This window comes from Mobula hypostoma, chromosome 11, assembly GCF_963921235.1.
Source record: "Mobula hypostoma chromosome 11, sMobHyp1.1, whole genome shotgun sequence".
In the NCBI taxonomy this organism is placed as follows: Eukaryota; Metazoa; Chordata; class Chondrichthyes; order Myliobatiformes; family Myliobatidae; genus Mobula; species Mobula hypostoma.
In genome coordinates, this window is record NC_086107.1 from 53,342,623 (window position 1) to 53,630,980 (window position 288,358).

General features: G+C 41.9%; 4 protein-coding genes across 10 annotated transcripts in view; 2 read left to right on the top strand and 2 right to left on the bottom strand.

The window, feature by feature from the left end:
* The first annotated feature begins 7,799 nt into the window (after nucleotides 1-7,799).
* On the top strand, nucleotides 7,800-97,962 carry LOC134353468 (eosinophil peroxidase-like). Its single transcript, XM_063061473.1, has 15 exons — nucleotides 7,800-8,097; nucleotides 53,352-53,445; nucleotides 59,904-60,032; nucleotides 62,675-62,850; nucleotides 71,907-72,039; nucleotides 73,087-73,216; nucleotides 73,323-73,529; nucleotides 73,620-73,980; nucleotides 75,516-75,676; nucleotides 79,759-80,017; nucleotides 81,800-81,970; nucleotides 89,272-89,509; nucleotides 91,273-91,481; nucleotides 94,371-94,445; nucleotides 97,919-97,962. The coding sequence occupies exons 1-15, from the start codon at nucleotides 7,800-7,802 to the stop codon at nucleotides 97,960-97,962; spliced, it is 2,685 nt and encodes an 894-aa protein (XP_062917543.1).
* Nucleotides 97,963-100,354: 2,392 nt separating this feature from the next.
* Nucleotides 100,355-161,960, bottom strand: LOC134353740 (guanine nucleotide exchange factor for Rab-3A-like). 6 transcript variants are annotated; one of them, XM_063062057.1, is made up of 12 exons: nucleotides 161,505-161,810; nucleotides 142,320-142,401; nucleotides 140,522-140,777; nucleotides 136,753-136,848; nucleotides 136,408-136,485; nucleotides 135,551-135,766; nucleotides 126,333-126,461; nucleotides 125,536-125,648; nucleotides 125,425-125,448; nucleotides 108,030-108,129; nucleotides 104,108-104,174; nucleotides 100,355-103,808 (listed from the first exon to the last, which is right to left on the bottom strand). In XM_063062057.1, exons 3-12 carry the CDS (start codon nucleotides 140,705-140,707, stop codon nucleotides 103,726-103,728), a joined length of 1,092 nt encoding a protein of 363 aa, XP_062918127.1. In that variant the 5' UTR covers nucleotides 140,708-140,777; nucleotides 142,320-142,401; nucleotides 161,505-161,810; the 3' UTR covers nucleotides 100,355-103,725. The 6 variants fall into 6 exon arrangements, with proteins under 6 accessions (XP_062918127.1, XP_062918128.1, XP_062918126.1 ...); XM_063062058.1 differs by lacking the exons at nucleotides 142,320-142,401; nucleotides 161,505-161,810 and adding an exon at nucleotides 161,906-161,960; XM_063062056.1 differs by lacking the exons at nucleotides 142,320-142,401; nucleotides 161,505-161,810 and adding an exon at nucleotides 161,906-161,924 and having other exon boundaries at nucleotides 140,522-140,872.
* A 34,449-nt stretch (nucleotides 161,961-196,409) lies between these two features.
* LOC134353470 (bestrophin-2-like) lies at nucleotides 196,410-235,533 on the top strand. The gene is made up of 10 exons (XM_063061474.1): nucleotides 196,410-196,487; nucleotides 198,308-198,476; nucleotides 205,153-205,247; nucleotides 215,025-215,258; nucleotides 217,703-217,857; nucleotides 218,429-218,506; nucleotides 220,534-220,686; nucleotides 222,554-222,634; nucleotides 223,625-223,776; nucleotides 234,240-235,533. Exons 2-10 carry the CDS (start codon nucleotides 198,325-198,327, stop codon nucleotides 235,531-235,533), a joined length of 2,394 nt encoding a protein of 797 aa, XP_062917544.1. The 5' UTR covers nucleotides 196,410-196,487; nucleotides 198,308-198,324.
* A 42,126-nt stretch (nucleotides 235,534-277,659) lies between these two features.
* LOC134353741 (ferritin heavy chain, oocyte isoform) overlaps nucleotides 277,660-288,358 on the bottom strand; it is a 14,677-nt gene continuing 3,978 nt past the window's right edge. For both annotated transcript variants that reach the window (XM_063062060.1, XM_063062061.1), the window contains exons 3-4: nucleotides 279,663-279,788; nucleotides 277,660-278,048 (exon numbers count right to left, since the gene is read on the bottom strand). In XM_063062060.1, coding sequence (XP_062918130.1) covers nucleotides 277,890-278,048; nucleotides 279,663-279,788 — 285 coding nt within the window. In that variant the 3' untranslated portion in view covers nucleotides 277,660-277,889. The remainder of the gene's footprint in view (nucleotides 278,049-279,662; nucleotides 279,789-288,358) is intronic.

Below are 288,358 nucleotides of genomic sequence, written 5' to 3' on the forward strand. Positions count from 1 at the left end.
GAATAAAATAATGTTGATTGAAGTTGTTGATTAAACTACAAACTTGTCACAATGTGCAGTCTAAAAAGGTGCCAGCGTTCAGTGTAGTGTCCAGTACCTCAAAGAAGAACGTTGCCACAGGAAAGCAGCTTCCATCGTCAAGGAGACCCCCCCCCCCCATCCAGGCCATGCTCTCTGCTCACTGCTGCCATCGGAAAGAAGGTCCAGGAGCCTTAGGTCCCACACCACCTGGTTCAAGATCAGGTATCACCACTCAACCATCCTGAACTTACCGCAACTCTGAACTGATTCCACTACCTATGGACTCACTTTGCAGGACTCTACAACTCATGTTCTCAGTATTATCTATTACTTATAAATTTATAATTTTTTTTTGTATTTGTACACTTTGTCCTTTTTTCCACATCGGTCACTGTCAGTCTTTGTGTGTAGTTTCTCAATGATTTTGCTGTATTTCTTGTTGTTCACTGAATGCCAGCAAGAAAATGAAACTCAGGGTTGCATGTGGTGACATATACTGTATGTACTTTGATAATAAATTTACTTTGAACTTTGAAGTCCACCACTGAAACAGCCTACTTACTAAACTTCCCACTGAATTTCTGATTCCTAGTTCCAAATTTATAATGTTCTTCGGTTTCTGCTGATTTCTGATTAAAGTGACTTTTGTAGTACTTCACTGAACAAACATCATTTGCTTGCCACAGCATCAAAGAATCTCATGCATTAACTGTGAACTAATATGCTCAAACAACCAATGATGTGCACTAAGGCTGCCGATAGAGCAGGGGTCCCCAACCTTTTTGGCACTGCGGACCGGTTTAATATTGACAATATTCTTGCGGACTGGCCGATGGGGAAGGGGTAGGTAGGGTTGCCAACGGACAAGAGTAGCAAACAAATACGTTGTGATTACCCCGAGAAAGACTACAATGACCATGAAGCCTTGCACGGGCACCAGTGCGCATGCGTGTACATGCCAATTTTTTTCTACAAATTGTTTTTGGTGATTCTGTTCGGCGGGGGGGGGGGTGTTAATCACAACCGGAATATAGTTGATAAGTGGCTAATACACTCAATTTCATTTCTAAAAGGGTTGATCTAATGAATTTAATATTAAACACACAGCGCATATTTTCCTCGCATGAATATAGTGATAAGTCAATTATCAGGGGAGGACAGGAGAGCTTAAAGTAAGTGTTAAACAAACTTCCAGTAGAAGTGGTAGAGGCAAGTTCGATATTATCATTTAAAGAAAAATTGGATAGGTATATGGACAGGAAAGGAATGGAGGGTTGTGGACTGAGTGCAGGTCGGTGGGACTAGGTGAGAGTAGCGTTCGGCATGGACTAGAAGGGCAGAGATGGCCTGTTTCTGTGCTGTAATTGTTATATGGTTATGTAAGTCAATAGCATCATAACATTTTAAGTAACGTTTGGATATTAAACACACAGCACATATTTTCCCCGTATGAACATATAAAATCATTGCAACACACTAATATCGCTGAATCAGTGGGAGCCCTGGGCTTGTTTTCCTGCAACAAGGTGGTCCCATCGCGGGGTGATGGGAGACAGCGATACTCGAAGGGGGTTCCTTATGTCCAGTCTATTCCACAATTTAGTTTTCGTTGCATTCATCGCAGAGATATGGAAGAAATGGAAACAACTTTTTCAGTGTTTTTGTGTCTATCTCAGGATATTCATCCTTGACTTTGATCCAGAATGCCGGCAGAGATGTTATGTCAAACAGACTTTTCAGCCCACCGTCATTTGCAAGCTCGAGGAGTTGATCTCCTTCCCGCACTGACATGGGTGACACGCAGGTAATGACCTCACGTGCGTTCAAGTTCAACAGTGGGTGTGACAGGGAATGAGGAAAGGTGCAGCTGATTCATATCGCCAAATCATATCATTTCCTCGCAGCCCGGTAGCACATGTTTTGTGGCCCGGTACCGGTCCGCGGCCCGGTGGTTGGGGACCGCTGCGATAGAGGAATGAAAAACTACTTCAGAGTCAGAATCAGGTTTAATACCACCGGCCTATGTCATGAAATTTGCTAACGTTACGGCAGCAGTACAATGAAATACATGATAAATAAGTATAGGGAAAAAAACCTGAATTGTAGTAAGTATATATACGTCTACTAAATGGTTAAAATAAGTAGTGCAAAAAAAAACAGAAATAAAAAAGTAGTGAGGTAGTGTTCATGGGTTCAATGTCCAATTAAAAATTGGAAGAAGCTGTTCCTGAATCGCTGAGTGTGTGCCTTCAAGCTTCTGTACCTCCTTCCCGATAGTAACAGCGTAAAGAGGGCATGTCCTGGTGGTGGGGATCCTTACTGATGGACGCTGCCCTCCTGCGGCACCGCTCCTTGAAGATGTCTTGTACCGCTGATAGAGCTGACCAATTTTACAATTTTCTGCAACATACTTTGAACTTCTACAGTAGCCCTACTCCCCCGTACTAGACAGTGATGCAGCCAGTCAGAATGCTCTCCATTGGACGTTTGTAGATGTCACAACTACGGACCCAGCAGCGCAGAAGATTCTTCAATTGTGCTCGTGAAGGTGCACGTGTTAGCTAATTATTATTTCATTATGATGGTATTTAATTCCCTTCTTTTCATTGTAGTGCTTGTTAAGACTTGAGCAAAGTAGAGCAATGTTACACTGCCTGCTTGCATTCAGCCTTGCCTGGGAAATTGGACTGTCGAGTCAACTGACGCTGAGGACTAGCGGTATTCATTTTATATTTATATGTTCCTTTCAGCTGCAGTGTTAGCATCTAGTTGCCATTTGAGAATTTTAGTTAACAGCTCTGTTTGGCCTAGCATTTATTATTTTCCTTTCCCTCAAAACCCTGTTCACATTAATGTTAGTGAACTATTGACCTGCATCAGTGTCTCGCTCCACACTTGAGCCATATCCAAATGTACTGACAGCAAGTCTCGACCACACAAAGATGGACCCATCAGAGACAGAACAGCTGACCTTGGCCCTGAGATTCATTGGTCAGATAGGGGACAAGCTACAGGCAATTGAATCTGTTTTGGATGAAGTTACTGAAGCAATGAGGCAGATAATCTCATGCTGTCAAGCCCAATCTCATCTGGAGGAACAGGTATCATCCCTTGCCACAACTGTTCAAGAGATCACTGCAGGGCTGGCTGGTGGCACAATGACATCAGTGCCGGACTCCGGAATGAAGGTTCCCAGGTTCGAATCCAGTCAGAGCCGCTCCCGAATATGCTTTCCATCCGTGCCGGGTTGAGTGTCGAGATCGCAACTCGACCCTTGTAAAATGAAGGAAAACATACTGCGAAATGTCTGTGTGAGGAGTGGCGAGCCACAGTCTCTCTCTCGCTCGGCGCGCCACAGTCTCTCTCTCGCTCCGCGCGCCCCACAGTCTCTCTCTCGCTCCGCGCGCCACACAGTCTTTCTCTCGCTCCGCGCGCCACAGTCTCTCTCTCGCTCCGCGCGCCACACAGTCTCTCTCTCGCTCCGCGCGCCACAGTCTCGCTCTCGCTCGGCGCGCCACAGTCTCTCTCTCGCTCGGCGGGCCACAGTCTCTCTCTCGCTCCGCGCGCCACACAGTCTCTCTCTCGCTCCGCGCGCCACACAGTCTCTCTCTCGCTCCGCGTGCCACAGTCTCGCTCTCGCTCGGCGCGCCACAGTCTCTCTCTCGCTCGGCGGGCCACAGTCTCTCTCTCGCTCCGCGCGCCACACAGTCTCTCTCTTGCTCGGCGCGCCACACAGTCTCTCTCTCGCTCGGCGGGCCACACTCTCTCTCTCGCTCCGCGCGCCACACAGTCTCTCTCTCGCTCCGCGCGCCACACAGTCTCTCTCTCGCTCCGCGCGCCACACAGTCTCTCTCTCTCTCTCGCTCCGCGCGCCACAGTCTCTCTCTCGCTCGGCGGGCCACAGTCTCTCTCTCGCTCCGCGCGCCACACAGTCTCTCTCTCGCTCCGCGCGCCACACAGTCTCTCTCTCGCTCGGCGTGCCACAGTCTCTGTCTCGCTCGGCGCGCCACACAGTCTCTCTCTCGCTCCGCGCGCCACAGTCTCTCTCTCGCTCGGCGCGCCACAGTCTCTCTCTCTCGCTCGGCGCGCCACAGTCTCTCTCTCGCTCCGCGCGCCACAGTCTCTCTCTCTCGCTCGGCGCGCCACAGTCTCTCTCTCTCGCTCGGCGCGCCACACAGTCTCTCTCTCGCTCGGCGCGCCACAGTCTCTCTCTCTCGCTCGGCGCGCCACAGTCTCTCTCTCGCTCGGCGCGCCACACAGTCTCTCTCTCGCTCGGCGCGCCACACAGTCTCTGTCTCGCTCGGCGCACCACACAGTCTCTCTCTCGCGCCGCGCGCCACAGTCTCTCTCTCGCTCGGCGCGCCACAGTCTCTCTCTCTCGCTCGGCGGGCCACAGTCTCTCTCTCGCTCGGCGGGCCACAGTCTCTCTCTCGCTCGGCGCGCCACACAGTCTCTCTCTCGCTCGGCGCGCCACACAGTCTCTGTCTCGCTCGGCGTGCCACACAGTCTCTCTCTCGCTCCGCGCGCCACAGTCTCTCTCTCGCTCGGCGCGCCACACTCTCTCTCTCTCGCTCGGCGCGCCACAGTCTCTCTCTCGGCGCGCCACAGTCTCTCTCTCTCGCTCGGCGCGCCACAGTCTCTCTCTCGCTCGGCGCGCCACACAGTCTCTGTCTCGCTCGGCGCGCCACACAGTCTCTCTCTCGCTCGGCGCACCACACAGTCTCTCTCTCGCTCGGCGCGCCACAGTCTCTCTCTCGCTCCGCGCGCCACAGTCTCTCTCTCGCTCCGCGCGCCACAGTCTCTCTCTCGCTCGGCGGGCCACAGTCTCTCTCTCGCTCCGCGCGCCACACAGTCTCTCTCTCGCTCCGCGCGCCACACAGTCTCTCTCTCGCTCGGCGTGCCACAGTCTCTGTCTCGCTCGGCGCGCCACACAGTCTCTCTCTCGCTCCGCGCGCCACAGTCTCTCTCTCGCTCGGCGCGCCACAGTCTCTCTCTCTCGCTCGGCGCGCCACAGTCTCTCTCTCTCGCTCGGCGCGCCACACAGTCTCTCTCTCGCTCGGCGCGCCACAGTCTCTCTCTCTCGCTCGGCGCGCCACAGTCTCTCTCTCGCTCGGCGCGCCACACAGTCTCTCTCTCGCTCGGCGCGCCACACAGTCTCTGTCTCGCTCGGCGCACCACACAGTCTCTCTCTCGCTCCGCGCGCCACAGTCTCTCTCTCGCTCGGCGCGCCACAGTCTCTCTCTCTCGCTCGGCGGGCCACAGTCTCTCTCTCGCTCGGCGGGCCACAGTCTCTCTCTCGCTCGGCGCGCCACACAGTCTCTCTCTCGCTCGGCGCGCCACACAGTCTCTGTCTCGCTCGGCGTGCCACACAGTCTCTCTCTCGCTCCGCGCGCCACAGTCTCTCTCTCGCTCGGCGCGCCACAGTCTCTCTCTCTCGCTCGGCGCGCCACAGTCTCTCTCTCGGCGCGCCACAGTCTCTCTCTCTCGCTCGGCGCGCCACAGTCTCTCTCTCGCTCGGCGCGCCACACAGTCTCTGTCTCGCTCGGCGCGCCACACAGTCTCTCTCTCGCTCGGCGCACCACACAGTCTCTCTCTCGCTCGGCGCGCCACAGTCTCTCTCTCGCTCCGCGCGCCACAGTCTCTCTCTCGCTCCGCGCGCCACAGTCTCTGTCTCGCTCGGCGCGCCACAGTCTCTGTCTCGCTCGGCGCGCCACAGTCTCTCTCTCTCGCTCGGCGCGCCACAGTCTCTCTCTCGCTCGGCGCGCCACACAGTCTCTCTCTCGCTCGGCGCACCACACAGTCTCTCTCTCGCTCGGCGCGCCACAGTCTCTCTCTCGCTCCGCGCGCCACAGTCTCTCTCTCGCTCCGCGCGCCACAGTCTCTGTCTCGCTCGGCGCGCCACACAGTCTCTCTCTCGCTCGGCGCGCCACACAGTCTCTCTCTCGCTCGGCGCGCCACAGTCTCTCTCTCTCGCTCGGCGCGCCACAGTCTCTCTCTCGCTCGGCGCGCCACAGTCTCTGTCTCGCTCCGCGCGCCACAGTCTCTCTCTTGCTCCGCACCTTGTAAAGGCATGAAAAATACACCGTCTTGCCAACATCGCACACGGATGCACAAACGCACGCATGCACACACAGGTGCACACATGCGTACGCACACGCCAAAAAAAGAGATCACTGAAGACAATTGAACTCAGGTGTCTGCAATTTCTGTTCTCGCGGCTGCTGTCCACGAACTCACTGCGGACAGCCAGGTCCGCTGACAGCCAATTAAATTCAGCAGCTTCTGGCCACATCAGTCCCACTCCCAGCATCTCGCACATCCTTGTTTTCTGACAATCTCTGCTTCTAATGCTCCCACTCCCTCACCCAGACCAGAACTGACTCCCGTGTCCATACAAGAACTGAGTAACCTTCCACCAGGCAGATACTCTGGTGATCCTGATGTCTGCAGGAATTTTATTATCCAATGCAAACTGACATTCCAAGCCCAATCGGTCACTTTGGCGATGATGCGTGAAAACTAGCATACATGGTCAATGTCCTAGATGGACATCCACTCAGCCTGTTCAACACTTTATGGGAGCAAGGATACCCCACAGTCCAGTCGTTCCGACATTTCGTGGCAGAGTTAAGGAGGGTTTTTGACCTTCTAGTATGGGATCAGGAGGTTGCCCACAGAGCAATGGTGAGAGCCTATGCAGTCAAATTCCACACATTTGCAGTAGAGACAAGTCGGAATGAGAGATCTCTCATCACTGCCTTCCAGCATGGACTGAACGCAGGGGTCTGGAATGAGAAACTGTCCATGATGAGCAGGACAGTCTGGATCACCTGATTAATCTGACTACTCGGGTTGACAATTAGGTAACTAGGTGGTGCAAGAATGTTTCAAGCTTCCCACGCACCGTCTGGTCGCTGTCTTTCCTCGCCCTCTCTCCCTCCCTCACACCCAGCAGCCAGCCCATGGAGGAGCCTATGCAAGTGGGGCGCATGCACCTGTCTCAGAAGGAATAAGAGCAGCACAGGAGAACAGGTTCCTGCCTCTATTGTGGTGATCCAGGACGCTTCCAGGTGGCATGTCCCAAGCAGCCAGTAAAAGAGAATACCCATCAGCAGGGTGGGGAATCCTGACGGATCAGTTCTCTCTTCAGTCAGCTTCCCCTAATTCTGTAATGCTCGCAGCTTCCTTGTCATGGAGATCTCAGACCCATGAACTTAAGGCATTTATCAATGCCAGTGCAGCCAGGAATCTCATGAACATCTCCCTAGCTCAAAGACGGGGAGTTCCGACTTGGGAATTAAAAGAAAAGATCAAAGTCAGGGCGCCAGATGGTTGACCTCTAGGCACCGGCCAGATCCACCTTTCCACCCAACCCCTCCAACTGGTGCTCAAAGGCAACCATAGTGAAGAAATCTCTTTCTATCTGGTTGATTCACCTAATCTGCCACTGGTACTTGATCTCCCCTGGTTATCCCGACATAACCCATGGATCGATTGGTCTCTGAAGGTACTCCAAGAGTGGGTCCAGCTCAAGCTCCATTCCATGAATCCCCTCCTGTGTCAGCTAAGGATGTGGACCTGTCTGGAATTCTGGCTGAATATGCTGATCTCCTTGAGGTCTTCAGTGAAAGGACAGCCACCTCCCTAACTCCCACACTGGCCATACAACTGTGCCATAGACCTCCTGCCCGGCACTAGTCCTCCATGGGGCTAGCTCTTTTCCCTCTCTCATCCTGAAGTGGTGGCAAAGGAGGAATAAATTCACGGAAGCATTGGCCATGGAGTTTATCCATCTGCCAACCTTTCCGGCAGAAACAGGCTTCTTCTTTGTGAACGAGGAAGATAGCAAGCTCCATCCCTGCATTGATTATCAGCCCCTCAACAACATCACTATGAAGAACCGTTACCCTCTTCCCCTGCTGGCGTCTGTGTTTGAGTATCTCCAGGGAGCAACCATGTTTCCCAAAATCAATCTGCGCAATGTTTGCAACCTGGTTTGCATAAGAGAAGGGGATGAGTGGAAGATAGCTTTCAATAGCTCTAATGGCCACCTTGAGTACCTAGAGATGCCCTCTGGTCTGTCCAATGCCCCTGCTGTTTTCCTTAGTTAATGATGTGCTCAGGGACACGTTGAACCAATTTGTGTCTGTGTATTCAGATGACAATCCTTATCTATTCTCGCTCTCATGGGAACACATCCAGGATATCTGGAGGGTTCTCAGGTGGTTCCTCGAAAACAACTTGTACACCAAGCCCAAGAGGTGTGAGTTTCATAAAGACCAGGTGTAGTTTTTGCGCTATATACATCCAGTGTTCAAAATGGACCCTAGTAAATTTCAGGCTGTTGCAAAGTGGCCCAAACCATCTACAGTCAAACAGGTACAGCACTTCATAGGGGTTTGCAAACTATTATCGCTACGTCATCCGGAATTTCAGCTCTATCACAGCTCCCATAAATGCACTCAGCAGGAGGACCTCAGTCGCATTCCATTGGATGGACGGTGCTGACCAAATATTTTCTGAGCTAAAGCGACGTTTCACCACTGACCCACTGCTGCAACACCCAGACCCATCACAGCCATTCATTGTCGAGGTGGATGCATCCAATGTTGGCACTGGAGCTGTCCACTCTCAGCACTCTTCTGCGGATAGCCGGCTGCACCCTTGTGCCTTTCTTTCCCATCGATTGACTCTGGCCAAGAGGAAATTACAATGTTGGGAACCAGAAACTTCTGGCTGTCAAGGAAGTCCTGGAGGAATGGCGACACTGGCTGGAGGGGGCAGAACATCCTTTCTTGGTTTGGACTGATCACAAGAACCTCTCCTATATTCAGATGCAAAGAGACTCAACTCTTGTCAGGCCCAGTGGGTTCTCTTCTTCACACAGTTCAATTTCATCCTGGCAGCAAGAATACCAAAGCCAATGTACTCTCCCAGAAGTTCGGATCTGAGGACAGTGCCGATCCAGAGCCCATTCTTCCTTGCTCATGTATCGCTGCTCCAATGATCTGGGGAATTGAGGCAGAGGTGAAGGCTGCCCAACAGTCGGATCCAAGCCCATCTGGGGGACTTCCCAACTGGCTGTTTGTCCCTGCTACAGTGCATTCCAAAGTGTTGGAATCAGCTCACTCCTCTCATCTGACTGGACATCCAGGAATTCAATGAATCCAGGAGTTTATAAAGACAATTTTGGTGGCCATCTATGTATCCCAGGATGTCCATGACTTTGTATCTGCCTGTCCCACTCAGAACAAGATGTCATGCCAGCATCCTGTAGATCTGTTATGTTCACCCCTTCTGGTCCTACACTCTCGGTGGATTTTATCACTGGAGTACCCTCAATCTAAAGGATTTCTTGGAACGTATGCGGGATAGTTTTCTGAACCAACATGTCGAGGAACCAACTAGAGAGCAGGCCATTCTGGACTGGGTTTTGAGCAATGAGGAAGGGTTAGTTAGCAATCTTGTCGTGCAAGGCCCTTTGGGTAACAGTGACCATAATATGGTGGAATTCTTCATTAAGATGGAGAGTGACATAGTTAATTCAGTAACAAAGGTTCTGAACTTAAAGAAGGGTAACTTTGAAGGTATGAGACGTGAATTAGCTGAGATAGACTGGCAAATGATACTTAAAGGGTTGATGGTGGATATGCAATGGCAAGCATTTAAAGATCGCATGGATGAACTGCAACAATTGTTCATCCCAGTTTGGCAAAAGAATAAACCAGGGAAGGTAGTGCATCAGTGGCTGACAGGGGAAATTAGGGATGCTATCAATTCCAAAGAAGAAGCATACAAATTAGCCAGAAAAAGCGGCTCACCTGGAGGACTGGGAGAAATTCAGAGTTCAGCAGAGAAGGACAAAGGGCTTAATTAGGAAAGGGAAAAAAAGGTTATGAGAGAAAACTGGCAGGGAACATAAAAACTGACTGTAAAAGCTTTTATAGACATGTGAAAAGAAAAAGATTAGTTAAGATAAATGTATGTCCCTTACAGTCAGAAACAGGTGAATTGATCATGGGGAACAAGGACATGGCAGACCAATTGAATAACTACTTTGGTTCTGTCTTCACTAAGGAGGACATAATTAATCTTCTGGAAATAGTAGGGGACCGAGGGTCTAGTGAGATGGAGGAACTGAGGGAAATACATATTAGTAGGGAAGTGGTGTTAGGTAAATTGAAAGGATTGAAGGCAGATAAATCCCCCGGGCCAGATGTTCTGCATCCCAGAGTGCTTAAGGAAGTAGCCCAAGAAATAGTGGATGCATTAGTGATAATTTTTCAAAACTCTTTAGATTCTGGATTCGTTCCTGAGGATTGGAGGGTGGCTAATGTAACCCCACTTTTTAAAAAAGGAGGGAGAAAGAAACCGGGGAATTATAGACCGGTTAGCCTAACATCGGTGGTGGAGAAACTGCTAGAGTCAGTTATCAAAGATGTGATAACAGCACATTTTGAAAGTGGTGAAATCATCAGACGAAGTCAGCATGGATTTGTGAAAGGAAAATCATGTCTGACGAATCTCATAGAATGTTTTGAGGATGTAAATAGTAGTGTGGATAGAGGAGAACCAGTGGATGTGGTATATTTGGATTTTCAAAAGGCTTTTGACAAGGTTCCACACAGGAGATTAGTGTGCAAACTTAAAGCACATGGTATTGGGGGTATGGTATTGATGTGGATAGAGAATTGGTTGGCAGACAGGAAGCAAAGAGTGGGAATAAACGGAACCTTTTCAGAATGGCAGGCAGTGACGAGTAGGGTACTGCAAGGCTCAGTGCTGGGACCCCAGTTGTCTACAATATATATTAATGACTTAGACGAGGGAATTAAATGTAGCATCTCCAAGTTTGCAGATGACACAAAGCTGGGCAGCAGTGTTAGCTGTGAGGAGGATGCTAAGAGGATGCAGGGTGACTTGGATGGGTTAGGTGAGTGAGTAAATTCATGGCAGATGCAATTTAATGTGGATAAATGTGAGGTTATCCACTTTGGTGGCAAGAACAGGAAAACAGATTATTATCTGAATGGTGGCTGATTAGGAAAAGGGGAGGTGCAATGAGACCTGGGTGTCATTACACTAGTCATTGAAAGTGGGCATGCAGGTACAGCAGGAGGTGAAAAAGGCGAATGGTATGCTGGCATTCATAGCAAGAGGATTCAAGTACAGGAGCAGGGAGGTACTACTGCAGTTGTACAAGGCCTTGGTGAGACCACACCTGGAGTATTGTGTGCAGTTTTGGTCCCCTAATCTGAGGAAAGACATTCTTGCCATAGAGGGAGTACAAAGAAGGTTCACCAGATTGATTCCTGGGATGGCAGGACTTTCATATGATGAAAGATTGGATCAGGTAGGCTTATACTCTCTGGAATTTAGAAGATTGAGGGGGGATCTTATTGAAACGTATAAAATTCTAAAGGGATTAGACAGGCTAGATGTAGGAAGATTGTTCCCGATGTTGGGGAAGTCCAGAACGAGGGGTCACAGTTTGAGGATAAAGGGGAAGCCTTTTAGGACCGAGATGAGGAAAAACTTCTTCACACAGAGAGTGGTGAATCTGTGGAATCCTCTGCCACAGGAAACAGTTGAGGCCAGTTCATTGGCTATATGTAAGAGGGAGTTAGATAAGGCCCTTGTGACTAAAGGGATCAGGGGGTATGGAGAGAAGGCAGGTGCAGGGTTGTGAGTTGGATGATCAGACATGATCGTACTGAATGGCGGTGCAGGCTCGAAGGGCCGAATGGCCTACTCCTGCACCTATTTTCTATGTTTCTATGTCTCTGCTCTCTTATAGGAGCCACGGCCAGCCTCTCTTCTGGTTTCCACCCCAATCCAATGGCCAGACTGAGAGAGTGAACCAGGAGTTGGAGACAACCCTGTGCTGTCTTGCCTCTTCCAATCCCACTGCCTGGAGCTCCTGAATGGTTTGGGCAGAGATCGCCCACAACCTCCAGTCATCCTCCATGAGTATGTAACCCTTTGAAAGCCAAAAAGGATTCCAGCCACTACTCTTCCCGGACCAGGAGATTGATGTAGGAGTTCTTGCTGCTGAACAGTTGATCCAGCGCTAAAAGCACACCTGGAGACGAACCAGGGCTTCTCTGCTCGGCTGACAGGTCAGGCTATTCAAGCCAGGAGAGGTCTGGTAGGCATCAAGGAATCTTCCCCTGAAAGTTAAGAGCCACAAATTGGCTCTGCACTACGTGGGACCGTTTGTAGTAGAAAAGGCTGTCAACAAGGTTTTGTATAAATTGCGTCTATAGCCATCAATGAAGATTTTCCCAGTGTCTCTCTCTCTCTCTCTCTCTCTCTCTCTCTGTACTTACAGACAGACAGAGTTAAAAAAGAGATTGCAATACTTCATATCATGAAGTATTCATTCTCCTTCTCTGACAGAATCAAAGGTTTTGCTTTATCTTAGTTCATCTTCTTCATTGTTTTATCCTTATTTTTGACTTCAGTCTTCATCGCCAATTTGTTATGTATGTGCGTGTGTCATCATTTGAACCTAAACAATACAGAATATACGGAGAAGCACAGACAGCTGCAACAACATATGCAGATGGTTCATTCAGTTCTAACTGCACATTTGTCACACAAATTCAGAAAACATTAACACATGCAACACTCATGAAGGAGAGAGAGAGATATGAGCAAAGGGTTATACGACAGGAGATCAGTATGGAGCAGCGAAGATCTAAATGGGGTTGATACAGGAGCAAAGCAGGACCACACGAACATGGGATCAGGATCGGGGGTGGGGAGAGAAGAGAGGGGTACAAACAGGATGGGGTCACTGATAACATAACAGAAAACCTAACAAAGGGGAAGAGGGCATTAACAAGTGAACAAAATAAGGGAAAGACAGGAGCAAATTATGGAAAGGACATGGATTGGTGCTCAGAATGGGGAACAAACTGAGGAGAGGGCAAGATTAGGGGCCCAGAGTAGGGGGAGAAGGTGTAGTAAAATATAGAAGGGCCACAATGAGAGAGAGGAGTGAAGGAGGTTACTTTTCCCCTGGGAGGGAAATATTGTTGGAATGGGTGATCGAGAACGGAACATTGCACGGCAATCAGAGGCCGCTGTACTGCTGAAAGTACACACTCACATGTGCCCTTATCATTGCAGTGACTATGAGATCTGAGCAGTTAGAGAATCTCGTGTTATCGTGATTGTCATCTGTAGCTGAACATACTCCAATAATGTGATGTCACCCAGTACTAATCGCACACAGTTGTTTTTCATCAGAAGTGTAAATGTGGAAATATTTAAATACATGTTATTTAGAATACTTGGCTCTAAATCAGTATTTCCCAACATTTCGTAGCCCAACACTCCTCTAAAGCACCTCTATGCTTGCCAATGCCTTCTTAAAGCACCATCATACCTGCCAACGCTCCTCCTAGGCACAATATATGTTCCAGCACCCCCCCATAGTGTAAAAACATGTCTACCATATGCTAACATGAGAAAAATGATTGTTTTAAATTTTTATTTGTCTTTAAACCTAGCTTACACAGTATCTCTGTGCTGTACAGCAGCTTCGATATCAATGTGATCCTTGAGCTTGACGGTTTTTAGCAAGAGTTGAAGTGTCTGGTACAAGTTGTGACAGCAAAAGCCTTAAGTCCCCATGTGTAATAATGTCCAAGTGGATTCTGTTTTTGTGAGTATGTGGATCACTGCACTGAAGCCGCTTTCAACAAGGTAGGAGGATGGAAATGCAATGAAGAGCAGTCAGTTTGGCTCTTCTCCAAAGACCAGGAGACTTCGTATGATAGTGCAGCCATATACCACAAAAGCCGACATCTTTGAAAAGCATTTTTCTTCTTCATCATTCTGAATTTCAATAATTTCTTCTTGCAAGCTCTCTTCTCGTTCTTCCACCTTGAGAGAAACGGGTTAATTACCCAGTCTGGAATTTCCAGATCTTCCAGATCATACAAATCCTTGAATAGGTTCTTCAGTGTCTGCAGGAGTAAGCAGTACCCTTTCAAATCACCATCTATGAAAAAGAGTGGCATACTTTCCAGGCAGGGAAATTGTGAAAACATTCCTCTCTCAATGTTTTGCTTTCATATTTCCAATTTCTCAATAAAAGTGGATGCTACACATTTTTCCTGAATTAAATTGAAATTCTCACCCTGCAGTTTCATATTTAGAATATTTATTTTGTCATACAGATTGGCTAGATATGCCACATCTCCCAAAAGATGGTTCTTTACCGCACATATAAAACTGAGGTCACTTTGAACACCTCAAGAGGAATCCTTGGGGTCAGCTAGTTCACTGATTGGCTCGATTTCACCGTTTGGTTCCAACTTGCGCTGTATAATTGCGCAGCCTGTTTTCTGTAAGTCTGTAGAGAAAGTTGAGAGGATGTACTTGACTTGACTTACCAACTGTAAAGTTGCATGAACTCATTCCGTGCCATGAGCCAAGGGGACCTGTTGGGCACCCTGGTTGCTAATTTATACACCCCCAATAATGTCTGTTTGGTTGGTAAGGTTAGGTGAGATTGCTAAGGTCCAGATGTGTTGAGTTAACGAGTGTTCACTGCCGGCAGTGCCTTGGTTCTTCCTGTGTTCCAGTGCCTCATCCTTTTTTTTGGAAGTTCCTGCTCTACTGACGGTCAGTCGGGTCTCGTGCCTCAAGTTAGGGGCTGCTTACCACTCTACCCCCACCCTAAGAATCTTGAATGTCCCCCAACAACTTCTATCTTTCCTAACATCCTTAGGACACATAAACGTCCCTCTTAGGAATCACTGCACCAGATTATGTTTTTCATCTAGACCCGTTTGCTGTTCTCTCATCTCTGTGTCCCTGGATTTGATTTAGAATTATGATTTAGCCACAAGACTTTCAAACAGCTGGTGCACCAGCCTTTCAACCTGAACCTAAGTTCATCGGATGTGGCTTAGAAGTAAGTAACGTCCTTGACAAATTTTATTCTCAAGTATTTCTAATGTACTATTTTGCACATCAGTGTATTTTTCCATTTAAATACTAGTAAACTGTAGGTATTATCTTGATTTCATATTACTGCTATTTTGTCCAAATATTACTATTTTGAGCAAAACAACATTTTACAAATTTCTGTTTTTGTTTCTCGATAGTTTCAGTATTCTCAAATTTAGAGCCTCAACCACCAAGAAAGACTGAAACTTCAGGCGTTACCTGCACACTCCCCTTAAAATCACACCCATCCGAATTTGGAAATATATCAATGCATGTCCCCTCGCAGCTGTTCTGTTTCCATCTCACATCCAACTACATGGTAGGTTCATTAGGTGATGTAAATTACCCTTATGTAGATGGATGGTATTTGAGAGAATAGATTACCATAAAACCTTAAGACATAGGAGCAGAATTAGGCAATTTAGCCCATTAAGTCTGGTTCCCCATTCCATCATGGCTGATTTATTACCCCTCTCAATCCCGTTTCCTGTTTTCTCCCCATAATCATTGATACCTAGACTAATCAAGAATCTATCAACCCCCACTATAATTATACTCAATGACTTGGCCTCCACATCTATCTGTGGTGATGAATTCCACAGATTGACTACCCTCTAGCTAAAGAAATTCCTCCTCATCTCTGCTTTAAATGGACATCCCTCTATTCTGAGGCTATCCCCTCTAGTGTTAGACCCATCCCAACTCCCTACTCCATACATCCACTCTATCGAGGCTGTTCAATATTCAATAGGTTCAACGAGATCCCCCTCATTCCTCTAAACTCAAGCCCGCAAGAAACGAAACTCATGGTTGTATATGGTGATGTGTGTACTTTGAACTTTAATAATGGACTCCAACTTCTTCCCAACCACTGAAGTCAGGTTTTCTTTCTTTCTTTTTTATTGAGTTTCAAATTGATAAACATAACAATGACAATGATACAAAGAGATTGGGATTACATTAATAACTGTTAACGTATACAGACACAGACTCCGAGTAACATATTTAATTTAAACCTCCCAGTCTCTTAATAACTGAACATGAAAAAAATTCAAAACAAGTCTTTATGCCCTACACTAAAAAAAAACAAAACAAAACAAAACAAAAACCGAGCTGCCACATTTCATCAGTTAAGATCATTATTTGTCATTAACTCCGCTCCTCTATACACAAAGAAAAAGTTAGTAAAAAGGATTCAGAAATCAACTTATATCATATGAAAATGATAAATAAATGGCCTCCAAGTTTCTTCAAATTTAACCGAAGGATTAGTGGTACCACTCCTAATTTTTTCCAAATGTAGACATGTAATAGTTTGGGAAAACCATTGAAATGTAGTGGGGGGATTAGAATCTTTCCACTTAAATAAAACGGATTTTCTGGCTATTAATGTAACAAATGCAATCAAATGACAAGCTGAAGGGGATAAATGACTAAAGTCTATCATTGGTAATCCAAAAATTGCAGAGATAGGATGAGGTTGTAAATCAATACATAAAACTACTGAAATAATATCAAAAATGTCTTTCCAATATTTTTCCAAAAGAAGGCAAGACCAGAACACATGCATCAAGGAAGCTACTTCAGAATTACATCTGTCACAGACAGGATTAAAATGACCATAAAAACGAGCTAACTTATCCTTAGACATATGGGCCTTATGAAACACCTTAAATTGTATCAAAATGTGTCTAGTACAAATTGAAGAAGTGTTAACTAGTTGGAGAATTTTCTCCCATTTGTCTATGAGTAAAGATACCTGAAGTTCTCTTTCCCATTCATTCTTAATTTTATCAGAAACACCTAAAAGTATTTTTGTAATTAAACCATGAACAATTGCTATTAAACTCTTCTGATGGGGTTTAAACCTAAAAAAATTTTTGTAATTTCAGTTTGATGTGATATCAGAAAAGTAGGTAAAATAACCTTCAAAAAGTTTCTGATCTGTAAATATCTGAGAAAAATGTGATCTAGGCAAATTATATTTAATAGACAACTGTTCAAAGGACATGAGACAATTATCCATGACTAAATCCCGAAAACATAATATTCCCTTTGTTTTCCATAAAAGAAAAGCTTGATCAGTTCTGGATGGTTGAAAGAAAAAATTGGATATAATAGGACTTGATAGGATAAATTCATTTAATCCAAAATATTTACAAAATTGAAACCATATTCGTATTGTATGTTTAATTATTGGATTAATCGTTTGTTTATTCAGTTTAGTAAGTGCAAAGGGAAGCGAAGCCCCTGAAATAGAAGCTAATGAGAACCCCTGTACAGACTCACACTTGAGGTTCACCCATCGTGGACATTGAATTTCATCCAAATCTTGTGTCCAGAACGTTAGGTATGGAATATTAGTTGCCCAATAATAGAATCTAAAGTTCGGCAATGCCAAACTACCATCCTTTTTTGATTTCTGTAAATATTTTTTACTTAATCCAGGATTTTTATTCTGTCATATATATGAAGAAATTTTAGAATCAATAGTATCAGAAAAGGAATTAGAGATGAAGATTGGTACCGCTTGAAACAGATACAGAAACTTAGGTAAAATAATCATCTTAATAGTATTGATTCAACCAATTAATGATAGGGACAATGGGGACCATTTAGTAAGCAGTTGTTTAACATGATCAATTAAGGGTAAAAAGTTAACTAAATAGATCCTTATGCTTCTTAGTAATTTTAACACCCAAATAAGTAAAATAATCAGTAACCAGTTTAAATGGTGATTGTCTATAGATTGGAACTTACATATTTAATGGAAAAAGCTCACTCTTATTAAGATTCAATTTATAACCAGAAAAACTACTAAACTGAGCAAGTAATAATATTACTGCAGGCAACATACATCAAAGTTGCTGGTGAACGCAGCAGGCCAAGCAGCATCTATAGGAAGAGGTGCAGTCGACGTTTCAAGCCGAGACCCTTCGTCAGGACTAACTGAAGGAAGAGTGAGTAAGGGATTTGAAAGTTGGAGGGGGAGGGGGAGATCCAAAATGATAGGAGAAGACAGGAGGGGGAGGGATAGAGCCGAGAGCTGGACAGGTGATAGGCAAAAGGGGATGCGAGAGGATCATGGGACAGGAGGTCCGGGAAGAAAGACAAGGGGGGGGTGACCCAGAGGATGGGCAAGAGGTATATTCAGAGGGACAGAAGGAGAAAAAGGAGAGTGAGAGAAAGAATGTGTGCATAAAAATGAGTAACAGATGGGGTACGAAGGGGAGGTGGGGCCTTAGCGGAAGTTAGAGAAGTCGATGTTCATGCCATCAGGTTGGAGGCTACCCAGACGGAATATAAGGTGTTGTTCCTCCAACCTGAGTGTGGCTTCATCTTTACAGTAGAGGAGGCCGTGGATAGACATGTCAGAATGGGAATGGGATGTGGAATTAAAATGTGTGGCCACTGGGAGATCCTGCCTTCTCTGGCGGACAGAGCGTAGATGTTCAGCAAAGCGGTCTCCCAGTCTGAACCTTATATTCCGTCTGGGTAGCCTCCAACCTGATGGCATTAACATCGACTTCTCTAACTTCCGCTAAGGCCCCACCTCCCCCTCGTACCCCATCTGTTACTCATTTTTATGCACACATTCTTTCTCTCACTCTCCTTTTTCTCCCTCTGTCCCTCTGAATATACCTCTTGCCCATCCTCTGGGTCACCCCCCCCCTTGTCTTTCTTCCCGGACCTCCTGTCCCATGATCCTCTCGTATCCCCTTTTGCCTATCACCTGTCCAGCTCTCGGCTCTATCCCTCCCCCTCCTGTCTTCTCCTATCATTTTGGATCTCCCCCTCCCCCTCCAACTTTCAAATCCCTTACTCACTCTTCCTTCAGTTAGTCCTGACGAAGGGTCTCGGCCTGAAACGTCGACTGCACCTCTTTCTATAGATGCTGCTTGGCCTGCTGTGTTCACCAGCAACTTTGATGTATGTTGCTTGAATTTCCAGCATCTGCAGAATTCCTGTTGTTTGCGTTTAAATATTACTGCAGGGATGGATTTCTCTGGATTAGACATATATTGTAACAGGTCATCTGCATATAATGATATCTTATGCGTCTCATTCCCACGAATAATGCCAAATATATTGGGTGAATCACGAAGAGCGATTGCCAAGGGTTCCAAGGCAATATCAAATAGTAAAGGGCCCTGTCTAGTACCTCGAAAAAGCCTAAAGAAGGGGAATCGCTGATTATTAGTAAGTACAGAAGCCGAAGGTATATGATGTATCAATTTAATCCAAGATATGAATTTTGGGCTAAAATTAAATTTCTCAAGGATGTTAAGTAAATATTCCCATTCAACTCTATCAAGTGCCTTCTCAGCGTCAAGTGAAATAACACATTCTGGAGTTTTAGATGAAGAAGTATATACAATGTTCATCAACCTCCTAACGTTAAAATACGAATAATGATTTTTAATAAATCCTGTCTGGTCGTCAGAAACAATTTGTGGCAATACATTTTCCAATCTAATTGCTAATACTGTGAAAAAAATTTTGGAGTCCACATTTAACAATGATATAGGTCTATATGACGGACATTCAGTGAGGTCTTTACCTATTTTAGGAATTAAAGAAATAGATGCTTCATAAAAAGATTGTGGTACTTTACAATCCTTAAAAATTCTACATAATCAAGGAGAAAGTAGACTTGAAAAAGATTTTTAAAATTCTACTGTATACCCATTCAGGCCAATTGCTTTACCAGAATTCATCAAAGCAATTGCTTTCTTTATTTTTTCTTCCATAATGGGTGCATCTAATGTTAAACATCCATTAAGTGGTAATTTCAGAATATTCAATTTTCTTAAAAATTCATGCATTATGGTAGAATTGTCAGGAAATTCTGATTGGTATAAAGAGGTATAAAATTCTTGAAAAGATTTATTAATTTAATCGTGATCAACAGTCAAAGTACCATCCTGTTTACGAACTTTAATAATCTGACATTTAGCCAAAGCAGCTTTTAATTGGTTGGCCAGTAATTCACCCGATTTATCACCATGTATATAAAATTGACTCTTAGATTTAAGTAATTGATTTTCAATTGGGGATGTTAATAACAAACTGTGTTGCATCTGAAGTTCAACTCTCTTTTTGTAAAGCTCTAAATTAGGAGCAAAAGAATATTTTCTTATCAATTTTTTTAATCTTGTCAGCCAATGTACATATTTCATTATTAATTTGTTTTTTCAGTCCAGCAGAATATGAAATAATTTGCGCATGGATATATACTTTAAAACTGTCCCATAATATCCCACTGGAATTTTCTTCCATAAAATTAATTGAGAAGAAAAAGACAATCTGTTCTTTAATAAAGTTAACAAAATTTGAGTCCTGAAGCAGAGTAGAATTGAACCGCCATTGTCTAGCTCTGAAAGTTACATCAGTTAACTTGATTGATAGTTTCAGGGGCACATGATCAGAGACAGCAATGGCATCATACTCACAGGAAGTAACAGATAAAATTAATCGAGAGTCAATGAAAAAGTAATCAATTCTGGAGTAATTATGATATACATGAGAAAAGAATGAGAACTCTTTATCGTTAGGATATAAAAACTTCCAAACTTCTAAAATTCCAGAGTCAACTAAAATGGAATTGATAAAAATAGCGGATTTGTTTGGAAGTACCTGACTGGGCGCAGACCTGTCCATCGAGGGATTCAGGCAACAGTTAAAATCTCCACCCATTATCAACGAAAATTCATTTAAATTAGGAAGAGATGTAAATAAATTCTTAAAGAATTCAGGATAATCAGTATTTGGTGCATAGATATTAACCGTAACAACTTTTTGCTTATAAAGTAAATCAGTAATTAACAGAAATCTACCATTCGTGTCTGAAGTTGTTTCATAGTGAACAAATGAAATCGAGGAATCTATAAAAATAGAGGCTCCTTTCACCTTATCCTGTGAATTAGAGTGGAATTTTTATTCCTTCCAAAACCTAAAAAAAATGCTGATTATCCTCCTTCCTTACATGAGTCTCCTGGGCAAAGATAATCTGGGCATTCAATCTGTGAAAAACTTTAAAAGTCTTCTTCCGTTTAATCAGATGATTCAAACCATTCGTATTCCATGAAACAAAGTTAATAATATTATCCATTGTACTTGAATAAACCATATGGTGTGTAAAGGGTTAACCTTACTGCATAGGAAACTCATGAATCAGGAAGAGGGAAAAAGGTTTCGAGAGGAACCGGAAGTTATGAAAATTCAGACATATTTGTAGTTTCGGATCAGCCCAGATGGAAACAACTAAACAAAAAATAGCCCCATTCCCCACTCACAAAAGCCCTAAAACTGGCCAATAGAAAGCTAGAAAGCTATCTAGACACTTCCCTACACCCATCTCTCTTGAAGGCAAGTCTCCAATGAAAAAGGAATGCAAAACACCACCCACAGTCAAAACTTTGAGAAGAGTATGCCATAAAAAAACACCAAACAAATGTTTAAAAAAAACAGCCGTTTGCAAAACATTTTGAAAGGCAAGATATTAGAAAGTGAAACAGAATACAATCTTATTAATATTTCAAGAAAAAAATCGATCACCAAATCAGATTCTTAATTATTTTCAAAAATAAACAATTGAAAATAATAGAAATAATGAAGAGAGAGAAAGAGAAAGGAACTTTAACATAAAAGCATGATAAATATCCATACTCAAAAACAAAGTACGAGTATTATCAAACCAAGGACAAAATTCCTCAAACTTTAAAAATCCAAATCTACGAACTGGTTATTAACTTATAAACAGATGAATACAGACATGAAAAAACAGTAAATTTATTAGACAGCTGAGATCGAACGTTGATCCTCAAGGAATTTATGAGCTTCATCAATGGATTTAAACTATTTACGTGATTTATCAGACAGAACAACCCTTAGGTGAGCTGGAAATAGCAGAAATGGTTGGAACTTTCTTTGATAGTGCTCGGACATTACTGGTTTATAAGCCAAATGAATATAAACTTGAAGAAACGGCAAATTTATTAGACATCTGAGCTCAAACTTTGATCCCCAAGAAATTGATACACTTCGTCCATGGATTTAAACCATTTACGCGATTTATCAGGCAGAACAACGCTTAGGTGAGCTGGAAATAGCAGAGCTGGTCGGAAATTTCTTTGATATAACTCGGGCATCTCCAGTTTAAAAAGCGATCTTTCTTGCATTACCTCAGGATTGTAGTCTTCAACCAGGTGAAACTTGAGATCTCCATGCACAATAACCCCTTTCCAATGAGCAATTCGAATCAAATGCTCCTTAGTATGCACATAATGAAATCGGAGTATCACAGGTTGGGGTTTCAACTCCTTAGGGAGTTTAACTCTTAAAGACCAGTGGGCGCAATCGAGTATAGGGGGAGAAGAAAAAACATCAGAGCTGAACACCTCCATTAAAATTGAGAAAAAAATTTAGTAAGGTCACTGCTCTCAACGTCTTCACTGAGTCCTATTATTCGCAAATTCTGTCTCCGACTACGACTCTCCAAGTCAGTAGTCTTGACTTTATACTGCTCCAGTGTTTGAGTGGCCAAAGTTAATTTCTTTTACAATAGATCCAGTCTGCGATCTCTCTGTCTCCCAGCTTCAACAAGTTTGGAAATTTGTTGTTGTTGTTTTTCACTCTCCCACTTAAGTACTGCCAATCTACCTTCGAACTCCTTTAACAATACTTCCAAAGTAGCAAATCTTTTATCGAATTTATCATCCAGGAGCTTCGAGATAGCCTCCAAAGTAAGTTGAGACTGTTTTCATTTCCATTACTGGCTTCCTTGCTTTCAGCTAATGCTTTTTTTCCTCTGGTAGTCATTTCCATCGATTAAAAATCAAAATTCAAGCATATAAAAGTGTTATAAACACTTTGATATAGATAGTAAGAGGGTGGTAAAAAGATTGAAAAATGCACGGAGCAAAGCTAAAATGCGACCTTCTCCATCTAGCGCCCCAAGAGAGTCTCAAGTCCGGCTAATTGGCCCAAAATTTCCTTTCTTCTGTCTCTCTCCCTTCTTAAAGAGTGCAGTGATATTTGCAATTTTCCAGTCCTCCACAACAGCTCTAGCAAACCTGCCCGCAAGGATATTGGTCCCCTTCGGGTTCAGGCGTAACCTGTCCTTTTTGTAGGGGCCATACCTTCTCCGGAAGAAATCCCATTGACCCAGAAATCTAAAACCCTGCTCCCTGCACCAGTTCCTCAGTCATGCATACATCTGCAAAATCATCGTATTCTTACCCTCACTGTGTACCATGATTTCTGGATGCTCACCCTCCCTCTTTAGAATGCTGTGGACCTGATCTGAGATGTCCCTGATCCTGGCACCTGAGAGGCACAATATCATCCGGATTTCTTTTTCACATCTGAAGAACCTCTGTCTGCTCCTCGTACTATGGAACTCCCCTATCACTACTGCACTCCTCTTCTCTTTCCTTTCCTCCTGATCCACAGAGCCCGACTCAGTGCCAGAGACCCGGTCGCTGCGGTTTTGCCCTGGGAGACCCACCATACCCCACCCCCCGACAGTATTCAAAGTGGAATACTTATTATTGCGGGGAACAGCCACAGGGGTACTCTGTATTGACTGCCCATTTCCTTTCCCTCTCCAGACAGTCAGCCATGTACCTGCCTCCTGCAACTTAGGGGTGACTACCTCCCTGTTGCTTCTATCTATTCTCCCGTCTGAGCTGAAGGTGACTGAGCTGCAGCTCCAGTTCAGTGCAGGGTATGTCCAGTTCCATTACAGGGAAATAAATGGAGGAATGGGAGGTGATGATAAACCTATTGTCCTATTCTTATGTCGTAAGGAAAGATGAAGTTCCCATGCTCTCCAGTGGCCTTTATCTGAAGACAAGATTGGATCAGCAGTGATGTTGCCAAAGGTTAATAGCCTGCCTATTCACTCTTTCTGGGCTTTTACAATGGAGCTAGGTACTGGAGATGGCCACCATCAAGGAGTCCCATAACTGCTTCCTATTGCCATGAGAAATCTGGAAATATAGGAACACAGGAGCACAACAGAATCTGCCATCCCTGGAGCCATTGCAGTAAAAATAAAATGTAAGTGGCTTTGGTTTTGAGAAAGATGCTGAGTTATTCCAAAAAAAAATGATTAAGATGTCATATGCCCTCAAAATTTCCAGCAGCACCAAGAATCCACGACTTCCCGCTGTATGACACTTTCCCATGTAATTGGGATTGCAATGCCTGCCCATTCACCTTTTCCTTTCCCAACACCTGTACAGACAGCCTGTCCAATCAACAATTCACCTGCACTTCTTCCAATCTGGTGTGCTGCATTCAGCTTCCACAATGTGGTCTCGACATTGGAGAAACCAATCACAGATTGGGCGATTGCTTTGCTAAGCACTGTATTCCATCTGGAGGGACATCCCTGAGCCTCCAGTTGCCTGTCACTTTAACTCTCTATTGCATTCCCACTCCGAGTCATTGCTCTACGATGCGCTACACTGTTACAATGAGGCCCAAGGAAAACTTAAGGAACACTTGAAATTCTGCATGGGCACAATGCAGCCCTACAGACCCTAACTTTAGTTAATTTGTTCTCTCTGTATCAGAACTGGCCAATTCTGCCAGCCATCCATGATTTGACAGTGTTTTTCTCTCTGTTAATACAGCCTGACCTTCAGGGCATTCCCACAGCCCTGCTATTATCAACATGCAATTCAGACAAGAGAATAATGTGTTTTCATGTGTCACGTTAACTGATTTCATCTGACCTTATCAGCGAAATTTTATGTTCTACTCATCGTTCTCCTTCCTTCTTAGAGTTCAAAATTAATGTTTTTTTCTCTCTTTCCTGGTTCTCAGGCCTAAAATATTACCTCTGCCTCTCTCTTCCTACACATACTGCCTGACATGTTGAGTGCTTCCAGGGTTTTAGTTTTTATATCAGGTTTCAAGTAACTGCAGTTTTTGTTTTAAATTTTCAATTTTAAAATATCAATGTTTTCATTTACTTTGAGATATCGAGCATTTGAGATTTTCAAAGTTATTTTATTAACAAAGAACAATTAGAATCACAACTATAATTTTTTTTCTTTACCTCATGATCTCCTGCTGAATAAATCCCTCCCCATTCAGAAAAAAAAATGTTCTGACCTTCATTAATATTATCAATTGTGAAGGAATCTCGGTTATCCCTTTTATTATGCAGGGTTTCAGGATTTTTAATGGTAATCTACTTGTTTGTCTATTTTTTATATAGAAAATAATTATGGTCTTTGCAACAACCTGTGACTTGCAGTGATTTACACATGTAGTCTGTGATGGCAACAAAACAGTAATGACAGCTAGAAAACTTCAGCAGAAGCCATGTTTGATTGTGTCATGGAATTCTATTTTACAGCAGCTACTACACATCATTACAAACAAGAGAAAATCTGCAGATGCTGGAAATCCAAGCAACACACACAAAATGCTGGAGGAACTCAGCAGGCCAGGCAACTGAGCACTGCCTTCTCTGGAAATATACAAATAAATGCTTGCTCAAACTGCAAATCTAACATCCCTTGAATGATTAACAACCTAAGAAATCTCATGAACCGAACTGCTCTACAACATTCTCCCTTTTATTCCTGTACAAATTAGTGAGTGTGAGAAATAATGGAAGATCCACAGAGTCTGCTGCAGCTGGGGTAAAAGAAGTGAGTGAAGATGTACCAGAGAAACTCAAGGAGAACTTTCCCATCGTTCTGTATCAGAAGATTCAGATATTAAAGAACTTCCCTGAGAAAACGGCCCAGTCTCTAAAGGGCTGTGAATCTAAAGTTAACGTTATCACACAGTATCTGTCTGGATTGAGGAAGAACACTGGGTCGCTGAAGCACTTGTCTAAGGAGGGAAGTAAAAGCATGAATTGTTTGCTTGTATTTTTGCAATTGAACAGAGGAATTTATGCATGACTGATGTAAATCTCAAAATACAGGAAATGGTTCAAAGTTCACAGTTCAAAGTATATTTATTATCAAAGTATGTATAGATTATACAACCTTGAGATTTGTCTACTTACAGGTGACCATAAGACAAAGAAACACAAAAGAACCCATGAAAAATAGACCGACAATCACCCAGTGTGCAGAGATAAAAAAACAAACAAGTCGTGCAAACAATAAAAGTTAGCAAATAGCATTTAGAACAAAAGTGAGTCCCCAGACACGAAGCCCAGAGCAGGCCACAGCCTCAGACACAGTCAGCGTAAGCAGACTGTCGTGGAGCAGCAAGCAGATCTGGACAACTTCCGCCTCTGGTCCTGACGCACTGCCGTTTTGATCCACCTGGCCCGGCGTTTAAATCGTCCAAACATTGGGTTGTCCCTCGCTCTGAGAACCTGGCCTTGTCACATCAATACACTCTGAGGTTGGAACCCGCCACCATGTTTCAGCTTGTACCTGATCTTTCCAAGTCAGCCCAGCACTTAGATCGATCAAGCCTCACTCTCAGTTTAGGTAGACAGGCCTCTAATCTGTCTCTTCTCCGCTCCAACTTTGCTCCACTCTGCTCACCTCAACTTCACCTCAAACATACCTTGCACTCACATGCTTCGACCCTCAAATCAGCCTCATCCTCATTCGTCTCTTCATTTCTTGTGGTGATTGTTTACCATAATTTTTTTTACAGTGGAAGTGTTATTGATGAAGTATTTTGCTGAATTCTTTGTTTTGTTAACCGCCAGTAAGTAGTCACTCACCTTCAGCAGCACCATCTTAAATTGGAAAAAATAAACAATGGTTAAACAAGCATATTGACTTTGTAGTGCTAAAAACTTCTGATTTCCTGTAATATTCAAGGATGAGCGATGGAAATGGTGAAAATAGACTGTGTTAACACCTCAATGATCAGTTCTGCTCCAGCACCTTTGGTAGCACAGAAGGTAGGCAAGAGTATCAGTGTCTGGTAGCATCCTCCATCCACACACTCAACACCTCTGACTTTAACAGAACTGAATGCCTAAGAAAAGTGTAACCAATGGCAAATACTTCTGCAAACACTTCTCAACTAAAGGCTTTTTCTCATTTTTGGAGCTTTTGTCTCTCTTTAGAGTTGGGCAAGTTTCTGTCATCACAATAAAACTCCATAGCTTTCAACAACAGCTTTAATGAATTCTGTTTATGTAGAGTTTGATTTTTTTTTGGATTTGAAGTAATAGCGATGTGTAAAACACAAATAATTCAATAGAAATATTACCATTATTTAAGCCTCAAAGAAGCAGGCTTGAAGTTGAACTGCTGATTTGTGGTAGTCTTAGTACAATGCCTTTCATTCTTATTTCTGGGCAGTGTGTTGCAGCTTGTGGTTTGTTGGAATAGATTTTCTTTGATGTTAAGGTGTGGGTCCCTGCCACTGAGAACGACAGAGCCTTCAATTACCTCTTGCACACTAAAACTGGAGCCGTGTTGAGGCTGGTGACTTGCTCGACCTGTCCTCACCTCTTATTAGGATTCATGTCAATGGAATTCCAACTCTAGTCCTGTTGACAAACTCCTGGACATGGGCCACAACTCACAGGTCAAAGAACCGGCAGGGCAGAAAAGAATAATAAATCATTAAATTACCTCCACAAGTATACACTCAGTGGCCATTTGTACACCTGCTGCTAATTGATGCAAATATCTAATCAGCTAGTCATGTGCTGTTTCCTTACCAGGCTGTGATGTAACCAGTCAATATATACTTCCCACCACACATCTATAGAAGTTTGTCAAAGTTTTAGATGTCATGCTGAATCTTTGCAAACTTCTAAAGAAGTAGATGTACTGCTGTGTCTTCTTTGTAATGGCACTTATGTTTTGGACTCAGGACAGATCCTCTGAAATGATAACACTGAGGAATTTAAATTTGCTTACCCTCTCCACCTCTGATCCCCCAACCAGGATTGGCTCATGGACCTCTGGTCTCCTCCTCCTGAAGTCAATAATCAGCTCCTTGGTCTTGCTGACATTGAGAGGGAGGGATTGTTCTTGTTCTTGTGACACCATTCAACCATATTTTCAATCCCTTGCTATATGCTGATTCATCACCACCTTTGATTTGGCCAATGACCATGGCACTGTCAGAAAAATTAAACATGGCATTGGAGCTGTGCTTAGCTTCACAGTCACAAGAATAAAGCGAGTAGAGTAGTGGACTAAGCACACAAGCCTTGTAGTGACCCTTGTAGTGCTGATGGAGGTTGTGGAGGAGATGTTGTTGCCAATCTTAACTGACTGGGGTCTGCCAGTGAGGAAATCGAGCATCCAATTGCACAAAGAAGCATTGAAGCTGATTGATTAGTTCTGAGGGGATGATTGTATTGAATGCTGAGTTGCAGTCAATAAAGAGCATCCTGATGTATGCTTCTTTGCTGTCCAGATGCACCAAGGTTGAGTGAAGAACCAATGAAATGACATCTGCTGTGGACCCGTTGTGCCAGTAAGTCAAATTGGAGCTGAAGCAAGTTGCTTCCCAGGCACGAGTCGATATGTTCTGTCACCAACCTCTCAGAACAGTTCATCAGAGTGGGTGTAAGTGCTACCAGACAATTAGTCATTGAGGCAGCTACCACTTTCTTCTTAGGCAGCAGTATAATTGAAGCCTGCTTGAAGCTGATTGGTATCTTAGATTGTCAAAGCAAGAGGTTGAAGATCTGTGAACATACCAGTCAGTTGATCAGCACAGATCTTTAGTACTGTGCCAGATACCCCATCTGGGCAGGATGCTTTCTGTGGATTCACCCTTGTCAAAGATGCTCTGACGGCAGCCTCAGAGACTGTAATCACAAGCTAATCAGGGGCTGTGGGAACTCGTGATCCAAAAACTTGCTGAAATTTCAAGTTCAAACATCCCAACCTAAAGTTATAAAATTCATTTTATAAATCCAATTCTTAATAGGATGGATCTCGTTGCGGAACTCAACAACATTTACTGCGGACCCCATGATGCTACACGGCTGTAAAACAAATCTCTTTGCCAATCAATATCTCTTCAGTCTAATTGGAGTGTGGAGGCATTAAAAATGATCTTTCAGGAATCACTAGATTCCAGAAAGGATCCAGAGAACTGAAAAACATGAAAGGAAAAATCTTCTCTACAACAACTGCAAAAATCAGTAAAACTGACATTCCCAACAAAAGATATAACAATAAAAAAATGGAAAGGGAAAAAATCCTAAGTATGTACTGTGAAAGTGAGCTGAGTATTCAGTACTCTGCCATCATTTCCAAATGTATGGAATCCACAGTAACACTCTTTATCAGAAGGAGAAAGGCATCTCCTTGACCTTCACTCTCTGAAGGGTTCTGACGAAAGTTATTTTCCATGTTTTGACAGAGCCACAGTCAATCAATGGCCAAACCACATATTTGAATATCGTGGATTAGAAATGTTTTTGAAGTTTGTATGAATGAGAGCATTATTTCAGAGCAGTCAAAGCATTATTCTCTAGTAATGAGTCTGCCAATATAACAACCAAATCCAGCAGATAAAAAGAGTACTAAGCCACACTGAACAAATACACAAGGATCCCCAAGACATGTACATACAGCTCAAGGATTCAAGATTATCCCTGGAATTCCAGAAACAGTGCTCAGAATTTTCCAGAACTGGGAAACTGAATACAGCTGAAAGCATCAACACAAGAGGTTCCATCTTCGAACTGGAAGCATTAGCTTCAGTAGTGAGAAATCAGCCACAAATAGTTCAAGCTTTGTCATTACAATCAAACCCTGATAAGAAACTGAGAAGTGCAACGTCCTGCATGGGAAAGAATGGTAAGGAGTTTTTCAACTATTTATAAAAGACTCGCCTTCAGTTAGAACCCTTCACAGCTATTCCAAAGCATTTGTATCCAATCAAGTACTTTTCAAGAGTGGCAACTGTAATAAATTAGGAAATATGATAGCATAAAGCAAGCTCCACAATCAGCACTGCAAGAACAACTACAGCAGTGATTTTAATCTGTAAAGTTAGTTATGGTGTGTTGTTATTAGTACATAATTTCTAGTTTGGTTTTCTTCCGTTTCACAAGAAAATCAAATGAACTCAAAGCATCCGTTTTAACTATTATGAGCTAAGCAGAGTACTAGTTACCGACTTTACTTACTAATTCAATCTTAGCTGCAGGTCTGTTCAGCTTCATGTTATGATTATAGAAACACGTATACCTGTTTAACACATACAGCGTATGGTTAAACTTCTGGAAGTTTTAATCAATATTATAAACAACCAAAAATTGTAGTACATGCTGCAAAATTCTCAAATACACGGTTGCCTCTTGAACTGTCCCATGGAAATCAATAATTAAAAAGATTGGGCTATGGCTCAGTTATAGCCAGAAACTTGTAGCATTAGTTAAGTTCTATTTAATTACTGAAACAACAAAGTGTCAGTAATATTGAAGGAATATTTACTCTTTGTCTAGTCTCTTCTAAAATGCTCTCAACTATTAGGTGACACTTTCTTAAAAGAGCTAAGCCTCTAAGCTCATTTAATATGCACCAGGAACTTGTAGCTTAGTGAACTATCAGTCATTGTCAGTGCCTTAACTATGTGAATATAGATGAACTCTCAATTCCTGGGTGAAAAATTATTGTGTTTAATTTGTCATACTTTCTCTCAACAAGAACCCTTCCCTTTCAATCAAAATTCGTAGTGTTAACCAATGTACTGTATATAGTGTTAACCAATGTACTGTATATGGTGTTAACCAATGTACTGTACATAGTGTTAACCAATGTACTGTATATGGTGTTAACCAATGTACTGTACATAGTGTTAACCAATGTACTGTATATAGTGTTAACCAATGTACTGTATATGGTGTTAACCAATGTACTGTACATAGTGTTAGCCAATGTACTGTATATGGTGTTAACCAATGTACTGTACATAGTGTTAACCAATGTACTGTATATAGTGTTAACCAATATACAGTATATGGTGTTAACCAATATACCGAACATAGTGTTAACCAATGTACCATATATGCCATTGTCAGCAAAAAACTCATCAAAATAAGATATGCCTTACAGTTCCTAGAATTCATTAGCTACCGCACAAGTGTTTCAAAGGTGCATTTAATGTCAGAGAACTGTATACAATATATATCCTGAAATGCCTTTCCTTCGCAAATATCCATGAAAACAGAGGAGTTTCCCCAAAAATGAATGACAGTTAAATATTAGAACCCCAAAGTCCTTCCCAGCTCCACCCTCCCGCATGTAAGCACAGCAAAGCAACGATCCCCCTCCCCCACCAGCAAAAAAAAGCACCAGCACCCACCACTGAGCACTCAAGCGTGCAGCAAAGCAACAGCAAAAACACAGACTTGCAATACCCCAAAGACAACTCATTCACCCAGTATTTGACATACCACAGGCTCTCTTTCTCTCTCTCTCTCTCTCTCTCCCTAATAAGGGAGAAAGAGATGTCTCCATTTCACAGCGAGAGGAGAGACATAACAAACAACTCGCTGATTTACAATGTTAACAGTCCATTGCGTAACTTTTTCCGAGCTCTATGCCCAAAGATCTCAGCCAGAGATCTTCTGTCTCCCATAACACACTGATTTCCTGCCTGGACACTGACCCTCAGCCCGCCTGTCTCCAGAACCATGAGATCCCAGAACTCCGAAGGTGAGCTAATCTCTTAGGCCGCATCCTTGGCACTTCGAATAATGGCCAGTCGTGAAACCCCGAGAGCGGGATTCGTACTATTGCAGGTAGTGGAGGATTGACTCATTAAAATAATAAATTGGTAATTTTCAGATTAGTAACAGGGATCGGTTTTGGGTGCTTCAGGGATATATTAATGCCTTGGAGAATAGAACTACATGTATGGATGCCAAATTTGCTGAAGGTACAGCAACAAGTGGGAAAACATGTTGGAGGATGACATGAAGTATTTGCAGATGGATGTTGGTTGAGTAACTGGGCTAAAACTGGGGATGGAGTGTAATAAAAAAATGCAATCTGAGTTTGGCAGAAAACCAGAAAAGTGGACAATGCCATAAAATGCTAAAGAATTGGTCTACTGCCTTCACAGTGTGTTGTGTACAAAGCTAGACAGGGAATTAAACACCTTCTCAAAATTCACCCGAGCCAGCAGCTTTCCTTAGGGTTTTTAATGAAAAAACTTTGTGAAACTGCAGAAAGTAAAACACGCATAAGATTCAATACAGAATCGCTGTGTGCCTGAATGTACTAATGTTATAGATTACTCTCACGGTCAGCGTTAAACAATGTACTACACACAGGCAACATTCTATAGCTATGCCGTGGACTAGAACAAACGTGACACAACAATAGCTTAATAGCAACCAACAATAAACACAATACTTCCTTCAAAGTTCATCTACTAAATGCTTACCAAAGCTACTAAATTCTTAGGAAAGCTTAAGACTCCCAGATATTGCTGTTTCAAGGGCAAATAAAGAGTGGATGGAGATGGATGTCTTTCTACCATATTTGCTCATAGCCAAAATCAAAATTAGGCCACGCAGGAAATGATGTAAAAAACAACAGGAACTGATGTTTTGTACAAAACAAACAGCACCTGTAGAGGCTGAACACTTGGCATGCTTGTACATGAAGCACAGATGGCTAGCAAGCACATTTAACAAGTAATTAGGAACACACGTGTAATGTTAGCCCTTATTGCAAATAGCGAGGAATGTAAAAGTAGAGAATTTTACCTACAACTGCACAGGGTGCTGGCGAAACTTCATCTGAAGTACTCCATACAGTTCTGGACTCCATTTCAAGAAGGATAATATTTGCAATGAAGGCAATTCAGAGAGGGTTTGTTCACTGGAGATAAAGGGTGATTAAGGAAAGATTGATCAGATTTCAGAAGATTCAGAGGTAATCTTATTAAAGCAAGATTATGAGGGTACTGGCAAGGAGGTTGCTTCCTCTCATGTGAAAGCGTCAGGACTAGAACAGAGGGCATAGTTTTAGAATATGAGTCTCCAATTCAAGAAGAAGGCAAGGAAGAAAATTCTATCTCAATGGATCACACATTTTTAAAATTCTTTCTTCCACAGAAATGTAAATATTTAATATTTAAAGTTGAGTTTATTGTCATATGCACAAGTACTGTACTGTGCGGAGCAGACTCGATGGGCTGAATGGCCTAATTTTGCTCCTGTGTCTTATGGTCTTATGGTATGTGCACAGATACAATGAAAAGACTTGCAGTGGCATCAAAGGTTTCAAAGGTACATTTAATGTCAGAGAAATGTATATATTTCAGGATGTATGTTGCTTTTTCTTCGCAACTATCCATGAAAACAGAGGAGTGTCCCAAAGCATGAACAATAGTTAAATGTTAGAACCTCAAAGCCCGCCCTCCAGCTCCCCTCCTTCCCACACGTAAGCAGTAGCAATCAGCAATCCCCCCTCCCCCCACCGGCAACAAAAAAGCATCATGTAAGCAGCATTCACAAGAAAACTATAAATATAAATTACACACCACCTTTACAAAAGGGAACACAATTAGAACAATAAAAAACAAGAAGTCCATTTTAGTGCTAGGTGATCATGGCGTTGTCAAACTGTTAGTGATTGGGGTTTTGCCAGCTGGTTCATGAACCAAATGGTTGGGGGAAGTAGCTGTAGGGAAGGCAAGGACAAAGCAGAGAGATATCTGGTGTAAAGAGAGTTCTTGTTACAGAGTAACGAGGAACATGAAGACAATGCCACTGTCAGATCAGCCATGATCTTCGAGAACAGCAGAGCAGATTTGATGGGCATTTCAACCCATACCTGACCCCAATCTTTAGTTCCTGCTGCATTAATATTGACCTTATTGGTACATGCAAGTGATCCCCATATAATCATTATGTGACTATGCACTTCTGACATTACAATCCCTTTGTTAACTGTTCCCCTTCCACATGTTATAATTTGATAAGTGTATAATCAGTTGGCAGACTTGTCCTTACTGGTGACTTTTCTAACAAATCACTTTTGCTTTCTATGTTTGCTGCAAGTTAGAATCACTTAAGTAATTTCTTATTTGGAGCACAAATCCTGCCCTGAACACCTCTGGATGGGAAAATTTGTAGGACTGCAATGGCTGGACTTTCAGAAGCCAGAGGATAGGTTTACCCCATAGAAGAAGCCATCTTCTAAAAGGAGGAGGAGGCAACTGTTGCTAACAAGGGAATTCGGAGATAACATAAAAGCAAAAGAGAAGGCATATAAGATAGCAAGCATGAGTAGGAAGCTAGAGAATTAGCAAGCTTTTAAAATCGAGCAGGCAACAAGGCAATGAGAAGAGAAGAGATGAAATATGAAGGTAAGCTAGCCAATAATATAAAAGAGAATACCAAAAGTTCTTTTCAGATATATAAAGAGTAAAAAAGGAGGCAAGAGTGAGAATTGGACAGCAGGTAAATAATGCTGGAGAGATAGTAATGGGGGAAGGGGGAGACAAAGAAATGGCGGATAAACTTAATAAGGATTTTGCATCAGCCTTCACTATAGAAAACACCAGCAGTATCCCATAAATTGGAGACTATCAGGGGGCAGAAGTGAGTGTAGTTGCTATTACTAAGGAGAAGGTGCTTGGAAAGCTGAAAGGGTTTAGGGTAGATAAATCACCTGGACCAGAAGGACTACACCCCAGGATTCTCAAAGAGGTAGCTGAAGCATTAGTAATGAACTTTCAAGAATCACTAGACTCTGGAATGGTTCCAGAGACTGAAAAATTGCAAATGTCACTTCACTCTTTAAGAAGAGAGGGAGGCAGAAGACAGGAAATTATAGGCCAGTTAACCTGACTTCAGTGGTCGGGACGATGTTGGAGTCAATTATTGAAGATGAGGCTTCTGGTTTACAGGCAGGATAGACAAAGAAGAGTCAGAGAATGTTGCTTACTTGGATTTTCAGAAGGCCTTTGACAAGGTGCCATGCATGAGGCTGTTAAACAAGATAAGAGTCCATGGTATTACAGGAAAGAATGTAGCAAGGATAGAAGATTGGCTGACTGGCAGGAGGCAAAGAGTGGGAATAAAGGAGGCCTTTTCTGGTTGGCTGCCCGTGACTAGCAATGTTCCACATGGGTTGGTGTTGGGTCAGCTACTTTTCACATTAAATATTAATGATTTCGATGATGGAATTGATAGCGTCGTGGCCAAGTTTGTGGATGATACAAAGATAGGTTCAAATTTCAAAGTAAATTTATTATCGAAGCGCAGGTTTGGGCAGGTACTGTTGAGGAAGCAGGGAGGCTGCAAAAGGACTTGGACAATAGGAGAATGGGCAAAGAAGGAGTATAATGTAGGGAACATTACAGTCATGCACTTTGCTAGAAGGTTTAAAGAGATAGACTATTTTCTAAATGGGGAGAAAATTCACAAATATGAGGTGAAAAGGGACTTGAGAGTCCTCGTACAGGACTCCCTAAAGATTTACTTGCAGGTCCAGTATCGGTAAGGAAAGTGAATGCAATGTTAGCATGCACTTCAAGAGAACTACTATATAAAAGCAAGGATGTAATGCTGAGGCTCCTTAAGGAATGGGTCAGATGACACTTGGCGCACTGCTCCGGAACGTCAGGAGCAGCGGGTTAGCTGCCGGGTTTGTGTGTCCAGAGACCTGAGACTTTCTGGGGCCGACTCTCTGGGTGCAGAGTTCAGAGAAGGCGACGCAACAGACTTCTAACACCATAAATCAGCGAGTTGTTTTTTATGTCTCCCCACTCGCTGTGAAACGAGGACATTTCTTTTGCCCTTATTAGGGAGAGAGAGAGAGCCTGTGGTATGTTGAAAGAGTAGTGGGTTACCAGGTGAATGAATAGTTTTTGGGGTACCACAAGTGTGGTCTTTATTGCTGCTTGCCGCACACCTAAGTGTTTGGTGAAGAGCGATGATGCTTTTTTGCTGGTGGGGGTGCCGGCGGGGGTGGGGGGGGGGCATTACCTTGCTGTTGCTTGTGTGTGGGAGGGGGAAGCTGGGGGGGTGTCTTTGGAGTTCTAACATTTAGCTGTCATTCATTCTTTGGGGTACTCCTCTGTTTTCATGGATGTTTGCAAAGAAAAAGAATTTCAGGATGTATATTGTACATATTTCTCCAACATTAAATGTGCCTATTGAAACCTATTGAAGTTTTGGGGCCCTTATCTAAGTAAAGATGTGCTGGCATTGGAGAGAGTGTTGAGGAGGTTCACGTGAATTATCCTGGGAATGCAAGGGTTAACACATGAGAAGTATTTGATGGCTCTGGAGCTGTACTCGCTGGAATTTAGAAGAATCAAGGAATGAGGAGGAATTTCATTGAAACTTATTGAATATTGAAAGCCCTAGACAGAGTGGACATCGAAAGGATGTTTGGTATAGTGGGGTTGTCTAGGACCAGAGGGCACAGCCTCAGAATAGAAGGATTAGAATGATGTCCCTTTAGAACAGAGGTGGGGATTAATTTCTTTAGCCAGAGGGTGGTGAATTTTTGGAGTTTATTGTCGCAGACAGCTGTGGAGGCCAAGTAATTGGGTATATTTAAAGCAGAGGCTGGTAGGTTCTTGATTTGTAAAGGCATGAAAGGTTACGGGGAGAAGGCAGATCAATGGGGTTGAGAGGGATAAATCAGTCATTATGAAATGCAGCACAGACTTGATGGGCCTATTGGCTAGAAAGATCTACAGTCTACAAAGTAATGGTTTCAGATGAATCAAGGACAGGGGAAGAAGACAAACCATAAACACAAGGAATTCTGCAGATGCTGGAAATTCAAGCAACACTCATCAAAGTTGCTGGTGAACGCAGCAGGCCAGGCAGCATCTCTAGGAAGAGGTACAGTCGACGTTTCAGTCCAAGACCCTTCATCAGGACTAACTGAAGAAAGAGCTAGTAAGAGATAGCTCTTCCTTCAGTTAGTCCTGACGAAGGGTCTCGGCCTGAATTGTCGACTGTACCTCTTCCTAGAGATGCTGCCTGGCCTGCTGCGTTCACCAGCAACTTTGATGTATGTTGCAAGAAGACAAACCAATTATCTTTGTTTCCCCCCCATCCCCCCCCCCCAACCATTTTGTGAACTCCGAACTGATTCTTGCTGTGGGATCATCTAATCAGACTAATTGAATATGGTCATAAGGAACTTCAGGTAATGACCTGCTAAACCTGAGACCATTCTCAGACAAGTAGCTATTTACTATGTAAAGTACCAGACCCATCCAAAAAAGCAATACGTAATCCTGTTGGACTCAGTATCTGGGTCACCTGATTTGACTGGTTTGGACCAGGCAGAGTTGAAAAGAACAAATACACAAGGCTGGGGAGTAGAACCATAAAACACCATTAGTTGTAGCCCTGGACTACAGCCAGTAAGAAGATGACCTAGGTAGGTCAGGTGACTGAGCCAATGGGATGGACTGAAGGGCCTGATTGCATGCGACATAATTCTACAGTAATCCACAAAATTTCTTGCACAGAATGATAGTAAGGTTATGAGTGAAAGAGAGCAGTTCAGCCCATTGAGATTGTGTTGGTTCCATAAACACATTCCATCTGGTGCCATACTTCCATGCTCACCTGATGGCCCTAAATTTCTTTTCTTTCAAGCTCACTTTAAATGCCAGTGAAGGATCTAACCTGTCAGTGCATACTAGATCATAACAGTGTAAAAAAAAGACTTCACTCATGTCACTTTTTGTTCTTTGGTCAATCATCTTTGTTCTATGCCTTCAAGTTCTTTCTCCCTAACTACTCAATCCAGAATCATTATAAACTGTTACCAGATCCATCATCCCCTGTGCTCCAAGGAAAGAAACCAAAGTTTTTTCCCTCTGTCCATGTAAGGAAAACACCACATCACTGATATCACTCTAGTAAATCCATTGTGCACACCCTTTGGTGCAACATTTACACCCCCTTTCCTGAAGAGTGGAAGTCAGAAATGCACACATTATTCCAGCTGTAGTAGAACCACTGTGTTATAATTCAGCATAACCTCCTCACTCTTGTTTTTATGTCTCCATTTAGAAACCCATGATCCTTTATACTTCTTAACTGTTTTCTCATCTCTGAAGTTTCCTGCAAGCCTTTCTGTTCTTGTTACCCTCTTGGCTTTATACCATCACCCACACAATTTATTATGCTAACAAGCTTTGTGTCATCTGCCAACTTGAAAATTGCATCTTTGTCGACTTAGTCCATGTCATTAACATATGTATATTAAGAAAACCAGTGGTCCTAGTGATAACTATGGGAAGCAGCACTGGACACTTACCTCTAATCTATTAAAAAAATCCCCCAGTCGAACAAACAAGCATTCACAGGTACTGTTTTATGTTACTAAGCCAATTTTACGTTCATGCTGCTACAATCCTTTTAATTCTGTGTCTTGATGTGACACTTTGTCAAATGTTATTTGAAAGTCCACATACATTACACCGGCCATATTTCTCTCATTGTCCCTCTCTATTGAGGTCTTCAATTCACTTCATTGGCAAGGTTAGCCGTGGATATTGTGTTCCAGCTGCCTACATGATGCACAGGCCACTACTCAAGCCAAGGCAGTATGATATGGAGAGCAAGTTGTTGCCCATGCAGCAAGCTCCCGCTCTCCACACAGCTGATGAATCCAAAGGAACTGCAGAGACAGATACAGTCTGGCACCAGTGACATCATAGAAGTTGCCAGTCAGAGTTGAACTCAATGTAGGACTGCCTTAAAGACTCCAGCTCTGAATTTTCCTTGGGGTTTACTCCTGAAGCCTTTCCCATGAGTGGGTATAGCCACAAGGCAGCAGAGGTTTGAGATCAGAGTTGTCCCTCTCCTAGATGAGCTGCCAACCACGGCTGATGAGCCCCATCTGCCCAAACTGACTGGTCTTAAGGATTTGGCCCTTCTCCTGTCGGCAGAAGTGATTCCATCAGGCTTAGTAACTAAGCCACATGTGAAAGCCAGGAGCTGGACTTCTTTGTCAGAGGCTATTTGAGACACATGCCATTGAGAACATTTAATAGATTCTCCCCCCAGCTACAACAACATTAAGGAACCAACCCTCTCTGCTACCTCATCAATATCTTATCGTTAGTTAAATTTGGTTCACTTTTCAAAAATCTGCAATCACTCCCCACCTGACCACATGACTGCTAATTCTTTCCCTGATATTTATTCCTAATTCCCACCTCCTCCCCCCCCCCCACAATCACCAATGTTAAACCAATTGGCTTGCAGTTTTTGAGTTCGTCCTTGCACTATTTAATGAACAAGGGTGATAGTTGCAGTTTTCCAATGCATAGGGACCTGTGTTTAAAGGATTATATCCAGCACCTCAACAATTACTGTCCACAATTAGGTTAGGGTTAAATTGGGGTTGTCGGGGGTTCAAAAGGCCAGAAGGGCCATTCTACACTGTATCTCTGAATAATAAAATGTCCACCCCTACACTCCTCATCATCTTGAATGCATTCCATCTGAACAAATTAATACATCTACTTCAGCAAAGTTGCCCATTCTATTACTAATTTTGTCATTTTTTGAAGCTTGTCCAGAATCTCAATGGTACCTTCCATTGCTGAGGCTCCAGCAGCAGCTTCCTCCTTGGCCAAGATCAATGCACAATATTAAATTAGTACCCTTGGCCAGACCTTTTGCCTCCATGACATTTCCTATTAATCCCTGATTGACCTCTCCACTTACATCTTATTTACTGTTTACATGCTTTTAGATGTTTTTTTGCATTCCATTCTATATTTATTACTAGTCTTCTCTCTGTTTCTCTCCCTTATTTACATTTTCACTTCCCCTGCAAACTTCCTGTGATCAGTCTGATTCTCAATTGCATTATTAACCTAACTTCTCTCAGATGTTTTTTTTCTCTGCTTTATTTTATCTTTTTGGTCATGCAAGGTTCTCTCACTTTAATTGCCCAATCTTTCTCCTTTAGAGGAAAGCAAAATAGATTGTCTAAGAATTAAAGAATTTTGCAAACAATGAGAACTTTTTTGCCATATGGTTACACCAGGTTCTCAAGGGAAACTTTCATTTGTGCAATATCATTCCCAATCTATCCTGATGTAGTGTGTAACAGACTGGGATAGATAGCAAAGGTCATCCACTAGCATTAGTTCAGGGTGAGCCTGGCTGGAGTTCAGCTTGCATAAAGTTGTGAATCTCTGTCACCCCCCCCCCCGCCCCCACCACACACACACACACACACACACACACACACACACACACACACACGCACACACACTCTTTCTCACCTGAAGACACCTTCATGATATTTTTGTTTTGTTTTCTCTTGGAGCTCCCCAAACTTTCTTGGGGGTTAGACTCCACAGAAAAAAAAGGTCCTTTTTCCTTGGGATCTCTGGGAATGTTTGCCCAGTATACCCAGGAAAGAAACTTTTAAAGTTAGGAGGCTATAACTGAAGAAACAACAGTAGACCTTATCCAAGGTCATTCTCAGTTTATGGTAGTAGCCAACAGCATCCAACAGTTACTAGAAACAAACTGGTGGCAAATATCTTTTAAATAGAGCTTTGGAAGAATATTATCAATCAAAATCATTGAATCACAAAAGGATATCTTAGAACAGATGACTAAGAGTGTCATTGTAGAAAAGTAGTTTTAAGCAGATTCAAAGAAGAGCAAGACGCAGAGATGGGATGCAGTGAGGGAGTAATAAAACTCGAAATGTAGGCAGCTGAGGCATGCTCGATGATAGAAGGGTGATTAAAATCAAGGATGCACAAGAAGCCAGAATTTGGAGGACAGACATGTCATTGTGTAACAGGCTGGAGAAGGCTACTGAGCACATTTGAAAAACCGTACCAATGCATGCTCATTTATGCTCAGCCAAACATTGTTTATAAAGTTAAACAACATTCTGTTCATCCAGAAAACAAATGTTATTTTTATGTGTGTGGAGAAACAGGTAATTTCTTTGATCCCTATGTTTAATATTATAATTCTATTGCACAAATTTCCCTGAACACTGCCAAATCATTGAATTGTATTGTTGTGCAGGGTACTCTGGATTTCCCTTAACTTTGCCCCTCATTCTCAATTGTGCCTGATAGGCCTCCAAACATTTTAAACACATAGATGAATTTACACATATGTAATCTACATTCAACATACATCAAAGTTGCTGGTGAACGCAGCAGGCCAGGCAGCATCTATAGGAAGAGGCGCAGTCGACGTTTCGGGCCGAGACCATTTGTCAGGACTAACTGAAGGAAGAGTGAGTAAGGGATTTGAAAGTTGGAGGGGGAGGGGGAGATCCAAAATGATAGGAGAAGACAGGAGGGGGAGGGATGGAGCCAAGAGCTGGACAGGTGATTGGCAAAGGGGATACGAGAGGATCATGGGACAGGAGGTCCGGGAAGAAAGACAAAGGGTGGGGGGAACCCAGAGGAAGGGCAGGGGGTATAGTCAGAGGGACAGAGGGAGAGAAAGGAGAGTGAGAGAAAGAATGTGTGTATAAAAATAAGTAACAGAAGGGGTACAAGGGGGAGGTGGGGCATTAGCCGATGTTCATGCCATCAGGTTGGAGGCTACCCAGACAGAATATAAGGTGTTGTTCCTCCAACCTGAGTGTGGCTTCATCTTTACAGCAGAGGAGGCCGTGGATAGACATGTCAGAATGGGAATGGGATGTGGAATTAAAATGTGTGGCCACTGGGAGATCCTGCTTTCTCTGGCAGACAGAGCGTAGGTGTTCAGCAAAGCGGTCTCCCAGTCTGCGTCAGGTCTCGCCAATATATAGAAGGCCACATCGGGAGCACCGGACACAGTATATCACCCCAGCCGACTCACAGGTGAAGTGTCGCCTCACCTGGAAGGACTGTTTGGGGCCCTGAATGGTGGTAAGGGAGGAAGTGTAAGGGCATGTGTAGCACTTGTTCCGCTTACACGGATAAGTGCCAGGAGGGAGATCAGTGGGGAGGGATTGGGGGGACGAATGGACAAGGGAGTCGCGTAGGGAGCGATCCCTGCAGAAAGCGGGGGGGGGGAGGGAAAGATGTGCTTAGTGGTGGGATCCACTGCAACCAACCTTATAGTTCCCACACCCCGCACTTCCCGTTTCTACCTCCTACCCAAGATTCACAAACCTGCTTGTCCTGGCCGACCTATTGCCTCAGCTTGCTCCTGCTCCACCGAACTCGTTTCTGCATACCTCGACACGGTTTTATCCCCCCTTGTTCAATCCCTTCCTACCTATGTTCATGACACTTCTCACGCTCTTAAACTTTTCAATGATTTTAAGTTCTCTGGCCCCCACCGCTTTATTTTCACCATGGATGTCCAGTCCCTATATACTTCCATCCCCCATCAGGAAGGTCTCAAAGCTCTCCACTTCTTTTTGGATTCCAGACCTAATCAGTTCCCCTCTACCACCACTCTGCTCTGTCTAGCGGAATTAGTCCTTACTCTTAATAATTTCTGCTTTGGATCCTCCCATTTCCTCCAACCTAAAGGTGTAGCTATGGGCACCCGTATGTGTCCTAGCTATGCCTGCCTTTTTGTTGGCTTTGTGGAACAATCTATGTTCCGTGCCTATTCTGGTATCTGTCCCCCACTTTTCCTTCGCTACATCGACGACTGCATTGGCGCTGCTTCCTGCACGCATGCAGAGCTCTTTGACTTCATTAACTTTGCCTCCAACTTTCACCCTGCCCTCAAGTTTACATGGTCCATTTCCCACACCTCCCTCCCCTTTCTAGATCTTTCTGTCTCTGTCTCTGGAGACAGCTTATCCACTGATGTCTACTATAAGCCTACTGACTCTCACAGCTATCTGGACTATTCCTCTTCTCACCCTGCCTCTTGCAAAAACGCCATCCCCTTCTCGCAATTCCTCCGTCTCCGCCGCATCTGCTCTCAGGATGAGGCTTTTCATTCTAGGACGAGGGAGATGTCCTTCTTTTTTAAAGAAAGGGGCTTCCCTTCCTCCACTATCAACTCTGCTCTCAAACGCATCTCCCCCATTTCACATACATCTGCTCTCACTCCATCCTCCCGCCACCCCACTAGGAATAGGGTTCCCCTGGTCCTCACCTACCACCCCACCAGCCTCCGGGTCCAACATATTATTCTCCGTAACTTCCGCCACCTCCAACGGGATTCCACCACTAAGCACATCTTTCCCTTCCCGCCTCTCTCTGCTTTCCGCAGGGATCACTCCCTACGCAACTCCCTTGTCCATTCATCCCCCCAATCCCTCTCCACTGATCTCCCTCCTGGCACTTATCCGTGTAAGCGGAACAAGTGCTACACATGCCCTTACACTTCCTCCCTTAACACCATTCAGGGCCCCAAACAGTCCTTCCAGGTGAGGCGATACTTCACCTGTGAGTCGGCTGGGCTGATATACTGCGTCCGGTGCTCCCGATGTGGCCTTTTATATATTGGTGAGACCCGACGCAGACTGGGAGACCGCTTTGCTGAACACCTACGCTCTGTCCGCCAGAGAAAGCAGGATCTCCCAGTGGCCACACATTTTAATTCCACATCCCATTCCCATTCTGACATGTCTATCCACGGCCTCCTCTACTGTAAAGATGAAGCCACACTCAGGTTGGAGGAACAACAGCTTATATTCCGTCTGGGTAACCTCCAACCTGATGGCATGAACATCGACTTCTCTAACTTCCGCTAATGCCCCTCCTCTCCCTCGTACCCCATCTGTTACTTATTTTTATACACACATTCTTTCTCTCACTCTCCTTTTTCTCCCTCTGTCCCTCTGAATATACCCCTTGCCCATCCTCTGGGTTCCCCCCCCCCCCCGTCTTTCTTCCCGGACCTCCTGTCCCATGATCCTCTCATATCCCTTTTGCCAATCACCTGTCCAGCGCTTGGCTCCATCCCTCCCCCTCCTGTCTTCTCCTATCATTTTGGATCTCCCCCTCCCCCTGCCACTTTCAAATCTCTTACTAACTCTTCCTTCAGTTAGTCCTGATGAAGGTTCTCGGCCTGAAACGTCAACTGCACCTCTTCCTAGAGATGCTGCCTGGCCTGCTGCGTTCACCAGCAACTTTGATGTGTGTTGCTTGAATTTCCAGCATCTGCAGAATTCCTGTTGTTTTTGTAATCTACATTCCTTTTCTATATTTGAAATTTTGTCATCTAAACAGTAAGTCCCTTTTAGCCTGTCAGCAATGTGGCATTCTACCAAAACCAGATTTCTAACTGAAACTGCACACACGTATCTGTGCAGAGTTAGCTAATCCTTCAGTTGTCCTGAAGTTACGTACATCCCTCACCTGACTTAGCCTGTTTGCATCCTATTCTTTGCAGCTTTCTCCAATTCAGCCTTTTTATGGGACCGAATCTCACACGTGAGGTGTACCATTTGTTCCCTCTATAACGCCCACCCTGTTCATAACTCACCCCATTCTCTGCAGATTCTCCATCTCATCTTCAAACCTTCACTATTTGCTAGCACTGTCCCAACCTCTGAATTCCCAGTACTCACTTGTTCAAGCTGCCCCTAATTTGGCTTCTAGCCTGCCCTTATCACTTCAATCAAAGTACTGTGCTCAGATCATCAAACACCCTGATTTGAAAATTTTCCATGTTCTCCCCGACCCCTTTCTCAATGATCTTACCAGTCCAACGTGCATGACTGACAGTAGCCTCTTCTTGCTTCACCCACCACACTGGCCTTCTGGACGCTCTGCTTAGATTTCCCTAACACAAGAGATTCTGCAGATGCTGGAAATCCAGAGCAGCACACACAGCATGCTGGAGGAACTCAGCAGGTCAGACGGAATCTATGAAGAGGTATAAAGAGTCGATGTTTCGAGCCGAGCCGAGACTGGAAAGGAAGGAGGAAGAGGCCAGAGTAAGAAACTGGGGACAGGGGAGGGAGTACAAGCTGGAAGGTGATAGGTGAAGCCTGGTGAGGGGGAAGTTAAGAGGGGATGAAGTTTAAAGCTAGGGGGTGATAGGTAGAAAAGGTAAAGGGCTGAAGAAGAAGTACTCTGATAGGAGAGGAGAGTGGACCATGGGAGAAAGGGAAGGAAGAGGAGCACCAGGGGGTGTGATAGGTGAGAAGGGGCAAGAGGAGAGCTAAAATAGGGTATGGATAAGGAGAGAAGGGGGAAAGGGTAGAAATTACCAGAAATTATAGAGGTGGATGTTCACGACATCAGGTTGGAGGCTCCCAAAACTGAATATGAGGTGTTGTTGCTCCAACCTGAGAGTGGCCTCACCATGACAATACAGGAGGTCATGGACCGATGTCCAAATGGGATTGGGAATAGGAATTAAGTGCCTAGTCACCAGGAAATCCTGCTTCTAAAGGTGCTTGACAAGGAGGTTCCCCAAGCCACATCAAGTTTTGCCAGTGAAGAGGAGGCCACATGAGGTGCACCGGATACAGTAGATGAGCCTGACAGACTCGCAGGTGAAGCGTTGCCTCATTATGAGTGAATGAAGCAGTCATCGATGTAACGTAGAAGGAATTAGGGAGTAGTACAGGAATAAATTCTGAGATTATATAATAGATATTGAACAGTTTTGCTGATGTATTCCAGAAGCTATATGTTAGTGACCATAAAACATAGGAGCAGAATTAGCCCATTTGGCCCATTATGTGTCTGGAATACCCGTGTGCAAAAGGCTTACATGCCATTAGATATTCAGTGCCCCATATAAGCCACAATAGAAATGCTTCTGTTAATTTCTGACCATCTTCTAGGCTTATATCCAGTTAATGTATTAGTGTCATAATGGTACTAACTGTTTCCTTTATCACCTGTAGGTACCAAACATAAGAATTCTCCAACTATTGCTCCTGCTTAAATACCTGAGCTCTACTTTTACACTGGCAGAAGTGCAAGCCACTGTACAAGGTAAATGTTTCAGAATTCATGCTGCTAGCGTAACACAACCTCCATAGAAATTTAAAAATGAAAACTTCCAAAGTCACCAAGGGCCATCAAAATAATTAAGAGACAACTTTGTCTTACCTGAAACCTGGAAAGATTTGTAAGCTATTCAAGAAACTGGGTCCTGTAATGCTTTAAAACTGCTGGAAATATCAAGTTTTTGCATGATTGCTCAATTTAAGACAACTCGCAGATTTAGGGATATGTTTCAACCATTCCCTGGCTACCCAGAAATTTTCATTATCTTCACCAACAGATTAAGAATTGCACATTGCAATTCCCTAGGAAAATTAAACAATCTGAAACAAAATCCATTGCCTTTTAATTAAGTTCTCTGGCTGGAACAGCATTAAAAAACAGCCTTTAAGAAGATTTTTTTTTAAGTTCCAGGCCTCAAGAATCTATCCATTATCACCAGCATAACTGAGCATGTGTTTCTGAAGCACCTGTGCAGCTGTGAGACTCTCTGGGCTGGTCAGTGGTTCTAGTTTCTGACAGCTGGAGGTTATGCTCTGTCACACTCTCCCCAGTGGAGCAAAGTCCCCGTAAAATTACGCTGATGCTTTTTACACCACTTATAACCAATACCATTCTTTTTTAGTAGATCTCCCTTTCTGCTCAATAAATGGAATATTTAAAGCAAACACAAATGCCATAAAATCAATTCCAGGATTATTTTATAATAGCCATTTTCTTTCAAAAGTAATGCCAGGGAAACTAGATGAACTCGTTGGCATCACACTATAAAAATGACATCAGTTCTGGGATAACCTAATGTGGGCATAGTGTAGAAATTCTAAAGACGAGTTAATCTGTAAATGAACTAGTCCTGGAATAAAATATTCTGAAAAATACACTCATTATGAGACCTAGCAAGGATCTCATATATACTTATGCATAATTACAGCTCAGCAAACTATATATCCCTTAAAAAAACTACATACATGTTGTCACTCCCTTGTACTATGTGTTCATTAATATATACTATTTAGTTCTCTGTACAATGCTGTAAAAATTGTCCATCTTGCAATATGTGATTATTGTTCAAGATGATAGGCTGCCCAGTCAGCTGGATGATATTGTATTGCTGAATGCAAACACGAGGAAATCTGTACATGCTGGAATTTCAAACAACACACATAAAAGTTGCTGGAGAACACAGCAGGCGAGGCAGCATCTCTAGGAAGAGGTACAGTCGACGTTTTGGGCCGAGACCCTTCGTCAGGACTAACTGAAAGAAGAGTTAGTAAGAGATTTGAAAGTGGGAGGGGGAGGGGGAGATCCGAAATGATAGGGGAAGACAGGAGGGGGAGGGTTGGAGCCAAGAGCTGGACAATTGATTGGCAAAAGGGATACGAGAGGATCATGGGACAGGAGGCCTAGGGAGAAAGAAAAGGGAGAGGGGGGGAAAAGCCCAGAGAATGGACAAGAGATATAGTGAGAGGGACAGAGGGAGAAAAAGGAGAGAGAGAAACAGAATGTGTGTATATAAACAAATAAATAACAGATGGGGTACGAGGGGAGGTGGGGCATTAGCAGAAGTTTGAGAAGTCAATGTTCATGCCATCAGGTTGGAGGCTACCCAGATGGAATATAAGTTGTTGTTCCTCTAACCTGAGTGTGGCTTCATCTTTACAGTAGAGGAGGCCGTGGATAGACATATCAGAATGGGAATGGGACGTAGAATTAAAACGTGTGACCACTGGGAGATCCTGCTTTCTCTGGCATACAGAGCGTAGGTGTTCAGCGAAACAGTCTCCCAGTCTGCGTCGGGTCTCGCCAATACATAGAAGGCCGCATTGGGAGCACCGGACGCAGTATATCACCCCAGCCGACTCACAGGTGTAGTATCGCCTCACCTGGAAGGACTGTCTGGGGCCCTGAATGGTAGTGAGGGAGGAAGTGTAAGGGCATGTGTAGCACTTGTTCCGCTTACAAGGATAAGTGCCAGGAGGGAGATCGGTAGGGAGGGATGGGGGGGACGAATGGACAAGGGAGTCACGTAGGGAGCGATCCCTGCGGAAAGCAGAGAGAGGCGAGGAGGGAAAGATGTGCTTAGTGGTGGGATCCTGTTGGAGGTGGCGAAAGTTACAGAGAATTATATGTTGGACCCGGAGGCTGGTGGGGTGGAGGTGAGGACAAGGGGAACCCCATTCCTAGTGGGGTGGCGGGAGGATGGGGTGAGAGCAGATGTGTGTGAAATGGGGGAGGTGTGTTTGACAGCAGAGTTGATGGTGGAGGAAGGGAAGCCTCTTTCTTTAAAAAAGGAGGACATCTCCTTTGTCCTGGAATGAAAGACCTCATCCTGAGAACAGATGCGGCGGAGACGGAGGAATTGTGAGAAGGGGATGGCATTTTTGCAAGAGACAGGGTGAGAAGAGGAATAGTCCTGATAGCTGTGAAAGTCAGTAGGCTTATAGTAGACATCGGTAGATAAGCTGTCTCCAGAGATAGAGTCAGAAAGATCTAGAAAGGGGAGGAAGGTGTCAGAAATGGGCCAGGTAAACTTGAGGGCAGGCTGAAAGTTGGAGGCAAAGTTAATGAAGTCAACGAGCTCAGCATGTGTTCAGGAAGCAGGGCCAATGCTGTCGTCGATGTAGCGAAGGAAAAGTGAGGGACAGATACCAGTGGGGGCCCGAAACGTCGACTGTACCTCTTCCTAGAGATGCTGCCTGGCCTGCTGCATTCAACAGCAACTTTGATGTATGTTGCTTGAATTTCCAGCATCTGCAGAATTCCTCGTGTTTACAGACAGATATCAGAATAGGTTTGGAACATAGATTGTTCCACAAAGCCAACAAAAAGGCAGACATAGCTGGGACCCATACGGGTGCCCATGGCTACACCCTTAGTTTGGAGGAAGTGGGAGGAGCCAAAGGAGAAATTATTAAGAGTAAGGACTAATTCCGCTAGACAGAGCAGAGTGGTGGTAGAGGGGAACTGATTAGGTCTGGAATTCAAAAAGAAGCGGAGAGCTTTGAGACCTTCCTGATGGGGGATGGAAGTATATAGGGACTGGACATCCATGGTGAAAATAAAGCGGAGGGGGCCAGGGAACTTAAAATCATCAAAAAGTTTCAGAGCATGAGAAGTGTCACGAACATAGGTAGGAAGGGATTGAACAAGGGGGGATAAAACCGTGTCGAGGTGTGCAGAAATGAGTTCAGTGGGGCAGGAGCAAGCTGAGACAATGGGTCTACCTGGATAGGCAGGTTTGTGGATCTTGGGTAGGAGGTAGAAACGGGAAGTGTGGGGTGTGGGAACTATAAGGCTGGTAGCAGTGGAAGGGAGATCCCCTGAGCGGATAAAGTCAGTGATGGTATTGGAGACAATGGCCTGGTGCTCCTTAGTGGGGTCACGATCGAGGGTTAAATAAGAGGAGGTATCCGTGAGTTGTCGCTGAGCCTCGGCAAGGTAGAGGTCAGTACGCCAGACTACAACAGCACCCCCCTTATCGGCGGGTTTAATAATAAGGTTAGGATTAGTGCGGAGGGAGTGGAGAGCACAGCGTTCGGAAGGAGTGAGGTTGGAATGGGAACAAGGTGCGGTGAAGTCGAGACGGTTGATGTCCTGTCGTCAGTTAGCAATAAAGAGATCCAGAGCAGGCAGAAGACCAGAGCGGGGTGTCCATGAAGAGAAGGAGGGTTGAAGACGGGTGACGGGGTCATCAGTGGGGATGGGAGAGACCTTGCCGAAGAAGTAGGCTTGGAGACGGAGCCGCGTCATGGCAAACGCGGAACTCGCTGAGGTGTGTGCGAAGGGGGACAAAGGTGAGGCCCTTACTGAGGACAGAGCGTTGAAGGTTGGAGGGGATAGTAAAGACCCGGCACGGATGAGAGCTGGGATCAGAGGGAGGAGGGGGAGGGAGGCTGGGAGTGTCAGTAGAGAGGGGAGGGTTGGGGTGAGAGGAAGAAGGAGCCTCCGGGGGCCCAAGAGTAGCTGATGGAATGTGAGGGAGACGGGGTTGCAGAGTGGTGGTGGGGGAAGGGGAGATGGGAGTCACAATAGCAGCACATAAAGACCTGGCCTGGAGTTCAAGGCTGGAATCTTGAGAGCTAGTATCAAAGGAGGGAGAGAGGAGGCTGGGGGAATGGGACATGGAATTTTAATTCCACGTCCCATTCCCATTCTGGTATGTCTATCCACGGCCTCCTCTACTGTCAAGATGAAGCCACACTCAGGATGGAGGAACAACACCTTATATTCCGTCTGGGTAGCCTCCAACCTGATGGCATGAACATTGACTTCTCAAAATGCCACTAATGCCCCACCTCCCCCTCGTTACCCATCCATTATTTATTTATTTATATACACACATTCTTTTATTCTCTCTCTCCTTTTTCCCCCTCTGTCCCTCTCTCTATACCCCTTGTCCATCCTCTGGGCTTCCCCCTCCCCCTTTCTTTTTCCCTAGGCCTCCTGTCCCATGATCCTCTCATATCCCTTTTGCCAATCAACTTGGCTCCATCCCTCCCCCTCCTGTCGTCTCCTATCATTTTGGATCTCCCCCTCCCCTCCCACTTTCAAATCTCTTACTAGCTCTTCTTTCAGTTAGTCCTGGCGAAGGGTCTCGGTCTGAAACGTCGACTGTACCTCTTCCTAGAGATGCTGCCTAGCCTGCTGCGTTCTCCAGCAACTTTTATGTGTTTTGATTATATTGCTGGATGCCAGGAATCGATGATACCCGACAGCTTCATAATTTGCACAAATAACGGCTGTCATTACAGAGATCACTCTCTGTGTGGGGGTGGGCTGCATTTCAAGGTCAATGGTGAGGATCACAGCACAATTTGTTTTGTGTCATTACCTACATTACGTAATACCAGAATCATTTTGTGCAGCGCTGGCGCGACAGAATTGGTGAAACAAGTTAAAGTGTGTCTCATGCGCCGATGGTATACACTACCTGCCAGAGGAACTCAGCGGATCAAGTAGCATCAGTGGGAGGAAAGAAACTGTGGAAGTTCTAGGTCAAAACCCAGTATCAGAGTTTTGATGTTGACTGACTTGCAGAGTGTTAAGTGTAGGTTTGGATGGACGCAGTGGGGGAAGGGAAACCCGCAAGTCACTGAATGATAATCTGAAAGGAATGTTTAAGATTACGTGTCAAAAGAGCTTAAAAAGTAGGAACCCTGGGAAAACAAATGGAGAACGTAAACAGAGATGCAGGATCTGTGAAGCCCAAACGCAGAGTAGCCAGTGCATTTTGCTTCTAGAGTTGGTATTAAACATGCACGGAAAAGGTGCCTCCAGACATTACTTACACCCAATGCCACATTATTAACTTCCTCCTGTACCTAGTATAGTAGCACTGAGTGAATATTTGTGATCTCCTGCTGCTGTAGCCCATCCACTTCAAGGTTTGACGTGTTGTGCGTTCAGAGATGCTCTTCTGCACACCATCATTGTAATGTGTAGTTATTTGAGTTACTGCCGGCTTCCTGTCAGCTTGAATCAGTCTGGCCATTCTCCTCTGACCTTGCTCATTAACAAGGGATTTTCACCCACAGAAATGCCTCTCACTGGATGTTTTTTGTTTGTTTTTCGCACCATTCTCTGTAAACCCTAGATACTGTTGTGGGTGAAAATCCCATGAGGTCCACAGTTTCTGAGCTACTCTGGCCACTGCTCCTGGCACCAACATCATACCACGGTCAAAGTCACTTAGACATCGTTTCTTCCCCATTCTGACGTTTGATCTGAATAATAACTGAACCCTTTGACCATGTCTGCATTCCTTTACACGTTGAGTTTCTGCACGTGATTAGTTGTTTAGATATTTGCTTTAATGAACTGGTGTGCAGGTGTACCTAATAAAATGGCCACTGAGTGCATGTCATCAGATTCAAATTAGTTCAGATTCATTTATTTATTCATCGTATTTCAGAACAGGGCTCACAAGACATGGTAAAGCCATAGATGCACGGCACAGTGGCCTGCCAACTAGCATTCCTGCCTCACAGCTGGGTGGTACTACTGACCTGAACTTGGATGCAGCCTGCTCGGAGTTCGCATGTTCTTTCCATGGGCTTCCTCCATGCGCTCTGTTGCTTCTTATTCAAAGGACATGCTGCCGGGCTAATTGGTTACAATAACCTACTGCAAGGTGCAGGTTAATGGCATAAAAAAAGAACTTAAGAAGAGTTGATAGACATGTGTGTGAGGAAGGAGGTTGTAAGTCTGCAGGGAAATGGTGTTGGTTGGCATCTGTCTGTCTCAAAGGACAATGGGTGATGATGATCATCATCACAAGCCTGGGTGGGAAGTGTGGAGATCCTGAGATGCCCAATAATCAAGATCCGCCTCTCAGCTTCACCAGTGTAGTCCGAAAGAAAGCTTATGAAGCAATACGTTTGGCACCAGCTTGGCTGTAGGAACTGCCAGAAGGATGTTAAATAACACCCAGCCGCCTTAGGGGCTCCACTCCAGATTTGCTGTCTGGGTTTACTTTCGTAGCCTTCGTCTCTCCCGAGGCTGCCCACAAGGCAGTGGGGCTACTTACCCGTAGCTGGGGATCTGGTTCCCGAGCACCAGGGTGTGCCCACACACTGGTGTGCCTGCGTGCTACGTGTGCACGGGCCAGACCTCCTCCCCGTCCTCTGTAGTTCAGCCTGAGTCCGAAAGGAGTTTAGTTTCCATGTGTCTCCTGCGAGGAGGCGCTACATGAGGCTTGCTGTTGGAGAGGCTATGTACTGGCAGGGAGAGACTTCCACATTCAGCTCTCCTTTTCGCGAGACTGCTAGCCAGTGGTGAAAGATGAAAGTGAGAGCGACAAGCACTACCCACTACACCGCCACTCTAGACGCGTCACAACAACCATGCAGGGATATAAGGAGAGATTACAGGGGATGAAAGGAAATGCTCCCTTGGGGAGCTAACATGGACCTCATTGGGACAACTAACCTCTTTCTGTCACCAATGAATTATGTGCCAGCAGAAGACCACGTGTCAAAGCAGTAAATGGCAGCGCCATTTCCCCATGGTTCTTGCCCAGATGAGTTTTATGACCTGCAGCTTAACTTTGTGCTATCTTGGTACAGTCAGTTGAGTCATGTTCAATATATTATCACATCAAATCCAATTCTAATGCTAATTGTCATCAGCTATTAAAGTAATACAGTGAACTTTCCTTCTTTGGTCTAAAATTTCAGCCACTTTAGTTTCAACGTAACTTAGAACACAATCTCACACCTTTAACCACCACCCCGGTATTAACACCAAAATCCGACCCAGATTTTCGAGACTGCCCACCATTAGCTTTACAAACAAAGCCATGGAAATGCTTACAATTATCACCTTTCTATTCCATTGGGAGCAAAAAAGATAAGATTTTTCTTGCGATATTGCAGACGAGGTAACATCACAGCAGTTAGCAGAAGAAAATGTTGATAATTGCATCTCCGTGGACGGATGAATGAAAATATATGGAAAGCTTCTGGGACAAAAGCAGAATATTAAAAATCTGTCATAATCGTACAATTAAATTCATTGCTTAATCATTTCTTATAACCTTGCAGGATCTGTGACTCAGCGAGGCAGCATACAAGTCATCGAGACATTCCATCAAGCAGCCGAGCTTGTGAACGCTGCCTACAAAACATCCAGAGGCAGGTATGACTAAAAGTCACTTAAGAAAGGAACACATCAGAGCCATTTTCAAGTTAGAAACATTGGGCCAAGATATGTTGTATAGGTTTGAAACAGATTAAGCAATATTGAGATAAATGTGGATGCACATGGAAGCTGATTTCAATTGTAGAAGAAACAGAAAAATGAGAAGATTTGATTCAAAATCCTGAGAAAGAGAAGTCTAACATTCAGAACATGAGGAATAATAAGGATAGCAACCAATGTGCTGGATCTTAAAGAACCAAGCAGAAAATTCAAGGAACACCAATAGCACTATTGTTTATAAAATTAAGAAAAAAATCAGAGACCTTAAAGATTTGCAGAAAATGCATTCACCTGTTGAAGTGTTTAAGACAGCATGAAAATAAATTATTATTCAAATATTCCAGACACTAGCATTCATTAGGTCTGCCCTAACTGTAAATTTCTTTCTTTGCAGACCACATGGCTGAAGCTGTCTGGATCAACCAAACCATCTACTCATTATATGGTCCAATAGTAGTCAGTGAGGGATATGAAAATGGAATATAAGAAATACAGCAATAGCAGACAGGCAGTACTTAGAAAAGTTCTGATTAAAACATGAAATGTAATTATCATTCACACCAACCCATAACTCACTGTGGCTAATTCCTTGTCCGTGATGTTTGGAATGTGAGAGTGAATAAGTATAAAGAGTTAGGTAAGAAGTTAACACACAGGACCTCACTGCCATGGCAAGGACAACTTGTCCTTACTGTATGAAAATACTGTCAGGCCAATAGGAAAGGTGTACCAGTGTAGTGTCTAATTATAGCGAATTTGAGCCGAAGCAAAACTATATCTCATCCATAGTGTGGGCTTCGACAGGTGCTGAAGCTGGAAAACTTTAAGCAGACAGAACAAGGGCAATAAATCTCCCAGCAACAGGTATGGAAGGCAAACTGGAACATTAAATAAAGGGAAAACTCCGAACAAGAGAGAAAGAGAATGAATGTAGGCATTGGCAGACGCGGCCAGGTCTCCAAAGGTTTATGTAATGCAACCCTTTTTTTGCACTGCGGACCGGTTTAATATTGACAATATTCTTGCGGACCGGCCGACCCTGGGGGCAGGGGGTAGGGTTGACAACGGACAAGAGTAGCAGTCAAATGCATTGAGCTTACCCCAAGAAAGACTACAATGACCATGAAGCCTTGCGTGGGCACCAGTGCGGATGCGTGACATGCGCATGCGTGTACCTGCCAATTTCTTTCTGCAAATTGTTTTTGGCGATTCTGTTCGGGGGGGGCACGTTAATCACAACCAGAATATGGGTGATAAGTGGCTAATACACTCAATTTCGTTTCTAAAAGGGTTTATCTAACGAATTTAATATTAAACACACATCGCGTATTTTCCTCGCATGAATATAGTGATAAGTCAATTATCAGGGGAGGACAGGGGAGCTTGAAGTAGGTGTTGAACGAACTTCCAGTAGAAGTGGTAGAGGCAGGTTCAATATTATCACTTAAAGAAAAATTGGATGGGTACATGGACAGGAAAGGAATGGAGGGTTATGGGCTGAGTGCAGGTCAGTGGGACTAGGTGAGAGTAAGCATTCGGCACGGACTAGAAGGGCAGAGATCGCCTGTTTCCGTGTTGTAATTGTTATATAAGCAAGTCAATAGCATCATAATATTTTAAGTAACATTTGGTTATTAAACACAGCACATATTTTCCCCATATGTACATATAAAATCATTGCAACACACCAATATCGCTGAATCAGTGGGAGCCCTGGGCTTGTTTTCCTGCAACAAGACGGTCCTATCGAGGGGTGTTGGGAGACAGCGATACTGAAGGGGGTTCCTTATTTCCAGTCTATTCCGCAATTTTGTTTTCGTTGCATTCATTGCAGAAAACTCCGCTTCGCAGAAAAATATTGGAAACGAAAGCAACATTTTCAGTGCTTTCGTGGCTATCTCAGGATATTTAGCCCTGGCTTTGATCCAGAATGCCGGCAGAGCTGTTATGTCAAACATACTTTTCAGCCCGCCGTCATTTGCAAGCTCGAGGAGTTGATCTTCTCACCCGCGCTGACATGGATGACGCGCTGTTAATGACCTCACGTGCGTTCAAGTTCAACGGTGGGCATGATAGGGAATGAGGAAAGGTGCAGCTGACTCATATCGCCAAATCAAATTGTTTCTTCGCGGCCCAGTAGCTCATGCTTTGTGGCCCGGTGGTTGGGGACCGCTAATGTAATGCACCCACTTCGAAAATGAACCTCTGAGCTTTGAATACCAGTTATTAGGGTGATATAGTGTGCAAAGTAAAATGCATTTTAGAGAAGGGAAATAACAAAACAATTTAATCTATAACAGAAAGAAAGAGATTTTCTTCTGAAATAACTGAAAGGCAGGACTGCTGAGAACAGCAATGTTTTCAAGGAGTTCAATTCATTAATAATCTTGCAGATCTCTGGATTACTCCCAGTGTCATGTGCAAGCAATGTCAGAAATAGAATATTCGGCTAGGTAAACTTGTGGCTGAGGAGCTGGTACAAGAGCCAGGGATTCAAGTTCTTGGACCATTGGGATCTCTTCTAGGATAGAGATGATAGAGGGATGGTTTCCATTTGAGCTAGAGAGAGACCAATATCCTTGCAGGGATGATTGTTAGTGCTACATGGGAGGATTTAGATCACATTGACAGTGAGGAGGGGGCCGAAATCTAAGCAGGAGCAAGTTATCAGATAATGCAGTAGCCTGCGAGAGCAGGATTAATAATTAGGATCTCCAGGAACACTGTAAAGACAAGAAACTGAATTGAACACTGATAAAGGAAACACAGTTAAACTGCAATTATTTCAATGCATGAGGATTAACAGGTAAAGTGGATGTACTGAGAGCATGGATTGTCTCTGGGGACTGGCATGTGATTGTTACAACAGAAACATGGCTGCGAGAAGGACTGGCAGCTCAATGTTCCAGGATAGAGATGCTACAGGTGTGACAGAAGTACAGATAAGCAAGAAGGGATGCCTTTTAGATAAGGGGGAATGCAATGGCTGTGCTTTAGACTCAACAACCTTGCAGGATTGTTCAATAAAGTTATATGGATAGGACTTACAAACAAGAAAGGGACTGCCACTCTAGTGGGGCAAAATTTTAAGACCCCCCCCACCCCCATATTCAATGGGAACTTGAGGAACAGGTGTTTTGAGATATCACTGACAGTTTTAAGTTTCCTGTGTCAATATATAGAGGGACCCACTCAAGAGAATGCAGTTCTTGGTCTTGCTTTTGGGAAATGAGGCAGGGCAAGTAACAGGGGTGGCAGTCAAGGAACACTTTGGTACTAGCAAACATAATTCCATTTGTTATAAGATAGTGATGAAAAAGGTTAGGACCAGTCCACAGTTAAAGGTCCTAAACAGGAGCAGGGCTAATTTTGATGGAATTAGGCAGAATCTAGCAGAGGTTGATTGGGAGGTCCTGTTTGAAGGAAAAGGAATGAATGGCAAGTGGGAGGTTTTTAAGAGTGGGATATCAAGAGTCCAGAGAGAGCATGTTCTTATTAGGGTGAATGGTAAACCTGTAGGATGTAAAACAGTTCCACAAAATTGTGGCCTCCATTTCCTAGCACATGGCAGGAACAAAGACAATTGATCTGTCTGCTTCCACTGTTCTTGACCCATTCAAGTTCAATGTTTTAAATCCGCCATGACCAGCACTATTAGGGTGAATGGTAAACCTGGCAAGTTTAGCCAGCTCGGGGTGACAAGAGCTATTGAGGCTCTGGTTGAGAAAAGGGATGAAGCATAAATTGGGTTTAGGAGGTCAGGGACAAGTGAATCTCTTAATGGCTATAAAAAGTTGAGGAATACACTTAAGAGGGAAATCAGATGGGTGAAGAGAAGGTGTGAGCTGGATCTGGAGGCTAGGTTAGGGAAAATCCCATCGGTTCTATAGATGTATTGAGAGCAAATGAGTGGCTAAAGAGAAAGTAGGTCTGCTTAGAGATCAGCAAGGCTGCCCATGACACAAGCCACAGGAGACGGGTGGGATTTTTAAGATATATTTCTCCTCAGTGTTTCATCATCATCATCATCATCATCAGCTGCCGTGCCCAGTTTGAGCTTTGACTGCCATGGCCCACACATACCTGTTTTGGGTCAAGTGGATCAATTCATTGGTATTCATTTCCAGTTCTCTGGCTGCTGTCTCCATCATCATTTGTCTTTGTCTTCCTCTTGCTTTCTTCCCTTCAATCTTCCCCATAATTACCATGCATTCTAACTCCTCTTCCTCAGTGTTTACTGAGGAGAAAATCATGGTTGTTCAAGAGATAAGGGTATCAAGTGGAGATATTTTGTCGAACACTCATATTACTGGTAGGAGGTATTTACACCTTACAGCACATTATGGTAGATAAATCTCCAGTGCCTAACCACGTGCATCCTCAAATTTTCTAAAGGAGAAATTGCAGAGGTTCTTGTGGAGATAATTACTTTATCATTTGCCACTAGCAAAGTTCCCGAAGACTGGAAGGTGTCTAACATCATTCCTTTGTTTCGGAAGGATAGCCAGTCAGACTCACGTCCCCGATGGGGAAGTGACTGGAGGGAATTCTGTGGGACACGATCTACCAGCATTTGGATAGATAGAATCTGATTAGGAGGTCAGCGGGGCTTTGGATGTGGAAAGTCATGTTTCAAAATTTTTTTAGAGTTCTTTAAGGAGGTGGCCAAAAGAGTGATGAGGGTAGGGCAGTAGATGTTGTCTATTTGGGTTTCAGCAAAAACCTCTCAGGCCAGCCAGCCATGCAGGACCTTGTTGAATCTAAGGTCCCATGGAATCCAGGGAGAGCTATTTAGGTGGATTCAAAGGTTCAGAGGAGGAAGCAGAGGATGATGGTTGAAGGCTGTTTCTCCAAATGAAGACCTGGGAGCCTTGTTATTTGTTATTTATATAAATGTTTTGGATCTGAATGCAAGGCTTGATGAACAGGTTTGCAGATGACACAAGATTAGGAGGTGATTTGATAGTGAAGGAAGTTATTATAGATGTCAGTGGAATCTTGATCAGTTACAGAAACGGACCAAGGACTGGCAAATGGATTTCAATACTGGTAAGTGTGGGTGATACATTTTGGAAAGTCAAACTATAGTTGGACTTATACTATGAATGCTACAGCATTAGGGAGTGTGATAGAACAGAGAAACCTGGGAGTACCAGGATTAGAAGGCCTGAGTTAAAGGGAGAGGTTGGCCATGTTAGGTCTTTATTTCTTGAAACATACGAGAATGAAGAGCAACCTTATAGAAGATGTTTTACATTACGAGAGATATAGATAAGGTGGATGGTAACCATCTCTTCTCCAGAGTAGGGAAGTCCAAAACTAGAGGACATAGTGAGAGTAGAAATATTTAAAAGGACCTGACAGGCAACCTTTCTTATCCAGAGGGTGGTGAGTGAACGAAATAAGCTGCCAGAGGAAGTGGATGAGACAGGTACAAAGGTATCTTTTTAAAAGTACTTTGGTAGGTACATGGAAGGGAAATGTCTGGAGCAGGGTTTTTCAACTGGGATTCCATGAGAGGCCGCCAGGGGTTCCGTGAGAGATTGTGATTGAAAAAAAAATAGGCATTATCTTTTGAACTTAGTGCAACGCACAATACTAGCGCTCACACTTGTGGGAAGCGACGGAGCAGTCCCATTAGCAATCGCGTTAGACGTCTCTCAGCTCAGTAGGACCCTGTTTGTTTGCTTAGATCCATTCTCAGTTTTTAAATGCGAGATAGGGGAGGCCGTTGATAATTGGTGAGCACTGAATTGCATGGAGGGGATGATGGTAGGCTGATAATTAGTGAGCACTGTATTGCACGGAGGAAAGGACAGCAGGCTGATAATTAGTGAGTGGCTCTCCACTTGGCCTTTGATCATGTGTACAATAGTGAAACCTACGTCAGGCTGCTGTTTATGGATTGCAGCTCAGCATTCAACACCATTATACCCTCAGTACTAATCAACAAGCTCTGAAACCAGGCCCTCTGTACCTCCCTCTACATTTGGATTCTTGACTTCCTCACTGGGAGACCACAGTCAGTGTGGATCGGCAAAGACATCTCCTTGCTGACATTCAATACTGGCGCACCTCAAGGATGTGTGCTTACCCCACTGCACCACTCTCTCACAGCTCAAGTGCTATTTATAAGTTTGCTGATGACGCAACTATTGCTGGCAGAATTTCAGATGGTGACAAGGAGGTGTACAAGAGCGAGACAGATCAGCTGGTTGAGTGGTGTGACATCAAAAACCTTGCACTCAATGTCACTAAGACCAAGGAACTGATCGTGTGCCTCAGGAAGGGGAAGTTGAGGGAACACACATCAGTCCTTATCGATGGATTGGCAATGGAAAGGGTGGAAGGCAAGTAAGACGACTGAAACATTACTTGTAACAATTTTTCTGAAGTAAATTAAGGTCAACTATCACCGAAAACAACGCAGAAGCAAGCGGAGGCGAAGCTGATTCGGAGGATGAGCTGTACTGGTGTATCGCAAAGCCGAAACACAGCACGTTCAAGACGCGGTCGCAGACAGAGTTAGTATCGCCGTCACTGTTGGAGTGAACAATTTGTGAGAGGAAGAGTTTCGATGCCCATCCATTTAACCGGGGTACAATGTTGGATCACTCCAAGTTCCGAGCTGATTTTGTGAGGTTGAGAACGGATTCGGGATGTGTGATCAAAGTGTGCCGTTGCACCGGGGCCCAGGTCCAAGAGTGAGGCACTAACTCAGTGCTTAAACAATTTAAATGCTAGACTGGAAAGCCCGGGTGTGGAGGCAAAGTTTGGGCTGATTCTGCTCGCTTTCTCATGATGTTCATTCCTTTCTCTGGTGGCTGTCGTTTTTGCGAGTTTCGCGGCATTTCTGATATGATAAACTTGATGATCAAGGCTTGGGCCTACTACTCTACCTGCTCCGGGGAATAGATCTAAGGACTCATTCTGGGTCGGGATGTTGTCGTTCGCATCTATTGTTTGTGTGATTTGTGTTTTCTCCCTCTTTCTCTGCGTAGTGGCTATGGTCTTTTTTTAAATTGGGTTCTTCAGGTTTCTTGCTTTTGTGGCTGCCTGTAAGCAAAAAAATCTCAAGGTTTTATAATTTATAATTCTTTGATAATAAATGCAATTTGATTTGAATTCCTCTGTTGATAACAATTAGAACCAATACAGAGTTTTATAGTACTGTAGTAGAATTGGTAATGTTCTAGTTTGTTCTGTATATCATTTAAATACACAATTTGGTACTCAGTTAAATAGTAGTTTGTCTTTTTTTTAATACCTTTTTTTTAACTAGTTCCATGAAACTTCAGCTTATTGGGGCAGTCACTTAATTGGGCCAGAATGTACTGGTCCCAATTTATCGGCACCCACTGTGAATACATGTCTTATTGTAATTTTTAAAAATGTTTTTAAAATTGTGTATTACAATGTACTTCTGCCACATATCAACAGATTTCAAGACATATGCCAGTGATATTAAACCTGATTCTTATTCTTATTCTGATTCTGATTCTGATCCTGTGGCCAAACCTAAAGTGCTTTGCAGGATCTGACATGAACTATGTGATAGATATTGCTAATGCCCCCTGACTGGATGAACTCTGAACAATTGCTAATAGGAACACATGGCAAAAGGCTGATGTTGGCCTCCTTAAAAATACCACATAAACAGTCAGCACTAAAGGTGGAAGTCATCAATCGAAGGTCCTGGCAGATCAGTGCATCATGGGAGTCAGAAGATCTATGGTTGTGTGCCCAGATAGCTGAGATCTTTGGGCACAGAGCTCAGAAAAAGCGACGCAATGGACTTAGAACACCGTAAACCAGCGAGTTGTTTGTTATGTCTCCCTCTTGCTGTGAAACGGAGACACCCCTTTCTTCCTTATTACGGAGAGAGAGAGAGAGAGAGAGAGAGCCTGTGGTATGTTGAATACTAGGTGAACTATGTCTTTGGGGTACTGCAAGTCTGTGTCTTTGCTGTTGCTTTGCTGCACACTTGAGTGCTTGGTGGGGGGGTTGCTGATGCTTTTTTTTTAACCGGTGAGGGCAGGGGGGAATCATTGCTTACTGCCACTTACATGTGGGAAGGGGGAGCTGGTGGGGGGGAGGGCTTTGGGGTTCTAACATTTAACTGTCATTCATTCTTTGGAGGCACTCCTGTTTTGGTGAATGGTTGCAAAGAAAAAGCATTTCAGGATGTATATTGTATACATTTCCCTGACATTAAATGTACATTTGAAACCTTTGAAACTTTTGAAATGTTACATGAATATCTTCTGACATTTTAAGGGACCACATGTAGCAAACCAAACAACTTGCCTTCTTAAGCCACACAAAGGCAATTAAGCAAGATGTGGAATTTTCTAAGTTTTATAGCAGGAGTTCCATTAAGATTTATCAGTTTTGACTTACCATAATGCCTCAAGATGGTTCCTCAAAGGCAGGGAATTAGCCACAAAAAATAAACAAGGAATAATGCTCAAAAAGAATTTTCATCCCTTTTATCTTTAAGTGCAACAACTGTGTCACACTGGAGTTAGGACATCTGCAAATTCCCAAGATGTGAGCTCTGGAGAGTGTTACTATTTTCTTCTTTTCCACTAACTCAGTAGAGACCCAATATCTGTGTCCTCTTCCAGGCCATTAACCTTGGGGCCCAAGTAGCATTTCATCAGCTACTCTGAGTAGACCGTGTCATCCACAGACATTTTATTCCAACCTCAGTCATTGGAAGAAGTTATAAGGCTGTCAGAGAAACAAATACTCAAGGCTGCCCTCAAAAATTCCTTGAAGGAATGTTACCTCCTTGTTGACTCTGAAATATTTCTGGCCCACAGTCACTCAAAATAAAGAAGGAAGTTCCGTGATGGTACTGTATTGAGAAACTTAAGCTCATGTGTGAAGAACACGTAGAGTTCCTGTGAAAGTCGAGGAAGGAGCGGCCCACTTTATAAGCTGCTACTTTCTGCCCCACCTGTGCAGGTTTTGAAAGAGTCTGCAGCTCCCACATTGGCCTCGTTGATGGAGGCTAATTTGGGAGAATCACTAAAACTAAAAACGTATCCTTTGATGAGTATATTTTCATGTAATTATACATCTTATTTGCCTGCATTCTACTGCTTCCACTGTGAAAATTTTAGTTTGCTAAAGTTAAAGCATCTGCTACTGTTTTTCCCAGGGGTAAAACAGCTGCACACAAAGACTCCATTCTTGCAAATGACCTGCTCAGTTTTTTCAAACTTCCTGTGGCTGAGACGCGGAATGCAGTGAGAGCAGCTGAGCTGATGGAAACAACCATTGAACTTATTCGGCAGATGGTTTACACCCAGGAGAAAATGTTCAGGAATGCATCAGGTAAACAAAAGATAGTTCTATTGACATCTCGTATGTAGTGTGAAGATGCCTTGTGATACTTTACAAAACAGATACAAATTTCTTGTTGGACAAGCTATGGATGAACAATCAAACTATCAATGAATTGTCTGGATGTTAAAAACTTAAGGAAAAATTATAATTAATTCTAGATTGACATTGATTGTAAATGAATCTTGGGGATGTTCACATCAAGTGTGTCTATTCTGTGCAGACATCAGAAATAAGTAACTTCAATTTATTTCAATTCAGTTCAAGTTTAATTGTCCTTCAACCATACATGAATACTCATGAATTCAGCAAAATGAAATACCATTCCTCCGGGGTTGGGGTGCACGGTACCAACAGTCACATACAGCACAAAGCACACAGAAGATAGCAAGCACAAATACGATGACAATCACACTATAAAACCGTATCATCAATTCACAGTTGACCACAATAAAGCTCATATCCTCCAGCCTGGATGCCATGCTATATTGTCCCCCGATGCCCACCCACCCTGCACCCACCCCCCCAGGCGACACTGTGGCTTGAGACCCAGTCCTTGTACATACAAGCCAACAAGCCGATTCAGAATATCAGTAAAATTACAACCATACAAAATGTATATGGCCAGACCCTCCCAGCCCATCAAAAACTACAGACCCTTTCGTCCTTTGAAATCTTCAGTCTACCACAAAAGAGCTTGTCTCCAGCTGAGCAGACACCGTGGGGCAGCCCTGACTCCAGCCTGAATGCTGTGCAATGCCATCCCTGGCGGAGAACACCAGCTCGTAGACCTCTCTCCTGGCGCCTGTAAGACAGGTGACCCTCGGCTTGAGGCCCTGAGACCTTTGAGTGCCACAATAGAACTTGTCTTCTGCCAAGTGACCACTGGGGGGGCGGAGGGGCACACAGACTCTGTTCTGGATATCGCACATCTCTGCCCCAGTGGAGCGCACTAGCTTCAACGCCTCTCTCCCGGTGGCTGCAAATAGGCGACACCATGGCTTGAGGCCTAGTCGTCACTACAACTGAGGCCATGCAGCTCCCCCACCATCCGCCCTGCTCTCAGCCAATAAATCAGTGAATCGAACTTGCAGCATCCCAGATTAACAATGTCCAAACAGGCCGTGCAATCACAAGAAAAGCAACCATGACAACCACTCACTATTAGACTGTAAGCCTCCATTGACTCAGGCAGCAGCACATTGCGCAGCTCCTTCATTAATCTCCACCAGCAACTCGCTGATGGCGCAGTGCTTCAAGTTCTTAATGTGTAGCAGGATCTTGGGATTTAAAAAATAAGTTTAAATAACGACCAAACCCAAGGGCCGAGTCTCCGCAGTAGGAACTGTAACTGATCAGGCCCAAAGCTGCATCCGGGTGCTAGAAAAGCAAGTTCAAAGCCTGGCTGACTATATCGATGATCTTGAGAACAGAACAGAAGTAGGAGAAAGAATATATGAATCATCAGTCTACCTGAAGGTACAGAAGGCAGCCAACCGGTGAAGTTTTTTGAGGGCTGGCTGTTTAATTTCCTTGATTTGGAAACCAAGGCTGGACGGATTAAAATGGAAAGAGCTCACCGTACGCACGCGCCAAAACCAGGCCCAGGCCAAGGCCCTCAACCTGTCCTCGTGCAGTTCTATAATTTCGGTGATAAGCAAAGAGTGACGGAGGCTTCGAGGTGCCGTGGGACTGATGCCCAGACTTCAATATACAAGGGATCCAGGCTTATATTTTTCAACACACACCAAAGTTGCTGGTGAACGCAGCAGGCCAAGCAGCATCTATAGGAAGAGGCGCAGTCGACGTATCAGGCCGAGACCCTTCGTCAGTCCTGACGAAGGGTCTCGGCCTGATACGTCGACTGCGCCTCTTCCTATAGATGCTGCTTGGCCTGCTGCGTTCACCAGCAACTTTGATGTGTGTTGCTTGAATTTCCAGCATCTGCAGAATTCCTGTGGTTTATATTTTTCAAGATCTTTTGGCAACCGTTATTCGGAAGCACAAGGAATTCAATCAGTTAAAGAAATGGCTCAGAGAATCCGGAATCCAGTATTTTATGCTACACCCAGCGCTGCTGAAAATCACCTACAACGGGACCACCAAGATATTTGATTCTCCTGGCAAAGTTAAAACTTTTGTGGACATGTTGGGCTAAAGAATGTATGTAGTATATTGTGTAGCCCTGGTTATGGATGCTAACATGCTCGATGGGTTTCATTACTCAACGGCAAGATATCTTATAGGATGGGTAACGTGGTTGTTTTGATTAATGCAGTTTCATTATTTGTTTAGATTAGCGGTGCTGCTGCAGCCTGAAGGAGCTTAAACATGACGATAACAAATCAGTGGATTGATAAATTATACCCTGTTTTCATTTTTGACTATGTTAAATACCATATTGGCAGTGGGGCAGAATATGGGGTACTAGAAGGTTCAGATATCCCCCTTAAGTGTGGGGCAAGTCCTCTTGTTCAGCGCTGTTGGTGCTTTGTGTTTTTTTGTGGGGTTTTTTTATTTACTTATTGCTGCTCAGTTGATCTTAAGTCGAGTTTCTTCTCCTCCGGAGTCACATGATTGTTATAAAGGGTTATGACCAGTAATATATTAAAATTGTGCACTTGGAACATTAAGGGGAGTCATTCACCAATCAAGAGAAAGAAAATCCTACTAAACCTGAAAAAGGAAAGGGTGGATATAGCCTTATTGCAGGGGACACATTTAAATGATAAAGAACATCTAAAACTGCAACGGAGTGGATTTGATCAAGTCTATTTTTCATCTTTTAATACCAGGAGTAGGGGGGTGGCCATTTTAATTAGGAAGAACTTACCTTTTAAGTTATTAGACTGCATTAAGGGTAAGTATGGGAGATTTGTGATTGTTAAGGCTTCAATATATGGAGAGAAATATGGTATTCCCAATGTTTACTGCCTTCCAGCTCATCCGCTCAAATTCCTAACAGATGCTTTTTCCAAACTTACAAGCTTTTCGATACAAAACATTATTGTAGGTGGGGATTTTAATTGTCTCAGGGACCCATTGATGGACAGAGTGTCTAGTGGTTCCCCATTGCTCTCCTCACAATCCAATCAAATCATGGGCTTATGTGGAGAACTAGGACTTGTGGACGTCTGGAGATTGTTATATCCCTCAGACAAAGACTTCACATTTTTTCTAATCCACACGTTACACCAGAATAGACTTTTTTTAAAACCCATAACGCTCCTAGATTTAGTTGTATCCAGCACAATTGGAAATATCGCTATTTCTGACCATGCAGCAGTATATTTAAATATTAAGCCCAAAGATAATTCAGTACGATCTAGACATTGGAGGCTGAATCCTTTTATTCTCAAAGATAATAAATCTATAGACTACTTTACTTCCGAATTCAAAACTTTCCTATCTATTAATTCCAAATCAGCTAGTAGTCTGTCGATGCTCTAGGAAACCGCTAAGGCCTATGCAAGGGGATTAATGTGCTGTACACTAAACTCTTTACTTACACAAGCAGCCAAAAGAAAATTGACATTTGCTAAACAACGATTGTTTGAACATGGTGAGAAACCACGTAGGTATTTGGCTTATTTAGCTGGAAAGCAAAATGCCTCTCAGACTACTGTTTCAATTAGGGATGGGACAGGAGCCCTCACTAGTAATTCTAAACTAAAGGTGTCACCATGGGCACCCGTATGGGTCCCAGCTATGCCTGCCTTTTTGTTGGCTTTGTGGAACAACCTATGTTCCAAACTTATTCTGGTATCTGTCCCCCACTTTTCCTTCACTACGTCGACAACTGCATTGGCGCTGCTTCCTGCACGCATGCTGAGATCGTTGACTTCATTAACTTTGCAAAAATTTTCAGATCTCCCCCTCCCCCTCACACTTTCAAATCTCTTACTAGCTCTTCTTTCAGTGAGTCCTGACGAAGGGTCTCAGCTCGAAATGTCGACTGTACCTCTTCCTAGAGATGCTTCCTGGCCTGCTGCGTTCACCAGCAACGTTTATGTATGTTGCTAAAATGATTAATATTGTGTTTAAGAATTTTTATTCTAAACTGTATCAATGTAATGATGGACCATCTAGGATGGAGTTCTTTTTCAGGAATTTAGATCTCCTAGGCATTTCTTCTGAACAAGAGTCCCTCCTCAATGCTCCATTATCTATACATGAGATACAGCAAGCTGTGAGACAGCTCCAAAGTGGGAAGGCCCCTGGTCCTGATGGACTCACTAGTGAATTCTATAAAGAGTTTACAGGGTTATTATCAGAGCCTATGCTAAATATGTTCAATCATGCATTTAATTGATGTCAATAAAATTGAGAGAGTACAGAGGAAGTTTACTAAAATGTTGCCTGGGTTTCATCTCCTAAGTTACAGAGAAAGGTTGAACAAGTTAGGTCTTTATTCTTTGGAGCGTAGAAGGTTGAGGGGCGACTTGATAGAGGTGTTTAAAATTATGAGGGGGATTGATAGAGTTGACGTGGATAGGCTTTTTCCATTGAGAGTGGGGAAGATTAAAACAAGAGGACATGAGTTGAGAGCTAAAGGACAAAAGTTTAGGGGTAACATGAGGGGCAACTTCTTTACTCAGAGAGTGGTAGCTGTGTGGAATGAGCTTCCAGCAAAAGTGGTTGAGGCTGGTTCGATGTTGTCGTTTAAAGTTAAATTGGATAGCTATATGGACAGGAAAGGAATGGAAGGTTATGGGCTGAGTGCAGGTCGGTGGGACTAGGAGAGAGTAAGAGTTCGGCATGGACTAGAAGGGCCAAGATGGCCTGTTTCTGTGCTGTAATTGTTATATGGTTATATAATTGTGGTCTCCTCCCACTATCATTGAGAGGAGCTAATATCTCTCTAATTCTTAAAAAAGGAAAGAGCCCTGAAGATTGTGCCTCCCACAGGCCTATTTCATTGTTAAATGTTGACTTTAAAATCTTATTTAAAACCTTAGCATTGCGATTAGAAACTGTGTTACCTTTTATCATAAAAGAGGATCAAACGAGTTTTGTAAAAGGCCGTAGATCATCTAACAATATCAGAAGATTACTTAATGTGATTCAGGCATGTCAGCAACAGGCAGTGGACGGCTTGGTGGTTTCCTTAGATGTAGAAAAGGCCTTGATTCTGTCGAATGCCCATATCTTTTTTTTACTTTAGAACGACTTGGTTTGGGCAATAATTTTATTAAATGGGTAAAGGTTCTTTATAATGACCCTTTGGCTGCGATTCTCACTAATGGTATTAGGTCGGATAATTTTAGTATTCTGAGGGGCAGCCGGCGGGGCTGCCCTTTATCACCACTACTTTTCACACTAGTGGTCGAGCCATTGGCTGAGGCTATTTGGCGAGACCCCAAAATATCTGCTCCAGACATAGGACTAAAGTCACATAAAATTACATTGTATGCGGATGATGTCCTAATTTTCTTATCAAATCCTGCTATATCAGTGCACCACCTTATACAATGCATCGATTCATTTAGCGGCTTTTCAGGTTATAAAATCAACTTTACTAAATCAGAGGCTACGCCTCTGGGGAATCTGCAGCAGGTGCCTGACACTCAGCGTGTTTTCCCCTTTAAATGGTCGCAGGTAGGATTTGTTTACTTAGACATAGTTATCACACCTACGTTTGATCAATTGTTCAAAGCTAACTTTACGCAGTTATTTGACAAAATAAAACAGGATCTTGAGTGATGGAGCACTCTTCCCATTTCTTGGCTTCGCCGAATATCCTTGCTCAAAATAAACATTCTTCCTCGTCTGCTCTACCTAATACAAATGATTCCAGTCATTTTTACCCAACAAATACTTTAAAAAATGAATGGCTGGTTTGTTTCTTTCATCTGGAACAAAAAAAAGACCCTGTATTAAAATGTCTATGTTACAGCTTCCCAGTAGTCTAGGGGATCTGGATTTTCCAGACATCAAAAATATCAATTAAGTTCCTTTTTATCTTGTGTGGTTGACTGGGTTTGCAGGGACCCCTTCTCAATTTGGCTAGACATTGAAGCTTCACAAACAGAATGCCCTCTTATTAATTTGCTTTTCCTCAATAAGATGAAACCAGATAAGGAATATTGTCGCAACCCAATAACAATTAATACAGTCAGGGCTTGGAGGGCGGTGCGACAAATTGAGGGTAATGCAACGAAAATATCACCCTTCTCTCCAATAACCGGCAGTCCAGATTTTCAGCCTGGCATAATGGATTCTGGATTTAAACTTTGGATTTCTAAGGATATTTTCCATCTAGGGGATTTGTTTGATGAAGGAAAATTAATGTCTTTTAGTCAAATAGTACACAGATTTAACATATCCAACAAGGATCTTTTTCGATTCTTTCAGATAAGAGATTATATACAGAAAAAAAATCATTGTTAACTGATTTCTATAGTTCTGACATAGAAAAGAGAGTGTTTCTTTCTAAGGGTGAAGTCTCCATCAGTAATTTTTACAGCATCCTGAGGGAATGTTCTTGTCGAGAGGCTGAGCAGCTGGGAAGGATCTGGGAGGAAGAGCTGGGAGTAGAATTTACAGCTGAAACATGGGAAGACATCTGTGAAAATGCAAAGAAGATTTCAGTTTGTAATAGAACTAGAGCATTGCAACTCAAAATTCTGCATAGAGCCCACCTGACTCCAGATCGTCTCTCAAAATGTATTCTAAATGTAAAGTAAATACTGGAACTTCCACCCACTGTTTTTGGACTTATCCCAAACTTCAGGCATACTGGAGTGATATTTTGGGAGAAATGGAAAAGATTCTGAAGATAGAGCTTGAAATGGACCCAGTGTCTTCACTCTTAGGCTTATCCAGCAGTTGCGTTATTAATGCACATCAGAAAAATCTTTTTAACATCCTGACTTTTTGTGCGTGGAGGAACATTTTAATTTTTTGGATATCTGATAAGGCCCCTGGACTTTTTGGTTGGCGTAAATTAATCATGGAATACATTCCTTTGGACTTCTTGACATGTATGGTACACTCAAAAACAAATAGTTTTCATAAAACATGGCAATCTTTTGTGCAATATATAGATGTAAACCTGTCTGCTATACTAACAAGGGCATTTATATAGGATGTTGTGGTGATGTCTATAATTTGATGGAAGTGTTCTGATGCCTGATATCTGTGAGAGGAAGAAATGTAAATGTAAGTGTATCTGGAAATTGAAAGTTTTGTTATGCTGAGCAAAAAAAAATTTTTTAATTATATTAAAAAATGGTTTAAATAGGGCAGTTGTGTTGGCACGTGGCCAAGTGGTTAAGGCATCAGTCTAGTGATCTGAAGGTCGCTAGTTCGAGCCTCAGCTGAGGCGGCATGTTGTGTCCTTGAGCAAGGCACTTAACCACACATTGCTCTGCGACGACACCGGTGCCAAGCTGTATCAGCCCTAGTGCCCTTCCCTTGGACAACATTGGTGGCGTGGAGAGGGGAGACTTACAGCATGGGCAACTGCCAGTCTTCCATACAAGCTTGCCCAGTCCTGCGCCCTGGGAAACCTTCCAAGGTTCAAATCATGATCTCACAAGACTAACGGATGCCTATATATAAAATAGGACAGTAGCACCTTTTGTTGATCCAGTAGAAGCTGCTGGGACAGAACAGGCCGCCATCTTAACTTGACTGAGTGAGAGATCTGGAAGAAGAGTTTTTGAACATTCATAAATATCTCTAGGCTATAGAAAAAGTAAATCAATTATTGCTGGGTCAACGAAACAGAAAGTGAGAATTCTTTCATCTTCTTTCATTGTACCTGAGTGTATCTTATATTTGTTGAAATCACTTGTGAGCTAAAAATAATGTCCAATGTATGAACAATGGAAAAAAAATAGGCAGGAACTGAGAATAAAAAGAGGGAATGTGTTAGACTGAGAAGGGAGGATGGGGGGATGGGGGGAAGGGAGAAGGGGGAGGGGGAGAGCGGGGGAGGTGGGGAAGGGGAAGGGGAGAAGGGAGAAGAGGGAAGGGGAAGGGGGGAAGGTGAGAGGGAGAAGCATAATGGGAAGGAGAAGATACAGCAAAGTTGTGCTAAGACACAGAGTCAAGATGGCTTTTCTGATTGAAAGGCAGGGTTCAGTTTGGTTCATTGTATATTCTACCTACAGTGATCTGTAGTAGTCCTCCCACTTCACTCTCTTTTCTCTCCATTCTCTTTTCTAGTCTCTCTTCTCCTCAGAGACCCTTCCCTCTCAAAATCAACATTTCTCTTTTATGCAATGTTAAAATAAACTTTTTTACATTGTGTTTACCATGCTGTTAAAGTATAATTAATTCTATTTTTATTGCACAGTTAATCACTTGACAGCCTAAATGATAATGTTGCCACATTAAAATGTTGATAATGATGAATGCAATACAAAATGCAATCTTCCTATTTGGCTGGTAAGTACAATTCTCTGTGGTGTCACAGAACTTGCATAGGAAAATGTCACATTTTCATAACACTTATTCCTTGATTTTATCATCTTCCTACTGTGTTTTCACAGTAGCAAGTAATTAACTCCTGTGGTTGTAATCTTTCACACAAAATTTGAATTATATTTACCATAAATGTTAACCATCCACTTCCACATTGTAGCTTAATCTACCTCCAGCGTAAATATTCTGGTGTTTCAATGATTAACACAGAGCTCTAACGCATACTCTCTCACCTTTGTTTCAACTCCTCTTTGTACCGCTGGTCTGCATCGGTGCGATAATCAAATGAATAATTTGAGTCAAAGTCATGAATAGGGTGAAAACAGCAGAAGCTCTTTTCAGAAAACTCTCAAGTGATGTCTGCTAGAAAATGAACTACAGATGTCAGCTGTGGGGCAGGAATGTTGCTCAGCTATGAAAATGCCTCCCAAACCTTACTATCTAACTCCACATGCAAGGAATGATTAGTCAAAAGTGGCAGCTGGCTTTCTATATAGATCAGCAGTTTAAGGGAAATGAGAAATAAACGATAACAGGACAATTCACATATCCCTCTGTTTCTCTGACCAAAATCAAGCACCATAGCCTCTGCTTAACATGGTTTCTTTACCCCTTAGATCTACTCAGCACACTAGATCTTCAGACACTGGCCAAAATAACCGGTTGTACCACTCAACTACAGATGGTCACCTGCTCCAGCTCCTGCCTATTGGACAAATATCGAACTATTTCTGGCATCTGCAATAACAGGTACTGCATCCTCGAGCAATCCTTACTGCAATACAAAAATAAAAATTGCTTCCCCTTCGTAGTTTCTTCGCAGAAACAAGTAATTAAATGAAATGGAAGTAATATTGAAAGGCTGCAGACCTGACAAGATGTAAACTATCTATTGGATAATGTATTTAGTGAATCCTTCTTACTGGTTTCTTGAAAGAAACCATGATTAGTACCCCAAAAATCAAAGGTAAATTGGGAGGGAGATGGAGGAGGAGGAAATGGATAAAATTTAGATGGAGAATTCTCAGTAGACGAATCGGCTTAATATACATTACACTGATCCCTCAGAGAAATCTTCGAATAGTTCCGCTTGCTGAAAGCTGACCAATATCTTCATCATAGAAACTGTCCAGTGCAACAGGTTTGTCAGCTAACTTTCCAACATGAGCTCACTATCACCGCAGGATCTGAGCTGCGGTGTGTAGGTCTGATTTGTGATGTTTCCATTCTAGACATGAGCATAGACAGCTGCTTATGTGTCATTGGATTACCTTAATGAAAGTTGATATTTCAATGCTAGTTAATAGCAATATACATACAAGGTGAACCACATTAACAGAAATGGTATCAGTAGAAATAGCTTTTTTTGAAAGATAGGCTGGAAACATCATTACCATTTTCTCTACCCACTGTAACAGTCCTCCTCCAAGAGGACCACAACTTTGTCATAGGATTGGGAGGCTTGTGTGCCTCAATGACCCAGAGAACTTTGGTTGGCTGGAGTTGGGGCCTTATGCTTTGACACCTGGTACGGTCACCCATGCCATACAGGTCAAAGGGTAGAGCAGGACTAAGAGTGGTACACCTGTCCTCCAGCTCAGGGCTCACAACCCTGACTGGTCAAAAAAATTGTTATGGGAACCCCAATGATGATTCCTATATCTGTGTGACAGAGATGGAGGAACTTCATTGTGACCCTCAATGCTAGTGATGTAATAAGCAAACAAATGGACTGTAATAGTCCTGCAAACCTTGCTGACATACACAAATGAATCAATCTGCTTTCTGTGACTTCAGACAGCACACCCACTGGGGAGCAGCTAATGTCCCATATGTTCGATGGCTTCCTCCAGAGTACGATGATGGGTTTTCAGTTCCAAAAGGATGGCGTGAGACTAAGGAATATAATGGATTCCAATTACCACTGGTACGTAGCAGAGTTTGCAGGGGTGTGGTGAATGTATGAAGGTGGCTGTGCTCATACTGAAGCAATGAATCTTCTAAATCTTACCAACTCCAATGATAATTTGCAGGCCAGGATGGTGTCTACAGCAATCCTGCACACTGGCAACAGGAACATTTCTCTGGACAGCAATTATGCCCATATCTTGGTGGAATGGGGACAGTGGATTGACCATGATATGGACCTGACACCACAGAGTGCCAGTACATCTTCCTTCATCGACCGTGTTGATTGTTCATCATCCTGCAGTAACAGAAGCCCATGCTTCCCAATACAGGCAAGGATCTGTGCTTAGTCAATCATCCTTTGGTGCACTCTTGATATGATGAGTGGGTCTATTTTCTGATTAGATCCAAATGTCTTGCAGATCCCAGATGACGATCCACGTGCCTGTGAAAGGGAGAAGTGCATGCCTTTCTTCCGCTCAGCCCCAGCATGTGGGAGTGGTGAATCCGGAATCCTCACAGGACAACTCCACCCCAGGGAGCAACTGAACAGCATCACCTCATTTGTGGATGCCAGCATGGTGTACGGAAGTACAGAGACCGTGGCATGGAAACTGAGAAATCATACCAGTGGCCTTGGGTATCTGGCCATTAACCAGCAATATTCTGACAGCGGCCTGGCCTTCTTGCCCTTCATGACCAAAAAGCTTCAGAATCCCTGTGCTCTGACAAGAGACCAATCCCGCCTTGGAAACAAGTCAGACATTCCATGTTTTCTGGCTGGTAAATTCATAACAGAGAACGAGGACAAATTCAGCATTGGAACATGAAAGAGTTCAGTAGTTACCTGATGCTATTTGAGGTGTCAGCTAGGATTCCACAATTAGCCGTAGTGCAAGAGGGTAAAGGGGAGGTGGGGGGGTAAAAGCAACTCTTTCTGAACATCGAACTTCTTTGGGGGCTTCTGCATGGGAGAGTTTTGTCCTCAGATTGGGAGTTCTAAATAAACAAAAGATCAACATCTATGTATGGGATGCAAAAAAAAAGTTCTGGAATTCAGTTCAGTGGAATGCACAGGCATTGCCATCAAAGGCACTTAGGGCCACCAAGCTGAGGATGATTTTCTGGATATTTCCATAGGTATGTGAGACACACTGGTTCCGTCAGCTGTGTAAGTCTAAGGAAGACAATGTCTGGCCCTGCCAATCGTGTGAGATTGAGATGCGAACCCACCCTGAAAGCCCCTGTTTGTGTGGATACTGCATTACCCTGTTACAAATCAGTGCCATGGAATAACAGACCACACTCTGCATACAATTAAAAGATTTAGCTTTATAGTTCTTAATTGGACTAAAGGGTTAATAAAGAAAGAACAAAAATAGAAAAAGGACCCATTTTAATGAAACAGTCTAAAGTGCACAAGTTGGAGCTCACGGTTTCCTCTTCTCCGATCCTCCTTCGATCTCACCCCCGGCTTCACTGTATCACGGCCCCGCTCTGGGTCGAATCCTACAACCTCTTCTCTCCGGCATCTTCTCTCTACATCTCCTTAACAATAGCCCAAAGCCTAACCTTAGTGTTCCTCACCACAGAAACCTCCCCTTAATCTGCCCATCCTCATTGGATGGCACACGATTCTCCTATCCCTTGTCATCAACAGTAACCCAAACAAGCAGCTCACACAGAACAGCACAAAATGAAATACAGAACAGCATAACAGTAAAATATATGAACCAGGGCATTACATATATAAAAATGCACAGTATCTGCGAGATTGAATTTAGCTTAAATGAGGTACCAGAGTACTTACATTGAACTATGCACCTTTAAAGCATCTTGCATTCAAGTAATAGAAAGAGATAAAAATTAAACTAGCAACTACCTATTGATTATTACTGAAGAGTAGGTGTAGACAAGATTGGACTTGAGTTTGCATCATTACTCCAATGAAGATCTTACTGTCAGAAATTATCATTGATAACTCTATCTTACCAAGTAACCTCTCGTCTGTTTGCTTGAAAATTAAGACATACAGAGTTTATAACAATAACTATTACAAATTGTTTTGTGTGTTTAGATAACGTAGTGAGTATTATAGTTGGGAATATTGAACATTTCATATCTGAGGCTCAGACTGTACGGATCTCAGTCGAAGTCATATCTAAGACAGGAACACCAGGAGCTCTAGAACATTTCAATAACCTTCAAGCAGTTCCTAGCAAGCCCTTCCAAATTCTGCACTACCAGATAAGATACACTGAAGGCATGCCAGATTCTACAAGACTGGAAAATTGAAAATCATTTCTTTTACCATTCAGGGGATTCCCGAGCAAATGAACATCTAGGGATGCAAGCTCTACACACTATCTTTTTACGTGAACATAACCGGATAGTGTCAGAACTACATCAGCTAAACCCACACTGGAGTGGTGAGACTCTGTACCAGGAGGCACGAAAGATCATGGGAGCCTACCACCAGGTGAGGAAGAATTGCATTCAAGATAGTCCTTTAATTACGCTCCTGTGGATCAGCTCCTAATCGATAACTATGTGAGGGTCTTCCATGTTTATGTCTGAACTGCACGTCAGCCATGGCCTGGAAGCTGTTTTAGTGACTACTTTTCCACCAGGAGCTGATTTACACTTCGTAGCTGCAGGGTAGTGATCTTGAAAAAAAACTTTATTGCAAATATGTTTTCAGGTAACTTGCCAACAAATAGGACTACATATATATCCATCATTTGAGAAAACTTGTATAAAGCATAATAAAATGAAGTCACTCCCTTGACCTGTTGTGTAACATTCTGAACCAGAAGCCATAGACAACAAGCTGTGGTACTGGAATGGGGTAAGACAACGTTATGCTTCCTTCACAGAGAAGGAAGAGATTTACAGTATATGTCCAAAGAAGTTATGACATTCCTCCAAGAAATTCTCAGCCATCGATTCTGAAGCTAATATTATTTCAGAGAATCACATTTAAGCACACTGTATAGCCATAAAGGCAGCAAATTACAACATACCATAAAAAAGCAAAAGAGATTTGAGAAGAATGTGCTAATTTGATCATAGTTATATAAAGGATTATTAAATCTACCTTGCATATTTGAACAGATCTACTCTCCTATTGCATGTTCCAAAGAGCTTCCCTGAAAATTACAAAATTTAATTTTCTAATCTTCCAGAAATTATAAACACTATATTTGTGAGTGTCTGGAGCTAATCTGTAAACCAAATTCCACAGCCATCTTGTGTTACAAATTATAATGTGAAAACCATAATACTCCCTGTAATTTACGTTGAATCATACTTGAGATGATTATAAAAGAGGATCTTGTGTAGAATCTGCATTTACAATAAGGAAGAAAATAATATGATTATATCACTGCCTCTTTTGTTGAACAAAGAAAAAGTATTCCAGTCTGTAGTTATTTATGAGCTGACGTAGCAGGCTAAATGTCACTTCTAGCTGGAGAACTTGGAACAATGGCAGAATCTTAAAATCTTAGAATCAGCCATTTACAACTGAGATATGGTGAAATTTCTTAAGTCTCTCAATCTTTCATCTTCAGAGGGCTGTGGATGTTCTGTCATGTTCTGGGTTGAGATCAAAAGATTTATGGAAATTCAGAAGACCAGAGGATATGGGGATTGGGAAAGAAAGTGGATGAGGTGCAGGACTGCCTATGATTTTACTGAAAATTGGCAGATGTAGCTCAATGGGTCACACAGACAACTCCTGCTTTTGCTTCTTAGTTTCCTGCAAGTATTTCACTCAACTGGATCATTTAGTTTCTGACACAAGATACTGTGGTAGATCTCAGAGTCATCCAGCCTGGATGTAGATGCTTTGAGCTATCTGGTCCATGCCCACCAACATGCCCATTTACAGTCAGATAGTCCCATTTGACTTTGCTTGGCCCATATCTCTCTCAACCTTTCCTATGCACGTACCTGTCCAATGTCTTTTAAATAGTGTTAACATATTGCCCCAGCCGCTTCCTCTAGCAATATCTTCCACATATGGACCACTCCCTGGGCTAAGAAGTTGACTCCAAGGTTCCCATTAAATCTGTCCCTTCTCACCCTAAGCCTATTCCCTTGGTTCTTAATTCCCCAATTTTAGGTAAAATATTGTGTACGTTTACTGCCTCCTATGATTTCTCATCTCATAGTAAATTAAGAATAACTCTCTCTTACAGATTGTACCTTTTTCACTCTTCAAAAAAATCTAATCCAATACCACTGGAGAGTGTGTTGCAGAATCTTCCAAAATTTATGACCGTAACTATTAAAATGGTGCTTCATGCTATACCCATCTGTGGTCCATTTTCAAATCCACACTGAGACAGCGATCTTATTGATTTTTTTCCATTTTGCAATGTGCATCATCAATGGCTTAAATAAAACAATTTATGGCTGTTGAATTAAGCGCACAACTAACAAAGCTGTCTTTTAAAATCTGCATTTATTCATCAAAAATGTGTGTTCAAAATACAATACATGAACTAAATGTATTACCTATCAAATCCTAGATTTTGGATCTTTCAGATTTCTGTACTGGTCAGGTTGTTCTGAGCTGGTGCTGCTGCTTGGTTTTTAATCCAGCAACTACCTTCCAATAATGCATTCAATTGCCTCTTTCCCTTCAATTAACTTTCCAAGGGAGCTGAATTGATTATTAGAAATTAATTGAAACTAGTTAAGTTTCCTTAACTCTGTAGTTGTTGCTGTTCCGTTTTGCACCCTGTGGCGCATCAGGTGGAAGTTTTGCCATTTCCATAGCATTTGCCCGTATTTTTTTTAAACGGGACCAAGTTGCTAGCTCGATGTTCAATCCAGATTCAAAATCAGGACCACTTCCCTCAGTCCGGTGCTGATGCTGCTTAACTCTCATAAAATGGTCAAAAGAATCCAACCATTGAAAGCGATCAATGATCTAGACTGAATAGAAACACATATGGAAAATGAAAAGCTCAAAGAAAGGGGGAAAAAAAATCAAGAAGTATCACAGCTCGGGGTGATTGCATTTCTTTAGATTAGCTCAACATTCAAGCAGAACTTTTACAAATTTTCTAAAGTTTTCAGGAAACACTTTGTAACAGTTATACAACAGATGAAAGTTAATCATCAGGTACGTGAATTACTTCCATCAGTGCAGATCAGTCACATTTTCAAATCTAGCCAAATTAGAAAGAACTTGTGAAACTAAAAGGAAAAAAAAGACATAAGCAGATCCTGGAGAGGCAGGGGAACATAACAGGATCAGGGTTCAGTCTTTGTGTACCCAAAGGTGACCCACAGCAAAAGAGGTGGAACAAAGGGTAAACAGAAGATGAAGTTAACATACACATGGGAAGATCTGTGTTCTGTACTCCATGGCCACAGGCTCTCCGAAGGCTGACTTCTGCAGGACCTTCTCAGTCTGTGGACAACATGCACACAAAAAAGGTTTGAAAAGACCATAAAACATAGGAGCAGAATTAGGCTATTCAGCCCATATGGCTACACCATTTCATCGTGGCTGATTTATTATCCTTCCCAACCTCATCCGCATGCCTTCTCCCCATAACCTTTGACGACAGTACTGATGAAGAACCTATCAACTTCTATTTTAAATAATCCCAATGACTTGGCACCCACAGTTGTCACTGGCAATAAATTCCATAGTTTTATCACCCTCTGGCTAAAGAAATTCTTCCTCATCTGCCTAAAGGTGTATCCTATTCTAAGGCTGTGCCCTCTGGTCTTAAACTTTCGCACCTTTGGAAACATCCTCTCCAGATCCACTATCTCAGACTTTCAATATTCAGTGGGATTCAATGACATTACCCCCTCATTAATCTAAACTCCAGCGAGTACAAGCCCAGAGCCAACAAATGCACCTCAGACTTTAACCCTTTCATTGCCAGGGTCATTCTCATGAAACTCCTCTGGACCCTCTCCAGTGCCAGCACATGCTCTTTTAGATAAAGGGCCCAACACTGCTCACAATACTCCAAGTGCAGTCTGACCAGGGCCTTATAAACCCTCCGCCTATGTCAGAGCCTGTTTTGGACATCATCTGACACCCTCATATACTGTATCCGCACCCCACTGCACATCACGTGCACAGTAAACTGAAAATCACTACGCTACAAGAACCATACAGTTTAGATTGTGCTACATGAAATACAATTCTTGGCCAAAGTCTGTGCTGTGGTAGACCTCTGATTTTAAAACACAAGAGAAAAGGAGAAGTGAATTGAAGCCAGTCTCAAGTTTCGTGTGGAACAGGGTATGGATTTTCTAATTTAGATAAAAATGCTGTGTTCGGCCCAATGCATAAATCAGTGCCAACAAGATTCTGATTATCAACAATGGAGAACTGAAAATGCAAAATTAAAATGTAAAACTATGGGTAAATATTCATATAAATTAAATATAGGAATATAATTAGTAGCAACTCAACTCAGGTTCAGGCTCGACTTATTTTTTTGAAAAGCCATTTTGCTTTAACTGGAGCGAGTAAATGAATTAAGAAGAAAAATGTGATCAGTATTTCTGTTCCTCTCCACACAGATTATAAACTGGAAGGATTACGTACCCAAGATTCTCGGTCCTGAAGCAACAAACCAGCACTTGCCTCCGTACAAGGGCTACGATGAAACCGTTGACCCCCGGATTTCCAATGTGTTTGCTACAGCAGCCTTTCGTTTTGCTCACGTTACCATCCATCCGATACTCTTCCGACTGGACGAGAATTACAGAGAGAATCCTACCTACCCCAGCATCTCTCTGCACAAGTCATTTTTCTCTCCCTGGAGAATTATAGAAGAAGGTAAAGAGAATGCTGCACATGTCAAAACATGGCGCGATAAACAAAAGTTAAATTCAGCTGCCACTGGGCCAGTAAGCAATGATAAGTCTATTAATATTAGTTAAATTACATATTCCTACCCCTACTACAATGAACGTCCAGCATGTATCCAATTGTTGAGAAATCCTGGTGGTTCATTTTTCTGGTTCATTCCATTAGTATCTGTCACCAAGTTTACTGTGGTTGCTGAATACAAGGCATTTTGCCTTTTTATTTTACAGCACAAGTTTACTTTTTCACTCCAAAGCTCACCAAGACCCAGCTTTAGCACCCCTTTTAAATTCACCAGGTCCAATTTCAAGTGCTCCCTTTTAACCAATGGGGATAACTCGAAAATTTTGGTGGCAAAAATAGGAAAACAGATTATTATCTGAATGGTGGCCGATTAGGAAAAGGGGAGGTGCAACGAGACCTGGGTGTCATTATACACCAGTCATTGAAAGTGGGCATGCAGGTACAGCAGGCGGTGAAAAAGGCGAACGGTATGCTGGCATTTATAGCGAGAGGATTCGAGTACAGGAGCAGGGAGGTACTACTGCAGTTGTACAAGGCCTTGGTGAGACCACACCTGGAGTATTGTGTGCAGTTTTGGTCCCCTAATCTGAGGAAAGACATCTTTGCCATAGAGGGAGTACAAAGAAGGTTCACCAGATTGATTCCTGGGATGGCAGGTCTTTCATATGAAGAAAGACTGGATGAACTGGGCTTGTACTCGTTGGAATTTAGAAGATTGAGGGGGGATCTGATTGAAACGTATAAGATCCTAAAGGGATTGGACAGGCTAGATGCAGGAAGATTGTTCCTGATGTTGGGGAGGTCTAGAACGAGGGGTCACAGTTTGAGGATAGAGGGGAAGCCTTTTAGGACCGAGGTTAGGAAAAACTTCTTCACACAGAGAGTGGTGAATCTGTGGAATTCTCTGCCACAGCAAACTGTTGAGGCCAGTTCATTAGCTATGTTTAAAAGGAAGTTAGATATGGCCCTTGTGGCTACAGGGGTCAGGGGGTATGGAGGGAAGGCTGGGTTCTGAGTTGGATGATCAGCCATGATCATAATAAATGGCGGTGCAGGCTCAAAGGGCCGAATGGCCTACTCCTGCACCTATTTTCTATGTTTCTATGTTTCTATGCTATATGTCCTGTTAATCTTCCCCCCCCAGCATAATCTGTTTTTGTCTCAGATTTCTAGCATCTGCAGCTTATTTTAAAATTCATTCATTATAAAGTTTACCGTTCTACTATGTAATGTCAAAGAAATGAGATAAAAGCGTGCTGGGCAGAACATCAAACAGTTCAGAAGTTCTGTTGGTCTGGCACCACCCAACTCCAAAGTGTGCTGGATTATGAGTGCTTTACTGTATTTGGTTCCACAGCTGCTGTCAACTTTGTGGCTCTTGACTCAAACTGCTAAGTTTCAACTGGAACCCAGAAGCCAGTGTGGATCAGTGTCACTCCACTACCCAGCCAGCACTCAAACTAATATTTTAGATCGAGGTATATTTCACAACAAAGAGCTGCCAGGAAATTTGCTTTGTCTTGAGTCTTCAAGAACAATTATTAAATCTATTTTGGCTAAAGTATGTGTATTTTCATTAATATAGCGATTGACTACGATTTACTGATAGCATTGCAGTTAATGGCAGGCAGGCTAAATACTGGCCAACAGTAAAGTTAAAATTCCCCACTAATGCTCTCCTGTTACTCAGACCCAGTTCACTGTGATATATGGTTGTATGTACTACAGGAGGCATTGACCCAATCATTCGAGGCATTATATTAAACCCAGCCAAGCTTCAAACACAAACACAGATGATGCCGGAAGAGCTGACGGAGAAGCTGTTTAAGCCCAAGGAATCCTTAGCATTGGATCTGGCAGCACTGAACCTGCAACGAGGAAGGGATCATGGGCTACCAAGTGAGTATCAACACTAAAGACATACAGAGGGCTCAAGCTAGTCCATCCCTAATGACGTTGTGAAGCCACATCAATGGTCACGATGATGTTTTAAATTATTCAAAGAATACACCAAGCAATTAGAAATGAAAATGCCTCTAATTACAAAGAGGATATAGTGCGGGTTTAAGAAGCTCTTGATACAATTGCCCAGTGTTCTAGTGAAGCCAATCCCCCAGGTGCTGTGCGTGTTTGGTCTCCTTAACTCAGGAAAAACAAAGTTGCCTTCAAAGCCATTCAGCAAGACGTGCATGGGTGAAATGAGTTCCAGCTCCTGGGCCAGTACTGGAAAAGGAGAGAGCTGTTACACTGGGATGGGCTTCACTTGAACCATGGCCAGACCTATCCCAAACTATATGGACTAACTTGAACTATCCTGGGATTATAGACAGGGCTTTAAACTAGAGAGTATAGGGTTTCAAATGATAGACGGTTGCTACGATATTGTCTACTGTACTGGCTGCATATGGTAAAGGTCATGAAGTTTCAACTTATTATTCAGCTTTAACACAAATCTCCAGGGACAAAATTCTGTTGGGTCTTAAAAGAGCATGGGAAAAAGACCCGAGTGTGACTTTTGAGACAAAAGAGTGGGACAAAATTTGCAAAAATGTCAAAATAATGTCAAGAGACCCGAGGGTTTAAGATCCTACACCATTTCTATTGGACTCCAGCAAGGTTAGATAGATTAGGGATGAAAAACACCCCTGAATGCTGACACTGAGAGGCGGATAAAGGGGGCTTAGTGCATGCCCTCTGGTCCTGTTCCAGTATTCAAGAATTTTGGATTATGATACATAAGTATATTGGTGAAGTTTCAGGTATTCAACTCCCTTTCTGCCCTAGACTTTTTGTCTTGGGAGACACATTTGGGTTACGTGGTGATAAACACTCTCAAAATTGGATCCAGACAAGTATACAAAGACAAATTATACTTGGAGATTGGAGGAATTTAGGGGGACCATCATTTCAGGAGTGGGTCACAGAAATGGCCAAAGTGGCAGCTTTTGAACGCATGTCTTACAAACAGATTGGTAGAATGGACATCTACACACAAAAATGGGGCAAATATTTAGGTTACCTGGGGGGGGGGGAATAGTCGTGAATGAAGTGGTGAAGCATATTGTTGAATGGCAGCCTTTTATGTTATTAGAGGTCTAAACAGACACAAATGGATATTATATTGATATTTATTTCTGCTATGTTTGTTTTTATTTTATGGATAATTTTATGTTCTGTAAGCTATGTTTTACATAATTCCAACACTGACTCAAGGGTTCGGGGTTAAAAAATTTTCTAGAAATAAAATTTGATGGTTTAATAAATCAAAATGCAGGAGCAGTGAAACATGTTTGTGGTGAATAAAAATACACATATGAAAGAAAAGATCAAAACTTATAAACAAATCTGCACATTCAAAATGGAAGGCATAAAACAGTTAAGCTTATTACTCTTCATCTGAATGAAGAGCCTCTGAAAGGAGGATGACAAATGTTATTCCTTTGCTCAAGAAAGGTAATAGGGATAATCTTGGGAATCCAATGAGGAAAACTGTTGGAGAGGATTCTTAGAGATGGGGCTTACTAGCATTTAGAGAAGCATAGTCTGATTAGTAATTGTCAGCATAGGTTTGTGAGGGGCACATCATGCTTCACAAGCCTGATTGAATTCTTCGAGGAAGTGACAAAACAATTAGATGAAGGTAGAGCAGTGGATGTGGTCTACAGTATCTGGATTTTAAAAAGTTTTTCGACAAGGTTCCCCAAGGTAGGCTATTCAGAAAGTCAGGAGGCACGGGATCCAAGAAAATTTGGTTCCAAACATTCGAGATTGGCTTGCTCACATAAGGCAAAGGGTGGTAATAGATGGAGCATATTAGAACATAGAACATAGAATAGTACAGCACAGTACAGGCCCTTCGGCCCACAATGTTGTGCCGACCCTTAAACCCTGCCTCCCATATAAGCCCCCACCTTAAATTCCTCCATATACCTGTCTAGTAGTCTCTTAAACTTCACTAGTGTATCTGCCTCCACCACTGACTCAGGCAGTGCATTCCACGCACCAACCACTCTCTGAGTAAAAAACCTTCCTCTAATACCCCCCTTGAACTTCCCACCCCTTACCTTAAAGCCATGTCCTCTTGTATTGAGCAGTGGTGCCCTGGGGAAGAGGCACTGGCTATCCACTCTATCTATTCCTCTTATTATCTTGTACACCTCTATCATGTCTCCTCTCATCCTCCTTCTCTCCAAAGAGTAAAGCCCTAGCTCTCTTAATCTCTGATCATAATGCATACTTTCTAAACCAGGCAGCATCCTGGTAAATCTCCTCTGTACCCTTTCTAATGCTTCCACATCCTTCCTATATTGAGGTGACCAGAACTGGACACAGTACTCCAAGTGTGGCCTAACCAGAGTTTTATAGAGCTGCATCATTACATCGCAACTCTTAAACTCTATCCCTTGACTTATGAAAGCTAACACTCCATAAGCGTTCTTAACTACCCTATCCACCTGTGAGGTAACTTTCAGGGATCTGTGGACATGTACCCCCAGATCCCTCTGCTCCTCCACACTATCAAGTATCCTGCCATTTACTTTGTACTCTGCCTTGGAGTTTGTCCTTCCAAAGTGTACCACCTCACTCTTCTCCGGGTTGAACTCCATCTGCCACTTCTCAGCCCACTCCTGCATCCTATCAATGTCTCTCTGTAATCTTTGACAATCCTCTACACTATCTACAACACCACCAACCTTTGTGTCGTCTGCAAACTTGCCAACCCACCCTTCTACCCCAACATCCAGGTCGTTAATAAAAATCACGAAAAGTAGAGGTCCCAGAACAGATCCTTGTGGGACACCACAAGTCACAATCCTCCAGTCTGAATGTACTCCCTCCACCAACACCCTCTGTCTTCTGCAGGCAAGCCAATTCTGAATCCACCTGGCCAAACTTCCCTGGATCCCATGCTTTCTAACTTTCTGTATAAGCTTACCGTGTGGAACCTTGTCAAATGCCTTACTAAAATCCATATAGATCACATCCACTGCACTACCCTCATCTATATGCCTGGTCACCTCCTCAAAGAACTCTATCAGGCTTGTTAGACATGATCTGCCCTTCACAAAGCTATGATGACTGTCCCTGATCAGACCATGATTCTCTAAATGCCCAGAGATCCTAATTCTAAGAATCTTTTCCAACAGCTTTCCCACCACAGATGTAAGGCTCACTGGTCTATAATTACCCGGACTATCCCTATTACCTTTTTTGAACAAGGGGACAACATTCGACTCCCTCCAATCCTCTGGTACTATTCCCGTGGACAACGAGGATATAAAGATCCTAGCCAGAGGCTCAGCAATCTCTTCTCTCGCCTCATGGAGCAGCCTGGGGAATATTCCATCAGGCCCCGGGGACTTATCTGTCCTAATGTATTTTAACAACTCCAACACATCCTCTCCCTTAATATCAACATGCTCCAGAACATCAACCTCACTCATATTATCCTCACCATCATCAAGTTCCCTCTCATTGGTGAATACCGAAGAGAAGTATTCATTGAGGACCTCACTCACTTCCACAGCCTCCAGGCACATCTTCCCACCTTTATCTCTAATGGGTCCTACCTTCACTCCTGTCATCCTTTTTTTCTTCACATAATTGAAGAATGCCTTGGGGTTTTCCGTTACCCTACTCGCCAAGGCCTTCTCATGCCCCCTTCTTGCTCTCCTCAGCCCCTTTTAAAGATCCTTTCTTGCTTCCCTATATTCCTCAATAGACCCATCTGATCCTTGCTTCCTAAACCTCATGTACGCTGCCTTCTTCCACCTGACTAGATTTTCCACTTCACTTGTCACCCATGGTTCCTTCACCCTACCATTCTTTATCTTCCTCACCGGGACAAATTTATCCCTAACATCCCGCAAGAGATCTCTAAACATCGACCACATGTCCACAGTACATTTCCCTGCAAAAATATCATCCCAATTCACACCCGCAAGTTCTAGCCTTATAGCCTCATAATTTGCCTTCCCCAATTAAAAATTTTCCTGTCCTCCCTGATTCTATCCTTTTCCATGATAATGCTAAAGGCCAGGGAGCGGTGGTCACTGTCCCCCAGATGCTCACCCACTGAGAGATCTGTGACCTGACCCGGTTCATTACCAAGTACTAGATCTAGTATGGCATTCCCCCGGTCGGCCTGTCCACATACTGTGACAGGAATCCATCCTGGACACACTTAACAAACTCTGCCCCATCTAAACCCTTGGAACTAATCAGGTGCCAATCAATGTATTCTGCAGGTCTGTTTTAGGACCCGTGTTTCTGTGATTTTACTGAATGACTTGCATGAGGAAGTGAAAGGGTGGGTTAGTAAGTTTGCAGATGACATGTAGATTGTTGGTTTTGTGGATAGTGTAGAGGATTGTCATAGGTTACAATGGGACATTGAAAGGATGCAGAACTAGGCTGAGAAGTGGCAAATGGAGTTCAATCCAAAAAAGTGTGAACTGACTCACTTTGGAAGGTTGAACTTGATGCAGAGCACAGGATTAATGGCAGGATTCTTAGCAGTGTGGAGAGACAGAAGGATCCTGGAGTGCACGTCCATAGATCCCTCAAATTTGTCCAACAAGTTTATAGTAGAAGGCGTATGAGGTATTTGCCTCTATTAGTTGAGGAATTGCATTCAAGTGTTGCAAGATAATGTTACAACTCTATAAAACTCTGATTAGACCATTCCTGGAATGGGTTCAGTTTTGGTCACCTCATTATAGGAAGGATGTGGAAACTTTAGAGAGGATCAAAGGAGATTTACCAGGATGCTGCCTCAATTAAAGAGCATGCCTTATGAGGAAGTTAAAGCAAGCTAGGGCTTTTCTCTTTGGAGCAAAAGAGGAGGAGAGTTGACCTGATAGAGGTGTACAAAATGATAAGAGGCATAGAGTGGACAACCAGTGCCTTTTTCCCAAGGTGGAAATGGCTAATATGAGAAGGCATAATTTTAAGGAGATTGAAGGAAAGTATTGGGGGGGCGGATGTCAGAGGCAAGTTTTTTTTTAAACAGAGAGTAGTGGGTGCATGGTATGCTCTGCTAGAATGTTTGTGAGGGAAGTACACTAGGGACATTAACAAGGCTCCTTAGATAGGCACGTGAATGAAAGAAAAATGAAGGACTCTGCAGGAGGGATTATTAGATTGATCTTTGAGTGGGTTAAAACTGCAGAAGGGCCTGTACCATGCTGTACTGTTCTATATTCTATGACTATATGAGGCACTTGTAACCAGATAGATGAACTGAGAGCACAAATAGAAGCTAGCTATCATGACAATGTAGTTGCTGAGTGACCAGAATCCATAGTCCAGGTTATTCAGTTTTCCAAAATAACAGGCAAAAAAGGAAAAGGAGACGGGATGGCATTGTGATTCAAGGAAGTTATCAGTATCAAAATGAGCAATGAGAAGGGTGCAGCAGATTGTGATGTGGAAATCAGTTTGTGAGGAAATTTAAAAAAATAGCAATGGGTGGAGTTGCTCTGTAAGCCCCAGTGTTTTGATCTGCGGTGGCACAAACCATAAAGGGGAACATAATATTGAATATGAATAAAAGAGGAACTGTAATTATCATGGGTGATTTTAATCTGCAAATTGATTGGCCAGTCAATTTGGCAATGTGGGAGAAATTTTTACAGTGCATCAAGGACTGTTTCTTTGTGCAAGTGAACCTACCTGGGAACAGGATACTTTTGAATTGATCTTTTTTAATTAGCTAGGGTAATTAAAAGATCTTGTACTTGAGGATCATCAAAGGAGTAGTGACCACAATGTAGTGGAATTCCAAGTACAGTTTGAGAGTAAAATCTTGGTTCCACAACCTGTGTCCTCAACCTAAATAAAACAAAAGCAAAGGTATTAAGGAAGAATTGTCAAGTTTGTACGAGGAAGAAAGGTTAAAGGGAAGTTCAACAGATAAGTACAGGCAGATATCAGATAATTAGCAAGAGGATTCTGAGGAACATGTTGGTTGATAACCATCGGTAGTTAAGAAAAATATTAGGTCAAATCTAGAGCACACTGAGTGTTAAAAATGAATTGTATAAAGCAATCCTTGAAAGGTAAGAAAACAATCATTTTCAACTGACTTGCATATAAATATCTTCTCAGAGAGTGGTGGACCTTTGGAATTTTCTATTCTAGAGAGTTGAAGAGCTAGATTATTGGAAGTATTTAAAACAGGATATAGATACATTGTTGAAAGATCTGGGGGCTGCATGGCACAGGAATCAAGGCCTGGAGTAGATCAGTCATGATCACAGTGAGAGATAGGGTAGGCTTGAGGCTCATATGGTATCACTTTGCTCCAATTTTTTGTATGTGTTCCTGTATGTAAGAGCTTATCACATCGATTCCTGAGATAAAAGGAAACATTGAAAATCTGTAACTTCAAAAGTTGAGAACTGATGTCAATTAAACGTACAAAATTAAAGGAGTTTGAAAGTGTGATTTCCAAGAGCTTTTCCCACTGGATGATGGGCATTCGACTGAAATTCATAGTCTTGGATATGATAATATCAGATCAAAAGCTGAGTCACAAAGATGAATTAAAGGGAGAGCTTTTAAACAACATAAGGATGTGAAGAGTTAGAAGTGTTTAGGAAGAGTTTCATAGCTGGCTGAAAGCATGAACAGCAGCGTTGGGGAAGGGACTGTTACAAAACATTTATATACAGTAATTAATAAAAGTAAAATTAAAAATGAGTTTACTGATTTGTCTTGTTCTCAACCTCACTGGGACTATAAAGCTCTTTTGATGTTATGGTACAAGGCACTTCTGTAAGTTTCTGTTGCTGAGTACCACGTCACACTCTAGGTCCAATATCAGTATCATAGCGACTAGCAAGAAGGGTGCAATGGATTGTGATGTGGAAACCAGTATGTGAGGAAATAAAAACATAGCAATGGTGAGAAGATATTTACTCCTAAAATTTTGAAGAGATAGTTTTGAGGCATATAGAATACTGTGGAGTTACTGATTGAAGCAAAGTCCATCTCCCTTTTCAACAACAGATTTGATGTTTGTTGAAGGAAAAGACCAAGGAGAAATGGGAACAGTGGGCATAGGTAGTTTGGACAGCTGCTCAAGAAAGATTTTCCAACATTTTGACTGATGGAAGGAGACAGGGCAGATTGGTAACAACAGTAATGTCCAAAGCTGTACATAAATGTAGTTTGATAATCTTTTCTTTCTTGTGTAGATTATAACGCTTGGAGGCAGTTCTGTGGACTGCAGGAAGCCAAGAACATCTCTGAATTAACGCAGATCGTTAACAGCACGTACTTAGCGAGAAGGCTCCTGTCAGTGTACAAGACACCAGAAAATATAGATGTGTGGATTGGTGCAATAGCAGAGCCACTACTACCTAGAGCTCGTGTTGGGGAGCTCTTGGCTTGTCTTCTTGGAAAACAGTTCCGAGTTCTGAGAGATGGAGATCGGTGTGTATGCAAATTTGCTGCCCATGGACTTGACTACCTCCCGATGCTTTGATATTAGGGGATCATGGATTATATTTCCTGTACAGGTGGTGCTCTTTATTTGTGTTGTTGTACGACCTGCCGTACACAATAGGCAACACACAAAATACTGGAGGAACTCTGCAGGCCAGGCAGCATCTAGGGAAAAGAGCACAGTCGACATTTCAGGCTGAGACCCTTCATCAGAACTGGAGAAAAAAAGATGAAGAGTTAGAAGGAGCAGGGAGGGGAGGAAGAATCACAAGGTGGTAGGTGAAACCGGGAGGGGGAGGGGTGAAGTAAAGAGCTGGGAAGTTGACTGGTGAAAGAGATACAAGGCTGGAGCAGGGGGAGTCTAATAGGAGAGGACAGGCGGCCATGGAAGAAAAGAAAAAGGGGGAGGAGCACCAGAGGGGGGTGATGGGCAGGTAAGGAGACAAGTTGAGAGAGAGGAAAGGGGATAGGGAATGGTGAAGGGAGGGGGCATTACCGCAAGTTCGAAAAATCAATGTTCATGCCCTCAGGTTGGAGACTACCCAAACGGAAAACAAGGTGTTGCACCTCCAGCCATCTTGAGAGTAGAAGCAGCCATGAACTGACCTGTCGAAATGGGAATGAGAAGTGGAATTGAAATTGGCAGCCACTGGATGGCACATTGACACAGCTAGTAGAGCTACTGGCTCACAGCTCCAGTGACTCAGATTTAACCCTGACCTCCGGTGCTATCCATGTAGAATTTCCCTATTTTCTTCTTGAATATTTGGGTTTCCAGGGGGTACTCCGGTTTCCTTCTCATCCTTTAGTTTGCCGGTGAGTGGTAGAGCCTGAGAGGTGTTGATGGGGACATGGGGGCTATGTAGCACTAAAATGTCTGTTTCCATGATGCATGACTATGACTTTGTGAGGGGATTCCCTACTACAAATGGAGTTCTGAGAATTGGCCCAGAATGCACACTTATTGAAACAAATCAACTTTCTTGAAAATCAGGTAGCTAACACTGACTTGCTACATTAGAATATGAAGTTTTGGAAAAAATTAACATGGATAGATAGGACCCAAAGAGGTTTGGGATCTACAGTTCTGCTCACGAGCACGGTCAGAGTTGAATAAGATAAAATTCTATGCAGTACATAGATATCTTTTCACAATCAGTTGCCACTGTGGCTGTAATGCCAATTTAAGTGTTTAAGAATTTAGCATGGAATTGAGCGTAACCCTTTAATATACATTCACAGTTCCAGTTCACCATCATGTGGCAAGACAGGCTCCATTAACAGCCTGCTACAATCAAGTAAAAATCTCAAGTAAAACCATGATACCGGCATACTTTTGCACACATTTTTAAAACACTTGCTGTTTTCTTTGCCAGATTTCTCTTTCTTGAGATTGCTGATTCTTGTGGTATATTGCCCTTACATCCGCTGACATCTTGTATTTGGCTGTTTTTAATCAGTCTGCAGAAGTAATGAATGTTAGCAAGTTATGACAAGATAGGTTGGATAAAATTGTCTTTATCTAATTTCTACCTACAGACAACACAAAGTAGTTGTCTTACTGGAGTAGAGGTACTCAAGTTGATACCAGCATTAGCAATCAAACAGATCAAATAACTCAGCGAAATGTAGGAATCAAGACTATGAACGAGGTAATACAAATTAAATTGAGGACAGCAAGATCAATACCACGTCAGGCAAAATGCATTAGTCAATTCCTAGTTGTGACACTTGTTTTCTTTTTGCAAAAGGTTCTGGTGGGAAAACGAAGGTGTGTTTACCAGCCAACAGAGAGAAGAGTTGAGTAAAGTCACTCTGTCCAGAATCTTATGTGACAACAGCAGAGTTCAGAGAATCCCCAAGGATGTGTTTTCACGGAACCAATATCCCAATGACTTTGTACTTTGTGACAGCTCCGCAATCCCCTCACTCAATTTGGCTCCTTGGAAAGAGGCTACAGGTGAGTTGCCATGAACTAATTCTAAAAAGGAATATTTAGATGAGGTACAGTAAGAATGGGGAGGGTAGGGTGGGAACAGTATGCGAAATGGTGAAACCGGCAGGAGTGTTAATAGACATTCTCTCGCTTCAGCAGACTGAGGTACTCACCTGCTTCAAGCAGGCCTCAATCATGCTGGTCGCCAAGACTGTGGTAACCCACCTCAATGACTCTTGTTTAGTAGCACTTACATCCACTTTTTTGAAGTTCTTTCAGAAGTTGGGGATGAAACATTAACTCCTGCCTGAGAAGTGACCTGGATCCACTCAAATTTGCTACTGTCACAAGAGGTCAACAGCAGATGACATTTCATTCACTCTTTACTCAATTCTGGAACATCTGGACAATGAGGACACATGTCAGGATGCTCTTCATTCAGCATTCAACACCAATATCCCCCTAAAACTAATCACTAAGCTCCAATATCTAGGCCTTGATACATCCCTGTGCAACTAGATCTTCGATTTTCTTACTTGCAGGCCCCAGTCAGTACAGATTGGCAATGACGTCTCTTCCACAACCACTACCAGCATCACTGCACGACAAGTCTGTTTACTTAGCCCCCTGTTTTACTCGCATTATACCAGTGACTGTGTGGCTAAGTACAGCTCCAATGCCATATTTAAGTTTGCCAAATCAAAAAGGATGACAAACCAGCATATAGGAGGGAGATTAAAAATCTGTTTGAATAATGCCACAACAACCATCTCTCACTTAACATCAGCAAAACAAAGGAGCATATTATGGACAACTGAGGAAGAACCCAGAGGTCCATGAGCCATTTGTCATTAGGCGATCAGAGGTGTAGAGGGTCAACAACTTTAAATTCCTTGGTGTTACCATACAAGAGGATCTGTCCTGGGCCAGCAAATGCATGACAGTGTCTCGATTTTGTTATAAGCTTTTTAGATTTGGCATGCCATCTAAAACTTTGAGAAACTTCTATAGATGCATTGTGGAGTGAATCATAACTGATTGTGTCATGGCTGGTATGGAACTTCAAAGCCCAGGCATGGAAAAATGTACAAGTGGTCGATACAGTCCAGACCATTACAAGCAAAGCCCTCCCCATCCCATCACTGAGCATATTTACAAGGAGCACTGCCCCAAGAAAGTAGCATTCATCATCAAGGGCCCCCACCAAGAAGGCTATGCTCTCCTCTCACTACTACCATTGGGCAGCAAGTACGGGAGCCTTAGGTCCCACACCACCAGGTTCAGGAAGTTATTATGCTACAAACATCAAGTTCCTGGAGGAGCAAGGATAACTTTAATGACTCTACAATTCATGCTCTTATTTATTTACGTATTTGTGCAATTGTCTTCTTTTGCAAATTGATTGTCATTATTTATGTTTAGTTTTTCATAAATTCTAATGTATACCTTTGCCTTCCCGTATGAAAGCGAATCTCAAGGTAGTATATGGTGACATATACACACCTCGATAATAAATTCACTTTGACTTTGGATAAAATGAATCATAGATAAAATTGGGGCTGTTTAAGAAGCTGAAAGAGTACAAGCTAAAGGCCAGAATGGATGTAGATTAGGGTCTGAGATGAGAACGAGACAATATGTGGAATAACAGCTTGAGTTCTGAATTTGATTCCAAATTATGAACATCCATTGACAAAATATAATTGATAAGTGCATACTAAGTAGAATAGAAATAATCACTATTTTATCTTAAAGTACTTGCGGACAATAGCGCCATTCACGGTAACAGCTTTGGAGAAAAAAATACTAATGTTATATGTTCTTTATTACGTATTCCTGAATATTCACAAAAATGAAATTACTTTTTTTAAAAAAAATAACTGGAACCAATTGCTAGTTTATATAAAAAGATGATTAATCAAATAAAATTCCCTCAGAGTTCGCAACATTCTCTTTCCCACCCTTGGTATTCATCAGCAATGAATGTTTATACCTCAGTCAGACCTCACAGTACATGGGATCACCTTACATCAATAGCAGTCCTTTTAACAAAGCAAAGCCACATGGTGTACATTCTGAGGCTAATTTCCAAGTCTGATTGGCCAGTGTAAGACCTCAACTGCTGGGAACATACATGAAAAACATTCAAGCATCATTGTGAATATTTCACCCATTTTTCTAATTTTTTTCTCTCTCAGATTAATACCAGTCTTGGTCTAAACCACAAAGTAGGTGATGTAATACTGGCTACTCAAATCACTCATTGGCCAGAATTCAGTACCATTGACTTTACATTGATGACACAGCTGAAGTTCTACAGAAATGCTTTAAAACAGATATGAATGTTTTAATTTTAAAAAGCTATTCTTTTCCTTGCATTTGTGTCTGTCACATTTCTACCCTTTTTGAATCCAGCACAATTGTTGACAATAATTTACTGAGTCCTGAAAGATGTCAGTGAAGAGCCTCATTCACTTCCATGCAATGTATATATTCCTCAGAAGACATTTAAAATGTCACCAAACTCCCCTAATTTTAGGTTACTGAAATGAGTTAGAGCAATCTGATCTCAGTGTTCAGCATTAGAGAAATTTGCTGATAGCCACAGCTCAGTATCACAGCTGATGTATTTACCGACTGTGGGATTGTTTGTTGGAAATATACAAACTAATCAAAAGCAAGCTGATAAAACAACCTCAATTCTTAGAGATGACTGCAATTATGATTTACTAAACTTATAAATCCAACAAAATTCATTGTTACAGTTATGTGAACCAGTCAAATGATTTGTTCCAACCGTAACAAAAATTCCAAATATTTAACACTGATCTATCTTGTTCTGATTTTGTTCACCACGGTATGCAAATTGTTACCATTTCAGTAGCTTGATGAAGTTGTTTCTACTTTTCACAGAAACTGCTTGTGGGGAAGTCCCCACGGTGGAAAACGCACATTTCTTCTTCTGCAAAACATCATTCCATTTTGAATGTAATGTTGGATTTAATCTTGTTGGACCTCCGTCTATAACCTGCAATCCTTTGACTGGAAGATGGAGTTCTGCAGCACCCAAATGTAAAGGTATCATGGGGTTCTTCCTCCTATCCTTTTTAAATCTGAACACTCGCACAGCACAACTACAAACATGTACAATGATTTGTGAGAATTGCTGGTAGACCGGCTGCCTACGTCATGATTCTGAAATTGCTCTCCACCCAATTGGAACTTACTTAATTAAAAAATAACCTTTTTTGATTCACTGCCCATTTAACAGTCATAGTATGTTGAGCCTGAGAGACTGAATAATGATTATCTGACATTAGAAAACTTTAAAAGAAAATTATCCAAATATCCTGAAGAATCATGGTCTGATGCACAGGGTAGTACAGAGGATGAAAAGAGTAGGGGCAGAGTAGGTTTAAGTAACACCAAACTTGCACATTTTAGGAAATAAAGATAATGGAATTTCACACTTACATCTCAGTTGAGTATAATTTTAACTACAAAACACTATAGTGAAGATTGTAGCAGCAAGGGTTTAGTAGAATTGACTTGATCAACTTTAGCCAGAGTGCCAAGTGCATGATTAACCTTTGCCTAGCCATGAACCCCTCACCATTACAGAAGTAATCTTCAACAGTTCCATTCACTCCAATTTAGCTTTCCTGAACAGCTGAAAACTGAATAGACAAAAACATAAAACAATATTTTGCTGAAGATTTGGGCTCTGAAATACTCTAGTTTCTCACCAAACTCTTCCAGTACATTCAGATCACCCAATAATGTGAAACGTTTGTGAAGTATGTCTCATCCATAAAATTGAGGCTTAATTAAACTACATACAACTCCATCAAACTCCTCTCAATTATGGTAAATGAGAAGAACCTGTTACAGATATTGCTAAGTGGCAATTAGTTGGTAAAGAAAAACTTCATTTCATCAAGTATCATCAAGGTGCTTTAATAAAATTGACTTCCTGCAGTTATTGGCATACAAATACTTCATAACACATTTATTTCTTAAATTTTCAATATAGAAAACAACTCAAAGAGTTCCAGCCTTCTCATCACAATGCTCGTAACTGTCTGTGGCTGTGTTTTCATTATCCTACTGACAGCGACTGGTTTTCAGAGGTAATAATCCATTCATTAATATTCAATTATATTAACAGAGTCATAGAGTAATGCAGCACAGAAACACCCATGCCCTCTGAACCTTTTCTATCTGTATACTTAGTCAAATACCTTTCAATGTGAATAGCTGGCATGCACAATTGTCAACTGGTTAAAAATGTTCAATCAATTTTTTTAAAATATACATATGTTCTTTTTAATCTAGATATCAAAGAAGACACAAAGACATGAATGAAACTGTAATCAAATGTGGATTGTGTGTTAACTAATTTTCATCAAAATGATATCTTGCAAGATAACAGCATTGAATTTACACAGATGCCATTCATAACCTGGAAGTCGCAACAACTCCATTGTCTAGGTTTCATCATTCTCTACAAATGCCTCCATTCACTGAATCCCCATCTTTTTGAAGATGTTCAAACATGCAGACTAGATGGCATGAAGGCATTTTATCCCCTTCTAATTTCATATACTAATCTTATAATCAGAGCCAACTCTTCCTCCACATTTCCTCTCTTGATCCACCTCTACCTCTCTAAGATATGCCTTGAAGATAAAACCATTGTGAAGTTCTTCACCAGAAATACCCGTGGATCACTTCTGATCACAAGTTTAACGATCATGACACGAACTCAGATTTTGAAGTCTACAGTGATCTTTCAGTTATCTAAAAATTTACACCATCTTCAAAGCATGGGTCAATATTGTGATGTAATGTACCCCAAATTTCAGCTCAACTGATGTTTAACAATTTCAACACTACCTAGAACAAAGATTACCAAATGACTCTCACCTAACTCTTCTTAAACTGCCACTGTGCAGAAAAATATGCAAGCTAAAAGATAAACTTAAGCACATAGGCAGGATTTCTTTGACTTCCTCAAATCCACATAAAAACCACCAGGGTATGGTATCACCAAGAAGTTCCTAATTATGTTTAGACACTGTCCAGACTTTGAATTGTATCATTATTCTTTCACTGACAATGTCTAAATACTGAAATTCCCTATGTGATAACACAGTTGAACTACAGGCACAAGCTCTGCAGCAATGCAAAGATATGGCTTAATAACACTCTCAAGAGTACCTAGGAACTGGCAATGCATGCTGGCACTTCCAGCAATTCCCACCTCTCCTAAATATAAAAAAGATGATCAGCTGTGCTTGTGCAACTATTGACCAACACAGGCAGAACGTGTCCTTGTTTCTGCTTCTGTAAAATACAGAGAGACTCCGCTGTACTGGAATTTCTCAGTCTTTCAGTAAAGTGGTCGGGACTTCCCTTTCTCTAAAAAAATTGTTTATTTGCTGCAAAATGCAACTGGAGTAAAGTATAAACACGAGAAAGTCTGCAGATGCTGGAAATCCAATGCAATGCACACATACACAATGCTAGAAGAACTTTTCAGGCAACATCTATGGAAATGAATAAACAGTCGGCGCTTTGGACAGAGACCCTTCTTCAGTAAAGTATGCTTGTATTACAAGAAGCCTATTGTTTCTGTGAAATGTGTTTAGTTTTGAAGAAATTTATTTCTCTTTCTGTAAAGAGACCTCGAACATTTCTTTCTGCAGCTGAAAAATGCACAATGAAATCTTAGCAATCACTGCAATTCTCAGCTATAGTTTTACACTCATACGCATGAAGTGACTAGATAGTTCAATCATCATCTTATTTTGTAGGCATCCCTGCAGGCAGAAAAAAAGGACTCAATTTCAAACTTCTTAAATAATACCACATAAAATACACAAGGCTTTTTAAAGGTTAACACACATACAGTTAGTAACTACAAAAGGCAAATCACACAACTCAGAAAGCATAAATCAACAATGTTGCTCTATTTATATCGGCAAAATTCGTTGCAGGTGTATGTTCATCTCCTCAACTCTTCACTCCTCATTGCTGTGAGTCACCTCAATCACACCGCCTTGATCAATACTTAATTGAGTTCAGTTAATTATCACACACAAAGAATAAAAGGAATGATACACTGGTTGAATTATTTCATGTTGATAGGGCCTTAACAATTATGATTCCAATTTCCATGTAAGCAGCTTGACCAATTATTCTTCCTAATGTCACTCCATCGTTAGCATTTGTAGAAAAGCAATGAGATCAGTTTTAGATTTGAGCTCAGCCCACAGCTATGCACAGAACAAATAGGAAAATCTAAATAACCTCATATCATCTCAAACACCTCGTCATTTTACAATTAAATTTAGATTTGGGAAACCATTCTATAACTTCTTGTATATGTGATTACTTCATATTTGCACTGGCTGAAACTGAATTTTGAATAAAGTTCGGTTCTGTTCCCATTCTTTCAGCAAACCTATTGTTTGAACAGTGGCTTAAATATATCCAGCTATGAACAGTAAAAGGACAATACATTAACTTAAAATCAAACATTTAACATATAAGTGAACAAGTCCAATGCGATTCTGTAAAGCTCATAAAATTCAGTATGTCAATGAGAGGAACAAAAGTGAAATATTGTAATCCAATAATAATAATAATAAAGCATATTGGAAAGTTGGGTCCATGGATCTTCAGAATAGGAATAAATAAAGGTTTTTTTTTCTGTTTTTACTCTGTTTAATGTGTTTCAATAGAATGAAGATTGTATTCCAGTTTAGTATTCAGCATAAACAAGCATCCAAACTTTCTGGAACTGGAATCTCAATGAGTAAGAGAGCTGAGAAAGAGTGGAAACTTTGTCAATAATGCCTCTCAAAGTATAACTTCAGCATCTGAAATAAAAAGCTACAGCTATGTAGCCACTACAAAATCTGCACGCTTCTATTTGAGATTACTTCTTTTATATGTCTAGCAAAGGACCCGAAATAAATTGCTGTACGTATCAGAAAATATTGAGAATCCATATTCAACATTATTGCAGTTTATCTTGAGTGTATTTATTGTCCTGGTAAAATTATCAAAGTTATATCTTGCGGTAAAGTTTGTATCTATATATTTGTTTAAGTTGAAGATCAAGTTAGCCCTAAGAAAATTTCAACACTCGGCCATTTTTAAATTGAACTCATCTGGTGTTTCTCGCCTCTTGATGGAAAATGCTTCACATGCTGCCTCTGCTCTGGTGGAACCATTTCACAGAGCTGTTGTCAACCTATATTGTATCCTTCTCAATAGTATAACAGTATCATTCACCAAGAATTACATGAAAATAAAGAAGCCATGTCTCCAACCTGATGGCATGAACATTGACTTCTCTAACTTCCGCTAATGCCCCACCTCCCCCTCGTACCCCATCTGTTATTTATTTATATACACACATTCTTTCTCTCACTCTCCTTTTTCTCCCTCTGTCCCTCTCACTACACCCCTTGCCCATCCTCTGGGTTCCCCCTCCCCCTTTTCCTTCTCCCCGGACCTCCTGTCCCATGATCCTCTCATATCCCCTTTGTCAATCAACTGTCCAGCTCTTGGCTCCATCCCTCCCCCTCCTGTCTTCTCCTATCATTTTGGATCTCCCCCTCCCACTTTCAAATCTCTTACTAGCTCTTCCTTCAGTTAGTCCTGACGAAGGGTCTCGGCCCAAAACGTCAACTGTACCTCTTCCTAGAGATGCTGCCTGGCCTGCTGCGTTCACCAGCAACTTTGATGTGTGAAGCTAGGTTATGCCTTCACTTAGCCTTCTTGTCAAAAGGGCTGTTATAACAAAATGTATCCAAGTCATTGCCAAAACTCTGATTCAACTACTAGCCTTCAGTCCAGTTTTAGAAACTCAATGTGCTCAGATTTTCCCCAGTTCTTGTTAGTACACCAGTTTTGCTCTCCAAGTACCAAATTCTAGAGACCCACCTAGTTTTCAAACTGCTGAGGAAGTGTAGAGGGAATGCAATTTTTCCATTACAAGTGCTGGGCTCAAATTATGTTACAATTACAACTTAAGTGTTTGAAACTTGAAGGAATTTCAGTGATGCATTCAGTAACAGCTCCACTATCTTTGAAATCCAAACCAGCAGTAGCATACCCGTGTCCTGCATTTGTGATGTCTCGGATTTAGTAAAATGGCAAAATTACCCAAGGCAAAGAACTTCTGAAGTTTCACCTTCCAGCATTGCAGAGACCTTAGTCAAGAAAACAGCTGCTGGCAGGTTAATGCCTGCTCACATGAAACCTATACCATTTGGAGGCTATTTCACTAGCAAGTTACCTGCCCTAAATATCAGTCCTATGCAAGTCATCAGCTCCGAACCAACTATCTAAGATGTGAGCAAGGAAAGCAATGGTCTACATTCTTGTTCAAATGTAAATTTGTACACATCAGCCAGAAAAAAATGATTTATTTCCTTCATGCAGCTTCCTGTTCAATGTCCCAATTCACCTGGGAAAAATGTTAAATGGTACACACACTACCATGAATTAGCTTGAGATCTTATTGACATACTTGGGCCTCGATAAAGGTACAGCATTGAATCTCAAACTCAAGTCACTGACTACCTAATGAAACTGTCAGTGGAGTGATAGACGGTGATCAGAGCATGAATTCTGCCACCGGTCACTCTCTGAGTTAAAATTAAATGTTCTGTATCAGAACAACAGAGAAGGTACCTGCTTATGATTTATGGCTTGGTGGCAGGTTATTATTAGACCTTTGATTTATTATAACAGATTGGTTATGATACCAGAGGTATGAGCTTCAGCAGGATAATAGCATTTTCACATTCCTGACACTCGTATTCCTACTTTGCTTTGGATATTCATTATTCTGTGCATAAAATATCCAAGATCCCTTTATTAGATTCCAATCTATAATTTATTAGCATGCTAAAAATACAATGTTATTGTGCCCATCGACTTCAGTTTGTTTATACAAAGAAGCAAATGATCAACTTTACTCATTTTCTTTTAGATACATTGTAGAACGTATTAGACATTTGTATAAATGTATAGTCAGCCCAAACCAAACTGAAGAAAAAGAGAATTCCCTTCATCCCATTGGCATTTCATTTGGCAAAAGTGCATTTTTTGCTCTCCAATAATACAAACACTGGAACTAATTAATAACAATTGAAATAGTCAATTAAAAAATAAACTCTCCACACACCTTAAAGGAGCACTTTTTCCTCTAGGGAAAAAATGTTTGGAAAACACAGTTTCTAAGAGATAGAAGATGAAGGGTCAGGAGGATGCCATGCCATTTTGGAATGTCAACATCTCAGATGCCATGCTATCATATAACAATGTGATTTATTGTTTTCCTTATATTTTTAAGCAAAGGTTCCCCTGCTTAATATCCCACTTGTTATGATATTGAACCATACTGACAAGCTGAGTTGTCTGCGTTCAGATTAATCTAGATCCACATCACAGATGCAGAGGCAAATAAGGCAGGGAAACCTTACTGGAAAATCCAACTGTGGATATCAACTGAATAGACAACCAGGGTCTACTGAGACACATCCTGTTTAAATAAGGAGTTCTCACTCACTGAAGACTGACTCTAGCACCAACCACAGGACTCTAGCACTTGTCAATCCCAGCACAAAACAGTACCCTAAGATACAAGTGGAGAAAGTTGTTGTAAATTATTTTTATTAAGGCTTACCAAACATTTAACAATGCTCCTTTAGTGGCAATGGATAGACGATAAAGACTATAATCCATTGTTTATAATAGATGGATTATAAATATTTTTATACATATTAAACATCGATAGGAATGATACATCGTGACTTCCTGGAAGTTATTGGAACCCATTCTCAGGATGCCATGCTTCGCCACGTCTTTACACAAAACATATGTGATATGTGGAGATTTAACATGAAAACACTTACTGCTCAGGAGGCTAGTTACCAAAAAAATGGTACACCCAGAAATGTAGGAAGAAAGAATAGACATGAAGACACAATGTTCTCCAGATTGACAGATAATGAAACCATTCTGTGAGAAATGGACGGTAAGGGAATGTGAAGAATCTACTGATTCATGGGCCCTGAGGTAAAATATTTATTGAACAGCAGAAAGGGAAGAGACACTAACGTAATAGTGTTGGGTCAAGGTGCCTCTTATATATTATTAGTTTTAGTGGACACTCTCATTATTGGTTCTCTAGTACTCTAACAGGTGTTCCCAACTTAATGGTGTTGGTCCATGGCATAAAAAATGGTTGGAGATCCCTGCTGTAGGATGCGCATCAGTGGGAACATACAGCACAATATGCCAATAATGAGATAGTAGATTCTTGCAAAAGTACAGTGGCAAATACATAAAGTTATAGGAGCTCAAAAAAAAACAATGACAATGATTTATGGCAATAATAGGCAACTGGGTCTGTCAACTGACGGAGGCATTTGTGTATGCAGCAGTGTTACTGCAACTTCACAGTGGTAAAATTTATATTTTTATTTATTTCACTACTTATCTATAAACCTTCCTTTCCATCCACCCCATTCCTATAACACCCTCAACCTTGCACCCATAGGCTCCCAAAACTGTTTATTTTGATGAGGTACAGCTGTATGGGCACAGGTCATTTTCTGGTATGTGGGCTAGGTATTAATTATTTATCAACATTGCGCCTGTTGTTTCCAGCTGGAGGGAAAGTAGCGTGGGACCTTCTTCCCCAGGTTGTCCTAAAAGCGTGCTCCCACACATGTTTGGGCCATTGTCTACTCCAAACAGGGGAGGCAAGTGGCACCACTGCCAAACATTTTGATTGATTTATTTCAGTGATCTTGTGACCTACATGAGGTGTGTTACTTATGCAGCTCCCTTTGTACACTGCAGGACAGTGTAAGTCTTTGTGCGAGTCATCTATTATTTAACACATTTTGCTTAACTTGAGTTTGTGGGATTTGTATGGTTAGTTTTTAATATCCATGTGAGCTTGAGGTACTCTTGCACATTGTTATACTGGTGTGGTCACTTTACCTCACACACTTTACACCATCTGAGATGTACTTTATGTGAAATCTGACTTGCCTCTCTATGTACAATGTTTTTAAACAAAACTTTGTCTGTCAATAGAATTTATTATAACTTTAAATGACCTTGTCGGATTGCCTGCTTTAAAGAGGTCCAGAACCTGCCTGTAATCCTGGCCCAGTGGTTACAGTAATGTCATAGGTGACAGATTGTTTATGTAGAAACTGTTTTACAAAATTCACAAACACAGTCATTGAACTGCTGGTTTCACTTTAGAGATGGTGTCTGATGTAATTATGTCAGCATAAGGCAACTGCTTTTTGGTTTGTTCATAATGGAAGTAAACATCTGTGGCTTTTGTTAAGCACATAAAGTGACTCTCGCATGTTTTATTCACAACCTCCTACAGTACTATGGCTAGACCTTGCGGAGAGCACAAAGGCAACATGACAATGTGGACATGTTTGTTAATGTACTGGAGAGAGATTTCCAAAGGGGTGTTAGAGCAGAGTGGTCATTGCTGGACTGGCCTTAATGCTACATCTTGAACTTGCAAGGTAGCCACTTTTAAGGAACTTAATCAACACATCAACCTTGTGTTTCCGCATATTACAGCAAATCTTGTACCTTTTGCTGCTCAATTCTCTGGCATAGCATCGATACTAATGTCTCCTAGCATGAAAGAGTAAAAAAAATTCAACAAGTTTTACTTAACTGCCCACCCTCAAGGTTTTTCATGAGCTGGTGTTGAGCTCATCAATGCAGATATAATCAACTGATTATTATTCATGCCAGAGTCCAGAATCGTGGGCAGTGGGGAATCCACAAGAAAATTAAGGGAATATTACATTAAAGGGAATAAACACTTTCCTTCAGTTGATTCTCCATAGATATTTGTCTCCATGTTACATAAGGTTCTTGACTATTGTGAATAGAGAACAAAGTTACAGGTTAAAAAATAATAAAAATTTACCCTGTATACATATATATATATATATATATATTCACAGTCTTTCAGCATCGATTTTTGTTTAAAAATATAGCACAAGGCCAGGATATAGGAGGTACTAAATTCTGAATACATTACCACACTTGCTCAATTCGTCTTTTTCATGAAAGCAAAGGGTTCTTGTTTACAGAAGACATTATTTCTTCCATTGTTTAAATCAATCGTTTGTAATTAATAGCCCCTCAAAATTCAATTGTGTAGCCTAGCGCTAAATCTGGAACACAAACTTAGGGACTATGACTCCTCAGTAAAATACCCTAGTTTAGCAATTGACATTTCCTTCCTCAGCTTCATAACTTCCCAGTACATCTGTTCCACTGCAAAGAAAACAAAACAATTTATTAGGGCAAGTTTGAGTACCCACTCTGTTCTCACCCTGTGCCCAGCATGCACCTCCCCCACAATCTTATTGCTAACCTCAGTCAGAGACTCCAGGTGGCTTGTGGAAGAATTCCACACCTTCCTTCAAACTTCTTACTATTGTTTTCACTTCCCACTTTATTCCCACTCTTTAGTTAATCCTTTGCAAATTTAGAAATCCCAAACAGGCCACTATAGGTCCCAAATCTTCATTATTGATTTTTAATGAGGGGGGGAAAAAAGATTATGTTCTTACCATCTTGTCGGACCAGGCCTTGCTGAATATACCGGATATATGTCAAAAAGTTGCAAACAGCAGTAATCTGAGAAAGATATAGTAACAATTATTAAGACAAATAAACATGCAGCAAAGCTCCACATATACTGTAGATACACGATTTCTGATCTTTTAAAACATTAAACAACTCCCCCTGAGAACGTCATGAGAATTTTACCTTTGGATGCTGACAGAAATTATGTTGGATTCAATTTTAAAAATTAAGTTTTTCTCTGAAACTGATGAATCTAATATAGTAAAAATATCAATGTGTGATCTCTCATCACCACTGGCCGCACTAATGAAAACAAAGAAACAAAACCATAAAATGTATGCTAGATTTAAAGCATACACTGAGAAATCACAAACACTGCTACATATTATAGGGAACTCAGCACCAAATGTAGCCAAGAAAAGTTCACCTTGTACATGGAGACTTCACATCTTCATGCATATTGCGTGCGGCAAAGAGAAACACAGGGCACAGATATACGTGCCTATAAATTACAGCAACTGGAGAATGAATCAGAGATTGGCAGTGGGAAACGACTGAATTTGGAACTGGTAACTGAAATAGGGGAAATGCAGAGGGAACTCATGACATTGTTTGCTTGGGGTAGGGGGAATTGGCTACACATCTGCAGGAGAGATGTGGTAGATGTGGATTGGTGCAGTGCGATAGGAAAAGATCATGAAGAAAGAAGGCTGGTCATTCATTTACATGGCAAGCCTCCTTGTCCAGCACTGCACTGGGAAGACCATATTGTTCCAGTAATGCTCAATGCCAGGTGCCTCTGAGACATGGTTCAATTTCATCTGCAATGCTCCAGTAGCATTTTTGCACAGAGAATGACATCAGACTCTCTATTTGCTAATCTAGCATGGAAACTGCATTGGAGCACAAAGGTGACTTGTACTTGAAAGAGCCCTGTCAAAATTCTGAACTGACACAAAACAATCTGCAAATGCATCTGTGGGAAAGGAAACAAGAGTTCTGACAAAGGGTCATAGGTCTGAAAAGTTAACTTTTTCTTTCCTCTTCCCACAGACACTGCCTGACTTCCTAAGTATTTCCAGCATCTTCTGTTATTATTTCAGATTTCTTTCATCCGCTGTTTCTTTGATTTTTCACAACCTGGAAATATTTGTTAATGCATTTCAGTGGGAAGAAAACACAATTCTCAGTTGCAGAATTATGGAAACATCATATTTAAAGAGGAATAAAGTAGAGAAAAGATCACTACCCTCATTATTCATTTTCACCAACTCCTCAAAGAAAACTCAAATTTATAAGACAAGGTTTACCCCCAATTAAAGTCACACTGACTACCCCACTAATAAGTCCATGCATTTCCAAAATGCAAACAGATCTCTACGAATTTCCTCTGATAGTTTCCAACTACTGGTGTAAGGCTTTCTGGCCTGTAATTTGCTAGATTGCTGCTCTTCTTAAAACAAAGGAACAATACTAATTATTCTCCAGTTTTCTGGAGCCCTGCCTGTGACTAACAGACATAGAAAGTTCTCTGTCAATCTCCTCCATTGCCTCCCTCCGTATCCCAGGACAGATTTCATCAGGCCTTGAGGACTTGGCTACCTTAAAGTTTTTCAAACTGAAACTATTCTTCCTAATATTGATATGCTCTAGAATATCAACCTAACCTCTCTGATCGCACCATCGTCCAGTATTCCTTGGAGATTACTGCTGTGAGTTAGTCATTAAGGACCCTGCCTATTCCTCTGGCATGAATTCCCTCTTTGTCCTTGTGTGGAGCAACCCCTTCCTTAGTTTCCGTTTTGCTCCCAAGGTTCTCCTTAATCCTACTTGCCAAGTTTAACTTCTTTCTTGATACCCTTAAATACTCTTCAAGGGCCTCGTCCTATTTCAGCTTCCTAAACCTTATATATGAACTTCCTTTTACTTTTTGAATACAATTACAATATCAAAATATAAATCAGACCTTTTCAGGGTAGTAAATAGTGACTTAGGGGATAATCAGGGAATAACATTGCTCAGTTCTCGGCTATTCCCAGACACAACGATTTGAATGAGGGAAACAATGGTAATAGTTCTAAATTTGTCAACAATTTAAGACTGTGTGTGATTATGAATTGAGAGGATGATGGAAAGAGGCTTCAAGAAAATACAGACCAGTTTAATGAGTGAGCAAATATCTGGCAGTTGCAGTTACTTCATATTCATGGATAAAGAATATAAAGTAAAAGGCAAAATTGAAAGACAGAGTATTATTTAAATAGGGATAAATTGGGAAAAGTTGATGACCAAAGGAATTTGGGTGTCCTTGTACTCAAGTCACTGAACAAGTGCCAAGTTCGCCACTCTGCCATTCTGAATACAGGGGCAAGTATCACACTACGATCATACATGGTCTTGGTAGGTTAACTTCTACAGGAACTTATGCAATTTTTTTCTCCTTCCCACAAAAAAAATATACTTGCCATAGTTCAATGAAGATTCTTGAGATGATGCACTGTTATGTGAGAAATATTAAGTTAACTAGATCAGTATTCGCTACAGTTTAGAAGAATGAGAGGACAGCTCAGTAAAATATACAAAATTCTGACAGAGTTTGAGCAGCAGTTTGCGTTAAGGTTTTTTTCCCTGGCTTGGGGCTCTGAAACCAAGAGTCACAGTCTCGAGTTATAAGGTAAAATGTCTTGGACTGAGATGAGGAGAAATTTCTCCACTCAACTAGTGAATTTGTATCGTTCATTATCACAGAATATTGTAAATGCCAAGTTAGTGAATATATTTCCAAACGAGAGAATCTGCAGATGCTGGAAATTTACACAACACACACAAAATATTCTGAACCTGAGGAGAGGAGAAGATGGCGCCGTGACACAGCTCACAGCGGTCACTCCAGTGGTGATGTCTGTTATTTTTCAAGTAGGGTGCCGTGCACAATCCTGATTCGATGGAGACGGACGTGAGAGCACAGAGGAACCTCTGGTGAAACTTCTGAAATGCCTGCTTCGCTGCTGCTGCTACTGTGTGGTCCAGAATCTCCGAAGGGGAAGGCCCCGAGTCCTCGGCTTTGCTTGTCGTTCGGCGGCCGGGGCGGGGTCGAAATGCTCGGTGTCGAAGGGCTGGTCAGAGGCTCGAAGTTTTCAGACGGACTCAGAGTCCGCTGCGGTCGGGTGCTTCCAATGGTGCTGCATCGACAAGTTTGCGGCGCTTGGAGGTTCATGGCGGGGAGAGTTTCTCCCTTCTACCATCTGCGTGAGATGATGAGGCTATCAGGACTCTGAGACTTTTTTTTACCGTGCCCATGGTCTGCTCTTTATCAAATTATGGTGTTTCTTTGCACTGTTGTAACTATATGTTATAATTATGTGGTTTTGTCAGTTTTAGTCTTGGTTTGTCCTGTGTTTCTTGTGATATCATTCTGGAGGAACATTGTATCATTTTTTAATGCATGCATTTCTGAATGACAGTAAACGAGGACTGAGTGCCCTCAGTCTAAAAATGCTGGAGGAACTCAGCAGGCCAGGCAGCATCTCGGAAAAGTGTACAGTCAACATTTCAAGCTGAAAACATCGACTGTACTCTTTTCCTAGATGCTGCCTGGTCTGCTGAGTTCCTCCAGCATTTTGTGTGTGTTGGTGAATATATTTATAGGAAATAGATGGATTTCTATAGAAAAAAGGCATCAGGGAGTATAAAAGCAGGAATATGGTATTGAATTAGAAAATCAGGTGTGATTACACTGAATAGAAGAGCAGGCTCAAGGGGCCAAATGGCCGCCAGTTCTTTGTGTATTTCTATGTTTTCTTTGCTGATTAGATAACAGTTATCTTTCTCTTATCTGAAAACAGTTTTGAATCATCAGTTCTATCTGACACATCACATTACAGCATCCTTTCATCTTGTGCGTACCCTGGTCCTGCAGGATGGTGAAATGTAGAAATAACTTCCTGAGTCTCCCAGCTTGATGCGATGCTTACAGGTTCTGGACAGGCCACTCAATGCGCATTTCCTGTGAAGGAGGGGCAATAATGTCAGAAAGGAATACACCTTGCTAACTTACTGACAGAATAATATATTTGCCAGAGATAACATGTATTATTCCAACAAGCAAGGTCCACCAAGTATCTAACCTGGGCCTGCAAAACTTTGGATTGGACTTGAATTTTTTCATTATTATTCCTTTTACAGAAAATATGACATCATATCTAACCGATTTCTCTGGAGAAATGCACAATAATTTCAGTTAAGACAATCTTCAAAATGAACTACTGCTGTCCTCATTGAAATAAAAACACAACTAATTTGCCAGTGTCCTTCTGGGTGAGACATGTGACTCAATAGTTCCATTTAATGTCAGAAATGAATGCAATATACATCCTGAAATTCTTGTTCTTCACAGACATCCATGAAAACAGAAGAGTGCCCCATAGAACGAGTGACAGTAAAAACATCAGACAGTAAAAAACCCTCCCCCACTCACCCCTCCCATGTACCAGCAACGAAGCAATAACCCTCCCCACCCATTCCTCCCAAAAAATCAGCATCCTCCATCCACCAAGCAAACTGTACCACAGTCGCCAATAAAGACCACAAGACCATGAGACCATGGGACATAGGGCAGAAATAGGCCATCTGGCCCATCGAGTCTGCTCTGCTATTCAATCATGGCCGATCCTTTTTTTAAAAAAAATTTCCCCCTCAACCTCAGTTCCCAGCCTTCGCTCCTTAACCTTTGATGCCATGTCTAATCAAGAACCTATCAATCTCTGCCTTAAATACATCCAAAGACCTAGCTCCACAGCTGCATGTGGCAACAAATTCCACAAATTCACCACTCTTTGGCTAAAGATATTTCTCCACATCTCTGTTTTGAAAGGGCATCCCTCTATCCTGAGGCTGTGCCCTCTTGTCCTAGACTCTCCTACCATGGGAAACATGCTTTCCACATCTACTCTGTCTAGTCCTTTCAACATTCGAAAGGTTTCAATGAGATCCCCCTCATCCTCCTGAATTCCAGTGAGTACAGACCCAGAGCCATCAAACGTTCCTCATATGATAACCCTTTCATTCCCGGAATCATCCTTGTGAACCTTCTCTGGACCCACTCCAATGCCAGCACATTTTTTCTATGATGAGGGGCCCAAAACTGTTCACAATACTCAAGGCAAGACCTCACCAGTGCCTTACAAAGACTCAGCATCACATCCCTGCTCTTGTATTCTAGACCTTGTGAAATGAATGCTAACATAGCATTTGCCTTCCTCACCACCAACTCAACCTGCAAGTTAACCTTCAGAGTGCTCTGCACAAGGAATCCCAAGTCCCTCTGCATCTCAGATTCCAGGATTTTCTCCCCGTTTAGGAAATAGTCCGCACATTTATTTCTACTACCAAAGTGCACAACCATGCATTTTCCAACATCGTATTTCATTTGCCACTTTCTTGCCCATTCTCCTAATCTGTCTAAGTCCTTCTGCATCCTACCCGTTTCCTCAACATTACCTGTCCCTCCACGAATCTTCATATCATCTGCAAACTTGGCAACAAAGCCATCTATTTCATCATCTAAATCATATATATATATACAGCATAAAAAGAAGTGGTCCCAATGCTGACCATCATCTGCTGTGCAATTTAAAAACCAATCATTCACCCAACAACTCAACATTCCACAGGCTCTCTCTCTCTCCCTAATAAATGAAAAAAGAGCTGCTCCCTTTCACAGCAAGAGGGGAGACATAACAAAACTACTCACTGATTTACAGTGTTAAAAGCTTTTCTTTCCCCCTCACCCAAGTTCTCCCACGGGGGGGGGGGGGGGAGAGAGGGAGAGGGATTCAGAAAAAAATTGGAAGAGGTGTGATGTCTCCATAACAGAATAAAACGTGACATGAAGTCATCCTGTCAAAATTAAATTACAACAGCCAAAATTATATTTGTGAACAACATGCTGGATATCACTGAAAAGTTTTTAAAAATTAAAATTAATGACTTTTTTTTTCCATTGGATCAAAGAAAATTAAATAATATTAACACATCCTCCTTCTCCTCTTTTCCTGGCTATTACATAAAATTGCATAGCATACATATCCAGACATTCAGCCAAGTCCAGGCCAGAGTTTATGTTTCTCTCAGCCCATCCTTCCTCAACTAACAGCATACCTCACTGTTACTCTTTTCCCCTCTAACACTTATCTAGCTTCCCCTTAAATGCATCTGCGCTCTGCTCTTCAACTTCCTCCTATTGGTCAAGAAACTGTTCGCGAGTTCCTTATTTGATTTCTTGTTGAATATCTTGCATTGCAATTCATTACACTGAAGATTTTTTTTGTGGTTCATCTCAAAATCTCTCAATTTTAAATCCTCCATTAGGCCACTTTCGGACAGGAAAGGCCTAACCACCATCCTTAACCAATATGTTTATATTATTTTGTTTCTTTTATCTTATTCCCTTTTTTTGCTTACTTTTCAAAACCTGTGTGATTATGCATCACGCTAGAAACTTCTTTTGATGGACAACAAAACTAGGCCAAATTTCCTGCTACACGTGTCTCCACTAATCTGTTGACCAACCAGTTCACCAGACACCACTGTTTTTAGTCCCTTGTTGTGATGCCGAGTTTTCCATTGAACTTAAAAACCCAGTGGAATCACCAACTGTTTACATTAGTTGATCATTCAGTGTATCTACTCCGTGTAGGCATGAGCTGGCACATCACAAGGACAATTATAATCTTAATCACAGTTTAATGATTTTAAGTAAAAGTTTGCAAGATCAGCTGCTTAATACTTTGTTACAACTTTGGCAGTTCGCTGTGTTCTTGACTGCATGACTTAACACTGAGTAAAATATGCAGCCCAGCATATGCAGAGATGTTGAGTTTTTAAAAAGCTGTAAAAACTCTTAAAGAGTACCGGGTGATAATAATCATTTAAAAAAAATTAAATGGCTGGCTACATCAGAAAGACTGATGAGATTGGTTACACAATGGATAATTGGCTCATGTACACTGAGCTATTGGAACAGTATTTTGAAGCAAATGAAATAGCCAATGAGAAGCGAGGGATGTGGCTGAATGGAAGAGATTGAGCATTGTCAGTTCGGTAATGGACTTAATGATACAGTAAGAGATTGTTTTGTGTGTTGAATTTTAAAAGAAAGCATTCAAAAACAGCTCCTAACTGAAACACAGCTTACATTAAAATGACCCATGGAAATCACTGTTTCAATGGAAACCGCAGACAGAAGATGTAAATGAGTTGCAGTCAAAAATGAAAGTAAGCGTGAATAAAATTGCAGCATCTAAACAAGAACTGGCCTAGATGAAGAAATTGTGTTACCATTGTGACAAGGGCTCACATACAACAAAGAAATTAAGATTTAAGGGTGAAATTGCAGAAAAGGCTACAAAGTAGGACACATACAGAGACACGTTGAGCAGAAAAAAAATAAATGGACTTTGGAGATAAAAGCAAAAGCTAAAAAAATGCAGTTTCAAGACGTTAGAAGGGCGTTAGATGGCGTCCCGGGACAGGTTCTCCTGACCTGTGCAAGCGAGCTAGCTGGAGTATTTGCTGACATCTTCAACTGCTCCTTGTTTCAGTCTAAGATCCCCTCGTGTTTTAAGAAGGCAACAATAATCCCAGTGCCGAAGAAGAGCAAGGTGGCATTACTGAATGACTACGGACCTGTGGCTCCGACACCAATTGCTATGAAGTGCTTCAAGAGATTGGTTATGGCACACATCAACCACAGCCCACCGGTCAACCTCAACACTTCGCAATTCGCCTACCGGAGCAATAGATCAACGGCAGATGCCATCTCTCTGGCCCTACATTCCCCTTTAGAACACCTGGACAATAAAGATGCATACGTAAGGCTCCTTTTCATTGACTACAGCTCTGTCTTTAATACCATCATTCCAAATAAACTAATTCCTAAGCTCCGGAACCTGGGCCTTAGCACTCAGATCTGCAGCTGGATCTTCAACTTCCTCACAGACAGGACCCAGGCTGTAAAAAATAGGGGAGAAGCTCTGCTCTACAATCACTCTGAGCACCGGTGCCCCACAAGGCTCTGTACTCAGCCCCCTGCTGTACTCACTGTACACCCATGATTGTGTAGCCAAGTTTCCATCAAACTCAATATATAAGTTTACTGATGACACAACAATTGTAGGCTGTATCTCAGGTAATGATGAGTTTGAGTACAGAGAGGAAATTAAGAACCTGGTGGCATGGTGTGAAGACAATAACCTATCTCTCAACGTCAGAAAGACGAAGGAATTGGTTGTTGACTTCAGAAGGAGTAGCGGACTGCACGACCCAATTTACATCGGTGGTGCGCAAGTGGAACAGGTCAAAAGCTTTAAGTTCCTCGGGGTCAATATCACAAATGACCTGACTTGGTCCACCCAAGCAGTTCACTGCCAAGAAGGCCCACCAGCATCTTTACTTACTGAGAAAACTAAAGAGGTTTGGCCTGTCCCCTAAAACCCTCACTAATTTTTATAGATGCACCATAGGAAGCATTCTTCTATGGTGCATCACAACCTGGTATGGAAGTTGTCCTGTCTAAGACCGAAAGAAGCTACAGAAGATCGTGAACACGGCGCAGCACATCACACACAAACCAATCTTCCGTCCGTGGACTCACTTTACACCGCACGCTGTTGGAGCAGTGCTGCCAGGATAATCAAGGACACGACCCACCCAGCCAACACACTTTTCATCCCTCTTCCCTCCGGGAGAAGGCTCAGGAGCTTGAAGACTCGTACGGCCAGATTTGGGAACAGCTTCTTTCCAACTGTGATAAGACTGCTGAACGGATTCTGACCCAGATCTGGGCCGTACCCTCCAAATATCCGGACTTGCCTCTCAGTTTTTTTGCACTACCTTACTTCCCATTTTTCTATTTTCTATTTATGATTTATAATTTAAATTTTTAATATTTACTAATTTTAACTATTTTTAATATTTATAATATTTAATATTTGTAATCCAGAGAGTGTGAAGCGCAGAATCAAATATCACTGTGATGATTGTACGTTCTGGTACCAATTGTTTGGCGACAATAAAGTATAAAGTAAAAAGAGCACTAATCTAAATGCTGTTGATGAAAAATCTGATGATGAGAGTGACACAGGACTGGCTACCCTGTGAAAACTAACAATAGAAAAGCAATATGTGGAAATGACATTTGTAACAGTGAAATACAATGACCAACAAGCCACATTGGGCTTGCATGCAGTAAAAACAAGAGGGGCATGATTGGCTGAGACAATTACAAGAGGATTGGCGATCCAGCCACCACCTACATGCCACATCCCCTGCAATGAAGCCATATGAAAGTGAATTAAGAAATGTACTGGATGATGCCTCAACTGCCTGTGCTGAATGCCATAAAGCGCAGCCCAACAGAGGACAAACAGATGTTGGTGCCAACCTCTATGCCTCTGGTTGGAAAGCATCTCGGACCAAGGAAGGACCGTGCTGCTCAGAAGAATTGTAAAGTGTCAAAAGCAGTGGTCTGACTACAACAATTTTTGTAGGCAATGTATCTGAGAAAGCTTTTGATACGTTAATCAGGTAGTTACTTGTAAAGTTTGGCTTGGTTTTAAGCTGGAAAAGAGTTCAAAGAGCTTCAGGAAAGTTGCAAGCATTCAGCTTTTGTGAGTATAAAGAACCAGAATATACTCTGTGTGGATTAAAGTTGTGGCATGAACTACAAATGGGAGACAAAGAGCTGCTTGAAAAAGTAAATGCAAAGACCAAAGCCCAGCTGGACGAATGGAAGGTCAAAAAGAAAGGAGTCAATGAAGATACAAAAACAGAAGATTCATTACACGATGTTGTGGATGAGGAAACCAAAAAGACAGATCAGATCATAAAGGGAGCATAGAAGGACTAATAAGAGAATACTCCAGTGAACTAAATACACCTTCCCAAAATCACGATGCACAAGGTAGAAGAAAATGGAAGAACGACTTCCTGTGGTGTCAGAGTCGACTCCTACAATCACCATGACGGAGGACCCAGAAGCTGAGATTGTTTTCACAGCCACAAGTCTCTCCTGCCAAGCAGAGTGACCACCCTTGTCAGGAAAGGTGTTATCCCACAAGAATAAGAAATCGTCCACAGGCCAGAATGGGACAATTTAAAATTTACTATGCTGTGGATGTCTGTTATTGTACAGTATACTGCGTAGATAGCTGAAATGCATTCTGTTGAGTTGGAGTTTATAGCCAAGCAGGAAGGAATGTTGTGTATTTAATATTTGAGTAATATTGTAAATATATTGGTCGATTAAACTTTCTTTCTCATTTGAATAATTCAGGTTACATGTATAAACACGTGAATTACATATGTCAGCACACTACCACATGAAACGCACACAACTCGCTTAAAGTAAACTCAGGGTTAGACGCGCATTTCGGACTCCAGTGTCTTCCTTTGAATTAGTTTATCACTTTGAAGTGACTGAACATGACACAGGGCCAACAAGTTTAACTTTGGCTACGTAAATAATATAACTTAAATATCTTAACTATATCTGATATACATTTAACAAATTAGTCTCCATTCAACTGAAGACTACAAGATAATAATCAGTAGTCATTTCAAAGTACATTTATCAAAGTGTGCATACTTCATACAACCTTCAGTTTTGTCTCCTTACAGGCAGCCAGAAAACAAAGCAGCCTTAACAGAACCCATTAAAAAATTCCGTCAAACAGCCAAACTGCGGAAATATTTAAACAAATCAAGCAAACAATAAGAGTAAGCAAATAGCATCCAGAACTGAAGCTCACAAAAGTGAGTCCACAGCCACGAGGACAGTCACAGCCGATTCAGGAGCCTGTTAGTTGCAGGCCACAGCTCCAGTTCAGCGCAGAGACGAGTAAACCTCGTGAGCAGCGAGCTGAACACTGGCCCGTCCCTCTCATCCAGTCTGGACACCTTGACCTCCTCGATCTGGCCCAGCACTTAAATCAGCCAAACAGCAGGGCATTCCTCATTCTTGAACCTTGGCTATGCCGCTTTGCCACACTCTTGACCCGGGACCCACTGCCTCGATTCACCCCGTAGCTAACCTTTCCAATCTGGCCCAGCACTTAAGTCAGTCAAATATCAGCTCGTTCTTCCCTCTAAGACCTGGGCCCATACACACCACACCAAAGCCATCCTGCCCCTTCGAGACTTCAGTTCACACTGCAATAATGCCAGTTCGTGGAGGCAGTTCAAAAGCTCAACTCTGAACGAGAAGCTACAGGCTACTGATTGCAGTGATTGTTTCCCAGAAAAAGTGTCATTAATTAAGTAGTTAGCAGTTTTCCCACAGAATCTGTGTTTCGCCAGCATCATCTTAAATTGGAAAATGCTTGTGTCTTCCAATATAGCTGCTTGTCACCAAAGAGATTTGCTTTGGAAACTGATAAGGCAATCATAACTCCTACCACTATTGTGAACTAGCAGCCACTACACTCAGCAATACCGTTAAGAGAAAAACATCCTATCGGAACACAACTTCAATTATGACATTTTGTGGGAAACGGGTTTTCCTATTATATTTTTAAAAAATCACCAATACAGTTTGATGAATGTAACACCACTATATTGAAAGGGGTCATCCGTATACGGTTAGTTCCCAAGTTCAAAGTAAATTTATTATCGGAGTACATAAATGTCACCATATACTACCCCGAGATTCACTTTCTTGTGGATATTCACTAAAAATACAAAGCAATATTAAAGAATCAATGAAAAACTACACACAAAACAAAAACAAACAACCAATGTGCAAAAGACAAAATGTTCAGATGGAAAATAAGTAATATTGAGAACAAGAGAAGCAGAGCCCTTGAATGTGAGGCCATAAATTGTGGTATCAGTTCAGTGTTGAGGCGAGAAAAATCATTAACACTGGTTCAGGAGCCTGATGGTTGAAGGATTAAAATTGTTCCTGAACCTGGTGGTGTGGGACCCAAAGCTCTTGTACCTCCTTCCCAATGGCAGCAGTGAGAAGAGAGCATGGACTAGATGGTGGGGGTCCTTGATGATGGATGCTGCTTTCCTGTAGCAGTGCTCTTTGTAAAAGTGTTCAGTGATGGGGAGGGCTTTTCCTGTGATGGACTGGGCACTGTTCCAATACTTCTGGTAAGCTTTTCCATATGTGGACATTGGTGTTTCCATAACAGGCCATGATGCAATCAGTCAGGACACTCTCCACTGTGCATCTATAGAAGTTTGTCAACGTTTTAAATGACATATCAAATCTACGCAAACTTCTAAGTAGAGGCGCCTATTAGCAGTGTCATGCTTCATAGTCATAGAAACATTACATGCATGTTTATAGTTCAGAGTGCAGTTCTGATAATCTCAGGCCTCAGTACAATGACTCAGGTTCGTACGATGAAAAATGAAGACGTCACTGAGATGGAAGCTGTTTTCACCAGATGAATCTTTTGGGGCCTGAACTTTAAGGCAACAGCCATCAGGACAGGCATAAATGGATTGTGGTCCTCTCAACATCAGATTTGCTAATGAAGAGGTCTGCTGAACTTCACAGGAGGTTGGGCACACTCCACACTTGGGCAAGTGAAAGCCCTCTATTAAATCTTGTAGACTCTCAGTCTAAATTCTCAGACAGAAGTGAGATTACATGCACCACAGTAAAACTTCCACCACTGACAAGTTCAGACCCACCCAGAGAACTTGAATACAATGTGGAGTGGCCGAGAAAAAAGGTGAACATAACTATATAAAAAAAAATGGTATCCCAATGTCCTTAAGTACCTGTCAGTCAAATATGTGACTTGATCCCTATATGAAGTAAATCCTTATTGACCTCTAGTGTTCAGCCTTTTAGGGGAAAAATTCTCATTCAACCATACATACATATACAGCTAATAAAACCAGCATTCCACTGGGGCCAAGGGGTAAAACACAATACATACAGTCACAAAAATAAGATTAGCTTGAGTCCCTGAGAGGCATCGCCTGAAGGTTGACGGTACACAGGACGTTGCCCTGGACACGCACTTCTGCGCAAACAAGCTCGTGTTGAGTCAACCAGCTTGTCTTCCAGGGATTGAACACAGGAGAGCAGCCCCGACAGAAGAGCCAGCCTGCAGGTACCACCCTCCAACCCGAAGGGGATTCCAGCACATCCACCGCACCTCTGTTCTCTCCCACACCTCCTCCCCTGGGTAGCTGCAACAGGCAACGCCACGGCAGGAAGGTCTGACCTGTGCAACAACTGAGGCCACGCAGCTTCCCCTGCTGTCGGGCTCGCCAATGAACTGGACTTGAAGTGTTTTTTTTATTGACAATATCCAACAGAGTCTTGTAATCAAAGAATAATGTTCAAGACACAAACTTGCACCATTTGTTGGACCCAGAGAGGCTAGGCCCATTGCTATCTTACTGGAACAAGATCAAAACTAACTTTTTCTTTTAAATATAAAGTTGATACAACATACCTGTCAGTGGTTTGGACAAACTGTATTGCAAAGAACAAAGGTGAAAAAAAACTGGATACTTTGAAAACTGCTTCTCAAGTCCACAAACATAATTCAAGTTGCTTTGAAAGAATCATCTAGATTTTCTGTGGCCAGACAATAAGAAAGGAATTTGGAAATGTTCACTTAATCCTCTGGTGAAGCTGAAGATGAAAGAGTTAAATTTCAGTAAAATGTTTAATCCTGTAATATTGAGTTCTAATCCTCCTTTGTTTTTCTGAGGTACAATACCTCCCACTTATCTGCAGGAATTATAAGAATTTATATAATCCTGAAAAATATTCGAGCAATCTCTGGGCAACTCAGATGTGAAGAGAAGTCACAAACACTTCCACCAGCACCAGATTTGAGCACAACACAAAATTCTTTCGCCAAAGATTTTCTTCAGAGTTCAGTTGGTCCGACTGTTTTCTGTTAATGCTTTATGTGTTAAGACAGTGGAGGAGCCTACTTTTACAACAGTAAGCTAGACATTGAGCATGCAATAAATCTGCATAAGTAATAACAATCTTCTGCAGTTTCAGTAAAATAAAAGAAAATGTTTACTGCTTGCATCACCATTAGGTATGGAGGTGCCTATGCACAGGATCACAAGAGGCTTCAGATGATTGTAGACTCAGCCATCTCTGTCGGGCACAAACCTCCCCAGCATCTTCAAAAGGTGCTGCGTCAAGAAGATGGCATCCATCATGAAGGACCCTCACTATCCGGAACACACCCTCTTCATCAGGGTACAAGAGCCTGAAGACCCACACACTATGTTTTCAGAACAGCTGCTTTCCCTCTGCCATCCGATTTCTGAAAGCTTCATAAACGTGACATTATTCCTCTTCTACACTTCTTTAAAAAATTACTGTAACTTAATATAATTTGTTACACCTGCCCTATACCCCAGCCAGAAAGCAACAAATTTCACGGCTGATGTCAGTGACAACAAAGCTGATTCTGATTCCGGGTGCATTGCGCATCAACTAAGTTCCAACCACTTTTATTTCAATATCACAAGACACAAGACCATGAGACATAGGGGCAGAATTGGAGAATTCGGCCCATCGAGACTGCTCCACCATCCCGTCATGGCTGATTTATTACTCCTCCAAAACCCATTTTCCTCCCTTCTCCCTGCAAGTTAACCTTTCGGGAATCCTGCATGAGGACCTTAATGTCCCTTTGCAACTCTGATTTCTGAATTTTCTCCCATTTAGGAAATAGTCCACACCCTTATTCCTTCTACCAAAGTGAATGACTATACAGTTCCCTACACTGTATTCCATCTGCCACTTCTTTGCCCATTCTCCCAATATATCCAAGTCCTTCTGTATATTCCCTGCTTCCTCAACAATACTTGCCCCTCCACCTATCTTTCTATCATCCACACATTTGGTCAGACTTTCATGTTCTAGAAACAAAATTCTGACGTAAAATGTCTGCAATTAATATCAATATGAGCATCTCAACCAACTTTCAAATGCAAGATAGTTTTTAACCTCACAGCACTACAAAATAACAAGTATTATCCTAACATTGTTTCCTTTGAAACTACACTAGTTATAGACTCAACATTCAATAGACAATAGGTGCAGGAGTAGGCCATTCAGCCCTTCAAGCCAGCACCACCATTCACTGTGATCATGGCTGATCATCCACAATCAGTACCCTTTTCCTGCCTTCTCCCCATGTCCCTTCACTCCGCTATCTTTAAGAGCTCTATCTAACTCTTTCTTGAAAGAATCCAAAGAATTGGCCTCCACTGCCTTCTGAGGCAGAGCATTCCACAGAACCACAACCCTCTGTGTGAAAAAGTTTTTCCCTCAACTCCGTTCCAAATTGTCTACCCTTATTCTTAAACTGTGGCCTTTGGTTCTGGACTCCCCCAACATCGGGAACATGTTTCCTGCCTCTATCGTGTCCAATCCCTTAATAATCTTATATGTTTCAATCAGATCCCCTCTCATCCTTCTAAATTCCAGTGTATACAACCCCAGTCGCTCCAATCTTTCAACATATGACAGTCCCGCCATCCCTGGAATTAACCTCGTGAACCTACACTGCACTCTCTCAATAGCTGGAATGTCCTTCCTCAAATTTGGAGACCAGGATACTGCTTACCACTTCATTGCTTTCTCCACACTCTCACACAAGACTGGGCCTTCCTTACAGTTTCACCAACTCTGCAGTAATCTAAACCCACAAGCAATGGATATTTGTCTCCACTCAACAATATTCTTACTGGATGGCATGGAGACAGACCACAATCAATTCCTTCGTCTCACTGATGTAGAGTACAAGGTGGTTGTTGCAACATCACTCACTCAACTAGCTGATCTACCTCACTCCTGTACACCTCATCACCATCAGAAATTCTGCCAACAACAGTCGTGTTGTCAGCAAATTTATAGATGGCATTTGAGCTGTGCCTAGCCACACAATCGTGGGTGTAGAGACAGCGAGAGAGCGCGAGAGAGAGAGAAGCAGTGAGCTAAGCACGCATCCTTGAAGTGCACTAGTGTTGACTGTCAGCAAGAGGAGATGCTACTTCTGATTTGCACAGACTGCTCTCTCGGTGAGGATTCAGTTGCAGAGAGGTACAGAGACCCAGGTTTTAGAGCCTGATGATTAGAACTGAGGGAATAATTGTGATAAATGGTGATAAAAGGATTAAATAATTTCAATAAAAAGCAGCCTGACACAGATATGGCTATTGTCCTGGTGATTCAAGGCCGAGTAAAGAGCCAGGGAGATTGCATTCCCTGTAGACCAATCGTAGCAATACACAAATTACAGCGGGTCCAGGTCCTTGTTTAGGCAGGAGTTGATTCTGGCCATGATCAACCTCTCAAAGCACTTCATCATTGTAGATGTGAGTGCAACTGAGCGATAGTCAGTGAGGTAGCTGAACCTGCTCTTCTTGGGCACTGGTATGACTGTTGTCCTTTCGAAGCAGGTGGGAATCTCCAACAGCAGCAGTGAGAAATTGAAGATGTCCTTGAACACTCCCACTAGTTGGTTGGCACGGGTTTTCAATGCCTTACCAAGTACAGTATCAGGGCCTGTCAGCAAGCAAGGGTTCACCCTCTTGAAAGATGGTCAGACATCATCCTCAACGATAGATCACAGGGTCATCAGATGCTACAGGGATTTGCATAGTAGTTTTATTCTCCTTTTCAAAGTGTGCATAAGAGGCATTGAGCTCATCTGGGAGTGAAGTATCACAGCCATTTATGACATTAAGTTTCACTTTGCAGGAGGTAATGGCCTGCAAACATTACCCGAGCTGACGTGCATCTGATTCAGTCTCTAACCCCAACTGGAATTGTTTTCTCGCTCTTAAAATAGCTTTCTGTAGGCTGTATCTGGATTCCTTGCTCTGGATCACCAGTATTGAATGTTCTCATCACACCCAACCACACGGGTCCTGATGAAGTCGGTGGCAACTGTGGTGCATTCATTCAGAATCAAACACAAATCCCTGAACAGTCCACCGACTCAGAGGAGTCCTGCAAGTATTTCTCTGCCTCCCTTGATCATATCTTCCTGGTCTTCACCACTGATACCGTGGGCTTCAGTCTCTGCCTATACGCTGGGAGTAGAAGTACAGTCAGGTGATCAAACTTTACAAAGTTTGGACGTGGAATGGTACAATAAGCTTTCTTGATGAAGGTACAACAGTGGTCAAGTGTGTTGACTCCTCTGGTTCCACAATTGGTCTTAGTACTTCAGCGACATCTTCAAGCTGGTCTGGTTGAAATCTCCCACAACGACAGGGAAGGCATCAGGGTGCGCAGTTTCACGCCTGCTGATTACGGTCCTCAATTATTACAGTGCTGACCTGATGTTGGCCTGAGGTAGAACGTACACTGCTATCAGGCAGAAAACTTCCTCGGCAGGATGAATTTTGACTGCTAGATGCTCCAGGTTGGGAGAGCAGGACTGAGACAAAGCCACCACGTTTGTGCACCATGATGAATGAATCAAAAGATACTCCACCTCGTCTGTCTTTAAAAGACTGAGCTGTCCTGTCTTTTCAGAGACTGGTGAAGCCATCGGACTGCTGTCCTGCATCCAAAATTGTGGGTATGAGCCATCTTTCCATAAAGCAGGGTACACACTGGCCTCTGATGTCTCTCTGGTACAGTAATCTTGCTTGGAGGTTTTCAAATTTATTTTCCAGAGAATGTGTATTCAACAGCAGGATAGTCAGGAGTGGAGGTCTCAGGCCTCTGAGTTTCATTCATACCCATTGACTGGCACAGTATTCCAGATTCCATTTTGTTAAAGGGGAACTGGACTTGTAACCCAGGTCTGCCATCCGATAGATAGATGTTTGAAACATCTTAAAACGATGCTGCTTACTGAAATACCCATGGCTGTGACTAAGGATTTCAGCTGTGGTGGTCCTGAACTGGAATATTTGATTCCTTTAGGAGCTGCACGCAGAGTCACCACTTATCACCGCCACCTTCAGGAAGGGCAAGTCGAGGGAACACACACTAGCCCTCAACGTGGGATCAGTGTGAAAGGGTGAGCAATTTCAAGTTCCTGGACGAACTATCCTGGGCCCAACATATTGATATGATTGCAAGGAAGGCATGACAGTGGCTATGTTTCATTACGAGTTTGAGGAGAATTGGTACGTCATCAAAGACACTCGCAAATTTCTACAGTTGAAGCTTGGAGAACTTCTTACTGTTTACGACACCATCTGATACGGAGGAGTCACTGTATAGGATTGGAAAAAGCGTAGAAGTTGTAAACTCAGCCAGCTCCATAATAGGCATTAGCCTCTGCTGCAAGCAGGATATCTTTGAAAGGCAATGCCTCAAAAAGGCGGCATCCATCATTAAGGACCCCCATTACCCAGGACATGCCCTTTTCTCATTGCTACCATCAATGTGGTGGTACAGGAGCCTAAAGACACACTCAACATTTCAGGAACAGCTTCTTCCCTTCTGCCATTAGATTTCTGAATGGACAATGAACCCATGAACACTACATTAAGTTTTTTCCCTCTCTTTTTGCACTACATATTTAATTTTAAATAAAGGAAATCGGCTGGTAGGTTGTTTCAAGCATCTTGAAGCATCAGTTCTTCTGCAGACTTTGGCTGGTCTCACTTGCTCCTGGCTCTCTAGATCAGCGGTCCCCAACCACTGTGCTGCAGAGCATTTGCTACCGGGCCGCGAGGAAACGATATGATTTGGCGATATGAGTCAGCTGCACCTTTCCTCATTCCCTGTCACGCCCACTGTTGAGCTTGAACACACGCGAGGTCATTAACAGCGCGTCATCCATGTCAGGGCAGGAAGAAGATCAACTCCTCGAGCTTGCAAATGACGACAGGCTGTAAAGTATGTTTGACATAACATCTCTGCCGGCATTCTGGATCAAAATCAGGGCTGAGTATCCTGAGATAGCCACGAAAGTACTGAAAACATTGCTTCCATTTCTAACATATCTCTGCAATGAATGCAACGAAAACTAAATTGCGGAATAGACTGGACATAAGGAACCCCCTTCGAGTATCGCTGTCTCCCATCACCCCTCGATAGGACCGTCTTGTTGCAGGAAAACAAGCCCAAGGCTCCCACTGATTCAGCGATATTGGTGTGTTGCAATGATTTTATATGTTCATACGGGGAAAATATGTGCTGTGTGTTTAATATCCAAACATTACTTAAAATATTATGATGCTATTGACTGATAAGTGACTTATATAACCATATAACAACTACAGCACAGAAATAGGCGATCTCGGCCCTTCTAGTCTGTGCCGAACGCTACTCTCACCTAGGCACACCGACCTGCACTCAGCCCATAACCCTCCATTCCTTTCCTGTCCATATATCTATCTATTTTTTCTTCAAATAATATCCAACCTGCCTCTATCACTTCTACTGGAAGTTCTTTCAGCACTTACTTCAAGCTCCCCGTCCTCCCCTGATGATTGACTTATCACTATATTCATGCGAGGAAAATATGTGCTGTGTGTTTAATATTAAATTCGTTAGATAAACCCTCTTAGAAACAAAATTGAGTGTATTAGCCCCTTATTACCAATATTCCAGTCGTGATTAACACCCCCACCCCCCCCCGAACAGAATCGCCAAAAAAGACTTACAGAGAATAATATCGGCAGGTACACACATGCACACTGGTGCCCGCGCAAGGCTTCATGGTCATTGTAGTCTTTCTCGGGGTAAACACAACGTATTTTTTGACTGCTACTCTTGACGGTTAGCAACCTTACCACCCCCCCACCCCACCCCCCCGCGGGTCGGCCAGTCCGCAAGAATATTGTCAATATTAAACCGGTCTGCAGCGCAAAAAAGGTTGGGGACCCCTGCTCTAGGTAATCCCAGACAGCCTAGGTGATGTTGAGATCAGAGCTCTGTGGAGGCCATACCAACTGAAACCATATAAAAATCTAGAACAACATCTGCCCGTGCTACTAAACCCAATTCTGATAGACCATATACATTTGAGCATCACCTATAGATAAAGATCCCAAGTAGGAGATGACACATCCAAGGCTAATCATCCAAGGCTTTTCAATCCAATTTACCAAACCCACATCTGGACCTCGCTGCCCAGCTATGTGTGTAGCATCTAAACTTCTTCCACTTTTTGTGGTTACTCTTGCCACCTTACATACAGGCACACACAATACTGGACTGCTGTCACAGTTGAAGATTACTGACACCATCAACTTCCTAACGTCAGCGCAGTCAATGTCTTGTCAATTTCAATGCCTTCTCCTCTTCTTGATTTATTGTAAGACCACACAGCCACTGGCACTTGTGAGCCCGCCCTTAAAGGAAGCCATGAACAATGCACTCAATGTTTTCTTGAAGAATGGCTATTGTGACGGTGGGAGAAACGAAGCAAAGTGCTGTCAGGGTTTCAGAAAGGGGCCTTGACAGGCTGGTGGAAAACATTACCCACTGCAGAGATGAGTCCTATGAACACCAAAACTCAATGCCACAGTTAGGCACCCCAGACAGGGGTTTGCCAGGAAGCTATTTGTGATGCCCTCCCTCAAGCAGAAGAGAGCAAACTGTGGAAAAAAAAACAGCAACCTGGGAAGGTGTTAAGTGAATAAAAAAAACAAGTCTACCTCAGTGATGGGGATTCAATTATCTTCTCAATACTGACCTTTTTACATAGACCTGAGCCTAAACTTTTAAATGATTACTTTAATTTAGTACTAATTACACAAAATACAACAAAGTGAACAAAAACGTAATTTTACTATACTCCTAAGGCACCTCATACAATTAATGGCACAAGAGTTTAAATGGAAATTACATGTCCTCACTAATTTCTGGAATCCTTCACACACTTTGTACGGTTAGGGATGCAAATTCGAGTATGGACAAACCATTCTAATGCGGTGAGATGCTTCATTCCAAAACAGAGTGCCCTCTGTTGCGCTAGTGTGGGATTTTCTTTCTCCCATATCAAACATCACACAATTCCCTTAAAGCTGACAGTCTAACACAATTACAGTGCTGAAGTCCAGTCATTGGGAGCTGAATTCATAGTATCGTTTTTCCTTTCACTTTACAGCCAGCAGGTAGGTACATACACCAGGAAGGCCTGGATTGAAATCTGCATCCTACACAAAGAGAAGCCGAATCTAACAAATTGCAGAAGTCTGTGATTCGTAATTTATACATTTGTGAGGCCCAATAAGACAATAAAGCTGTGTTAATATTGTGAGTATGAGCTGTTGTAACGCGGCATTAGTTTGCATTAGGATTGGGAAACACTATGTGAACACTTACGTCACTACTTCAGCCTGCCACCCACTAGAAGAGAGAAAGAACATCAAATCAAGAGGAGAATAAGACCAATTAATAACAATTAGATCAAAGCTATGAAGTGTATGTTCTTACTTTGGTCCACCACACTCTACAGCTGAAGCTTTGACCACTGGTAGCGCTTGGACAGCTGCTGGTTCAATACTCAACGTGTTGCTCTCGACGGCAGCTTGAACCGCTTCTGTCAGCTGAGAAACAGGAGTGAGAGCGAAGGGAAGTAAATAATGAGGCAGAAAAAGAAACAGGAGGACAAAGCACAAGATAGAGACAACAAATGCATAAACAAAGACAATGAGGTTCCACACGAGGTAAATAGAAGCAGACAATACAAGATACAGAAAGAGGGAGGATAGGGTAAGCAAGGCGGAGAGGTATGAAAGAGAAGAAACAGACAAAAAATATCAGTCAACATACACAGAATTTTCTTATTAACAAGGGCTTAATCTTACCCAAATATTGAGAAAGACCTAAAACTCAATTATAGTCTAATCCTTCTCATATCCAATATTAACAGCTATTCTAGAACAAGAAACAAGATAACTACATCACTGCTTTCATTTCCCCTCCACTTTCTTCTTTTTTTAAAGATTTAAATATCACACTTGACTCAGCTGCCTCCGAAATCCCTTCACTGTTTCAACAATACTGCAGTTATCAAAATTTGCACTTAAAGTCAGAAAGTAATGAACAGTAACTCCTGTACTTTCATAGCCAGAACTGAACAGTATGAAACAGAATAATCAAGGTTTGCATTCTCATACACTAAATGACCTGGCCACAATGTTGCTTCAGGGTTCAAAAGAAATCACATGGGCTCTTTGAAAATTGAATCTTCATCTTCTAATACGGCCACGAGGAATTCACAAACTCACCTCGTGTTTGGCGAAGGAAAGGCATGGACCAATGTCTTCTTGGTAAATCCTTTCTAAGAATGGGCAAGCCTTATCCAGAGTCGGTTCCTCCTTCCATGCCTGGAACTCATCAAATAAAATCAGGTCCATCTACAATGGAAAGGCAGTCACATTAGTAACAGCATTTTGCTGGGTTCTAAATTGTTGTGTGCACCTTTGAATGGAATTCCATCACTGCTGATTTGTTATTAAGGAAACATATATTCTCACTCCTCTTTTAAAAGACACTGATTCACCCCAGAGTACAAATCGTTGAGTATCAAATGCCCATTGGTAGCCCACTCAAGGTTATTTTTAAGTAAAATGAATCAACAGGCCACACTAGACAACAAAATCAAAGAACAGTTCTACCCTTGCTGGACATCCACACATATGCAGGTTATCAGACTGTGGTGGGGAGTAAGGTAAAGCAACTTTCTTGACTATAACCTATTCTTATTAATTTTCCCTTCCCCACTCTAAGATCATACAGTTCCAACTACCATCTAATTTTGTGTACAACAGCGATGATTTCTACAATTCCTCTGTGCATATGGTTATGCACCACGCCTCAGAATGCATTTTCTCGGTAGGCATTCCCATACGCTTCCTATAATCCCAACATTGCCTCAAAATATATTGTGGAATATTTTTATAAGGAATTGAAGTAAAAATGAACCTAATTGCCAGTTTATGTTTCATACTTTTATTTTTATGTCTGAAGGTTTAGCAACAAGATTAGATGCACCTTGCTAATTAATACAGTAAAGTGGAAGAAATTAAACCTCAATTGGCTGGCATAAAGGCATTCTCCCAAATCATTCATTGATTAATAGTGAGGAAGGACAGAACCCTATTATTAGTTCCTGAAGATAGGGTGAACCCCAGTCATCCTCATTCATTTATTTAAGAAGAAATAAGAAAGTCCCAATCAATCAGTGGATGTGAAGGGCATTAACAGGTTTACGAATGATTGATTTATCCCGGTCATAGTGAGAAAGACATTTAACCCAATTATAATGAGGGAATGGTGCACCCTGATCATAGTGGTGAGGCCATACCACAGTCATTCATCAGGTATCCTAACTGATTGTGGGAAATAAAGGAGCAATGCATTCAGTATTAGAGGACTTGTCAGGAAGGAAGTACCCTGATTCTCATTGACTGAAGAGGGATGAATCTATCCTCATCACTTACTACTTCCAAGGTCAATCCTCCAGGGCCAATTAAATAATATTGCTACTCATAGACTTGGTCTTAATATCTTGACTTCCATTTGATTCCTCTTTTCTTTTCAACTGAAAATTTGCCTGTTTGTGATTAGCAATTGAGAAAGCTGATGCATTTCAAAATTAGCGGTCTGTGCTCTATATCATGTCTACCAAGAAATAGATTGAGAAGGTCCCAGAGATAATTTCACCTACCCTTATACCCAGCAGCTAGAGAAGACATTCAAAGGTGCAATGTGCAACACCCCTATAACATGTCTTGTCACCTGTACATTAATTATTTAATCACATTTTATCTTCTTGGGCTGCAGATGATTAATCACATAAGCAGGTCTCTTTCAATGCAGATTGGATGAGGAGGAACAAACATGCAGACTTAAGTACATTTATTTCGGAATACCATTCTAGACTGGGCAGAGCAAAAGGTGGCAACAGTACCTGATGCTCCTGCATTGATGATGACTTGGAAAGGTGCTCAAATGGCTCAGGTGTGACATAGATCGCCCTCCCAGGTACGATACAGAGAAGCAGAGACAGAAGAGTAGGTACCCCTGGCTTCAGGAGCACCATGAAAAATTAATGTTAGAAGAATTTGAATATTATACAAGATAGACAGGGAAGATCACCATTATGGAGAAAAGTACAAACAACTCGCAAAGTTTTGAGAATAACAGCAGAATCATTTTAATATTAATTCAGTTCTCAAAAGAGAGCACATTAAAAGACAGAATCACAGGGGAGAGAAGAAGATACACAATCTCACACACACACACACACACACACTTAAACACAACCTCACTAGTTACTCCACCGTCCCTCCCTGTAAGGAATGGGAGGGAAAGAGAGGACAGCAAGAGAAAAAAAAAAGCAGAATAGTCAGGCGAGGAAATCAGAGGAAGATGTAAGAGTAAAAGGGAACAGAAGCGAAAGGAACAAAAGCAAGATAAAGAGAGAATACAAAGAGCACAGCAATAACTATGTCCAGAAAGGACCTGAAATAGAGTGCACTGAGCTCAGGTTGATCGGTTACTTCAGTTTTTAACCCACTCAATCTGATAGCATTCTTTCATAGAGGAAGTATCAAATATCATTTCACATAAATGATAAAATTGCATTTCTCATTTAGCCTGTCCTAAGTAGCTGGGAAGATGTTGTTGTCGATTGGAAAGGGTGGGATCTTAAGAATACTTGGAGGCACATGATAAAGTAGGCCAAGGTCAGCATGGATTCCTTAAGGGAAAATCTTGCCTGGCAAATCTGATGGAATTCTTAAGGAAATAATAAGCAGGATAGACAAAGGAGAATTAGTGGATGTCATGTAATTGGATTTTCCCAAAGTCTTTGACAAGGTGCCACACACGAGGCTGCTTAACAAGATAAGAGCCTGTGGTATTACAAATTCAAAATCTGAGTTGCAAAAGGACTTGGGAGTCATCATACAGGATTCCCTAATGGTCATCTTGCAGGTTGAGTTAGTGGTGAAGGCAAGTGTAATATTAGCATTTATTTGCAGAGGATTAGAATATTAAAGAAAGATGTGATGTTGAGGCTTTATAAAGCACTGGCAAGGCTTCACATGTAGTTTTGTGAGCAGTTTTGGGTCCCTTATCTAAGAAAGGATATGCTGACATTGGAGAGGGTTTAGAGAAGGTTCACAAGAACAATTCTGAGAATGAATGGACTATCATATGAGGAGCATTGGATGGCTCTGGACCTGTACTCACTGGAATTTAGAATGATGAGCAGGCGATCTCATTGAAACCTATCGAATGCCGTAAGGGCTAGATAGAGAGTATGTGGAGAGGATATTTCCTTTAGTGGGAGTCTGGGGCGAGAGGACACAGCCTCAGAATAGAGGGAAGTCCACTTAGAACGGAGATGAGAAGGAATTTCTTTAGCCAGAGGGATGGTGAATCTGTGGAATTCATTGCCACAGGTGGATGTGGAGCCCATGTAACTGGGTGTATTTAAGTCAGAGGTTGATAGGTTCTTGATTTATCGGGGCGTGAATGTTACAGAGAGGAAGCAGGAAAATGCGGTTGAGGGGGGAAATGGATCAGCCACAATGAAATGGTGGAGCAGACTCGATGAGCCAAATGGCCTAATTCTGCTCCAATGCAAAACATTACTCCTGTTTACCATTCGCAAATAGAGCACATACGAATTTTATCTTGCATCCTTGTTACCTCTTGATTGCAAGTATTTAAGATTTTCTACCATCACTTTCTCCAGAGTGCAATCAAAAGTGAACCAATCTAACTTGCTGCCCATCTAACATAATTAGTGATATACACACACACAAAATGCTGGAGGAGCTCAGCAGGTCAGGCAGCATCTATGGAGGGGATATTTTGGTCTGAGACCCTTCATTGGGTCTGGTTGAAAAGACTTGGCCCAAAATATTAACTGTTGAGTTCCCTCCATAGATGCTGCCCAACTTGCTGACTTCTTCCAGCATTTTGGGTGTGTGGTGCTCAAGATTTCCAGTATCTGCAGAATCTCCTGTGTTTTTCATTATTAATATTCCCCATGATTTTGTTCATTTCAGATCAAGCCACTTATGCTGATAGCATTACAGTTCTCTGAACTTCTTAATTTACTTCAAAAATGTTACCTATATTTAATTTCTTAATAGCAGTTAAATAAAAGTTGGAGTCATCAAATTTGCTTTGGAGGTAGATGATAAACTGATTTGTTTCCACAGAGTTTAACTGTCAGTGATGCTCAAGGATTGAAGGAAATCTGAGCACGTCAGCTGGGCTAATGCTACCCTTGGAACAACACGCTGGTGTGATGAAAACTAAATGCCACAGTGAAATATTAGCTGGGATTTAGAAGCCAGAAGGACTGTGTGGTTAGAAGCTAATAGATTCTGGATGTCACAAAGACTGGCTTGTGACAGGACTCAAATAAATTATTATTTTTGTTTGTGAAGCTCCCATTACACAGAACAGAGAACATAGAACAGAACAGTACAGCTCAGGAAGAGGTCCTTCAGCCCACAACGTTTGCCAAACCAAATAAATTAGTAATCAAATGGCTAACTAAAGCAATCCCTTCTGCCAACATAGTCCATATCCCTCCATTTTCCTCACATTCATGTGCCTATCTGAATGTATCTTACAAGTCCCTAATGTACCTGCCTTTACCACCACCTCAAGCAGCACATTCCAGGCACCTACTACTGTCTGTATGAAAAAAGAACTTGCCTCTCACATCTCCTTTAAAATTACCCCCTCTCACCTTCAGTGCATGCCCTCTGGTATTAGACATTTCAATCCTGGGAAAACGATACTGTTTAATCTATGCCTCTCAGTCTTATAAACCACCATCAGATCTCCCCTCAGCCGCCACCGCACCACAGAAAACAGCCAAAGTTTCTCCAACTTCTCATTATAGCATGTGATCCCCTGGCAAACCTCTTCTGCACCCTCGCCAAAGCCTCAACATCCTTCTTATAATACCAGATGTGACCTAACTAGAGTTCTATAAAACTGTACACAACTTCCTGACTTTTCCTTGGCTAATCAAAGCAAGCAGGTCTTCTTAACCACTATCAACCTGCGTAACCACTTTCATGAAGCTATAAACTTGGACCCTAAGATCCATTCTGCTCATCAACAGTCTTAAGGGTCTTGCCCTTAATTGTGTACTATCCCTTTACATTTTGACTTACCAAGGTGCAATACTTCACATTTTGCCAGGTTAAATTCCATCTCCCATTTCTTTGCCCATATCTGCAACCCATCTATATACCAATGAAATCTTTGCTGGTTTTCTGCACTATCCACAACACCATCAATATTTGTATCATCTGCAAGCTTACTAACCTACCAATCTACATTTTCATTCAGATCATTTATATACATCACAAATGACTGAGATCCTTGTACAGATCCCTGCTGAACACCACTAATCACAGACCTCCAGCTAGAATAAGTCCCTTCAACCACCATCCTGTCTTTAATGGGCAAGCCAGTTCCGAATCCAAACGGCCAATTCACCATGGATCCTGTCCACCATAATCTTCTGGATGGACTTCCATGAGGGACCTTGCCAAACACCTTACTAAAATCCATATAGATAACATCTAAAACTTCACTTTCATCATTCACCCTCGTCACCGCGTCAAAACACTCAATCAAGTTAGTAAGACACGACTTGCCTCACCAAGCCAAGCTGGCCCTCCCTAATTAGGACATAGCTTTCCAAATGCTCATAAATCCTATCCCAAAGAATTCTCTCCAGTAACTTCCCTACCACTGACGTGAGACTCACCAGTGTATAGTTTCCAGTTTTACCCCTGGCTTCCTTCTTGAATACTGGAACATAAGCTAATCACCAGACCTCTGGGACAAAGATATTGGTCAAGGCCCCAGCAATATCTTCTCTTGCCTCTCTCAATAAACTGAGGTACATCCCATCAGGCTCTAGGGACTAATCCACTTTATTGTGCTGTAAGGGACCCAACACTACCTTCTCCTTTATCCCAATGTCCTAGCATATCAATACACTCAGCACAGATCTGCTTGTCCTCCACATCCTTCTCCTTGGTAAATACTGATGTAAAGTGCTCATTCAGGGCCTCACACACATCCTTCACATCCAAGCAATGTTTGTTTCTTTATAATACAACACAGAGTAGGCCCTTCACGTCACGCCACCCCAGCAACCCCCGTCAAACCTGATTAACCTTGACCTAATCACGGGACCATTTACACTAACCTATGAACTTCGCGGTGCATCCTTGTGACGTGGGAGCGCCCGAGGAAAACCTATGCATTCCACAAGGGGGACATACAGATCCTGAAGTTGAACTCTGAAACACCCCGGGCTATAATAGCATTGTGCGATCCACTAAACTGACCTGGCGCCCAAATGTTCCCCCCCTTTATCCCAGAGTGGTCCCCTTGTATTCTTCTTGCTTCTGATGTACATATGGAATATTTTGAGATTCTCTTTAATCCTACTTGCCAACAACTTTTCAAGGGTCCTCCTGTGTTTTGTAATTCCCTTCTTGAGTTCTTTTCTGGCTTCTTCATAATCCTCCAGGGCTCTATTTGATTCTAGCTTCCCAAGCATTATATACTTTTCCTTTTTCCTCTTGAATGATTCATCACCAATCTAGACATCCAAGGTTCTCTTATCGTGCTATTCTTGTCCTTCCTCCTGACTGGAACACACCTGCCCTGTACTCTGTGCAGTTGGTCTTTAAACAGACTCCACATGTCGGATGTGGACTTGCCCAAAAACAGCTGTTCCCAATTAACTCTCCCTAGTTCCTGCCTAACGCTCCCGTAATTTGCCCTGGTCCAGTAATACTCTCCTGCAAGGCCCATGCTCAACCATGTCTATAGCTACCTTAAAACGTAGGGAGTTGTGGTCACTGTTCCATAACTGCACGCCCACGGAAAGGGTCATTCACTTGGCCAGGCTAATTATCCAACATCAGGTTCAGTACAGTCCCTCCTCTTGTTGGAGTATGACATATTGATTTAAGAAACCCTCCTGGATGTACCTAACAATCTCTGCTCCATCTCAACCACTTGCACTAAGGAGGTCACAGTTTATATTAGGGAAGCTGAAGGCCCCATGACTGCAACCCTTTTGTTTTTACACCTTTTCTTGATCTGCTTGCACATTTGTTCCTCAGTGTCCCGGTGGCTACTATGTGGTCTACAGTACAATCCTATCAATGATTATACCCTTCTTATTTTTGAGTTCTACTCATATAGACTCAGTGGATAAGCCTTTCCCTCAACCATAGGACTCTGCAGAGAGTGGTGCGGATAGCCAGCGCATCTTTGGATGTGAACTTCCCATGATTCAGGACACTTACAATGACAGGTGCGTAGAAAGGGCCCGAAGGATCATTGAGGACCAGAGTCACCCCAACCACAAAATGTTCCATCTGCTACCATCCGGGAAATGGTACCGCAGCATCAAAGCCAGGACCAACAGACTCCTGGACAACTTCTTCTACCAGGCCATCAGACTGATTAATTCATGCTGTATTCCTAAGCTCTATTGACTGTTCTGTTGTATATCTCACTGTACATACTATTTATTACAAATTATTATAATTTGCACATTGCACATTCAGACAGAGATGTAACAAAGAGTTTTAATCCTCACACATGTGAAGGATGTAAGAAATAAAGTCAATTCAATTCAATTTATTATGTCCCTCCTGAGTGCAGCAGTGATATTGTCCCCAATTAGTTGTAACTCTCCCACTCCTTTCTTTTACCACCCTGTCAACGTTTTCTAAAACATCAAAACCCTGGAACATTAAGCACCCATTCATGTCTCTGTCTCAAACAGGTTTCTGTTATGGCCACAATAGCATAGTTCCATGTACTGATCTACGCTCTACGTTTATCACCTTTACCCAAAATACTCCATTAATATACACATTTCAAACTATCAATTACTTTGCTTCTGCCTGCTGTTACTGGCCCTGATAGCTACCTTTCTCTCCACTTTCTGATCTGGTGCTGTGGCTCTCTGTCAAACTAATTTCAACCCTCCTGAGTAGCACCAGTGAACCTCTCGGCCAGGATACTGGTTCCCCTCCAGTTTAGGTGCAATCCGACCCTCTTGTACATGCCAGCCGTGCCCCAGAAGAGGGTTCAATGATCCAAGAGTCTGAAACCTAGCCACCTGCAGCAGTTCCTCAGCCATTCATCTATACTATCATCCTATTCCTGCCCTGATGAGCACGTGGCAACGGGAGGAATCCGGAGACTACTATTTTGGAGATCCTGCCCTTCAGCCCCTTTCCTGACTCCCTATAACTCTCTGCATAGCAGCTCTCTCCCCATTCTTCCTATGTCATTAGTGCCAAGGGCACCAATGTCTCTGGCTGCTCATCTCCCTTTTGAGAATATTCTGCAGCTTCTCCGAGACCTCCTGAACCCTAGCATAGGAGGTAATGCACCAACTTAGCATCCCTTTCTCAGCCTTTGCTTGTCCCCCTAATTATCGAGTCTCCTATCACAATTGCTCTGCCCGAATTCACCCGACCCTGGACAGCCACACTGCCACTTGCCTGGCTGCTTCTGCTGTGGCCTGACAGGTCATCACTCCCAGCATTATCCAGAGCGGTATACTTGTTGCTGGGGGAAGTGGCCACATGGGAACACTGCACTGACTGTTTACTCCCCTTACTTCTCCTGGTGGTCACCCATCTATTATCTGATGCCTGCTCTCTGGGTGTGATCACTTCAGTAAAAGTCTCATCTGTAAGGTTTTCACCCCCCTGGCCGGCTCTGAGTACGTCCAGCTCCAACTCCTTGATCTTGTCAGACAGGAGCTGATGTCGGGTGCACTTCCTGCAGATGTGGTCATTAGAGAGACTGTCAGATACGCTGAATTCCCACAACTTACAGGAGGAGCATTCCACTGCCTTTACCATCCTGTCTACACTGAACCAAAGACTAAGAATTTACACACAATAAAAAAGCTTACCTGTATCTTCTCTCTGAATCCTTTGACTCCAATTTCCCAAACCCAAGTTCCACAACTAAAATAAATGATAACAACTCAGCACATTTAAGCTCCACCTGTTCTCACCAAAGCCTGTTAAACCGAAGTCTAACCACTCTAACACTCCAACAATAGCTGCTCCCGTTCTGATCACACCTCCCTTCTTTTATTGGCTCAAATAAAACTCATTCCTGGTGAGACTTGTTCCTTTCAATTGGCTCCAGCCCTGCAACAATGCCTCACTCGCAAACTCAAAGACTATATTGATACAACAGTACAATACCATTCTGAGGAACATGTACTTTGACTCACTTGATAGGTATAGAGGGAGACACAGATTTAGCCAGCAAACAGAGAAATAGGCAGAGGAACAAGCTGGCATACAATAAGACTAGCAGGTTTACTGATAGGCAAGCAAGAGGAAGAGACAAATAAGAGACAAGGAATAGACTGACAATATATCAAATATATTTTTACACTTACCTCCCTACTATCCTTATTTATTGTCTGCAACTGAGCATTCTGTGTGGCTGCTGTGACGATGGCACTGCTCATGCTTTTGTTGCGACCATGGCCCTTTTTAAAGACGGCTTTCGAGGGATTCTGGAGCTGTGGATGTAGCTCTCTATTGGGAGATGATGGTGTCGATGTAATAACCAGTGTCTTCAATGCAGTCACCTCTGCCAGTAACACATCAATCTAAGTTGGGAAAAACAGCAACTTTTCACTCCCAGGCAAAATAACAGAAAATTACTAAAACATGTGATAGCTTGTTTGTGTGGGTTTTTTTGTTGCACAATAAGGTGAAGTAAACCAATGGTGAGGGATGAATATTTTTATTTCAGCCAGCCACAGGTTCATTTTATAACCACCTATCTGAAAGAAAAGTTTAATCTCAGCTCTCAAGCTCAAGGAACATCACCTCATTTGTATGAGTACAATGGAGATATCCAGACTCGATACTAAATTCTCCATCTTCAAGTAATTCACTCCTTCATTCTACCAATACAAGAACTGACCATTATTGTCTATCATCACTTTGGCTCAGTTTTCCTTTCTATTGATATATTTTGGCCTGATGAACATGTCCCACAGCCTCAACATTAACAAAGAAGCACGTGCTTAGAGCTATAGAGTCATACAGCACAGAATCGAGCCCTTCAGCCCAATTCATCCATGCTGACCTGGATACATGCTAATCTCATTTGCTTCTAACTGCCCATTAACTTAAAAGTAGGCAAGTGTATCATGAACCATCCACGGTATCGATCTTTTTAAAGCTCCCTACAGGACAAGCCAATCCGCAAGGCAATTATGGGTGAGAGATGAAGTTTGCCTACCTTCCCCTGTGCTTCTTTAAGCTGCTTCTCAGCTGCAGCTTGTTTAGTGTTTGCTTCTCTCACCATCTTGTGTGCTTCCTGGTTACATGAAAAAGAGAAGTGAAAGAATGGTAATAGTGAATGGTTATTCTAGTTAAGTAGTTTACCATTTTAGCAGCCAACACTGAAATCAACCCCATCTTCATTAGTGGAGCCATTCATTTTCTGAATCAGTGACCAAGGAAAGAGTCTCTTGGCCACCTCTGATGGGACAGACAAAGTAAGGGGACCTCATACATCAATTGAGCAGGGAAAATAGGCCTCAAGCAGCACCTGATTGGAAAGTGACTATATTGCCAGCAGTACCTCAAAGAGACTAGCTGTCAGCTCTTCCAGCTCCTGCTCCAACTGCTCCCGCACTTTAGACAGCTTCTCACATTCTTCATCCTTCAGCTTCAGCTCCTGGACAAAGAGCACCATAAAGACATGTCACACGGGTGATAAAACTTCCCTCCACCACTGGTTGAGTTACTCAATGGCTCCAATGTGAATTCATCATCTAAAATCTTCCCAAGTGGCACAGACAAGGAATATCTGTGGGTTCAACTCGAGTAATCAATTTCAACACAAGCAGCACCTTTGTCTCGTGAGGCAAGTGTAATGGAGAAATTAGCTATTGTATTGTACGTGCACTAGAGCAATTTCTGCGAACACTTTCTGGTTAAGCTTCCATGTTTGTGGACAGCAGGAGAGAATAGGAACAGGTGCAGCTGCAATGTGAAATACTCAACAATAATCAGTATCTGAACTAACTCTGATAACTGGGCATCTTTAATGGCATCTGTGAACTATGACCCAGCATCGCTTAAGTACCTGAACAGGAATGGAGACAAACAGGGAGACAAAAGAATAAAAGGACCAGTTAAAGCTATTTTTACTGGTGATTTCCCATATCCAAGCTTATATTAGATTCCATTAGACATTATAATACACAATGTATTACTCTACTTTTAATGGAGACCCACAAAAAAAACAAATAACTACAAAAGGTTAGTTCTTGTAAAAGGGCATTTTTTAGCTCAAAGGCTAACTTTTTATAATAATCATATTTATCCACAGATTTACAGCAGCCTTAAATCATCACTCCTTCCCCTGAAGAAATGCTAATATCATAAAGTTTAGAGTAAAGTTGGGCATGGACAAAATGGGCTGAACGGCCTCCATCTGTGCTACAAATTTCTCTGATTCAAATGGTTAACTGTCTTCATCACAGTGACATTTTCAAAGATTCCTCACTAGTGGTCTGCAGCTGTGCTATTGGGTGATATTTTCAAATCCGATGGACTCATTTGCACATCTACATGGACATCCAAAAGCAAAATTATTGTTGATGCTGGTTGTGCATCAAAAACTGCAATGGTTAGTTAAAGCTAACAGACGGTCTTCTCTCCTGCACCATTGTAGAGAGTCACTTCCCACCTTGAAATGCTATTCAGTGTAAATAATGCATGATTTGGTAAGGTGGTAAGCACCACAGATAATCCTCCTAGTTATCTCCTGTTCAAGATTTGTCACATCAATATGTGAGCAGCTCAAAATTCTATCACTGACAAGTCAACTGCAAAGATGGATTTGGATGGTTCCCCATTGTAGGTTGAACCTGGAAGATAAAAATGCATGGAATTCAGGGTAAATTGCAAGTTGGGACTTGGAACTGGCTTGCCCACCGAAGACAGAGCAAGGGTTGAAGGATATTACTCTGGTTGGAGGGTCTATGACCAGAGTATTTGGCAAAGAGCAGTGCTGGGACCTCTGTTGTTTGTGCTATACATCAGTGATTTAGATGAAAATGTAGCTGGAAGGATTAGCAAATTGACACCAAGATTGAAGGAGTTGTAGACAGTGTAAAGGACTATTGAAGAATATAGTGGGACATACACTCAGTGGCCACTTTATTAGGTACCTCCTGTGTGGTCCTCGGTTGCTGTTGCCCATCCGCTTCATGGTTCAACATGTTGTGCATTCAGAGATATTCTTGTGCACACCACTGTTGTATTGCATGGTTATTTGAGTTACTGTCACCTTCCTGTCAGCTTTCACCAGTCTGGCTATTCTCCTCTGACCACTCTCACTAACAAGGTGTATTCACCCACAGTACTTCCATTCACTGTTTTTTGTTTTTCGCATCATTCTCTGTAAACTCCAGAGACTGTTGTCTGCAAAAACCCAGCAAATCAGCAGTTTGAGATACTCAAACCATCCCGTCTGGCACCAGCAATCATTCCATGGTCAAAGTCACTTAGATCCCATTTCTTACCCATTCTGATGTTTGGTCTGAACAGCAAGTGAACATCTTGAACAACTTGGCCGTGCCAGGATGTTTTTATGCGTCGAGTTGCTGCCACGTGTGTGACTGATTTAGATATTTGCATTAACGAGCAGGGGTACAGGTATACCTTAGAAGCTGCCACTGAGTGTAGTTCAGTTACAGATAAGGGCAGAGAAGCGGCAGATGGACTTTAATCCAAGAAAGTGTGAAATGCCACACTTTGGGAGGTCAAACGGAAGAAGTGTACATTTATTGGCAGTCCCCTTATAAGCATTAAGGTTCAAAAGGATCTGAGGATCTGGGGTCCAAGCCCCTGGTTCACTAGAAAGAGCTACTCAAATGGATAAGGTGGTAAACAAGCTGCACTGAATGCTTGCCTTTACGTGCAAGGCTGCTGAGTATAAGAGCAAGGAAGTCATGCAGCAGCTATATAAAATGTTATTAGACCCTACTTGGAGCATCGCATGCAGTTATGAATATCCCTCTATAGACAGGATGTGGAGATTATGAAAAAGGTGCAGAAGATGTTTACCTACAAAAACAGGTTGGATATACTTTGGTTGTTCTCCTTGAAGCGTTGAGAGACTGAAGGGAAGCCTGATAGAGGTTTTTATATGACAGTCATGGGTACGGTAGACATCAGAATTCGTACCACAGGGTAAAAATATCAGACACAAGAGGACACACACAAAATATTGGAGGAACTCAGCATTTTCATCTATGGAAAAGCGTACAGTCAATGTTTCCGGCAGAGACCCACCAGCAGGACCGCAGAAAAGAAGATGAGGAGAAAGGGTAAGAAGGTGGGGGAAGGGGAGGGAGAAACACAAGGTGATAGGTGAAACCGGGGGTGGGGGAAGAGGTGAAGTAAAGAACTGGGAAGTTGATTGGTGAGAGAGATACAGGGCTGGAGAACATGGAATCTGATAGGAGAGGACAGAAGGCCATGGAAGAAAGAAAAGGGGTAGGAGCACCAGAGTGAGGTGATGGGCAAGTAAGGACATAAGGTGAGAGAGGAAAAAGTGGATTGGGGAATGATGAAAGAGGGGTATTACCAGCATTTCGAGAAATCGATGTTCATACCATCAGGTTGGAGGCTACCAGACAGAACAAGGCGTTGCTCCTCCAACTGACTGTGGCCTCATTGCACCGTGGAGGAAGCCATGGACTGACATGTTGGAATGGGAACGGGAGGTGGGTTTAAAATAGGTGGCCACTGGGAGATTCTGCTTTTTCCAGCATCGGCAGATTTTCTCTTGTTTGCGAGAAGACACAAGAGGATGCAGTTTTAAGGTTAGAGTGGGGAAGTTTAAAGGGAAAATTTGTTTTTACACAGAGAGTGGTATTTGCCTGGAATGGATTACCAGGGGCAGCAGTGGAATCAGACAGTTCGGTAGAGTTTAAGGGGCTTTTTGATAGACATACTAATATAAAAGGAATGGAGAGATATGGATGATAAACTGGAGGAGGACAAATTGGGATCAAGATCAGCACATCATGAGCTGAAAGGTCTGCCCAGTGCTACTCTGTTCTCGATGTTCTACTTCACAATATCCTGTTGCCTCGTTGGTGGCACTGCTGTTGACTTTGGCACCAATTCAATGGAGCACTATAAATTTGCATAATTGCACATAGGATTTCCAAAGGTTTTGCATCAATATAAAGTACCTCGGCTCACAAATCCATTTAATTTATGCTACTCTTAGACAGCTTCAGCATCCACTCCCTGACCCCGACCCACTACTTCCTGCTGCTCATCTCAAAGCTTGGATCTTCGCTGTCTGTTACCAGAGAGTACCCACTTACCCTCTGTGCCTTTGCCAGCTCCTCCTTCAGCCGTTCTGACCCTTTCTCCCTTATTTCTACCGAGGAGCTCCGTAACCGGGAAAGGTGATAGGCGTTGCGAAGCATCTCCTCGCTCATGGGCTCAGAGTTCTCCTGTTGAGCATTTGCTGTCTGCTGCTCAGGCACAGCTTCATCATCCAAGGGCATTGCTTCCTTCCAGGTGCTAAGAGTTCGATTACCGGAGAAACACTGATTCCCAACAGTTTGCTTCTGCTCCCTGGTGGAAAGATAGAGAGGAATCTTTGTGATGTATCCAAGCCATTAGGGTGAACCAGTCCACTCCAAATAATGATATTGCTTCAGGAATAAAATCTGAAAAAGACAGAGAAAAGACATTGGACGAGAAATGAGAAGGGTTGGGATGGATGGCGCTTGGAAACAAGGAGAGCATCCACAGGAAACTAATGCAGGGGATAAAAGAGAAGAACCAAATGGGTGAGATATGATGTAGAGAAAGAAAAATAGAGATCTCTAGCGATGGGGAATGAGGAAAAATGAAAAAAATAGGAATAGAAAGAGATGGATTGAAAAAAAGATCTGAACATAGCTAAAGATTGTCCTCACACTACTTGGCAAAAGATTGCAAACTATTAGTACATTTCTGTAAAACAGCAAAGGTAAAAGTAGATAACATGTTATTGGAACTAAGAATAACCTCAAGAAAGAGGAAATTATAACAGCTTTTCAATACAAGGTAAGTAAACACCACTGGTATAATGGATAACTTGGAGACCAAATGACAGGGAAGCAGTGTCCTCCTAGGATTATAGAACCCTGGTACTACCTTCCCTATTTCAGCTGTGGCAACTTCCCACAAAAGTGGAAATTTAAGAACGTTGTGAAGTCATATAACCACATGGCCCTTAAACACATTCACGTAGGCAGTGACATTGCACAAGGTATTCCACCATTGGGACATCACAGCTCCAATTACATAATCACAGCTCCAATTACATGTAATTGTCCTCTCCAGTCATATTTACCATTACCATTCCTTTGAGCATCATGCTATTATTCAGCATGGAATATGCACTGCATAATCATATTTTCAATGCTTTTTGTTCAATTGTATCCAAAATTAATAGGTTTTCTCAGGCACATAGAAACACAAGATATGTAATTCATATATAATGCAAACACTTTACTGCCAACTTAAATTATTACAAATCAGCTGATTAAACAAAATCTATCAACCTTTTGCCCTCAAAACAATCTGTGTTTTGTCAAAAGTCAGGATTTCACCAGTCATCAATTCAAAACATCAAAACTAGCAAATTTCTTGTTCAGTTTTTCCAACATATAATCTGCAAATCTTTTAAACTCAAACGCTGTCATCCAATTACCAGTTCTTTAGCTCTTCTTATCTCCTACTTCATGCAATCTCAGAACTTTTCACCCTAGCTTCTCAATTTTAAAAGACTGATAAAACCCTGGGAACAGAAACTAGAATAGATAAACTCTACATTGATATGTTATTCAATGAGCAACTGACTCCAAATAATTTACTTATCTATCACAACTCATCCACATCAAATCCCGTCATCCTACTGGTATTTAAGTGTTTCTTGAGTCATTCTATAGATTTTAATCACAACAGGCAAGGAAAAATACAAACTGACCCAGGAATGTATTTATTCAAGACCTTAAATACATCCTCCATCATTTGTCAGTTGTTTAGGAAAATATTGTACTTTTGTTTATAATTTTTTAAACTTAGAGTTAGAAGGAAAGGAGAATGTAGAGTTAAGACAGGACTAACCATTTGATGATGTCTCCTTTGTAATATTACTTTGCAATCTGTGTACTTCATTGTCTGAGATGAAACAGGTGATAAATGGTTCCTTGAAGTTAAAAGAAATGTGAATAGAGTTATATAAACGTTAGTGACCAGGAGAAGATGGAGGCTACAAAGATGGCCAAATAAAACTCCATGCTCCATCAGGCAGCTTTTCCAGTAAGCTGAGTGCTGTAGCCCACAGGAATGCAAGATCTCTGAATCACAGTGAAAAATCAACATTTTCAGGATCACTGCACTTCCCAGGAATCTGAGCCAGGAGGATTGCCAATATCAGCATCAACAGCTTCTATTCTGCTATAGTGTGGGAGGCTCGGGCCGGTTAGACATGCTCTGTACTTGAGACTAATAGTGCCTTATTTTGATTTCAGTGCCACTGTTGCCTAGCTGTAAAAGAAGACATTTTCTGGTTGATCACCCTCTGTTCTTCCGCCATGTGCACCCAAGCTCGTCACAATTCCTATTCCTGCTGACGATGTAATGTCAGAAACAAGCCCTTTGGCCTACATAGTCTCTGCCGAACTATTATTCCACCAAGTCTCACTGGTCTGCACCTGGACAATAGCTCTCCATAACCCTCCCATCCATGTATTAAACCAAATTTCTCCCAAATGCTGAAATCAAGCCTGCTTCCACCACTTCCACTAGCAGCTTGTTCCACACTCGCACCACCCTCTGAGTGAAGTTCCCGCTCATGTTCCCCTTAAACATTTCACCTTTCACCCTTAACCTGTGACCACCAGATCTAGTATCAACCATCTCAGCAGAAAAAGCCTCTTCTAATGTGTTATACTGTACCACTATCAAATTTCCCCTCAGCCTCCTACGCTCCAGGGAACAAAGTACTAACCTATTCAAACTTTCCCTTTAACTCAGATCCTCCAGTCCCAGCAACATCCTTGTAAACTTTCTCTGCACTCTTTCAAACTTATTGATATCTTTCCTGTAGGTAGGTGACCAAAACTGCACAGAAAGCTCCAAACAAGGCCTCACCAATGTTTTATACAACTTCAACATAACATTCCAACTACTGGACATTATACTTTGATTTACGAAACCCAGAAGTTCTCTGTGATGCTACTTGCAAGCAATTATAGATCCATATTCCCAGATCCTTTTGTTCTACTACACTCCTACAATGCCCTACCATTCACTGTGTTGGTGCTACCCTGGCTCATCCTCCCAAAGTGCAACACCACACACTTGTCAGTATGAAATTCCATCTCCCATTTTCAACCCGCTTTTCCAGCTGGTCCAGATCCCGCTGAAAGCTTTGATCTCCTTTCTCGAGAGTTCACTACGCCTCCAATCTTGGTGTCATCCACAAATTTGCTGATCCAGTTTACCATGTTATCATCCAAATCCCATCGATTATTGGATAGTCTGCGATATAGTACCATTACCATAGCTATCCCCTTCTTATCTCTCAGTACCACCCATAAAGCCTCAGTAGGCCAGCTCTCCAGTCTGTGCTGCCCGAGAACTGCTGTGACATTTTCGCTAAAAAGCAATGCCACCCCTCCCCCCTTTAATCCTTCCCACTTTATCATGTCTACAACAGAACCCCAAAACGTTGAGCTGCCGGTCCTGCCCCTCCAGCAATCAAGTGGCACTAATGGCTACAATGTCATAATTCCACATGCTGATCCGCCATACCTACAATACTCCTTTCAGTGAAACAGGCATACCTCAGAACATTATTGCCACTGCGCTCAACCTTTCGATTCCTGTCTTTGTATGTAGGTTAAACAACATCTTCCTCCACAACCACCTCACTACCTGTCCTGGCACTCTGGCTCCTGTAGCCCTGAAACTCCAGTTTAAACCCCCAGAGCAGCACTAACAAACATTCCCAGCAAGGATATAGACCCCCCCCCCACTCAAGGTGCAAATTGTCCCATCTGTATGGATCCCATCTTCCTTGGAAGCGGCCCAATGATCCAAAATTTGAAAGCTTCTCTCCTGCACTAACCTCTTCACCATGTACTAAACAATATTTTCCCATTTCTGGCCTCACTAGCACATGGCATGGAGAGCAATCCCAAGATCACAACACTTGATATCCTGTCCTATTACTTTGCATCTAATTCCATAAACTCACCTTACAGGACCTTGTCACCCTTCCTATGTATGCTGTGGTAGCAACATGGACCATGAATTCTGGCTGCTCACCCTCCCACTTAAGAATGCAATGGACTCGATCTGCAACGTCCCTGACCCCGACACCTAGGAGGCAACGTACGATTCGGGAATCTCATTCTTGTGCACAGAACCTCCTGTCCGTTTTCTTAACCGATGAATCCATTATCACTACAGCTCGCATCACCTCCTCCCCTTCCAAGCCACAGAGCCAGACTCAGTGCCAGAGACACAACTGCTGTGGCTTTCCTCTACTAGGTCATTCCCAAACAGTATCCAAAGCCGTACACTTGTTATTGGCTGGGATACCCTGCACTGACTGCCTATCCGCTTTCCACCTCCTGAAAGTCTCCCAGTTGCCCGTATCCTGTACCTTGGGTGTATCTACCTCCCTGTATTGCGTGTCAGATGACTCCTTAGACTCTCCAATGATCCAGGGCTCACCCAGCTCCATTTCCAGTCCCCTCTCATGGTCTGAAAGAAGGTACAGCTGGATACATTCCTTGCAGATGTAGATGTCAGAAACACTGGAGGTCTCCCTGCCTTCCCACATCCTACAAGAGGAGCATTCCACTACACTGCACAGCATTCCCACTGCTCTAACTATGCAATAAGAGAAAGGGAAAGACACACACACACACACACACACACACACCAGAAGGAAAGAAAGAAAGAGAAATAGAAAAATCTAGCTACAGCCTCTGCTGCAAAACCTCAAGCTCCCCACTCTAACACTAGCTTACTCCAACAATGGCTGCATCCACAACTGCTGCTCCGTTTAAACCCACTTCTTTTTATTGGCCCTCACCTGCTGCCTAATTACCCCGCAATCTCTGGCATGCAGAACGTCCTGACTGGCCCTGCTTGCTTTCTCAAACCTTGCTCCCACAACGCCCAATCCAACGGCTCCTTGCACTTCCTGCCGCACAGAATGCCACCACTGGCCCTGCTCGCTTGCTCCCACAATGCATCTTTGCTGGGCTTACCCAACATTTTCATCAAACAACAAGCCAGCAAGATTGTTACATTAATTATTTCAAATCTAAGCAGCTCTGGCAACTGTTCAAATTAGAGAGAACTGGTGTGGGAAATTTGAGTACCACCAGGGTGGTGTAAAGTCTTTCAAGAGGGTCAATATATTAAAAATGATTCAAAGTATAAAAAATGTTAATTCAAACCATATGCAGCTTAGTCAGGTATGCAAAATTGCATTCCTTCTATTTTAAAATGCATGTTAGATTTTTCTGTAAATATGCACCTTCATTATTTGTTTTGTTGGTCACCATCATCTGATGATGTGATCCTTTGCTATATTTTGTGGATGAGAGAATAGTTCTACGGTAGTGGGAAATAATTTAATAAACAATTGATCAATAGAATTCATTACTTTAGACATTAATAAAAACTATCAGAACTAATGAAAATACTGTTGAGGTTAGGTAGAACTGTGACTTCATAGGAGTAATTTAATTTTACTTTGCTCATTATAACTGATAGCTTCGCTCACTTCGACCTTTCTTGGAATTCAGAGACTGAAGGACATTACTAACATAACCTACCTGTATGATACTTGAAGATTTACTGAAACACCAATGATAAAATGCAGTACTACTCTAGCTTAGCATTATCACTTAACTGGCAAGAGAAGATGTCAGTCATATTGGCCAATCCAAAAGGAAATTACTTAGGGTAGGACAAAGGCTGAAGTTGCAGGTTACTTCTCAACCATTCGGTAATGAGGCAGTGGCAGGTGACCTTAACTGTCAAAGTTTATGCATCCATATGACGTCACTGCTAGCGCCAAGTTTCGTTAATTAACTGATTCCCAGGAAAAGTGCAGAGCCTATTTCTGAAGGTCAATGGTAGAAAGGTTTGCCAAAGCCTGCCGATGTGTTGATTTCCAAGTTTGGATGCCTTCTAATCTTATGCCTGCCTCATTTTTCTTATACCAATCAAGGACTAGTAGGTGACATGTTCAAATCAAACCCACAATGAACACAAACCAATGCATGACTTTCACTTAGATATCAAGGGAAGCTCCATTGACTGCCCAAGATAGGTGAACATAGGTCAGCAATCTTTTCACTGAGAATTGCAAAAAAAGTGTCCATTCCCCTCTTGAGAAATGGGATTGCTTGACATCACCTAAATATTTAAAACTTTGCATTACAAACTTCCTCACAGCGTTGCAAATCCATCAATGAGAAAGAGATCCTTCATCAAGCAAGCTAATGCTTTTTCAAACCATTGCTCATGGATCAAAAGTGCATACCACTACCAACCCAAACACTGACCTTACACCCCAAGCAGAACCATACCTTTCCGTTGCTCCAAATTCACAGTCCAATTTAATTATGATCCCTTCCATAATTCAATACAATCCATACCACTCCTCTGCATCTCTCCTAATTGCCATTTCCTGTACCTTGTAATCTTTAATACCATCTCCAAAAGTCCCCTACTGTGACATTCCACCATTGTTGCTTTTCCATCTTATAGCCTGCCAAACTGGCCAGACAGACGGGGACACTGTAAAAGAATTAATCAGATAGCACACTCCAACCCTTATTCCCAAGGAACATGCCCCAGACAGTTTTTCACTAGAAATACTGGGACCCTTGTTTCACCAGAACCATGTTTCCATGCCATATATCTTGTTAAACTGTTGTACATTACAATAGAAAATCCAAGGCTATGGGCATCATAATTGTTCAATTTTGGGGCAAAGGAGGTTCCTGGTAGAAAGGTTTTTGGAAAGATTGAAGTTATAATGTTGAGAAAAACAAATCCCCCAAGAAATAAAAAAGAAAGCAATTTTATAAAAATACCTGCAAAAATAAGCAACAAAAATCAAAGTCAAAACACCTACATTGTAAAATTGAAGTACTTTATTAAAGTCCATAAATCCTTTAACCAGTTCTGGAGTGTAGCCAAACTGAACATTCAGGGATGCATTCCTGAATATCTGGAAAATTGGAATAACCATTAGCATGAATGGGAGCATTTGGTTTGATAGGTGGGGAAGAGGTAAAGGGTAAGAGTAATGAGAAGTGATAAAGGAAATATGGTGGAGAAAGCACTGGGCACGGGAACCTTAAATTATGTAAACGGTGGAAGATTCTTTAATGGAATAAAAAGCTCAGCATTAACATAAAAAAGCAATCTGCAAACAGATTATATATGTTTTATTTTACAAGTTCTGTTGTAATTTTTCTCAATTGATCTTTGCATTTACAAAACATCCCAAAATAGCAGCTAGAGGAAAAAAATGTCACATGACATGATCAAACCCCTTGCAATATGTCCTGTTAGGGTTACAAACATTAAGCTAATACCAGTAATTGGCTGGATTGATAATCTACTTCAAATTCATTTCCTCAATATGCTGAATTATAAAGTAGTAAAATAAAATGGGATTTACAAGGGTATTAACAATTGAAGGGTTAATATTTACAGGATCAAGGGGAAAATCTAATACGGCTGAGACTGGTTATCTATGTCTTATCTCTAGTGTCAATTTTGACCTGTTCCCAGAATATGCATTTACCTAGGTCATGCTTTACATTCAGATAAAACTCTATCCTGATTATTTCCTCCCATACAGCACAATATTGAAGTTAATGGATTTCACTATAATAATTAACGAATATCAGTAACTTGAAATAGCAAGAATTTTAAAACCCATTTTGTAACAGTTATTGTGGAAGCCAGCACCAGGATTTTAGAAAATTTAAGATCTTTGATATGCATGCCTTGACTTTGGCAAGCTGTACGGTCAGGAAATTAGCATAATACGCAAAAGTCAAGGAAGAATTGCAAAGCTCTAAAGTGTTAACAATTAAATATATGAAGTGACCTCTTAACCAAAACCCCAACAAACCTGCCAACAACTAAGGATCTCTTACACAAGTTTGATGCAGGTCTTCATCCTGTTGTTTCCAGTGCATGATCCACACACAAATATAACAAACGTTACAGGAAATCAAATAAATGTTCTGGATTCACACTTGGAATTTGTGATTAAATGAAATAAGTAATGCAGATTACATGATAATATAGTTTAAGCCAATTCACAATCAAAACTACAAATAGGAGCTTAAAGAAACCTACACTATTCTCAAAGGTCCATTTATTATCATAGTATACAACTCTGAAATTCTTCTTCTACAGATAGCCACGAAACCAAAAGAATAGCAGCACAATCACCAACTCCAAAATCCCTACTCCCTGCAAAAACACGAACAAAGACGGAACAGACACATCGACCCCCAAATCCCCCAACATACACAAAAAAAAACAAGATAGATCAGGTGAAAAACACTGAATATATACAAAAAACCACAAGACTGAAGAAAAGTCTACAGTCAAGACCATATCCAAAATGCAGAAAACCTGGGCAACATTCTCTAGGCACGGCGGCAGCCTCTCCCCTCTCCGGCAGCAGAGCAATCTCCCAGTGATCAAAAGGCAGTCTCCCTTCTCCATAGCAGAATGATCCCAACAGCGATCAAAAGGCAGTCTCCCCTCTCCAGTAGCAGAGCAGTCCTGCAGTGATCAAAATACAGTCTCCCTGTCTCCCTTCTCTGTAGCAGAGCGATCCCACCAATGATCAAAAGGCAGGCAGCTGGCACTCACCTTCCGCAGTCACCTCAATGTTTAATCTCCCTCGTTGCTTTATTAAAACAAAATGGAGTGGAACACCAGCTCGCAGCTTTCTTGCCACCAGCTTCACAAACATAGCCCCTGCCTCCCGGAATCCCCTCGGAGACTGCAGAGCGGTGAAACACCCAAATGACCTCCAAACTGCAAATCGCAGTCTCCAACGGTTCCAGAGTCACATTCAAGATGAAAAACAAACGTAAAACACAGAAAAAGAAGTGAAATAAATAGTTTCATAATCTATCCAGAACTTGTCAACCAAAGGAGTGCTTTACTCAGGCACCATCTTGAGCGGAAGACAGGAAGGAATGAATATTCTCTTTCAAATCTCTAATTTTTTTTAAGATTATGAGAACACTCATTCCTCTTTATTGTCATTTAGAAATGCATACATGCATGAAGGAATGATACAATATTTCTCCGGCGTGATATCACAGAAAACAAGACAGACCAAAGACTAACACTAACAAAACCACATAATTATAACATATAGTTTGTTTGTTTTTCCAGCATCATTGCTGATGCTTTTATTCATTATAAAATATTTATAACATATTATAACATAATTATAACATATAGTTACAGCAGTGCAAAGCAATACCATAATTTGATGAAGAACAGTCCATAGGCACAGTAAAAAAAAAAGTCTCAAAGTCCCCGAGTCGATTGACTCCCGAGTCCCCGACAGCGGCGGCAAAAGGGAGAAACTCCCTGCCATAAACCTCCAGGCACTGTCAACTTGCCGATATCTTGGAAGCAGCCGACCCCGAGTCCATCCATCCAAAAACTCCGAGCTTCCGAGCAGCTTCTCCGATACAGCCTCCCGAGCGCCATCCTCTGCCGAGCACCTTCGACCTCTCCCCGGCCGCTGAACATGCAAAGCCGAGGATTTCGAGGCCTACAGCTCCAGAGATTCTGGTTACCACACAGTAGCAGCGGTAGCAAAGCAGACATTTCAGAAGTTTTCCAGATGTTGCGCTGTGCACTCACGTCTGTCTCCATCAGATCAGAATTGTGCACGGTCCCCTACTTGACAGATAACAGATATTCATCACCGGAGAGGCCGCGCGCTGCCGTCGCGCCGCCATCTTCTCCCTTAAATTGCTTTTGCCTTATCCAAAGTTAAGACCTTTAGAATCCAAACGCTCTTCCCAAATCTTTGCAGCAAATTATATCTTAGTCTCGGCAAATATCTATGTTTCCTTTTCATTAAAATGAGCTGCTACTGTGAAATGTGATGTGGGCAAACCAGAAGAAAAATAAACCCACAAAAGAATGCCTGTCTGTTATGCAGATCTAAGGATTAGGTGAAAACATTAAACTTGAGAAAAGAAAACAAGATCAGATTCTACAAGGTTGCTTTGAAATAATATTTTGTCTTGTGACCAGAAAAGAGGAGATTTTTCAGTGGTATGTAGAAAATATTCCATTGAAACTATTAATTTAACTTCACTAACAAAGTGAGACTAATTAGTCATATCTAGAAAATATCCAAGGGCACTAGTCCAATTTAGTCTGTAATTTCCATTTCTTCCCATTATTATACTTATTCTATACTGTAAATCTTTTCCCCATCTTGTCACACATGACAATTGTTTAGTCATTATTCTCCTTTGAATCAAAAGGTAACACACATAGTTGGTGGTTGGTTTACAGTCTTTTACAAATGGAAAATGGAAAATGCTCCTGTAGTCAGTGAGCTTCCAAAATGTCCAGTTTTAACTAAAGGAACACATGAATTAAATCCAGCCGTTTCCTTTACATTCCAGATGTACAACGAGCTGATTTCCCAAGGTGACACTCATGCTGGGTCAGAGAATTCAGTATTTTATTACAAAACTATGCTTGTCTAAGCAACATTACAAATTTTGCTGATACAGCAAATGGAGGTTTGAATCCCATGCCTGACCATTATTCTGTGAAATGCAAAATGTCCTTTCTCCAATTCCCTTTGTTTATTTACTTTCCCTTCTACTTCTTACCGATTGTGTCATATAACTTAAGCCCACAAAATCTTGAAGCTTCACGGGGAATTTCAGGCAGGACATATAATCACCAGCAAAACACATATAAAGAGCAGTACAGAAAGACAGCGAAACAGTAACATGTCCTTTAGAACCTGGGCATTACAAACAATTTCCAAGTAGTTTCACGAACACGTTACTAGAGTCCTGAGAGGTTCCAGAGGCACTTGTTCTTTTTTTTAAAAAATCCTCCTATATATGTTCTTTTACGCTACGATGCAGTACCACAATACTGTTCTCCTTTACGACTTCTGGCATTATTAATCCTTCTTCAAACTTCGGGTTCTGTGTTTGGGCATGTCAAAGAAAGATTCTGACAGTAATTACTACATTTAGGGTGATAAAGACGTGAACTAAGGATGCTGTAAATGCTAAAGAGGGTTCATCATCTAAATGGGAGGAATCTGAAGAACAAGATCAGTCATCCAGTAATGGAAGCGTTGTTAAAGTAATTAGCTCAGTCCGTTACAGGCATGCGTCACACTGGCACAAGTGTAGACTGTAAGTACCAACAGCGAACAGGTCCCTGGCACCGAGTCGGACTCTGTAGCCCAGAAGAGAAGTGGGGGGGGGGGGCGGGGAAGAAGAAGGGGAAGAATAGGAGTGTAGTGCTGATAGGGGATTCAATAGTTAGAGAGGCAGACAGGAGGTTATGTGGATGTGAAGGAGATACCCAGATGGTATGTTGCCTCTCGGGTGCCAGGGTTAGAGACATCTCAGATCTGTCTACATGAGACTCTACAGCTTTCTAAAGGGAGGGGGAAGGTGAGCAGCCAGGAGTCGTGGCACCAAACATATAGGTAAGAAAAGGGATGTGACCCTGCAAAGAGAATATAGGGAGCTAGGTAGAAAACTGAAAAGCAAGATCTCAAGAGTGATGATCTCTGGATTGCTGCCTGTGCCACGTGCCAGTGAGGGTAAGAATAGGACAATTTGGCAGATGAGCGCACGGCTGAGGAACTGGTGCAAGGAGCACAGTTTCAGATTTCTGGATCATTGGGATCTCTTCTGGAGATAGGACCTGTACAAAAATGGCATGTTACACCTGAACTTGAGGGGGATCAACAACCTTGTGAGCATGTTTGCTAGAGATGTTGGGCAGGGTTTACACTAACTTGACCAGGAGATGGGAACAGAGTGATAGGGTTGAGAATGGGGCAGTTGGTATACAAGAAGATGCAGTCTAAAGTGTGACTGTGAGAAAAGATAGGCAGTTGATAGGGCAGTCAGTGGGATGGGTTGAGGTACGTCTTTAAACCAACTAGTAGGGAGGTAGGTTCAACAGTCTGGAAAAGTGAGGATAAAGTAAAAAGGAAGGACAGTGCAGAAAAGGTTACAAAAGTCTCCATAATAAATAAAAGACAAAAAGTTTAGAAAGGGACAAAAATTTTTACTTCCAGTAACACGAAAGCAAAATTTAAAAAGGTGATGAATACAGGGCTGAAGGTGTTATTTTGAATGCACACAGTATACGGAATAAAGCAGATGATCTTTGTAGCACAGTTGGAAATAGGCAGGTATGATGGTGTGAGCATCACTGAGTCATGGCTGAAAGAAGATCACAGTTAGGAGCTTAACATTCAAGGATACACATCATATTGAAAGGATAAGCAGGTAGATGGGGAGGGTGGGGTGGATCTGTTGGTAAAAAAAAAATCAAATCCTTAGAAAGAGGTGATGTAGGATTGTTAGATACAGAATTCTTGCTGGTAAAGTTAAAAAATAGCAAGGGTAAAAATACCCTGATGGGAGTTATATACAGGTACAGGCATCCGTACAGTAACTAGGATGTGGGGTACAAATTCAAACAGGCAATAGAAAACACATATAAAAAGGGCAATGTTACAACAGTCTTGGGGGATTTCAATATGCAAGAAGTTTGAGAAAAATCAAGTTGGTGTTGGATCCCAAAAGAGGGAATTTGTAGAATGCCTATGAGATGGCTTTTTAGAGGAGCTTATTGTTGAGCCCACTAGGGGAAAGGCAATTCTAGACTGGGCATTGTGTTATGAACCAGATTTGATTAGGGAGCTTAAGGCAACGGAACCCTTAGGAGGCAGTGAAAATAATATGATAGAATTCACCCTGTCATTTCAGGGGGAGAAGATAAAATCCAATTATCAGTATTACAGTAATACAAGGGGAACTACAGAGGGATGAGAGAGGAACTGACCAAAGTTAATTGGAAAGTGACACTACCCGGGATGACAGCAAAACAGCAATAGCTGGAGTTTCTGGAAGCAATTCAGAAGGTGTAGGATTGGTTCATCCCAAAGAAGTACTATTCTAAAGGGAGGCAGAGGCAACTGTGGCTGACACGGGAAGTCAAAAACAGCATAAAAGGACGAGATGACATGTATTACAGCAAAAATTAGTGAGAAGCTAGACAATTGGGAAGCTTTTAAAAACCAACAGACAGAAACTAAAAAAAAGAGACAAGATTAAATATGAAACTAAGCTTTTTTTCAGATATATAGATTAAAAGAGATGCAAGAGTAGATAACAGACCATTGGACAATGATGCCGGAGAGGTAGTAATGGAAGACATGGAAATAACAAACCAACTCAACAAGTGTTTTTGTGTCAGGCTTCACTGCGGAAGATACCAGCACTATAGCAGATATTCAAGAAAAGGCAGCTTTGTGGTTAGCGTAATGCTATTACAGCAACCAGGAACGGGGTCCCATTCCCGCTGCTGTCTGTAAGGAGTTTGCATTTTCTCCCCGTGACTGGGTTGGTTTCCTCTGTGTGCTCTGCTTACTCCCACATTCCAAAGGCAGAGGGGTTAGTGGGTTAATTGGTCACATGGGTGCATTTGGGCAGCGCAGGCCTTTTACGGTGCTAAATCTCTTATTATTTTTTAAAATTTAAAAAATATAAGTAAAGTCTAGGAAGTAATTTGAGGCTTTACAAGGCATTGGTAGACCACACTTGGAGTACTGAGAGCAGTTTTTGGCCCCTTATCTAAGCAGCAACCTGCTGGCATTGGAGAGGGTCCAGAGAAGGTTCATGAGAATGATGCTGGGAATGAATGGGTTAATGTATGAGGAGTGTTTGATGGCTCTGAAGTTGAGAAGAATGAGGAGGAATTGTACTGATACCCATCAAATACTAAAACGTCCAAAGCAACACACACAAAATGCCGGAGGAAATCAGCAGATCAGACAGCATCTATGGAAACAAGTAAAAAGCTGAGAGCCTTCAACAGGACACCCCAGATAAAATGGACATGGAGAGGACCTTTCCTGTAGCAGAGCAGTCTAGGACTAGACAGCACAGCCCAAGAATAGAAGGACATCCCTTTACAAGAGAGATGAGAAGGAACTTCTTTAGCCAGAGGGTGGTGGATCTGTGGAATTCATTACCACAAACGACTGCAGAGACTAAGTCATTGGGTATATTTAAAGCTGAGTTTGATAGGTTCTTGTTTAGTAAGGGTGTCAATGGCTATGGGGAGAAGGCAGAAGGATGAGGTTGAGAGGGATAATAAATCAGCCATGCTGGAATGAGGATCATGCTCGATGGGCTCTTATACCTCGTGGTCTAAAATAATAGGAGAGGATCAACAAATCCATTCATTAACTGAATCCCAAAGACCTGAGCTTTCCAGTTAAGTGTCACAGTCCTCTCCCTAAACCTAGCACTCAAGATCGGCAAATAGCAGAGACCGGAAACAGAATGTAACATTTTGGCCAGTATATCTTGGCACCACAGAAGCCAGTGCATCAACTGACAGTCATCAGGAGAGCAATGAAAGAACTTAGCTTGTTGACAGGAGTACCAGATTGCAGATGGTGAGTAATTATTCCCAGTTGTGAAAACAGACCAAATACATTACTTTTTAATCATCAATAAGTTGGATACATACAATACTAACTGCCCTTTCAATTTTGTTGTGACTGTCAACCTGCAGTACATCATCTCACCAGCTAACTGAGAAAGCAGCAGTGCAATATTCAGAGAGACATCTGATCCTCTGTAGTCATTGGTATGATGTGTCTGTTGGACTTGGCTCTCATTTTTAAAAAAAAATTAACTCAGTCAAAGCCTGCTTCTCATTTAAATATTTCTGGACATCTGACACTCTAAACTCCGTACAGATGAGTGCACTCAGAAGAACAGATTAGAACAGCACTTCTTTTTCCAAATCCCTAACCACATTCAAAAATAATACTGGGCTCAGCAGCATTGAGTGTAGTTGCATTTGGCCTCAACTCACATCCTTCCCTCGAAGGGCAAAGAAAACACAGAAATCAGAACTTCTCTGTTTCATCATCACTTTCAATCAAAATATCTCAGTCTTTCACACACAATAAATTACCTACAAGTGCAGTCAAATACACCTGGAACTCACATTTACCAGATTTCAGCATGCTTAATCTCATCTTTCTCTGATCTGTAAGTGCCACTTCTCATGATAGTTCTGTTCTTTTCTCAAGTACTGATCTGACTAGTTCGCTGCCATTAATCAGCCTATTCAACCACAGAAGATACCACTGCAGAAAATTAATTACCTTAATCCAAGTGATAGGCACTCAGAATAGGCAAGAAAAGCATTGCTCAAGTTCTCAAAGTAAATTTTCAAATTATATTTGATTATTTAATGATTTATACTCTTACAATACATACTTCACATAGTGCAAGCGTTTTTGGAATAAAGTGTTAACTGTGTTTTTACCCAATGGGTTGAATTCAGTTTTGATGCACACGTGCTGTTAGTTTCTTTCACAATGTGTCAGTGATGAGTAAAACAAGGACGAGCTGCTTCGTGGGTGTTTGATCTCAATCAGATCACACAGTATATACTGTATGTGCAGAGATGAGATTTATGTACGCACGTGTACTTGCAAGAAACACTTCCTGGGAAAGGCAGAATTTGTTGCTAATTCTGGGAGCATAATTACAAGCCACAATTAAGCAGAATGAAAAGACTAGCCTGTGAACTTTGGGGTCACCACTCGTAACTGTAATTGTCATTCCCTTCTTCCACTCCACTTTAAACTAAGTCTCTGACAAGTTTCCTTGGTGTTATTTTCACCCCTATTCGCTTACAGTTATGGGTGTAGGGCATGTTCGAACTTCAACTTCTCCTGAATAATGGCAGCCTTGTAGGCAAGGGAATCGAATCCACCGGATCCTCACCTTTCTCAAAAGTCTTTCACCACTAGGAAGATCTAAGGATCTAACTGGCTCAGGGACTGTGCCTAAAATGTCTTTGTGTTAGATTAGAACAAGCCTCCTCCTTTCAGTATATGTTACACAGCAAATAACATCCCAGGACTGGTCACTTAATCACATGGCTACTGGAACAAAAGGGTTGGAAAGAGGTTAGAAGTGCTGATGCCCAGTGCATTAGTCTTTAGAGGGATGGTTAGTTGGTAGCTTGCTTAGCAAACCAAACCTCTGCTGCCTGGCATAAACAGACCTCAGTAGTGTTGATGGCTTTGGGAGAGTTGTTGCTGAATGTGGGGGAAAAGTGTTTATGAGTGTCGACGTTTCGTGTCGAGACCTTTGCTCACGAAGTTGCCTGGCCTGCTGAGTTCCTCCAGCATTTTGTGTGTGTCGCAGGTGAAATGTTGCCTCACCTGGAAGAACTGTCTGGGGGCCCTGAATGGAGGTGAGGGAGGAAGTGAATGGGCAGGTGTAGAGTTTCTGTCAGTTGCAGTTACACGTGCCAGGAGGAAGATTAGAGGGGAGGGACGAATAGACATGGAAATCACAGAGGGAATAATCCCTGTGGAAAGTGGAGAGTGGGGGATGGTGAGGGGGCAAAGATGTATTTGGTGGGCATGATCCCACTGAAGATGGTGGAGATTGCAGAGAATGATGTTTAGGATGCACAGGCTCAAGGGGTGGGAGGTGACGATAAGAGGAATTCTATCCCTATTAACGCAGTAGGAAGATGGGGTGAGAGCGGATGTCCAGGAAATACAGGCAATGCGGGTGAAGGCAGCATCAATGGTGGAGGAAGAGAAACCCCATTTCTGGAGGGAAGCCTCACCCTAGGAACAGATGCAGTAGAGATAAAGGAACTGAGATTTCAAGATAGTGAAAATATATTTCCCAGATATATCCTATTATATGATGAACTCCTGGGCCATCTTTCATTGCATGTTTAAATTAGTCATTACACTTCTAAATTCATTACAGTCTCAATCTACCGGCAATTCACACATCTCTATAATATTCCACATCTTAAATGTATACTATATTTTCTGTGCATTGTTGAATATTTGCTGTGACGTTGTTTAAGAGTTCTACAGTCATGGTGTGAGCTGGAAGAAATGTGAATTCAGCGTTTGTCCTGATGATCTGAGTCACTGGAGAGATGAATGAGTGACTTTCATCGCCCACACTATATTGCGCTGGGGAAGCAATGGTCAGCACTGCAGGGAGAGCAGCAGTAATACTGCACCAAAACAATTGCAATCCGGAATATTCAAAAACGCAAAACTTTGGAATTTAAGGTACCATTTCATATTTCAAAACAGATAGGTGCAGCAAAATGCTTCTGTATTTATTGGAATCACTGAAAGTGGCTACTCAGCCATTCGTGTGCGTGTCAACTCTCTAGTTCCATTCCCTCCTCCACCCACCATCCCCGGTCCCTTTAGCACTGCAAAATTTCAGCACCATATACCTGTATTTACACAATCGCCCCTTAAAAGCGACATTGAAATAAACCTAGCTCCACCAAATCTGCATTCCAACACTGTGTGCAAATGTTTTCCTGGTATCGCTATTAAATCTTTTCCCTTTCATTTCATTTCATTTCTGCTCTATCTCCAACTTTCTAATTGGGGATAAAGCTCTGATAGCTCCAGTGTGGCTCACTTGGCATCCACATCCTCACATTTTACACTCAAACAATAATCAGGAATGAACAGAATAACTATTGTTTTCTATCTAGTTGCTAAACACAACTTATCATTATTGACCATGGGAGATTACTGTGTACAATTTAACCGATCTATTTCCCTTCATCAGCAATGTGTGAAAACACTTCAGTAATTGTGATGCTTGTGAGGTGTCCTGATGAACTAAAATGTGTTACAACGATGCATGATTTTTTTTCCAGAAATTCAATGCAGAGTAAAGCTACCCCATTAAGCACTCTCAGATCAAGTAGAATTTGGATCAGTTGCTGTACAAAAGTTCTCATTATTCTCCATTCCAACAACTGCCTCAGTCTTAATTATTGAAAATACATTTCATCTGCTTCTTATAGCTATCATGATATGGTCTTAGATTCAGATTCCCAAGTGATTTAGAGCCCGCCTCATACAGAGAGATCATTAGTAACTGTATTGAGACTGCCAAAAGTTTATATAATCAGATAAAATAAACTTTCATCCAGGGGTTAAGGCTGTTTAAATACTTGGATTGCAGATGTGAAAGAACCAACCATTCCAGGATCTAGATTCAGTTGTATATTTTGTACCCACACTAGTTCTCTCTCCCCCCTCCCCTCCTTAAAAAAAAATTGTTCCGCAGTTACTGGGTCTGAAGTGGCTGTCATTAATATGTGAACTTTGGCAGAGACTGCATGGCTCAAACTAATCCTGTTCCTGAGGATCTACTCTTATTGTGTTAACTGGATAATAACCAATCTCAGAATTCAGAGTTAGATAAGGGATCAAACCTGGAAAATTTCTCATACACGCAGCTCATGTACACATCAAGGCCATTTACTGGCATGACATAGCTGAAGAGCCTTATGTGTATTTTAAGAAATATTAAAGATAAAATATTCTGTTTATATTTAGTTCTTTTAATTAGGAAAATGCATTCTTGAAATTATCATCATTGTACATGGGTCCTGAAGTATTAGTTATTGAATTTTAGCCTCTGAGTGTTTGCCAGTGAGAAGTGATGTGTCCAATGGCTTTCAAAATTAGCTCATAAATAAAACTATTCCACCAGGACCAGAAAGGAATATTATTATCCAAAACATTTCTATAGCTCGAGTGCTGCATTTGTTAAATGCTTTGTTCACTGCTCTACTGCCATGGTGACTGGAATGTCATTCTTCTGTGTCAAATCTACTGAATCTGCTTGGCAGCAGCAGAAATTTGAAAATGACCCTGAGCTATGTGAATGAGATCATCCAATCATCTCAGGTCTCTTATCCTGTCCTTCATCTCAGTATCCTTCATTTATTTTAAGATGTAACGAGACACATCTTTGGACAGGTTTTAGAATTATACAATCACAGAAACATTATTTCACTGAAAAGCCTTCTCCCCCCCCCCCTCAAGTGCACCCCAGTTCCATTGCACCCATTGGCAACTACAAAAACTTCATCCTCAGATTTCTCCTCTCCTGACTTTGGCAGATACACCGACAGGATTGTTGCCCAAAAACCTTGATTTACAAGAGTTGACAGACTTTAAAGATCAGTGGCATCACATGCAGGACATCAGCCGAATCCCCAGAGAAACAATTTATCTATCACAACTAGCTACTGGACAGCAGTCAGCAAAAGGAATAGTGCATAGCTTTCCCCTTCTTATAGCAGGGACACTGTTGGTTGGGCCTTCTTTGTCATCGGCTAGAATAGTGTTCCACCTGAGCCTGGTTCTTTATTTACACGTCTCAGCTAGACATTGTCCTTGCTAAATGAGATGCTATAAATTCCATAGCTATCACAGTAACCTCACCTGTAAACTTGTAAATCCAATTAAAAAGTGAACATCAACTGGACTCATTCCTCATCAAGGTATCTTCCATGTAAAGTAGGCTTAGACTTTAGTCAATATCCTCAGCAATACAGACAAAACTTCATTTGGGGCAAGAAAAAAAGTCAGTGCTGCTAAAGGGTAGACATGACCCAAAGAAGAATTTCAAAACAGTCACTGCTTAAAGTACTTGTAAATTCAAGCAGAGGTTTGCCATCTTTTCAAGAAGTGTGCCTTCAAGAATAACTTTATCAGTACATAGAACATAGAAACCTACAGCACATTACAGGCCCTTTGGCACACAATGTTGTGCCGTGTAACCTACGCTAGAAACTGCCTAGAATTTCCCTACTGCACAGCCCTCTGTTTTTCTAAGTTCCATGTACTAAGAGTCTCTTAAAAGGCCCTATTGTATCTGCCTCTACCACTGTCGTTGGCAGTGCATTCCACACACCCACCACTCTCTGTATGAAACATTTATCTCTGACATCCCCCTTATACCTACTTCCAAGCACCTTAAAACTATGCCCCCTCGTGTTAGCCATTTCAGCCCTGGGAAAAAGTCTCTGGCCATCTACATGATCAATGCCTCTCATCATTGATCATAGTTAAGAAATATTGTATCCTTTCTCAGAATTATATGAAACAATAGGTTTATTAATGTCACAAGATAGGAAATCAGTTTAAATAATGAAAATAATCATTTTAAATGGGAGGTGCCTATGTTTTGGTCGGGGAATGCATTTCAGAGGCAGTGCAGGGACTAGCAAGTTTTAGATTTGACCCCTATACTGTGGTGAACTAGCTGATCACATTCTTCATCTCACCCCTGATCACTTTCTAGTCTGAAAGATGAAAGCAACTGGTCAGATGAAGGCAGGATTGGGCTCAGCAGTGAAATTTTCACAATTGTCTGAGCTCACACATGGAGAATGACCCTTTGCCCAAGATCCAGGATGGTGTTAGTTGGTCCCAAATCTGCATCCTTGCAGTAGCAATGACGTCAGAAAGGAAGAGGAGAAAATGGAGGAAAGAATATAACCACAAGTATGCTAAATGTAGAGACTGATACAAGTACGTTGTTCATTGAATTAAAGCAAAGATCTCTCCTGATGTAAACGAGAAACAGATGAAAATTACTTAGCATAGACAAGATCTGTCACTATGCTTTGGTCCAAAGGAAAAGCATTCAATGTCCTAATGCCTTTTTTTCTGACTTTTTCAATGTTCTTGTCTTTACCCTTTATATCCCTGTGTGATTTTGTACATCACCATACAAGAGATCGAACGACTTTTTATTATAGATCACAAATCAACATATAGTTTACACATTCAGTCCATTACATTATCTGAAGTGCACCGCTAAGTAGTAGTTTAATTCACCACTAACATTAGAAACAGGGAACAACATAAGGATTTAGATGCATTCATTAATACATAAGTACTGGCACAGCACTGCAGTCTAGTCTCTCAACCTATTCTCTTCAAGCACACTGAAAGCCCAAACCCCCTCTAAGCCTGCTTCCTCCGCCCACAAAAAAATTTCCTGTCAGAGACCCCACTGATCTGCATTAGAACTGGCGACGGCAGAAGGTTTCCTGCTGCCAGCACATGAAAGAAGCAATAACTTGAAAAGGGATCAGACTTACCGCTTCCACATACCAACAGGGATCCCCTCACTCATGCGTATCTAACTACCCAATGCTTTGGGTTGCAGCTGTAGTTCCATTACGCAGATAGGGTCATGATGCCAGCTCCTGGCAAGGAAATACTGGGGGATCTTTCCCTGCTGTGCTGCTGGGATTCTCGCTCTCTCGCTCTCTCTCCCTCTCTTCCAGTTCACTGCATTCTACAGCACAAGGCACGAACAGGAACAGCTCAGTCAGCCTCGGCTCGCTATCACGTGACCACCTGCGGCTGGCTCGCTCGCTCGCTCTCTCTCTCTCTCTCGAATAAGTATAGCATGTGACCCTGCCTCTAACATCATATGACGAGCAGCTCCAGCTGACAGAGAACAAGGAAAGAAAACATCTGATTGAAAATTGCTTACTTTCAGTCAGGATGCCTGGGAGAGCAACTTTCCTTGCCAAGTAAAACTGACACCTTCTTCCGGCTGTCTGAAAAACACTGGGAGGTGCCCAGCCAATGTCTCTAGAGCTTCAAACTTTACTGAACTCTCAACCTATCAAGGTTTTCCAACTCATAGACCGGTTTCTCTGCAGACTTTCGGCATCAGTTCAATTCAGCAGGATAGTGAAAGGCAAAAATGGAAACTTTCTTATTTGAATGGAAACTTACTTTTCGCTATCTTCCTTGAAGGTATTAGCTCTTTCTGATCTGTATAATAGCACGGTATTCCTGTGGCATGCCGTGCAAATTGCACAGACCTGCAAGAACTGCAGACAGTGCTTAAATTTGCATATGCTCAGAGAATAAACTCCAAGACATTGACTCATTCACTAAGTTTGTAACAGAAAGGGTCTTACAGTCAGCATCTGAAAGGAAAATGTCCTGTAACTCGACCTCTACTACATTACAGTGCATTCTAATAATAAAGGTTTACAGTGAGAATTGAAAAACATGGACCACTTCCCTCCCAATATAATAAAATTCGCCATTGCCTTCAATGCACCAGCATAACTCAGAGATGAATTTAAAAAGGGATATATGAAGGCCAAAACTTCAGACCTTAAACAAAACTTATGATATACCAGGCAACAATAATCACTGCTCTCCCATGTGATTTCAAAACGTCAGCTCCTTACAGCAAACACTTCAAGACACTGAAAAGGTACCATCAACTCTGGTTCCACAAAACCCTCCAAATTCACTCAAAGGAAAAGCAAACCAACGTCAGTCTCCTCTCCCAGGCCATTGCACCAAGCAATAAGAAGCTAATTACGCTTTATTGGTTTCATTGGGCAGTTCACATTATGTGCATGCTCTATCTCGAGCTCTGTCACTGGAACAGAATACAGGTGGGCAGAGGAAGAAAATCCAAAGAAAACCCCTTGAAAAAATATCCAACATCTCCACTGACTCTCGAAAATGTTGGCTCATGATTGCTCAAAAGTGCAGAAACATTTGAATTGGTATTCAGGAACTAGAAAACAGAATTAAGAGCATACCGAAGCCATGCATGAGAACTAGCATACCATCCCACAAGCTAACTAATCACTCAATCCATCAGGCACCTCCTAATGCATCTGTGGGAGACTCTGTAATTCCCACATTGACCTCACCAGCTACCTCAGAACCCACAGACCTGGAACGGAAGCAAGTCACCTTCAGTCACATGCCTACTGAATTTGCCCATTTTACCTGTGGTCAGAGTTTTTACAGAAAGCTTCAGTAAATTATCCAGTGGAAGCTAAGCTTTCTCTCGACATTCACACACTTTCTCCATGAATAATGACATGGAACAGTGTACCTTGCCTAGTTTGCCCTAATCTGGGTGGTCCACCCCAAGTACAGCATCATTTCTGCCACCCGAGATGTCCCAGAGAATGGAAATCAAGCCTGTGATCTCTCGATTTATGTATACTCCAAGACATCAGGGTAGCTGACAAAAATGAGTAGTCTGGCAGGTTCCATCGCTTTCCATGTTACAAACTGCACTCAAGGCTTAAACAAAGTAGTGCAGAGAAAGAAAAATAAAAACAGGTCAAACTACACAGCAAAACAGATTCAAAAATGACCACAAACATGAGGAAATCTGCAGATGCTGGAAATTAAAGCAACACACACAAAATGCTGGTGGAACACAGCGGGCCAGATAGCATCCATAGGAAGAAGCACAGTTGACGTTTCAGGCCGAGACCCTTCGTCAGGACTAACTGAAAGAAGAAAAAAAGAGAAAGAAAAAAGAAACGTCGACTGTGCTTCTTCCTATAGATGCTGTCTGGCCTGCTGCGTTCCATCAGCATTTTGTGTGTGTTGCTCAAAAATGACCAGCAGTGCACAGAAAAAAATTCCTCTGTTGGCCATTAATCATTGCTTGAGAATAGGTCACCCACCAAACAATCAATATTATTCACCAGCTTGGCACATCTATATACAAAATTGAGGGAGGAAAGTGATCTAATTTAATTAATTTATCTAGAATAAAAATACATTCAGAATTTCTTTCGTATCATACCCTAAATTAAACATAAATTATACAGATGTTTTACCAGAAAGAGCACAATTAGAATTAAAAAAATGATAAGTCCATTTTCAGTGCAACATGATCAAAGTGCTCATGGTATTGCTGAACTGTTATGACCAGGACTGTGCCACTTGGTTCAAGACCAAATGGTTGAAGGGAAGTATCCATTCTTGAACCTAGTGATGTGAGACTTCAAGCTCCTACCTGATGTAGCTGTGAAAGGATGGCATGGGCGAGATGGTGAGTGACTTTTATGATAGAGGTTGCCTTTTTGAGGCAGTGTCCTCCTGACCACCAATGGTGGAGTAGAAATTGCCCATGATGTATTCGGCAGTTGGACATAATTCAATCAAATAAATGTGCAGATTTGCAAAAATTTGTACAAATTGTTTGTTACTACCATCAAGAAAAAATGTACCATTTAGTTTTTTTTACTTATAATAATTTTTGCCTTTACACTGTACTGCTGTGATGGATATTCACTTTCCAGGGCCCAGGAAGCTTCTTGTCAACCTCAGCTTTCTGGCACAGCAGCACAACCTTTTCAAAGGGTCAGAATTACTTTGACAAAATTAAACTTCTAACCAATATTCCTTGCTCAGCTTCTTGTTGTAAACACAAACCAGCTTTCATTTCTTAATGTGTAGTAAGTTGCAAGTAATAATCAGTCCAAAGTTCAAAGGACGGCTTTGCAAGCAAACAGCGCTCTCCAAAGAGCACAAGCTGCTGGCCTACAGCTGCTCAAGAGATATGGTTTACTAAGTGAAGTGACTATGAGATGTTTTTATCTGCATCAGCAAACATAAGACAATGGGGTTACATTAATTGGTCTATATCAAACCAGACAATACTGGGTAAGTTATTTAGTTCAAGAAAGTTTGTGGACCAGACTGATTTTGTCACTTAGCACATCAAACATGGTCACAGGTGTGTTCAATCAATAGTTTGGGATACTTGTGTACTCAGAGAGTTAATCCTCACAGCATTAATTTTGGGTGTCTGAGATCTATGCCCCAGAATTTTTAGACCATCTGTGCAAATTACTTTGTCCCAGCAAAGGTATCTGAAAAACATCACATATAAATAATGTCAACTAGTAGCAAAACAGTATAAACATTAGAAACCATCTGGGGATTATTATGAAAGACCAGGTGACAGAAAGAAGAACTAGAATTCATTCCTCAACCTTTGGCTTCTGCAATGGACAGCTCGTTCACCTGTAACTCATTGGTCTGTTCTTTTAGTTTGTAAGAATTGTACTTCTGTTTCAAAATCCTTTGTAGTTAATAAATCTATTGGAATTCAGAAATCTTTTTATCAAATAAGAAACCATCTGTAAGTTTTAAATATGGATTAAAAAGTAAAACACACTGTGTTTAAGCTACTTCATTAGCTGGAAGTATTCCCTCCTAGGTAGGAAGGGGGAATGCCCCACTCAAATAGTGAGTATTGGCAGCTAGACCTCACTGCAGAGACTAGACAGGGAAGTAAGCTAGTCTTTGAAGAGTAGGGTGATATAATATAACCTCCCTAAGTGAGGGCACACATATATTGGAGAGGGCTTAAAACTCTCCATTTGAGTTTACGGCTTCATGGACAGTGAACCCTATAACAACACACTGCTGCTTCATGTCATATAACTTAATGGTAATAAACCTGATTCTGTTTCAGAAAATCTAGCTATGGATTGAGATTTCCCAAATGTTTTGTTGCAAAATACAAAACTGATCATTATATTTCCTTTATATTCTGATTATGGTGGTACACAAGTTTTATATATAGAGAGGCTGAAAAAAACTGCCATCCCTGTGTCTTTCCTACTTCCGACATTATCTCTAAGAATGCAAATTGGTTGAACTGGGCAGAGTTCGGCCTCTGACCCTCTCCGTTCCATAAATTAATGTTGAAAGGAATGTGTACAAATAAAAAGATTAATATAATCTGGAGCTTTATTAGCAATGTATACATAAATTCAATAAATTCATATATTTCATCTGAAACAAGTTGAGTTTCTCTGAAGAATGCAGTTAAGTGAGCATCATGTTTTTAAATGCACTGACAGTGACATTAAACTAGTTCCCACACACAACTGGATAAAAAACTGCTCCTATCCAACATTACAGAACAACCGTTATCATAACTGATTTTAATTTAATTCCTTTGCAGTGTGCATAATTAGTTAATAATAATCCTTCATAGTAAAGGATCGAAGAGTTTGGTTTCCAATCAATACACCAGAAGGGATTCTTCACCACAGACAGTAAAAAAATAAATTGCTTCATTCATCAAACAACATTAAGTTTGCTAATGTCAACCTGTTATGCCACTGGAATTAGCTTCAATCCCTCAGCTAAGGACAATAATAATCTGCCAAACTTCCTATTCCTTTAAAAACTGGGATGTTAATCATTAGGGTTAGTGGGCTTGGTTGTCCTGGAGAGTGACTGATCTCCATGCAGGGTGTTCAGATTCATACAGCCTAACCTTGGAACCAGATTGCAACAAAGAAAAAGCCTTCTGAAAAAGTGCAAAACTCTGAGGAGTCAGTTAACAAATGAATCTGGGTAACCAGAAATGGCAGCAGCAGTAAATCACTTGTAAATGTCAAAAACCCAATCAATAATAAAGTCAATTCATGGCCAACTATAAAATGCTAAGTCTCCTTCATTTGACTCACTGAGTACAACAAAATTCCAAGGTCATCTATAACTTTGTTTTTAAGGGGACTCGGTATCAGTGATGAAGAGGGAATGAGGAGCTTGCCGAGTGCCTATACTGTACTTGGGTTACCTCAAGACATTGACAAGGACCCTGAGAATCAGGATCAACCAGGTTTATTGCATATCATGTAGTTTGTTGTTTTGTTGCAGCAGTTCAGTGCAAGACATAAAAATTACCATAAGTTACGATAAATAAATAAACAAACAAATAAATAATAGATTAATATTGTGAAAGAGGAATAGCAAGATAGCATATATGGGTTCACAGATCGTTCAGAAATCTGATGGTGGATTAGAGCTTCATTACCAGGTGGTATTGCAACCAGATGGAATGCTCTCTACTGTAAATCAGTAGGAATTTACCAGAATCTTGAGTGACATACCAGACCCTCTTAAACTCCTTTGGAAGTATAGTCACTGGCATACCTTCGTTATGATTTCTTCAAAGCGTTTAGCCCAGGATAGATCCTCAGAGAAGATGACACCCAGGAACTTGAAGCTGCTCTCCCCTTCCACTGCTGACCCATTGATGAGGACTGGAATGTGTTCTCCCAACTTCCCCAACCTGAAGTCCACGGTCAACTCTTTGCTCTTACTGACATTGAGTGTACGTTTATTGTTGTGACATTATTCAGCCAGCCGATCTATTTTGCTCCTGTACACCTTCTCATCTCTATCTTGGATAATACCAGTGACAGTGGTGTCACCAGTGAATTTACGGTTGGTGTTTGAGCTGTTCCTAGTCACACAGTCATGAGTGCAGGGAGGACAGAGCAGCTGGTTAAGCACACATTCCTGAGGCAATTATCAGCGAGGAGGAGACGTTATTACCGACCCACACTGGCTGTGGTTTCCTGATGAGGAAGTCAAGGATTCAGTTGCAGAGAGAGGTACAGAGGCCAGGTTCTGAAGCTTGTTGATTAGTACTGAGGGGATGATAGTGTTGAACACCGAGTTTAATCAATGAACAGCAGAATGACATATGTATTGCTGTTCTCCAGGTGGTCCAAAGCTGAGTGGAAAGAGGGATTGCATTTGCTGCAGACTTGGTGTGGTGGCAGGCATATTGCATTGGGTCCAGGCCCTTGGGCAGGCAGGAGTTAATTCTCACCATGACCAAACTTCCAAAGCTGTTCATCACAGTAGGCATGAGGTCTATGGGTCAATACGGATTGAGGCAGCTCACCCTGCTCTTCTTGGGCTAATTGGTCAGCACAGGTTTTCAGTACCCTGCCAAATACACCATTAGGGCCTGACACCTTGCAAGGATTCATCCTCTTGAAGCATATTCTGACATTAGCCTTCAAAACACTAAATTCCAGAGTCACCAAATGCTGTGAGGATTCACACAAGTGTAGCTTTATTCTCTCTTTCAAAGTGTGCATAAAAGGCGTTCAGCTCATTAGGGAGTGAAGCATCAGTACTACTTAAGCTGGTAGGTTTCACCTTATAGGAAGTAATGGCATGCACCCCCTGCCACAGCTGCCAGTGTCTCTAATGTTACATGGAATTGCCTTTTCACCTTCCATTGGTCATGTCTGGACTACTTATAGGGTTCTGGATCACCGGTCTTGAACCCTCACAGGTCTAGCCCTCTGCAGACAGGATCTTCTGGTTTATTACTGTTTACTGGCTTAAATATTAGCTTTATTTGTCACATGTACATTGAAACGGCAAAATATTTGTTATTTTGCATCAAACCAAATCAGTTAGGGCACTTGGAGGTTGGAGGCAACCTGCATATTACCACGCTTCCGGTGCAAAACAGCATGCCCTCAACTTACTAACCTGAACCATATGTCTTGGGTGTGGGAGGAAGCAGGAGCACCCAGAGGAAACCCACACAGTCACGGGGAGAACGTACAAATTCCATACTGACAGCGGTGGGAAATTGAACACCAATCGGTGATCACTGCTGCCATAAAGCAATTGTGCTAACCGTACTGTGGTTTGGGTGTGTTCAGCATGATCTCACAGGAAAACACTCACCCACACAGGTCTTGATGAAGCTGGCAACAACTGTGGCATACTCATTCAGATCCAAGGATGAATCACCGAATATGATTCAGTTCACCAATTCAAATTGGCTCTGTAAGTGTTCTCTGCCTCCCTTGACCATACCTTCACATTCCTCACCACTGGTGCTGCGGACCACCGTCTCTGTCCATTTGCCCAGAGCAGAGGCACAGCCAGATGCTAAAACACAGGCGTAAGATGGTATAATAAGTGTTCTTGGGTGGTGTAATAGCGACCAAGTGTGTTGGCTCTTCTAATTCCACAGTGACGTGTTGGTAATAGTTGTTCAGAGACTTCTTCAAGCTGGCCTGGTTGAAATCCACACAATGATTAGGAAGGCATCAGGGTACACTGTCTCATTACCATTGCTCACAGTGTTCAGCTCCTCCAGTGCCAGTGGTGAAAAGTACACTGCAACCAGGATGACGTATCAAAAACAAGAGGACATAGGTTAAATGTGGGAGAAAGGAGTTTCAAGGCAGTCTGAGGGGGACAGAGTTTCATATAAATAATGGCTACTTCCTGTGGCCTGAAAATGGCTGCCACAGGAAGTAGCGTAGCCAGATAAAATCATTACATTTATGAGGCATTTAAATCAGCACTTAATTAGGCAAGCCATAGAATGATGCAAACTTAACGATGGCAAATTGCAATTATTGTGGATGGACAAAAACGTTGCCATGGATGCAATGGGCTGAAGGCCCCGTTTCTACACTGGCGACTCTATGCAGCTAAAATTATAAATACCCAGACAATAGATGTCTTTGCCCTTTTAGGTAGCACGGGTCAAGGATTCTCAATGTAATCATGACTAATAACCTTTCATAGGATCTGGTTGCCTCACTATATGAAGGACGTGGAAGCATTGGAAAGGGTAGAGAGGAGATTTACCAGGATGCTGCCTGGTTTAGAGAGTATGCATTATGATCAGAGATTAAGGGAGCTAGGGCTTTACTCTTTGGAGAGAAGGAGGATGAGAGGAGACATGATAGAGGTATACAAGATAATAAGAGGAATAGATAGAGTGGATAGCCAGCACCTCTTCCCCAGGGCACCACTGCTCAATACAAGAGGACATGGCTTTAAGGTAAGGGGTGGGAAGTTCAAGGGGGATATTAGAGGAAGGTTTTTTACTCAGAGAGTGGTTGGTGCGTGGAATGCACTGCCTGAGTCAGTGTTGGAGGCAGATACACTAGTGAAGTTTAAGAGACTACTAGACAGGTATATGGAGGAATTTAAGGTGGGGGCTTATATGGGAGGCAGGGTTTGAGGGTCAGCACAACATTGTGGGCCGAAGGGCCTGTACTGTGCTGTACTATTCTATGTTCTATAGTTGTTTGCTCCAAGATGGAAAACGATAGAGCTTGCAGGCACTGAACATTGGGCTGCAGTGAAAACTCTTTGTGGTTTATGGATTAACCTGTGGAGTGGACCACTTCAGCCTCAGTGAGGCTGAGCAGTGCTCCAGGCTATAGAATACAAGCAATTAGATATTATTCAAAATTACCTTTGAAGAACATTATGGTCAACTACAGTAGTTAAGTGATGGCTGGGGTTACCTTCGGTCAGTTGGGAGAAAAGGGCAAACGGTAATGTTGTTGAGTGTCAAAGGGGAAATGAAGTGAATTCAACTTAAAGCAAATAGTTATTGTCAAGCACTTAACATGGGAAGATGGAGCCTTCTTGTTAAGAAGGTGAAAAGTCACTTGGTGGAAAGAGAATGTTGCGTTCAGGCACAAACTATCTCCTATGCTTGGAAGTAGTGGAGCAGTTCTATAGAATATCCAGGTTGGTCCTCTTTTCATTGCTAACTAACACCGTTCGCTTCCATAAATGTTTTCTCATACCCTTCTTTCACTGTTTCCGTTCATCAGGCAAAGTGCTTACCCTCATAATGACCTAATGATGAAACATGCCGCAAATAACGATGACCCACACTGGAGAGTACTCGAGGGCTTCTCTTAATCATTCCACTCTCCATTAAGTTCAAGCATCCCCCGAATGTAATTATGTTCCCTCTCAAACCTGAAGCCTAAATTGAAATAATGAGCCAACATCTTCAGCAGCCACTTATTCATGCAACACCTTGGCTAAAATATCATAAGCATAATAAGGTGCCAGAAAATGCTCACTGGATCACAATAAATTTCTATTTACAGTCACACAGAAACTTGACTAGTACCTGGTAATCCAACCCAAATCAATTGAATTTCAACAATACGTGTCAGATTTTGGTCAGGACTGGTGTACTCAAATTCAGATATTGTCAGACCAAACTGGGATAGCTCAGTATTTACTAAATATATTTCAACTGTAGTACAGATTTCTTACCGCTTTTTCACAAAATTACTCCCTTCTTGATTAGAATTAACTATGGCACATTTCTAATACATTCACTTCTGGAAATAGTTAAACTTGGTGTGAGAAATTGAGGCCTCTGGTTCAGAACGGGTTCACAATCGTACACGGATTCATACAACAAGGAAACTATCACAACGCTTTGTGTGGAAGTTATGCCAAGGCAAGCTTTAAAGAAAGTTCAAAGTTCACAGTAAATTTATTATCAAAGTACCTATATGTCACTACATAATAACCTGAGATCCATTTTTTGCAGGCATTCAGAATGTTAACCTCCAAGCACCAGACGCAGATATACAGTATATACATATTATATCCTGCGATATTTGGGGCTGAAGATGTCTGGTAGAACCTCTGTTAACTGGGCAGCATAGTCCCTCAGCACCTAGCCAGGTTTATTTTTCAGGCCCCACAGATTTATGTAGATTGACTGTGTCTAGAGTCTTTCTCACATCAGCTGTGGCCAGAAGAGTGCCTGCTCCTTGTGGGGGGGGGGGGGTGTGTTCTTCGCCAACACATCGTTCTGTGTGTAAAAGCCTATCAGGAAGTGTCACCATCCTTGACACACAGGATGGAATTGTGGTTCATTATGATCTGAATGCCCTCCCATAGGTGCCTTGCACTTCTGGTGTCACAGAAATGGCTGTATATTCTCTGTGAATAATCCCGTTTTGCCTTCCTGATGGAATGGGAAAGCACAGCTCTTGCTGACCTGAGAGCCATCTTATCCCCCCCCAATCTGAAGGTTGCATTTTTAAACTAATTTACAGGATGTGGGTGTCGCCAGCTAAGCCAGGATTTATTGCCCATCCCTAGTTGCCCTTCAGAAGGTGGTGATGAGCTGCCTTCTTGAACCGCTGCAGTCCCTGAGGTGTAGGTACACCCACAGTGCTGTTAGAGAGGGAATTTCATGATGTTAACCCAGCGACAATGAAGGAACGGCGATATGTTTCCAAGTCAGGATGGTGAGTGACTTGGAGGGGGTTTTCCAAGTGGTGGTGTTCCCACGTGGCCAAGTGGTTAAGGCGTTCGTCTAGTGATTTGAAGGTCACTAGTTCGAGCCTCAGCTGTGGCAGCGCGTTTGTGTCCCTGAGCAAGGCACTTAATCACACATTGCTCTAGTGTCTGTGCGAGGAGTGCTGCCCCACACAGATTTCCAATCTGCGCCTTGTAAGGCATGAAAATGCCCGACGCAGGCCTCTCATGGTCTGAGTCAATGTTCCCCCCTCCCATGTTCCCAGGTATCTCGTCCTTCTAGATGGTAGTGGTCGCGGGTCTGTAAGGTGGTGCTTTAGGAACTTTGGTGTGTTGTTGCAGTGCATCTTGTAGATCGTACACACTGCTGCAACTGTTCGTCGATGGTGGAGGGACTGGATGCTTGTGGAAGTGTCCGATATCTCAGCTGTGCTTAGACTTCTGCTGTCACCAATGACTTCTGACTTGCCATCATAGAGATGTGATTAATAATGGTGACGTCTTAATATCCTTCTCTATGCAGCCAGTCACAAATCCTGCGTATTCATCAGTGTTAATATGATGGTCATAGGAACCACCTCCATGAAGATTTTCCAGTCCATGTTTTCAAAACAGACCGGCAATACTGAGGTTGCTCTTCCTGGCCAGGTCCTGATCTCCCTTTGAACTGGTTTGATTTGTTTGATCAGCATAACAGATGAGTGGTTAGAGTATCCAAGATGGGGACAAGGACCTGCTTTGTAAGCACCATGGATGTTGATATAAACCAGGTCTAATATTCCCTCACCTCTGGTAGCAAAGTCAACATTCTGTTATAGCTATTATTCTACAGGTTTATTGAGTATGCCCACAAGAAAATGAATCTCAGGGTTGTACATGGTGACACAAATGTACTTCCTAATAAGTTTACTTTGAACTGTGAATTTAAGCAGGATTGCTTTAAGTTATCAGGGTCGAAGTTGCCAGCAACAATAAAGAAACCGTCGGGGGGTGTGATATCTTGTCAGAATCAGAAATCACCAGGGTGTGTGCTATCTTATTGTTGTGGAATAGATCGGGCTCAACACCAGCTGAATCCACAATAAACCCATAGGTAATCAAAGAGTCTTTTAGGGAAAGTACTGGGACAGTTCCTGCAGTTAAGACTTAATTTGTGAAGTTCAAATTGGCTGCTAGTTATACTGTATATCTATGATTCAATGTCAAATGAGTCATCGACTAGTACTAACTGGAACCACCCCTCAATGTTCACTGTATGTACTCTGAGCATAAGTACATTGTAAAGTAGCTAATTGAAGATCTCATTGTGTATAATGTAATCCACTCAAAATGCTAGATGAACTCAGCAGGCCAGGTAGCATCTATGGAAAAGAGTAACCGATCAATGTTTTGGACCGAGGCCCTTCATCAGGACTGGAAAAGAGAGATTAGAACTCTGGCTTCATAGATACTGCCTGGCCTGCTGAGTTCCTCCACCACTTTGTGTGTATTACTTTGCCTTCCAGCATCTGCAGATTGTCTCCTGTCAGTGCATAATATGTTAGGCAAAATTGCCAGGTAAATTGCATTTTTGTACATGATATGCAATTGATATTGCAGAATAAAATTAGTTTATGTTTCCTGAAGTAGTTTTGTGGGGAGAAAAAAAGTAAAACAGATTAAGATTTGCCAGAGGGAAAAAAAGAAGAAATCAAAGAGGAAATTGGCAAATCCAATCATCCTGCAGATGAGGCGTTCCAGCATTCAGAGTCATGACTTAGAGATCGTAACTCACCAAGATCGTTCCAAGAATTGCAAACTACTTTGTGCATATCTTGTGCCAGTAAATCTAGGTATTTTCAGTAAAAGAAAATGCAAAAGAAATGAGTATTGTCCTATTTGTCATACTGGAAATGCAAATGCTCCAATGAAACCATACAGCATAAAGACTTATTCGAGAACTTTCACTTTCACGGTTGACGCAGGACTGAAGTTTGTTCAGGATGAAAGAAATAATAGAAGGCAAATGATACAAAATGTGAAATAAGGACCAGAAATGCTGGAAATACTCTGGGATAAAGCGGTATTCACTACCTAAAACACCACTACATATCTCAAGCCTGGGGTCCAGCATTGCCTTTACCTAAGTTGATGGTGGCAATTTCCACCCTTCTCCCAGCTGCTGTTGTACCTATTCTGCTTCAAATAAATCTAATTGAACAGTGTAATTGTCCACAGGCCTCCCAACTCTCAGCCTGGGAAATGTGCTCTCAATGTAATTTGCACTCAGATACATGGGGTATATAACTTCCTGAAAGAAAAGTAACTATATTTTTATTATTTATTTGTTAGTTTCAATGATTTCAATTGAACTATAGTGTATGGGTGAATTTCCACTAGTTTTTTGGTAGTGTAATTGTTTTTAAAATGTTTTTGAAAATTCGCTATCATTGTTTGTCAAAGTAGTTCAGAGTCCAGCAGATGCCTCTGCTGAGGGAGTCCTTGTGTTGCACTTGGCCGCGCCAAAGAGCTGTGGGGCAAACTCCCAGCAAGGGACTGCACTGCTGGGTTCCTGCTGGAACAAGCTGCTCTGCTCTAAGACAGATGGTGTCTTTTTCTACAGATGGTGCCGCACCTGCTATGTATTTACGGCATCTTCTTCTGTTTTTATATCAAATGAATGGTTTATTTATCCATATCTACCTGCAACCAGGAAAATTGCATCAGGAAATCTCCAAATTATCCTCACTGAGCTTGGTAATCGGTAGCACAATACGAAGGAAGTTGTCATTCTAGAAGTATTGCCTGGTGAATTTAACTAACTCGGAGCATATCAAAATCGAACTGGAACAACCTGATCTACACAGTTCAATATCATGTCCTTCCAACCTCTTGATCATTAGGGGAACAGGACCAGCAGTAAAAGCAAAGAAACAGAGAACTCAAATACTGATAATCTAAATTATCTTGCTCCACAGCATTTAAAATGCAGTATTTATCAAACTATATTTCTCTTTTAAAGTTGATCTTTCATGAGCTTATTTGTTTAAAGCAATTTTCCACTTCACAGTAATGCTCAGAACACAAAGGACTGCACAAGCAAGGGAGCTGATAACGATATCTGCAAAGAACTTGGCGTCCACAGTATATGATATTTATATAGGCGATAGGCCAAAGCTTAATGAATTATAACAAGTTAATGTGGCACAGTAAATTGAATGAGAACAAATGAGCTATGGTCAAAATCAAGATACTATGGTGGCTGAAAATTGGAAATTTTTAAAAGTGCAACATTTTAAATGTTGCACAGGACACCCAGATCTCCCACAGCTCTGCACTCCGAAACCCAGTGCCAGATCCATACAATTTGCTGAGGTCCCTGATAGAAAGCTCAGTGTATATTATTTATCCCATCAATATGTTTAATCTTTTGGAAGACCTTGGGTCCAATTCTTCTCCCTGTATTCCCCAAACACCAAACTCATGGAAGAAACTCTACTCCCATACCCCAAGGTTCCCCAAACCAGTACACAAGTGTCTGATGCCAACATCCCAATGCAACACACTCCCTCTCTCAAACAATAAATGGAGAACAATCTGGTCTTGGTTTCCGGCCAGCACAGTTTTTAAACAGAAAACTAGGCAGTTGTAAATGTTACTGAATAGTGGGTCATTCAAATTTGCAGTGAGAAGTCTAACTATCAAAACAGCTCCTGGCATCCCACTGAAATACTCAATAGTTTCACCTGAATGGTTCAACTAGTGGATATGGCCCAGTCCACCATGGGTAAAGCCCTCCCCAACATGGAATGTTGTCGCTAGAAAGCAGCATCCATCATCAGGGACCCTCACCACCCAGGTCATGCTCTCCTCTCACTGCTGACATCAGGAAGAAGATACAAGAGCCTCTGGACCCATACCACCAGGTTCAAGAACAGTTATTACCCCTCAACCATCAGGTTCTTCAACTAAAGGGGATAACTCACTTGCCCCATCACTGAAATGTTCCCACAACCTATGAACTCATTTTCAAGGACTCTTCATCTCATGTTCTTGATATTTATTGCCTACTTATTTATTATTATATCTTTATTTTTGTACTTGCACAGTTTTTTGTCTTTTGCACATAGATTGAATGCCCAATTGGTGTGGTCTTTTATTGATTTTGTTATGGTTATTATTCTATTATGGATTTACTGAGTGTGTCACAAGAAAATGAATCTCAGGGTTATATATGGTGAAATACACGTACAGTACTTGGATAATCAATTTACTTTGAACTACAATTTCAGACCTTCATAGCCAACGTAAGCAGACACAGATGTCAAATTGAATTCTAATTACCAGGTCTTCAAAGATTCCTCTGGATCCTTGCAGGCAGAAAGCACACAACCACCCAACATTGTGGGTATTCCATGTGGCTAATTATAGCCTACATCTTGTATCACAAAAGTTTTTAGGTTAGCATAATGTAATAAGATGCATCCATTTCATATCCTCTAGGTCCCAATTCTTCATACTTTTAGATTTGGAATTTAGATGTATCAAATTTAAAATGGCATTGGGATGTAAATTAAATCATTGAATAACTTAAATTACTCAGAAGCCGTACCCACCTACAACTGGCAGGCCTGATGCTTCTAAACACCGGTAAGTTAAAGTGGCAAAGTTAGGCACAGAGTGGAAGTGCAAAGAGTGCTAGCTGTACAAGAATTTCATTTCATCCCTACCACAAAACACCACTATAACTATATACTATAAACCTAGTATTAAAATCAAGCATTGCAAAACTGTGTTGAGCCAACTATTTCAGGAGGCCTTTACAATAAAATCTGGGAGGTCACTGGATTTAACAGAGACATTCCAGTAACTTATGAAAATTACTTGAGGTCAGCATGGCCTTGTCAAAGGCAGGTCGTGCCTTACAAGCCTGATTGAATTTTTTGAGGATGTGTCTAAACACATTGATGAAGGTAGAGCAGTAGATGTAGTGTATATGGATTTCAGCAAGGCATTTGATAAGGTACCCCATGCAAGGCTTATTGAGAAAGTAAGGAGGACATTGCTTTGTGGATCCAGAACCGGCTTGCCCACAGAAAGCAAAGAGTGGTTGCAGGCCGGTCATATTCTGCATGGAGGTCGATGACCAGTGGTGTGCCTCAGGGATCTGTTCCGGGACCCCTACTCTTCATGATTTTTATAAATGACCTGGATGAGGAACTGGAGGGATGGGTTAGTAAATTTGCTGATGACACAAAGGTTGGGGGTGTTGTGGATAGTGTGGAGGGCTGTCAGAGGTTACAGCGGGACATCGATAGGATGCAAAACTGGGCTGAGTAGTGGCAGACGGAGTTCAACCCAGATAAGTGTGACGTGTTTCATTTTGGTAGGTCAAATATGATGTCATAATATAGTATTAATGGTAAGACTCTTGGCAGTGTGGAGGATCAGAAGGATCTTGGGGTTCAAGTCCATAGGACACTCAAAGCTGCTACTCAGGTTGACTCCGTGGTTAAGAAGGCGTACAGTGCATTGGTCTTCATCAAACTTGGGATTAAGTTTAAGAGCCGAGAGGTAATGTTGAAGCTATATAGGACCTTTGTCAGACCCCACTTGGTGTACTGTGCTCAATTCTGGTCGCCTCACTACAGGAAGGACATGGAAACCATAGAAAGGGTGCAGAGGAAATTTACAAGGATGTTGCCTAGATTGGAGAGCATGCCTTATGAGAATAGATTGAGTGAACTCAGCCTTTTCTCCTTGGAGCGACAGAGGACGAGAGGTGTACAAGATGATGAGAGGCATTGATCGTATGGATAGTCAGAGGCTTTTTCCCAAGGCTGAAATGGCTAGCACGAGAGTGCATAGTTTTAAGGTGCTTGGAAGTGGGTACAGAGGAGATGTCAGGGGACACACATGTGTGTTGCTTGAATTTCCAGCATCTGCAGAATTCCTCTTGTTAGATGTCGGGGGTAAGTTTTTTACGCAGAGAGTGGTGAGTGCGTGGAATGAGCTGCTGGCAGCGGTGGTGGAGGCAGAAACAATAGGGCCTTTTAAGAGAGTTTTGGATAGGTACATGGAGCTTAGAAAAATAGAGGGCTATGGGTAAGCCTAGGTAATTTCTAAGGTAAGGACATGTTCGGCACAGCTTTGTGGGCTGAAGGGCCTGTATCGTGCTGTAGGTTTTCTATGTTTCTCTATGTTCCAGATACTTGAGAGCTGTCTGAATCACTGCAGGTACAAATATTGGAACCACTTACCACCCCAAAACCCAACCCCACCCCACTTCTTAGGAAAGCCACAGACATTCAATGTCAGGGCTGTGTAGACACACCAAAGTATGGCTTCCCACATAAAAAAGTCTTAGCATCAGCTATTTACTTAGCTTCCCAGATGTAAATCAGTCTCAGGGACATAATAGGGAGCCAGTCAAGATGCCTGATCCTAATTAACAATTAACGACTTTCATTGAAAATCATCCATCTCCGAACACTCTAAGATCATGAAACCTGGCTTCTGTTCCATGGTAGAATAGCTTAACAAAACTCAAATGAGGAACTATATGTGACAATAATTTAGGAGGAAGTTGGAAGACAAACAAAAAAAAACTATCTTTAATTTTCATTTAACCTCATAAAGGTTTGCGCTTTGACTCTCAGGATTATTCAGATATATAATTTAGAAGCAAAGCTTTTAGAGGTTCCAACCTTCTCTAATTTTAAAGCAAGGCTGTAACAATCAACCCAGTTGTAAGCCATATATTTGAATAATCATAAAACATTAAACTAATAAATAAAAAACTGTATGTATCATATCAGCTGTAGGGTATAACAGGGTGACTTTAATATATTCTTTTCGTTGTCTTATTCCCTTTCTACCTTTCCTGTTCTTGTTCCTTATACTTCTCTTCACAATGCGCCTTTGCGCAAAATTACTATTTGATTTGTACTGCCATATTATGAAAGCTGAAGTAAAAGGCTAATTTTAAAAACATTGTGATATAACTTCCTATTTTATTATTTATAATTTACATAAAATATGAAGACATATACATCGAGTATTGTGGTTTGAAAATCAGCTCTATTTAAGTCAAATGAATTGAACTTCAGAAGATCTAAATACTACACGTAGAGAAATTATAACCATAAGAAATCATAAGAAGGAAGAAATTGAAGAAAATTATCCTATCATGCTTGGCACATGCTTGATTAGATCATGGCTAGTGGAAGATGGTACCTATCAGTCAGTAGCATTCAGTTATCCTTGCTACCTATAAACAATAATAAAAGATTATTTTCATCTCCGGAGCATTTGGACAGTAAAGACTGCTAAGTCATACTTTTATTTACTGGCTACAGCTCTGCCTTCAGTACTATAATTCCAAGCAAACTCACCACCAAACCCTGGACTCTGGGAGTCAATGCCTCCCCCTCTGCAACTGGACCCTTGACTTTCTGACCAACAGGCTGCAATTAGTAAGGATAGGCGGCAACACCTCCACCATAATTATTCTAAACACTGATGCTCCACAAGGTTGCATCCTTAGCCCCCTACTCTAATTCCTGTACATTGATGACTGCATGGCCAGATTCTGCTCTGACTCCATCTAGAAATTTGCAGATGGCATCACATAGTGTGCTCTATCACAAATAACAATGAGTCAGAATACAGGAAGGAGGTAGAAAGCTTAGTAACATGGTGTAAGGACAACAAAATTTCCCTCAATGTCAGCAAAACAAAAGAGCTGATCATTGACTTCAGGAAGGGGGCAGTGCTCATGCTGCTGTCTACATCATGCTGAGGATGAGAGGGTTGAGAGCTTCAAGCTCCAAGGAGTTAACATCACCAATAGCCTGCCCTGGTCCAGCTACAGCTAAGAAACCTCACCAATGCCTCTACTTCCTCAGGAGGCTAAAGAAAATTGGTGTATCCCCATCGATCCTTAACAAATTTTATTGATGCAACATAGGAAGCATCCTATCTGGATGCATCACACCTGGGAATGGCAACTGCTCTGCACATGGCCACAAAAACCTGCATAGAGTTGTGGACATCTCAGCACATCATGGAAACTAGCCTCTCCTCCATGGACTCTGTCTTTACTTCTCACTGCCTCAATAATGCAGCCAGCAGAATCAGATACCCCACCTACCCCAGACATTACATCTTTTCTCCTCTTCCATTGGGCAGAAAGTACAAACCAGGCTCAAGGACAGTTTCTACCCCATTGTTTTAAGACTAGTAAGTGTATCCCTAGTACAATAAGTTGAACTCTTGGCCTCACAATCTACTTTGTTGTGATCTTGCACTTTATTGTTTACCTGCACTGCACTCTATAGCTGTTACATTTTATTCTGCATTGTTATTGTTCTCCTTCAATGCACTAAGTAACTATTTGACCTGTATGAACAGTATGCAGGACAAGCTTTTCACTGTATCTCAGAACTTGTGACAGTAATAAATCAATTCCAATTCCTGTTGTTACATTTTGTAACTCCAAAACTAGTAACAAAGGAGAGCTGGGAATAACTCATGTACATATAGTTTTACTTCTTTACTTTAGTGACGCATGTGCTTATGACATGGTGGCATGATGACGCACGCCATTCACTTACTTTTACATATAACCTGTAATGAATTATATAAACAAAGAATGCTTAATCAAAGAATAGTGTATATCTAGAATAATGTCTCAAATATTACTGCAATATTAAATACACAACACTCTTCATGACTTAGCTATAAAATTCAATTCAGATATTGTAGTGTATATCTACAATAATTTCTCAAATATTACTGAAATATTAAATACACAACACTCTTAGCTATAAAATGCATCTCAACATGTGTATTCAGTCTTTGGCACTCTGGATTCTTTAGATAAATTTTGCTTTAGATTTTTTTTGTCATCTGCATTAGTGTGGCAGTAAAAAAGAGCAAATTTTAGATTGATAAATATTCATTTTCCAAAAAAAATTAATGTTACAAAGAATTTTTTGGATTTTGTTAAAGGAAGTAACATATTAAGTAATAGACCACTTTCAAATAAAAGCTTGATTACTTTATAGGTATATACATAGCCCAGTGCATGATTAAACAAAGATAACAAACAGGTGATAATGATCAATGATATAATGAGTTGAATGAACTAAACTGATTAACTATAACAGAAACGGGTGCAGAAGGAATCAAACTGAATGAAGGACAACCATGGTGTGGCAAATGTGCAAACTGAGTTAATTATCTGGTCAAAATTAATGAATTCTCAAAGCTGAGAAGTACAAATAGATTCTCATCCATCATACAATATTGTAAGAGAGGCATCTGATCAGTCCCAACCTCATTTTGCAGCAAGACAATGACTCCAAACACATGATCAAGGTCATATAGAACTATCTTCAGTGAAAAGAAAAATGAGGAGTTCTGCAACAGATGGAATTGCCTCCACAGATCTCTGATCTCAACATTATCGAGGCAGTCTGAGATTACCTGAGAGACAAAAGCAAGCGAAAGAGCCAAAGTCTGCAGAAATGTAGCAAGTTCTCCAAGATGTTTGGAATACCCAACCACCCGATTTTCTTATAAAACTGCATGGCAGTGCTCTTAAGAGAATTCATGCAGTTTTAAAGGCAAAGAGTGGTTACACCAAATATTGATTTGATTTAGTCTTTTACTGTTTACTGCGCTTTATAGTAAATTTTGTGATATTTAGAAACTTTTAATTTCATTAATTTTGAAAGCACCTTTACATTACAGAATTTTTTACGTGCCTAAGAATTTTACGCAAAACTGTATATACACACACAGATACATATTATATATATAGTATATTATATAATGCAACTAGTAAATACACAGTATATTAAATTTTAAATTGTCCCATTCAGGCCTGAAGATTTATTCGCTGTAGAGTGTTTCTTTCTCTTGTGGGATAATGTTTTTTCTGCTGGGAGACAGGGGTCAGTCTGCTTGACAGGTGAGACTTGTGGCTGTGAAACAATCTCATGTTCTGGGGCTGGTGGTTGTAGGAGGTTCTCTGGGACAACAGGAAGTGGTTTTGACAGCCCTGGACACCTTTTTTCTAGACACGTTGCCATCCCGAACAGTGAATGGCAAGCTGCTCAATCTACTGATCTATCGCAGGTCACCAGATGAAGCTCCAAGCCAACGTTTTCAGTTTGACCATGCCTAGATGACTGGCATGTAGCTCCTCCAACACTTTAGCTCTCAGCTTAAATGGTACAACTCTTGATCCCCACATAAAGCAAGGGCATCATGGCACTGGTCAAAATGGGGGAATTGGACTGGGATTTCTGATACACATTCCAGCCATTTTTGGTGGTCTGGTAAACCAGAGACAATGTGGGATTTTTTTTTTCTGATAACTCTATTGATCACCTTGGCTGTCATTGAGAGAAATTTGATTTATGTTAGGGAGAATATGTCAAGAGAAGTGTCCTCTTTTGTGAACTATTCCAAGGGTAAACAGGACAATCCGTCAGCATTTCTATGATTAGTCGAATTCAATCCTGTAATTATGTCATCCAAGAAACAGAGCCTATCTCTGCATTCGTGCTGCTGCTGTCAGTGAAACACCCTAGTGTGGATTGAAAATGGACACCAATGGTTGATGATCTGTAATGATTGTAAGCTCTCTCCCATATGGTTGAAGTATTTACACCCCAAACCAGACTCAAGGCCACGCTATCAATTTTCCTTGTAGTGGTAAGGGAAAGTGATGCAAAGGCTATGGGCCATTCACTTCCATCGCTCAGCGTATGCGACATGACTGCACATATAGCATAACGTGAAGCAGCACAGGCAAGCTTCACTGGAAGATGTGGATCATAATGTATGAGTATAGTGCCTAATGACACCATTTCTTTTGTCGTTTGGAAAGCTACCTTACACTGCTTTGTCCATTGCCATTTCTTTCCAATCTGTAGTGATGTGTTCACGGGGTGGAGCACAGTAGCCAGGTTTGGCAATCAGTTATAGTAATTGACACATTACAAAACAGGACCATAACTGCGAGACATTCTTTGGCCTTGGGGCATACACCACTGCTTAATTTTTCTCAGCACATTTGTGTAATTCTTGTGCATCAATGGTGTGACCACAGCAAGTGATGCTTGGTTTGAAGAATCGACACTTGTCACATCATGCTCTGAGCCCATAATCTTCTAATCTTTTTAACACTGTCTTGAGATTTTGGAGATATTCCTTGTCATCATCACCAGAAACAATGATGTCATCCAGGTGACACTGAGTGTCTGGGCAGCCTTCCTGCACCTGGTCCATAGCTTTCTGCCAGCGTGCAGGTGCAGATGCTACTCCAAAAATCAACCTGCTATACTGATAAAGCCCTTTGTGAGTGGATATGGTGAGAAATACCTTGGACTCTACTTCTATGTCCATCTGTAGGTAGACCTCAGTTAAGTCCAGTTTGCTGAAGTGTTTTCCTCCCAAAAGACTGGCAAAGATATCCTCTATCCTGAGCAGAGGGTATTGATGTACTTTCAGTATTGGGTTGATAGTGACTTTAAAATCACCACAGATCCTGACAGAACGATCCTTCTTGGCTACTGGGACCACTGGCATGGCCCATGGGCACCATTCAACCTTCAAAAGAATTCCTTCAGCCTCCATGCAATATAGCTCACTGGCTACTTTATCACGAATGGTATAAGGAACCAGGCAGGTTTTGTAAAACTTGACTGTCACATTGTCATTTAACATTATTTTACCCTTGATATGTTTGAGTTTTCCAGTGTTATCCTCGAACACTGTTGTGGCATCACCCAGTACTTTTATTAATTCACTTTCAGTTAACTCTATTGCAGGAGATTAGGAATGTAAATTGTGGATCGATCGCCAATCAAGTTTTAGTTGTCTCAGCCATTCACGATCCCAATGTGAATTGTTGGTTGTTGTATTTCACCATTACGAATGACATTCCCACAGGGGTTACCTTTTCCCCAGTGTAAGTTACTAGTGGGATGTTTGCAGATTGCAATCTTTAAAATGTCATTCAAACTTATTTTGTGGAATGACTGAAACAGCAAAGCCTGTGTTATTTTTGGCGTGTGCCTGCATGCCTGCGAGTCTGTGCGTCTGCGTATCTGTACGTGCATCCATGATGATGTCTTTTTCATGGCTTTTTACAAGGCACAGAGCGAGAGAGAGACTGTGTGGTGCGCCACTCCTCACACAAACATTTTCTCAGTATTTTCCCTTTATTTTACGAGGTTGAGTTGCGATCTCGACACTCAACCCGGCACAGATGGAAAGCGTACTCGGGGGCGGACCCGACTGGTTTCAAACCCAGGAACCTCCACTCCCGGGTCCGGCACCGATGTCATTGTGCCACCAGCCGGCCCAGCAAAGCCTGTGTTCAATTCCATTTTAATTCATTTACTGTTCACTTCTGATGTAAGCCATATTGCTTGACTACTATTAGTTTTCATATTGTAAATCTCAAGGCTATTCAGTCCTGTGTCAGAATCATCATTATCAGATTTTTAGTCAACAGCATGCAGATTAGTGCTCTTTGTGAAACTGAAACCTGATAAAGGGATGAACATTGACTTCTCTAACTTCCGCTAATGCCCCACATCCCCCTCGTACCCCATCTGTTATTTATTTATATACACACATTCTTTCTCTCACTCTCCTTTTTCTCCCTCTGTCCCTCTGACTATACCCCTTGCCCATCCTCTGGGTTCCCCCCCTCCCCCTTTTCCTTCTCCCTGGGCCTCCTGTCCCATGATCCTCTCATATTCCTTTTGCCAATCACCTGTCCAGCTCTTGGCTCCATCCCTCCCCCTCCTGTCTTCTCCTATCATTTTGAATCTCCCCCTCCCCCTCCCACTTTCAAATCTCTTACTCACTCTTCCTTCAGTTAGTCCTGATGAAGGGTCTCGGCCTGAAACGTCGACTGTACCTCTTCCTAGAGATGCTGCCTGGCCTGCTGCGTTCACCAGCAACTTTGATGTGTGTTGTTCTACTTATTACAATTTATTATTATCACCCAGTACTCATTGTTTATGAACCTGTGAATTTCATCTGTTTTCTTTCTTTTTCTGACTTGACCATCTTCCAAAGAAAAGAACATGCTGCACCTTTTTTATTTGACTGTTTCTCCCTTCTTGCGAATAAAATGCCCTATGCATTTTTAAAAAAAACGAACATCTTGCTGCATTTTAACAGGTAGGTAGTTGTCTTGGGCTTGTTTTAAAAACTTACTCGTCATTGTTATCTTTTGTATCTCCAGAACTAATTGAAAGGAAAAACGTGGGCGATCTGAGGTTAACTCATATATGGCTAGTTTCATTTCTTTACTTTAGTGAGGCATGCACTTATGACATGTGTCATAATGACATATGCCATTCATGTAGTTTTACATGTAGCCCGTAATGAATTATGTAAACAACAGAAAATGATTAATCAAACAATATATTTACAATATCACTCAAATATCACTGAAATATGAAAAATATAACCTGTCATCATGCTAGTGCTCCAATCCACTGAAATTCCAAAACATGCTCTTATTTGTTCCAATTATTCTGTATGACCCACTGTGTAGATCACTATCCAAGAGACAGGCACCCATCAAATTTGTTTTCTAAGTAAGTTTTGTGCCTCATTTAAAAGTATATACATCAGCCTGTCTGGAGGATATAATCACCTAAAGCTTACACAAATAACTACAAGCAAAATAAAGGGCTAGTGGCGAAGAAGAAGAGCAGTGGTTATTAGAAAACTCCATTTCAGGTGAGAAGCTGGTAGTTCTACTCCTGTTAGTCTTAACACTGAATAAAAGGGAAGTGGTTTCCAGTGGAGCAACCATTTTGAGAGGGACTGCTTTGAATTGGAAGTGTTGGTGATATGTTAAAGCGCAGCCTTTGGTGAACATAGAGCTTTGGCAAGTAGGGCAGACAGCAACTAGGTAAGGGTTTGTCACTTTTCCTAAGTCTGCTGCTTTACTAAAAAGGGATCATGGCAGTCAGTGGAAAGGTACGCTCCTCCTGTAAGATGTGGGAGATCAAAGAGAGTTGTTGTGCCCTGATTACTATGCCTACAAGAAGTGTGCTCAAACGCAGCTCCTCTCAGACCATGTAGATCAGTTGGAACAGTACTGAGGAACAGACAGAAGGCAAATTATGCTACAAATAACAGTTTCAGGAAGGTGCTTAAACCAATGGTTTAGTCAGATAAACGGGTGACTGTCATGAGGGCTAGGCAGGTAGTTCAAGAATATACTGTGACTATTCCACTCTCAATCAAGTATATCTTTTGAATCCACCTCGCTGACCATCAATACTAGCGTAGTGCAAGGATATGTGCTTAGCCCACTGCCGTACACTCCCCACACCCACGACTGTGTGGCTAGACACAGCTCAAATGATGGCGGCGCGACGCAGCACGCAGCAGCCACTCCGGTGAGTGCTATCTGTTATCTGTCAAGTAGAGTGCCGTGCACAATCCTGATTTGATGGAGACAGATGTGAGAGCATGGAGGAACATTTGGAGAAACTTCTGAAATGCCTGCTTCGCTGCCACCGCGCGATCTAGAAGCTCCAGAGGGGAAGGCCCGGAGTCCTCGGCTTTGCTTGTTGTTCGGTGGCCGGGGCAGGGTCGACGCGCTCGGCAGAGGATGGTGCTCGGGAGGCTGTATCGGAGGGGCTGGTCAGAGGCTCAAAGTTTTCGGACGAATTCAGAGTCGGCTGTGGCCAGGTGCTTCCAATGCATCAGCAAGTTGTCGGCACCTGGAGGTTTATGGCAGGGAGAGTTTCTCCCTTTTGCCACCTGCTATTGGGACTATCGGGAGTCAATCGGAACTTTAAGACTTTTTTTTACCGTGCCCATGGTCTGCTCTTTATCAATTACGGTATTGTTTTGCACTGCTGTAACTATATGTTATAATTATGTGGTTTTGTCAGTGTTAGTCTTTGGTTTGTCCTGTTTTTTTTGTGATATCACTCTGGAGGAACATTGTATCATTTCTTAATGCATGCATTTCTGAATGACAATAAACGAGGACTGAGTGTCCTCATAATCTAATCTAAACTAATCTATACATTTGCCACTTACACAACTGTTGTTGCAGGATGCCGGATGGCGACAAGGATGATGCAAGAACGAGACGGTTTAGTTGATTGAGTGTTATCGCAGCAGCAACTTTACACTCAACATCAGTGAGGCAAAGGAATTGATTGTGGGCTTCAGGATTGGTAAGCTGATGGACACATACCAATACTCCTCGAGGGATCGGAAGTGGAAAAGGTCCATTGTGGGCAATAGCCTCCCCAGCATCCAGGATACCTTCAAAAGGCAATGCCTCAAAAAGGCTGCATTCGTCATTAAGGAACTCCATCACCCAGGACATGCCCCCTTCTCATTGCTACCGTCAAGCAGGAGGTACAAGAGCCTGCAGACACACACTCAACATTGTAGGAACAACTTCTTCTCCTCTGCCATTAGATTTCTGAATGGACAATTAACTCATGAGCACTTCTTCAGTATATTTTTCCCCTCTTTTTGCACTACATATTTAAATAATATTTTTATATATACTTGTTATTGTAATTTATCCTTTTCATACTCTGTACTGCTGCTGCAAAACAACAAGTTTCACAACATATGCTGGTGATAGTAAACCTGATTCTGATTCAGTTGGAGAGTGCGATAGCATCCAATTGACAGCCCGGGCCCCCAGCAGCTGGAAGTGGCAGCGGAGCCTCCCCCATCACTCGGCCCAACCTGGAGCATCCGCCGATCGATCCTCGGGGGATGCATCCATCAACATCAAAGAGCTGACAACAACACACTGCATCGATGGAAACCTGGAAAGATGCACTATTTACCGAGGAAGCGTGGGAAAAGATCTGGGCTGCTGGTCAGATTGAAGCTGAGGGGCTTCAGGGTCCCTATGCCCACCATCCTACTAGCTAATGAGCAAGCCATAAAGAACAAGGTGGATGATCTTAAACGGAGACTCACCTACTTCAGGGAGATGCAGCACTGCTGTGTATTCTGTTTCACTGAGACCTGGCTCTCCCCTGCCACCCCCGACTGTGCCATCTGGCCAGAGGGATTTTCGATCCATCGGATGGACCGCACAGCATCTTCGGGCAAGATGAGGGGAGGTGGAGTCTGCCTACTGATCAACACTGCATGGTGCTCCGACACAGTGGCACTGACAAGCTCCTGCAGCCCGGACCTGAAACACCTGTCAGTGAAGTGTCGACCCTACTATCTGCCACGGGAATTCACCTCGGTCATATTGACAGCGGTCTACATTCCCCCCCAGGCGGATGTGGAGTGTGCTCTGAACATACTGTATGCCAACATCAGTGAAATTGAGACCAGGTATCCGGAGGCTTTGCTCATTACAGCCAGGGACTATAACCAGGTCAACCTCAGAAAGGCACTGCCAAAGTTATACCAACATGTCTCCTGCCCCACTAGAGGCCCGAATATACTTGACCACTGCTACACAGCAGTCAAGGATGCCTACCGTCCCGTCCCATGACCTCACTTCGGAAAATCGGACCATCAGGCCGTACTCCCGGCTCACAAACAGAAACTGAAGCGGGAGGTCACGGTGTCAAAAGTAGTGTCGCGTTGGACGGAGGAAACGGATGAGGTCCTCAGTGACTGCTTTGAATCGGTGGACCGGTTAGTATTCAAGGACTCATCAGCTAACCTCGATGAGTATGCCTCAGCTGTCACAGACTTTATTTGGAAATGCACAAAGGACTTTGTGTCTCACAAGACGATCCAGGTATTCCCTAACCGGAAACCTTGGATGAATTATGAGGTCAAGCCCCTTTTAAAGGCTAGAACTGTGGCTTTTAGGTCCGGGGATACCAGTCACTACACAGAATCCTGGTGTGAACTCCGGAAAGCCATTAAGGGTGCCAAGAGGCAATATCAAGCCAAGTTGGAAGCCCAGGCTAACCAGATGGATGCCAGTAGACTATGGCAGGGTCTAAGTGAGATCACTGGGCGCAAAGAAAAGGCTGGGAATATCAATAACTGTGGCGCTTCTCTTCCTGACAAACTTAACATATTCTACGCAAGATTCAAACAGAAGAGGAGCGTCCCACTCCCTCCTGAGGAACCAGACCTGGTGGCATCGAGATCCATCATCACCGAGGAGGACGTTAGAAGGGCCTTCCTGAAGATAAATCCAAGGAAGGCGACGGGCCCAGATGGCGTCCCAGGATGGGTTCTCTGGGCCTGTGCAAGCGAGCTAGCTGGAGAGTTTGCTGACATCTTCAACTGCTCCTTGCTTTAGTCTAAGATCCCCTCGTGTTTTAAGAAGGAAACAATAATCCCAGTGCCAAAGAAGAGCAAGGTGGCATGCCTGAATGACTATCGACCTGTGGCTCTGATATCAATTGCTATGAAGTGCTTCGAGAGATTGGTTATGGCACACATCAACCACAGCCTACCAGTCAACCTCAACGCTTTGCAATTTGCCTACCGGAGCAACAGGTCAACGGCAGATGCCATCTCTCTGGTCCTACATTCCTCCTTAAAACACCTGAAAAATTGTAGGCCGTATCTCAGGTAATGATGAGCTTGAGTACAGAGAGGAAATTAAGAACCTGGTGGCATGGTGCGAAGACAATAACCTATCCCTCAATGTCAGCAAGACAAAGGAATTGGTTGTTGACTTCAGAAGGAGTAGCAGACCGCACGACCCAATTTACATCAGTGGTGTACAAGTGGAACAGGTCAAAAGCTTTAAATTCCTCGGGGTCAATATCACAAATGATCTGACTTGGTCCAACCAAGCAGAGTTCACTGCCAGGAAGGCCCACCAGTGCCTTTACTTCCTGAGAAAACTAAAGAAATCTGGCCTGTCCCCTAAAACCCTCACTAATTTCTATAGATACACCGTAGAAAGCATTTTTCTAGGGTGCATCACAACCTGGTATGGAAGTTGTCCTGTCCAAGACCGAAAGAAGCTGCAGAAGATCATGAACACAGCCCAGCACATCACACAAACCAATCTTCCATCCTTGGACTCACTTTACACCACACGCTGTTGGAGCAGTGCTGCCAGGATAATCAAGGACACAACCCACCCAGCCAACACACTTTTCATCCCTCTTCCCTCTGGGAGAAGGCTCAGGAGCTTGAAGACTCGTACGGCCAGATTTGGGAACAGCTTCTTTCCAACTGTGATAAGACTGCTGGACAGATTCTGACCCGGATCTGGGCCGTGCCCTCCAAATATCCGGACTTGCCTCTCGGTTTTTTTTTGCATTACCTTACTTTCCATTTTTCTATTTTCTATTTATGATTTATAATTTAAATTTTTAATATTTAATATTTGTAATCCAGGGAGCGGGATGCGCAGAATCAAATATCGCTGTGATGATTGTATGTTCTAGTATCAATTGTTTGGCGACAATAAAGTATAAAGTATAAAGTATCCTCTCAAGAGAAAATGCCATCAGCAACTATATCAGTGGCACCACCACTATATAGCAAGTTCAGACAAAGTCTCAGTAGGCAATAGTAATAGAGGATAGGTGTTTGTTTCTATTGCTGCGGTAGAACAAAGGGATCTGGGGATACAGTTCAATAATTCATTGAAAGTAGTGTCACAGGTGGACAGGGCTATAAAGGGAGACTTTAGTACACTGACCTTCATAAACCAGACTACTGAATACAGGAGTTGGGATGTTATGTTGAAGTTGTATAATGTCGGTGACGCCAACTTTGGAGTATTGTGTGCAGTTCTAGACATTTACCTAGAGGAAAGATAGCAATAAGTTTGAAGGAGTGCAGAGAAAATTTACAGGGATGTTGCCAGAACATGTGGACCTGAGGTTTTGGGAAAGGTTGAATGGATTAGGACTTTGTTCCCTGGAGCATAGGAGAATGAGGGGAGTTTTTTTTTATATACAGTAATTCAAATTTTTATTATTATTTATTCTTATTTTACAAAGCAGCACAGCATATCATAGAGCAAGTACAGTGCAGCATATTTAGACAGCCATCCCATGACAGGAAAACAAATAAAACTTAAAGACAGAAAGAAGTTCTAAAAACGCACAAACGAGGAAATCTGCAGATGCTGGAAATTAAAGCAACACACACAAAAAATGCTGGTGGAACGCAGCAGGCCAGGCAGCATCTATTGGAAGAGGTACAGTCAACATTTTGGGCCAAGACCCTTCGTCAGGACTAATTGAAAGAAGAGATAGTAAGAGATTTGAAAGTGGGAGGGGGAGATCCAAAATGATAGGAGAAGAAAAGAGTGGGAGGGATGGAGCTACGAGCTGGGAAGTTGATTGCAAAAGGGATACAAGACTGGAGAAGGGAGAGGATCATGAGACGGGAGGCCTAGGGAGAAAGAAAGGGGGGAGGGGGAAAAACCCAGAGGGGACTTCACCGCACCTTGTTCCCATTCCAACCTCACTCTTTCCGAACACTCTGCTCTCCACTCCCTCCGCACTTACCCTAACCTTACTATAAGACCCGCCGATAAGGGGGGTGCTGTTGTAGTCTGGCGTACTGACCTCTACCTTGCCGAGAACTCACGGATACCTCCTCTTATTTACCCCTGATCATGACCCCACTAAGAAGCACCAGGCCATTGTCTCCAACACCATCACAAACTTTATCCGCTCAGGGGATCTCCCATCCACTGCTACCAACCTTATAGTTCCCACACCCCGCACTTCCCGTTTCTACCTCCTACCTAAGATCCACAAACCTGCCTGTCCTGGTCGACCCATTGTGTCAGCTTGCTCCTGCCCCACTGAACTTATTTCTGCATACCTCAATACTGTTTTATCCCCCCTTGTTCAATCCCTTCCCACTTATGTTCGTGACACTTCTCACGCTCTGAATTTTTTCGATGATTTTAAGTTTGCTGGCCCCCACCGCTTTATTTTCACCATGGATGTCCAGTCCCTATATACTTCCATCCCCCATCAGGAAGGTCTCAAAGCTCTCCACTTCCTTTTGGATTCCATGACCTAACCAGTTCCCCTCTACCACCACTCTGCTCCATCTAGCGGAATTAGTCCTTACTCTTAATAATTTCGCCTTTGGCTCCTCCCACTTCCTCCAAACTAAAGGTGTAGCCATGGGCACCCGTATGGGTCCTAGCTATGCCTGCCTTTTTGTTAGCTTTGTGGAACAATCTATGTTCCGTGCCTATTCTGGTATCTGTCCCCCACTTTTCCTTCGCTACATCAACAACTGCATTGACACTGCTTCCTGCATGCATGCTGAGCTCGTTGACTTCATTAATTTTGCCTCCAACTTTCAACCTGCCCTCAAGTTTACCTGGTCCATTTCTGACACCTCCCTCCCCTTTTATGATCTTTCTGTCTCTGTCTCTGGAGACAGCTTATCCACTGATGTCTACTATAAGCCTACTGACTCTCACAGCTATCTGGACTATTCCTCTTCTCACCCTCTCTTGCAAAAATGCCATCTCCTTCTCACAATTCCTCCGTCTCCGCTGCATCTGCTCTCAGGATGAGGCTTTTCATTCCAGGACGAAGGAGATGTCCTCTTTTTTTAAAGAAAGGGGCTTCCCTTCCTCCACCATCAACTCTGCTCTCAAACGCATTTCTCCCATTTCACGCACATCTGCTCTCACCCCATCCTCCCGCCACCCCACTAGGAATAGGGTTCCCCTTGTCCTCACCTACCACCCCACCAGCCTCCGGGTCCAACATATAATTCTCTGTAACTTCCACCACCTCCGACGGGATCCCACCACTAAGCAAATCTTTCCTTCCTCCACCTTTCTGCTTTCCACAGGGATCGCTCCCTACGCGACTCCCTTGTCCATTCGTCCCCCCCATCCCTCCCCACTGATCTCCCTCCTAGCACTCACCCTTGTAAACGGAACAAGTGCTACACATGCCCTTACACTTCCTCCCTCACCACCATTCAGGGCCCCAGACTGTCCTTCCAGGTGAGGCGACACTTCACCTGTGAGTCGGCTGGGGTGATATAGTGCGTCTGGTGCTCCCGATGCGGTCTTCTATATATTGGTGAGACCTGACGCTGGCTGGAAGACCATTTCGCTGAACACGTACGCTCTGTATGCCAGAGAAAGTAGGATCTCCCAGTGGCCACACATTTTAATTCCATGTCCCATTCCCATTCTGATATGTCTATCCATGGCCTCCTCTACTGTAAAGATGAAGCCACACTCAGGTTGGAGGAACAACACCTTATATTCCGTCTGGGTAGCCTCCAACCTGATGGCATGAACATTGACTCCTCTAACTTCTGTTAATGCCCCACCTCCCCTTCGTAACCCATCCCTTATTTATTATTATTTTCTTTACCCCTTTTTTCTCTCTTTTTTCTCCCTCTGTCCCTCTCACTATAACTCCTTGCCCGTCCTCTGGGTTTTCCCCCTCCCCCTTTCTTTCCCCCTAAGCCTCCCGTCCCATGATCCTCTCCCTTCTCCAGCCTTGTATCCCTTTTGCCAATCAACTTTCCAGCTCTCAGCTCCATCCCTCCCCCTCCTGTCTTCTCCTATCATTTCGGATCTCCCCATCCCCCTCCCACTTTCAAATCTCTTATTATCTCTTCTGTCAGTTAGTCCTGATGAAGGGTCTCGGCCCAAAACGTCGACTGTACCTCTTCCGATAGATGTTGCCTGGCCTGCTGCATTCCACCAGCATTTTTTGTGTGTGTTGAAAGAAGTTCTACTTTTAGCTTAAATTAACATACAACCAAAATTGATCCCATGCATCTTGCACTTTTCCCTCACTGTTAATTCTTCCCAACATGTGTTCATATGATGAAATCTTAATCATTTCCTCAGTCCATTCCTTCACAGTGGGACATCTGGGTTTTTTTCCAGTTTTGCAATATAATTCTTGCAGCTGTGATGAGACCCACCTTTAAAACAGTAAATTTGTCATTGTTTACATTAGGTATCATTGTCCTGTCACCCAGGAGACAAATCCGTGGGCACAAGGGCAGTATGGAACCCAACCAATTCCCCAACAAATCACGAACTTTACACCAAAATGGACGAAGCATGGAACAGTCCCAAATCATGTGAAAATATGTGCCCACCTTATTTTTACATTTCCAGCATAAATTATTATCAACAATCCCCATTTTGTAGAGTCTAGTTGGTGTCCAATAATATCTGTGTACTATCTTATACCGAATAAATTTCTCTCTCCCTAATATGTCTACCCACATTTGATAGAATATTTGAGCACTCATTATCTTCAATATCGCTTCCAAGATCCTTCTGCTATAATGCTTTGAGATTGTTACACAATTCACCCACAGAGTGCTTGAACATTTTATAAAACACTAACGCTTTATGAACTTCCTGTGGTAATAGAAACATAGAAACATAGAAAATAGGTGCAGGAGTAGGCCATTCGGCCCTTCGAGCCAGCACCACCATTTATTATGATCATGGCTGATCATCCAACTCAGAACCCCGCCCCAGCCTTCCCTCCATACCCCCTGAACCCTGTAGCCACAAGGGCCATATCTAACTCCCTCTTAAACATAGCCAATGAACTGGCCTCAACAGTTTCCTGTGGCAGAGAATTCCACAGATTCACCACTCTCTGTGTGAAGAAGTTTTTCCTAATCTCGGTCCTAAAAGGCTTCCCCTCTATCCTCAAACTGTGACCCCTCGTTCTGGACTTCCCCAACATCGGGAACAATCTTCCTGCATCTAGCCTGTCCAATCCCTTTAGGATCTTATACGTTTCAATCAGATCCCCCCTCAATCTTCTAAATTCCAACGAGTACAAGCCCAGTTCATCCAGTCTTTCTTCATATGAAAGTCCTGCCATCTCAGGAATCAATCTGGTGAACCTTCTTTGTACTCCCTCTATGGCAAAGATGTCTTTCCTCAGATTAGGGGACCAAAACTGCACACAATACTCCAGGTGTGGTCTCACCAAGGCCTTGTACAACTGCAGTAGTACCTCCCTGCTCCTGTACTCGAATCCTCTCGCTATAAATGCCAGCATACCATTCGCCTTTTTCACCGCCTGAAAAGTAATGTAAAGTATTCAGTTAAGGACTTACTTTGTGGGGAGGGAAGATTTGATAGAGGAGTATAATTATAAGGAGTATTGATAGGGTAAGTGCAAGCGAGCTTTTTCCACAGAGGCTGGGTAAAAATAGAACTAAAGGCCATAGATTAAGGGTGAAAGGTGAAATATTTAAGGGGAAGCTGAGGGGAAATTCTTCGCTCAGAAGGTGGTGGGAGTGTGAAATGAGCTGCTAACAGAAGTGGTGGGTGCAGGTTTGTTGCAATATTCAAGAGACATTTGGATAGGTACGCACATGGAATGGGTATGGAAGGCTATGGTCCAGGTGCTGGTTGATGGGGCGAGGCAGAATAATAATTTGCGTGGACTAGATGGGCTGAAGGGTCTGCTTCTCAACTGTGGTGCTCTATGACTCTGTAATGGGACTGGCAGAGAGAGAGACGAGGTCCTGTGAAGTGAATTTAACAAGTTGAGAGGAAAGTTAAAAGTTAAAGGGTTTATAAACACAGAACTACTCCCTGAGCCACAATTCAGTGAGGCAAGAAATGAAAAGATAGCACAGTTAAGTGTGGCTAGAGAGCTGGTGTAGATACATGGATCACTGGGCTTTCTTCCAGTGGAGATGGCACCTGTACAAGGATGGATTACACCTGAACTGGAAGGGCACCAATGTCCTCGCAGGAAGGTTTGCTAGTGCTGCTTGGAAGAGCTTAAACTAGCATAGCAGGAGGATAGGAATCAGTGATCAATAAAGGAAAGAACAATAGTCCATCATGGACAACAAAAAAACTGTTATGCTGCCTCATGTCCAGCAATATTTCTACGTTCATCGAGGAGAAACCAGTGAGAACAGAGACCCCACTTGTCCCATTTTTGGGGCTTGCTAACTTCTGCATGATGATCCCCGTGACAACACCCCCACTGGTCAATCAGGATAAGCTTTGGTCATAATGGCGGACTCATCGAAACCCAATGAACTAGAGAGTAACGACCAGACCTTGAAGGTAAATTTCAGAAAAAACACAGAAGAGTTTAAAATTCCATTATTGGTCCTGTTTGTTCAATTTGTAACTTTTATTGTGATAAGAATCCTGCCTTCAAGGTTCCAGACCTCAGTGGTCAAATATCACTTCGTTTTACAAGTTGTTTAACCAATTTGTGTTGTGAAATGGCACCGAAAATGTAACAGAATGTTAATGAAAGAGATTAGCCCAAGAACAAAGCAGTGTTGTAAATTTGCAGATTAGCTGGTCAAGTGACCAGCTCTATTTGAAAGGGTTTCAAAATTCCATGCTTATTTCTTTTGCCATATTACCACACACATAGAGGGAAAAAATGAGCCTTCAGGAACCTTCTGGAAATCAGACGGAAGGGAAAAGAAGAGCCTCTAGCCTTCAAATACAAACAGTAAGTACTATTTCTAAATTGACATTTGATTTAGTAGCTGATATTACCAAAACTTCACCTATATGATTACCATATTGCAAAACTGACTGACAGAGAAAGTTTCGAAGCATACTTGAAGAAAAATGTTGCATTGATTTGAAATACGCACGGAATTAAGAAGATTCATATCCATTATAGATTTTCAGTGGTGGTTTTGGCTAGTTTAAGAGACTATACTCAGTAAATCAAACTAGAAGTTATGAGCACCCGGAGTTTTGCAGAGGTTGAAATACTTACTTTGGAATTCCAAAATATTTGAGGACACAAATGGAGAAGAATTGATTTCTGACTTTCCTAAACACTTGGCATTCTTACTTAACTCTTGTGTTAGCTAGATATACTTAATGTATCATATAGTCTGATCCTTTTCTAACTGTTCATGTGTTGGATACTTCCAATTCTGCCTTTAAATGCAGGAAAATGATCTCTGTTGTAGTCTAAAGCACAATTATCTCAGGTACCATTGTTCTGCAATAGTTTTTAGTAATAAACTGGGACAATAAAACAATATTTTCCCAATGATGAATTATTTGACCTTCTTAGTTCCTCTGCTAATATAGCCCAAAGTTCATTCTATTGTTCTCTGATTCAGTCGCTTGCGAGCCACCCTACAGATTTATCACATACTTCAAGATAATCTATCTTGATTTCCAGTCTAAAAGCATCCATAGACCATGTATCAGATCAGAAAAATAGTATTTATACTTGATCTTTCATAATTTCAGGAAATTCCAATGGAATTTACAGCCAAAAATATTACTGCGTAAAATATAGCAGCTGCTATAATGTCAAAAATGCAACACATGGCAAGTTCCCAAAAAATAGCAATGTGATAATGATCATGAAATCTGATTTTTAGCTATTGGTTTAATGTTAATGCATCCCAGAGCATTGAGGAAAACAAAGCTATAGAGTCTTATTTGTCACCCAATTCGGCTTTAATGTCTCAAAGTAGCTATTTCTGAGATAACTACTAACTTGTGTGTATCAATGAGTGTTATTTTGAGCCATGGCAATCTCAATGCCAAGCTGACTGATTTTAATCAAGTAACAGTATTCGCACTGCAAATGGCCTCAATATTCCTCAGTGTTTTTTATCCTGTAATCCCAGCATTTTTCTTCCTTGCTGCTTGTGCTCACTCGTCACCTAGTTACATGTTCTATAATTCAACTGTACTTAACAAGCCTCTCCAAGCCACCACTATCTCACAGCCAATCAGTGTCATCCACCCTAGTGAAAACACTCCCTTTGTTCCCTCCACCTTTTCCCTTTCTCTCCAGCATAAAACATCCTAGATTTCTAACTTTATATTGTTCATCGACCTGATTTCTGTCTACAGTCTACACAGTTAGACATAGGCCATAGAACACAGGAGTAGAATGAGGCCATTCGATCCATCAAGTTTTCTCTTCTAATCCATTTTGGGTATTTAATCTTCTGCCTTCTTCCCATAACCTGCCAGATTTGTCCTGTTTTCCTAGGATTTTTTTGTTTTTATTACTCTTGAGCTAACTTTCAACAAACATCATTGGATTTTCACTATTAATTGACTCCACTATAAGATGTGTAAATGCCAAATGGAGACAAGATCACACTCAAGCCTTACAAGTCTTATCCCATGGCTGCGCAGTCCTCCAGTACTCACAAATGAGTACTGATGGCTGGTCTCCGTGGAACCACTTCCCACCAGGTAAAGGAGAGAGAACGTAAAGGCAAAGGAAATAAGATGTGTTTTGTTCTCAGATAGTTAACCATTGGCAGTTTATGTTCCTCCCTCCAGGTCACACAGGTCTCATTATGACAGTAACCTATACAAGTCGTGTGGCCAATGCCCGCTTGTGCGGGTTTTCCAAGCTGTTGTTGCAGTGGAAGGGCAGCATATACAAACTACTGTACAAGGAGTTTCTCATCTTTATGCTGCTCTACCTCATTCTCAGCTGCATCTACAGGTAAGTGAAGTCCAGATGTGAAGTTTCACCATGTGCAGTCTCTTGGGCCTCCAGTGAAGCAGAAACAAGGGCTAAGCAAATAAGAGATCCCTTTGATTTCGTCGTTGAATTTTACTTCTCCTGTTCTTGCTCTTGCCCTTTACCTGCTACTTATACTTTCTATTGTCTGTTCCCTGACCAACACCCGTGTTCCCGACTCTTCACCTGTACTTTCAGATCCAGTTGACTGCAGGGCAAGACTACTTCCAAGTGGCATTCCTCCACATCTCTGCCCACATTTATCTCAGAACAGTAACTGCATTAGTCAAAGAATAATTCATTTTGGGTCCAGGATTCCTTTATAAAACATTATGAGAACAAAAATGAATCAATTTTCTCATCAATTATATCATTGGTTAAATTTTGAATGAAGCCCACGTATGTGTCCTCCGTTCATAAAAAAAATCTATTATTACCAGATTTCAAAACAAACTACTATTAATTGTCAATTTATAAAGAGTTTCCTTTATATATAGAAGTGCTTTATAATTCCATTCCTGAAAATACTCTCATTTCCCGTAGCTGTCTCCTGAATACAATTTCTATCACTCTGCTTGGGGTAAGAATACACTTTAATAATGCTTTTAAGCACCAAAGTAGATAGCTACATTGAAATTCAATTGCCTTGGTTTTATCCATTCATTTAATTTATTAATATCACTCAGTAACTTTATGCTTCCATCTATGCCACTTACATTATAGTCCACTTATGTATCTGGCAATCTTGGAAATGTGGTTTTCTATTGAAAAGTTGTTTATATGTATGGTGTAGAATCATGGAATCAACACACATTTTTGGGAATACCCAATTATTATTTATTACCAATATATTTGTCCATTATTTCTAATCTATTCTCCTGCTCTTCAATAATTTCCTAACGACATAAAATAGTTTCTGTTTAATTCATGAAATTTAATGGCCTCTTGTGAGGAACTTAGTAAAGCTCCTTTCGATAGTCCATATAAATAATATCAATTAATACTTTTCTGATCACAACAAAAGTTTAGGGGTAACATGAGGGGGAACTTCTTTACTCAGAGAGTGGTAGCTGTGTGGAACGAGCTTCCAGCAGAAGTGGTTGAGGCAGGTTTGATGTTGTCATTTAAAGTTAAATTGGACAGCTATAAGGACAGGAAAGGAATGGAGAGTTATGGGCTGAGTGCAGGTCGGTGGGACTAGGTGAGAGTAAGAGTTCGGCACGGACTAGAAGGGCCGAGTTGGCCTGTTTCCGTGTTGTAATTGTTATATGGTTATATGGTTAACTTAAGTCAGGTATCAAGTATGACCTCCTGTTAACAGACCCATGCTGGTTCTCTCTGATCAGATGATAACTTTCAAGATGTTCTATCCTTCTGTACTTAATTGGAGATTACAGTCACTTCCAACTCATGTTACACTAATTGGTGCACAATATTTTGCATTCGTCTCTCAGTACTAAAGTGGCAGTTTTCCCATCCACAAGACCATTTTTCCAATTAAAAGATTTGGATGATTAGAACCTGTATTTTTCCTTTTAATTGTAGCATTACTACATTCCTGTGGGAGGGCTATTTGATCCACCTATCAATGCTAGCACTTTGTAAATCAAACCAATAAGATCCATAACCATGTTAATTCTCCAAAACAATCTATTTAACATTTAAATATTCATTCAATTACATTTTGAATTTAATCTTCAGTTGAATCTGCAGCCATCACACTTTCAGCCAGATCAACTTCTCTCTCAGGATGAGGCTTTTCATTCTAGGACGAGGGAGATGTCTTCCTTTTTTAAAGCAAGGGGCTTCCCTTCCTCCACTATCAACTCTGCTCTTAAACGCATCTCCCCCATTTCACATACATCTGCTCTCACTCCATCCTCCCATCACCCCACTAGGAATAGGGTTCCCCTGGTCCTCACCTACCACCCCACCAGCCTCCGGGTCCAACATATTATTCTCCGTAACTTCCACCACCTCCAACGGGATCCCACCACTAAGCACATCTTTCCCTCCCCCCCTCTCTCTGCATTCCGCAGGGATCACTCCCTACGCAACTCCCTTGTCCATCCGTCCCCCCCATCCCTCCCCACTGATCTCCCTCCTGGCACTTATCCTTGTAAGCGGAACAAGTGTTACACATGCCCTTACAATTCCTCCCTTACCACCATTCAGGGCCCCAGACAGTCCTTCCAGGTGAGGCAACACTTCACCTGTGAGTCAGCTGGGGTGATATATTGCGTCCGGTGCTCTCGATGTGGCCTTCTATATATTGGCGAGACCCGACGCAGACTGGGAGACCGCTTTGCTGAACACCTACGCTCTGTCCGCCAGAGAAAGCAGGATCTCCCAGTGGCCACACGTTTTAATTCTACATCCCATTCCCATTCTGACATGTCTATCCACGGCCTCCTCTACTGTAAAGATGAAGCCACACTCAGGTTGGAGGAACAACACCTTATATTCCGTCTGGGTAGCCTCCAACCTGATGGCATGAACATCGACTTCTCTAACTTCCGCTAATGCCCCACCTCCCCCTCGTACCCCATCCGTTAGTTATTTTTATGCACACATTCTTTCTCTCACTCTCCTTTTTCTCCCTCTGTCCCTCTGACTATACCCCTTGCCCATCCTCTGGGTTTCCCCCCTCACTTGCGTTCACCAGGAACTAGGGAGAGTTAATTTGGAACAGCTGTTTTTGGGCAATTCCGCATCCAACACGTGGAGGGTGTTTAAAAACCAACTGCACAGTATACAGGACAGGTGTGTTCCAGTCACAAGGAAAGACAAGGATGGCAGGTCAGAGAACCTTGGATATTGAGAGAGGTGATGAAATTAGTCAAGAAGAAAAGTGACATATATATAAAGCTATAATCAAACAAAGCCCTTGAAGATTATAAAGAAGTCAGAAAAGAACTCAAGAAGGGAAGTTGGGCAAGTTAGGTCTTTGTTCATTGGAATGTAGTGTAATGAGGGGGTAACCTTATAGAAATGTTTAAAATTATGAGAGGCATAGATAAAGTAGACAGTCACAGTCTTTTTTCCAGGGTAGGAGTGTTTAAAACTAGGAGGTAAGGGTTTAGGTTGAGAAGGGAAATATTGAAAAGGGAGCTGAGGGGGCATATTTTTTCACACAGAGTGGTGAGAGAATGGAATGAGCTACCAAAGTAAGTGGTTGAGGTGGTTACTATAGTGTCATTTAATAATCATGTGGATAGGTACCTGGAGGTGCTGGGCTTAGAGGGATATGGGCTGAATGCAGGAAATTGGGACCAGCTGGGTGGGTTCTGTGTGGCGCGGGCTTTTTGGGCCAAGGGGCCTTTATCCGTGCTCTGTTGTTCTATGATACTGTTACTGCTCTACGCACCTCCCAGTGAACGCCTGAATGCAGATATCCTAATTCTGAACATCACAGAAACTTTCATTGAAATGTTTATTTGTAATATTGCCCAACTATTAGTGGTCCTTCGCATTGCTCTGTGGATTACTGACATTTCTGTCTTCAACTTCGTGGCAGATATCTGTATTTAATAGAAGAAAATGGTGAAAGGCATGCTTGTGTGACCTCGCTGATCGGGTTTGATTAAAGGTGATTCTCTGAGCTGAGAATTATCAGCGGACCTCCATTGATGATCTAGGTGGAAGATATGGTTCTGTACTTGCAGGCCAGGCAGCATCTCTAGGAAGAGGTACAGTCGACGTTTCAGGCCGAGACCCTTCGTAAGGACTAACTGAAGGAAGAGTTAGTAAGAGATTTGAAAGTGGGAGGGGGAGGGGGAGATCCAAAATGATAGGAGAAGACAGGAGGGGGAGGGATGGAGCCAAGAGCTGGACAGGTGATTGGCAAAGGGGATATGAGAGGATCACGGGACAGGAGGTTCGGGGAGAAAGACAAGTGAGGGGGGAAACCCAGAGGATAGGCAAGGGGTATAGTCAGAGGGACAGAGGGAGAAAAAGGAGAGTGAGAGAAAGAATGTGTGTATAAAAATAACTAACGGATGGGGTACGAGGGGGAGGTGGGGCCTAGCGGAAGTTAGAGGTCAATGTTCATGCCATCAGGTTGGAGGCTACCCAGAAGGAATATAAGGTGTTGTTCCTCCAACCTGAGTGTGGTTTCATCTTTACAGTAGAGGAGGCCGTGGATAGACATGTCAGAATAGGAATGGGATGTGGAATTAAAACGTGTGGCCACTGGGAGATCCTGCTTTCTCTGGCGGACAGAGCGTAGGTGTTCAGCAAAGCGGTCTCCCAGTCTGCGTCGGGTCTCGCCAATATATAGAAGGCCACATCAAGAGCACCAGACGTAATATATCACCCCAGCCGACTCACAGGTGAAGTGTCGCCTCACCTGGAAGGACTGTCTGGGGCCCTGAATGGTGGTAAGGGAGGAAGTGTAAGGGCATGTGTAGCACTTGCTCCGCTTACAAGGATGAGTGCCAAGAGAGAGATCAGTGGGGAGGGATGCGGGGGACAAATGGACAAGGGAATCGCGTGGGGAGCCATCCCTGCGGAAAGCGGGGGGGGGAGGGATTCCAGACCTAATCAGTTCCCCTCTACCACCACTCTGCTCCGACTAGCGGAATTAGTCCTTACTCTTAATAATACCCTTGCCCATCCTCTGGGTTCCCCCCCCCTTTGTCTTTCTCCCTGGGCCTCCTGTCCCATGATCCTCTCATATCCCCTTTGCCAATCACCTGTCCAGCTCTTGGCTCCATCCCTCCCCCTCCTGTCTTCTCCTATCATTTTGGATCTCCCCCCCCCCCACTTCCAAATCTCTTACTAACTCTTCCTTCAGTTAGTCCTGACGAAGGGTCTCGGCCTGAAACGTCGACTGTACCTCTTCCTAGAGATGCTGCCTGGCCTGCAGCATTCACCAGCAACTTTGATGTGTGTTGCTTGAATTTCCAGCATCTGCAGAATTCCCGTTGTCTCCCTAGTTCCTGCCTAATGCTCTCATAATTTGCCCTTGCTTAAATTTAATGCTCTCCTGCAAGATCCATCATTATCATCATCCATAGCTATGTCAAAACTCAAGTCACTGTCGCCTAACTGCTGACCACTGAAAGGGTCAGTCATCTGGCCAGGCTCATTACCCAACATCAGGTCCAATACAGACCCTCCTCTTGTTGGACTAACTACATATTGATTTAAGAAACCCGCCTGGATGCACTAACAAATTCTGCCCCATCTAAATCTCTTGGATTAAGAAGATCCCAGTTTATATTAGTGAAGTTGAAGTCCCCCATGACAGCAACCCTATTGTTTTCACTTTTCGTTAATTTACCTGTTTATCTGCCCCTCAATGTGCCAATGACTATTGGGTGGTCCATAGTATAATCCACTCAGAGTGATCGCACTTTTCCTATTTTTGAGTTCTACCCATATAGACTCAGTGGAAAAACCCTCCATTATGTCCTCTCTGAGGACAGCTGTGACATTGTCCCTGATTAGTTGTGCAACCCCTGTAACCTCACTCTCCACATTTTCTAAAACATCAAAACCCTGGGACGTTAAGCACCCATTCCTGTCCCTCTTTCAACCAAGTCTCTGTAATAGCAACAACATCATGGTTCCAATTACAGATCCATGATCTAAGTTAATCACCTTTAACCAGCATTTATTCTCCTAGCATTAAAAAACACACATTTCAAGCTGTCCATCGCATGGTATCTATTACTGTCAGAGCCTGTTTTAACTAGCCCTGACATTTACCTTCCTCTCCATCCCTCCACTTTCTGATCTGGTGCTGTGGTTCCCATCCCCCTGCCAAAGTGACGTGGTGAGTGATGTTGTCCACACTGGTTCAGGAGCCTGATGGATGAATGGTAATAACTGTCCCTGAACCTGGTGGTTTGGGACCTAAGACTCCTGTACCTCCTTCACCATGGCAACCACAAGAAGAGAGCACAGCCTTGTTGATGGATACTGCTTTCTTCTGGCAGCTTTTCTTGCAGATGTACTAAATGATGGGAAGGACTTTTCCTGCGATGGACTGGGCTGCTTCCACTACTTTTGCAGGATTTTCCCGTTCTTGGCCATTGGTGTTTCCTTACCAGGCCATGATGCAGTCAGTCAGGATACTCTCACCTGTGCATCTACAGAAGTTTGTCAAGGTTTTAAATGACATGCCAGATCTGCACAAACTCCTAAGAAAGTAGAGGTGCTGCCATGCCTTCCTTGTAATGGCACGTGCGTACTTGTGCCAAGACAAATAGTCTGAAATGATAATACAAAAGAATTTAAAATTACTGACCCTCTAATGAGGAATGGCTCATGGACTCCACTTTTCCCTCTACACAGATGTCTGAACTGCTGTACTTCCACCATTCTCTTTTATTTTAGATTTCTAACAATTAGTGTTTTGATATTAACCTCTCCCCTCTAAACTCATTCTTCTCTGTTTTTATACCCCTTTGAAAAGGCCTCAACTTTCAAACCATCACCACTCTCTCTTAACAAGAATCAACACTGTCATACACTCTCTCTTGATCTCCACATTTCTCTGCAATTCCTGAGTGTTTGTAATTCTGATGAAACATCAGAATTTAGGTGCTGACTGTTTCTCTCACCACAGTTGCTATCGGGCCCACTGAGTATTTCCAGTACTTTCTTTTTATCTTTGTAAAGTCTTTATACTTTATCCCTCCAATATCTGTAGGTTTATGCTGAAAGAGAGCCAAAAGCGTTTTTTTGAGAAAATGGCCATCAACTGCAACAATTATGCTGATCTAATCCCAATGTCATTTGTGCTCGGTAAGAATTCTTCTGGATTTCAGATTCTCCTGATCTTCACTGGTTTTGTATAAAGTTGATATTTAGTGGCAAGACCTTGCTATGAAATCATTTTTATGTTGTGTTTTTCAGTACAACCGATTTGGAGATTAGGGCAGGGTAAATTTTCAACATATTTGCACTTGTTTCATTACTTGAAAATTAATGCAACAAAACCAATTTAGTAATGCAAAGTCACAACTAAGTTTTGCATTGACAGTCAATGGTAAATTCATTATTCTTTTTTTCCTGAATTAGAATGGATAATTATTTTTGACATTGTTTAACTCTAGACTACAACTGTTTGAAAGATAGCCCCAAAGCTTACTGCAGCATAGTTTCTTGCAGAATCAGAAGGAGAAGCATAACACACCTGCTGGCTGCTAAACGCCCACTCTTATTTCAGTTATGTCTTCAAATATCATTGAGGACTTCATGACATTACCTGGTACTTGGTTTGAATATTTTTCCAAGCCCATGTCAGGCAGGTGTCGTAGTCAACCAAAATATTTCAGCTAGCCAACCCTGCTTGGTTAAAATTTTAAGACATGTCACTGAAATACAGCGGCCAGTCGGCCGAGGTCGCAATATCGTCTCCCGTTTCCAGCACCTGTTGCTGCACGCCCATGTTAAACAATTAAACCTACTTCAATATCATTACCAAAATCCTTTAGAATAAATTAATATATTGATAGTTGTTAAACAATAAACCCTACTTCAATCTGATTACTGAAATCCCTTAGAATAAATGAATATATTGATAGTTGCTGCATGTAGTTTGAACAAAATTCATTTGGACATTCAGGGTGGATCCATATTAAGCAAAAGAGTGCTTGTTTTGCAATCCAAATACAAGACCAATTAAAACCAACCTGGTAATACAGATTCACTATTCAGATCTGTATGGATGACAGAGCTGGTAAGTACTAAGTTTTTGGAAAGTATTAGGGTCAGCAGTTATTTCTTCCAGCAAAGAATTTATTTCAGAATGGTGCCTGAGAAGCACCCTTGAAATATAGCTTCGTAATTTGATAATGTCATTAAAGTGTGCCACGTTAAGTATCAGTAAATGAAGAGAAAACTTACTTCAGGACTAGCAGCCCCTGAGTTTCAAAAAGAACACTTGATCATCAACAGTTGGTCACCTTGGTCAATGTAACCTGTTAAAGTCCAATTTGAGTTTGGCCTCCATTAATGGATATCTGTTTTCTCTATTCTTTCACGGAAATAAATCATGAATGTTAGTTGGAAATTTGAGGAGTCCAAGACATTAGCTGCATCCAAACTTAAGCTGGATTCCAGTTAATTGAGCTATTGGTTTATTGGGGCAGATGCTTATTTCGGACAGCTCTTAAAGAACAAAAGCTAGTCGAGAAAATAGCCGGATTCCCTCCATTTATTTGGTTCACCGTGTGGCTTAACTGGAGTAGGAGACTGGAGCTGCACAGTTTCTAATTAGCATCAGGTGTGTGCACGTGTACGACTGTGCTAGAGTCATCATCATCATCATCATCATGGCTTGACTTCGCGAACGAAGATTTAGGACGACAGTGCTAGAGTGAATATTTTTTAAATAGCATCAGCTGTGTGTTTTTGAGTTCAAAAAATGGTGATTTTTGTCACTGATAGTTGGCAAGAAATAAGCAGTAAGACAATTCAGAACTGTTTTGCTCACTGCGGATTCAAGCCAGAAATGGCCAAGAGTGAGAAAGAAATTATTTCACTACTTCATCAAGCTAGGACTATGAAGAATTTGAAAGTATTGACAATCATCTTGAATGTTACAATGAAAATTAAGATTTGGAGGATGCAATCATTGAAAGCATTTTATGAAAGCAGTCCATTATCTGCACTAGATGTCTATGCTGACTTCGTTCATTTACAGTCAATTAAAAGAACACGGCAGAGTACACTGGGTGAATTCCTCTGTCAATAACTTTTGGGAACTAATACAGTTTTATAGTACTGTAGTACTATTGGTAGTGTTCTAATTTGTTCTGTATTTAATTTAAATACATAATTTATTACTTAGTTAAAGGTAGTTTGACTTTTTTGCACCTGTTTAACTATTTCCATGAAACTTTGGTTAATTGGGGCAGTCACTTAATTGGGCCATAATGTATTGGTCCTAACAGGAATCCACTGTCTGTGTAAATAATTACATACAGCAAAAAATGAGTTCACTATAAAATGTTTCTTAAATCAAAATTATTAAGCCAGTCATTTGAAATCATCTATTGTTAAGTAGTAACAATGAAACAGTTTAGGAAAGCATTTATTTATTTGAGAGTATGGGGCGCAGCATCAATCTGGGTGCGAAAGGTCGAAAAGGAATAATTTACAACATTATTTTTAGCCATAAAAAACATAAAACTGCAGCACACTACAGACCATTCAACCCACAATGTTGTGCTGACCTTTTAACCTACTCTAAGATCAATCTAACCCTTCCCTCCTACACAGCCAATTATTTTTCTATCAACTATGTGTCTATCTAAAAGTTTTTTAAATACAGTACCCCCAATGCATCTCATCTGCCTCTACCACCACTGTCCCACAGGGTGTTCCATGCAGTCATCACACTTTGTGTAAAGAAATTACCTCTGACAACCACCCTATACTTTCCTCCAACCACCTTAAAATTAAACCCTTTGTATTAACCATTTCCACCCTGGGAAAAAAATCTCTGGCTTTTCGCTCAATCTATGCCTCTTATCATCTTGTACACCTCTATCAAGTCACCTCTCATCCTCCTTCACTCTGAGGAGAAAAACCCTAACTTGTTCAATCTATCCTCATAAGAAATGCTCTCTAATCCTGGAGCATCTTAGAAATCTCCTCTGCACCCTCTCTAAAACTTCTACATCATTGCTACAATGAAGTGACTAGAACTGAGCACAATATTCCAAGTGTGGTCTAACCAGGATTTTCTAAAGCTGCAATATTACCACATGGCTCTTGAACTCACTCCCCCAATGAATGAAGGCCAACACACCATACGCCTTCTTCATCTTATCAACATGCCGGCAACTTTGAGGGATCTGTGGACCCCAAGAACCCTCTGTTTCTTTATACTGCCAAGAATCCTGCCATTAACCTTGTATTCTGTCTTCAAATTTGACCTTCTAAAGTGAATCATTTCACACTTCTCCAGGTTGAACTCCATCTGCTACTTCATAGCCAGCTCTGCCTATCAATGTCCTATTGTAACCTATGACAAACGTCCACATTATCCACAACTCCACCAACTTTCCTGTCATCTGCAAACTTACTAACCCACCCTTCCACTTCCCCATCCAAGTTATTCATAAAAATCACAAAGAGCAGGGGTTCCATAACAGATCTCTGTGGAACACCACTGGTCACTGACCTCCAGGTAGAATATTGTTCCATCTACAACCACCATTTTCCTTCTATGGGCAGCTATTTCTGAATCCACACAGCCAGGTTTTCCTGGATCCCATGCCTATTGACTTCCTGAATGAGCCTACCATTGGGAATCTATGAAATGCCATACTAAAATTCATATACACCACATCCACTGTTCTATCTTCATCAGTGTGCTTTGTCACAGCCTCAAATAATTCAATCAGGCTCATGAAGCATGGCCTACCTCACAAAGACTTGCTGGTTATCCCTATTCAGACTATGCTTCTCCAAATACCCATAAACCCTGTCCCTAAGAATCTTCTCCAATAATTTTCCCACCACTGAAGTAAGACTCACTGCTCTGTAATTCCCAGGGTTATCCCTACTCTCTTTCTTGAAGAAAGGAATAACATTTGCCACCTTCCAATCATCTGGTATTACTCCTGTGGCCGGTGAGGATGCAAAGATCATCACCCAGGGTGCAGCAACCTCTTCTCCTGATTCCCATAGTAAACTGGGATATATCCTTCCAGCCCTGGGGATTTATCTATCCTAATGTTTTTCAAAAGTTCCTGCTTATCCTTTCTTAACATCAACAAGCTCTAGCACATCAGCCTATTTTACACTATCTTCACAAACATCAAGGTCACTCTGACTGATGGATACCAAAGCAAAGTATTCTGTAAAAACCTCCCCTACATCCTCCAATTCGAGGCACATGCCTCTACTGTCCCTCATCAGTCCTACCCTTACTCTATTCATCCTCCTTTTTTTCACATACAAGTAGAACACCATGGTGGTTTTCCTTAATCCTAATTGCCAAGCCTAGTCATGCACCCTTCTCACTCTCCTATGTCCATTCTTCGGCTCCTTCCTGGCAACGTTGTAACTCTCTAGACCCCTGTCTTACTCTTGCATCCTAATCCTTAAGCAACCTTTCTTCCTCCTCTTGAGAAGGTGTTCCACATCTCTTTTCAACTATGGTTCCCTCATCCTACCATCCTATCCCTGCCTCAATGGGATAAACCTATCCAGAACCCCATGCAGATGTTCCCCGAGTACATCCATTCCCAATTTATGCTTCCAAGTTCCTGCCTAATAGCATCATAATTTCTCCTTCCCTAATTAAATACTTTCCTGTACCATCTGCTCCGATCCCTGTCTAAGGCTATGATAAAGGTCAGCAAGTTGTGGTCAATTTTGCTGAAATGCTCACCCACGAAACGATCTGACACCTGTCCTGGTTCATTGCCTAGTACCAATTTTGCCTTTCCTCTAGTCAGCCTGCCTACAAATTGTATCAGGAATCCTTCCTAGACACAAATAACACATTCCACCCATCTAAACATTTTGCACTAAAGAAGTGCCAATCAATATTAGAGAAGTTGAAGTCACCCATGGAATAAACCTGTGATTTTTACAACTTTCTAAAATCTGCCTCCTGATCTTTTCTTCAGTGTCTCTGTTGCTTTTTTTGGTGGGGGGTGGAAGGTGTCTATAGAATATCCCCAGCAGAGTGATTGCTCTCTTCCTATTCCTGACTTCCACCCACACTGACTCAGGAGACAATCTCTCCACAACATCACCCCTTTCTGCAGCTATGATACTAACCCTGATTTGCAATGACCCTTGTCCATCTCTTTTACCTCCCTCCCTATCCATTTTGAAACATCCAAACCCCAGAACCTATAGTCACCATTCCCACCCTTGTGGCAGGCAAGTAATGGCCACAACGTCATAGTTTTGTGTACTGATCCATGCTATAGGTTCATCATCCTTGTTCCTCAGAATTCTTGCATTAAAATATACACAAGTCAACCCATCCTACTGACTGTAATTTTGCTCTATCAACTGCCTATCTTTCCTTACAGTCTCACTACATGTTGCATCTACTTGTATACCAGCTGCCCCATCCTCTTTCCTATCACTCAGGTTTCTATTCCCCTGCCAAACTAGTTTAATCCATTCCCACCAGCTCTCGCTAGGGATATTGGTTCCCCTTGAATTCAGGTGCAACCTGCCCTTTTTTGTACAGGCCATGCCTTCCCCAGAAGAGATTCTCATGATCCGCAGATCTGAAACCCTGACCCCACACCAAACCTTCAGCCACACATTCATCTGCCAAGTTATCCTATTCTTACCCTCACTAGTGCATAGTACAGGTAACAATCCAGAGCCTTTGGAGTCCTGCTTTCCAGCTTCCTCCTTAGCTCCCTATATTCTTTCTTCAGGACCTCATCCCTTTTCCTACCTACGTTGTTGGTACCAATATGTAACATGACATCTGGCTGCTCACCCTCCCCCTTTAGAATGCTGTGGGCCCGATCTGAAACGTCCTCGCCCTGATACCTTGGAGGCAAAATACCATCGGGGTATCTCTTTCATGTCTGCAAAGTCACCATAATACTTTAAGGGATAGGAACAGAAGTAAACACTTCAGCCCATTGTCTGCTCTGCCATTTCAACATGTCTGATCCATTTTCCTTCTCAACCCCCATCCTCCTGCCTTCTCCCTGTAACCGTTCATGCTTTGACTAATCAAGAACCTATCAACCTCCACCTTAAATACACTCAATGACCTAGTCTCGACAGCCGCCTGTGCCAACGAGTTCTACAGATTTACCACCACTGGCTAGAGAAAGTCCTCCCCATCTCCACTCTAACTGGAGATCCCTCTATTCTGATGTCATGCCCTCTGCTCCTAGACTCCCCCACTATAGGAAACATCCTCTCCACATCTACACTATCTAGGCCTTTCAACATTCAATAGGTTTCAATGAGAGCCCCCGATATTCTTCTAAATACAAGCAAGCACAGGCTCAGAGCCATCAAACGTTCCTCATTTAAGAACCCTTCCATTCCCAGAATCATTCTCATAAACTTCCTCTGAACTCTCTCCAATGTCAGCCCATCCTTTCTTAGATAAGGGGCTCAAAACAGCTCACAGTACTCCAAGTGCGGTCTGACCAATGCCTCATCAGTCTCAGCATTACACCCTTGCTTTTATATTCTGGTCCTCCTGAAATGCTAACACTGCATTTGATTTCCTCACATCATCTCTTGTCTCCTCCCATAATACACTGAACGGCAAAGATTTTGCTTCTTGAATACCTTAGGGTGTATCTTCTGGATTTTGGGCTGCTGATCATGAAAATCACCATGAAATTTCCATATGACACATCATTTTTAAATCACCTATATTTGTTATTTCAATTCAGTTACAAAATACACATGGACTAAGATGTTAACTGTCCTGTGCTATCACCAGTGGGATCATCAGTTGATCTGCCACCTGTCTTCAGGAGTTTCGGCCCGCTCATGATCAAGACTCCCTCAAGGTGGTGGGCCAGCAGTGCTAAAGCACCACCTCCCACTGGTGAGCTTAAAAACTTGGCATCTGCCTCTATCAGAGTTGTTGGTCACTTCCATCCAACAGATAGTCTACTCTTCAGGTGTCTATGCAACTACAAGTCAATTGAAATGTTGCCCTCAATGTAAGCTGAGAAGTTTTCTGTCTTGTCCAGGCATACCTGGGCAGAGTGGATGCTGCATGGCAGGACAGGTTTCAGAAAGGCTATAAAAACATCACACACACACTGTTCAATGCATTGATTTCACATGTACGGTATATCGGTTTGCGATCAGATTGATGCGCAAGCTCTACGTGTGTAGCATATTGTGTGTACTCATTATAAAAAGTAATTGTATTTTCAGGAGTATTTGTGATAGCAAAATGTCTCGCCAATGTTGCAACAGTTGTGATACTTTGTGGCGAGTATAAACTTAAATCTCATCGATGGAGCATGACGCCTCTTATTAAGAAAGCCTATGAGCTCCTCTCTGGGGGTAAAATTGGCAACCAAGACAAAGCCTGGGCTCCTCACATTTGCTGTGCAACATGTAATGTCGATCTCAGAGCTTGACTCGGAGGTACTTGGAAGTCAATGCCATTGGCTGTCTGCATAACATGGCGAGAGCAGAAGGATCTTGTGACAGCTACTTCTGTCTCACCAATGTGCCTGGTTTCTCTGCTAAAATCAAGAAATCCATTGAATAATCCACTCTCCCTTCAGCCATGAGACATGTGCCACATGACAATAGTCTTCCAGTACGAAAGCTACCAGAGACATGCAGTCTAGAGGAGGCAGACAAAGATGCCATGCTTCACGAGCCAGGAATGAAAAACAACGCTGATACTGATACAGATTTTGAACCGTTTACGTCTAGTGAGTCTCATCTGATAACCCAATCTGTGATAAATCGCCTGGTTGAAGGCAAAAGCAGAATTACTGGGTTCAAGACTGCAAGGATGCAATCTGCTGTCACCAGGCACAAAAATTTTCGACATGGACTTTGATATTTGAGACAGATGTTTCCCAGAGTAACTGACACCAAGAATAAGAAAGTTATTTTTGTTGTTCCACAAATCAAACAGGTCATTAATGACAGGCAATTCAATTAACTTCTAGTGGGACTGGAGAAAATCACATGGAAAGCATTCAAGGATGTTGTTGAAAATTTTCTTAGCAACTACAGAGCACCAAACAACAAGCAGCTGGTTGACAACATGCTTCAAGCGTACAAAACCATGAAGTGTAACTTGTCACTAAAGATTCATTTTCTGCATTTCCATTTAGACTTCTTCCCTGCAAATCTTGGCAATGTCAGTGATGATCATGGTAAAAGATTTCACCAGGGCATTGTGGTCATGAAGAAATGGCACCAGGGCAACTGGAATCCATCAGTGCTGGCTGATTATTGTTGGACACTTAAGCAAAAAGCCTCAGACATTGAGTACAAATGAACATCATCAACAAGACATTTTTAGCTTAGTTGTACTATTGGAAATGTCAGCCCCGTTATGCAATTAAACACACTATATTCAATAAAAGTTAATTTCTTGTTTCTCCAAATTCCTACTGATACAAGTAGTCTGCAATTATATTTGTGTTCAGCTTCAAGTAGTCTATCATAACTAGAAAACTTTTCTGAAAAGCAATGCTTTTGAAAAAGTTTGCTGTCCAATGCGATTGAAACCCCTCTCACTAGTACACTCCTCTTCCACCCCCCACCCACCTTTCCTTCTAAGCCATGAAGCCAGGTTGCCAGAGATCTGGTTGCTGCACTTTTTTCCTGGTAGGACACCCCCCAATAATATTCAAAATGGTATACATGCTGTTGAGGGAAAAGGCCACTGGGTACTTTGCATTATCTGTTTGTTTCCTTTCCCTCTCCTGTCACTGCACTACTAGGCAATAATAGACAAAGAGAGAAGGAAACTCAGCAGAAATCTACCTCAGCCTCCACCTCTCCTCTCAGAAGCCTCAAACCACTCTAACCCTGTCCATTCCAACAACTGCTGTTTTGCTTAAACCTAACCTCTTTTTATTGGCCCTTACTAGGTGCCAAAGCTCTCAACAATCTCAAGAGCAGCAAGCACCCCAATGACCCCACACACTATAGATGCTATTCAGTTCACTTTTCCCTCGTTTCAATAGTATCACAATGTCCTTGCTCTCTTCCTCCCTTTAAAAGAGCCAGCCACTATGTAATTAATTCTTGTCCTTCTTCACTGCAAAGAAGCCTTTCCAAAGGTTCATTTTATTGTCAAAGTAATGCATGTACAACTCTGATATTCCTATTCTCCAGATAGCCATGAAATATAGAAAAACCACAGGAGTTGTTGAAAGAAATGACATCAACACCCCACCCCACCCACATGAAAAGAAAAAAGAAACAAAACTCACAAACCCCAAACATCCCCCTCCCCAACCCCTCAATCGCACAAAAAATCTAACAGACCGCTCACCCAGAAAAAGGCAGCTGGAATACCAACACCCCAGAAACCCTCCCCCCCAACCCCTCCCTTGCACAAAAACCAGCAGATCGCCCACCCAGAAGACAGCAACAGGAACATCAAAAACTCCAAACCCCCCAACCCCCTCCCTCACAAAAAGACAGCATAAACAACGTCAGACCCTCAACCCCCTCCCTTGCAAAAACAAACAGCACCAACAGCACCAAAACACCATCCCACCCTCCCATACACAAAAACCAGCAGATAGCCCACACAGAAAAACAAGCAGATCGCCCACACAGAAAAACCAGCAAGGAGATCAAACCACAAACCCCCAACCCCTTCCCTGTACAGCTCTATGAAACTTAGCCCACATCAGGAGTGTATTACATATGATATTTTGAAACAGTGTGAAACAGTGAGAATAGAGGCATGGTATGAACATATTGTTATATTTTTCTTTATCCATTTTTGGCAAGAACATTACATATTGTGATATAAAAGCACAGAGGAGAAATCATAAGGTGACTGATATGTCCTTGAATGCTGGCCATCTTTCTTTCCAACGGCTCACTGGTGGTCTCTCTCCCTAGGGTTCTACGTCAGTCTGGTTGTGTCACGTTGGTGGAACCAGTATCAGAACATGCCCTGGCTTGACCGCCTCATGAGTACGGTTTCCTGCCATGTCCAAGGCACAGACGAGTATGGCAGGATGCTGCGAAGGACATTAATGCGCTATGCAAACCTCGCCTCCATTCTCACCTTCCGTTCAGTCAGCACTGCCGTCTACAAACGTTTTCCCACCATGAGACACATGATGGAGGCAGGTAGGAAAGCATCAGGGCAGTCAATAGGAGAGTGTGAAAGCCCTCAACTGGGTTTGGCTCTATACATGTCTGGGAGATATTGGGCTGTATGAGACAATTTAAAGGGGAGGAAGAGTATGGGGAGTGGGGGAAATGAAAGGAAGACACTGAGAGAAAGCAAATATTAATAATACTAAATAATATTATTACTTGAATAATGCTGAAGTAATTATTGAATAATAACTGAGAAAGTAAATATTATTGAAGTAATCAAAGATGAGCGAGCATTGACAGACCAGGTTAGGGAAGGTCAATGGCCTCTGACAGGCAGTGCAACAGTGCAAACTGGCTGAGTTGGGAATATCCAAGCCAATGGATGAACAACTGTATGGGGAGGGGGAACTAGGGTGGAGATGAGATCATCAGGGTAGGATATGTTAGTAACCAGATAATGTGTTTGATTAGAGTGTTAGAAAAATGTTCAATCCAGGGAAAGAGAAGTGGAGGGGATTACAGTGGCCCATGAGGTGTGGTGGACAGGGTGTGATTAACAGCTAAAGGGAGTAGGCAGCTGAGATCAGAGGCTGGGAATGACCGACAAATCAGGAAAGACCAAAGATTGGGATCAGAGAACCATCAGGAAGGTGGGAGATGATCAGAGGCAGGGAGAATGCTCAGTGCAGGGGAGCTGACTAAAGAGAGGTATGTAATTGAAGTCAAGGGAAGAGATCAAGTGGAGCTAGCATGAAGGAAAGAAATTTTGAGGGTTCTGGTGAGGTAATAGACCAAACCATGTTACTTAATTAAACTAATCCGTTCACGTTCATGTGCCTGTTTAAACGTCTGCTAAACATCACTCACAAATCTGCTTCCACCACTCCCCCGACAACGCATTCCATGCACCTACCATTCTCTGTGTAAAACTCTTGCCTCATACATCTCCTTAAAACCTTCCCCACCCCACACCTTTCACCTTAGTCTCCAATATTTGACATTTTCCTCCTGCGAGGAAGATTCTGACCACCAACCCTATCCAAGCCTCTCATAATTTTATAAGTTCTTCTGCCAGCTCTCCCCTCACACAATACTCCAAAACTGGCCCTAACCAATTTTTTTTACACAGCTGCAGCATGACTTTCCAACTTCCATTCTCAGTGCCCCAAATGATGAAGGCAAGCAACCCATATGGTTTCTTTACTGCCCTCTCTACTTGTGTTGCCACTTTCAGGAAGCTATGAACTTGCAAGCCAAGTGGGAGGTTGGGGTGGATACTAATTTTACATAATTCTATTTTGGGTGCTTTTTTATTGTTATGAATTATATATTGGATTTGTTTGTTTTGCACTGTATAAATCTCCATTTTGTTCTTGGGTTTTTTTCCTGTAGTTTTATCGTAGAAACGCATAAAAAATTTAATTTAAAAAAAAAGGACTGCAAGCCAAGGCTACTCTGCACATCTTGGCTTGTTCCTCAGGGTCAGAACAAACCTTTTGACTGTTTCAGAGAGTGCTGCATTCACGGTATACCCTCTTTGTACATTTGATCTCATAAAGTGGAACAACTCACACTTGTATGGATTAAACTTTGTTGGCCATTTCTCCATTCACATCTCCAATTGATCTATAACCTGCTGTATCCTTTGATAACTTTCTTCACTATCCACACCTCCACCAATTTGTATCATCTGCAAACTTCATCTACATTTTCATCCATATCATACACAACAATTTCATAATATATGTCCATGATAATAAATCTGATTCTTATATAGAGATAATCATCTTCACCATTATGCCCTGTTGTCTATGACCAAGGTAGTGTTGAATCGAATTGATCAAGTCACTACAGGTTCCATACATCTTAAACTTCTAAATCAAGCCCATGAGGAACCTCATCAAATGCCTTAATGAGGTCCATGTAGACAACACCCACTGCACTATCCTTATCACGAGTTTTCATCGAAAAAGCTCAATCCAGTTTATGAGACATGATCTCCCTCACACAACATCAGCAGGTACTGGCAGCAACTATGGAGCTGGTCTCAGTAATCATTGACTGGGAAAGATAAGATTTTCCACAGCTGGTTATTCAAAGACCCGGGCTGAAAACAGATAGATTGGCATTGACTGAGGGCAGGATTTGGTTCAATTGTGCTGTTCTTCTAATTGAAGATTTTGATGACAACCTCAACTCAAACAAAATTATGGCTACTTTAAGGAGGTTAGAAAGAACTACATTTGGCTGTATTTAACGCCACCATGAAATTAGAACCACGGTCATAATAAAAATTAAATGCTACATTTCAATAACGTGGGCTAGTATTTCCTCTTGCCCTCTGGCCATGAAAATAAGAGATCTCAGAATAACAAAATATTAGGAGAAATTCTATAATACTCGGCAGTTGTTCAGGATTTCACAAATTAATTTACTTATCCTTTCCTGTGTCTTATTTTTAATGCTTCCAGGTTTCATGACTCCAGATGAGTACAAAAAGCTTGAAAGCTTGAATTCGCCTCACAACAAGTTCTGGGTACCCTGTGTATGGTTTGTCAATTTAGCAGTGAAAGCAAGGAGGGAAGACCGAATCAGTGACTATGTATCATTGGCTCATATCTTCAGAGTGAGTATCTGCACCTGCTTCGGAAGTGTTTGTACCCTGGCCCTTTTTTCAAAATAACCGGCAGAAACATAGAAGTCATTCTTCCTCCTCTTACTATAAAAGAATTGCACTTTAAAAGGTTTTCACAATTTTGCTTCTACAAAGTTTCCAAAGTATAATTTTTGAATGAAGGAACATGGGGAAAACTGTACATATTTGATATGTAAATGAAAGGGTCTGGATGGTGCAATGCATCAAACTATGACATTTCACCCCTGACACCACAGGTGAGATAAATACCAATTTATTACTTGTTGTTGCTTGTTGACTGTATTAATCCCTTTTGAACCAAGACTAAAGAAAAATTCTCAAATTGATCAACATGCTAGTTTAACCCTCTCCTCCTTCTTGGATGGCCAAGTGACATCTGCAGTCCTCCAGCTCTGATTTAGAATTTTAGGCAGTCCTGTGCTAATGAAAAATGATGAAAAAGCCAGAACTGTTTGTGGGACCCAAACCTACCACACTTTTAAAAGTTTTTGGAAGAGTCTATTCTCATGCCACTGTCATAAAATGAGCGTTTTCTTCATAGGAAGTACACAACTTGCGCAGCCAGTGTGAGAAGCTGTACAGTTATGACTGGATCAGCGTCCCCCTGGTCTACACGCAGGTAGGAACTGTTGTTTCAGGTACGTGGCTCAAATCTGGATTGATAAAATCAAGTATGATATCCGAAGGTGTTTGATTGTTGAGTGGTGTCACCACTTTATCACAAACAGAAAAAAAAACTTCTGCCATCTCTCAGAGATTAAAGTACTTTCAAAATCAGCTGCAGAACCTTGTAATAGATGAGAATGTCACCGGCCAAAAAGTACTCATTCTTCCTGGAGAGTCAACAACCGCAAAATCTAATCCGATCCTAATTTTAGATAGTTTCTACTTGTTTATTATACAGTCCATGTCAATACAGAGTTACCATGACACTGACTGTCCCAAACCAAACCAAGGTTGATGTTACATGGCACACGTTTAATGAATAATGCGATTTACATAAAACAATCATGATTATAAATCTCGGTAGGAGAATTTTTAATTCTATGTTTCAGTGCATTAAAGAAGTCAATGATTATGTACACCTTTATGTACACATTGAGAAGCTCTGAAAACCTACTTTGGTTCCCGTTTGTTTACGATAGGTTATGTTTGTATGGTGAAGTCAAACATTACGTTTGATGTCACTTGCACAAAACTCTTTGCATATGCAAGGGCCTGGAATAGTGTGGACCATAGACACAGAAACAGACATTAACAAAATTCTATGGCTGGACAATATGCAAAGATCTTCTGGCAGAATTTTGCTTTGCATTTAATCTAGCTACCATCACAACCCCCCTATACACTCTCCCCCCAATACCAATATTGCTCAAGCCCCCAACTGAGTATCCCGCTGCCTTCACATTCACACTTATACCCAGGCTCGATAACATCTTTTCACCAATGTCCCGATGCCACCTACAAGGATCCTAACCCACTTCTGCTGGGTTGGCACTTCCTCATTGCAAATCCCACTCCTGAAATCTCTTCTCTTGATATCTCTTTCCAACATCCATTTTCTCAAAGTTCCTTTCAATTTTCTCCACTGATCCCAGCTCCAGGTATAATGCTCACTAATCCTCACACTCTGCAACCTATCTGACTTCCTCCTCAAGAGGAATATGTTATTCACACATATGCACATGAAATGCTCATTTTCCAATACACAGTCTTGTCTTTCTTGGGCAAGATAATATTATTGCTAGGGTCTTGCACAAAATTGCTGTTGCCACTAAAGATTAGATTATTTGATTAGATTATGAGGACATGCAGTCCTCTTTTATTGTCATTTAGTAATGCATGCATTTAGAAATGATACAATATTCCTCCGCTGTGATATCAGAGACACACAGGACAGACCAAGACTGAAAAAACTAACAAGAACCACATAATTATAGCATATAGTTACAACAGTGCAACAATACCATAACTTGATGAAGAACAGGCCATGGGCACGGTAAAAAAGTTCAAAGTCTCTCGAAAGTCCCACATCTCACGCAGGCGGGAGAAGGAAGAAAACTCTCTCTGCCATGCCCGACCACAGTCTAACTCTGAGTCACCCGAAAACTTCGAGCCTCCGACCAGCCCTCCGACACCAAGTACCGAGCACCATCTCTGCCGAACGCTTCGACTCCAGCCTCGGTCGACAGCAGCAGGCAAAGCCAGGGATTTTGGGGCCTTCCCTCCAGAGATTCTCATTTGCACAGTAGTAGCGGCAGCGAACCGGGCATTTCAGAAGTTTCTCCAGATGTTCCTCTGTGCTTCTCCAAGTAAAATATTCAAACTGTTCATTGAATATAAACTGCATTCTAATTATCTCTCATAGATAAAGAAAAAGCTCCTATCAGTAACACAGAGACACAAGGCAATCTCTATCTCAGCCAAGAAAATATATTTCATTTGCTGAAAGATCTGTATGGTGCTCTTATGCCTTTCTCTCAAATAATTGTGCAATATTTAACTGAGTAAATCACAGGAAGAGAGAGTCTCTCATGATTTCAAAATCAGAAAGAGAGAATCTTTCAAGATAGATTTGGGAACCAATTCTAATTGTGATGATGTCTGATTTCATCCATCTCACATCATATCTTTGTTATATCTCAGGTTGTCACCATTGCAGTTTACAGCTTCTTTCTGGCCTGTCTAATCGGGCGGCAGTTTCTTGATCCCAGTCAAGGATATCCAGGCCATGAACTCGACCTTTACATCCCTGTGTTCACCCTACTACAGTTTTTCTTTTATGCGGGCTGGCTTAAGGTAATAATTCCAACTTGATGTATTTTGAAGAAAAGCCACATGTTTAACTTAGGGTAGATGTACAAAGAGAGCAAGAAAATGAAACTGAAACAGTCTGGACAGATACTGGAATCAAAAGTTTGTGGTGGAGGTATCAGGGTAATCAAATTGGACACATATTGGGGGGAGAAATGTGTACAAGATTAAAAGATAATTGGCCGTCAATTATGCATGTGCACAGATACGTTTTTGCTAGAGTGCAAAGATATCCTTGGAGTAAATGCAGTTGTTGTAGATAATACAAACATGCAAAAAAAAACTCAATGCTTCTATTTTATCTGAAATGGAGCATTTAAAAACAAAATTCCTGCTGTGGAGCTCCAGGTGATTGGATTGACAGCAGGAGTGTGAAGCTTGAATTGAACTGTACAAACAAGTCTCTTGTTCAAAACCTGATCTGTGCTTAATTGGATAACATTATCTAAAATAGAAAAGAGAGGCTGCGATTGATTACCTGCAGATTTTAATCTAGGTGGAGTGAAAAGGTTTATCCCAAGTTTGCACAACTGATTGAAGTGCCTGCAAGCAGATTTCACTGGTGAAAACTGGGTAAGATACCAAAGATGACTGCTCCCTGTGAAGCAGCATTTTTTAGTAGAAGAGAACACTAAAGAAGAAGAAGTAATTACCAACAAAATGAACCATTTTATTTATTTATTTTTAATTTTGTCCAACTTCTGCTCTATCGGTCAGACATGTGTTGTGAACATTCATAAGCTTTGGAAAATTGGGAGTAATTGGATTGGGGCCAGTTGGCAGGAATAAAGGTGAACTTGAAAAAGAACACCTAAACCAAAACTCATTCAGAAGAAAAAAAGCAATTTTATAATAAGCATTATTTTTCATTTGAAATTTCGTTCACATTTGCATTAGTTTAGATACTGTTAGAAATTGTGTTTCATATTGCTCTCTGTGGTAACATCCATTAGCAATGGTGGAAGAATGAATAAATAAGTATGGAACAGTGTCTAATTTTTGCTTGGAATGATTTGAGCGGCTCCCAAACATTCGAATATGTTAAAAAATCACACGAAGTGAAACTATGCCATAAAGGCTTAGCAACAAGTTAATTATCCCTGGTAAGGAACAAATTAAATGGTCTCTGCTGGAAGTGATAATACAATTGGCTTGCCTGTATCCATGCCAGTTAATACTAAAATCAGCCAAATTCCAAGCTCCAAACATCCATTACCGATCTCTCAGGATGATCGATCATCAAAGCCTGTCACACCAGACAGCCAGCCACCCTAGTGTTGTTTGGTTGATGTTGAGCAGGTCAGTGTCAGCTAAGTCAGGTGAGAGTGGGCAGTTGTGCAGAATGTGGATGATTGATGAAACATAATCACTCGAGTGCACATTGATGAAAAGTCTGTTGAGACTTACTTTTTTAATTTCAGGCATAAAGGCTGACTACAGATGAAGATTAACCCTGCTCATAGTCCATATAAATTCACACAACATGGAAATACATCCTTTCGTTCACCGAGTTGACACAACTATCATACACCCAGCCACGCTAATTCCATTTCATCACTCAACTGCACGCTAGGGACAATTTATTGGCCAACTGATGTACCAAGCCACATGACTTTGAGATGTGAGAGGAACCTCGTGCAATCGTAGACAAAAGTCTAGAGTGAAAGTCAATAGTGAATATTAGGCTGCCAGGGCTGTGAGACAAGAGCTCTACAGCCTGCGGCAACTCTGTTTCTGTGCCATGGCTCTTCTTGAGGGGTTAAGGAAAACATGGACATGGACAAGGGGAAGTAAGAAAAAATAAAATCAGCTCCCATTGTCACTAGTAACATTATTGTGTAAATTCAAATAGGTGGCTGAACAGTTAATTAACCCTTTTGGTGAAGATGATGATGACTTTGAGGCAAACTGGCTCATCGATAGGAATTTCCAGGTAAGTGGTAAATTGTCAGTCTATTGCATAGATCGCAATTCCATGTTCACCTTCCGCCTCATACAGTGGAGGTTTACCCAGCTGCCAGACTGTCGGAATAAAATAATTTTCAAGAAATTCACCATCAAGTTGATCCTTTCCGTGAGTCACTATTTGGAATTGGATAAAATGCCACAAAGGAATAGTTTCTAAATTAAATCACAAGACCAGATTCCAAACCTAATGAGTAAAGCTAATGGAGAATTATGTCCTGCAAATCTGGTCAACGGGACCCTATCAAGTAATGAGCGAAATGAACTGATAGGATGATAGTTTCCATTTGTCTGGCCAATGGATGGATCTTAAGAACTTCAAACTCCAGCTTTGACTGTTGGAATGTTGTACCTATAGCACAATATTTAGTCTCCAGAAAATCAGAACATTATCCTCAAGCTAATATATCTTTACTCTACTTTAAATGGGATAGTTGTGATGTCAGCTTTCAAAAGGTGCACAATGTAACATTTCTCCCTCACAAGTAGGGTTTTTGTGAGCTCTGACCCTAACTGGTCGGACTGGAATCTTGAACGTCATAGGGGAGCTGAGGTGGTCTTGTCTGCAAAGCAGAGCGTAACAAGTAGTAATGTCTCACTGATGTCTGGGACTCCTAATGTGAGCGTGTTAAGTCCAATGTAACATTGCAAGGATCAAGCTGAATCACAAAGAAATGTGGGCACTAATCTTTATACTATCAGCTAAACAGAAACTCAAATTACATTACATATAAAACATAGCTTGCTAACAATTCTAGACTATTCACAATTATTAAGCAATTTTTAACAGGCTGACCTGTAACAGTTTCTGTTTATTTGGTAGTCTAAGAGTAAAGCACCCTCTGATGGAGAGAAAGCTCCTTATTCAGAAATAACAAATTTATTAAGCAAATGATTGCACAAATAATGTGTTTGCCAGGAAAGGCTGGAAATTCATATTCTTCACTTTTTTTTTGAGGTTTCACTCCTGGCAGTTGATGAGATGCACCAGAACCTACCAGCTCTTGAAAAGGACAAATATTGGGATGATAATGACCCTAAGCCTCCATATACAGTTGCAACAACTGAACACTGGAAACCTTCCTTCCTTGGCTCCACTTTTGACACCAGGTTAACTTTTAACTTTTAAGTAGCATTTAACTTTTAAGTAGCACACAAAACACTGGAGGAACTGAGCAGGATAGATAGCATCAGAAGGGGAATAAACGGTCAAGGTCTTAGCCCGAGACTCAAAATCCACAAGAATCTCTCTGTTTAGCTTCTTAGTTGACAAATTTTATGGAGCTGGCAAAAATAATTGCAATGGTTCCGCTGACCGCTGTAACAACTCAGGCCAAAATTATACATGCTACTTGAAAGGTGTGTGTGCAATATATCTTCTTAAAATAAGTTCTTCCAGGACGAGCAAATTCAAGTAACTATTAAGACAAGTACATTGACTCCAACAGGTGAAGTCACCTGAATATTTGCATTTTACCTTTTTGCTCTGTGTTATCACAATCTATTTATTCCTTGGAGAACTAAACTTATTATTCCTTAATTCCTTAGAAACCTATTTATTCCTTTTCCTGTCTCGACCTATTTGCTGTCTTCCTTCCTTCTAAAGATGTCTCATAGTCCCACCTTTTAGTACTCAAGCGGCAATTTTTCACATGATTGCTGTTAGTAAATGTTTGAAATTTATTTCAACTTGGGACATAATGGGTGATTATTCAGTAAAGACATTTTCCAGAAGAAGTCAACAGGCAAGGGACATTAAGAAAACCTTTCTGAGCCCTTTGACCTTATGGGTTCCAGCATTATTATAAAATCGCAGGACACAAAAAAACATTATGGGCTTACTCTCTATAATGGATTAATGAAAGGGAATTGTCCCATCTGACTCTGCCTCGCTCTGTGCCTGATTTTTTTAACCCTGCTATTTATCCCCTTCCCTTCTTAAAGCCTGTAAAATATTATTTCCATTGTAGCTTATAATGGGGAATTTTATGTACAAACAACATCTGGAGAAAAAAATGTACAGTGGATTCTGATTAATTGGGCCATCAATTAACTGGGGCAGCTATTTATTTTGGTCAATGCTTAAAGAACAAAAACTAAATAAAGAAAAATGTTCCTTCATTTATTTGGACACTATGCTGCTTAATTGATGCAGGAGACTGTTGCTGAACAGTCTATAATTAGCATCAGTCACGTGCACTTGCATGGCCGTTAGATACCACATCACGGTTAGAATGATCAGTTTTTAAATACCATCAGTCACATGTGTTTGCATTCAAACAGCAATGATTTTTGTCACTCATAGTTGGTGAGAAATAAGCAGTAAAACAACTCTGAATTGTTTTGCTCACCGCGGTGTCAAGCATTCAGTCTTGAAGATGCCAGAAACAACTGGGAGTGAAAATGAAATGATTTTCATTATTTCAACAAGTTAGGAATTACAAAGAATTGAAGGTATCAACAATCATCTTGAATATTACAATGAAAATGAAGATTTGGAGGATGCAATCGTCGGAAGCATTATATGAATGATTGTATGTATGAAATATTGCCCAAGGGTGCCTTTAAGACAGCAATCTCATGCACCACAGGTGGATGGATATCATTAAATATTCCCACTTCAGCCTGATACAGATGAGGATCACAATTGTTTCTGAGTTCTGCACAGTTAAGAAAGATATCTTAATATAGCTGAATAAACTATCACCGCTTAAAACCAACGGAAACAATGCCCACTGTGGCCATACTTCTCACCAGAATAAACTTCCTCGTAGGAAACATGGCTGCCATTCAGGGAAACGGGTCTGTTTTAGAAAACGGGGTTTTCAACTCCCAATACCAACAATCTTGCTATCTTGCAGTCTCTAGTAAATAAAATCAAAGATCTCAGAGCTAGGGTGCTGACTCAGAGGGACGTTAGGACACTTGCATCCTTTGTTTCACAGGATTCTGATTAACCCCTTCCATACTGGGCACAGTATTCAGATTGATGGGTTCGTTATGCACTGTCAGGATCGGACTGGCAAGTCTCTCAGAAGCAGAGGTGGAAGTCTATGACTCATGACCAACTCCCCTTGGTGCACAAGTGTATCAGCGTTCTCCCAATTCTGTTCACCAGACCTGGAATATCTCACAGTTAAGTGCTGTCCCATTTTACCTGCCACAGGAGATTTCAGTGATCAATTTGGTACCAGTGTACATTCCACCTCAGGCCAATGTCAAACAGGTTCTAGATGATCTGAGCAATGGGATCAACATGCATGAAACAGCACACCCTGATGCTTTCTCCATCATTTTGAGGGAGTTTAACCAGGCCAGCTTGAAAATATAACTAAATAATTACCATCAACAATCACTTGTACTACGACACGCTAGACCACTGTTACACCATCATCAAGAATGCCTACCGAGCTATTTCATGCCCACACTTGAGAAAGTCTGATCACCTGGCTGTACCTCTACTCCCTGATACAGGCAGAGACTGAAGACTGCAGCACCAGTAGTGAGGAACAAGAAGGTATGGTCAAGGGAAGCACAGGGCTGCTTTGAATCGGTGGACTGGACTGTATTCAGGGATTCATCTTTGAATCTGGATGTGTATGCCACAATTGTTACCAACTTCACTAAAACCTGTGCAGATATTTCAAGAACTAAGAAACAATTCCGAACGAGGTTGGAGGCGACATCGGATGCACGTCCACTCTGGCAGGGTTTGCAAGACATTACTCCCTACAAAGAGAAACCCAATAGCATGAATGGCAGCAATGCTTCACTACCAGACGATCTCAATGCCTTTTATGCCTGCTTTGAAAGGGAGAATATTACTATGAAGAATCCTGTGAAGATCCCTACTGCACCCGGTGACAGGGTGATCTCTATCTCAGAGGCCGATGTTAGGCTGTCATTAAGGAGGTTGAACCCTCGCAAGGTGGCAGGCCCCGACGGAGTACCTGGTAAGGCTCTGAAAATGTGTGCCAACCAACTGGCAGGAGTATTCAAGGACACTTTCAACCTCTCACTGATGCGGGCGGAAGTTCCCACCTGTTTTCAAAAAGGCAGCAATTATACCATTGCCTAAGAAGAGTAGTATGAGCTGCATTGATGACTATCATCCAGTAGCACTCATATCCAAGGTGATGAAATGCTTTGAGAGGTTGGTCAGGTCTAGAATCAATTCCAGTCTTAGCAAGGACCTGGACCCACTGCAATTTGCCTATCGCCATGATAGGACTATGGTAGATGCAATCTCAATGGCTCTTCACACAGCCTGGGTCCACCTGGACAATACAAACACCTATGTCAGGATGCTGTTCATTGATTATAGCTCAGCATTCAATACCATCATTCCTACAGTCCTGATCGATAAGTTACAGAACCTGGGCCGCTATACCTCTCTCTGCAATTGGATCCTCAATTTCCAAACCAGAAGACCACAATCTGTGCGGTTTGGTGATAATATCTCCTCCTCACTGACAATCAACACTGCTGCACCTCAGGGGTGTGTGCTTAGCCCACTGCTCTACTCCCACTATGACTGTATGGCTATGTGTAGTTCAACACCATCTATAAATTTTGTTGATGATACAACCATTGTTGGTAGAATCTCAGATGGAGATGAGAAGGCATAGAGCAGCAAGATATACCAGCTAGTGGAGTGGTGTCGCAGCAACAGCTTTCCTTGCACTCAACATCAGTAAGACAAGAGAGCTGATTGTGGACTTCAGAAAGGGTAAGACAAGGGAACAACATACCAGTCCTCATAGAGGCATCAAAAGGGGAGAGAGTGAGCAGCTTCAAGTTCCTGGGTGTCAAGATTTCTGAGGATCTAACCTGGTCCCAACATCCTGGGTGTCAAAATTTCTGAGGATCTAATCTGGTCCCAACATTTTGATGGAGCTATAAAGAAGGCAAGACAGTGGCTATATTTCATTAGGAGTTTGAAGAGATTTGATTTGTCACCTAAAACACTTAAAAACTTCTATAGATGTAAAGTGGAGAGCATTCTGTCAAGCTACATCACTGCCTGGTATGGTGGGGCGGGGAGGAATGTTTACTACACAGGACCGAAAGAAGCCACAGAAAGTTGTAAGATCAGTCAGCTCCATTTTGGGTACTTCCTCTGTAGTACCCAAGACATCTTCAAGGAGCAGTGCCTCAGAAAGGTAACGTCCATTACCAGTGACCCCCATCACTCAGGATTTGCCCTCTTTTCATTGTTACCATCAGGAAGGAGCTACAGAAGCCTGAAGGCACACACTCAGCGACTCAGGAACAGCTTCTTCCCCTCTGCCATCCGATTTCTGAATGGACATTGAATCCATGAACACTACCCCACTTTTTTTTTTATATCATTTCTGTTTTGCTCTATTTTTGATCTATTTAATATAAATATATATACTTAATGTAATTGATTTACTTATTTCTTTCTTTATTTATTATCATTTATTGCATTGAACTGCTGCTGCTAAGGTAACAAATTTCGTGACACGTGCTGGTGATAATAAACCTGATTCTGGGTCTGAACACAACCCATTATCTACACTAGGTATCTGCATTGATTTTGTTCATTTACAGTCAATCAAAAGAACACAGAAATGTAATCTAGATGAATTTCTCTGTCAATAACTATTAGGAACAAATACACAGTTTTATAATACTGCAGTCATCAAAAGAACACAACAGTGGAATTCCTTCATCAATAACTATTAGGAACGAATACAAAGTTTTATAGTACCTAGAGATATTGGTAGTGTTCTAATTTGTTCTCTATTTCATTTAAAGACATAAGTTGTTACTCAGTAGTTAGTCTTCTTGATACCTTTTAACTATTTCTATGAAATCGGCTAATTGGATCAGCCACTTAATTGGGCCAAAATGGGCCCGACGTGTCCCAATTGACCGGAATCTACTGCATTGTTAATTTCCTTTGCCCTTGTTCCTTTGCTCTTATCTTAAAATTATACCTTCTGATTAATGGCTCCCTAGCAAGCAAAATATTAATGATTAGAAATTGGATTTTCAGTGTGTTAATTGGGTGCTGCATATAATGCTAACGCCAAGTCAGAAAAATCACAAAATTGGAGCATCTTGTGGATTGGTTCTCCAACAGTATTAAAAGTGGACTGCTGCTCTTCATAGACAGAACTAACTTTATTTGCTTTATAGACAAATAGATAGTGCATCATTTGTCTTTTGATCCATGGGAATGTCCTTTGGCAGTACGTATCATGTAGCTTTTTTGGTGGATCGGAATATTCCCACAGCCAAACTTAGCTAAGGATGATCCCATCCCAATGAATGTGTAGTTAGTAGATCACGGAATCTTCAATCCATAGCAGGACATGCTGATGACATTTTTTCAAAATAACAATTATAGGGGATGTCCTTTTGTACAGTACAAAAAGCAGATAAGACCTCAGTCTTAAATAGCCAACCTCTTATTCTGATCCCCTAGTTTCTAGATTTTTAGAGAGAGGAAATTTCTTCCCTGTATCCATCCTATAAACACTGTAAAAATTTTATAACTCTCTATGAGAGCCTCTCTCATTTTTCCAAGCTTTTGCAGTCTAGTGTACTAAATTATTTCTCATGCTTCCCCTGAACCATGCTATTGAATCTTTGCTGCATTCAATCTTAGACAAGAATTTCCTTCATTAGGGAGAGACAGTAGACAGTACAATTGAAAAACGGCTATGAAAATCCTCTCATAATAACGTCTAATATATCATTTGAATTCCTAATCACGTATGCACCTGCATTTTTGGCCCTTGGTGACTTGCACATTAGCAATTTTTGATCTCTCTGAACATCTATCACCATTTAGAAAATACTCAGCTTTTCTGTGTTGTGCAACAAAGATGAATGTACTCATATTTTTCCCTAATCTACATCTTTGATATAGATCACGAACAATTGGGCACTAATTCCAGCCCTCACAGACCTATCAGTCCAGAAGGATTTATCTCCATTTTTTGCTTACTGTCCAATAACCAATTCTCAATTCATGGCAGTTAATAGTTCCAGTTCTACGTCTACCAACCTTGTTGACCAAGGCCTGTATTGCATATAAAAATTTTACAAAAATCCAAATGTACTACATTCGCTGGTTCCTGGTTAGCTATCTATCAGTAACATCCACAAAGAATTCCAATAGATTAGCCAAAGATGACTTTCTTTCCATAAATCCATGCTCACTCTTCTCCATGTTATCACTCTTGTGTTGTACTCTTTTCATTACGGTTACTTATACTGCACACGCACACATAATGACTTTTGATTCCATTGCTGTACACTGCACAAAATGCAACAGGAAAATTAAACCTACATTAGGATCTACCCCCCAGTAATGCTAATTTCCTGATGGACAGGACACCAACAGGAAATTTATGGGAATACCTCACAAACAGTGCAAAAAAAAATTTTCACACGATTTCAGAATGAAAAACAAGGACGGAAGTATTCAAATTCAATGATCCTTTCACAATCATGCAAACTTAAAAACAGTCATGCCAAAGTTATACCAGCATGTCAACTTCGCAACCAGAGGAGAGAACATATTTTACCTGGTCTATACCAGTGTTAATTGATCCTACATAGCTGCCCCCTGCAATCATCTTGGATTTGTTGTTCAGTCGTTAAGTCCGACTCTTCGTGACCTCATGGTCCACAGGGGTTTCATGGCAAGATATGGAAGTAGGTTGCCAGGCCTTTCTTCATGTAGGTACAGCTGCTGCCCAGGTTGGGACCCGGCTGGGTTTGAACTCAGGACCATCTGCCTTGAAGTTCAGTGCTGATGCCACTACACCGCCTTGGACTCAGACCTTATATCCATTTTAATATTCCCTACATACAGGCCACTGGTGAAATGAGTCAAACCAGTGCACAAGGCAATCAGGACCTAACCAAAAGGTACCACCTCAATGCTGCAAGACTCTTTCGAAAGCACGGACTGAAGCATGTTCAGGGAAGTGGCTAACTACAATTATCATGTTACCTTTGATGTATATGCGGGATTGGTGTCTGGCCACCTAGGAAAATGCATTGAGGATATTACTGTGATTAAGCACTACGCTGCCAGGGCAACCAGGAACCATGGTTGACTGTAGAGGTTCATGCACTGCTTAGGGTTTGAGATGCCAGGTAGTTGTACATCGACTTCGGCTTGGCGTCAGAGATTGGTGGATGAACTGTCCTCATTGGGACTCAACACCTCTCTAACTGGATTTTGGACTTCTCGATGAAAGACTTCAGTCAGTCTGAGTTGTCAGCAACATCTCAAGCTCCATGCTGCTGAGCTATGGTGTCCCCCAGGGCTGCGTGCTCGTCTGCTGCCGGCACATGAGTGCACTGCCAGGTTCAGCTCAAATCGCATTACCAGGTTCACTGATGATCCAACTGTGGTTCGCCTCATCATCAACAATGATGAATTGGCATACAGAGAGGAGGCAGGGAGGCCTGTCAAATGTGTGATAACAACAACGTGGACAAGACAAAAGGGATGATTGTGGGCTTCAGGGAGGTGCAGGTTGACCATTCTCTATTGCACATCAATGGTTTTGCCGTGGAGAAAGTGAAGAGCATAAAGTTCCTTGGTGTGCAGATAACCTCCGATCTAATCTGGACCCCAATACTTCATTAGTCAAGAAGGCACAGCAAGGTCTACACTTTCTGAGGAGATTGAGGGCAGGTAAGGCTCCCTGCCCCTATTCTAACAATTGTCCACAGGACCTTTGAGAGTGTTCTGTCTGGCTGAATCAATTCCTGTGGTATGGAAGCTGCAAGGCATTGGACTGCAAGACCCTACAGAGGATGGTAAAAACCACCAGTCACTAGGTCTTCCTCTCGTTATCTGTGACATTTACCAGGAGTGTTGTATATGAGGGCCCAAAACATTGTTGAGGTTCCCCACCACCTATCCCACAATCTCTTTGACCTGCTACCATCAGGAAGGAGGTACAGGAGCATCAGGACTAGAACTGCCAGACTGGGTAACAGTTTCTTCTCCAGGCTGTGAGACTAATGAATATCCTGCCACCACCGAGGTGTCATCACTAGGACAGTGAGCATTTTACATTTTACTGTATTGTTTACCTGTGCTGCGCACTACATGCACCTTGAATTATATATCATTAACTTACTTGTGGTAATATTTTGTTTTATGTGCTGTGTGTGATATATGTTTTGTGCATACACTGTGATCTGGTGGATGTGCAGTCTGATAACAATAAACTTCAACTTAAACTTTGTTTAAAAAATCTCAACAGATCCCTATTTTCTTCAAATGAAAAGTACGGCAAATTTTCTTGTCTTCTTCATAACTAAAAGATCTCAGCCCTACTAAGTTTCTTTTCTTTCATATAATTCCTGAGAGTGCTCTGAATTATATAATGGACCCTAAGCAATGATTTGTGTAAAAATTGTTGCATATTTTGTATTTGTACTTTATATTTTATTTATAAAACCCTGGAATCACATCTAGTTTGGCAGCAAGGTGAGTTATCTATTATAGTTACAATGTTTAAACTTTTCCTGTTAAATGCCTCTATTCCTTTTTCCTTTAGTAGTACCCAATTGTCTATGTTCCCCCATTATAAAATGATAGTTATAATTGATTATGGAGGTATCGCAACCAGGGAAGGTCCTGCCTTCACCTAATGCTAGCAAGTGGATCATAAAGAGGTGAGGAGGAACAAATGCACTGCTTCAGACACCTTAACAGAACCACAACCAATTGAGCATCGCTGAAGACAGAAGATGGTTCAAAATAAAGAGCATCTTCCAGCTACTGATTTTGCCTCCAGCGGAAAGTTTTCAATGGTGTGCATTTTCCACAAAGAAATGGAAGCAAACAGTGATATCTGGGGGTTGTAGGAGATGTAGCAAGTCCTTCTTCATTAGAAACATATTCCGCAACCCAATTTCTATAAACTAAATACTAAAAAAAACTGATATATGTTTACACAGAATCGGCAAAATTGAAGAGAGCTAAATTATAAATGGAATTAAAGGTCAATTCGGTCCACAAAAGATTAAAATAATATTCTATAATATATTAATTGTTAAATTACATGGAATATTCCTGTGTAGACCTTTATTAAAATTCAAAAGTTCAAAGTAAATTTATCAAAGTACAGATACAGCCCAGAGATTCAATTTCTTATGAGCGTACTCAGTAAATCCACAATCAAATAAAATCATAATAGAATCAGTGAAACACCACATCAACTTGGGCATTCAACCAGTGTGCAAAAGACTACAAAAAAGCACAAATATAAAAGGAAAGAAATAATAACAATATATAAGCAATAAATATCAAGAAAATGAGATGAAGAGTCGATAGACAATCGGTGCAGGAGTAGGCCACTCAGCCCATCGAGCCAGCACCACCATTCACTGTGATCATGGCTGATCATCCACAATCAGTACCCTTTTCCTGCCTTCTCCCCATATCCCTTCACTCCATTATCTTTAAGAGCTCTATCTAACTCTTTTTTGAAAGAATCCAGAGAATTGGCCTCGACTGCCTTCTGAAGCAGAGCATTCCACAGAACCACCACCCTCTGTGTGAAAGTGAGTCTGTAAGTTAATAAATTGTGTAGAGAAATTAAATAAATATTCACTCCATAGAAATAACCAAGTTCATAATCAGAGTAATGGTGATAGTTTCAAATTGTAACCATCAAAGCCCAAAACAGCTGAAATACAACTTTTATTTTGATGAGAAGGCATTAATGAAAGAAACGTATAGTTTCTGCAAACATCTCTCCTTAATACTTCATTCATCAGAATGACAGAATCCTATAATAGATTGTCGTAACATTTTGAAACAGCAGTAGTCATCCTATAACTTGGCTCATATAAATCCCTGGGGAAAAAAAACATTGAAACAGAAAAATAAAATCCATTCAAAGTGGACACTTCCGGTTGCCATGGGTTGCTTGTTTGTTGACAAGTGCTTGTTGTCACATTTATTCTATCTAAAGTCAAGTAAAATATAATTTTCTCATGATTCTATGCAAAGGTGGTCGAATAGAAAGAAGGTCTGTGAATCCTGGCAGAATTATTTTCTCCCATGCTCCTGCAGCTGAAATTAGCAGGTGGAGTTCCAATTTCAGATATTTTGGTTTGTTAGGCACAATTTTATATCATTTTTTCAACTGAAAACTTGGAAAGCTTTCACAATATATTGAACAACAAGAAAGGAGGTCAGTTTACCCACAAAATCCTACCAATCCTATTCCCACACTTATTTCTACGTAACATACTCTTTCTCACATGCCCATCAACTCTCTCTGAATCCCCCAACAAGCATATATGTCAGAGGTAATTTACTGTTGTCTATTGAAATCTCTGGGATGGGAGAGGAAATCCCTGTGGTCATAGAGAGAATCTGCAAACTCTACACTGTACTGGGGGTTTGAGGGGGGTGTAGTCAGGATCAAATGTGGATCACTGGAGTTATAAGGTAGAAGCTGCATTGTTCTGCTGCCCAAGTACAGAATACAAGTTATGACATATTGTTTATGCGTGCTTTATACCTGCTTGCTTAAGACTTATGTTTAATTCCTTTACAGCATGCTTAAAGAGGAGATGGAATTCCAACCGCTCGAGCAAATCAATGAGAATGAGGAAGTAAACCACGCCACCCCACTTCTGAGTAACTTGGGCAGACTGCTAGGAGTTCAAGCAACAAACTTCCAGAATATTTCCAGGTCTACTCCTCGCATCAATCTCTCGAGGAAGAGGAGCAGCACATTTTTACCAGCTTCTATGTTCAGCTTCCTGAGCTCAGAATCAACACCCAATGGGTTTCACAAGTCAGGGCCTCTTCCTCCCAACAGACCTTTTGCAAAAATTCACCGAGCCTCCTCCTCCTCCAATTCACCTTTCGGATCCACTCAAGGTTGTGCCGCAATGGATAATGAGGCAAGGGATTATGACAGCTTCATATCCTCCTCACTTTATGAAAGGCCCGGCTACTACAGTGCGCCGCAAACACCCATTCAATCCGTACCCATGACATTTCCACTCAAATGGATTCCTGTAAAGAAGCCCTCCAAGCTAGCCAGCATTTCTACCTTCCCTACTGGAAACCAAGGAAGTAACAGCAGTATGTTGGCCTCAAAAGCTGAAGATCTGGACAAACACATTAGCAATAATACAGACAAAATTGCTCCCCTTAATGAACCGTCTGAGAAAACTATAGCAGAGGACAGCAGTCAAGTTGTAGCTGAAGTAGCAGAAGATGCTACAAGAAATCTTTGCTTAAACAGCAAAGAAACAATTTTAGATTCATCCCACAGCTTTAACCCTGGTAGCAGCAACAGCTTACTATTGATTTCTGAAAATCCACATTCTCCCTTTTCAGATAGCTCTTCAAATACAAATAATCCCAACAATACAAAGCAAATTTCTGGTTTCCAGGAATGCAAACGTCCTAGATTGACCCTTGAATCTCTTGGATATGTCAACAACCCTGACCTTTCAAATCCTTTACTCAACACTCCAGGCCATGAAACAACCATCTCAACCTTTTCATTCACACCCTTGTCTTCCCCAATGCTGGGAAGGTCAAGGATGATAAGTCAAAGCGGACGTGTGTCTGGCTTTGATTACAAGGCAGGAAGTGCTTCTTCCCCAGCGTTTTCCGGAACAGTGACTTCTTCCAAGTACCCCAATCTATCAACTCAATCCATGACTACTACTGAATGCATCAGTGATATCAGTACTGAACCAGTGCAGAAAAATGGGATTGTGGCTCCAAATGATTCAAGCTTCTCCCTCAATGAGGAGAACCTAGTCAACTTCATGGACGTCATCGCTGAAACTGCAGAAAGCGCCCCTAAGAATGAGAACTCAATCAAATAATTGTGCTATTTTATTTGGTTAAGAAGAAGCCCCTCCAAAGCTTCACAAAAAAACTACTATAAATATCACTTCTAAAATAGTCAATTCAAGCTGTGGGTTTGCATAGTACCACCTTCTGTTGTTGCACAATAATGTCCCAGCACTGAGAAATAGCAGAAATATCAGCATTTCAAATGGAAATGAGCAGAGCAAAGAGTTTAATGCCAGATTTTCACCTTGAAGTACTTCAGCCTGATAAAATCATTCACAGGTGCATTCTTGATAGTCTAGAACACCTGGGCCAATTCTCCCCTGAGTTAGTAGACCCATGCAAATGCACAATAGGATGATTTAAATATTAAACTGTCAAAAAGATAAATTAAGATGTTTGCTTGGGTAGAAAACACAAAGTATATTTTTAAAAATCCTTAACAGAAAACCTTATCATGCTTCTTGTCTATGTTTTTCCTGTTCTGGGAAGTGAATAATCGGTAATTTAAAGCTTGAGATTACTTAATTGAATTGAATACCTTCCAAAATTCCCCACATTAAAATCCTTTTGATGATGAACATAAATTTTAGCCAATGTGTCACATTTTTTTCTTTAAAAAGACATTTCAATCCAGCGTTTTTGACAGTTATTGGATCCACGGTTAAAATTTAGGATTCAGAACCTTCTTCAATATTGAAAATGTTGTGAGCATTATTTAATATGAATGACTCAGTGGATGTTGTTATGGGGTAACCCAAACAAAACCAGGGACACAATCAAAACAGTTAGCATTGTGAATGACTATTTATTACAAGAAATAGTAAAGTGTGACATTTGGAAAATTAAAATTAAGATGAATCCACTACTTGAGTTTTGTAGATATATAATACTTTATTAATCCCAAAGCAAATTACAGTGTCACTGTAGCATTACAAGTACACAGATATAAATATTAGAGGAGAAGTAAGGAAGAATAAAAAATCGGTTACCTCAAACAGTCTATCAGGAGGGGGTCATCACTTCCCCTGGCTATTATAGAGCCTAATGGTCGGGAGTAAGAATGACCTCATAAAGTGCTCTTTGGAGCAGCGCAATTGTCTCAGTCTATTACTAAAAGTGCTTCTCTGTTCAGTTAAGGTGGCATATAGAGGGTGAGAAACATTGCCAGGATTTGCCAGGAATTTCCAGGATTTTCCATAGGGTCCTTTGTTCTACCACAGCCTCCAGTGTGTCCAGTTTGAATCCTATAACAGAGCCAGCCTTTCTACTCAGTTTATTGGGCCTGTTGGCATCACCCGTGATGATGCCATTGCCCCAGCACACCACCACATAGAAGATTGTACTGAGAACAACAGACTGGTAGAACATGTGAAGGCGAGGCCTGCATACTCCAAAGGACCTCAGTCTCCTCAGGAAGTAGAGGTCACTCTGTCCCTTCTTGTACACAGCTTTTGCTGGTGCTCCACTCGAGTCTGTCATCCAGGTGCACCCCCAGGTACTTGTAGTCCTCACCAAATCCAATCCTCACCATCAATAGTAACAGGGAACAGTGCAGGCTTAGTCTTCCTAAAGTCCATCACCATCTCCTTTGTCTGATGTTAAGCTGCAGATGATTCAGCTTGCACCATTTGACAAAGTCCTCCACCAGGGCCCTGTACTCATCCTCCCATCCTCCCTTTATACACCCAGCTATTACTGAGTCATCAGAAAATTCTGCAGATGACAGTGTTGTTTCTAAAGTCTGAGGTATACAGGGTAAAGAAGGAAACCAATACAGTTCACTGTGGGTCTCCAGTGCTGCGTATAGCCATGTCTGACACACAACTCTGAAGCCACACAACTGTGGTCTGCCAGTCAGGTAGTCCATTATACAGGCTATAGTGGAAGTGCCAACCTGCATTGAATGGAGCTTTTTCCCCAAGCAATGTGGGCTGTATGGTATTAAAAAATTAAAAAGCATGATCCTCACAGAGCTGCCCTGCTTATCCAGATGCGTGTAGGCTCTGTTCACCAGGTAGATGACAGCATCATCGACTCCAATGTGCTCCTGGTAGGCAAACTGCAGAGGATCGAGAGCTGATCAGACCAGGGGTCAAAGGTGAGCCAGGACCAGCCTCTCTAGAGTCTTCATGATGTGTGAGGTCAGGGTTACTGATGAAGGTCATTCAAGACTTTCAGTTGGCCCTTCCTGGATACTGGGACCACACATGATGTATTCTACACAGTCGGGACACTTTCCAGGCTGCGACTCAGACTGAAAATGAGCTGGAGAGCTCCACACAGCAACTCAGCACACTGCTTCAGGCCCTTGGCGTTCGCACCATCCGGTCCCAATGCTTTTCCATGTCTGAATTTCCCCAGAGCCCTTCTCACCAGCTCAGTAGCGGAGGTGAGTCCCTGATGACTGGTGAGTTGGTGGAAGGTGGGTCTGGGAATGGAGTTGTAAAGATTGGCACAATAGCAGTTGGCATGAGATATTAACTCATTAGCCCATTCATGGCTGCATTCTGAGGATAAATTTCATTTAATGCAAGGATATAAAAACACTTTCATAAACATCCACAACACAAAGATTAACTTGTAACTATGTTACATAATAACAAAATAATGAGCAGGAACAAAGATACAGGTTCAGACTCAAATAATGTGGAAGATCCACTCATTCAAAATACAGAGAAAGAAGACAACATGTTCTATACACTTAAGAGTGCATATTTTTCTTTAAGAAATGATTTTTAAAAAATTAAACACAAGAGATTCTGCAAATGCTGAAATCCAGAGCAACACACATAAAACGCTGGAGAAACTCAGCAGGTTGGGCAGCGTCTATTGAAGGTAGCAAACAATACTAATATTTTTGCTGTAATTTCTCTATTTGGGGGAAAGGTGTAATGACGTTCTGAAGGATGACTTGCAATCGGCTGTGCTGGATTGGGTGTTGTGCAATGATCCGGTGTTGATAAGAGAGCTTAAGGTTAAGGAACCCTTAGGGAACAGTGATCACAATATGATCGAGTTCACATTGAAAGCTGAGAGGGAAAAAATAAAATCCAATGTGTCAGTATTTCAGTGGAATAGAGAAAATTACAATGGCATGAGAGGGGAACTGGCCGACGTTGACTGGAAAGAGACATTTGCAGGAAGGACAGCAGAGCAGCAATGGCTGGAGTTTCTGTGAAAAATGAGGGAAGTGCAAGACAAATATATTCCAAATAAGAAGAATTTTTCAAAGGGAAGAAAGGCACTACGGTGACTGACAAGTGAAGTCAGAGCCAAGTAAAAGCAAAAGAGAGGGCATACAAGGAAGCCAGAGCTAGAGGAAAGATAGAGGACTGGGGAGCTTTTAAAAACTTGAAGAAGGAAACTAAGAAGGTCATTCAGAAGGAGAAGATGAATTATGAGAGGAAGCTGGTGACTAATATCAAAGAAGATACTAAAAGCTTTTTTAAGTATATAATGGGTAAAAGAGAGTCGAGAGTAGATATGGAACCAATACAAAATGATGCTGGAGATATTGTAATGAGAGACGCAGAGATGGCAGAGGAACTGAATGAGTATTTTGCATCAGTCTTCACAGTGGAAGACATCTGCAGTATAGCGGATATTCAAGAGTGTCAGGGAAGTGAAGTTTGACCAGTGAAAATTACAACTGAGAAGGTGTTCCGGAAGCTTAATGGTTTGAGGGTGGTTAAATCTCCTGCACCTGATGGAATGCACCCTCGGGTTCTGAAGGAAGTAGTTGGAGAGATTGTGGAGGCATTAACAATGATCTTTTAAGAATTGATAGATTCTGGCATTGTACCAAATGACTGGGAAAATTGTAAATGTTACTCCACTGTTTAAGAAGGGTGGGAGGCAGCAGAAAGGAAACTATAGACCTGTTCGTCTGACATCAGTGGTTGGGAAGTTGTTGGAATCAATTGTTAGGAATGAGATTATGGAGTACCTGGAGGCACATAACAAGATAGGCAAAAGCCAGCGTGGTTTCCTGAAAGGGAAATCCTGCCTGACTAACCTACTGCAATTCTTTGAGGAAATTACAAGCAGGGTAGACAAAGGAGATGCAGTCGATGTGGTGTACTTGGATTTTCAAAAGGCCTTTGACAAGGTGCTGCACATGAGGCTGCTTAACAAGGTAAGAGTCCATGGAACTACAGGGAAGTTACAAGCATGGGTGGAGCATTAGCTGGTAGGCAGAAAACAGAGAGTGGGTATAAAGGGATCCTATTCTGGCTGCCTGCAGGTTACAGGGACGGTGCTGAGGTGGTGCTAGCTGGTGCTATAGCCCCAGTAGAAATTACAATAGCACCACCATAGCACTACCAAGAAATTAACTGAAATTTAACATACAAACTGCAGCTGCTTTGCTTTCTCTCTGTATAGGATTGAATACAACTTGTTTCTCCAGTTGATCTAGTGAAACAGCGCCCCCAATTACCACAGCACTCACACAGCAATAAAGTTATAAACTCTGTGCTGGTCTAAGGTCAGGGCCACTCTACACTTCTGCTTATTCGTTCATTGTCAATGTCTTGCAGTTGCTGTCCTCAGATCAGTTAAACTGATCTAAGGTCACTTAAGGTGGTGATGTCACTTACTCTCACTCACACAAGAGATTGATAGTATACATCCAGGCACAGATCCATGGTCTCGCAAGACTAACGGATGCTACACACACACACACACACACACACACACACACACATTGTGCTTTTACAAGCTAGCATGGGCCTGGCATGTGCATTATTTTCTGCACTTCAAAATGTATGATTTTGAATTTTGGTAAAAAGAACAATAGTGCAGACTATTATTTAAATGGGGAGAAAATTCAAACATCAGAGGTGCAGAGGGAATTCGCAGTCCTCATGCAAAACTATCAGAAAGTTAATTTACAGGTTGGGTCTGTGGTAAAGAAGGCAAATGCAATGTTAGCATTTATTTCAAGGGAAATAGAATATAAAAATAAGGAAATAATGCTGAAGCTTTATTACCACTAGTCAGGCCACACTTGGAGTATTGTCAACAGTTTTGGACTTCATACCTCAGAAAGGAGGTGTAGTTCTTGGAAAGAGTCCAGAGGAAGTTCACGAGGATGATTCTGGGAATGAAGGGGTTAACATATGAGGACCGTTTGGCAGCTTTGGACCTGCACTCACTGGAATTAAGAAAAATAGGGGGGATCTCATTGAAACCTACTGAATGTTGAAGGGACTAGATAAGGTGGATATGGAGAGGATGTTTCATATGGTGGGGGTATCAAGAACTAGACGGTACAGACTAAAAACTGAGGTGCGACCTTTTAGAACAGAGGTAAGGAGGAATCGTTTTAGCCAGAGAGTAGTGAATCTGTGGAATGCTCTGCTGAGAAATTTGAGAGCTTCCTGATCATTTAGGACTTCAAAGGGTATGACGAGAAGTTAGCTGTATGGGGTTGAGTGGGATCTGGGATCAGCCATGGAGCAGACTCAATGGGCTGAATGGCCTAATTCTGCTCCTACGTCTTATGGACTGAGACACTGTAGCACTCTTGGGCAGAGAACTCCAACAATTTGCACTCTCTGAAGAAATTAGTTTCATTTTCAGTCCTGAACAATTGATACATTATTTCAAAATTGTGACCTTGGTTTTACTGTTTATAGCTCCACGAGAATTTATTATGTTTCAATTAGATCACCTCTCATTCTTCTAAGCTCACAAGATAAGTCCGCTTAATCTCTGCAGATGCAATAAACCTCCCTTCTCCCAGAATCTTCATTGCACTTCCACTTTTGCATATTTTCTTTCTCTAAATAGAGAAACCAGACCTAAGCACAATATTTCTTCCGCAGACTCGCCATTGTTCTATATAATTTCAGGAAGATGCCTTTATTCGTGCATTTGACTCTTCATGCATTAAAGGTGTGCATACCATGTGCCTTACTAATTGTTTGGGACCCCATGTTCCAGTTTGGTTTTGCATTACAAGAAAGATGTAGGGTATTTGAAGGGAGGACTTTCAGTCTGAATCCTGATCTAAGAGGGCTACGCTATGGGGAAGTATGACCATCCTTTGGAGTCTTATTGAGGAAGAAAACTGTAAGACAAAAAGTTGCAATGAGACCTTATAGGATTTTCAGTTAAATGTTTGAGAACTCTTCCATTTTGTGTAGGAATCAATGAAGATAGAAGTAGTCTATAATTAAGATTGTCTTTCTTTCTAAGATTAAGACTGTCAACATATAAAATATAAACAGTATTTTCAGATGCAGAAATGTTATAAATTAGCTTTGGAAGCAACTGAATGGAAAACTAATGTAGATTTAAAAAGACAGCCAAATTGGACACAGGCCTACTAGTTCTAGAGCCTCAGAAAGAAACTAGGTAGGATATTTGCTTGTAAGTATTAGGTAGCCCAGTAATCTGCTCAAAATATTTTTCTGAGTTTCACTTGTGATTTTTATGTCCCCATCATCTCCCCATTAGTATTTGGAGGCCCTCGGTTGGTTGGGTTCAACCATAGATGCTGTGTCCTCGCTGTTTCCCTGACACATAACCGTATATGCAAGCCAGGGCAGTATGATATGCAGAGCAAGCTGGTGCCCATGCAGTGGGCTCACCCCCCTCCTCCACTCCATGCAATTGATGAATCCAAAGGAACGGCAGAGGTCGATACAGTTTGGAGTTTGGTACCAGCAGCATCACAGGAGTTACCAGTCAGCATTGAACTCAGTGTAGCACTGCCCGGGGGACTCCAGCTCCTGAAGTTTCCCGAAGACTTCCCCATGGGTGGGTATAGCTGCAGGGAGGTTTCAGGTCAGAGAGTTCCTTTTCCTGGATGAGCTGCCAACCACGGTTGATGAGCCCCATCTGCCCAAAGCGAATGGTTTTAAAGCACCAGTAACCCTTTGCCCCTTCTCCTGTTAGTAGAAATTGTTCCACTTAGCTTAGTAGCTAAGCCATGTGTGAAGGCCAGAACTGGATTTCATTGACAGAGGCTATCTGAGGTGCATTTAATAGGTAGTGGCAGCCCCCACACCCCCTGCCAAAACAACCTGAAGGACTTTGCTGTTCCACTTATCCAATTAGACTACTCTCACTTTAAATCCTCCACTGTGTGTTTGATTTTACTTTCAACAACTTTACCATAAGACCATAAGATATAGGAGCAGAAGTAGGCTATTCAGCCCATTGAATCTGCTCCACCATTCAGTCATGGGCTGATCCAATTCTTCCTGTCATCCTCACTCCCCTGCCTTCTCCCCATTCCCTTTGATACCCTGGCTAATCAAGAACCTATCTATCTCTGCCTTAAATATACCCAATGACTTGGCCTCCACAGCTGCTCGTGCCAACAAACTCCACAGTGTAGTCTCACGAGTGCCTTATAGAGCCTCAACGTCATATCCCTGCTCTTATATTCTATATCTCTAGAAATGAATGCCAACATTGCATTCGCATTCTTCACAACCGACTCAACCTGGAGGTTAACCTTCAGGCTATCTTGCACAAGGTCTCCTAAGGCCCTCTGCATATCTGCATTTTGAATTCTCTCCCCATCTAAATAATAGTCTGCCCATTTATTACTTCTACCAAAGTGCATGACCGTACACCTTCCAACATTGTATTTCATTTGCCACTTACTTGCCCATTCCCCTAAACTATCTAAGTCTCTCTGCAGGCTTAGTGTTTCCTCAACACTACTCACTCCTCTACCTATCTTTGTATCATAGCCACAAATCCATTAATACTGTAGTCCAAATCATTGACATACATCGTAAAAAGCAGCAGTCCCAACACCGAACCCTGTGGAACTCCACTGGTAACCAACCAGCAGCGGCGCCAGAGATTTTTTCTTGCTGGTGCTACAGTGGGGCTGAATTATTCAGTGATGGTGCTGAGGGATGTACCGTATGGTAATATGTATTCGCAAGGCCAGACGAGTGGCGTTCAAAAGTCAGTTTCAAGCATTATGTGCCTAATATAAATGCCTCTGTTGATTCACAAGCAACAGCAATTGATAGATATAATATAGAAGTGAACTATGACAGTGTCAACAGCATCAGAGACAACCCAGACTACACAGAGCATAAACAAACAAACCAACAGAGCATCCGACCCACAGTGCACAACGTGAATCACGCACCAATCCCGCAATCAGCGTCAAATGTGTGCTTTTCAACCGAAAAACACAACACTAACCCACAATGTTCACTGCTATTCGCATTACATAGACAGAAAATGCCAAAAGATACACTGTTACTAAAGTCAAATAGGGCAAACAACAGATGCAAGGCTTTACCAGGAGCTGGACAAATCGTACTCTGACAGTGCAATACCTAAATTAATTCGGCTACTGAATTTAAAACAAAAATCAACAGAATCACCGCTTGGAAGTCTAAGCAAAACCAGTAGGCTTATTAGCAGTAAATGTGATATTTTGGGATTTGCAGGAAACATAAGGACTATGGGGTATCCACCACAAAATAATAATAATAATCAGCATTAGTCTTGCCCCAAATTTAAAAAAAAAATCAACTGCACTCACCATTGATGTTTTCAGAGAAGCACAATCCATCTGTTGTTGTGATTGGTGGCGAAAGCATCAATGATTTTCTGGATGTCAAGTGCTTTGGTCCTCCAGCTGTTTATGACCAACAGGGCCAAGTTGCTGTTCCGAGCATCGCTGCTGCTATTCCTTAGGTAGTTTTTCAGGTGTCTGAGGCAAGAGAAACTCCGTTTGCATGAGACAGATGTCACAGGTAGAGTCAGTGATATGCAGATTAGTTTGTATAAATCTATAAATGTGTCACGGTAGGGTCTCAATAGAGCTAGAAATTCCACAGTGTCATTCACTGTCTGTCCTTGCTTTTGTTTTGTTTCCAGCAGACGCCGAACCTGATGTAGCTCTGCAGTCAAGTTCACTTCAGTCACTCCATAGTATTGGGCCATTGGTCAAAGACAATTCATGTCCAGGAAGAACTTGTGTTTGGAACTCAATGCTGAGACTCCAGTCAGAACAACCCCAGTCTCAATTGAGAACCGTCTTTTCATTTCAGTCAGAAGTCTGTCTATAACCGGATAGAAACAGTGCTTGCGAAGGTCATCAGGGGATGTGACAGGTGTACATTCAGTTTGGGCCTCAACAACAAAATCATGTAGGCAGTGGTGTGGCTGGGCCTGTCTCCTTTCATGTGGTCTGCTCTGTATACCGGCCTTGATGCACAGGTCCCTCTTTCTTGCCTGAATTTCACTCCATGATTCCTCTCTCTGTTTTGCTGAGAGTGCATTGGTAACAGACTTAGCCAAGTCCACAGTGGATGAAAGCTCCAAACTGGGAGATTGTAGCTGGTCTGACGTGAACTTGGTGACTCGGAATAAATCCTCAAACAGAGTGAGAAGTAAAGCAAACTGCTCGTCAATCAATCCATTTACAGCTCTGGCCTCCTCCATGCATTTGGTTGACCCATAATATCCTGTGGTATAGCTAGAATGGCAGGGAGTGATTTCCTTATAGCCCACAAAGCTGTATACTGCCATGCCCAACGTGTACCTGACAATTTCTTCAACTCCACGGGCTGTGCAGTTGATTCCAGTTCTCTCTGTTTCTTCATGAAAAGATCGTGGGCAACAGAGTTTGAAAAGAAGTTGTAAAGCAGCTGCACAGTTTCAAAAAACTCACCTGCCCACTTGTACATTGCTCACAACATCCACTAAAACAAGGTTAAGTCTGTGAGCATGGCAATGTATATATAATGTCTGTGGGACCACTTTCTTGAACCTCTCTTGTACCCCATTATTTCACCCGGACATCACTGCCGCCCCATCATAACACTGACCTATACATACGTTCTTATCAATAACACACTGGGTGAGTGTCTGTTCAATGCTTTTAAGAAGACTCTGCGTCCAACCCTTTTGCTGGAGTGAAGTGCAAGAATTCTTCAAGCACTGTTTTGTTATTCAAATACCACACCACCACTGACATTTGTTCCTTTTTACTCAAGTCTTTACTTTCATTCACCATGATGGAAAAATGTCCAGCCTCCTTGACTTCTGCACTTATTTGATGTCTGACCATATCTGCCATAATACCCATAATTTCATTTTGGATATTGTGATGGGTGTTTTTTTGCATTTCCAGGATTGTCCTCTATTTTTTTAGCTGCAATCTTATCAAACTGTCCAATTATACTGAGCAACTCAACAAAGTTTCTCCTGTTGCCAGATCCATCATCCTCCTGGTGTCCTCACTGGGCAATGCCTTAGCACGCAGTATAGCGTAGAGACTCAACCACTGCTCTCATATACTCACGATTTTCTTGGACAATCTTTGCATGTCCTTTATCAAGCATATTTCCCAATCTTGGACCATCTTATTTTCTCAATCTGAATTCGGCCCATGCCTCCATAGCAAACTTATGAGCTGCACTTACATGGTGGGTTTTGAAAGCTGTGTAGCTTTCCGCCAGTTGCAGTAACCAGTGACAATGTAGGTAGACTCAGAATGGAACCCATGTCCTCCACACATGAAGTGCCTGCGTGCGAAGCAGAACGTAGTATCTTTCGTGATCGAATATTCCAGCCAGTCAAACCAGCCATGAATAAAACTCCTTTGCTGATTGCCAGACTGTTGCGAGCAGCGAAGGATACTTTTTCAATGCTGGCCAATGGGGTCCTTCCTCAGGCTGCTGGCTAACATCGCTAACAGTATTCCCACTAGCACTAAGAGCAGCTTCATCCACGTTCTCTTCCGAATCCTGCTCCATTTCTTATTCCTCTACTTCGCCCTCACACTCTTTTGATGAACTGCTGTCGTCCTCATCCCCACTTCTTTCTGCATGTCACTTTCAATTAAGACAGGCTCAGGCTGAGACACCAGTGATTCCTCTGGATGAGGTCGTTTTCTCACTAAAAATCGATCCATTTTTCATATAAGGACATCCCAGCAACCTCTTTCAGGACCCTGGGATGTAGTCCATCTGGTCCAGGTAACTTATCCACCTTAAGACCTTTGAGTTTGCCTAGCACTTTTTCCTTTGTAATAGCAATGACACTTAGTCCTGCTCCCTGACACTCACAGACCTCTGGCACACTACTAGTGTCTTCCACAGTGAAGACTGATGCAAAGTACTCATTAAGTTCATCTGCCACTTCTTTGTTCCCATTACTACCTCACCAGCATCATTTTCCAGTGGTCCAATATCAACTCTCACCTTCCTTTTACTCTTTATATAACCGAAAGAATTTTTTAGTATCCTGCTTTATATTATTGGCTAGTTTGCCCTCATATTTCATCTTTTCCCTTCTTATGGCTTTTTAATTGCCTTTTGCTGGATTTTAAAAGCTTCCCAATCATCCATCTTCCCACTCACTTTTGCTACCTTATATGTCCTTTCCTTGGATTTTATACAGTCCTTAACTTCCCTTGGCAGCTACGGTTATCTACCCTTGCCATTTGAAAACTTCTTCTGTGGGACATATCTGTCTTGCATCTTATGAACTATTCCCAGACACCTCGATACCTCTGCTCCACCATCAGCCCTGCCAGTATCCTCCTCCAATTCACCTGGGTAAGCTCCTCTCTCAGGCCTCTGTAATTCCTTTTATTCCATTAGGATACTCATACGTGTGACTTATGCTTCTCCCTCTCAAATTGCAGTGTGAATTCAATCATATTATGATCTTTGTCTCCTAAGGGTTCCTTTACATTAAGCTCCCTAATAAGATCTGGGTTATTACACAACACCCAATCTAAGATAGCCTTTCCCTTAGTAGTCTCAAGCACAAGCTGTTCTAAAAAGCCATCTCTTAGGTATTCAGCAATTTCCCTCTCTTGCAATCCAACACTGACCTGATTTTTCCAATGCCCTTGCATATTGAAGTCCCCCATTACAATTGTGACATTACCCTTATTTCATGTCTCTTTCAGCTTCCATTGCAATCTCAATCCCACATCTTGACTACTATTTGGAGATCTATATAGAATTCCCATGATGTTTTTGTTTTAACCCTTGCAGTTTGTTAACTCCACTCACAAAGATTCAACATTCTCTGACCCTATATTACCTCTTTCTAAAGATGTAATTCCATCTCTTACCAGCAGGGCCACACCACCACCTATGCCTTCCTGCCAGTCCTTGCAATACGAAGTATATCCTTTGATGTTAAACTCCCAACTATAACTTTCTTTCAGCTACAGCTCAGTGATGCCCACATCATAATCTCTAATCGCGCCACATGTTTGTCCACCTTATTCCAAATGCTATGTGCATTTAAATACAGCACCTTCAGTCCTGCATTCTTCGCCCTTTTGAATTTTAATACAATTTTACTCTTTGCTCTGTCTGCATTTGTACCCAATCATTGGCTTGTCCTTCCTTACACCCGTGTTACACTCATCATCTACTTGTGAACCTGCTGGCTCATCCTCAGCTCTATCATACTAGTTTATGATAGTTCATGATTGATAGATATTTGGATATTCTGGAAATCAATGGGTATCAAAAGTTTTCACAAGAAGTGGTCCTGAGGCAAAAGATCAACTATGTTCTTATTGTAAGACAGATGAAGCACGAGGAGAATTATGACCTATTCCTACTTCTAGTTCTTATAATCTTATGTTACAGGCCAGGACTGGCCAAAGTCTGATAACAACCTTGGCAACCTGCTTTTATCTATTTGTCACGTTCTAAGTGACGTATTGCAACATCTTATTATCTACCAATTTCTAATTTTTCTCAGCAATGTGCAAAGATTCTATGATAAACAGGCTTCTCCACTTCAATTCAATTTCTGCACTAATACAAATAAACCTGCAGCTCCTCTACTTTTGAAGAAACCTGTCAGCAATCTCCTGTTTACCATCACCATAACTCATCAATTTTACATTTATAGAACGTAATTCCTCATTTTCATAATTATGTTCACATTACATCTTTTCAAAATTATTCAATTTGTTACTTCTTTCATCTTTACTAAGTTAAATGCAAAAAGCTTTATTTTTCATATCAGTCAAGATATACTATGTGTGATTTAAAATGAGGAAGTTCTACTTTTATCACAGCAATGAATGTTTCAGGGCTCATAATCATGTTCATCAAGAATATTAACAATGAACACCAAGCCACTGCTTCCCACAGATAGCATCATAGATCATATCACATCAGATCTCTCACTGTAGCATTCATTTGAAATCTCTTTAAGATAGTATTAATCTTTCTTGCCATGGAGTTCCTTACTATTTCATTCATTCATTATGTGCCATGTCATATGTTGGTGATGGGGATCCTTTATAATGGCTGCCACCTTTTTGAGGAATCACCTTTTGAAGTTGTCCTCAATGCTGGGGAGGCTAAGTGCCCTTGATAGAGTTGGCTGTGCTTACAACTTTCTGCAACTATCTCGAATCCTGTTCTGAGGCCCCTCAATACCAGACGATGATGCAACCAGTTAGAATGCTCTCCAAGGTACATCTGTAGAAATTTGCAAGTGTCTTTGGTGATGTGCCAATTCTCCTCAAACTCCTAATGAAATATATCCACAGCTGTGTCTTCTTTATAGCTGCATCAATATAGTTGGGTCCAGGATAGATCCCCAGAGATGCTGACAGCCAGGAACTTGAAACTACTCACCCTTTCCACTTCTGATCCCTTGAAGTCTAGTGTGTGTTCCCTCAATTACCCCATCCTGAAGTCCACAATCAATTCCTTGCTGTTACTGACGTTGAGAGCAAAGGAGAGAATAGCAGTAGGCTAAGCACACACCCTTGAGGTGCGCTGGTGTCGATTGCCAGCGAGGAGGAGATGATATTTCTGATGTGCACAGACTGTGGTCTCCTGGTGAGGCAGTCAAGCATCCAGTTGCAGAGGGAGGTGCAGGTTTTGGATCTTATTGATTAGAACAGAGGGTATGACTGTGAGGAATTTTGAGCTGTAGTCAATAAACAGTAGCCTGACTATTGTATACTATCACTATAGCAGTATTACTATTGCCCAGGTGATCCAAGGCTCATTGGAGAGCCAGTGAGATTGCATCGAGAGGCAAACTGCAGCTACAAGTAGACATGGGCCGTGCAAGGGCGATGACAAGGCAGACTGGAAGATCAAGAGTTCATCTTTAGCATACAAGTGGCCTGTTCAAAAGTCTTATAACAGCAGGGTAGAAGCCTTCCTTGAGCCTGGTAGATTGTGCTCTCAAGCTTTTGTGTCTTCTGCCCCATGGGAGGGGAACGACCCAGAAGGGAGGGGGCCTTGATTATGTTGACTGCCTTCTAAAGGCAGCAGTGGGTGTAGATTGACACAGTGAAGGGTATTTAATATTTCAATAATATTTGAGTAATCTTATACATATATTGGTTGATAAAGCCTTCCTGTTCGTTTAAATAATTCATTGCAGATTATATGTATAAATGCATGAATTGCATACATCATCACAGTACCCCGTGATACGTGCGTGCCTTGCTTAAAGTAAACACAAAGTTAGACTCACAATTCGGACTCTCATGTCTTCCTTTGAACTAGTTAAATGTTTTGTAGTTAAGAACAACAAGCTGGGTTTTCATGATCAACGGAGCTGTATTCATAAATCTCTGCAATTTCTTGCGGTCTTGGACAGGGCAGCCGCCACATCAAGATGTGATGCATGCAGATCAGATACTCTCCACAGTGCTTAGTGAAAGTTGATGAGGGTTTCTGCCTTAACCTTCTGAGGAAGTAGAGTCGCTGATATGCTCTCTTGGCCACAACGTTCATGTGCTTGGACCTGGACAAGTTGTTGGTGATATTTACACCACTCCACCTCGGCACCACTGATACAGACAAGGGCGTGTACTCTGCCCTGCTTCCTGAAATCAATGACCAGCTCTTTTGTTTTGCTGACATTACTGTCTTGACTTCATGCTACTAGGAGCTCACTTTCTTTCCTGTTACTGAGATGTGTCATCTACAAACTTGTAAATGGGGTAAGAGCAGAATTTGGCCACACAGTCACGAGTGCATACAGAGTAAATTAAAAAGAGGTCTTGTGGGGCATTGATATTAAGAATAGTCCTGGAAGAAGTGCTGCTGCCTGATTGTGGTCTGTTGGTCAGGAAGGTAAGAGGGAGGTGCTGAGTCCTATTGTTCCACCTCACTTACTCATTCTGCTTTTCTCATCCTTCTTTTCTCTGAAAGGCTCGTCCAGGTACATTTCGCCTTATACATAGAATTTCATTTGTTGGTTAATTACTTATCAACCCAACCAGTTAATCTCTCAGGGACTTTATTAGTTCAATTGCACGCAAATATTTCTCTGAATGCGAATATCATAACCAACTTCCTTGCTGGTATACACACAGTTTAGCATCTTTAACAGCCAATTTATACACGTCATCATTCTTAATCAAGAAGATTAATATTTGCCCTGCTACAAGTTTCTGCTGCACAAGTTATTAAAAAACAAGAAAACACCCCCCCAAAAAAAAATTGCAATTTCAGAGAGAGAGTCAAAACTTAAGATATAAGGATAGAGTGTCAGAGAGAAAGAAAAATAGGAGGTTAAAGAAAGAGGTCAGTTAATGAACTGGAAATACTGAGAGATGTAGAAGCAAATGGCAAAAAAGAGGTGATTTTGGTCTGAAAAGACTGAGATGGCTGCAGATGGACAGGCTGAAAAGCTGAAAATGCAACTGGGCTCAGGAGCAGAACATAAACTGAAAAACAAAACATGCACTGACAGTGACATTATTATTTCAAATGACGGAAAAGACCTACTAAAGAACTAGATTATGAGGACACGCAGTCCTCTTTTATTGTCATTTAGTAATGCATGCATTAAGAAATGATACAATATTTCCTCCGGCGTGATATCACAAAACACAGGACAGACCAAGACTGAAAAAATTGACAAAACCACCTAATTATAACATATAGTTACAACAGTGCAACAATACCATAACTTGATGAAGTCCATGAGCACAGTAAAAGTTCAAAGTCTCTCAAATGTCCCACATCTCACACAGACGGGAGAAGGAAGAAAAACTCTCCCTGCCATGCCCGACCACAATCCGTCTCTGAGTCATCCGAAAACTTCAAGCCTCTGAATCAGCTCTCTGACACCGAGTACCAAGCGCCATCTCTGTCCGAGCGACTCAACCTCAATCTCGGTCACCAACAGCAGGCAAAGCCAGGGATTTTGAGGCCTACCCTCCGAAAGATTCCCGAACACGCAGTAATGGCAGCAACGAACGAGCATTTCAGAAATGTCTCCAGATGTTCCTCTGTGCTTTCACGTCCTTCTCCATCAAATCAGAATTGTCCATGGCCCCTATTTAACGGATACGATATCATTTTTCACCGGAGGGCTGCGCACGTGCGGTGCGCTGCTCTCTCTCCTCCCGCCTAGAAATGACATACAGGATTTCAGTAGGATTAGAGATACATGGAGGCATAAATTGTTTGCAAGGAGAAAAAGTCATGTGGAATCAGAGGTAGTGATGTACATTCCACCTCAGGCCAATGTCAAACAGGCTCTAGATGATCTGAGCAATGTGATCAACACGCAAAAAACAGCACATCCTGACGCCTTCTCCATCATTTTGGAGGATTTTAACCAGGCCAGCTTGAAAATGTCACTGAATAATTACCATCAACAGTTCACTTGCAATATCAGAGGAAACAACACACCGGACCACTGTTACATCACCATTAAGAATGCCTACCGTGCTATTCCACACTCACACTTCAGAAAGTCTGATCACCTGGCTGTACTTCTATTCCCTGAGTATAGGCAGAGACTGAAGACTGCAGCACCTGTAGTGAGACCCAGAAAGGATGGACAAGGGAAGCAAAGAAGCATTTACAGGACTGCTTTGAATCAGTGAACTGGACTGCATTCAGGGGTTCATCTTCGAATCTGGATAAGTGTGCCGCAGTTGTTCCCAACTTCATTAAAACCTGTGTGCGTGAGTGTGTGTCTACAAAAACTTGGTGCACATTCTCAAACCAAAAGCCACTGATGAACCAGGAGGTTTGTCGTCTGCTGAAGGCTAGATCTGTGGCATTCAAGTCTGGTGACCCAGGTCTGTACCAGAAAACCGGGTGTGATTTGCAGAGGGCTATTTCAAGAGCAAAGAAACAATTCCAAGCAAGGTTAGAGGTGACATTGGATGGACGACAACTCTGCAGGGCTTGCAGGACATTACTTCCTACAAAGCGAATCCCAATAGCATGCATGGCAGCAATGCTTCACTGCCAGATGAACTCAACACCTTCTATGCCCACTTTGAAAGGGAGAATATAACTACAGCTGCGAAGATCCCTGCCGCACATAGTGACCCTGTGATCTCTGTCCCCGAGGCTAATGTCAGGCTGTCTTTCAGAAGGGTGAACCTTCACAAGGCGACAGGCCCTGATGGAGTACCTGGTAAGACTCTAAAAACCTGTGCCATCCAACTGGCAGAAGTATTCGAGGACATTTTTAACCTCTCACTGCTAAAATCACGTTCCCACCTGCTTCAAAAAGGCAACAATTAAACCAGTGCCTAAGAAGTGTTGTGTGAGCTGCCTTAATGACTATTGTCCAGTCACACTCACATCTCCAGTGATGAACTGCTTTGAGAGGTTGGTCATGACTAGAATCAACTTCTGTCTCAGCAAGGACCTGGACCCACTGCAATTTGCCTATTGCCACAATAGATCAATGGCAGATGCAATCTCAACAGCTCTTCACACAGCCTTAGATCACCTGGACAATTCAAACAACTATGTCAGGATGCTGTTCATTGACTATAGCTCAGCTTTTAAAACCATCATTCCCAGGGTCCTGATTGATAAGCTATAGAACCTGGGCCTCTGTACCTCCCTCTGCAATTGGATCCTCAAATTCCTAACCAGAAGACCACAATGTGTGCAAATTGGTAATAAATTCTTCTCCTCGCTGACAATCAACACTGGCGCACCTCAGGGGTGTGTGCTTAGCCCACTGCTCTACATTCTCTATACCCATGACTATTTGGCTAGGTATAGCTCAAATGCCATCTATAAATTTGTTGATGACACAACCATTGTTCAGACATCCCATCTCTCCCGGCAGTTCTGGAAGTCTCCCGCATATTGATGGCAGCTCCCTGACACCCGCAAATTATATACAATATCCCGGAAATCAATTTTTTTGAGAGGGAGAGGAAGAGCGAGAGCGACAGGAAGCATCCTGATTGGTCTCCCTTCGTGCTAAGTAGACCTATCAATTTTCTCCGTGGTGGGCTTTACAGTCAACCTCAAAATTAATGACAGTGTTGCTCACTGCACTGTTTGCAACAGTGACTTTTCGATTGTCCATGGTGCGTTAAAATGTAAAAGACATGTCCAAGTGAGTTAACAGGTGTCATTTGTTCATTAGCGTAGCTAACATTATTTAAACTAGCTGGCTAGCTGCTAAGGAGCTACTCTATTGATGTCCTACATGATGAGGCCAACGTCCCTGTAGACTTGCTTAAAGTTTTAAAATATGTACTTATATTATATTATAGTATCATGCAGTCAGTTTTTTATTCTAAGTACATATTTTAATGTCACATTTTCTGCATATACCCAACTTGGTTTACAGATTAGACAAAAGCACTAAACAAAGTATTACATACACCCTTGGAGGTGGACCGGGTGGGAGGTATGGGGATTTGGGGTTGCGGGGGGCAGTGGTGCTACCTCCCTGAAATGAGTTTTTGTAGGGTGGGATGTCTGAATGTTGGTAGAATCTCAGATGCAGATGAGAAGGCATACAGGAGTGAGATATGCCAACTAGTGGAGTGGAGTCACAGCAACAACCTTGACCTCAACGTCAGGAAGATGAAAGAGCTGATTGTGGACTTCAGGAAGGGTAAAACAAGGGAACACGAACTAATTCTCATAGAGGGATCAGAAGCGGAGAGAGTGAGCAGTTTCAAGTTCCTGGGTGTCAGTGTCTCTGAGGATCTAACCTGGTCCCAATATATTGATGCAGCTGTAAAGAAGGCAAGACAGCAGCTATATTTCATTAGGAGTTTGAAGATATTTGGTTTGTCACCTAAAACACTCAAAAATTTCTATAGATGTACCATGGAGAGCATTCTGACAAGCTGCATCACTGTCTGGTGTAGTGGGGTGGTGGGAGGGGTGGATACTGCACAGGACGAAAAGGAACTACTGAAACTTGTAAAATTATTCAGCTCCATCATGGGTACTAGCCTCCGTAGTATCCAAGACATTTTCAAGGAGCATTGCCTCCATTATGAAGGACCCCCACCACACAGGACATGCATTTTTTTCACTGTTACCATCAGGTAGGAGGTACAGAAGCCTGAAGGCACACACTCAGTGATTCAGGAACAGCTTCTTCCCCTCTGCCATCTGATTCCTAAATGAACATTGAAACATGAACATTACCTCAATATTTTAATATATTATTTCTGTTTTGCACTAATTATTTAATATACATATATATACTTACTGCAATTGATGTACTTATTTTTTCCTTCTATATTATCACATATTGTATTGTACTGCTGCTGCTAAGTTAACAGATTTCACAACACATGCCCGTGACAATAACCTAATTCTAATTCTGAAACAGACATGGAGAGCCAGTGGTCAGAGATTCAATTAGAAATGTAATGGGCTGGTGCAAACAATAATTTACACATATATATAGTGCATCTAACACATCCAAGTCACTTATAAGAACATAATTAAACAAAATTTGGTATGAAGCTGTCAAAGCAGCTGTTCAGCAGGCAACCAACTTTTTATTTGCTTTCCTTAGGAGCAGGAGCAGAAAAAAGGAGAAGAAATTTAAGGGGGAAATTCCAGAGTTTGGGGGGTTCATGAAGCTACCGGCAGGCCCACCAATGGCACTAGGGATGCTCAAATGGTCAGGTTTAGAGGATCACAGAGATCTGGCATCACTATATAGCTGAAAAAGTTTGCAATAAAAGAGAGTGGAAGAAGACACTTCAACATTTGATAAGAAGGTTGGGAATTTTGAAACACAAGCTTTTGTCAACTGAGAGCCAATAGTAAGTAGTAAGTAGTCACAGGAGAAGGGAACTTTCTATGAATTAGGATATCTCAGGATTGTTAAATGGAAACCCAACCAATGAAGTCAGAGGATTTAAGGGCATAACATCCAGTGGCATGATGTAAAGCAATGTTGCGGAGGTAGAAATGGTGTCGCAAATATGCGGTTGGAGATCAGCGATGCCATGAGGACTGAAGCTGTCTTGTTCAGAATCAAACAGATGCAGGGAGATTGAATGCAATCAATGCTTGGGGAACAGGGTTTATATTGTGGACTAAAGATGATGGCTTTGATCTTCCCTTATTTGATGGAATTTTCTTCCCTGGAAATTTTTGGAGTGTTCAAGACAGATGGTTACAAGTCACAGCAAGTTTAAGAAATGAAATGACAGAGATATGAAGGTACAGTATACATGAAGGACTAAACTTATAAGAAGCTTTCATGTAGATTAATTGCTGCTTGGGTATTTACTTAATTCCTGTTGGTAGAATGTAGAACAGTTCCAACTTAAGGTCTCAGGCAACAGAAGGCATGTTTTAGAAAAGAGTACAGTCTATATTTTGTGCCAAGACCCTTCATCAGGACTCCAATGAGTCCTGCTGAAGGGTCACAGCCCGAAAGATCAACTATACTCTTCTCCATAGATGCTGCCTGGCCTGCTGAGTTCCTCCAGTATTTTGCGTGTGTTGCTTGGATTTCCAGCATTTGCAGATTTTCTCTTGTTTATGAAGGTATGGTTTATTATAATGGAAATGTTTTGATTTTTCCCAAGTCCACAGAGCACCCAAATCAAATCAAATTCAAGTTTAGTTATCATTCAACCATACATGAATGCAGCTGAGCAAAACTTATAAAGTGTAATTTGTTTAGAATTAATGAACTTCACCACTTCAACAAAATTCTAAATATTTTAATGCTTCATTCAAATGCATCTGATATACCATAACTCTGCTTTGACATACTCAACATTATAATTTAAATTATATATTTTTTGCCAAGAAAACTGCACTGAAGTTATTCTGTTAAGGCTTGCGTCACTGTGATCCCTTTAACTAGAGCCAGTAATGTAATCATATCTGATTGTTACTTGTTGTGCAGAAACAAAACATAATAGTGAAAATCCACAACTGATGCCTTTGTTCACCATTACTGACATTCCTTATCATTGTCCTTTTTACTAGTGAAATGCTAAGAATTTGCATTAGTATAGTAAGGACTGTGAATTTTTTTTATTTTTTGCAGATCTCAGTATCATTGGCAAACCATAAATTAATTGCCTATGCGTAACAACCTCTGAGAAGGCAGTGATGAGCCACCTTCTTCAACCACTGGGAAGGTACTCCCTCAGTACTCTTGAGTAGGATTTCAACCTAGTAAGCTCATTTGGGGTGTGACTGAGAACAGGGGGTGATGTTCCCATGGTAGAGATCACATAGCTGGAAAGTCAGAGTTGCCTAAGCAAGCAAATCCAGTTGATTTTGTAAATGAAACAAACTGAAGACGCTATTTATTGAGATACAGTGCAGAGTAGGCCCTTTTGGTCCATCCAGCCAGGCCACCAAGCAATCCCCCGATTTCATCCTAGCCTAATGATGTATCGATCTATACTTATCAATTAACCTAACAACTGGTATTTTTGGAACTCATATAGTCACGGGGAGAATGTACAAACTCCTAACAGGCAGTGGCAGGAATTGAACCCTGGTCGCCAATACCGTAAAGCGTTGTGCTAACCAGTACTACCACACGGCTATGTAACAATGATTAGTGGAATGAATGTTTAGGGTACAAGTCTGGTGAGCTATTTTGTCCTGGATGGTATGGAGATTGCCTTACATTCAACCAGACAGGTGGGCAGTTTTCCTCCGGCCTCGTGTGTTGCATGTGAAGACTTTGAATTCAAAATCAAGTAAGTCACAACCATCAGATACTCAGCTCCTCTCTACTATTTCTTGTACTCACAGTCGATGGAGACACACAGTATTTTACAGAGAAGATAAAGTCTAGTACTGTAATTTGAACCCTTACTTCGAAGGCAGCGTTTTCTACGGGGTTAACAAAGATTGCTACTGTCCTTTTTAAACTTATTTTTTTATGATCGCAAGATTCTGCTGCACATTAAGTACTGCAGGTCTACTCCCATCAGCGAGTTGCTTGTTGGCAGAGAGGCTGAAAGAGCGGCGCTTGCTGCAGATCGTACCGCTACTCGCGTCAGAGAGGCTGCGCAAGGAGCCGGTGCGCGGAGGAGGCTTGCAATCTAGTTTTAGTCACTTTTCTCGTGATTGCAAAATCTTTTTTGTTGTGTCTGTGCACATCTACATATATATTAAATAAAAGCATGCATGAGGGAAATGGTTTTAACCGGTTTATTTACATTGCAATGAGCAAGAGAGAGAATAATGCACATGCGTAGACAAGCGCACATGTGCGGACAACAGACCGATGCGTAGTGCGGGGGTCGGGGATGGGGGGGGGTCATTGCTCTAAAAGAAATACATTACACTTTAACCCCCTTTCGATTAATGCAACATAAAACTGTATGTGTACAAAACATTCAATTTCTCTTTCATAAATCTATATCCCAAATAAACATGCTTTCACAATAACCGTCCATAACAGCTTCATAGTTCTAAAGGTTCAGTCTTTTGGGCGTTGCTCTGTTTCTTTCAGGGTAGCGCCTCTGGACCAGTGGAGTGGCAGCAGGTTTGGCCGGTGTCTTGTCAATGATACGTTCTCGTTGCGCCTCTGGACCAGTGGAGTGGCAGCAGGTTTGGCCGGTGTCTTGTCAATGATACGTTCTCGTTGCGCCTCTGGACCGGTGGAGTGGCAGCAGGTTTGGCAGGTGTCTTGTCAATGATGCGTTCTTGTTGCGCCTCTGGACCAGTGGAGTGGCAGCAGGTTTGGTAGTTGCCCAAAACAATGTTCTCGGTTTCCAGTGTCTCATTGCTGGCAGTGACATTATTATCACTGAAAGTGACTGTAACGTGTCCATCTTATTGGAGGCAGTCGACTTGGGGTGTGTTCTTCGATTGAGCATCCAGTGTCTGGTTCACATGAAGTCTCCATGTCTGATCTCCAGCATCCACTGTGTACTTCAGTGGTCATGTTCTTGGAGCTATCCTCCCAGGTGTCTGCTTGTCTTCTCAGTAATCGTGTGCTAGGATTTCCTGTCCAATCTCGAAGCTCCTTGCTGCTTCACTTGGCAACTAGCTGAACTGCTTATTCTGTACTTCCCTCCATAGATCTGGTTTCAGGAGGTCTATGTGAGATCTCAGATTCCTGTTCATGAACAGCAGGTGTTTGATTTGATGTCGCATGAACAGAGTTCCAATCTACAAGAACAAAGTTGTCCACATTGTGCTGTAGAGAAATGACCTCCCTATCCATCACTTTAATGGGCTTCTTGAGGGTTTGGATAAACTTTTCAGCTAACCCATTCATTGCTGGGGAGTGTGGAGCTGACTTGAAATGTCTGATAACCATTTTTCTTCATGAACAGTCAGAATCCTTCTGAAATGTATTCTAGTCCGTTTTCACTCACAATTTGATCTGATAAGCCGTTTCTGGCAAAGATAGTCCTCAGAGCGGAGACAGACTTTGCTGATGTGGTTGACTTCATTGGTATAACTTCCGGCCACTTCGAATGAGCATCCACAGCAATCAAAAACATGGAGTCCATGAATGGCCCAGCAAAGTCAATATGTACTCTTTGCCATGGTGACAACGGCCACTCCCATGGGTGTAACTGTGCCCATGGGGGTGCATTTTGAACTTTTTGGCCAAGCCTTCAATCTGTTCATCTACTCCTGTGACAAGAATACACATAGATTAAGATGTTAGCCGTCCTGTGTGATCAGCGGTTGGTCTGCCACCTGTCTTCAGGAGAGAGAGAGATAAGGAAAAACAATGGAGCAGCATTTGGAGATGTGTAATGAAGGGACGGGAGAGAGAGTAACAGAAGGAGGGAGCTGTCAAGAGCGACTCCCCCTTTAAACCCTGAACTGTTTGAAGTGATGGACAGGCGATACCCCAGCAGGGGGATAAAAAGGGACAGGTTCGCTAAGGCAGGACACACACGACACCCGAGGTAACAAGACCCTGGAAGCGGTGCATCTCTCACAAGTCGGTGGGAAGTACCGGGCCATAGACGCACAGGGTGGAAAGGCACGATCGGCGGGAACCTGGTGTGTGTCCACCCTTGCCTGGGTGCCAGGTTCAGCGCAGGGAAACGATCGTATCTGGAAACGGAGGGGTCACGGTCGGTGACCTCAGATGACATCACAAAGCACTCGCCCGAAAGCTGACTGCGAAGGTCTGTGTGGAAGCCTTGAATATTCATTCGTTTTTGCTCTCTCTCTCCTCCCCCCCCCCCACTGTCCATCTCCCACGGCAGCGATTACTGCGAACTGAACTGAACTTTGCGTCACTTTGAAACTGGTCATTTGCCCCTAGACAACGATAGAGCTTGATTGATCCTGTTATCTGAATTCTGTGTACATGTATGTTTATCATTGCTGAACTGTTGCATTCATTATCCTTTTGATTAGAGTACTGTGTTGCTTGTTTCTTTAATAAAACTTTCTTAGTTCTAGTAATCCAGACTCCAACTGAGTGATCCATTTCTGCTGGTTTGGCAACCCAGTTACGGGGTACGTAACACTCCCAACCAGCACACATAGCTCCAGGCAAGACTCATCATCCTGACTGTACCCAGATGTCCTTCATGCAGATTCTCCAACACTCTAATGCACAGATTTGAGGGAACCACAACCTGAGATCCATACATCAACGTTATTTGACATACTGACAATTGGTTTTTCTCGCTGAGAACCCTGGAAATATAGGGTTACCATGAGCTGGCCACCCTTGCATTGTGGTTTCATAGACTTTTGACAATATCAGGTCATTCCTTGTTTCCCTTTGTACTTCAGAATTTGTTACCAGAAACTGGTCCACCAATATGGTGTGGAATACCTCTGCCGGGTCACAGTATGAAGACTTTTCGTCTTCAGTCGCCAATAGTGGAAGATGTGACAAGCCAGCAGCATTGCTGTGTTGTTTGGTACCCTTGAACTCTATGTTATAAGGGTGGGCTCCTAGGAATAGTGCCCAATGTTGTAACTGGATAGCAGTCATTTCTGGAATTCCCTTCCTGGGACTGAAAATGGACAAAAGGGGCTGGTGATCTGTTACTAGTGTAAACTCTTGTCCATAGTGGTAGTGATGGAACTTCTTTATTCCCCATACTAGACTAAGGGCTTTTTGGTTGATCTGTGCGTAATTAGGTTCTGTGCTCATCAGGAATCGTGCAGCAAACACTGTTCAGATCCATCTTTCATAATGTGTAAGAAAACAGCTCCAAAGCCATAAGGGAACACATCACACGCCAGTCTGATGGACAGGGATGGGTCATAATGGGTGAGCAGTTAATCGGATGTTATTAGTCTCTTTGTTTCCTTGAATGCTTTTTCACATCTTTCTGACCATTCCCGCTTTGCTCCTGTTTGTAACAGTCTGCTGAATGGATGCAGCACTGTAGCAATGTTTGGGAGAAATTGGTGGTAGTAGTTTACAAGGCCCAAGTATGACCTGAGTTGTGACACATTTCCCAGTTTGGGTGCCTGCAGCACTGCTTCAATCCTCTCTTGTGACTTATGTAAGCCATGCATGTCAATGGCATGTCCACAATCAGAGATTTCATTCTTGAAAAACTCACATTTCTCTCTCTTTTGCAGGCAGACCATACTCACACAGCCTTGTAAGCATTTTGTCAAGCTTTTGGAGGAGATCTTCATCATTTTTTGCCAGTCACAATGATGTCATCAAGGTAACATTGTGCTCGTGGGATATCTTGGAGCACCTAGTCCATTGCTCTTTGCTAAATTACTGGAGCTGATGCAATGCCAAAGGTGAGATACTGGAACAGTCCCTTGTGAGTGTCAATTGTGAGGAACTTCATGCTTGACTCCTCAGTCTCCATTTTCAGATAGGCTTGTGACAAGACAATCTTTAAAAACCTCTCACCACCTGCCAACAATGCAAAAATGTCTTCTGTTCGTGGCAGGGGATACTGCATAGTACGCAGCACTGGGTCGATGCTCACCTTGAAATCCCCACATATGCGAGTGACTCCAGCCTTCCATATCTCGATCACCGGGACAATGGGTATAGCCCAATCACTCCACTCCACCTCGGAGACGATTTCAGACGTCTGCAAGCTCTGCAGTTCAGCATCCACTTTAGGACATAGTGTGTCAGGCTTTGGACGTGCTTTATGGAATTTTGATGTTGCTCTTTCATCCATTTCAATTAAGGCCTTCATGCCTTTGAGTTTACCAATCCCTTCTCAAGCACCTTCTCATTAGCATTGAGCAGCTGTGACAGTCTCTGGTTAGTGCTACCATTTGGGCTGCCGTTGCCTGTTGATGTCATACTGAGAGCTTTGATTGAGTGCCAGTCTAGTTGGATTTTTCTCAACCATTTACGTGCAAAGAGTGCTGGCCCTCCACTATCCAATACATAAAGCTCCAGCTGTTGAGCTTGGCCTCCATACATCACATTTACTTTCAGTTTGCCTTTGTGAGACACTTTTTCACCTGTGTAAGTCTTTAGCATCACTGAGATCTTCTGTAATGGTATCTTTGAAAACAGTCTGTTGTAGCCAGCCTCTGGAACTTTAGACAAAGCTGACCGTGTATCCAGCTCCATTTTCAGTTTTACACCGGACACATCTATTGTCATCAAAGAAATAGGTCCATACATCACATTTTTGGACATTGTTAATGTGGAATCCTGCAAGTGTGATTCACTGACTTATTGGCAGACAGCGGGGGAGCTGCGCTGCCTCGGTCGTACAGAGGATTAGGCCTCAAGCCACAGTGTCGCCTGTTGCCACCCACCAGGAGAGAAGCGTCAAAGCCAGGGTGATGTGGCGTGGCGTAAAGGCCGGAGTCAGCGCTACCCTCCCAGTGTTCACTCCGCAAAAAACAAGCCGCATTGTGGTCGACAGCAGATTTCTGCCGCATTCATGGCTCAAAATCAGGAGATTTTATTCTGTGGCTGTATCTTACTGATCTCGTACATGTGCTTGCTATCTTGTACATGCTATGTGGGCATTGTGCTGCATGTGACGGTTGGTACTGTGTTTTGTACCTTGGCCCTGGATAAGCGCTGTCCCATTTCAAAGTTCAAAGTACATTTATTATCAAAGGACTGTATGTATACTATATACAACCTTGAGATTTGTCTCCTAACAGGCAGCCACGAAACAAAGAAACACAAAAGAACCCATAAAAAAAGACTGTCAAATATCCAATGTGCAGAGAGGAAAAAAAATCATGCAAACAATAACTGCAAGCAAATAGCATTCTGAACTATGGTCCACAAAGAGAGTACGAGACCCGTTGTTCAACGCAGAACCGAGTAAACATCGCTGAGCAGTGAGCTGAACCAGCCTGACCCTTGCCTCAGGCTCTGACACCCTGACCTTTTCAATCTGGCCTAAATCAACGTCCAGACATCAGGTTGAGTTGTCTCGGTATGCTCTGGGATCCAGACCTCACCACCTCAATTCAGACTTTCCCATTCCCAACCTTTCCCATTCAGCCCAGCACTTAAATCAATCAAACCTTGGGTCTTTCTCAGTCTCGGTGATGGGCCCACCACTTTGCTTCACTTCGGTTCTGCCACATCAAGTTGCCTCCAAGTCCAAAGGGAAGTTACAGACTATTGCTTGCAATGAATGTTTGCCAGAAAAAAGAGTGATTAACCAAGTATGTAGTTGTTTTCCTTGTTTTGTTAGCCACCAGCCAGAAGTCACTGAAGTTCACCAGCACCTTCTTAAGCCGGAAGACTCTGACTGTATCTTTTGCTGTATTCAGGGGTATTCTTGTAAGGTTGAATAACAATTAAACTTGAATTGAATTGATCTATACAAGTGAGTCGGACCAATAAAGACCGAACATAGCTGCAAATCGATTTTATCATTAACATTACCAGTACTGCAACTGGTAAATACCACTCCAATATGTGTGAGCCACGCAGACTGCAAAGTTGCAATGAATTAGTCTAGGCTAGGTTTGAGCTGAGTTGCTTGTCCTCACTAACAATAGTACAAGGTGAAGAGAAAATACACTAGATCATTTCTTAATGACACTTACAGCAGAGTGCCACAAGGATATAAAGTTTGGATTTAGGTGCAATATTCTATAGTAAAACAGCTATTAACGTAATGTTAAATAAACTAGAAATCTGAATATACAATGGGGAAAAACTGAAAATACTCATTGGATCAGCCAGCGTGTGTAGGTAAACTGGGTTCAGGTCATGGAACTTATTCAGGACCAGAAGGTCCAATGAATGATCACTTAAAAATAGAAAAAGCTCAAGAGAAAAAAAAACTAAGAAATTAAACAAATCTGTGAAATACCTTTATAGATAATGGGATATGATTAAAAGACAACTGATATTAACAGGTGGCAAAATGAGAGAAAGATGATATAAAAGTGAATACAGAATATGGTAGGAGTTAGCAGGAATTTGAAAGGGAAGACAGAAAAAAAATCCATAGAAATGCCCGGTGAGTCAGAAGTTCAATGGCAGAGAGAAAAAAAAACATTTGATAGCTACCAACATATAGATTCACATGGTTAACTGGTAAAAGTACGATGACTTGACACTCTGTTGAACCCCAGCCCAAAATAAAAGCACATTCAGGAAACCATCAGTCTGATCAAGCGAGAACAGAGAGTAACATGTATAACACCTCTGCAGCATCAAATACTGTACAGCCCCAACTATCAAATTTATTCAGAGCCACCCTAAATTTGTGATAGTCGGAGATAGGTACCTGCTGAATAGAAAACAGATACAGCTAGAGGAACATTCTCAGAAAGGAAATGAATACTGGGAAGGGTGCTGACTAAACAAAAATATAGATAAGGGGTTTGTATCACCCTGACCTGCATTCTTTGGCCTGAGAAGATAAGTCTACAGGGTGCTGCTAATCATTGCTTGCACACCATTCATGCAAGCCACTGCCAGTGTTGGTGACTCAGGGTCCAACTGCAGCATGTCTCATGATAGGAGTGAAATTAGTGCACTTTAGTGAGTCAGCGGCAGAAAAGCAGGTGAGTGGATTTTGTGCACAAAATCCTTTACAAGATCAGCATTATACAGTTTCAATGAATGAGAAACATCTCCAGAGAACTGCAGCATCAGACATCAAACAGCATAATTACAGTATAAGAAAAGATTTTTTAAATGAAGATGCTGGAGGTCCAAAATAATGAAGGGTATTAAGCCTTATGTGTTAACCATATTTCTCTTTCCACAGATGGTCACTGACTTCTTCGGTGTTTCCAGTACAATTATTGATTTTCCATATACAGTTCTGTGCTTCAAGTCAAGTCACTTTTTATTGTCATTTCGACCATAACTGCTGGTACAGTACACAGTAAAAACGAGACAACATTTTTCAGACTAAGAATCTAGTTTATTATCACTGACAGATGTAATAAAATTTGTTGCATTGTGGCAGCAGTACAGTGCGATACACAAAATTGACTATAAATGATAAGCAGTACTAAAAGCAGTTCACACATTCAGAAGTGGTTTTCTGATTGGACCATTCAGAAATCTGATGGTGGAGGGGAAGAAACTGTCCTGAAAATGCCAAGTCTGTGCCTTCAGGCTCCTGTATCTTCTCCATGATGGTAGTAACGAGAAGAGAGCACGTCCTGGCTGATGGAGGTCCTCGATGATGGATCTTCTGCCCTCTTGATGCATCACAATTTACATACCACCAAAGGCAGATGTTAAGCAAGCACTCAATGTATATCGAACATAGAATAGTACAGCACAGTACAGGCCCTTCAGCCCACAATGTTGTGCCGACCCTTAAACCCTGCCTCCCAAATAACCCCCCCGCCTTAAATTCCTCCATATAAGAGTCTAGCAGTCTCTTAAATTTCACTAGTGTATCTGCCTCCACCGCTGACTCAGGCAGTGCATTCCACGTACCAACCACTCTGAGTAAAAATCCTTCCTCTAATATCCCCCTTGAACTTCCCACCCCTTACCTTAAAGCCATGTCCTCTTGTATTGAGCAGTAGTGCCCTGGGGAAGAGGCGCTGGCTGTCCACTCCATCTATTCCTCTTAGTATCTTGTACATCTCTATCATGCCTCCTCTCATCCTCCTTCTCTCCAAAGATTAAAGCCCTATCTCCCTTAATCTCTGATCATAATGCAAACTCTCTAAACCAGGCAGCATCCTGGTAAATCTCCTCTCTACCCTTTCCAATGCTTCCACGTCCTTCCAAGTGCTATGATTAGCAAAAAGGAAAGTGCCTACCCTGACGCCTTTCAATCATCTCCTTCAATCATACTAGCTTGAACAAATGTCTGCCCAATTATCATCAGCACATCACCTGCAGCACCAGGGGTCCCAACACCTGACAACTAGACTGCTGTCAGAGACGCCTACCATTCCATCCCAAGACTACATTTCAGGAAACCTGATCATGTGGCTGTCCTCCTCCTACCTGTTGTTGGATCTGATTGTTTAATTCTTAGATTAGTCTGGTTAATTGTCATTTTATTTGCAGTTTAACAATTAATTACCTGCTTGTATTTTAAGTAGTTTTTATATGGATTTAACGGTCTCTAATGGCTATACAAAGAATAATTCTGGAAGGCGCTGGAAGTTATGCCACATTAATGGCTGTATTAAAATGTAAAAGTTAATCCAAAGTGACTACAATGGAAAGCTGTGGAAATGCATTCACAGATGAAATTGCGAAGAGACGGTACAGGAAGTAGTAAAAGAACCTAACAACTGGAATTATGGAAATGAAGTAGACCTCTGTATTCAAGAGATGCAAGCTCAATGCTCTCCACAGGAAATGTCGTTCTGGATGGAGAATGGTGGGAAGTTAAACAATGATGGAGTATGGAGATATGGCAAGAGTCATACACTGGTAGCTCCAATTGCTTACCTGGCACAGCAGATATACTCCCTGGGACACATTGGAGTTCAAAAGATAATCAACAGATTCTCCCAATGGTGGTGGAGTCCAAAGTTCAGGGCACAAGCTCAAAAAATGTTTCAATGATGCTTGACGTACCAGATAACAAATCCTGGAGCAGCAGGAAAGCTACCATAATTAAATGTTTCTGCCCCATCTGGTCCACTTTTACACTTACAAGTGGACAACATTACTTTGCTAATGTGTCAAGGGTACCAGACATACTGGTACTAGTGGACGGGTTTTCATGATGGGCAGAAGCTATTCCGACAAGGAAAATCACTGCCACACACAGAGCAAAAACTCTGATCAAGGACTATATTCCCAGATGGGGATTGCTATGTCATATTGACTCTGACCAAGGAACACATTTCACTGGGAGTGTTTATCAAGAATATTGTTGGCTGATGAACATTGAATGGACTTTTCATTTCCAAATCACCCAGAGTTATCAGGCAAGTCAAGTGGACGACTAGAATCATCAAACAGTGTTTGATTATGTACCATGAGGAAGGAGTACTATGGCTTGTATCTCTTCCTATGGTCTTATCTAGCATCAGAGCAACCCCAAACAAGAAAACTAAACTAAGTCGATTTGAGGTGGTAACAGGGCATCCTGTGGCACTGCCATGAGACCAATCAAGTGGCATATTGGAGTGAAGGAGTCAAGAGATTGAAGAGGCCTGGCAAAAACTGGTCTACTCCAGAGACAAAGTAGACTACACTTGTTCCTGAAGTGCAACTGTCCATAAACAAAGTGCCAACTGCGAACATAGGAGTAGACAAGAATCGTACACCTTATTTCTCAATGTACAATGTCCACCTAAATATACCCCTGATTGCAAACTCAGGCCAGCCATCGCCTACAGCTCTCCTCAAGGAATTGGGAGAGTTTATGGCAATTCAAGAGAAAGCAAAGAACCTGACAAGACAGTTTGGAGACCACAAAAAGGGGACTGGGTCCAAGAAAATAAATTCCATTAAAGATAATTCTGACCTTAGTTCCGGTCCTAGATGGAAACCTCCTTGACTTGTTACCTAGGTTATCAATGGTAGGAGTGTGGTAGTCGAGACCAGGAGGGGAAACACAACTGTAAGTAAAACGGTTTCTGCATATAACAGCAAACCTGCCCCAGCAGCATTTATTCCCCAGAATGAACGGACCCTTATATTAGACCAGTACATGGGCCCACCACTCTTGACAGGAAGAGGAGAGTGTGGTGAGATGCATTGAAAAGGTAAAGCACATGTTAATATCTAAAAAGAAACATTAAAATTCCTATTCATTTCATAGCTACATTGTCCAGAGATAATATACACAAAATGCATTGTTGTTTTCAGAGAAAGAAAGATTTAAATTCCAGGGAGAATTGTTGCTCTTGTTGTGCTTTACTTTTAATAGGGTTATGGAGAAATGACTCTTGAAATTATCTGATGATTTAATCTATGTTGTGTATCTCAGGACAAGTCCATCACAAGTCCAGTTTTAAGGAATGATTTATGATGGATGTAACAAAGAATGCTCTAAGATTTGATATTTGCCAACAATGGCCAGAAGAAACTCAGTCAAATTAAAACAACATTTCTCTACACATAATGGGAGTAACTAAACTGACGCAATAAGATGAGTGAGGCAGTCCTTTCACAAGTTTCCTTTGCAGACTTGCACTGAGCCCCTGACTGGCTTGACGCTCCCTGCTTTAACTATAGCTTAGACCTTTCCAGCTGTTGCATATTCAGCTTCTGCAGCAGCAAATGAAATTTCCAGGTGAATTGACACTACTTTAAATTGGATTAAAGATTTTCTTTTGCAGTTTTCCCATGGACAAATCTCCTAGCTATCATAATTATTATTTTCATGGTGCTCCTTCTAGGATGGAAGTTTGGTGATCTCTGCTTTTTGCATAACGGCTCCACTCGTAAGATTCCGCTAACTCCCATAGCTGGACTATACTGTGGATTATTTCTCATACATCTGCTTTACTACACACTGCCTCATACACGCCTCTTTACCTATTCCTCTGGCTTGTCCTCAACCCTGGAAGAGTGAAGAGCAAGGACTGCCCTGATCACATTATCTTTGCTCCTCTCCTTCTCCTGGTCCTGATCACTAACGTTGCGTGCAGGTATGCATGTTTCTCACCTCATCTGGAGGGACCTGGGATGTGTCTGTTGCAAATAATCGGTCAAACAGCTGAAGGTTTTCGTTTGAGTTGAGAACTTCACAATCAGCACACTTAATACCATCGCACTGGGACGAGCATGGAAGTGCCATTACAAAGAAGGCACAACGGCACTTTTACTTTCTTAGAAGTTTGCACAGATTTGGCATGGTATCTACACTTTTGACAAACTTCTAACAATGCACGGGAGAGAGAATCCTGGACCAGGTGAATCACAGCTTGCTATGAAACAGTAAAGCTCAAAAATAGAAAAGCCTACAAAAAAAGCAGTGAATACAGTGCATGCAACCCTATCCATCACAGAAAAAGCCCTCTCCACCGCTGAGCACATCTACAAGAAACACTGCCATGAGAAAAAAGCATCCATCATCACGGACTCCCACCCATCCAGGCCATGCTGCTGACATCGGGAAAGAGGTTCAAGAGCCTAAGGTCCCACACCACCTGGTTCAGGAACTGTAGTTACCATCAGGTTCCTGAACCAGCGCGGATTACGTCACTCACCTCAACGTCGAACTGACTCCACAACGTATGGACTCACTTTCAAGGACACCACAACTCATGATCTCAGTTTTATTTATTTATTGATTGATTGATTTGTATTTGCAGTTTGCCTCCTTTTGCACATTGGCTGTTTGTCAGTCTTTGTGTGTAGTTTTTTCATTGACTCTACGTATATCTTTGTTCTACTGTGAATGCCCAATAGAAAATTAATCTCAAGGTAGCTTAAGGTTATATTTACATACTTTTGAAATAAATTTCCTTTGAACCTTTGAGTCTTTTGAAGATATCCTCAATGTGGAGGAGACTGATGCCTACAATGGGAGCTGGCTAAGTTTACAACACACTAAAACTTTTTCTGATCCTGTGCATTGGTCCCTCCATACCAGACAGTGATGCAACACTTCGGATGCTCTTCACAGTTCCTCTGTAGAAATTTGCTAGTCTTTGGTGATGCCAAAGCTCCTCAAACGCATAATGAAATATAGCCACTGACTATATAGCCGCAGAGTTATATGTAAGACTTAAGACAAAGAGTTATGATCAGAAGCAATAGAGTACTTTTGACTTAAAAAGTAGATGCATTATGAGTATAATAGTCTAGTTGCTACACCAATAAATCTGCACCAATAATATGAAATGATGTGCATAGCCTAAGTCGCAGTTCTTGATAAGTTTCAGATGCCTAGGCCAGGATTTAAGGGATTAAAAAGAAAAGCTATTGGCGGTAGGTTCGTTCAGCAATGTGGGAAATGTCTGCCATGAGAAGAGTTGTAATATCCATAGGGCAATACTGAGCAAGATTAACATCAGGGAAATAAAATGAATGCTGACTGAAATTCATAGTACTACAGAGACTAGTACTATATGAATGAAATAAAACACAAAATGGTCAAAATACAGGCACAATCAGGCAGCAGCTAAACTAGCTGTGCTACAGTGCCACCCAAAAAAATCAAAGCGGCGAAGAGGCAAAGAGGTCAGTTCTACCATTCCACCTTTTCCCCATGCTTCACAGTGAAATTGATTCCCCACAAGAAATTCCCTGCGATAAATTGCAGAAATTACTGGGGAAATGCGGAATATATGTCAGTCATAATGAATGAAGTTTATTTCTGACATTAACAGCAGACTACTTCCCAGATTCAGGACTAAATAACAGGCAAAATTTAGTCAAAAACAACAGGCATTCACAGGGAGAGCGATAAACACAAACAATGTGCAAACTCCTGTGCTTCCCAACAGAACAAATGCTCGGGGACTAAGAACAAGGAAGTTTCTTCAAACTGTAGTATTTCTGGCAGCGCATGCATTGAAGCTCCATTCTATCAGTGTAATTCCTTACCAGGATGCATGGCTGTATACTAAAACCATAGTGTACACCAAAAATGCTTCAGATTGGTACTTAATATTCCTGAGCTATAATAACCAACCTACTTATAATTTTTAAGCAACATCAGATATTGTTCTTGTGCTGAATACTAAGGACAAATTGAATAAACATGCCCTCATTGCTAATGGCATTTTACTTGCACAATAACGTAATGCTGCTCGCAATGAAACAAGCTTATCGCGAACAAGAGAAAATGTGCAGATGTTGGAAATCCAAGCAGCGCACACAAAATGCTGGATTGTGAAGTGGCGAGACCCTACAAGGATTTTAAAATCCTCCTGAATCTTTAGATAACTCAGCAGTATTTACTGTTCTACCACGGGATAAGTTGGAATCAATAACATGAGTTTGCTAAAAAATAAAATTTAACTAATACCAACAATATCAGTACAGTGACTTCCACTTGTTTGCTAATTAGCAAGATGTGATGCTTCCATTACTCTCCTAATAACATTTAACCTTTGAAAACTTGTATTAATAATCCTATGAGAGTCTAATTTCAGCTAACAATTCTATGTCCCATATTTCCTTTCTACAATGGCGGCCTAGTGTCTCCACTTGCTGAGAAAACTGAAGCGAGGGAGGCTCCACCACACCCCCCCCCCATTCTAACCAATTTTTACAGGAGCAACATTGGGAGTGTCCTGATCAGTTGCATTACCATCTGGTACGGGAATTGCAATGCATCTGCCCGCAAGACTCTACAAATGATTTCAAGGACTGCTGAGTGGATCATCAGGGTCTCCTCCCACCTATCCAAGATACTTCTCAGGAGCAGGGCCCTTAGCATTGTCAGTGATCGCTCCTATACCCTGCCCAACAATCTCTTTGACCCCCTGCCATGAGGCAGAAGGTATCAAAGTGTTAGGACAAGTACTGCTAGAATGGGAAGCAGCTTTTTCCTCCTGGAAATGAGACTACTGAACTCCTGCCACTACCCAGGACTCAATACGCATGAAGTGCCAGTAGCATTTTACTGTTTACTTTTTAACTTGTGGCACCTTATTATTTGTTAATTTATTTGTGGTAATATTGCTTTATGTGTTGTGTGTGAGTTATATGTGTACTGTGTTGTGCACCTTGGACTGGAGGAAGTTGTTTCATTTGGCAGTATACATGTATATGTGTCATAAGGGGGGCGTTGATTGCTGACCCAAATGCAAGACACAGACACTGAAGTACTAGGAACAGGACAAGGTTTATCAAGAAAGCAAGAGGAGTCAGGAAGAAACGACACTGGACATGGACACAGGCCCTGGACGAGACAAGGACACCGGGCCTGGGCTAGGACTAAGACTGGAAACACAGGACCCAGACGTGGAACTAGGAACAAGGAGCCTGGGCTAGGACTCCGAGCCAGAGACTGGACAGGGACCCAGAACCTGTGTCTTGACTCTGGCTCAGACCGCGGATCTAGGTGAGGATGAGACATGGCTACAGGACTGGACGTGGAACTCCTGCAAAGGATGAGGCACATGGACAGGACAAGAACACAAAGCCATGACTTGGACAGGACAAGGTTTTTGGAGTAGGCTTAGACAAGATGAGGTTCTAGGACTTGGCATGGACAGGACGTGGTTCTAGGACTTGGCTTGGACAGGACAAGAGACTCCTGGATAGGATGAGGGAACTCCAGCACCAGGCTGGGCGAGGTACTCCTGAGCTGGGCAAGGAATCTCCAGCACAGGACGTGGCTCTTGAACTAGATTTGGCTCGGCTCTTGGGCTTGGCTTGGTTAGGCTCTTGGGTACAGAGCTGGGACTCCTCCTTGGAGCGCAGGGCCGGGACCCTTTCTAGGACAAAAGGCCAGGATGACTGCCGAGGATACTAGCCGAGGGAACTGCCGAGGGATACTAGCCAAGGGACTCCTGGACTGGACAAGAACACGAAGCCTTGACTTGGACAGGACTGGAACATAGCACCTGGAACTTGGAACACAGGAACACAGAACACAGAGCCGGGACCCCTCCTTGGGAAGCACAGGGCGTAGGGCCGGGACTCGTACACAGAACACGGACACTAAACACAGGAACACAAAGAGACAGTTCCAAACTCAATGATAAATAGTTCCTTCTCTTGGCATGGCAAGGCTCCAGTTTCACTCCGGCAGTTGAACTTGACGAGGCTGCAGTCGAAGGTTTTAGGCGGAAGGGGAAGGGAAGGGAACAATCCAGCAAACAATCCCTGGTTTGCAGAGATACTTATGTGCCAGACTGAAATGAGAATCAGGTGCTTCAATTCAGGCACCCAACAGAACAAGGGAGAAAACAGGAAAACCCAGAACAAGGATCGATGGACCAGACCGTGAACCGGAATGCGGACTTCGCAGACCGGACCATGACCATATAGTTGAATGACAATAAAACTGAACAATTAGCCTCTCAAGTTTAAGTCAGTTTACAATGCAATCTCATGCCCCTTCCCTATTCCCATCAATTCCATCACCAGGGGCAATTTACAGTGGCAAATTAACCTAGCAACATGCTGTCTATGAGATGTTGCAGGAAACAATCTGTTTAGTATAAAATGAAGCACTATCAACTGGATACTGTATAGGGAACATGGAGCAGCAAACACAATGGGTCAGGCATCGTATGTGGAGGGAAATGGACAATCGAAGTTTGAGGTTCAGACCCTTTATCTGGACTGATGAGATGGAATATGTACTGATTTTGGAGAATTAATCCCTCTGACCTTTAAAAAAAAAGTTCATTATGGGGGCGGGGGGGGAACTAAGCATATATAGAGAACGAACATGGTAAGTATGCCTGAGAAGAAGGAATTTTCCCCAAAGAGCAGCCACCCTCCTGCGCTCCTGCGGTGTGTGCCCTTAAGTCAGTGAAAATGTCTGTCGGTCCGAATGGGTAGCTCACAAACTAGTTAGAAAATTGGGAGGAGGGCAAAAAAGTACAATTAGAGTGGTAAAAACTATCCTAATTATCTGGCGTTTTCTTCTAACCCATCGGTTCTCAGCCTCCGTAGAAATTGTCACTGTGCTACAGCGACCCAGGGCATCCTTTCTACTGTGATTATTTGTATCGGATTTTTTGGTCAAAGTTGTGTCTTAGTAATTTTTTGATGGTTAGCATCTCGGGAAACTCGTTTCACTGAGCGCGCACCTTTTCTTTCAATATACGGCGCAAGAAGTGTTTACGCGATGAAGACAGCGTTCAATGTAGTATTTACGGAAACAGCTGGTAGTTTCTGCTGCGTTCGTTTCTGGAATTTTCTTCCTCGGTAAAAACTGAGTGCCGGAGCTGAGCGGCAGCCTTGCTTTCATTAGTGGTGCCCTCTGCTGTTCGATCAACCAGACGGGACAGGGCATGAATCTGCTTCGGCAGTCTCCGGAGTGAAGGGCGCCTTTGTTGCCCACTTCTGTGTAAACTGAGAAAAGTCTTGGTGAGGACAACGTAGGACTTACGGATTCTACGTCTAAACAGGGCAGGCTGTGAATGAATTGGGAGGTGGTGACTCCTTCCCACAAACGAACTCCACGTTCTCGATTATTGAAGCAAAGAAAAAGCAGACGCAGGAAATTTGAAACAAACCAGAAAATGCCAAAATGACTGTTTTCCATTGCCCGCTTAGTAATCTCTTTGCATGATGGAACATGGAATAGTCTATGCCGCTGCATAGACCCTAACTGTTGTGTCAGGTTTTAAATCATCTTCAAACACTGTATTTATCAGACAGTCAAAGACTGTGCTAATTCACTTGCCTGCATTGAGAGGTGACTCCTGAGATATGGATTCACTTACAAGGTTGACAGAACACCTGGCAGTGTGAAAAATCTATAACATTGTAGAAGTACTTGTTTATAGAGTATATTCAATATGTACTTAAGAATGTTTATTCCTAATAGGTGGCCATAGTTGTACTGTGATATCCAATGGTATGCAAACCAGAACTTGCTTTTATTCATGTTTGTGTTGTGCAGAATATTTTGGCAAAAGAGGCCTGAATCAACTTTGCACAAAGGGAGCCTTATCTTCTGACAGCAGGAACCATTTCCATTTCCTCCACTCAACCAGCTGATGTCTCTTAGAATGTGTCAATCACAAACCTATGGGAATTTGCACAAGTAGATGGAATTTTAAAATCTAGCAAATGCTTACTTGTAGGAGTGATTATAGGTCATTGAGTGCCAGCACAAAAAGATAGAACATAGCAAGCTATTTTATGGAAGTTTTGAAGTTCACCTTAACCACAACCTAAAGTTAAGAGTGTGCAACTTCAACTTACTCCTCAATTGTAAACCAAATCTTTATTAAGACAAAATGGAATATTTCCACCACATCTGAGCACAGGAAGGGGGCAGTAAAAAGGATGCATAAGTGAATAGAAGCTGAGATAAACAACACCAGAAGAAACAAAGTTTAGGACAGTGCCAGAATAAGAGTACAAGAATATCAAAGATTAATTTACATGCATGCACTGTAAACCTACAGTACTGTGTAAAAGTCTGTCACATTTAAAGTGAAGATGCTTTCAAAAATAAATTCAAGTTCCTAAATATCAAAAAAATTATGAAGAGCAGTGAACACTAAAAGACAACTGAATCAAATCAATATTTGGTGTGACCACCCTTGCCTTTAAAATTGCAACAATTTTCTTAGGTGCAGTTTTATAAGAAAAAAAAATCCGCTGGTAGGCTGTTCTAAGCATCTTGGAGAATTTGCCACAGTTCTTCTGTAGACATTTGCTGTGTCTCCAGCTAATCTCAGACAGCCTCAATGATTTTGAGATCAGGGCTCTGTGGAAGCCATACTATCTATTGCAGAACTCCTTGTTCTTCTTTTCACTGAAGATAGTTCTTTATGTCCTTGGCCATGTGTTTGGAGTCATTGTCCTGCTGCAGAATGAAATTGGGACCAGACACTTCCTTGATGGCATTGTGTGAAGAATGAAAATCCGCTTCTCAGCGTTGATTCCATTAATTCTGACCAAATCACCAACTCCATTTGCAGAATTGCAGCCCCAAACCTGCAGGGAACCTTCGCCGTGAAACTTTCATTTTTGGCTGCAGATACTCATCCACGTAGCGCTGTCCAGCTGTTCTACGAACAGCCTCCTGTTTGAAGCAAAAATTTCACATTTTGGTTTGTCAGTCCAGAGAACTTGCTGCATTGTTCAGCACCCCAATCCTTGTCTTTTTGTTCAAGATGAGTGTCTTGGCTTTGTTTCCACTTCAGAAGAATGTTTTTTTGGCAGCAATTCTCCTAACAAGACTTCTCCAGACTGTAGAGGGGTGTACTTGGGCTTCAGTGATTTCTGAGAGTTTGGAGTTGATAGTAGTGCTGGACTTTTTTATAGGGTTGTCAGTTTGCTGTATCTCTCAACTGCTGCAGTTTCCATGGGCAACCACTGTTTCCAGTCCTCAACCTTTCTTTGTGCTTCTTCAGAAAAGCTTGTACAGCATATCTTGAAACTGCTGTCTGCCATTAAATTTCTGCTTGGAAGAGACTTACTGATTCAGGATAATCACCTTGTGGCTTGTTGCTATACTCACTCTTGCCATGGTGCAAGAATTGATGATTTGAAGGTTAAACTAGCACAGCTGCCGCACCCTCACCTTTTAGTTTGGTTGTCCTTCGCCCACTTCGATTCCTTCTACACCCTGCTTCTGTTGCAGTTAATCATTTTAGTTCATTCATTATGTCATTGATCATTAGCACATTTATCTTTTTGAATCATGCACTGGGCTATATACTTACAAAGTAATCAACTTTTATTTTAAAAAGTGATCTATTATTTAATGTTACTTTAACAAACTACAAAAGTTTGTAATTTTTTTTGGAAAAAGAATGTTTGGAAATCTAAATTTTGCTATTTTCTGACGTACTAATGCAGAATGCAAGATATCAGAATTGGGATGGAGGGCTATCAAACAGAAGCAACATTAGATGTAAGGGGTTTGGGAAATGAAGATTTACCATTGATTTTCTCAGAGATAATAGATTTTAACTAGAGCTGTCACTTTAGAACAGAGATAACCTAATAAAAGGGCACGGTGGTAGTGTAGTGGTTAGCGTAACACTATTATAGCTTGGGCAGAGTTTGGCATTCAATTCTGATGTCATCTGTACATCCTCACCATGGAATGCATGGGTTTTTTCCAGGTGCTTCAGTACCCCCCCCCCCCCACAGTCCAAAGACATACTGGTTAGTAGGTTAATTAGTCATTGTAAATTGCCCAGTGATTTAGGCTAGTTAGATTGGGGGTTGCTGAGGTAGCACAGCAGGAAAGGCCAGAAGGGCCTATTCCTCACTACGTCTCTAACTAAATAAAACAAAATAAATAAAAAGCATCTAAAAACCAGAAAGGGTTTAGGCAGAGTAGTTAGAAGCTGTTGCTATTAGTGGGAGTGGGGTCAAGAACATAGGGGAAATAAAAGTTACTCCAAAACCAAAATTTAACTTGTCCATAAACTGATCAATCTGAACATTTATCCTAATGTAATATTATCTTCACCCTCAGGGGTATTTTACTGGCTTCACCTCAACCTTCTTTTCACATTCCAAATTTTTACTCTTATGAATTTGATTATGACATTGTTCAGTTCTTGGCAAAGTCTCAATTAACCACATCCAGTAATCCTGTGTTAATCCCTAACCTTTTGCCTCTTTTTTTCCTGAAGTTCTTTTTACTTTTCCCCCCACCATAAATGTTAAAGCTTGTACTTCAGCCAACTATCTTTAGTTATCGAATGCTCAATGTGTTTTCTACATATAGGGGCTTGCGATAAGTTTTAACCATTTTCTATCAGTTTAGGAAGATGCACTAGTGAGGTTCTTGAAAAACATGAACTGCAGTGGTTAAAAAATACGATTCCCAGGATAAACTTCAAGGGTATAACATCTAATGCAATTAGACCTTGCAAATATCACTTGCATCCCAGTTCATTATTTTTATTTTAATATGAAACAGGCAAGACTATATTCACGAAGATACAAGCAGAGAAAAATAGACAACTGTGAGATTACAAACACTCATTGTCTACTATAAAGTCTTGTTTTTAAAAATGAAGAAAGCAAAAGCACAAGAACACTTTTGAGTTGCTTTATTCTGGTCAGTCAAAACTTTTTTTTAAAACGAGTACACTTCAATAAATCCATCAGGAGACAGCTTAATAGAATCCACTTCAGTTTATGGTGATATAATCAATTACATAATTAAATAGTGTGAAAACTAGACAGACTACAAATAAGCTTATACATGCACTGAGGTTTACAGACAGTGCTATGAGCATCAAGGGACTGGAAACAATTCAGGCATTCAGCTGCTGTCTTTACCCAAGGTGTGCTTATCGAACAAGTATTCAGCCATGCCATTTTCAGGGGCACCCAATCGTCGCAAGTTGGTTACATGGTCTCCTAGTAGCTTGATGGACTTAACTTGTTCATCCAAGTAGTGGGTCTCCAAAAAGTCACAAAGCTGCAGAAATAAAAAGAACATTAACTCAACAGCATTCAGCATTTAAAAACAAAGATAACCAGTTTAATAATAGCAAAATTTCCATTCATTTGCTGCTAACAGCCAGTTACACAGGCAAGCTAGATCAGAAATAGATATGATTTCCCTCCGCAATCCAACATCCCCTGGCACTTATGGTTCTATCCAGAGTACACATCATGACCAATTTCCAGTTAAGAAATGTACTGAAAGGATTCTCATAAAATTGACACCATCCTGAATCACTCATCATCAAGAATACAAATAGGAAATAAATGCTCATTGTCAACTGCATCTGATTGCCTTGCTTGGAACAAGACAAAATTGAATTTGTACATAAATAACAAATTCAAACCACACATCTGAACCAATAAAAAGGTGAATACAGGAATTCCATTTGTTCAAGAAACATCCCTATTCCACGTTAAAGTATGGATTATGATGTATTGAGATTACTGTTATCCGCAAGTTGTACAACTGCATTTAAAACCAGTAACCATTTTCTCGTGCTGCTTAATGAAATTAGCAAATGTTATTTGTTTTTCCTCATTCTGCATTCAATAATTTACCCATGTTCAGCAGACATGTTAGATTCTGATATCTGATCCAAGGTGCTTTTAGAAGTCTGGAACTTGGTGCTTTACAATCATTTTATTCAGTGTTAATAGAAAAAAAGTTAAAAATCCACAGTGATAGATGTCTACTAACTGAACACAGAAAGAGTCAAAGGAGAAAGACAAAAATGGTCAGCAATTTTTTTTATATACTCAATGGATAAGAAAAATTCCATTCAAAATTGCAGATAAGAATCAGCTAATCAGAAATCCCCTATTCAAATAATGCAGTCCCAAGAGAAGCTTCTAGAACCATACAAATGTAACCATGAGGGGACAACTGGACAACTGCATATACATACTGTGGCCACTAGGAAGCATACCAAGCAGTTACTTGTGTATTAGTAGTTATATGAAATACAAGCAATTTTAAGGTGCAAAGAAATTAACAATTAAACAGTTGGATCAAAAAAAAACGAAGCAAATGCATCCATTTTTACTTTGAGAGGCTGATGTATACATTAAGCATTGTTATTTCTTTAGCAAAAAACTTGCTCTTAACATGTAATTGTTAAATAAATTGTATTAAGATTTCATAAGCACCTTTTCTCAATTGAAGCACAAAACTACGAAGTTTATCAATAATAAGTATGCATAACTAAAATACTGACCCCTCCACCCTCCAAAAAGCTCAGTATAAATCCCATATATTCTTCATACATTGGTAGCTAGTCCTATCTGCTTTTTTCTTCCCTCTTAGAAGAATCACAGCCTTAGTGTTAATTAAAAATGCTCTCTGAATATAGTTCATGGCCAATCTACAATCTAAGCAGAATTGTTCAAAAGCTTCCACCAAAATTATTCAAACACAGCAAACATTGGCATTAATCCAAAAACTAATTATTCAGCCCTCTAATAATTTAGCTGATTCAGTAGCCACACCTAATTTTCAGTTAAGACCACACCTATGATACACTTTGGTTAAGAAATGATAAAACTATCAAGGATCACAGACCAGTAACTATGGTTGAAAAATACATACATGTGGGTCATTCCTATCTGTAGCCAGTTTATGCAACTCCAAAAGTGACTGATTCACACTCTTCTCCAATTCCAAAGAGCATACCATTGCATCCAAGCCACTTCCCCATTCATCACGATCTGGTTTCTGAAAAAAAAATAAATGCGATTAATTCAAAGTATTATAGAAATTACAAAAATGGTCAAACACAGTTGCTGACCTCTAACCAAGCACCACAAGCCAGTAGAATTAGTAAATTAGTATATACAATTGAATATTTATCATGGATTGGTGATATCCTGTAGGCCAAGTCCAAACAAAAACTAGATTATATGGCAAAAGTATGCACAAATATTAATAGATTACTTTGCACATACATAAAGAGAAAGCTGCATTAAATCCTAGCTGTAAAAGTTAAATTACACTGATTTTCATGATCCAAACTCAAAACCATTTACAAATGTGAGCCTTATCTAAATTACTTAAAAACAATGACTACAGCAAGCGTGGAATTAACAAAGGTTAGGAAAGGCAATAGATTCCATTTTCCCAATGCTAAGATCTAGAAGGGTGAGACAGGGTAGACATGGGAGGAATGATGCCCTTGGCTGGCATATACAGAACCTGGCGTCATTCTCAATGTCAGGGGCTAGCTGTTTAAAATTGAAATCAAGAGATTGAAGGAAATTGGAAATAGGGTAGAAGCTGGTGCTGAGGCAAAAGATCAATCATGATGATATCATTAACAGCACAGAAGGTTTGAAGGGCAAAATGCCGCACACACTGTATTTCTTATGTTCCGATAATATCGTACAAGTATCCTGACAACACTTCATCAACAGAGCCAAGGATTATGGACCTTTTTTCCCCTCCTTTCAGAGGACAGGTAAAGAAAAAGCTATTAAAGAACCAAGGTATCCAAGTGGAATTTTTGGTACAAGTCACATGGATTTAAAGGTGTGAATAGAACAGATGTATAATGGTCACCTAATTTTTATCCACTTGTATAATAGAAAACTCCTGATCTCTCAGTTGATCTTAGCATAGACTTTGCACCTTATTTGTCTATCTGCACTGCACTTTTACTGTACTCGCAACATATTAAACACTGTTCTTCCCTTGCACAACCTCGCTTTACTTGTGTGCAAAATGATGTATCTGAATGGCATGCTAACAAAGGTTTACACTCTATCAGTACATGTGACAATAATAGACTGTCTCCCCAGTGCATATAGTACACTGGATTGGAAAACTATATGTAATTCGCTAGGATGGAAGAACACTGGAGGTCACTAAGCAGTACGAAAGGACGATCACACATCAAGCAAATCTCTCAATAACCAAAGGACTCATCCTGCCAGTTGCTTGTTCCTCTTTCACTGTAGACCATGTCATTATTGTATTTTAGGATATACTTCCTCTTGCACAACACATCGGCATTTTTTTTAAATTGAATGGAATCTATGCAATTGGTGATATCCTTACAAGAGTATGTGTGACAACATCTCCATGTTTAACACTATATGGTGAATACTTACCTTTAGCTTAGTAAAACAACTGGCTGCTTAGGTGTTCTTTGCAGTGAAAAAGCAAGTAAAAGACAACATGGCAAAATGGAGACGTAGAACTGCATATCATCTGTGGCAAGATGCAAATCACTCAACATCTTTGGGTCAGCACAATGCTTGAGAATCATGCCTTGAAAATCATGCATTGAAAATCTCACTGGAGCCAATTTGTGTTCACTGAAAGCTGCTACACTGAACAGAAATTACTTGTAGTCAAATATAAGAGGGTTGAAAATACTTGGAAAGTCACATGCAAAATGCAAATAAAATAATCAAGGATTGTTATGTTTCTAATATTTTAGATTGTAAGCCACCTGGCAATTTTACTCAATAAGCCATTCACACAACAAATACAAAGCTTCAGCCTCCGAATGACACAAAAACGAAGGGAAATTATGTTTTCAAGATGAATTTTCAATCTGTCAAAATATAAATTTAATATTTAAAAAATCACAAGTCATTTGTCTCAGAATACAGCTTAATGGATCACAATGCATATTTCTATTAAGTTTTTTTTTAGTTTGCCCACTAAAAAAATTCTGAGGTACATGGGACAGTAAAGCTGATCATTGTTGAGCACGAGACAGTGTCTCGGTAATGAGATGGAAGTTTATGCTATAAATGGCTGCCCACAATATAGTTGAGAAACTGACTTAATTAAATTGTCAAAGTCCATATGCTGCACAACATTTTCGTACAAATATAAACTACAATTATATTTAAGTTGAAAATAAACTTTATTCATAGTATAAAAAAATTACAAAAATCTGTGCAACACTTTTACATTCTTAAATTCATAGAGAAGGTGTTAAGTAGTGCTAGTTTGTAAATCCAATAGTGCTGCCATTCACGTGGCCTCCTGGAGTGGTACATTATTTGGTACAAATGTGCACTGCCCCAGCTCTCAACAGAAACAGGTGGCGTAAACAAGTCTTTGCAATTGGAGCTCTGCTTAGTTCAGCTGGCTGGATGCCTGAGAGTGTTTTCCAAACACATCAGGAGAACATTCTGGATAACGACAATCCTATCAGTGTGTATTCTGAGAACAAGTCCACAATTTGTGTTACACTTCCACAGGACACAAGAAGAAAGGGACTGCTAAATTATCAGCATTTTACTAATAGTCCTTGTTGGTCTGCAAGAGAAATAGAAGGACAGACAAGCATGGGCAGCCAAAAGAGATGGAAACAGGAACTCCTTCCCTCACTCACTAAGCCCTCAGGTAGAGAGTATGCAATTTATCCTGCAGTTTATTCCCTCTACCCCAATCCCTAAACTTTCTTAAAATCTGCTGCCAGAAGATGGCTTTCACTATTCCAAAGCTCATGTCTGTTTTATGCAGAACTCTGCATGAATTCTTTCAGTCCAGGTTCTGCTTTGCCTCAGTTAACAAAATAGTTCTGATCAAATGCACTAATATATTAAGATTTTAACAAAGAAAACTGCTTGACCCATTAAGTTTTCATCTTCGATATAGCTGACTACAGCAACCCCCTCTCAACACCCCCAACAAGTCTATTTGAACGGGACTTCATTTATTTGGTTTAAACTTCACTTCACCACTTCCCACCTCCCTTCACCTGCCTGGCTTGTTTAATCAGAATTATATTTATTGTCACTGACCAAAGTCATGAAATTTGTAATTTTGTGGCAGTACAGTGCAAATGTAACTAATTATAAGTTATTATATAAAAAATATTAGTGCACCACTGCTCAGTACAAGAGGACATGCCTTTAAGGTAAGGGGTGGGAAGTTCATGGGCAATATTAGAGGAAGGTTTTTTATTCAGAGAGTGGAATGCACTGCCTGAGTCAGTGGTGGAGGCAGATACACTAGTGAAATTTAAGAGACTACTAGCCAGGTATATGGAGGAATTTAAGGTGGGGGGTTATATGGGAGGCAGGGTTTAAGGGCCGGCACAACATTGTGGGCCGAAGGGCCTGTACTGGGCTGTACTATTCTATGTTCTATGTTTAAAAGGAATAGTGAGGTAGTGTTCATTAGTTCATGAACCATTCAGAAATCTGATGCAGATGGGAAGAAATTGTTCCTAAAACATCAAGTATGGGGTTTCAGGCTCCTGTACCTCTCCCTGACAGTACTAATGAGAGGAGCGCACGCCCCAATAGTGAGGGTCCTTCATGATGGATGTCAGCTTCTTGAGGTGCCACCTTTTCAAAGGTTTTCTCAATGACTGTGAGGCTTGTGCTCGTGATGTAGCTGGCAAAGAGTCGACAACCATATGAAGCCTCTTACAATCCTGTGCATTGATGCTTCCATAGCAGACAGTGAAACATCTAGTCAGAATGCTCTCTCTATGGCACACCTTTAGAAATGTGCTGGAGACTTTGGTGACATACTAAGGCTACATCCACACTAGACCAGATAATTTTGAAAACGCTGGTTTCAAGTAAAAACTACAGGCATCCACACCAAGCGTTTTTCAAAATATCTCCGTCCACATTAGAATGGATATTTGGGCAAATTTCCTACTGGGCACGCGCAGGACACACAGAAAACAGGCAAAGAGGAAACGGTATACTTGGTGCGCGTTTGTCCAGTTACAGACTAGAAAAACTTTAAAGGAATTGCTGTTGGCTCTCACGCAGGACTTAAAACTAAATAAACAACAAATACTGGAGCATATGGAGGCAACCAACAGGGAGTTCACAGACAGTATGACCCAGCTGATGACAAACATTGAAAAACTGACTAACTCTGTTGCATTAATAAAGCACCTTGTTAAATGTATAAAACATGTCTGCATCAGCATTATCTTGTATTTCCATACAATGTTACATTAGGCTGTTACACATCTATTGTCAGAGAAGTACTTGCATAAATAGGTAAACCACCTTCATATAAGCAAGGACAGAAAACAGTATACTTATTTATTCAGTAAGCTACGGGTCAAAGTATTTGGTGAGTACATTTCTAACTCTTCTGGCTTCAGTCTCGTTGCTGTCTGTTCTGAAATTGTTAGGTTGTGTGGGGGGTTGCGTTCAAGAAAACAATGAAATGCCATGCTGCTGCCATCTGTTCTGGCACACCATGACAGCGTTTTTAAATAGTCAAAAAAGCTTACTTTACAATTTAACTTTCACGCCGTTCACACTGACTGCGCGTTATAACAGCTGTCCAGCAGCGCTTGCGCGGTACCAAGCAGAAGCAGAAAAAGCATTGTTGTTGTGGTGGTGTCATGACAGCATTTTTAAATCTCTCCGTTTACCCCATCCATACTACAACGCACATCAATTGTTTTCAAATTTACACAATCTAGAGAGTGTTTTAGAAAAGCTCCATTTCCAGGGGATGAAAACGCCAATTCAATGTGGATGGAGGGTCAAAACGAAGAGAAAAAGCTTCGTTTTCAAAATAATCCGGCGTAGTGTGGACGTAGCCTAAATCTCCTCAAACTCCTAATCAAATTCTGCTGGCTTGCCTCTGTTGTGATTGCATAAGTATGGTTGGCCCAAAGACAGATCCACTGAGATGCTGATGCCCAAAGGTTAGATATTGCTCACTCTTTCCGCCACTGACCCCTCAATGAGGATAGGTGTGTGTTCTCCCAACTTCCCCTTTCTCAAGTCCACAATCAATTCTTTGGTCTTGCTGACCTTGAGTGCAAGGTTGTTACTACAACAGCATTTGACCAGCTGATCTATTTCAATCTAGTACACTTCACTGTCAGCATCTGACTCTCTGCCAGTAACAGTGGTATCATCAACAAATTTATAGCTAGCATACTGCCATGAGTGTACTGGGAGAAGAATAGGGCATTAAGTACGAATCCTTGAATTGCACCTGGGTTGACTGTCAGCAAGAAAGAGATCTTTTCACTAATCGGTACTGACTGTGGTCTTCCGATGAGGAAATCAAGAAAGCAGAGGGAGGTACAGAGATCCAGGTTTTGAAGCTTGTTGATTTGTGTTGTGTGGATTTGTGCTGTGTTGAATGCCATCAAGGAGCAACGAACAGAAAATTTCTCTAGTTAAAATATTGAGAAACAAGCAGCCATTGTTCAGTCTCCTTCACAAACCGCTCCCTGTCCCAAATTCCTCTCCCTTGCTGTTGTCTAAAATTAAGAGTCAGAATTAGACTGTACAGATACAAGTCCTCTGGTCCGCTATGTTAATGTCACCCTTGCACCTATCTATACCAATCTCATTTAACCACATTACGTTGTAACCTCCATTGCTTAGCAAGTCAAGAACTTCTCCTGATGATTCTTAAATTCTGTGCAATTATATGCCGCCATACCTTTTTTGGACAGCACAATCTGGACTCTGGAAAAAAAAAGCCTCCTCTAAGACTCTAAACTTCAATCCCTCTTCTTAAACCTGTGCCCTCAGTTTGGATACGCTTCAACAGGGGAAAAAAAATGTTCACTATTCATCCTGTTAATCCCTCTTAATGTAATACAACCCTATCAATCAGCCATCTGCCTCCTGTCATCATCATCAGGTGCCGTGCCCAGTTTGAGCTTTGACTGCCATGGCCCACACACTCCTGTTTCGAGTCAAGTGGATCAATTCATTGGTATTCATTTCCAGTTCTCTGGCTGCTGTCTCCATCATCATTTGTCTTTGTCTTCCTCTTGTTTCTTCCCTTCAATCTTTCATATAATTATCGTGCATTCTAACTCCTCTTTCCTAATCACATGTCCAATGAAGTTATGTTGCCTTTTAATGACCTCATACATTATTTCTCTTCTTGTGCTTGCTCTGTTCATGACATCCTCGTTAGACATTCGTTTCGTCCATGATATTCTTTGCATCCTCCTCAAAAACCACATCTCTGCTGTTTCAATTCGTTTCCTCATGTTACTAGATATTGTCCAACATTCTGAGCCATATAACATAACTGGATAAACGTAACATTTCAGTACTCTGAGGTGGGTTGTCATGCCTAGTTTAGTGTTGGTCAGTATACTCTTCATTCTTGTAAAGGTGTCTTTTGCCATCCCTATTCTTCTTTTGATGTCCATGTCACACCTGCCATCTGATGTCACCCAGCTTCCCAAGCAGCAAAAGTTCTGTACTTGTTTTAGGTCTTCCCTGTTTATTTTCAGCCTGCAGATAGGATTCTCCTTCTTTTTGGATATCACCATACATTGTCTTTTTGCAATTGATAGAGAGACCCATTTTTGCACTTTCTTCAACAACTATATCAATTAAGGTTTGTAGTTCTTCCTCCGTACTTGCAATCAACACAGTATCACCTGCATATCTGAAATTATTGACGTTTTCACCGCCAACTTTGATACCTATGATGTCTCTTATTTTTTGTAATATTGTTTCACTGTACACATTAAACAAATCAGGGGAGAAAACACACCCTCGTCTAACGCCTCTCGGTTCCTCTGTTATAGGGAAAACAACCCCAACCTATCTAACCTCTCTTATAACTAAAACATACCAATCCATGCAACATCCTGGTGAATGTCTTCTGCATCCTCTCCAGAGCAATCTTATCCTTCCTATTAAGTGTACTCCTGATCACCACGCTACAACCAATATTTTATAAAGTTGTAACAACATGACATCCTAGTTCTTATATTCTGTGCCCAGTTGAAGGAAAGCATCACATATTCCTTCTTCATCACATTACAGGTCCTCCTCAGGGTTTGAGTGCCTGATTTTGGGTACCCCGTACTTAAGAATAAACATTTAGAAACTGTTGGGATGGATTTACTGGCTGTTGCAAGGCTGCAGGCATCTTCTGTTGAATGGAAATGGACATTTCAACATGCCTTCTCTCCCTCTGTTCTCACTCCAGTTGAGCAAATACATATGCTCACTCACCAAAATCAGTGAGACTGGCTGGGGGCACTCTTCCCAAGCCTGCTGTTTCGGTGATCCTCTCCCGCTGACCATTTTTGCTTATTTCCAATCTAGGAACAGAACTCTGCTGAATTCTGGATCTTCCCAGATTCACCTGTGATATCACTTCCAAGATCTCTGTCATCAACATGCCCCAGACTCCTGTCATTTAATGTGTATTTGCTACCCTTGTTTGCACCCCCCAAAAAAAAATGCATCACCTCACACTTGTCAGATTAACTTCCACGTGCCATTGCTCCACCCAACATTCTAGCTGATCTATATCATGCAATAGATACTTTATTGATCCCAAAGGAAATTAGTGTCACAGTATCATTACAAGTGCACAGATATACAAATATTAGAGAAGCAATAAAGAATTTAAAAAGTTACTCAAACACACTAACTGGAGGGGGTTGACTCATTATAGAGCCTAATGGTTGAGAGTAAGAATGACCTCCTGTAGCGCTCTTTGGAGCAACGCAGTTGCTTAGTCTATTAGTAAAAGTGCTCCTCTGTTCAGCCAAGGTGACATGCAGAGGGTGAGAAAGTGTCCAGAATTGCCAGGATTTTCCATAGGGTCCTTTGTTCTACCACAACCTCCAGTGTGTCCAGTTTGATTCCTATATCAGAGCCAGCCAATCTAATCAGCCTGTTGGTGACACCTTTGTTGATGCCATTGTCCCAACACACCACCCCCACAGAAGATTGTACTGGCAACAACAGCCTGGTAGAACATGTGAAGGGCAGGTCTCCATAATCCAAAGAACCTCAGTCTTCTCAGGAAGTTCAATTTAATAGCCTTAGCCTTCTTCACTATCAACAATAATTTCATATCATCTGCAAACTTAATTACTATACCTCCATTATTCACATACAAGTCATTAACATATATCACAAATGGAAGCCCCAACACTAGTGTGGACGCTAGCCTTGGTCTCAACTATATGACACATCCTTCTGAACTAGCTTCCCTCATTCTACTCTCTAAAGCTGGTCCAAACGTCTGCTGTTCATGTCCTAGCTTATTCCTAGTCCCAATCACTGTACTTTTTGACTTGTATGATTTATACTGACAACACATTTAGCAAAGCCTCAATTTCAATATTCGCAATCACCCCTTTATCTATAATTGCCTCCAATCCAACAACTCTGTACTGTGTTGATTTCACCCTCTGGCCTACCCTCATCCCACCATTTGTGGTTTACATTCAACTGCAAAAGTTCTAGAACTTTCTTTCATCAGGTCTATGAAAATATTTCTCAAAACATAAAACATAAAATCATGTTTTACATATTTCTGTGATGCTCCTGGAATCATATCTG

Excerpts from the sequence above, each read along its gene's own strand:
- LOC134353468 (XM_063061473.1), top strand. The coding sequence starts at position 7,800 with ATGGAGTTTATCCATCTGCCAACCTTTCCGGCAGAAACAGGCTTCTTC. Across the intron at positions 73,217-73,322 it reads ATGGATTCCAATTACCACTG|GCCAGGATGGTGTCTACAGC; the intron begins GTACGTAGCAGA and ends GATAATTTGCAG. Across the intron at positions 75,677-79,758 it reads TCATGGGAGCCTACCACCAG|ATTATAAACTGGAAGGATTA; the intron begins GTGAGGAAGAAT and ends CTCTCCACACAG.
- LOC134353740 (XM_063062053.1), bottom strand. The coding sequence starts at position 161,539 with ATGAGTGAGGGGATCCCTGTTGGTATGTGGAAGCG. Across the intron at positions 126,462-135,550 it reads TAAATAAGGATAGTAGGGAG|ATGGACCTGATTTTATTTGA; the intron begins GTAAGTGTAAAA and ends TTTCCATTGTAG. Across the intron at positions 103,809-104,107 it reads AGGCCTGGTCCGACAAGATG|TGGAACAGATGTACTGGGAA; the intron begins GTAAGAACATAA and ends TTTTCTTTGCAG.
- LOC134353470 (XM_063061474.1), top strand. The coding sequence starts at position 198,325 with ATGACAGTAACCTATACAAGTCGTGTGGCCAATGCCCGCTTGTGCGGG. Across the intron at positions 218,507-220,533 it reads TCCCCCTGGTCTACACGCAG|GTTGTCACCATTGCAGTTTA; the intron begins GTAGGAACTGTT and ends GTTATATCTCAG. Across the intron at positions 220,687-222,553 it reads TTTATGCGGGCTGGCTTAAG|GTGGCTGAACAGTTAATTAA; the intron begins GTAATAATTCCA and ends AAATTCAAATAG.